The sequence below is a fragment of the Pristiophorus japonicus genome, chromosome 3 (assembly GCF_044704955.1).
Source record: "Pristiophorus japonicus isolate sPriJap1 chromosome 3, sPriJap1.hap1, whole genome shotgun sequence".
Classification (NCBI taxonomy): domain Eukaryota; kingdom Metazoa; phylum Chordata; class Chondrichthyes; family Pristiophoridae; genus Pristiophorus; species Pristiophorus japonicus.
In genome coordinates this window covers 264,365,858-264,654,215 of record NC_091979.1, presented here as the reverse complement: position 1 = coordinate 264,654,215, position 288,358 = coordinate 264,365,858, and the positions used below count along the sequence as shown (strand labels likewise).

Genomic DNA, 288,358 nt, shown 5'->3' with positions numbered 1-288,358 from the left:
CCAAAATGGAGATCTATTGCTGGAGGCGGAAGGCATGGCTCAGGTACTAAATGAACACTTTTCATTGGTGTTTACGAAGTGAAAAAATTTTGTCAAAGGTACGGTAAACGAGAAGGTTGTTCGGATACTGGATGAGATAAAAATAGAAAAAGAGCAAATACTAGAAAGGTTGGTCGTACTTCCCAGATAAAGGGGCCCGAAAGTCAGGAGGAGCCACAGGAGTGGGAGCGGGAGTTCCAGGCCCAGATAAAGGGGCCTGAGAGTCGGAGGAGCCACAGGAGTGGGAGTGGGAGTTCCAGGCCCAGATAAAGGGGCCCGAGAGTCAGGAGGAGCCACAGGAGCGGGAGTGGGAGTTCCAGGCCCAGATAAAGGGGCCCGAGAGTCGGAGGAGCCAGCTGGTGCAGGGACAAAATGTTTTTTTTTAAATCGAAATCGAAGTGTGATGTCACATCCAAGTCGGTAAGTGATTGGCTGATGGATTGGTGAGTATTTTTCTTTTTCTTTTTCTTTTTCTTTTCAGTAGGAAACCGTTGGCATTGCGGTAAGTAGAAACAAAGAAACATAGAAAATAGGTGCAGGAGTAGGCCATTCGGCCCTTCAAGCCTACACCACCATTCAATAAGATCATGGCTGATCATTCACCTCAGTACCCCTTTCCTGTTTTCTCTCCATATCCCTTGATCCCTTTAGCCGTAAGGGCCACACCTAACTCCCTCCTGAATATATCCAATGAACTGGCATCAACAACTCTCTGCGGTAGGGAATTCCACAGGTTACCAACTCAGTCCTAAATGGTTTACCCCTTATCCTTAGACTGTGTCCCCTGGCTCTGGACTTCCCCAACATCGGGAACATTCTTCCTGCATCTAACCTGTCCAATCCCGTCAGAATTTTATATGTTTCTATGAGATCCCCTCTCATCCTTCTAAACTCCAGTGAGTACAGACCCAGTTGATCCAGTCTCTCCTCATATGTCAGTCCTACCATCCCGGGAATCAGTCTGGTGAACCTTCGCTGCACTCCCTCAATAGCAAGAATGTCCTTCCTCAGATTAGGAGACCAAAACTGAACACAATATTCCAGGTAAGGCCTCACCAAGACCCTGTATAACTGCAGTAAGACCTCCCTGCTCCTATACTCAATTCCCCTAACTATGAAGGCCAACATACCATTTGCCTTCTTCACCACCTGCTGAACCTGCATGCCAACTTTCAATGATTGATGTACCATGACACCCAGGTATCGTTGCACCTCTTTTCCTAATCTGCCGCCATTCAGATAATATTCTGCCTTCGTGTTTTTGCCCCCAAAGTGGACAACCTCACATTTATCCACATTATACTTCATCCGCCATGCATTTGCCCACTCACCTAACCTGTCCAAGTCACCCTGCAGCCTCTTAGCATTCTCCTCACAGCTCACAATGCCAGCCAGCTTAGTGTCATCTGCAAACTTGGAGATATTACACTCAATTCCTTTATCGAAATCATTAATGTATATTGTAAAAGTAGGAATTGCAAGTAAATATATGTGATCTTTATTATCTAAGGAGAGCTAGATAATTAAATTGGCTGTTTGCTGAGTAGCGGCTGGGTGTGTTGTGCTAAGGTTTAGAGTTTAGTTCTACTCGATAATTGCGAGTGTAACTAGAGGGATGGCAGAGCAGCTCAGTCCCGTGGATTGCACATCCTGTGGCATGTGGGAAGTCCCGGACGCTTCGTGCAGCCAGGGCGACCATGTGTGCAGGAGGTGTCTCCAGCTGCACCAACTCGAGCTCCGTGTTTGCAGCTTGAGTGACAGCTGGGGTCACGTGAGACTGAGAGCAACATGGATAGCACGTTTCTAGAGGCGCTCACCCCGCAGCTTAAGAGTGTGCAGGCAGAGAGGGAGTGGGTGGCCGTCAGACAGAAGAGGAGGTCTAGGCAGGTAGTGCAGCAGTCCCCCGAGTCCACCTCACTCTCCAACTGGTACTCTGTTCTGGTCGCTCTGGGGAGTGCAGCCAGAGCCAAGTCCTTGGCAGCATGGGTGGCCCTGCTGCACAGGGGGGGAGGAAGAAGAATGGAAGAGCTATAGTGGTAGGGGATTCACTAGTCAGGGGAGCAGACAGGCGTTTGTGCGGCTGCAGACATGACTCCAGGATGGTATGTTGCCTCCCTGGTGCCAGGGTCAAGGATGTTACTGAGTGGCTGCAAGGCATTCTGGGGGGAGAGGATGAACAGCCAGAGGTTGTGGTCCACATTGGTACCAATGACATAGGTAGGAAGAGGGATGAGGTCATGCAGGCAGAGTTTAGGGAGCTATGAGAGAGATTAAAAAGCAGGACCTCAAAGGTAGTAATCTCCGGATTACTCCCAGTGCCACGAGCTAGTGAGTACAGAAATAGGAGGTTAGAGCAGATGACTACGTGGCTGGAGAGATGATGCAGGCGGGAGGGCTTTAGTTTCCTGAGGCATTGGGACCACATCTGGGGGAGGTGGGACCTGTACAAGCCGGACGGGTTGCACCTCAATAGAGCCGGGACCAATATGCTTGCGAGGATGTTTGCTAGTGCTGTTGGGGAGGGTTTATCTAGCTTGGCAGGGGGATGGGAACCTGAAAATAGATTCAGTAGGGAGGGGAGGAATTAGAAAGCAAAAATGAAGAAAATGAGTTTGAAGGAGAGAGCAAACAAGCAGGAAAAAAGGGTAAAAAAACAAACTGAAAGGCACTTTGTCTAAATGCACGTAGCATTTGTAACAAAACAGATGAGTCGATTGCACAAATTAAGACAAACGGGTATGATCTGATAGCCATTGCAGAGACGTGGTTGCAAGATGACCAGGACTGGGAATTAAATATTCAGGGGTACTTGACAATCTGGAAGGACAGACAGAAAGGAAAAGGAGGTGGGGTAGCTCTATTGATAAAGGATGGAATCACTGAATTAGTAAGAAACGATATTGGCTCAAATGATAAGGGTGTTGAAACAGTTTGGGTGGAGATCAGGAACAATAAAGGGAAAAAGTCACTGGTGGGCATGGTCTATAGGCCCCCTAACAGTAGCAACTCTGTTGGTTGGAGCATAAACCAGGAAATAGTGGGGGCTTGTAACAAGGGAACAGCAATAATCATGGGTGATTTTAATCTCCATATTGATTGGACAAATCAAATTAGTCAGGATAGCCTTGAGGAGGAGTTCATAGAGTGCATAAGGGACGGGTTCCTTGAGCAGTATGTAACAGAACCAATCTGGTCCTGTGTAATGAGACAGGATTAATAAACAATCTCCGAGTAAAGGGTACTCTCAGAATGAGTGATCATAGCATGATTGAATTTCAGATTCAGATGGAGGGTGAGAAAGTTGGATCTCTAACCAGCGTACTAAGCTTAAATAAAGGAGACTATGAAGGTATGAGGGCAGAGTTGGGTAAAGTGGACTGGGAAAATAGATTAAAGTGTAGGACGGTTGATAAACAGTGGTGTACATTGAAGGAGATATTTCACAACTCTCAAGAAAAATATATTCCAGTGAGGAGGAAAGGGAGTAAGAGAAAAGATAGCCATCCATGGCTAACTAAAGAAATAAAGAACGGTATCCAACTAAAAACAAGGGCATACAAAGTGGCCAAAACTAGTGGGAGGACAGAAGACTGAGAAGCTTTTAAAAGCCAGCAAAGAACGACCAAAAAAATGATTAAGAAAGGGAAGATAGACTAACACAAAATATAAAAACAGATAGCAAGAGTTTCTACAGCTATATAAAAAGGAAAAGAGTGGCTAAAGTAAATGTTGGTCCCTGAGAGGACGAGACTGAGGAATTAGTAATGGGGAACATGGAGATGGCAAAAACTCTGAACAAATATTTTGCATCAGTCTTTACGGTAGAGGACACTAACAATATTCCGACCGTGGATAGTCATGGAGCTAAAGGGAGGGAGGAACTTAACACAATCACAATCACTAAGGAGGTGGTACTCAGTAAGATAATGGGACTAAAGGCAGATAAATCCCCTGGACCTGATAGCTTGCATCCTCGGGTCTTAAGAGAAGTAATGGCAGGGATTGTGGATGCATTGGTTGTAATTTACCAAAATGTCCTGGATTCTGGGGAGGTCCCAGCAGATTGGGAAACTGCAAATGTAACGCCCCTATTTAAAAAAGGAGGCAGACAAAAAGCAGGAAACTATAGACCAGTTAGCCTAACATCTGTGGTTGGGAAAATATTGGAGTCCATTATTAAAGAAGCAGTAGCAGGACATTTGGAAAAGCAAAATTCGGTCAGGCAGTGTCGGCATGGATTTATGAAGGGGAAGTCATGTTTGACAAATTTGCTGAAGTTCTTTGAGGATGTAACGAACAGGGTGGATCAAGGGGAACCAATAGATGTGGTGTATTTGGACTTCCAGAAGGCATTTGACTCGGTGCCACATAAAAGGTTATTGAACAAGATAAAAGTTCACGGGGTTGGGGGTAATATATTAGCATGGACAGAGGATTGACTAACTAACAGAAAACAAAGAGTCGGGATAAATGGTTCATTCTCTGGTTGGCAACCAGTAACTAGTGGGGTGCCGCAGGGATCATTGCTGGGACACCAACTATTTACAATCTATATTAACAACTTGGAAGAAGGGACTGTGTAATGTAGCCAAATTTGCTGACAATACAAAGATGGGAGGAAAAGTAATGTGTGAGGAGGACACAACAAATCTGCAAAAGGATATAGACAGGCTAAGTGAGTGGGCAAAAATTTGGCAGATGGAGTATAATGTCAGAAAATGTGAGGTCATGCACTTTGGCAGAAAAAAATCAAAGAGCAAGTTATTATTTAAATGGAGAAAGATTGCAAAGTGCCGGAGTACAGTGGGACCTGGGGTAGTGGAGCATGAAACACAAAAGGTTAGTTTGCGGGTACAGCAAGTGATCAGGATGGCCAATGGTATCTTGGCCTTTAATGCAAAGGGGATGGAGTATAAAAGCAGGGAAGTCTTGCTACAGCTATATAAAGTATTGGTGAGGCCACACCTAGAATAATGTGCAATTTTGGTTTCCATATTTAAGAAAGGATGTACTTGCTTTGGTGACAGTTCAGAGAAGGTTCACAAGGTTGATTCCGGGGATGAAGGGGTTGACTTATGATGAAAGGTTGAGTAGATTGGGCCTCTACTCATTGGAATTCAGAAGAATGAGAGGTGATCTTATCGAAACGTATAAGGCTATGAGGGGGCTTGACAGGGTGGATGCAGAGAGGATGTTTCCACTGATGAGGGAGACTAGAATGAGAGGACATGATCTTAGAATAAGGGGCCACCCATTTAAAACAGAGATGAGGAGAAATTTCTTCTCTCCAGAGGGTTGTAAATCTGTGGAATTTGCTGACTCAGAGAGCTGTGGAAGCCGGGACATTGAATACATTTAAGACAGGAATAAACAGTATCTTAAACGATAAGGAGATAAGGGGTTATGGGGAATGGACGGGGAAGTGGAGCTGAGTCCATGATCAGATCAGCCATGATCTTATTGAATGGAGGAGCAGACTCGAGGGGCTGTATGGCCTACTCCTGTTCCTAGTTCTTATGTTCTTATGTTCTTGTATGTTCTTAAAAGGGGCAAAATTGGCATGCTGTGAGCCTCCCATTAGTGTCTCTGGGGGGCGCTAATGGGGTGAAAAAGTGTTTTCACCTGGGGGGGTGGCATGGGGGGAGGAGTTGGCGGGTGGCACTACCAGCTCCCGCAAAATTGTACGGGAACTTGCTGGTCGCACCCCGCCGCCCGGGCCATTACGCCTCCGGCAATTATGTCATTGCCGGGAGTGGCACCCCCTTTTCAGCATACAGCAGAAATTGGCCGGCGCCCCGTGATGCTGCCGCAACCGAAGTCAGCGCCAGCTTCATGGGTTGCGAACCGGGCCGCACTCCACTCAGGGGACAAAAGTTAAAAGGGCGGTAGCACGACACCATTTAAAATTTTCGGCTGATTTACCAGCCCGGCCTCGATGCATTTTTCCGCTGGGTCCGTGCCACGATGGTGCAAGCCAGCACTTTGGTTCGGTGCCGGACTGTGGCCATGGCACCCCGTGGCCTAGTAGAGCCCCCTCAAAACCCCAGCAGAGCTCGCAGTGTGCCCTGCCCTTTAATGGAACCCTGTGCTCGCACCAGCGCTACGCGGAGAGGCGGCGTAGCGCTTTGAACTGCATGCGCTTAGCATTCTCGAGCTACCCCTGAGAGGAAGTGGAGCAGCCGACATTGCGCTCCACTTCCTCTCAGGGGCGATAACCCCAATTTAGCAGCTGGGGCGGGACTTCCACGCCGGGCACAGGAACCCCCACCTCGCCTCGGTTACCGCCCCCAAATGGGACGCTACTGAATTTTGGCCCCAAAGTGTATAATCACCTGGTCCGGATGGGATGCATCTTTGATTGCTGAGGGTAGAAATTGCAGAGTTGCTGGCCACTATCTTCCAATCCTCCTTAGCTACAGGGGTGGTACCAGAGGACTGGAGGATTGCAAATGTTACAACATTGTTCGAAAAAGTGAAGGATAAACCTGGCAATTGTAGGCTAGTCAGATTAACGTCGGTGGTGGGGAAGCTTTTAGAAACAATAATCTGGGAGAAAATTGACAGCGACTCGGTCAAATATGGACTAATAAAAGAGAGCCAGTTGGATTTGTTAACGGCAAATCATATTTGACTAACTTGATTGAGTTGTTGATGAGGTAACAGAGAAGGTGTGGATGGGGGCAGTGCAGTTGATGTTGTGTATATGGACTTTCAAAAGGCGTTCAATAAAGTATCACAAAATAGGCATGTTAGCAAAACTGAAGCCCATAGGATAAGAGGGGCAGCATGGATACAAAATTGGCTGAAGGATAGAAAACAGAGAGTTGTGGTGAATAGCTGTTTTTCGGACAGGAGGGAGGTACACAATGGTGTTCCCCAGGATTCAGTACTAGGCCCACTGATGTTTTTGATATACATGGATGATTTGGACTTGAAGAGGACAAAAACAGGCAGGGGGAATGGCCAGACACACGGCAGATGGAATTCAATGCAGAAAAGTGTGAGGTGATACATTTTAGTTGGAAGAATCAGGAGAGGCAATACAAGCTATATGCTACAATTTTAAAGGGGGTGCAAGAACAGAGAGACTTGGGGGAGCTTTGCACAAATCTTTGAAGGTTGCAGGGCAGGTTAACAAAGCAGTTAATAAAGCATATGGGATCCTGAGCTTTATAAATAGAGACATAGTACAAAATCCAGGAAGTTATGCTAAACCTATATATAACACCAGTTCGGCCTCAGCTGGAGTATTGCGTTCAATTCAGGGCACCACACTTAAAGAAGGACATGAAGGCTTTGGAGAGGGATACTTGTTCACCCAGCGAATTGTGAACCTATGGAATTCTCTACCACAGAAAGTTGTTGAGTCCAGTTCGTTGGATATATTCAAAAAGGAGTTAGATGTGGCCCTTGCAGCTAAAGGGATTAGTGGGTATGATGAGAAGGCAGGAGTGAGGTACTGAAGTTGCATGATCAGCCATGATCATATTGAATGGTGGTGCAGGTTCGAAGGCCGAAAGGCCTGCTCCTGCACCTATTTTTTATGTTTCTATGAGAGATTTACTAGAATGGCTCCAGGAATTAGGGATTACAGTTATGTGGATAGACTGGAGAAGCTGGGGTTTAACCAGCAAAATTTTAGATAATATCTGTAAGGAAATGAAAGTTCAACTGAAATCGTCACATGGAGAGCCAAAGTAAATGTGGTCCTTAGATATTCTTGCATTAGCATTCTGTAACATATTTGCTTCATGATTCTTTGCTTAAGAATTCATGGCAACACATTGCTATTAAGAATTAGTTGGTTTATTACTGAAGCTTTAATAATCACACTTCACATTATCAGTACATCCACTAGGCTTACAACTGCATACCTCACCGTAGATGACCGAGACTCAATTGACTGGGGACTTTATTGAATCTTGTGAACATCATGTGACTGGCTAAGCCACTCACAGTGCAACAGTTCTACAACTATTTTATAAAACCATAAATCAAATGCCCTCTTATGAATGGGGGACTCTAAAACCGACAAATAAACTGTTGTGTATGGAGAAAGAGTCAGACTGAATACTGTGAGCTCAAAGTAAAGTATGACCTTAGTCTTTTATTGCAGGTCTCCAGAGTGCCTCTCCAACCTGTGAAGCCTCCTTAAATACCTGTGCTCCCAAGGGATTATGGGATCTCTTGGAACTCCAGGGCAAGAGCTCTCTCATGGTTGTACAGAGTAAGTAGAAGTCCACATATATAACAACACTCCCCCCCCCTCCCCCACCCCAAAGTCAATAGTGTAACTATTTACAATGTGAGCCGATCTGGGGCTCTTCTTGCCCTGGTTGATCGTCTCGGTGTGAAAGCTGGTGTTGTTGAATCATTTGTTGGGCCCTCGCTGGGCTGCTGTGTAGCTGGCCTTGCTGGGCTGCCTGGTGTGTTGGGCCCTGCAGGGCTGCTGTGGATAACGGGTTCTGCTTCATGGTCAACCGTGGTGCCGGTTGCCACTAGTGTGTATGTTGGGGGATCAAAAAAGGTAGGGTCCAAGGTGGGTTGCTCAGGATAGTCCGTGAATCTGAGTTTGATTTGGTCCAAGTGTTTCCGGTGAATGAGTCCATTTGAAAGTTTGACCCGAAACACCCTGCTCCCCTCTTTGGCCACAACAGTGCCGGGAAGCCACTTGGGACCTTGTCCATAATTTAATACAAATACAGGATCATTGATTTCAATCTCGCGTGACACATTTGCGCTATCATGGTGTGCACTTTATTGAAGCCGCCTGCTCTCTACCTGTTCATGTAGATCAGGGTGAACTAACGAGAGCCTTGTTTTAAGTGCTCTTTTCATGAGCAGTTCAGCAGGTGGGATCCCAGTGAGTGAATGGGGTCTCATGCGGTAGCTAAGCAGGACTCGGGATAGGCGAGTCTGCAGTGAGCCTTCAGTTACCCGCTTGAAGCTTTGCTTGATGGTTTGCACTACTCTCTCTACCTGACCATTGGACGCTGGTTTAAATGGGGCAGAGGTGACATGTTTGATCCCGTTACGGGTCATGAGTTCTTTGAACTCAGCACTGGTAAAACATGGCCGTTGTCGCTCACCAGGACATCGGGTAAGCCGTCAGTGGCAAACATGGCCCGCAGGCTTTCAGTAGTGGCAGCGGACATGCTAGCCAACATTATCTCACATTCAATCCACTTGGAGTACGCGTCTATAACTACAAGGAACATTTTACCCAAGAACGGGCCTGCATAGTCGACGTGTAACCTAGACCACGGTTTGGAGGGCCAAGACCCTAAACTTAGCGGCGCCTCCCTGGGTATATTGCTTAACTGCATGTATTACATCTGTGAACACAGGACTCTAAGTCCGCATCGATACTGGGCCACCACACGTGGGATCTGGCTATCGCTTTCATCATTACGATGCCTGGGTGGGTACTGTGAAGGTCATTGATGAAGGTGTCTCTGCCCTTCTTGGGGACCACTACTCAATTGCCCCACAGAAGGCAGTCTGCCTGTATAGAAATGTCATCTTTGCGGCGCTGGAACGGCTTTATTTCTTCCTACATTTCCACTGGGACACTGGACCAGCTCCCGTGAAGGAGAAGCTTTTGACTAGAGATAATAAAGCGTCCTGGCTTGTCCAGGTTTTGATCTGCCGGGCAGTGATGGGTGATTGTTCACTCTCAAATGCTTCCATAACCATGGCTAGATCTGCGGGTTGCACCATTTCCACCCCCCGTGGTGGGCAATGGCAGCCTACTCAAAGCATCAGCGCAGTTTTCTGTGCCTGGCCTGTGGCAGATGGCGTAGTTGTATGCGGACTATGTGAGCACCCATCTCTGGATGCGGGCCGATGCGTTGGTATTTATTCCTTTACTCTAAGAAAACAGGGGTATAAGTGGCTTATAGTCAGTTTCCAATTCGAATTTTAGCCCAAACAGATATTGATGCATTTTCTTTACCCCATAGACACACGCTAACGCTTCTTTCTCAATCATGCTGTAGGCTCTCTCAGCCTTAGACAGACTCCTGGATGCATAAGCAACCGGTTGCAGTTTCCCGAAATCATTAGCTTGTTGCAATACACACCCGACGCCATATGACGACGCATCACATGCTAGTACCAAACGCTTACATGAATCATACAACACAAGCAATTTGTTTGAGCAGAACAATTTTCTCATTTTTACAAAGGCATTTTCTTGGCTTTTGCCCCAAACCCATTCGCCCCCTTTTTGTAGTAAGTCATGTAGTGGTTCTAGCGGGGTGCTGAGACCCGGTAAGAAGTTATCAAAGTAGTTCAAGAGTCCCAGAAATGACCGCAGCTCCGTCACGTTCTGTGGCCTCGGTGCGTTCTCGATTGCCTCCGTCTTCGCGTTGGTGGGCCTGATGCCATCTGCCGCAATTCTCCTTCCCAAGAACTCCACTTCAAGTGGCAGGAAAACGCACTTCGAGCATTTTAACCTGATATCCACGTGGTTGAGTCGACTAAGAACCTCCTCCAGGTTCTGCAGAGGCTCGACTGTGTTCTGACCTGTGACCAAGATGTCGTCCTGGAGGACAATGGTGTGCGGGACCGACTTCAGTAAGCTTTCCATGTTTCTCTGGAATATCGCCGCCGCTGATCGGATTCCAAACGGGCATCTGTTATAAACAAAAAGACCTTTGTGCGTGTTGATGCAGGTGAGAGCCTTCGATGATTCCTCCAGTTCCTGCGTCATGTAGGCTGAAGTCAGATCCAGCTTCGTGAATGTCTTTCCTCCCGCCAGCGTTGCAAAAAAGTCGTCAGCCTTTGGTAGTGGGTATTGGTCCTGCAGGGAGAAACGATTGATAGTTACTTTGTAATCGCCACAGATTTTGACGGTGCCGTCTCCTTTGAGGACTGGGACAATAGGACTGGCCGACTTGCTGAACTCGATCGGTGAAATGATGCCCTCTCTTTGCAGCCGGTCTGGCTCGACCTCTACCCTTTCTCTCATCATGTACGGTACTGCTCGCGGCTTGTGATGGATGGGTCGTGCCCCCGGAATTAGGTGGATCTGCATTTTTGCTCCTTGGAATTTCCCGATGCCTGGTTCGAACAGCGAAGGAAATTTGTTTAAGACTTGGGCACACGAAGTGTAGTCAGTGGGCGATAGCGCTCGGACATCGTCCCAGTTCCAGCGCATCTTTCCCAGCCAGCTCCTGCCGAGCAGAATGGGATTATCGCCCGGTACCACCCAGAGTGGTAGCTTGTGCACCTCTCCACCTTTACCGTAGCATTGCCGATTACAGGAATCAGTTCTTTTGTGTAAGTTCTTAGTTTCGTGCGAACTGGAGTTAAGACTGGCCTTGAGGCCTTGTTGCACCACAACCATTCGAAAGTCTTTTTGCCCATGGTGGACTGGCTGGCGCCCGTGTCCAGCTCCATTGACACCGGGAGTCCATTTAATTTAACATTCAGCATTATCGGGGGATAATTCGTGATGAATGTGAGCACCCCATGTACCTCTGCCTCCTCGATCTGAGGCTCTGGTGCATCGTGATCCTCCGTGGATCTGTCCTCCTCTGCAAAATGGTGGTTTGCAGGTTTAACAGGCTTTTCAGCTCGCCTGCACACTCGTTGGAGGTGTCCCATTGTTCCACAGCCCTTGCAAACATACTCTTTGAATCGGCATGAATGGAAATGATGATCACCCCCGCAGCGCCAACAAGGTGTTAATGGCCTTGCATTCATCACCCTTGATGGTGGACTCTGAGACATCTGCGGACGTGTAGCTGCAGGTATGTGTGACATGCCCTGTACATTACGATTCGAAAACAGCATCACTTTGTTCACAGTATTGTAGCAGCACTTGTGTGCTGAGAGATTTGCTTCATATTGTCACTGGTGGCTATGAACGCCTGGGCTATCGCTGTGGCCTTACTCAAGGTTGGGGTCTCTGCAGTCAAAAGTTTGTGAAGTATGGTTTCGTGGCCAATGCCAAGTATGAAAAAGTCTCTGAGCATGTGCTCCAAATGTCCTTCAAATTCGCAATATCCTGTAAGATGTCTTAGCTCAGCGACATAACTCGCCACTCCCTAGCCTTCAGACCTTTTGTAGGTGTAGAACCAGTACCTCACCATCAGAATGCTTTCCTTCGGGTTCAAATGCTCTTGGACCAATGTGCACAAATCGTCATACGATTTCTCCGTGGTTTTCGCTGGAGTGAGCAGGTTCTTCATGAGGCCATACGTTGGTGCCCCACAGACGGTGAGGAGGATCGCCCTTCGTTTGGCAGCGTTCTCTTCCCCATCTAGCTCGTTGGCCACGAAGTATTGGTCGAGTTGCTCCACACAAGTTTCCCAATCATCTCCCTCCGAACATTTCTCCAGGATGCCCACTGTTCTCTGGATCTTTGGGTTCGCTATCTGTATCTCGTCGCCAGTTGTTGTGTATGGAGAAAGAGTTAGACTGAACACTGTGAGCTCAAAGTGAAGTGTGACGTTAGTCTTTTATTGCAGGCCTCCAGAGTGCCTCTCCAACCTGTGAAGGCTCCTTAAATACTTGTGCTCCCAGGAGATGATGTGATCCCTTGGGACTCCAGGGGAAGAGGCCTCTGGTGGCTGTACAAAGTAAATACAAGTCCACATATGTAACATAAACCAATTAACTTTTTGCCATAACTTAAATCAAATTAAAATTTGGTTGCTGGGGATGATGATGCACTCCAGTCCCTCCCACCTTTCGCGGGAGGCCACGAGCGTACCGGTGGACACCGCGTGCTCCATCTCCAGGGACACCCTGGCTCGGATGTAACCGCGGAAGATAGGCAGGCAGTCGGGCTGAACGACCCCCTCAACCGCCTGCTGCCTGGACCGGTTGATGGCCATCTTGACCATACCCAGGAGCAGTCCTACGAGGAGGCCTTCCGACCTGACCGCTCCCCTCTGCACAGGGTGCCCAAAGATCAGGTGCGTGGGACTGAAGTGCAACCAAAATTTGAGGAGCAGCCCCTTTCAATACTGGAAGAGGGGCTGCAACCTCACACATTTAACATAGACGTGGAACACGGACTCCTCCAGACCGCAGAAATTGCAGGCGGCCTGGGAGTCCGTGAAACGACTTAAAAACCTATTGCACGGGACTGCTCCATGCAATACCCTTCAGGCCAAGCCCCCAATAAATAAAGGGAGGACTCCCACGTAGAGAGCACTCCACTGGGGACCCCCGGCTCCTCTGGACGGCTAGATGGTGCGCCATGGCGTGTCCAGACGGCAGACGAGGATGGCGATGTGGAGAGTGTGCAAGAGCAGCCCGTACAAGAACCCACTCCGTGCAGAACTGAAAGGCACAGAGGGGATTTCCCGGAGGAGGCTCAAGTTGTGAGGCGCCGGCTCCTGAGGTACGTTTCAGGGCTTGGCGCCGATGAGGAATTCCGTCCGGACCGGGGGCAGTTTGGATGTATTCGCCCCACGTGCTTGAGCATCCTCGACACTCCTAACGGAGTCAGGGCCCAGTGCTGTTTTTAGCGACTCGATGGCATTGGCCGCGTGCCGGACGTCAGCCCAGGATCGGCGCCGTGCCAGCTCCTCTGGCGCCATCCGGCCCGCTCCTCCGCCATCGAGCAGGTCCCTGACCCTAGTCACCTTGCCAAACACAGCCCTCTCGTCCGCCTGCCACCTAAAACCTCGCTCGTGGAGGTACGGATTCTTGAGCAGCGGCTCCCGAAGGACAGCCGCCACTCCAGATGGTGGAGATCGGCACGTCGTGGCAACTTTGTTCCAGACCCTGATGAGTTCCTGGTAAAAGACAGGCAGCCCTCGCATGGTGGTCCAGACGCCTCCTAGGTTCACAAACAGGAGCTGTGTGTTATAATTGAGGCAGTACTGCTGGCGGAAGAAATATGTCGCCAGCGCACACCATCTAGGAGGATGCTCGATGTACAGGTATCTCTGCAGGGTCTGAAGTCAGAAAGTCGCAGCCTGGGTGCTCACGTACACCAGCGCCTGACCACCCTCCCTAAGCGGGAAAATCAGAACTGCAGCAGAGACGCAATGCTTCCTGTTGTTCCAGAAGAAGTCGACCAGCATCTTCTGTATCTTGGTGACAAACGTAGGGTGAGGGGGAAACAATTCTACAAATCTGTGAGCATAACACAGGTGCATACATTGCACATTCCTATGGGCAATTTTTAGATTATGATAACCAGCGTGATGATCTTTCTGTTAAGCTCATCACAAAGAATGAAACTGAGTGCTGTGAGCAATGAGTAAGTGTGACCTTAGCTCCTTTAATTAGACTCCAGAGTGCCGGTACAGTGTGGGAGGTCTGCTTATATACAGTGCTCCCAAGGGATGCTGGGATCACTTGGGACTCCACCAGGTAGGCCCTCTGATGGTGGTGTGATACAGGTTGCCAAGGGTTAAATACATAACATCACTCCCTCGTAAAGTGAATAGTACACTGATTTACAATGTGAGACGATCTGGGGGCTTTTCGCTCCCTTGTCGATCATCTCGGTACACATGCAGGTCTGGGAGAGTTGGTCAGTTCTTCACTGGGCTGCTGGGCAGTCGGTCTTGCCGGGCTGCTGGGGATGGTGAGTTTGGCTTCGTGGTCAATCATGATGTCGGTTGCCACTTGTGTGTGTGTTGGAGGGTCGAAGTTGGTGGTGTCCTCTTCGTTTGCTCGTAGCTGTTAGTGAACCGCAATTTGATTTGGTCCAAATGCTTTCTGCACGTTAGTCCATTGGCCAATTTGACCTGAAACACCCTACTCCCTTCTTTGGCTATGACCGTGCCAGTGAGCCATTTGGGACCATGTCCATAATTGAGTACAAACACAGGATCATTGACTTCAATATTGCGTGACAAATTTACACAATCATGGTACAAACTTTGTTAATGCCGCCTGCCCTCAATGTGATCATGGAGATCAAGGTGGACAAGAGAGAGCCTTGTTTTGAGTGCCCTTTTCATGAGCAGCTCAGCTGGGGGAATCCCGGTGAGTGAGTGGGGTCTAGTGAGGTAGCTGAACAGAACTCGGGACAGTCGGGTCTGCAGGGAGCCTTCCGACACGCATTCCAAGCTTTGCTTGATGGTCTGAACTGCCCGTTCTGACTGGCCGTTGAACGGGGCAGATGTGACGCGCTTGATCCCATTGCAGGTCATAAATTCCTTGAGTTCAGCACTGGTGAAACACGGCCCATTGTCGCTGACGAGGACATCTGGCAGACCGTGTGTGGCAAACATGTCTCGTAGGCTTTCCGTGGACGTGCTTACAGACATTATTACACATTCAATCCATTTTGAATAAGCATCCACGATGACCAAGAACATTTTACCTACAAATGGGCCCGCATAATCAACGTGGATCCTCGAGCACAGTTTGGAGTGCCACGACCACAAACTTAGCGGTGCCTCTCTGGGTGCATTGCTCAGTTGAGAGCAAGTGTTGCACTGGTGCACGCATGACTCTAAATCTGAGTCGATGCCGGGCCACCACACATGGGATCTGGCTATGGCTTTCATCATTACAATGCCTGGGTGGGTACTGTATAGGTCACGTATGAATGTTTCCCTGCCTTTCTTGGGCAAGACCACGTGATTACCCCACAAAAGACAGTCCGCCTGCAAGGACATTTCGTCTTTGCACCTGTGGAATGACTTAATCACCTCCTGCATCTCCGCTGGGATGCTGGACCAGCTCCCATGGAGTACACAGTTTTTTACAGGGACAGTAAAGGATGTGGGCTGGTCCAGGTCCTGATCTGGCGGGCCGTAACGGGTAACTTTTTGTTTTCGAATGCATCCATCACCATGAGCAAGTCTGCAGGCTGTGCTATTTCCACCCCGGTGGTGGGCAATGGCAGCCGACTGAGAGTATCAGCACAGTTCTCTGTGACCGGTCTGTGGCGGATTACATAGTTGTGTGTCGACAGCATGAGCGCCCATCTTTGGATGTGGGCAGAGGCATTGGTGTTAATCCCTTTGCTCTCTGAGAATAGCCATATGAGCAGCTTATGGGCAGTTTCAAGCTGAAACTTGAGGCCAAACAAATACTGGTGCATTTTTTTCACCCCATTAACGCACGTCAGAGCTTTTTTTTCATCATGCTGTAGGCCCTTTCAGCCTTGGACAGACTGCTGGAAGCAAAGGCAACCGGTTGCAAAATCCCCGATTCGTTAGCCTGTTGTAACATACACCCGACCCCGTATGACGACGCATCGCAAGCTAGCACTAAACGTTTACATGGGTTATACAGAACAAGCAGTTTGTTGAAAGATAACAGATTTCTGGCTTTCTCAAAGGCAGCCTCTTATGAATTCTCCCATACCCAGTCGTCTCCCTTGCACAGTAGCACATGTAGGGGTTCTAGCAGGGTGCAAGGTAGGAAATGACCAAAATAGTTGAGGAGTCCCAGGAACGACCGCAGATCCGTTACGTTCTGTGGTCTCGGCGCGTTCTTGATGGCCTCCATCTTGGCGTCGGTGGGTGTGATGCCACCTGCTGCGATTCTTCTTCCCAAGAACTCGACTTCCAGCGCCAGGAAAACACACTTCGAGCATTTCAATCTGAGTCCCACGCGATCTAGCCGACTTAGAACCTCTTCCAGATTCTTCAAGTGTTCGATGGAGTCCCGACCTGCAATCAGTATGTCGTCCGAGAAAACCACAATGCGAGGAACTGACTTTAGTCGGCTCTCCATGTTCCGTTGAAAAATTGCCGCAGCTAACCGAATCCCGAACGGGCATCTGTTATAGATGAACAGATCTTTGTGCGTGTTGATGCAGGTGTGGCCTTTCAAAGATTCCTTCAGCTCCTGCATCATGTAGGTCGGGGTCAGGTCCAACTTGGTGAACATCTTCCCTCCAGCCAGGGTCGCAAATAGGTCGTCTGCCTTGGGTAGCGGGTACTGGTCCTGTAGCGAAAAACTTTATAGTCCCCACAAATTCTGACCGTGCCTTCACCTTTAAGTACCGGGACAATCGGACTGGCCCACTCGTTGAATTCCACCGGCGCGATGATGACTTCTCGCTGCAGCCTGTCCTGCTCAATTTCCACTTTCTCTCGCATCATATATGGTACCGCCCGTGCCTTGTGGTGAATGGGTCGTATACCGGCAACCAAATGGATCTGCGCATTCGCCCCTGAGAAACTTCCAATGCCTGGCTCAAACAACAATGGAAATCTGCTCAGAACACAGAAACATAGAAAATAGGTGCAGGAGCAGGCCATTCAGCCCTTCGAGCCTCCACCACTATTCAATATGATCATGGCTGATCATGCACCTCAGTACCCCATTCCTGCTTCCTCTCCATACCCCTTGATCCCATTAGCTGTAAGGGCCACATCTAACTCACTTTTGAATATATCCAACGAACTGGACTCAACAACTTTCTGTGGTAGAGAATTCCACAGGTTCACATTTCGCTGGGTGAACAAGTATCCCTCTCCAAAGCCTTCATGTCCTTCTTTAAGTGTGGTGCCCTGAATTGAACGCAATACTCCAGCTGGGGCCGAACTGGTGTTATATATAGGTTTAGCATAACTTCCTGGATTTTGTACTATGTCTCTATTTATAAAGCTCAGGATCCCATATGCTTTATTAACCGCTTTGTTAACCTGCCCTGCAATCTTCAAAGATTTGTGCACAAGCTCCTCCAAGTCTCTCTGTTCTTGCACCCCCTTCAAAATTGTACCATCTCGCTTGTATTGCCTCTCCTGATTCTTCCAACCAAAATGTATCACCTCACACTTTTCTGCATTGAATTCTATCTGCCGTGTGTCTGGCCATTCCCCCTGCCTGTTTTTGTCCTCTTCAAGTCCAAATCATCCATGTATATCAAAAACATCAGTGGGCCTAGTACTGAATCCTGGGGAACACCACTGTGTACCTCTCTCCAGTCCGAAAAACAGCTATTCACCACAACTCTTTGTTTTCTATCCTTCAGCCAATTTTGTATCCATGCTGCCCCTTTTATCCTATGGGCTTCAGTTTTGCTAACATGCCTATTTTGTGATACTTTATTAAACGCCTTTTGAAAGTCCATATACACAACATCAACTGCACTGCCCTCATCCACCCCCTTTCTGTTACCTCATCAACAACTCAATCAAGTTAGTCAAATATGATTTGCCGTTAACAAATCCAACTGGCTCTCTTTTATTAGTCCATACTTGACCAAGTCGCTGTCAATTTTCTCCCAGATTATTGTTTCTAAAAGCTTCCCCACCACCGACGTTAATCTGACTAGCCTACAATTGCCAGGTTTATCCTTCACTTTTTTGAACAAGGTTGTAACATTTGCAATCCTCCAGTCCTCTGGTACCACCCCTGTAGCTAAGGAGGATTGGAAGATAGTGGCCAGCAACTCTGCAATTTCTACCCTCAGCAACCAAAGATGCATCCCATCCGGACCAGGTGATTATACACTTTGGGGCCAAAATTCAGTAGCGTCCCATTTGGGGGCGGTAACCGAGGCGAGGTGGGGGTTCCTGTGCCCGGCGTGGAAGTTCCACCCCAGCTGCTAAATTGGCTGCTCCACTTCCTCTCAGGGGTAGCTCGAGAATGCTAAGCGCATGCAGCTCAAAGCGCTACGCCGCCTCTCCGCGTACGAGCACAGGGTTCCATTAAAGGGCAGGGCACACTGCGAGCTCTGCTGGGGTTTTGAGGGGGCTCTACTAGGCCACGGGGAATGCGGGGTGCCATGGCCACTGGTCGGCAACGAACCAAAGTGCCGGGTTGCACCATCATGGCACGGACCCAGCGGAAAAATGCATCGAGGCCGGGCTGGTAAATCAGCCGAAAATTTTAAATGGTGTCGTGCTACCGCCCTTTTAACTTTTGTCCCCTGAGCGGAGTGCGGCCCGGTTCGCAACCCATGAAGCTGGCGCTGACTTCGGTTGCGGCAGCATCACGGGGCGCCGGCCAATTTCTGCTGTATGCCGAAAAGGGGGTGCCACTCCCGGCAATGTCATAATTGCCGGAGGCGTAATGGCCCGGGCGGGTTGCGACCAGCAAGCTCCCGTACAATTTCGCGGGAGCTGGTAGCGCCACCCGTCAACTCCTCCCCCCACCCCACCCCCCCAGGTGAAAACACTTTTTTACCCCATTAGCGCCCCCCAGAGACACTAATGGGAGGTGCACAGCATTCCAATTTTGCCCCTTTTAAGAACATACAAGAACATAAGAACTCGGAACAGGAGTAGACCATACGGCCCCTCGAGCCTGCTCCTCCATTCAATAAGGTCATGGCTGATCTGATCATGGACTCGGCTCCACTTCCCCGAACTAGTCTCAACAACTTTCTGTGGTAGAGAATTCCACATGCTCACAAATCTCTGAGTGAAGAAGTTTCTCCTCATCTCGGTCCTAAATGGTTTACCCCTTATCGTTAGACTGTGACCCTTGGCTCTGGACTTCCCCAACATTGGGAACATTCTTCCTGAATTTAATCTGTCCAATCCCGTCAGAATTTTATATGTTTCTATGAGATCCCCTCTCATTTTTCTAAATTCCATTGAATATAAGCCTAGTCGATCCAGTCTTTCTTCATATGTCAGTCCTGTCAACCCGGGCATCAGTTTGGTGAACCTTCGCTGCACTCCCTCAATAGCAAGAATGTACTTCCTCAGATTGGGAGACCAAAACTGTACGTAATATTCAAGGTGTGGCCTCACCAAGGCCCTGTACAACATAGTAAGACCTTCCTACTCCTATACTCAAATCCTCTCGTTATGAAGGCCGACACGCCATTTGCCTTCTTCACCGCCTGCTGTACCTGCATGGCAACTTTCAATGACTGATGTACCGTGACACTCAGGTCTCGTTGCACCTCCCCTTTTACTAATCTGTCACCATTCAGATAATAAGCTGCCTTCTTGTTTTTCCCACCAAAGTGGATAACCTCACATTTATCTACATTATACTGCACCTGCCATGTATTTGCCCACGCACCTAACCTGTCCAAGTCACCTCTTAGCATCCTCCTCACAGCTCACACTGCCACCCAGCTTGGTGTCATCTGCAAACTTGGAGATATTACATTCAATTCCTTCGTCTAAATCATTCATGTATATTGTAAATAGCTGGGGTCCCAGCACTGAACCTTGCGGTACCCCACTAGTCACTTCCTGCCATTCTGAAAAGGACCCGTTTAGTCCTATTCTTTGCTTCCTGTCTGCCAACGAGTTCTCTATCCACGTCAATACATTATCCCCAATGCCATGTTCTTTAATTTTGCACACCAATCTCTTGTGTGGCACCTTGTCAAACGCCTTTTGAAAGTTTAAATACACCACATCCACTGGCTCCCCCTTGTCCACTCTACTAGTTACATCCTGAAAAAATTCTCGAAGATTTGTCAAGCATGATTTCCCTTTCATAAATCCATGCTGACTTGGACTGATCCTGTCACTGCTTTCCAAATGCGCTGCTATTACATTTTTAATAATTGATTCCAACATTTTCCCCACCACCAATGTCAGGCTGACCGGTCTATAATTCCCTGTTTTCTCTCTTCCTCCTTTTTTAAAAAGTGGGGTTACATTAGCTACCCTCCAGTCCATAGGAACTGATCCAGAGTCTATAGAATGTTGGAAAATGACCAGCAATGCATCCACTATTTCTCGGGCCACTTCCTTAAGAACTCTGGGATGTAGACTATCAGGCCCCAGGGATTTATCGGCCTTCAATCCCATCAATTTCCCCAACACAATTTCCCACCTAATAAGGATTTCCTTCAGTTCCTCCTTCTCACTAGACTCTCGGTCCCCTAGTATTTCCTAGTATCTGAGCAGTTCATTCATCCATCTTATTACGAATGCTCCTCGCATTGAGACACAGAGCCTTCAGACATGTTTTTTGAACACTCTTTGTCCTTTTAGAATTATTTTGTAATGTGGCCCTTTTTGATTTTTGCCTTTGATTTTTCTGCCCTCCACTTTTACTTTTCTCCTTGATACCTTTTGCTTCTGACCCCATTTTACTCCCTCTGTCTCCCTGTATAGGTTCCCATCCCCCTGCCCTAATAATTTAAATCCTCCCCAACAGCACTAGCAAACACTCCCCCTAGGATATTGGTTCCAGTCCTGCCCAGATGCAGACCATTCGGTTTGTACTGGTCCCACCTCCTCCAGACCCGGTTCCAGTGTCCCAGGAATTTGAATCCCTCCCTCTTGCACCATTCCTCAAGCCACGTATTCATCTTAACTATCCTGCTATTTCTACTCTGACTAGCATGTGGCACTGGTAGCAATCCTGGGCACATGAGGCGTCGTCGACGGATGAAAGCGCTCGGATGTCGTCCCAGTTCCAGCGGATTTTTCCCAGCCAGTTTCTGCCGAACAGTGTGGGGCCATCCCCTGGCACGATCCATAGTGGGAGTTCGTGCACTACTCCATCATAGGAGACTTTGACTTCTGCACTGCCAATTACAGGGATCAGTTCTTTGATGTAAATTCTTAGCTTGGTGTGAATGGGGCTGAGCTTGGGCCTGTGTGCCTTGTTGCACCACAGCCTGTCGAAGGCCTTTTTGCTCATTATGGACTGACTCGCACCCGTTTCCAGTTTCATGAATACTGGAATTCCATTCAGTTCAACTTTTAACATGATCGGTGGATATTTCGTGATGAGGATGTATACCCTGTACACTTCTGTCTCCTCGGTTCGAGTCTCTAGTTCAGTTTGATCCACCGTGGATCGATCTTCCTCTGCAACGTGATGGTTTGCAGCTTGCCTGCACATTCGCTGGAGGAGTCCCATTGGTCTGCAGCCATTGCACACATAGTGCTTGAAGCGGCATTGATGGGCCCGATGATCACCTCCACAACGCCAACAAGGTGTAACTTGCCTCGCATTAACGCTTGATGGCGGACTCTGGGTCATCTGAGGTCGTGCAGCAGCCGGCGTGTACGTTCTGCCATGTCTATTCCTGTCCGAAAACGATGTTACTTTGTTCACATTACTGGCCGAAACATCTTTATGCTGCAAAATTTGTTTGGTGTTATCGCTGGTGGACATAAATATCTGGGCTATCGTTATGGCTTTGCTGAGATTCGGTGTTTCAATAGTCAATAGTTTGCGAAGGATTACCTCATGGCCAATGCCAAGCACAAAAAAGTCTCTCAGCATTTGTTCTAGGAATCCATCAAATTCGCAATGTCCTGCGAGGCGCCTTAGTTCGGCGACGTAGCTCACCACTTCCTAGCCCTCCGGTCGTTGACACGTGTAGAACCGATACTTCGCCATCAAAATGCTTTCCTTAGAATTTAGGTGTTCCCGGACCAGTGTACACAATTCTTCATAGGATTTGGTTGTTGGTTTTACCAGAGCTAGAAGATTCTTCATGAGGCCATAGGTTGTTGCCCCACAGACGGTAAGGCAGATCGCCCTTCATTTGGTAGCATTCTTGTCCCCTTCCAGCTCGTTGGCCATGATGTATTGGTCGAGTCTCTCCTGAAGGCCTCCCAATTGTCCCCTTCTGAGAACGTCTCCAGGATACCAACTGTTCTTTGCATTTTCGTGCGGTTGTTCGTTATCTCGTCGCCAATTGTTAAGCCCATAATAAAGGATGAAACTGAGTACTGTGAGCAATGTCTAAGTATGACCTTAACTCCTTTAATTAGACTTTAGAATGCAGGTACCACATGGGTGACCTACTTATATACAGTGCTCCCAAGGGATGCTGGGATCCCTTAGGACTTCAACAGGTAGGCCCTCTAGTGGTGGTGTGCTATTGGTTGCCAAGGGTTAAATACATAACACTTTCATTGCAGGGGTGATACAAGCAGTTGATCCTTATTGATAACTCCTGAATCTGAAACATGACCTTCACTTAAGTTTGGAGATATTTGGAGAGCAATTGGAGACCATTATCTCAATTTTTCAGACATGAAATGGGGCAAAAAGGCCCAGTTTGGTTGGGCTAAGTCCCACACCCCAAGGGCACCTGAAATACGTCTGACTATATTTTGGCTCACGGGATATTCAGGCGTCCATGCCAGCCACCTTAAACAGGTGTTAGGATACTCATTTGCATATGCAAGAAGCCTAACGGCTGTTCGGACTTCTTTACTTAAGAGAAGGTTGAGAAGAGATTTGATAGAGATGCTTAAAATCATGAGGAGTCTTGACAGAGTAGATAGAGAAAAAATGTTCCCATTAGAGGAAGGGTCAAAGGTGATTGGCAGAAGAACCAAAGGTGACATGAGGAAAAAATTTTTTTACACAGCGAGTGGTTAGGATCTGGAACACACTGCCTGAAAGGGTGGTGAAGGCAGACTCAATCACGGCTTTCAAAGGGGAATTGGATAAGTACCTGAAGGAAACAAATTTGCAGAGTTACGAGAAAAGGGCGGGGGAGAGGGACTAGTTGAAGTGCGCTTGCAGAGAGCCAGCACGGGCTCCTTCTGTGCTATAACCATTCTATGATTCTATGATTTCTTAGCGCAGAGAAGGTTAAGAGGAGATTAGATAGAGGTGTTCAAAATCATGAAGGGTAAATAAAGAAAAACTGTTTCCAATGGTGAAGGGTTCATAACAAGTGGGCACAGATTTAAGGTGATTGGCTAAAAAACCAGAGGCGACATGAGGAAAAACTTTTTGAAGCAATGAGTGGTTAGGATTTGGAATGCACTGCCTGATAGGGTGTGGAGGCAGATTCAAAAGTAGCTTTCAAAAGGGAATTGGATAAATACTTGAAGGAGATACAATTGCAGGGATATGGGGAAAGAACCGGGGAGTGGGACTAAGTAGATTGCTTTTTGAAAGAGCTGGCGCAGACTCGATGGGCCGAATGGCCTCTTTCTGTGCTGTACTATTCTATGATTCCATGATTTAGTGAATTCAACAGTGCTCGGGCACTCATCAGTACATTCGCATGACTAACTCAAAGCCAAGGCCTACTGTGACAACAGACGAATAATAGAGAATTTCACAGCTAGTTGACCTTTGGTGATGTCCCAGTGTTCTTCACACCAACTAGGCCAAGGACTAGACTATTGTTTTAACATTGATTCTCACGGATGACAAATTGTAGTATTTGTTCAAATTTAGTGTGTGTGTATAAATAACAGGTACTTGACTTTTTAAAACAGAAAAATAAATGACGGGATCCAGTTGGAAGCTGTAGTAATGATTATTATTATCCTGAATGGTAATATTTATAAGCTGTCAGGCTAATTTTAAGTGTGAGATTCCTGCATTGGTTGCATGACAATTAGCAATTTAGGATAGAATTCTAATACTGCTATTAGCACCAGTATTAACAATGGCACTCATGGTGATCTGTTGAATATTATGTGTCACGGTGTAACAGAGTATTATCCACTGCTAGATAAATATTCATTTATCATTTGTATAGGTTTCTGTTTACTTTACCATAATTGACACAATTTTAGTACAAATGCAAGAGGGACGATTGGACATGCACCTCCGTATGTTTAAATGGGACAATTGGGACTAGCACTAAATTGACTTTAAATTTACTGTTATTGGGTAAACTTATTTTTTTCTAGTATTGGTTTACACTTGAATGATTGTATTCTATTGCTTGTTATGATGGTGTCTTATGACATATATTTTTCTTAAATTCTCCCATCTTCAAGGTCCCGGCCAAATCCACGCACAATTCCTTGTCCAATATGCCAATGCTATCTGTACCCATTCAATAGGGAGAGCCTTGTGGACCCCAGTTTACTTGACCTTAGCTTCTCTCTTTCTCTTTGTCTCTGCACAGTACTTACCCGAAATATTCTGGGCAGCTCCATGAGAACCAACCATACAAAGAATCACAGAATGCCCTGCAGAAATTTAAAAGCTCAAGTTTCATATTTTTCTGTATTATAGATCTGTCAGGATTGATTGCCAACACATTCCTTTCATTTTGTTACAATAAATTACCAATTATATTTGATGTTGGGTTATTTACATAAAATGTTTATATTTTTTATTTATGCTTATTTTTGTTTCCCTCATCCCAAATCCTGGGGTCAGGAGCATTAGTATAATGTAGGTGGGCTCCCAGGCCATTTTTGGCGCAATTGTGTGCAGTATAGGGGCTCCTTGCCACAGCGTAAGTGGGCCAGTGGCAATTGATGGCTTTGAGACTGATTGTGTTAAGGAAACTGGGCTTGGTAAACTTCACTGGTCCTGCTTTAATCAGGATCAGATTCTGTAAAGCAGGTAACAGCCCTGAGATCCCCAAATGGAGAGTTTGGGCCAGATTTTCACCAGGTTTGCGACCGAGTTTTTGCCGCGATTTGACCCTACCTGCTTTACAAAATCTGATCCTGATTAAAGCAGGACCAGTGAAGTTTACCAAGCCCAGTTTCCTTAACACAATCAGTCTCAAAGCCATCAATTGCCACTGGCCCACTTACGGTGTGGCAAGGAGCCCCTATACTGCACACAATTGCGCCAAAAATGGCCTGGGAGCCCACCTACATTATACTAACACTCCTGACCCCAGGAGGGAAACAAAAATAAGCATAAATAAAAAATATAAACACTTTATGTAAATAACCCAACATCAAATATAATTGGTAATTTATTGTAACAAAATGAAAGGAACGTGCTGGCGATCAATCCTGACAGATCTATAATACAGAAAAATATGAAACTTGAGCTTTTAAATTTCTGCAGGGCCAAACTTGGTCGGCGGGATCCTCGGGTACCTCTTTGCAGCGGCGCTTCCAAGTACCGCCGGGGAAAGGTGTACCGACGTGCAACAAAGCAGATTGAGTTTGCATCATACTTTCGGCACTCTCCCGACCCGTACGCCACGCCCAGAATACTGGTGCAGCCCTGCCAGTAGCGGTAAGTATCAAAACCTGCAAAAAAGGTAAGTTAAAGTTTTTATTTTTAATTATTTTTCAGCGATTTACTAGCTAAAGGTTTTGTGAATGTTTTATGAATGTTTTTTGGAATTTTATTTTTTATTTTTTTCCCCCCTCCCAAGGCCCCTCTCACCACGCTTCCAGCCCAGAACTACAGTTGCTGAAACTCGCGGTTTGCACCACGAATCGTCATGCAACGCCTCCTTTACCGATGGATGTAAAGGCGGAAAGTTAGGCCTAGAAACGGTAGCGCAGTGAAAACGGTAATTTTGGCGTAAAACTACCGTTTTCGCAAAAAAACGAAAATCTAGCCCATAGGGTCTTGTAGCAGTCTTTTCTCCCTTCAAACTTGTCCTCACTTAACTTTTTTTGTCGGCTTCAATTTCTGCTGAAGCCTACAGCGGCAGCTGCTTTTCCAATTTTCAAGGCTCTTCTGTCCCTTTAAATTCCCAGCCACCTCTTCGGATGCTGCACAACAATCCCACTGTAGCACCGTTGGAACTTTAAAACCAGGAAAAGCAGGCTTCTACTTGCTGGCAGAAATCTCACTGGCAGCCCACCATGCAACAGTCTTGACCCCGACCCAGTGAAATGGGTTGGAGTTAGGGTCGTTTTGGCGGGTCAGGCTTAAGTCTCACCCTGTTGGAAGTCCATCCTGAAGAGGAGAACCCAGCCCAAAATGTCTACATATATTACATATTATATAGAGTCTACAGCACAGAAACAGGCCTTTTGGCCCAACTGGTCTATGCTGGCGTTTAGGCTTCACACGAGCCTCTTCCTATCCCTCTTCATCTAATACCATCAGCATAACCCGCTACTCCTTTCTCCCTCGTGTACTTAGAGCTAGCTTCCCCTTAAATGCATCTATACTATTCACCTCAATGGTCCAACAGGGATCACTGAATGGCAATCAGAAATAGGAATTCTGGCTGACTTTCCCACCCTAACCTGGCATGTTGAGGCCAGACTTTAACATTCTATTGCTGCCGTGGTTGAGATATAAACTAATAACATACCATGGATCAACCCCAGAATCTTTCTAGTCTGTACAGCTCACCTACTCAGTGAATAAACTTGCAGACCCAGTGCATGAGCTACAGTTTCTTTCATCTTACTTTTAGATTTAGCATACTACTGTGGGTACTACTTCCAAGGAGATGAGTATGTATTTAAGTCAATCCAACGATGCTGTCCCACGCCTACCATTGCTGAGAATCAAGTGGCCCCACGAGGCGTAGTATCTCACTTTCATGGTTTAAAAAAATACTAGCATGCCTCTTGTGATCTGAGAAGCACAAATGGTTTGTTCAACCTTAATCTGATTTGTCTATGTAATATTAGCAGTCAATAGTGCAAGTGCATTAGTGTCTAATTACCTTAACTGTGTCAAAAGACAACGGTTCATTGTCTTACTCCATTTATTTATTATTTATTTCGAAAAGCAAGCCTGAGTGCACTGTGACAGTGGATATTATATGTCCAGTACTATAGCTTGTACATTTGAGGTCCTAACTGTTTCAAATGTAATTTTTACATGCTCTTGCCATGCATCAGACATAGCAGTGCACTACACAAAGGATGAATAGATTAACTTATTGCACGGTTGCTAATGACTCAATTAGTCCCACATTTATGCTGATGTGTGTGTATATACTTGGCACTAAATTAATGGCACAACTCAACGGTGGCATAATTTTTTAATTCCGTGTCCCCACTGACACTTCCACTTCCACCCTGAAGATGGGGATTTGAGTGAACGATTGTGCTGGCCACTATACGATAACTGGACCAAATACAATACTCCAGCAAATTGGTCTATTTAGTTACTGATCCCAGGCTTCTGTTTGGGCATCCAAACCAGATAAAATGAGTGGCCCACAGTTTGAAACTTATAGCGCCACTTAGCACACCTGGACATGAAATGCATCTCAATATGCACAGTGGTGCTCCGAGTTTCATAGCAAACCGGAGTGCCTCTGTGCAGGCTGGGTATAAGTGAGGTGGCATTGTTTAATGTCTCTTCACCCATATGGTGCCAGTGCCCATTATGCTGCTTTTACAATTATATAATAGCATAATAACTTGGGCCTATGTGTTCATGTAAAAATCGATTACTCGTCTCTTAATTTTTATGGGTTATTGAATTGTTAATAAGGTGTGAAATTATCTATAATGCAGTCTTGAGATGAAATTATCAGTGTCAAATTTTACCAACAACATTATGTCGTATATATATAAAACATAGAAACATAGAAAATAGGTGCAGGAGTAGGCCATTCAGCCCTTCTAGCCTGCACCGCCATTCAATGAGTTCATGGCTGAACATGCAACTTCAGTACCCCATTCCTGCTTTCTCGCCATACCCCTTGATCCCCCTAGTAGCAATGACTACATCTAACTCCTTTTTGAATATATTTAGTGAATTGGCCTCAACAACTTTCTGTGGTAGAGAATTCCACAGGTTCACCACTCTCTGGGTGAAGAAGTTTCTCCTCATCTCGGTCCTAAATGACTTACCCCTTATCCTTAGACTGTGACCCCTGGTTCTGGACTTCCCCAACATTGGGAACATTCTTCCTGCATCTAACCTGTCTAAACCCATCAGAATTTTAAACGTTTCTATGAGGTCCCCTCTCATTCTTCTGAACTCCAGTGAATACAAGCCCAGTTGATCCAGTCTTTCTTGATAGGTCAGTCCCGCCATCCCGGGAATCAGTCTGCTGAACCTTCGTTGCACTCCCTCAATAGCAAGAATGTCCTTCCTCAGGTTAGGAGACCAAAACTGTACACAATACTCCAGGTGTGGCCTCACCAAGGCCCTGTACAACTGTAGCAACACCTCCCTGCCCCTTTTCTCAAATCCCCTCGCTATGAAGGCCAACATGCCATTTGCTTTCTTAACAGCCTGCTGCACCTGCATGCCAACCTTCAATGACTGATGTACCATGACACCCAGGTCTCGTTGCACCTCCCCTTTTCCTAATCTGTCACCATTCAGATAATAGTCTGTCTCTCTGTTTTTACCACCAAAGTGGATAACCTCACATTTATCCACATTATACTTCATCTGCCATGCATTTGCCCACTCACCTAACCTATCCAAGTCGCTCTGCAGCCTCATAGCATCCTCCTCGCAGCTCACACTGCCACCTAACTTAGTGTCATCCGCAAATTTGGAGATACTACATTTAATCCCCTCGTCTAAATCATTAATGTACAGTGTAAACAGCTGGGGCCCCAGCACAGAACCTTGCGGTACCCCACTAGTCACCGCCTGCCATTCTGAAAAGTACCCATTTACTCCTACTCTTTGCTTCCTGTCTGACAACCAGTTCTCAATCCATGTCAGCACACTACCCCCAATCCCATGTGCTTCAGTTACCCCACGCTCGAAGGAGTATTCAACATTTAATTAATGGGATCTAATATATTAAAATCATTTGGAATTGAATCAGAATTGTAATTCAGCATTGAACATCTTTTTGAGTACAGCAGTGTAATGGACTGGCTTAAATTGTAGTATATTAATCGGTTCAGTGAGGCACTGATAGGGAACTCACTGACAATCATGTTGCAGCCATTATGTCACTTCCAGTTTGCCACAGGGATGGCTAAAAACTTGGAAAATGGCAGGCTCATGAAATATTCATAAATTAGATGTATGCTGTACTAAATACCGATATATATTTTTATTAAAAGTGTAGAATATAAACTGCGGTTGTCTCAGTGTGTGGTCAGTGGCAAGTGTCACAAAGAATGTAATTTTTAACCATATCGGCCCCTGTAAACACAACGCAATGGGTCAGAAATAAAAGGACATTTTATTTGAACATTTGTTTGGGTGTTATGTATGAAACAGCTGTGTGGTTATATTTTATTTATGCTACACGTGTGGACTGAATATCAATGCATTATTTGTGGGGAAATGCCTGGTTTCCACTTGGCACTTCCCATTGTGACAAGGCTGAGATTGGGAATCAGTGGTGTGAAACAACATTTCTTGAACCCAACATATCTTCCCCTCCCAAAATTACAGAATGTAAATGCACATATCCAAAGGACGTCCATATTTTAAACGTCTTCCCTCGCATCAATATTTTATAATCACTAAAGCTGTTACTTTGCTCCTATGTCCATTTCTTGAAGTTAATCATTATAACTTTACAAATGATGAAACGGTGTCTGCAGATCCCCAGGGTTTCTTGGGAAAAGGCAACTTGTGATGTGGTACTGACTATATATTTAAGGAAAGTCCCCGGTGTTATGTCCAAATAAATGCTCAAATTGCTGTGGTAATGGCTAGCTGCTTTTATTTCCAGATCCTCGAGTACATTCCCATCAAAGAATAACAAAAGAACATAAGAGATGCGTAATCGCTACAATGTGCTTACTCCCATCAAGGGACCATCTAGTATTCACTTAACAACATGCAAGTACCACACTTTCCCCCTCAGAATTACATGGTGAAAATAATCAACTCCATCAAAAAAGCAAAATACTGCGGATGCTGGAAATCTTAAATAAAAACAGAAAATGCTGGAAATACTCAGCAGGTCAGGCAGCATCTGTGGAGAGAGAAACAGAGTTAATGTTTCAGGTCAATTACCTTTCGTCAAAAATAGTTAGAGATGTAACAGGTAGAATGGGCCTATACGCTCTGGAGTTTAGAAGAATGAGACTTGATCTCATTGAAACATACAAAATTCTGAAGAGGATTGACAGGGTAGATACTGATAGGTTATTTCAACTGGCTGGAGTGTCTAGAACCAGGGGGGCACAGTCTCAGGATAAGGGGTAGGCCATTTAAGACAGAGATGAGGAGGAATTTCTTCACCAAGAGGGCTGTGGATGCTGAATCTCTGAATATATTCAAGGCTGAGATAGATAGATTTTTGGAGTCTAGCGGAATCAAGAGATGTGGAGATTGGGCGGGAAAGTGGAGTTGAGGTCAATGATCAGCCAGGATCTTATTGAATGGCAGAGCAGGTTCGAGGCATCATATGTCCTACTCCTGCTCCTATTTCTTATGTTCTTATGTTTTAAGCAAGAACAGAGGCAGGGAAATGGGGGAGAGGACGAGTAAAGAAACAAAAGATGGGTCTAGACGAGGGGTAAATGGTAAAGCAGAATCATTACTGTTATGTATGCAACCCTATGTAACCAGCATTCTACCGCCACCAGAGGGCGTATCTGTTGGAGTCCCAAGGGATCCCAGCATCCCTTGGGAGCACTGTATATAAGCAGGCCTCCCATGCTGTACCAACACTCTGGAGTTAGAATAAAGAGACAAAGGTCACACTTACTCACATCTACAGTACTCATTCACATTGCTTTATTCTGGACATAACAACTGGCGACGAGATAACGAACCATCACAGGAAAGTGCAGAGAACTGTTGGTATCCTGGAGAAATTTTCAGAAGGGGACGAGTGGGAGGCCTTTGTGGAGCAACTCGACCAATATTTTGTGGCCAACAAGCTGAAAGGGAGTGTGAATGCTGCCAAACGAAGGGCGATCCTCCTCAACGTCTGCGGGGCAACAACCTACGGCCTCATGAAGAATCTTTTTTCTCCGGTGAAACCAACAACCAAATCGTATGAAGAACTGTGTACGCTGGTCCGGGAGCACCTAATTCCGAAGGAGAGCGTTCTGATGGCAAGGTATTGATTTTACACATGTCAATGGTCTGAAGGCCAGGAAGTGGCGAGCTACATCGCCGAACTAAGATGTCTTGCAGGACATTGCGAATTTGATGGATTCCTGCAGCAAATCTATGAGACTTTTTTGTGCTTGGCATTGACCATGAGGTTATCCTTCGCAAACTATTGACTGTTGAAACACCGAACCTGAGCAAAGCCATAACGATAGCTCGGGCGTTTATGTCCACCAGCGATAACACCAAACAACTTTTGCAGCATAAAGATGTTTCGGCAAGTACTGTACACAAAGTAACGTCGTTTTCAGGCAGGAATGCATATGGCAGAACGTACACACCTGCAGCTGCACGACCTCAGATGACCCAGAGTCCGCCATCAAACGTTAATGCGAGGCAATTGACACCTTGTTGGCGCTGCAGAGGTGATCATTGAGCCCATCAATGCCACTTCAAACACTATGTGTGCAAAGGCTGTGGAACGATGGGACACCTCCAGCGAATGTGCAGGCGAGCTGCAAACCCTGCAAACCACCATCTTGCAGAGGAAGACCGATCCATGGCGGATCAAACTGAACTAGAGACTCAAACCGAGGAGGTAGAAGTGTATGGGGTACACACCTTCACCACGAAATGTCCACCGATCATGTTAAAATTTGAACTGAACGGAATTCCCGTGTCCATGGAATTGGACACGGGTGCGAGTCAGTCCATCATGAGCAAAAAGACCTTCAACAGGCTGTGGTGCAACAAGGCACACAGGCCCAAGCTGAGCCCCATTCACACCAAGCTGAGAACTTACACTAAAGAGCTGATCCCTGTAATTGGCAGCGCAACAGTAAAAGTCTCCGATGATGGAGCAGTGCATGAACTACCACTATGGATAGTACCAGGAGATGGCCCCACACTGTTCGGCAGGAGCTGGCTGAGAAAAATCCGCTGGAACTGGGATGACATCCGAGCGGTTTCGTCTGTCGACGATGCCTCAAGTGCCCAGGTTCTGAGCAAGTTTCCGTCGTTGTTTGAGCCAGGCATCGGAAGCTTCTCGGGGGCGAAGGTGCAGATCCACTTGATTCCCGGTACATGACCCATCCACCACAAGGCACGGGCAGTGCCATATATGATATGAGAAAAAGTGGAGATTGAGCTAGACAGGCTGCAACAAGAGGGCATCATCGCGTTGGTGGAGTTCAACGAATGGGCCAATCCAATTGTTCCGGTTCTCAAGTGTGATGGCACGGTCAGAATTTGCGCGGACTATAAAATAACGATTAACCGTTTTTCGCTGCAGGACCAGTATCCGCTACCCAAGGCAGACAACCTATTTGCGACGCTCACCAAGTTGGACCTGACCTCGGCCTACATGACGCAGGAGCTGGTGGAATCTTCGAAAGGCCTCACCTGCATCAACACGCACAAGGGTCTGTTCATCTACAATAGATGCCCGTTTGGGATTCAATCGGCTGCGGCTATTTTTCAAAGGAACATGGAGCGTCTGCTAAAGTCGGTTCCGCCCACCGTGGTTTTCCAGGACGACATACTGGTCACAGGTCGGGACACCATCGAACACTTGCAGAACCTGGAAAAGGTTCTAAGTCAGCTAGATCATGTGGGACTCAGGTTGAAACGCTCTGTGTGTTTTCCTGTTGCCAGAGGTCGAGTTCTTAGGGAGAAGAATCGCGGCAGATGACATCAGACCTACCGATGCCAAGACAGAGACCATCATGAACGTGCCAAGACCAGAGAATGTGATGGAGCTGCGGTCATTTATGGGACTCCTCAATTATTTTGGTAAATTCCTACCTGTGTTAAGCACCTTGCTAGAACCCCTACACGTGTTGTTACGCAAGGGAGATGATTGGGTATGGGGGAAATCACAAGAGATAGCTTTTGAGAAAGCCCGAACTCTGTTATGTTCCAACAAACTGCTTGTCCTGTATGATCCTTGTAAACGTTTAGTGCTAGCTGGTGATACGTCTTTGTACGGGGTCGGCTGTGTGTGAGAACAAGTAAACGAATCTTGAACATTGCAACCGGTCGCTTATGCATCCAGGTGTTTGTCCAAGGCCGAAAGGGCCTACAGCATGATTGAAAAAGAAGCATGCGTTTACAGGGTAAAAAAAATGCATCAGTATCTGTTTGGGCTTAAGTTCGAGTTAGAAACTGACCATAGGCCGCCCATATCGCTATTCTCAGCGAGCAAAAGTATCATTACCAATGCCTCTGCTCGCATCCAAAGTTGGGTGCTCACGCTATCTGCATATAACTCTATAATTCGCCACAGGCCAGGCACAGAGAACTGCGCTGACGCCTTCAGTCAGCCACCATTGCTGGGGTGGAAATGGTACAGCCTGCAGAATTGCTCTTGGTGATGGATGCATTTGAAAACAAAAAGTCACCCATTAAGGCCCACCAGATCAGGACCTGGACCAGCCAGCATCCTTTACTGTCCCTTGTAAAAAACTGTGTCCTCCATGGGAGCTGGCCCAGCGTCCCATGCATGAAGAGATCAAGCCGTTCCAGCGGCGTAAAGATGAAATGTCCATACAGGCAGACTGTCTTTTGTGGGGTAATCGCATGATTTTGCCCAAGAAAGGCAGGGAAACGTTCATACGTGACCTACACAGTACCCACCCAGAAATAGTAATGATGAAAATTATAGCCAGATCCCATGTGTGGTGGCCCGGCATCAACTCAGATTTAGAGTCTTGCGTGCGCCAATGCAATACTTGCTCTCAACTGAACAATGCACCCAGAGAGGCACCGCTAAGTTTGTAGTCATGGCCCTCCAAACCGTGGTCTAGGATCCATGTTGACTTCGCTGACCCGTTTCTCGGCAAAATGTTCTTGGTTGTTGTGGATGCTTATTCAAAGTGGATTGAATGTGTAATAATGTCTGTCAGCGTATCCACTGCCACCATCGAAAACCTACAAGCCATGTTTGCCATGCACGGGCCTGCCTGATGTCCTTGTCAGTGGGCCATGCTTCACCAGCGCTGAATTCAAGGAATTCATGACCCGCAACGAGATCAAGCACATCACATCTGTCCCGTTCAAGCCCGCATCCAATGGCCAGGCAGAACGGGCAGTCCAAACCATCAAGCAAAGCTTGAAACGCGTGTCGGAAGGCTCCCTGCAGACCCGCCTGTCCCGAGTCCTGCTCAGCTACCACACTAGTCCCCACTCACTCACTGGGGTTCCCCCAGCCGAGCTGCTCATGAAAAGGGCACTCAAAACAAGGCTCTCTCTTGTCCACCCTGATCTCCATGATCACGTCAAGGGCAGGCGGCATCAACAAAGCATGTACCATGATCACGCAAATTTGCCACGCGATATTAAAGTCCATGACCCTGTATTTGTACTCAACTATGGACATGGTCCCAAAGGGCTTGCTGGCACTTTCATAGCCAAATAAGTGAGTAGGGTGTTTCAGGTCAAACTCGCAAATGGACTAACTTGCAGAAAGCATTTGGACCAAACCAAACTGTGATTCACAGACAGCCACGAGCAACCTGAAGAGGACGCCACCCACTTCGACCCTCCGACACACACACACGTGGCAACCGACATCACGGTTGACCACGAAGCTGAACTCATCATCCCCAGCAGCCCAGCAAGGCCAGCTGCCCAGCAGCCCAGCAAAGAACCAACCAACTCACCTGCACCTGCATTTGTACCGAGACGATCGACTTTGAGCGAAAAGCCCTAAATCGTCTCACTCTGTAAATAAGTATATTATTGACATTGGGAGGAAGTGATGTTATGTATGTAACCCTATGTAACCAGCATTCTACTGCCACGAGAGGGCATATCTGTTGGAGTCCAAGGGATCCCAGCATCCCTTGGGAGCACTGTATATAAGCAGGCCTCCCATGCTGTACCAACACTCTGGAATTAGAATAAAGAGACTAAGGTCACACTTACTCACGTCTACAGTACTCAGTCACATTACTTTATTCTGGACATAACAATTACCAACAACTGTTGTCCGAAAAAATGGGAGCAGTGGTTATGATCTGAAATTGTTAAACTCAATGTTGTGCCCGGAAGGCTGTTAAGTGCCTAATTGGAAATAGCTGAGAATGATCTGTTGAATGTGGAGACTGCTGGAGTAAAGTAACAGCTAAAGAACATTAAGTAAAGAAAATACAGCATCTACATCTTACATGATTTAAAAAAATAACCATAGCAGTCTCCCGGTGTTGCGCAGGTAAAATGGATTATACCAACACTGGAATTATAAAGAAAACCACCACACTCATAACTATCTACATGGCCAAGCGATTTGGAGATTTCCTTGACCTTTGAGGATTTCTTTGAGTGCGATTGACAATGGGTGAGCTGGCACTAATAACAGGAGCAGTAGACGATACCTTCTCAGGTTCAGGGTCAAGACTATCGGGATTCACAACTTTCTTCGGGGACTGTCCTGGGAGAGTGCATAGCATCATCAAGAGCACGAATAATGTCCTGGGAGGTGGTTGCTTCATTACGCGTGTGAATACTCAAACCATCTGAAGTTTTATGAGAAATTGTAACCAGGGTTGCCACCTCTGGTTTGACGTACCCCTGCAGATTTGATCATGTGACACATGGCATTTGATCACGTGATGCTTAATCGCATAGTATTTGCCCACTGTTTACAAATGTTACAACAGTGATGACACTCCAAAAGTACTTCATTGGCTGTAAAGAGCTTTGAGACGTCCGGTGGTCGTGAAAGGCGCTATATAAATGCAAGTACTAAATGCAAAACTAAAAATATCCCAATAATTGATAATCAAGGGGCTCTTGGAGGTGGGGGGAGCTTAAAACAATCACTATCACAAGAGAAAAAGTACTCGGCAAACTAATGGGACTAAAGGTGGACAAGTCCCCTGGACCTCATGGCTTGTATCCTCGGGTCTTAAAAGAAGTGGTTGCAGAGATAGTGGATGCATTGGTTGTAATCTACCAAAATTCCCTGGATTCTGGAGAGGTGCCAGCGAACTGTAAAACTACAAGTGTAATGCCCCTATTTAAGAAAGGAGGGAGACAGAAAGCAGAAAATTATAGACCAGTTCGCCCAACATCTGTCATTGGGAAAATGCTGGATGCAAACATTAAGGAAGTAGTAGCAGGACATTTAGAAAATCATAATGCAGTCAAACGGAGTAGCATGGTTTTATGAAAGGGAAATCATATTTGACAAATTTGTTGGAGTTCTTTGAGGGTGTAATGAGCAGGGTGGCTAAAGGGGAACTAGTAGATATCGTGTATTTGGATTTCCAGAAAGCATTTGATAAAGTGCCACATAAAAAGTTACTGCACAAGATAAGAGCACATGGGGTTGGGGGTAATATTTTAGCATGGATAGAGGATTGGTTAACTAACAAAGCAGAGAGTCGGGATAAATGGGTAATTTTCAGGTTTGTAAATTGTAACTAGTGGGGTGCCACAGGGATCAGTGCTGGGGCCTCAACTATTTACTATTTATATTAATGACTTGGATGAAGGGACCGAGTGTAATGTAGCCAAATTTGCTGATGATACAAAGACACAAAGATAGGTGGGAAAGCAAGATGTGAGGAGGACACAAAGAATCTACAAAGGGATATAGATAGGCTAAGTGAGTGGGCAAAAATTTGGGAAAATGTGAGGTTATCCACTTTGTTAGGAAAAATAAAAAAGCAAATTATTTTTTAAATGTGGAGAGATTACAAAATGCGGTGGTAGAGAGGGATCTGGGGGTCCTTGTACATGAAACACAAAAAGTTACCATGCAGGTATAGCAAGTAATCAGGAAGGCAAATGGAATGTTGGCCTTTATTGCAAGGGGGATAGAGTATAAAAGTAGGGAAGTCCTGCAACAACTGTACAGAGTATTGGTGAGACCACACCTGTAGTACATAAGAACCTAAGAAATAGGAGCAGGAGTAGGCCATACGGCCCCTCGGGCCCGCTCCGTCATTTAATACGATCATGGCTGATCTGTTCCACTTCCCTGCCTGCTCCCCATAACCCTTTACTCCCTTATCGGTTAAGATCTGCGTACAGGTTTGGTCTCCTTATTTCCTTACTTAAGAAAGGATATACTTGCACAGAAGGCAGTACAGAGAAGGTTCACGGGCTTGATTCCTGAGATGAAGGGGTTGTCATATGAAGAAAGGTTGAGCAGGTTGGGTCTATGCTCATTAGAGTTTAGAAGACTTAGAGGTGATCTTATTGAAACGTATGAAATTCTGAGGGGGATTGACAGGGTAGATGCAGAGAAGATGTTTCCTCTCGTGGGGGAATCTAGAACTAGGGAGCATAGTTTCAGAATAAGGGGTTGCCAATTTAAAACAGAAATGTGGAGGAATTTCTTCTCTCAGAGGGTTGTGAGTCTTTGGAATTCTCTACTCCAGAGAGCTGTGGAGGCTGGGTCTTTGAACGTATTTAAGGTGGAGAGGTGGAGATAGACAGATTTTTGAAAGATAAGGGAGTCAAGCATTGTGGGGAGCGGGCGGGGAAGTGTCGTTGAGGCCAGGATCAGATCAGCCTTGATCTTATTAAATGGCGGAGCAGGCTCGAAGGGCCAACTGGCCTACTCCTGCTCCCATTTCTTATGGGCTCAATTTTCACCACCATTCTGTGCCGTTTTTTTGGCATCTGCTGTTTTTTTTGGAGCAAACTAAAATCTCCAAGTTTCACCAAACATTCTGCACCATCGTCAACTAGTTACGGCCGATTTTGGCGTGGCTGGCACTCGGCTCCCCCAGTGACGTAAAAAAATCGGGAACTAAAAAAATCGGCCATTCGGCTACAATTGCTTATGTCTTGTGTATATTTAACTTTCCAGCCTCAGCTCTTCATGTGTCCCTCGTTACCCTGGCAACCTCAGTTTTTTGCCGCAGACCTTAAGCTCCACCCACAGAGCTTAAGGACAATCTGTGCCGCGCCAAATTCAAAATTTATTACGACGAAACTTGCAACTTTTTTTTTGCCGCAGTTAGCCACTAAAAAATCGGACATACCTCTAAAACTGCGCCAAAAATTGGCAGTGTGGAAAATTGGCCCCTTTGTTCTTATGTTCTAATTCTTTCTTTCTTTAACGTTATTGCACCAAAGCTGAGTGTTTTAGTATCACTAAGCCGAGAATAAAATATTTAACTTTTTGTTTTATAATGAGAATAAAATGATTTATAAATCAAAGAAAAAACACAAAAGAATTGAAAGATTAAGTAGAAGTAATGTTTAAATAAAAACTGCTCCTGTGATGTTTCTCATCATCGTTATCATAGGCAGTCCCTCTGAATCGAGGAAGACTTGCTTCCACTCCAAAAATGAGTTTTCAGGTGACAGAACAGTTTAATACGGGAATTACAGTCTCTGTCACAGGTCAGGCAGAGAGTCGTTGAAGGAAAGGGTGGGTGGGGAGTCTGGTTTGCCGCACACTCCTTTCACTGCCTGCGCTTGCTTTCTGCATGCTGTCGGCGACGAGACTCGAAGTGCTCAGCACCCTCCCGGATGCTCTTCCTCCACTTAAGATGGACTTTGGCCAGGGATTCCCAGGTGTTAGTGGGGATGTTATACTTTATCAAGGAGGCTTTGAGGGTGTCCTTGAAATGTTTCCACTGCCCAACTGGGGATCGCTTGCCGTGTAGGAGTTCCGAGTAGAGCGCTTATTATGTTTCTACAGTATTGACGGCAATGAAAAACACCAATACCACTGACTCAACAAATACATAATCGCTAAGCAACTTCTTTTATAACTTTTTACAATACAGAGAATGTTACAAAAATAATAAACAAAGCCAAAACGAAACTAAATTCAATTCGCTGATACCCACGCTCCACTGCAGAAAGCCAGCTTTGGAGAGGTGAGGCTCAGAGAGACACACCGAAGATGCCTGACTCCAGTAATAAAGCACATTCTACAATAGCGCACATCGCAAGTCGATATGAACTCTCCCTCCCTCCCTCCAGTTTGTGTTTCTCTCTCGCTCACCCCTCAGTTTGTGTTGCTCTCTCTCTCACCCTCTCCAGTTTGTGTTTCTAACTCCCTCCCTCTCTCAGTTTGTGTCAGTCTCTCCCTCCCTCCCCAGATGCTCAATTAAGAGTTTCCAGGCAATTTTCGTTAGTCCCAATGCCATCATCCTGATTACCAGCAATGAAGCAGGGGTGGGTGGGGGTGGGGATCAGCAGCGCTCAGACAACGCAGTTTGGTTGCAAGCCACGACAACCGGGATACTGCGAATTCACGAATCACGTATGCAAGGACTGTTTCTCCCGAGTCGCCAGCAGCAGTACAAGGGAGACCAATCGTCCATTATTGTAGACTCCCACCCAAAGCAGGAGGGTTGGGAACCTTAATTATAACAACTACTTCCTTAGTATCATAACAACATAAGAATTAGAAGCAGGAGTAGGCTATACGGCTCTTCGCGCCTGCTCCTCCATTCAATAAGATCATGGCTGATCTTCAACCTCAACTTCACTTTCCCACTCGATCCCCATGGGGCTACAACCTCCACTTTTTTTGCATGCTTAATGCCCACTTAACGCCCATTTTACCGCTGAAATAACGTATAACGCCCATATATCACCCATTTTGGCACTAAATGGAAACTGGCAGGCATTTTTAGAAAACTTATCGCCAAGCATTACTTTCCCCATGTACTTAACGCTGGGAAAAAATACTACCGCCCGCCCACTTTTTTTTGGCGGAATCATCAGAATGGGCGAAATCAACGCCCATAAAAATATCGCCCAGCGTTACTTTCCGCATGGAATTAACGCCGAAATTCAATAATACCACCCGCCCACTTTTTTTTTGTCGTAAAGAGAACATTTGGCGAAACTAACGCCCAGGAGATCGCCCACTGTCACTTTCCCCACCTCGCACATATATCGTCCACAATATCGCTCGCCCCAAAAAAACGGCCACAAAAAGTGGAACTGTTCTGAATGAACGACAGCGGTGTGGTTGGCATTTTTAAAATCGCAGGTCGCTTCATTTAAAAGGCTGCCTCAACTTCGGGGGAGTTTGCATTGACTCTAGAGTTCTTCTCAGGTGAAGTGAACATCTCAACAGACATATTTTCAGACTCTGGACTATTGGGGCTTTACTCCAGGTGTATTTTAGTGAGGAAATCATTGCTTCTGATCAATCGCTATTATACTTTCAATGCAATGGGGCCACCAAACAATCACTGTGCTTGAGCAGCGCTTCAGATGTCTTGACCACTCAGCAGGGGAGCTACAATACAACCCTGAGCAAGTAGGTAAATTCATGGTCGTGTGCTCGATGCTGCACAACCTGGCTATCAGGAGGGGCCAAGAATTGCCAGAAGGTACTGTTGCTCCACCTCAGGAGAGAGAGGAAGAGGACGACGAGGGGCTGGACGCTGACCTAGGGCCAGAAAATCAAGTTGGCTATGCAACCATGCCCACGACCCCTCCAGACCACAGGAAAGGGCCCGTGGTGGCTACATAGCTGCAAGACTCTTACATGAGGAGCTGATATCTGAACCTTTTGCCTGAGAGAGCGTCGATGTGAGTGACAATGCTGACACGCTGCTGTGTGCGTGGAGCTCAGACATCAATGGTTCCCATCACCTTTATGCCAGTTAAAGTTTATGTTGATTGAAGTTAAGTTGTATTTAACCCTTTCATGTTAAGGAATGTACAGTGTGTAACGGTGCAGCTATGCGCAACAAGGTTATGTTCAATAAAAAAAATTTTACACCAACATTGGTCTGAAATCATAAGTATCACAGGCAATAACACCCAACCCCGGCCCACACCCCACTTTTTCCACCATTGACATCAATGAAATGTTCAACATGTCCAGCAACACAGAATACAAATGTAAAGCAGGAGGGTGGTTCCCTCCCCCCATACATTACAAATTGCATACACCCAGATGGAGATATAACACAGCCATCATCTGAACCTCACTTTCCTTCCCCCCTCCCCTTCTTCTCCCCATCTCTACCCCTTCCCCTCCTCGCTCCACGGCGCCTGGCCGAGGAGCTCCTCAGGCAGTGCCTCATTGGGAGGGGATGAAGGCAGATGCGGTGGTTGCATGGGAACGGAAGCAGGGGGTGCTTAGGGGGTAACATTCTCTGATGCAGAAGCAGGATCTTGGTCCTTGCTCTCATCTGTCGTTCGCAGTGGTGGTGTGGAACCTAGGGGTGAAGTGCCATGCTTGGGGACCACTGGGAGGCCTGTGCCAGCAGTGTTCCTGGCTATCGCATCCAGGGCCTCTGCTATCTACAGAATGTACTCGGTCATGGTGGCCAGCTGTCAGGATATGCCCCCCCAATGCTTCGGTGAGCTGGTCACCAATGTCTATAGTCCTCCTGGACAACTGTATCATCTCTCCGCTGTCATGTGACGCTCGTGGAACACACCTGCCGCATCCACGAGGCCTCCGCGGGGTCGGCGCCGTCCTGGGGGCAAATGGGATGCCCTGTGGCGAGGTGCTTGGTGCCGGTACCTCAAGAGTGGAGGCGGGAATGACCAGAGGACCACTAGATGGCCTTGGAATGGCTTCTGGAGCGTGGCGATGCAGGTTCCTCGAAGTCCGCGTTCTCATCCGTGGAGAACAGACGGAGCGGATTGACGGGCGAGAAGCGGAGCTTCTCAGAACCAGATGTTGGATCATCCGGAGAGTCGGGCCCCGCACCCCCACCTTCTGGCCTCTGTAGCCTTGCCTTGGGACGCGCTGCTGCAAAGCACAAATGAGGTTATTAGAGAAGGGGGTGCTAGGGTCACAAGGTGAGTCCAGCACTACACACAGCATATGCACGACAAAAACACCACCGCTCTTAAAATGATCGCAGACATCACATTTCATGGCCATTAACATATTTGCATTGCAATGATTTTCATTAGGCCATCATTATTTCTATGTCAATTTTCGAAATCATCTATTGATTGATCGGATAAGAGTGGGTGTGGCATCTATTGACTTCACATCACGCAATGGTGTAAGCTTTACTCACGTGACATCACTTCAGAGTCAGCGGATGCGTCCGTGGCTGTCCGGGGGGTGCTTCCCCACGAGTGCAAGCCCTCGCTCCTCCATGTCAGTGATGTCGCTGGGGACTGGTGGCCCCCCACCCGTTCACCTCGACACAGACCTCATCGTCAATAGCTTTTTCTGTCAAAGGTGACAGGACGACATGGCATGAGATCATTGCGTGATATCATTGCTAGGAACTGTCACAGGGACTGATACAACACATAACCGACAGATGTAATCATGATTATAATGAAAATTATCACTCTTTATCTAAAGACATAAACTGTGACCGGAGGCTTTGAGTAAAACATTCCCAGTAAAAGTGAAATACCTCACATCTGATGATAGTCACTCATGACTGTTACAAATCAAATTATATAAATACATAAGTACATGTAAATCAATGTAATACTTACTCTTGTGGATCCCACAAGGTCGTTCCATTGTTTGCGGCATTCACCCTCACGCACCTCGTTGGTCACCGACGAAACCACCTCTGCTATCTCGGTCCATATCCTCCAGTAGGCCTTTGGGGTGGGATTCCCACACCCTCCCTGTGTCAGATTACCCCAGCGTAACTTGACATCCTGCAGGAGGGAGGCATTTGCCTCATCTGAGAACCTCCTGGCTCTTTTGAGCCCTCCAATGTGCTCCTCTCCACCTCACTGCTCTCTCCAGCGTCAGTCTCCACAGCGTGCTGTGATGCCTCCTCCTCTCTCTCCATTACAGGCCAAATTCGGACAAATATGTGGCTGGTAACAGCTAATTTTTGTTTGCTTACTTGCTGTGAAGCTCTAAAGTCTCCCTCCTTCCAAAGCAGCCACACCACACCCAGACACTCTGAGCTCCCTCTCTCTCTGTCTCCTCTTCTGCGCATGTTATGATGAACCTTGACCTCCTGAATCGCGGGAATGGAGCATTGCCATGCCGTTGCTAAGGAAGGCCACACTTTACGGAATAAGGTCAAAAAGATTTAACGCTACCACCCATTTCATATCGCTCGCGGTAACACCCATTTTCAAAAATGGAGACTAGGTGCTTTGAGAATGGGTGAGAAGCCGGCAATCTGCAAACCCTTTTTTACCGCCCACGCTGGAAATAACGCCCATTTTGGGGCGATAAGCACAAAAATGGAGGTTCTAGCTCCATATTCCTGAATTCTAAAAATCTATCTATCTCAGCTTTGAATATACTCAATGGCTCAGCATTCACAGCCCTTTCGGGTAGAGAAAAGCCCTCTGTTTGAAGAAATTCCTCCTCACCTCAGCCTTAAATGGCCGACCCATGCTGAGACTATGCCCTCTAGTTCTACATAAGAACATAAGAACATAAGAAATAGGAGCAGGAGTAGGCCATTTGGCCCCTCGAGCCTGCTCCGCCATTCAATAAGATCATTCATGGACTCAGCTCCACTTCCTTGCCCGCTCCCCATAACCCTTTACTCCCTTATCGCTCAAAAATCTGTCCATCTCCACTTTAAATATATTCAATGACCCAGCCTCCACAGCTCTCTGGGGCAGAGAATTCCATAGATTTACAACCCTCTGAGAGAAGAAATTCCTCCTCATCTCAGTTTTAAATGGGCGGCCCCTTATTCTAAGAATGTCCCCTCGTTTTAGTTTCCCCTATGAGTGGAAATATCCTCTCTGCATCCACCTTGTCGAGCCCCCTCATTATCTTATGTTTCAATAAGATCACCTCTCATTCTTCTGAACTCCAATGAATATAGGCTCAACCTATCTTCATAAGTCAACCTTCTCATCTCCGGAATCAACCTAGTGAACCTTCTTTGAACAGCCTCCAATGCAAGTATATCCTTCCTCAAATACGGAGACCAAAACTGTACACAGTACTCCAGGTGTGGCCTCACAAATACCCTGTACAGTTGTAGCAGGACGTATCTGCTTTTAGATTCTATCCCCCTTGCAATAAAGGCCAACATTCCATTTGCCTTCCAGATTACTTGCTGCACTTGCATACTAACATTTTGTGTTTCATGCACAAGGACCTCCAGGTCTCTCTGTACTGCAGCACTTTGCAATTATTCTCCATTTAAATTATAATTTGCTTTTCTATTATTTCTGCCAAAGTGGATAACCTCACATTTTCCCACATTATAATCCATCTGCCAAATGTTTGCCCACTCACTTAGCCTATCTATATCCCTTTGCAGATCACTTGTGTCCTCACAATTTGCTTTCCCACCCATCTTTGTATTATCAGCAAACTTGGCTACATTACACTCAGTCCCTTCATCCAAGTCATTAATATAGATTGTAAATAGTTGAGGACCCTGCGGCACCCCACTAGTCACTGTTTGCCAACCGGAAAGTGACCCATTTATCCTGACTCTCTGTTTTCTGTTAGCCAATCCTCAATTCATGCTAATATATTACCCCCAACCCCGTGAGCTTTTATCTTGTGCAGTAACCTCTTATGTGGTACCTTATCGAATGCCTTCTGGAAATCCAAATACACCAAATCCACTGGTTCCCCCTTATTCACCCTGCTCGTTACATTCTCAAAGAACACCAGCAAATTTGTCAAACATGATTTCCCTTTCATAAAACCATGCTGACTCTGCTTGATTGAATCATGCTTTTCCAAATGTCCCGCTACTGCTTCCTTAATAATGGAGTGTAGCATTTTCCCAACAACGGATGTTAGGCTATCTAGTCTATAGTTTCCTGCATTTTGTCTGCTTCCTTTTTTAAATAGAGCGTTATATTTGCGGTTTTCCTATCTGCTGGGACCGCCCCAGAATCCAGGGAATTTTGGTAGATTACAACCAATGCATCCACTATCTCTGCAGCTACTTCTCTTAAGACCCTAGGATTTAAGGCATCAGGTCCAGATGACTTGTCTGCCTTTAGTCCCATTATTTTACCTAGTACTGCAGGCAACTCTCGATTATATAAGAACATAACATAAGAATATAAGAATTAGGAACAGGAGTAAGCCATCTAGCCCCCCGAGCCTGCTCCGCCATTCAATAAGATCATGATCTGGCCGTGGACTCAGCTCTACTTACCCACCCTCTCCCCGTAACCCTTAATTCCCTTCTTGGTTAAAAATCTATCTATCTGTGACTTGAATACATTCAATGAGCTAGCCTCAACTGCTTCCTTGTTCCACAGATTCACAACCCTCTGGGAGGAGAAATTCCTTCTCAACTAGGTTTTAAATTGGCTCCCCCGTATTTTGAGGCTGTGCCCCCTAGTTCTAGTCTCCCCGACCAGTGGAAACAACCTCTCTGCCTCTATCTTGTCTATCACTTTCATGATTTTAAATGTTTTTATAAGATCACCCCTCATCCTTCTGAACTCCAACGAGTAAAGACCCAGTCTACTCAATCTATCATAATAAGGTAACCCCCTCATCTCCGGAATCAGCCTAGTGAATCGTCTCTGTACCCCCTCCAAAGCCAGTATATCCTTCCTTAAGTAAGGTGACCAAAACTGCACGCAGTACTCCAGGTGCGGCCTTACCAATACTCTATACAGTTACAGCAGGACCTCCCTGCTTTTGTACTCCATCCCTCTCGCAATGAAGGCCAACATTCCATTCGCCTTCCTGATTACTTGCTGCACCTGCAAACTAACTTTTTGGGATTCATGCACAAGGACCAATTGGGGAGCTGTGGAGGCGTGTCCTGCTCAGTGGGAGCTGTGAGCAGTGAGGAGAGCAGCCATCAACTTGAGCTCCTGCCTGGAGAGCCCTGAGACCAGCCCAGGAATAGAAGGAAGGAAGGGGCTTCACTTCAAACTTTTATCCAGAGGGAGAGGAAGAGAACAGAAAACTTTTACAACTTTATCATTCTGCAAAGAGTTGGAGAGAGGGGGAAAAACCACCAACAACATCCAGTGTGGAAGGAGGGAGACTCAACTACTCTACAGGTGGGTGTGGGTGCATTTCCCCAAAAACAGACTTTGTTGTATCGGTGGGGGGAGGAAAGAAGACCACTGAGGGCCGGAACATCGCGGGGGGTGTGTGTGTGTGTGTGTGGTAGTGTGCGTGGGGGCCGTGCTTACAACTAGGCCCCCCCCACAATTGAAACCCCCCCCACCCCCAATTGCCTAGCCTGGGATAGCTGGAGCTACCAGGCTGAAGATTTTCATTAATCACCCAATTAAAGATCGTTAGGAGTGCCTGGTGGCTCCAGTTACCCCAGGTGAAGACATCTTCTCCCCCCACCTGAAGACCACCTCAAAGACTTTTGTGTTTTGCCATCTGGGGAGTGCACCCACCCACAGCTGCGACGAGAGACCTGCCCTCGCAGCCCCCCCCCCTTCCCACCCCCCTCTCTCTTTTCTCTGTTACTCTGTTTCTCCCCTCTCTCTCTGAGAGCCCTTCCTTCCAAATTTAATTTAAAAAACAAACAATTTAAGACAACTGAGCAGAGGGAGCAAGGCCCCTCCCCAATTGCCAACTAGGGGAGAGGTGTGCCTCATTAAGGGCTCCTCTGCTCAGTCATTATACAAGAGGCCAATTAAGACCATTAAGGCCTGTGACTTTGGGGTGGGTGTAGCCCTTAAAGGGACCCCGTGATGGCGACCCCATCCACGCCGGTGGCAGGGCCAGCAAGGACGTATGCGCAGGTGGCAACCGCTTCCACGGCCCCTCCTGCGCCACCCGCTGCCCTGCCACCATTTAGGTTAATTACGAAAAAACACGGGGTCAAGAGCTACACTCACCCCACAATGACCATCGAGGAGTGCGTGCGGGCGATGGCTGGGGTAGTCGGCCCCTCGGCCATTGTCGCAGCCTCCAAGATGTCTGGGAAGGCCGTGTTCTTCCTGGGGTCGGAGCGGGCGGTGTCCCTGGCCCTTGAAAAGGGGCTCACGGTGGGCGGGACGTTCCTGCCGGTGGACCCTCTCGAGGCCACCGCGCAGAGGGTCATCATTTCAAACGTCCCGCCCTTTGTTCCCGCTGAGCTCCTCCTCCCTCACCTACACCAACTGGGGGAGGTAAGGTCGGGGATCAACCCCATACCGCTCGGCCTCAGGGAGAACAGCCTGCGCCACGTGTTCTCCTTCCGCCGCCAGCTCTTTGTCCGGCTGGCGCGGGAGGACATGACAGAAGGGCACTTTAATGTGGTGCACGAGGGGACTGCCTACCGCGTCTTCTGGACGTCGGACGGCGTGCGGTGCCATGCCTGCAGGGAGGTGGGGCATGTTCGTAAGAACTGCCCCGCCTCCAAGGCCGCCAAACCACCGAAGGCGGCCAAGGCTGGCGCTGCCGCCACCCCTCCCCCTAGTTGCGTCCGCGTGCCGGGAGCCATGGGTGCGCGGGCATCGTCGGAGGCCTTTGTTTTCAGGGCCTCCGGCGGGGGGGAGGGAGAGCGTCCGACCGGAAAGAAGGCGCGGAAGAAGACAAAACATCAAGAGGCGGGTCCCCTCGGTGCGCCGGATAATTTGACCACCGCGCTCAGCCCAACCCCGTCACCGGCGAGCGCGGGGTGCCCCGAGCCCGTGCCCGAGCCCTTGAACAACACCACAGAGGGGCCCGGGCGCGGGCAAGAAAAGGAAAAGGGGGGGGCGGAGCGGGAGGCCTCGGCAGACATGGAGGTCTCCCTGACTCCGCGCGCCCCCAGGAACAAAAAGAGGCACCGCCCCAATGACGCGGAGGGGGAACAACATCCCTCCGCGGAGGAGTCGGTGCCCGCCGCGTGTCCCGCGTCCCCCACCAGCGCCCCCAAATTGCGCTGCAGGCGCGAGGAGTCTTTCCCCGGGGAGGGTGAGACAGTTGAGGCTGCCCAGCCTCTGCCTCCCGGGGATGGAGTGGAAGATCTGCCTGTCGTGGGGGGCGTGGGGACCGCGGAGGAATGCGTAGCCGCCGGGCCGGGCATCCCGGGGACTGAGGCGGGCGAGGCCGAAAAGGCCGAACCTGAGCCCGCCCAGCTATTACCCAACTTCCCCCGGGATTTGCTCGACCCGGCAGAAAAACAATTTGTTGATTTTAATGAAACTGTAGATGCTGGGCCGGGGGGTGGCAGCGGGGAGGGGGAGGAACACCCACCCTCGCCCCTTACTTTGGAGCTGGAGCGCTTGGAGGGCCTGGGGATTTTCTATGGCCGGGTCTCTCCTTGTTCTCCGGTTCCTGGGGCGGAGGGGGAACCCCTTCCGCTGTCATTTCCCGACCCAGCACCATTTTTAAAAGAGCCCAGTGGGGACTCCTCTGCCGACGATCCTGGGGGTGGGATCGGGGCAGTGCCAGGGCCGGTTGGAGCGGCCGGTTCATTTGCCGTACCTTGTGCGGTCGATGGGCCGGCTGCTGGCGGCCACCTCCCGGAGGAGGACGGGGACTCGGTGGGGGACGCGGGTGAAGACCTAGAGACCACCGCCAGTGAGGCGGTGGATCTGCTCGCGGCCGCCGCTGAGGCCCTCCTCGTTCCTGCAAAGGAACTCCGGGACTTTTTGGCCCAGAGCCGGGGTCGCCGCGACCAAGCCCGACTGGCCCTGGATAAATGGTCCGAGCCGGAGCTGATCAAGGGGTCCGTCCGCGCCGCCGTTAAAACCTTGGCCGCGGGCGGGCCCTTGACAAAGGAGCAGCACCTTGAGCTGCGCGAGCTCGAGGGACTCCTCGCTGGGCTGCGGAGGGAGCGGAGTTCAACAAAAGACTCCGCTCCCTCCCCCACAATAGGTTAAGGTAGAGGTTGCACTATGCTTTTGCCATGAAGATAACCATAGCCAGCCTCAACATCAACGGCGGCAGAGGGGCACGCCGTAGATTTGACAATTTTTCGCTCCTGCGGGAGGGGAAATATGCGGTGTGCTTCCTGCAAGAAACCCACACCGTTCCGGGAGACGAAGCCACGTGGCTCCTGGAATGGCAAGGAGAGGTCCGCATGAGCCACCTCACCGCCATTTCTAGTGGGGTGGCCATCTTGCTGGGCCCGCATTTTCAGCCGGAGATCTTGGGGGTCGAGGAGCCCGTGCCAGGCCGCTTGCTGCACGTAACGGTTCGCCTGGGGGACGTGCCGCTCCATCTCGTGAACGTGTACGCCCCTCATCCCGGCCCGCAGCAGACGCGCTTCTTTGAAGAGGTGTCCGCTCTTCTTGGCTCCGTCGACGTCGGCGACTGCATTGTCCTCGGGGGGGATTTTAACTGCACCCTCGAGGCGAGGGACCGCTCCGGTGCCCCGCAGTGCATGACGGCGATGGAGAAGTTGAGGGACCTGGTCGGGTCCTTCGACTTGGTGGACGTCTGGCGAAATCTCCACCCCGACTCCAGCGCCTTTACTTGGGTGAGGCCTGGAGTTGGATGGTCTAGAGTCGACCGCCTTTACGTGTCTCGGGCGTACGTTTCCTGCGTCCCGGCGGCCTCCATGCGGCCGGTGCCGTGTTCGGACCACCACCTGGTGTGGGCGGAGCTCGCTTCGCTCCGCGCGAGGACGGGGTCCGCGTACTGGCACTTTAACAACCGGCTGCTGGAGGACGTGCGGTTCCAGGACTCGTTCCGTCGATTCTGGTCCGACTGGAGAAGGAAGCAGGGGGGCTTCCCCTCCTTGAGGCTATGGTGGGACGTGGGCAAGGCTCACGTCCGCGTCTTCTGTCAAGAGTACGCGAGGGGGTCGACCAAGAGGCGGGCGGCCAGAGTCGGGCGCCTAGAAAAAGAGGTGCTCGACCTGGAAGCCCGTCTCGGTCAAGTCGTCCAGGACCCGGCCCTGCGGACGGTGTACGAAGCGAAGAAGGCCGCGCTGAAGGACCTGCAGCTCGTCGGGTCCCGAGGCGCGTTCGTGAGGTCGCGGATCCGGTTCCTGCGGGATCTGGACCGCGGCTCCCCCTTCTTCTACTCGCTGGAAAAAAGGCAGAGTGTCCGTAAGCAGCTCTTGACGCTGCTGGCCGACGACGGCTCTCTCGTCTCGGATCCGGAGGGCGTCAACAACAGGGTCCGTGAATATTACGGGGCTCTGTTCTCTCCGGATCCGTCCAGCGAGGAAGCGCGTAGAGTTTTGTGGGAGGACCTGCCGAAGGTCGGCCCGGAGGGCGCCGAAAATCTGGAAGCTCCGCTAAGCCTGGCGGAGCTGACCGGTGCCCTCGCCCGGCTCTCGAGGGGAAAATCCCCGGGGCTGGACGGGCTGACCGTGGAGTTCCACAGGGCGTTCTGGGACGTCCTGGGGAGCGACTACGCGCGGGTCCTGGGGGAAAGTCTGGCGACCGGGGAGATGCCCCTCTCTTGGCGCAGGGCAGTCATCGTCCTGCTGCCTAAGAAGGGCGATCTCCGCCTCCTTAAGAACTGGCGCCCGGTCTCCCTCCTCAGCACGGACTACAAAATCTTCGCCAGGGCGATGTCTGCTCGCCTTGGTGCCGTGCTGGACCACATGATCCACCCCGACCAGTCATACACGGTCCCGGGCCGGACAATCCACGATAACATCCATCTGGTCCGGGACCTCATCCATTGTTCCCAGGAGGCTGGTCTGTCGGTCGCCTTCCTATCCCTCGACCAAGAGAAGGCGTTCGACAGGGTGGATCACGACTATCTGCTCGGAACTCTGCGCGCTTTCGGGTTCGGGACGCATTTCGTCGCCCGGATCCGACTTTTGTACGCCGCCGCGGAGTGTCTGATTAAGGTTAACGGGTCCTTGACGGCGCCCCTTCGCTTTAGGAGAGGGGTGCGCCAGGGATGCCCCATGTCCGGCCAGTTATACGCCGTTTGCGTGGAGCCTTTCCTGCGCCTCTTGCGGACGAGGTTGACGGGACTGGCTCTGCAAGGGCCGGGCGTGGAGGTCGTCCTCTCGGCTTACGCCGATGACGTGCTCCTCGCGGTAGAGGATCCCGCTGACCTGCGGAGGATGCGTGAGTGCCAGGAGATTTACTCGGCCGCGTCCTCCGCCAGGATCAACTGGGAGAAATGTTCCGGACTCCTGGTGGGTCAGTGGCGGGTGGACTCCCTGCCGGAGGAGCTCAGGCCTTTTGCCTGGAGCACGACCCATCTCCTCTATCTGGGAGTCTACCTTAGCCCCGACGAGGGAACCTGGCCGGCGAACTGGCAGGAGCTGGAGGCCAAGGTCGCCGCTCGCCTAGGGCGCTGGACAGGACTGCTCCGAGTGCTGTCCTACAGGGGTCGAGCGCTAGTCATAAACCAGCTGGTGGCCGCAATGCTGTGGTACCGGCTGGTCACTTTGACCCCTCCCCCTGCGTTTGTCGCCAAGATACAGAAGAAGCTGGTGGACTTCTTCTGGAACAACAGGAAGCACTGGGTCTCTGCCGCGGTTTTGAGTCTCCCGCTTGAGGAGGGCGGTCAGTCGTTGGTGTGCGTCAGCGCCCAGCTCGCGACTTTCCGTCTTCAGACCCTGCAGAGATACCTTTACGTCGAGCCCCCTCCTAGGTGGTGCGCTCTGGCGAGGTATTTCTTCCGCCAGCAGCTCGACCTCAATTATGACACGCAGCTCCTGTTTGTGAACTTGGGGGGTGCCAGGACCGCCCTCCGGGAGCTGCCTGTCTTTTACAGGGAACTCATCAGGGTCTGGAACAAAGTCTCCACCAAGCGCAGCTCTCCACCGGCTGGAGTGGCGGCCGTCCTGCAGGAGCCGCTGCTCGGGAATCCGTACCTCCACGGCCGAGGCTTCATGTGGCGGTCGGAAGAGAGGGCTGTGGCTGGTGAGGTGACCAGGGTCAGGGACCTGCTCGATGGCGGAGGAGCGGGCTGGATGGCGCCAGTCACGCTGGCGCGGCGCCTAAATTCTGCCAACGTCCGCCACGCGGCCGATGCCATCGAGTCGCTAAAAACAGCTCTGGGCCCTGACTCGGTTAGGTGTATCGAGGAGGCTCAAGCACGTGGGGAGATCCCGTCCGAACTGACCCCCGTCCGGACGGAATTCCTCATCGGCGCCAAACCCCGGAACCTCCCTCGGGGGCCGGCGCCTCACAACTTGAGCCGCCTCGGGGAAATCCCCTCCGTGCCTTTCAGTTCCGCGCGGAGGGGTTTCCTGTACGGGCTGCTCCTGCACACCCTCAACTTTGCCATCCTCGCCGGCCGTCCGGACACGCCATGGCGTACCATCTTGCCGTCCGGAGGAGGCGGGGGTCCCCGATGGAGGGCACTCTACGCAGGGGTCCTCCCACTGTTCATCGGGGACTTGGCCTGGAGGGTGGTGCACGGAGCAGTGCCGTGCAATAAATTTTTAAGCCGGTTCACGGACTCCCAGGCCGCCTGCAATTTCTGCGGTCTGGAGGAGTCCGTGTTCCATGTTTTTATTGAGTGTACGAGGTTGCAGCCCCTGTTCCATTATTTGAAGGGGCTGCTCCTGAAATTCTGGCTGCACTTCAGTCCCACACTCCTGATCTTTGGGCACCCTGAGCGGAGGGGAGCGGGTAGGTCCGAGGGCCTCCTCGTAGGACTGCTCCTGGGCACGGCCAAGGGTGCCATCAGCCGGTCCAGGCAGCGGGCGGTCGAGGGGGTCGTTCAACCTGACTGCCTGCCTCTCTTCCGCTCTTACATCCGATCCAGGGTGTCCTTGGAGATGGAGCACGCGGTGTCCACCGGTACGCTCGCGGCCTTCCGCGAGAGGTGGGCACCGGAGGGACTGGAGTGCATCATCACGCCCGGCAACCAAATTTTAATTTGATTTTACGTTTTAAAGTTAATTTGTTTTAATTGCCGGTGCTTTTAGTGTCCCCTTCCCTTTTATAGGGGGCACTGGGGAAAAATTGTGATTTTAGTGCCCAAAAAAAAAACCAAAAAAAAGAAAAACACAAAAAAAAGAACAAAAAAAAAGGGGGGAAAAAAAGGGCCTTGGAAATGTCTGGAGTGTCACCCAGGTCGGGTGGCACTCTTTAATGTTTTATGTTTCCGCAGGTAGACTCTAAAAGAGTTTCATGCACAAGGACCAATTGTGAAGCAGTAGAGGCGTGTCCTGCTCAGTTGGAGCTGTGAGCAGTGAGTGGAGCTGCAAGCAACTTGAGCTCCTGCCTGTAGAGCCCTGAGACCAGCCAGGAAGAGAAGGAAGGAAGGGGCTTCACCTACAACTTTATCCAGAGGGAGAGGAGGAAAAAGCAGAAAACTCTTTTAACATCTTTTACCATTTCTGCAAAGAGTTGGAGAGAGGGGGAAAAACCACAACAACATCCAGTGTGGAAGGAGGGAGACTCAACTACTCTACAGGTGGGTGTGGGTGTGGGTGCATTTCCCAAAAAAGACTTTGTTATATCGGTGGGGGGAGGAAAGAAGACCACTGAGGGCCGGAACATCGCGGGGGGTGTGTGTGTGTGTGGTAGTGTGTGTGGGGGCCTTGCTTACAACTAGGCCCCCCCCCCACAATTGGAACCCCCCCCACCCCCCACATTTGCCTAGCCTGGGATAGCTGGAGCTACCAGGCTGAAGATTGTTGTTTTTCTTAAACACCCAATTAAAGATCGTTAGGAGTGCCTGGTGGCTCCAGCTACCCCAGGTGAAGACATCTTCTCCCCCCACCTGAAGACCACCCCAAAGACTTTTGTGTTTTGCCATCTGGGGAGTGCACCCACCCACAGCTGCGAGGGGAGACCTGCCCTCGCAGTCCCCCCCCCCTTCCCACCCCCCTCTCTCTTTCTCTGCTACTCTGTTTCTCCCCTCTCTCTCTGAGGCCTCTTCCTTCCAAATTTACAAAAAAAAAAACAAAAAAAACAAAACCAATTAAGACAACTGAGCAGAGGGAGCAAGGCCTCTCCCCAATTGTCAACGAGGGGAGAGGTGCCTCGTTAAGAGCTCCTCTGCTTCAGTCTTTTAGATAAGAGGCCTAATTAAGACCATTAAGGCCTGTGACTTTGGGGTGGGTGTAGCCCTTAAAGGGACCCCGTGATGGCGACCCCATCCACGCCGGTGGCAGGGCCAGCAAGGACGTATGCGCAGGCGGTGTCCACATCCACGGCACCTCCTGCGCCACCCGCTGCCCTGCCACCATTCAGACTTATAACCAGGAAACACGGGGTCAAGAGCTACACTCACCCCACAATGAGCATTGAGGAGTGCGTGCGGGCGATGGCTGGGGTAGTCGGCCCCTCGGCCATTGTCGCAGCCTCCAAGATGTCTGGGAAGGCTGTTTTCTTCCTGGGGTCGGAGCGGGCGGTGTCCCTGGCCCTCGAAAAGGGGCTCACGGTGGGCGGGACGTTCCTGCCGGTGGATCCTCTCGAGGCCACCGCGCAGAGGGTCATCGTGTCGAACGTCCCGCCCTTTGTTCCCGCTGAGCTCCTCCTCCCTCACCTACAACAACTGGGGGAGGTAAGGTCAGGGATCAACCCCATACCGCTCGGCCTCAGGGAGAACAGCCTGCGCCACGTGTTCTCCTTCCGCCGCCAGCTCTTTGTCCGGCTGGCGCGGGAGGACGTGACAGAAGGGCACTTTAATGTGGTGCACGAGGGGACTGCCTACCGCGTCTTCTGGACGTCGGACGGCGTGCGGTGCCATGCCTGCAGGGAGGTGGGGCACGTTCGTAAGAACTGCCCCGCCTCCAAGGCCGCCAAACCACCGAAGGCGGCCAAGGCTGGCGCTGCCGCCACCCCTCCCCCTAGTTGCGTCCGCGTGCCGGGAGCCATGGGTGCGCGGGCATCGTCGGAGGCCTTTGTTTTCAGGGCCTCCGGCGGGGGGGAGGGAGAGCGTCCGAGCGGAAAGAAGGCGCGGAAGAAGGAGAAACATCTAGAGGCGGGTCCCCTCGGTGCGCCGGAAAGTCTGACCACCGCGCTCAGCCCAACCCAGTCACCGGCGAGCGCGGGGTGCCCCGAGCCCGTGCCCGGGCCCTTGAATACCACCACAGAGGGGCCCAGGCGCGGGCAAGAAAAGGAAAAGGGGGGGGCGGAGCGGGAGGCCTCGGCAGACATGGAGGTCTCCCTGACTCCGCGCGCCCCCAGGAACAAAAAGAGGCACCGCCCCAATGAGGCGGAGGGGGAACAACATCCCTCCGCGGAGGAGGCGGTGCCCGCCGCGTGTCCCGCGTCCCCCACCAGCGCCCCCAAATTGCGCTGCAGGCGCGAGGAGTCTTTCCCCGGGGAGGGTGAGACAGTCGAGGCTGCCCAGCCTCTGCCTCCCGGGGATGGAGTGGAAGATCTGCCTGTCGTGGGGGGCGTGGGGACCGCGGAGGAATGCGTAGCCGCCGGGCCGGGCGTCCCGGGGACTGAGGCGGGCGAGGCCGAAAAGGCCGAACCTGAGCCCGCCCAGCTATTACCCAACTTCCCCCGGGATTTGCTCGACCCGGCAGAGAATGAAACAATTGATTTTAATGATACTGTAGATGCTGGGCCGGGGGGTGGCAGCGGGGAGGGGGAGGAACACCCACCCTCGCCCCTTACTTTGGAGCTGGAGCACTTGGAGGGCCTGGGGATTTCCTATGGCCGGGTCTCTCCTTGTTCTCCGGTTCCTGGGGCGGAGGGGGAACCCCTTCCGCTGTCATTTCCCGACCCGGCACCATTTTTAAAAGAGCCCAGTGGGGACTCCTCTGCCGACGATCCTGGGGGTGGGATCGGGGCAGTGCCAGGGCCGGTTGGAGCGGCCGGTTCATTTGCCGTACCTTGTGCGGTCGATGGGCCGGCTGCTGGCGGCCACCTCCCGGAGGAGGACGGGGACTCGGTGGGGGACGCGGGTGAAGACCTAGAGACCACCGCCAGGGAGGCGGTGGATCTGCTCGCGGCCGCCGCTGAGGCCCTCCTCGTTCCTGCAAAGGAACTCCGGGACTTTTTGGCCCAGAGCCGGGGTCGCCGCGACCAAGCCCGACTGGCCCTGGAAAAATGGTCCGAGCCGGAGCTGATCAAGGGGTCCGTCCGCGCCGCCGTTAAAACCTTGGCCGCGGGCGGGCCCTTGACAAAGGAGCAGCACCTTGAGCTGCGCGAGCTCGAGGGACTCCTCGCTGGGCTGCGGAGGGAGCGGAGTTCAACAAAAGACTCCGCTCCCTCCCCCACAATAGGTTAAGGTAGAGGTTGCACTATGCTTTTGCCATGAAGATAACCATAGCCAGCCTCAACATCAACGGCGGCAGAGGGGCACGCCGTAGATTTGACAATTTTTCGCTCCTGCGGGAGGGGAAATATGCGGTGTGCTTCCTGCAAGAAACCCACACCGTTCCGGGAGACGAAGCCACGTGGCTCCTGGAATGGCAAGGAGAGGTCCGCATGAGCCACCTCACCGCCATTTCTAGTGGGGTGGCCATCTTGCTGGGCCCGCATTTTCAGCCGGAGATCTTGGGGGTCGAGGAGCCCGTGCCAGGCCGCTTGCTGCACGTAACGGTTCGCCTGGGGGACGTGCCGCTCCATCTCGTGAACGTGTACGCCCCTCATCCCGGCCCGCAGCAAACGCGCTTCTTTGAAGAGGTGTCCGCTCTTCTTGGCTCCGTCGACGTCGGCGACTGCATTGTCCTCGGGGGGGATTTTAACTGCACCCTCGAGGCGAGGGACCGCTCCGGTGCCCCGCAGTGCATGACGGCGATGGAGAAGTTGAGGGACCTGGTCGGGTCCTTCGACTTGGTGGACGTCTGGCGAAATCTCCACCCCGACTCCAGCGCCTTTACTTGGGTGAGGCCTGGAGTTGGATGGTCTAGAGTCGACCGCCTTTACGTGTCTCGGGCGTACGTTTCCTGCGTCCCGGCGGCCTCCATGCGGCCGGTGCCGTGTTCGGACCACCACCTGGTGTGGGCGGAGCTCGCTTCGCTCCGCGCGAGGACGGGGTCCGCGTACTGGCACTTTAACAACCGGCTGCTGGAGGACGTGCGGTTCCAGGACTCGTTCCGTCGATTCTGGTCCGACTGGAGAAGGAAGCAGGGGGGCTTCCCCTCCTTGAGGCTATGGTGGGACGTGGGCAAGGCTCACGTCCGCGTCTTCTGTCAAGAGTACGCGAGGGGGTCGACCAAGAGGCGGGCGGCCAGAGTCGGGCGCCTAGAAAAAGAGGTGCTCGACCTGGAAGCCCGTCTCGGTCAAGTCGTCCAGGACCCGGCCCTGCGGACGGTGTACGAAGCGAAGAAGGCCGCGCTGAAGGACCTGCAGCTCGTCGGGTCCCGAGGCGCGTTCGTGAGGTCGCGGATCCGGTTCCTGCGGGATCTGGACCGCGGCTCCCCCTTCTTCTACTCGCTGGAAAAAAGGCAGAGTGTCCGTAAGCAGCTCTTGACGCTGCTGGCCGACGACGGCTCTCTCGTCTCGGATCCGGAGGGCGTCAACAACAGGGTCCGTGAATATTACGGGGCTCTGTTCTCTCCGGATCCGTCCAGCGAGGAAGCGCGTAGAGTTTTGTGGGAGGACCTGCCGAAGGTCAGCCCGGAGGGCGCCGAAAATCTGGAAGCTCCGCTAAGCCTGGCGGAGCTGACCGGTGCCCTCGCCCGGCTCTCGAGGGGAAAATCCCCGGGGCTGGACGGGCTGACCGTGGAGTTCCACAGGGCGTTCTGGGACGTCCTGGGGAGCGACTACGCGCGGGTCCTGGGGGAAAGTCTGGCGACCGGGGAGATGCCCCTCTCTTGGCGCAGGGCAGTCATCGTCCTGCTGCCTAAGAGGGGCGATCTCCGCCTCCTTAAGAACTGGCGCCCGGTCTCCCTCCTCAGCACGGACTACAAAATCTTCGCCAGGGCGATGTCTGCTCGCCTTGGTGCCGTGCTGGACCACATGATTCACCCCGACCAGTCATACACGGTCCCGGGCCGGACGATCCACGACAACATCCATCTGGTCCGGGACCTCATCCATTGCTCCCAGGAGGCTGGTCTGTCGGTCGCCTTCCTATCCCTCGACCAAGAGAAGGCGTTCGACAGGGTGGATCACGACTATCTGCTCGGAACTCTGCGCGCTTTCGGGTTCGGGACGCATTTCGTCGCCCGGATCCGACTTTTGTACGCCGCCGCGGAGTGTCTGATTAAGGTTAACGGGTCCTTGACGGCGCCCCTTCGCTTTAGGAGAGGGGTGCGCCAGGGATGCCCCATGTCCGGCCAGTTATACGCCGTTTGCGTGGAGCCTTTCCTGCGCCTCTTGCGGACGAGGTTGACGGGACTGGCTCTGCAAGGGCCGGGCGTGGAGGTCGTCCTCTCGGCTTACGCCGATGACGTGCTCCTCGCGGTAGAGGATCCCGCTGACCTGCGGAGGATGCGTGAGTGCCAGGAGATTTACTCGGCCGCGTCCTCCGCCAGGATCAACTGGGAGAAATGTTCCGGACTCCTGGTGGGTCAGTGGCGGGTGGACTCCCTGCCGGAGGAGCTCAGGCCTTTTGCCTGGAGCACGACCCATCTCCTCTATCTGGGAGTCTACCTTAGCCCCGACGAGGAAGCCTGGCCGGCGAACTGGCAGGAGCTGGAGGCCAAGGTCGCCGCTCGCCTAGGGCGCTGGACAGGACTGCTCCGAGTGCTGTCCTACAGGGGTCGAGCGCTAGTCATAAACCAGCTGGTGGCCGCAATGCTGTGGTACCGGCTGGTCACTTTGACCCCTCCCCCTGCGTTTGTCGCCAAGATACAGAAGAAGCTGGTGGACTTCTTCTGGAACAACAGGAAGCACTGGGTCTCTGTCGCGGTCTTGAGTCTCCCGCTTGAGGAGGGCGGTCAGTCGTTGGTGTGCGTCAGCGCCCAGCTCGCGACTTTCCGTCTTCAGACCCTGCAGAGATACCTTTACGTCGAGCCCCCTCCTAGGTGGTGTGCTCTGGCGAGGTATTTCTTCCGCCAGCAGCTCGACCTCAATTATGACACGCAGCTCCTGTTTGTGAACTTGGGGGGTGCCAGGACCGCCCTCCGGGAGCTGCCTGTCTTTTACAGGGAACTCATCAGGGTCTGGAACAAAGTCTCCACCAAGCGCAGCTCTCCGCCGGCTGGAGTGGCGGCCGTCCTGCAGGAACCGCTGCTCGGGAATCCGTACCTCCACGGCCGAGGCTTCATGTGGCGGTCGGAAGAGAGGGCTGTGGCTGGTGAGGTGACCAGGGTCAGGGACCTGCTCGATGGCGGAGGAGCGGGCTGGATGGCGCCAGTCACGCTGGCGCGGCGCCTAAATTCTGCCAACGTCCGCCGCGCGGCCGATGCCATCGAGTCGCTAAAAACAGCTCTGGGCCCTGACTCCGTTAGGTGTATCGAGGAGGCTCAAGCACGTGGGGAGATCCCGTCCGAACTGACCCCCGTCCGGACGGAATTCCTCATCGGCGCCAAACCCCGGAACCTCCCTCGGGGGCCGGCGCCTCACAACTTGAGCCGCCTCGGGGAAATCCCCTCCGTGCCTTTCAGTTCCGCGCGGAGGGGTTTCCTGTACGGGCTGCTCCTGCACACCCTCAACTTTGCCATCCTCGCCGGCCGTCCGGACTCGCCATGGCGTACCATCTTGCCGTCCGGAGGAGGCGGGGGTCCCCGATGGAGGGCACTCTACGCAGGGGTCCTCCCACTATTCATCGGGGACTTGGCCTGGAGGGTGGTGCACGGAGCAGTGCCGTGCAACAAATTTTTAAGCCGGTTCACGGACTCCCAGGCCGCCTGCAATTTCTGCGGTCTGGAGGAGTCCGTGTTCCATGTTTTTATGGAATGCACGAGGTTGCAGCCCCTGTTTTATTATTTGAAGGGGCTGCTCCTGAAATTCTGGCTGCACTTCAGTCCCACTCTCCTGATCTTTGGGCACCCTGTGCGGAGGGGAGCGGGTAGGTCCGAAGGCCTCCTCGTAGGACTGCTCCTGGGCACGGCCAAGGGTGCCATCAGCCGGTCCAGGCAGCGGGCGGTCGAGGGGGTCGTTCAACCTGACTGCCTGCCTCTCTTCCGCTCTTACATCCGGTCCAGGGTGTCCTTGGAGATGGAGCACGCGGTGTCCACCGGTACGCTCGCGGCCTTCCGCGAGAGGTGGGCACCGGAGGGACTGGAGTGCATCATCACGCCCGGCAACCAAATTTTAATTTGATTTTACGTTTTAAAGTTAATTTGTTTTAATTGCCGGTGCTTTTAGTGTCCCCTTCCCTTTTATAGGGGGCACTGGGGAAAAATTGTGATTTTAGTGCCCAAAAAAAAACCAAAAAAAGAAAAACACAAAAAAAAAAACAAAAAAAGGGGGGGAAAAAAAGGGCCTTGTAAATGTCTGGAGTGTCACCCAGGTTGGGTGGCACCGTTATTGTTTTATGTTTTCACAGGTAGACTCTAAAAGAGTTTCATGCACAAGGACCCCCAGGTCCCTCTGCATCTCAGCATGTTGTAATTTCTCCCCATTCAAATAATATTCCCTTTTAATGTTTTTTTTCCCAAGGTGGATGACCTCACACTTTCCGACATTGTATTCCATCTGCCAAACCTTCGCCCATTCGCTTAACCTATCCAAATCTCTTTGCAGCCTCTCTGTGTCCTCTACACAACCCACTTTCCCACTAATCTTTGTGTCATCTGCAAATTTTGTTACACTACACTCTGTCCCCTCTTCCAGATCATCTATGTATATTGTAAACAGTTGTGGCCCAGCACTGATCCCTGTGGCACACCACTAACCACCGATTTCCAACCCGAAAAGGACCCATTTATCCCGACTCTCTACTTTCTGTTAGCCAGCCAATTCTCTATCCATGCTAATACATTTCCTCTGACTCCGTGTACCTCTATCTTCTGCAGTAACCTTTTGTGTGGCACCTTATCGAATGCCTTTTGGAAATCTAAATACACCACATCCATCGGTACACCTCTATCCACCATGCTCGTTATATCCTCAAAGAATTCTAGTAAATTAGTTAAACATGATTTCCCCTTCATGAATCCATGCTGCGTCTGCTTGATTGCACTATTCCTATCTAGATGTCCCGTTATTTCTTCCTTAATAGTTTCACTACAGATGTTAAACTAACCGGCCTATAGTTACCTGCCTTTTGTCTGCCCCCTTTTTTAAACAGAGGTGTTACATTAGCTGCTTTCCAATCCGCTGGTACCTCCCCAGAATCCAGAGAATTTTGGTAGATTATAACGAATGCATCTGCTATAACTTCCGCCATCTCTTTTAATACCCTGGGATGCATTTCATCAAGACCAGGGGACTTGTCTACCTTGAGTCCCATTAGCCTGTCCAGCACTACCCCCCTAGTGATAGTGATTGTCTCAAGGTCCTCCCCTCCCACATTCCCATGACCAGCAATTTTTGGCATGGTTTTTGTGACTTCCACTGTAAAGACCGAAGCAAAATAATTGTTTAAGGTCTCAGCCATTTCCACATTTCCCATTATTAAATCCCCCTTCTCATCTTCTGAGGGACCAACATTTACTTTAGTCACTCTTTTCCGTTTTATATATCTGTAAAAGCTTTTACTATGTGTTTTTATGTTTTGCGCAAGTTTACCTTCGAAATCTATCTTTCCTTTATTGCTTTTTTAGTCATTCTTTGCTGTTGTTTAAAATTTTCCCAATTCTCTAGTTTCCCACTAACCTTGGCCACCTTTTACGCATTGGTCTTTGATTTGATACTCTCCTTTATTTCCTTGGTTATCCTACGGCTGGTTATCCCTTCTCTTACCACCTCTCCGGCTCCCTCGGGGATTGCGCTATGCCGGGTAAACGATTTCTCCATTAGAGCGAGTTGACATTACAGTTAATGCTTACAGTACTGCAGGTGTGCTCTAACCAATAGCTGTAGCATATCTTCTAATTCTTGAATTCTAGTCCTCTAGATCTAAAGACCATGAGGCTTGTTGATTATTTCCTGTAACCGTTCATGGCATTTAAATGAATTATGAGAGGCAGTGGACCTGTGTGCCAGCAGCAGCGGGAGCTGAGGCAAGGCAGAGCGCTTAAAAGCAGCGCGGCAAATGCAGGCTCGACAGAGGCAGTGAAATTGCGTGGGAGCAGCAGTGGGAGCTGAGGCAAGGCAGAGCGCTTAAAAGCAAGGCTCAACAGGCAACATTTGAAAGGGACATCAGAGTTTCAAAGTGACGTCACACACACAGAATTTTAAATGCCATTACAACGGTTTCTCATTGCATCTGCGTGCAGATAATCAAGAGTTGCCTGTACTTCATTAGTGATAGTGATTTTATTAAGTTCCTCTCTACCGATAGCCCCTTGATTATCCACTATTGGGATGTTTTTAGTATCTTCTACCATGAAGACCAATACAAAGTATTTGTTTAACGTCTCTCCATTATTAATTCCCCAGGCTCATCCTCCAGGGGACCAACATACATTTACTTTAGCCACTCTTTTCCTTTTTATATACCTGCAGAAACTCTTACTGTTTTTATATTTCGTGTAGTTTACTCTCATATTCTACTTTTTCTCTTTTTATCAACTTTTTGGTTATCCTTTGCTGGTATCAATTGCCAGCTGCTGATCCTGTTTTATTAACACATCTGTGGTATGAGCTTAGTTAGTATGCTTCTCACTCTTCGCAATGGTTTGTGAGGTGTCCAAAGTTCTTGTCATTAGTTTGGTCTGGTTAATCTTGTCCAGAACAACATTGCTGATTGCTGACAAACCATTTGGTTTCTGGATACTGGCTGGTAGGAACTGGAAACCAAGGAGAAATATTGTTGCTTGCCCTCTGGATTAAGCAGCTTCCACTGATCTTCTTTTAAGACATGCATCAGACTATCATTTGGGCTTAATAAAAACAGAAAATGCTGGAAACACTCAGCAGGTCAGGCAGCATCTGTGGAGCGAGAAACAGAGTTAACGTTTCAGCTCGATGACATATCATTGCAAGGTCATCGACCTGAAATGTTAACTGTTTCTCTCTCCACAGTACTGATGGAATGTCATTGATCTGAAACATAGGAGGGAAAATTGCGGTCAGAGGTCGTATGAATGACTCCGACCCGAAAAAAATCTACAAAAGTACCTGGTGGTCCCGGAGAAACGTAGGATTCTGGTTGGAGGCCTAGATTTGCTGTGCAGCGCATGGGAAGATGTCTTTCAGGTACGTACGTATATGCTGCAGTCACATGGGCCTGGACCACCAAACACTATGCAGTATTCTCATTGATAAAAATGGGAACTCTGTTTGTATGAGTTCCCATTACTATCAATGAGAAAAACAACAAAAACACCAAAACACAGCATAATAAATAAATAAAACACCTCACATATTTTAAATTATTTGAAATTAAATGTAATTAAATGTTTTAGAAAAAATATATTTTGGGGGGAATTTTTTTTAATGTGTTATAATAGGATTAAAAATAAACTTACCTTAATGGACAGTGTTTTTAATATAACAATGAGTGTTTAAATTAAATTTTTTATATATTTAATAGTGCTACACTGGTAAAAGTAACCTATGCACCTGCTTTTACCAGGTATAAAAGTTTGAAGGACATTCACTGGGCATGAGTTGGCCAAATAGCCCAATCTCACCTGCGCGGATGTCCTTCTTCCAGGGATGTGGAGGATTTGTATGGAGAAATCTTGACAGATTGGAAAAGCTGGTTTTCGTCCCATGTGCATCGTGCCCCGAAAACCGGCTTTTGCGAGGCCTTGCCGGGTTCGTGCGCACTTCATATGGACCCGGCTGCAATTTTCAGCCCATAAACTCTGTTTCTCTCTCCAGAGACGCTGCCTGACCTGCTGACTGTTCCCAGCATTTTCTGTTTTTATATCAGATTTCCAGCAGTATTTGGATTTTTGAATATTGAAGGAATCAAGGGATATGGGGATAGTGCAGGAAAATGGAGTTGGGGTAGAAGATCAGCTGTGATCTTATTGAGTGGCAGAGCAAATTTGAGGGGCCTGCTCCTAATTCTTATGTTATTATGTTTTTGTATCTTTAAGGCTACCTTTGGTGCTGGTCAGAATGCTTTCATTTTCAGAAACAGTCTCCAAACCATTCTGTTCAGGATTTACCACAAGCGCGATTAGGCTTACCCAGTCGCTGCAGTCGATTTTCTCGATTATGCCCTCACACTGCATGTGATCTAATTCCACGATATTCTTGCCTGACATCCTGTTTGTTTTGTTTATTACCACTTCACATGTTTTAGACATAGCAAGTGAAGAGTCAGCTGATATCTTCAGTACTCTATTAACTTGCTCCTTTGCAAGTTTCATCCTCTTTGGCAAGTTCCTCCTAACAACAGGAACAGCTTTTAAAAAATGTATTCATGGGATATGGACGTCGCTGGCATTTATTGCCCATCCCTAATTACACTTGAGAAGGTGGTGGGGAGCCACCTTCTTGAACCATTGCTGTCCGTGTGGAATATAGTTTTTCGTAGCAATTTTGATACAACTGAGTGGCTTGTTAGACATTTCAGAGGGCAGGTGTGGTCTCACCAATGCCCTGTACAGTTGTAGCAAGACTTCCCAACTTTTATACTTCATCCTCCTTGCAATAAAGGCCAATTACTGACTAATTACTTTCTGTATCTGCATGCTAACTTTTTGTGTTTCATGTACAAGGACCCCCAGATCCCTCTGTACCACCGCATTTTGTAATCTCTCCACATTTAAATAACAATTAGCTTTTTACTTTTTCCTACCAAAGTGGATAACCCCACATTTTCCCACATTATACTCAATCTGCCAAATTCTTGCCCACTCACTTCACCTATCTATATCCCTTTGCAGATTATTTGCATCCTCCATACAACTTGCTTTCCTACCTATCTTTATATCAGCAGCAAATTTGGCTACATTCCACTTGGTCCTATCATCCAAGTCATTGATATCAATTGTAAATAGTTGAGGCCCCAGCACTGATCCCTGTGGCACCCCACTAATTACAGTTTGCCAACCTGAAAATGACCCATTTATCCCAACTCTCTGTTTCCTGTTATACGGCCAATCCTCTATCCATGCTAATATATTAGCGCCAACCCTGTGAGCTCTTATCTTGTGCAGTAACCTTTTATGTGGCACCTTATTGTATGTCATCTGGAAGTCCAAATACATGACATCTACTGGTTCCTCTTTATCCACCCTGCTCGTTACATCTTCAAAGACCTTCAACAAATTTGTCAAACATGATTTCCCTTTCATAAAACCATGCTACTCTGCTTGACTGCATTATGATTTTCTAAATGACCTGCTACTACTTCCTTAATAATGTACTCCAGCATTTTCCCAATGATAGATGCTAGGCTAACTGGTCTATAGTTTCCTGCTTTCTGTCTCCCTCCTTTCCTAAATAGGGACGTTACATTTGCAGTTTTCCAATCTGCTGGCACTTTTCCAGAATCCAGGGAATTTTGGTAGATTACAACCAATGCATCCACTATCTCTGCAGCCACTTCTTTTAAGGCACTAGGATGTAAGCCATCAGGTCCAAGGGACTTGCAGACCTTTAGACCCATTAGTTTGCCTAATACTTTTTCTCCAGTGACAGTGATTGTTTTAAGTTCCTCCCTCCCAATAGCCCCTTGGTTATCAATTATTGGGATGCTTTTAGTGTCTTCTACCATGAAGACCGGTACATAGAAACATAGAAAATAGGTGCAGGAGCAGGCCATTCAGCCCTTCTAGCCTGCACCGCCATTCAATGAGTTCATGGCTGAACATTCAACTTCAGTATCCCATTCCTGCTTTCTCGCCATAACCCTTGATCCCCGAGTAGTAAGGACTTCATCTAACTCCCTTTTGAATATATTTCGTGAATTGGCCTCAACTACTTTCTGTGGTAGAGAATTCCACAGGTTCACCACTCTCTGGGTGAAGAAGTTTCTCCTCATCTCGGTCTTAAATGGCTTACCCCTTATCCTCAGACTGTGACCCCTGGTTCTGGACTTCCCCAACATTGGGAACATTCTTCCTGCATCTAACCTGTCTAAACCCGTCAGAATTTTAAACATTTCTATGAGGTCCCCTCTCATTCTTCTGAACTCCAGTGAATACAAGCCCAGTTGATCCAATCTTTCTTGATAGGTCAGTCCCGCCATCCCGGGAATCAGTCTGGTGAATCTTCGCTGCACTCCCTCAATAGCAAGAATGTCCTTCCTCAAGTTAGGAGACCAAAACTGTACACAATACTCCAGGTGTGGCCTCACCAAGGCCCTGTACAACTGTAGCAACACCTCCCTGCCCCTGTATTCAAATCCCCTCGCTATGAAGGCCAACATGCCATTTGCTTTCTTAACCGCCTGTTGTACCTGCATGCTAACTTTCAATGACTGATGTACCATGACACCCAGGTCTCGTTGCACCTTCCCTTTTCCTAATCTGTCACCATTCAGATAATAGTCTGTCTCTCTGTTTTTACCACCAAAGTGGATAACCTCACATTTATCCACATTATACTTCATCTGCCATGCATTTGCCCACTCACCTAACCTATCCAAGTCACTCTGCAGCCTAATAGCATCCTCCTCGCAGCTCACACTGCCACCCAACTTAGTGTCATCCGCAAATTTGGAGATACTGCATTTAATCCCCTCGTCTAAATCATTAATGTACAATGTAAACAGCTGGGGCCCCAGCACAGAACCTTGCGGCACCCCACTAGTCACTGCCTGCCATTCTGAAAAGTACCCGTTTACTCCTACTCTTTGCTTCCTGTCTGACAACCAGTTCTCAATCCACGTCAGCACACTACCCCCAATCCCATGTGCTTTAACTTTGCACATTAATCTCTTGTGTGGGACCTTGTCGAAAGCCTTCTGAAAGTCCAAATATACCACATCAACTGGTTCTCCTTTGTCCACTTTACTGGAAACATCCTCAAAAAATTCCAGAAGATTTGTCAAGCATGATTTCCCTTTCACAAATCCATGCTGACTTGGACCTATCATGTCACCATTTTCCAGATGCACTGCTATGACATCCTTAATAATTGATTCCATCATTTTACCCACTACTGAGGTCAGACTGACCGGTCTATAATTCCCTGTTTTCTCTCTCCCTCCTTTTTTAAAAAGTGGGGTTACATTGGCTACCCTCCACTCCATAGGAACTGATCCAGAGTCAATGGAATGTTGGAAAATGACTGTCAATGCATCCGCTATTTCCAAGGCCACCTCCTTAAGTACTCTGGGATGCAGTCCATCAGGCCCTGGGGATTTATCGGCCTTCAATCCCATCAATTTCCCCAACACAATTTCCCGACTAATAAAGATTTCCCTCAGTTCCCCCTCCTTACTAGACCCTCTGACCCCTTTTATATCCGGAAGGTTGTTTGTATCCTCCTTAGTGAATACCGAACCAAAGTACTTGTTCAATTGGTCTGCCATTTCTTTGTTCCCCGTTATGACTTCCCCTGATTCTGACTGCAGGGGACCTACGTTTGTCTTTACTAACCTTTTTCTCTTTACATACCTATAGAAACTTTTGCAATCCACCTTAATGTTCCCTGCAAGCTTCTTCTCGTACTCCATTTTCCCTGCCCTAATCAAACCCTTTGTCCTCCTCTGCTGAGTTCTAAATTTCTCCCAGTCCCCAGGTTCGCTGCTATTTCTGGCCAATTTGTATGCCACTTCCTTGGCTTTAATACTATCCCTGATTTCCCTAGATAGCCACGGTTGAGCCACCTTCCCTTTTTTATTTTTACGCCAGACAGGAATGTACAATTGTTGTAATTCATCCATGCGGTCTCTAAATGTCTGCCATTGCCCATCCACAGTCAACCCCCTAAGTATCATTCGCCAATCTATCCTAGCCAATTCACGCCTCATACCTTCAAAGTTACCCTTCTTTAAGTTCTGGACCATGGTCTCTGAATTTATTGTTTCATTCTCCATCCTAATGCAGAAATCCACCATATTATGGTCACTCTTCCCCAAGGGGCCTCGCACAATGAGATTGCTAATTAATCCTCTCTCATTACACAACACCCAGTCTAAGATGGCCTCCCCCCTAGTTGGTTCCTCAACATATTGGTCTAGAAAACCATCCCTTATGCACTCCAGGAAATCCTCCTCCACCGTATTGCTTCCAGTTTGGCTAGCCCAATCTATGTGCATATTAAAGTCACCCATTATAACTGCTACACCTTTATTGCATGCACCCCTAATTTCCTGTTTGATGCCCTCCCCTACATCACTACTACTGTTTGGAGGTCTGTACACAACTCCTACTAACGTTTTTTGCCCTTTGGTGTTCTGCAGCTCTACCCATATAGATTCCACATCATCCAAGCTAATGTCTTTCCTAACTATTGCATTAATCTCCTCTTTAACCAACAATGCTACCCCACCTCCTTTTCCTTTTATTCTATCCTTCCTGAATGTTGAATACCCCTGAATGTTGAGTTCCCAGCCCTGATCATCCTGGAGCCACGTCTCCGTAATTCCAATCACATCATATTTATTAACATCTATTTGCACAATTAATTCATCCACCTTATTGCGGATACTCCTTGCATTAAGACACAAAGCCTTCAGGCTTGTTTTTTTAACACCCTTTGTCCTTTTAGAATTTTGCTGTACAGTGGCCCTTTTTGTTCTTTGCCTTGGGTTTCTCCGCCCTCCACTTTTCCTCATCTCCTTTCTGTCTTTTGCTTTTGCCTCCTTTTTGTTTCCCTCTGTCTCCCTGCATTGGTTCCCATCCCCCTGCCATATTAGTTTAAATCCTCCCCAACAGCACTAGCAAACACTCCCCCTAGGACATTGGTTCCGGTCCTGCCCAGGTGCAGACCGTCCGGTTTGTACTGATCCCACCTCCCCCAAAACCGGTCCCAATGCCCCAGGAATTTGAATCCCTCCCTGCTGCACCACTGCTCAAGCCACGTATTCATCTGCGCTATCCTGCGATTCCTACTCTGACTATCACGTGACACTGGTAGCAATCCCGAGATTACTACTTTTGAGGTCCTACTTTTTAATTTAGCTCCTAGCTCCTTAAATTCGTTTCGTAGGACCTCATCCCTTTTTTTACCTATGTCGTTGGTACCAATGTGCACCACGACAACTGGCTGTTCTCCCTCCCATTTCAGAATGTCCTGCACCCGCTCCGAGACATCCTTGACCCTTGCACCAGGGAGGCAACATACCATCCTGGAGTCTCGGTCGCGGCCGCAGAAACGCCTATCTATTCCCCTCACCATTGAATCCCCTATCACTATTGCTGTCCCACTCTTTTTCTTGCCTTCCTGTGCAGCAGAGCCAGCCACGGTGCCATGAACTTGGCTGCTGCTGCCCTTCCCTGATGAGTCATCCCCCTCTACAGTACTCAAAACAGTGTATCTGTTTTGCAGGGGGATGACCACAGGGGACCCCTGCACTACCTTCCTTGCACTACTCTTCCTGCTGGTCTTCCATTCCCTAGCTGGCTGTGGACCCTTTCCCTACGGTAAGACCAACTCACTTCACGTGATACTCACGTCATTCTCAGCATCGTGGATGCTCCGGAGCGAATCCACCCTCAGCTCCAACTCCCAACTACTTGTTGGGACAAGTAGGAGTAGAATCAGGCTTGGGCAATGCCACGGAGATGGGCCATAGAGAAGAGTGGTCAGGGAGGGAGTGATCAGAGTGATGAGAATGAAACTGCATGATGACACATGGTCAAGGCTTTACGCAAGGAAAGGGAAGTTTGAGATTTGAAGTAATTTAACGGAGAGATCAAGAGTAGATTTTTCAAGCAGGAGGTGGTGTTGGCAGTCTTGACAGGTAAGATCAGAACCAGTGGATGAGGAGTCATGTCATTGAGCTAAGGATGGATAATTGTTTGTCACGGAGTTGATTTGGTAGGGGTTAACTGCTCAGATGTGTGTCTCGTATGGTGACGAATGTGGTGAGAGACAAGGAGATGGAGGATAGACTGAAAATGGAATTATATAAGGGAATGGGGGGAATCTAGGATGGGGGGGAGGAGGGGGAAGAGACACTGAGGCAGCCAAGCAGACAGACTTGAATCCATAACCTCCTCATATTTGGTGTTAGAGATAAAGATGGTCTGAGCAGAAAAGGGAGTGAGAAGAGGTGATTTGACATTTTAAAGATCAGCCTGGGGTTGTCCTTACTTTGCTGAATAATTCTGGAGTAGTGTGAGGATGTAGGGGAAGGCATAGTACTGTTTCACGGTACTGATTGAACCAGATATCGCAGTGGACAAACGGGACATTTGTGTGTTTGGTGCGTATTATTCCTGCGGCCTTCAGATTTAAGGGCACTCTGGTGGGAATTGTACCGCAGAATGGTGGTAATGGAAGACAGTGCGGGATTTGGAGGGGATTAGGGCATCTAAGACAAAAGCAGGTTGAGTGCAGCAGCTGTGCCAATGCCTTCTATTTTTATTTCCAATATACAGTGCCTTACATTTATCCATATTAAACTACATTGACCATTGATCAGCCCATGTGCAAAGCCTGCCATGATCTCTTTGTAAGGGTCCTGCTCCCCTTATCTCATCATCATTATCATCATAGGCAGTCCCTCGGAATCAAGGAAGACTTGCTTCCACTCTGAAGTGAGTTCTTTGGTGGCTGAACAGACCAATATGAGAGCCATAGACTCTGTCACAGGTGGGACAGATAGTCGTTGAGGGAAAGGGTGGGTGGGACTGGTTTGCCGCACGCTCTTTCCACTGTCTGCGCTTGATTTCTGCATGCTCTCGGCGTTGAGACTCGAGGTGCTCAGCGCCCTCTCGGATGCACTTCCTCCACTTAGGGCAGTCTTGGGCCAGGGACTCCCAGGTGTCAATGGGGATGTTGCACTTTATCAGGGAGGCTTTGAGGGTGTCCTTGTAGCGTTTCCGCTGCCCACCTTTGGCTCGTTTGCCGTGAGGGAGCTCCGAGTAGAGCTTTGGGAGTCTTGTGTTTGGCATGCGGACTGTGGCCTACCCAGCTGAGCTGATCGAGTGTGGTCAGTGCTTCAATACTGGGGATGTTAGCCTGAATGAGGACGCTGATGTTGGTGCGCCTGTCCTCCCATGGGATTTGTAGGATCTTGCGGAGACATCGTTGGTGATATTTCTCCAGCAACTTGAGGTGTCTACTGTACATGGTCCATGTCTCTGAACCATACAGGAGGGCAGGTATTACTACAGCCCTGTAGACCATGAGCGTGGTGGCAGTTTTGAGGGCCTGGTCTTCAAACACTCTTTTCCTCAGGCTGCCGAAGGCTGCATTGGCGCACTGGAGGCGGTGTTGGATCTCGTCGTTGATGCCTGCTCTTGTTGATAGTAGGCTCCCGAGATATGGGAAGTGGTCCACGGTGGGAAGTGTCCAGGGCCGTGGATCTTGATGACTGGAGGACAGTGCTGTGCTGTGAGGACAGGCTGGTGGAGGACCTTTGTCTTACGGATGTTTAGCGTAAGGCCCATGCTTTCGTACGCCTCAGTAAATACGTCGACTATGTCCTGGAGCGCAACCTCTGTATGTGCGCAGACGCAGGTGTCGTCCGTGTACCGTAGCTCGACGACAGCGGTTGGGGTGGTCTTTGGATCTATCAGAGAACCAAGCTGACACAAGGTTATGAAGAACTGCCTCCGGTGTGAATAAATGTCTTCAGAAGACTAACCCATCGTGGAGAAGGGCAGCTGAACAATAAAAAAAGAAAACTTTTTCTGCTATAATGCATCATGTTAGGAGGTGTACATCAACCAGTGTGCCTGCACATTGAACTCAGCACCTGCCAGCATAGTAAAATCTGTAGGAGAGATTCGGCAGTAGCATTCTGTGATGGCAAACTCCTGCAGAATAAAGCTGCTATGCTCTTTCAGTCTTTATAAAACAATGTTAATAAACTTGTTAAAATCAGTTATGTGTGGCATAAACAAGAGCTCGGTGACTTACTGAAAAGTAGACAACCATATATGTTGGGCCTGTATCACTTACTCTTTGGGCTTATGAGTTGCACAACTGATGTCATGGGGTTTATTTTGCATTAAAGCACGAGGCCTCATCAAGTAATCTGAAAATTACTATTAAGATGTTATCTTATGTACACTTAATGGATTCATATAAAATTCCTTCATCTGCTGTTTTAATAGAAATATTAACCTATTTAAAATGAACAGGTTAACGTCTGTTAAAATAGTGAAGAAAGGAATTTGATACCAGGAAAGGAATTAAGTGTTCATTCTGAAAGATCGCACACAGTGATTTCCGGGCTCATATTTTGAACAACACCTGGAGGGAACGATCCTTTAACAACAAAACATTAACTCCTGATGTACATTGTTCTTAGTCACATGAGTCAATCTGCAGATTTTTACTAAAGATAGAAAGAACTTACATTTATATAGTGTATTTCCTGACCTTAGGACATCCCAAAGCACTTTACAGCCAATTAAGTACTTTTGATGGATATCACTATTGTAATGTAGGGAAATGCAGCACCAATTTGCACACAGCAAGGTCCCACAAATAGCAATGAGATAATGATCAGTTAATCTGTTTTAATGATGTTGGCTGACGGATAAATATTGGCCAGGACACTGGAGTGAACTCTTCTGCTCTTCTTTGAATAGTGCCATGGGATCTTTTAATTCAACCTGGGAGGGCCAATGGCCTCCAAAGGATGGCATCTCTGACAGTTCAGCACTCCCTCAATACTGCACTTTTATTTCATTTGCAATTTCTAATTTTAATAAAATACTTCAACAAAAAGGGTATTGTTAATGTCCCACTCTGAGTTGTCAGAAAAGTCACCACAGGGCTGATTTTAACCCAGACTGATTGTGTGTGTTCATTCAAGACTCTCTATGAAAAATAGGCTGTGTTTGCATTTAAGCAACCATGATGAACAAAAAGGACAAGAGACAGTATTAATCTAAAAGAAAAGGCTTACACAAATGCAAAAAAAAAGTGGAAATTACATCACAATCTACCCCAGAGATTTGCATATCCAAGTTTGCTGTAAGTTGTGTATATGGGAGCAGAAAGTTACAAAGGGACATAGATAGATTAAGTGAGTAGAAAAAACTCTGGCATATGGAATTCAGTGTGGAGAAGTACGAGGTAATCCACTTTGGATCCAAGGAAGACAAATTATAATATTTTCTAAATGGCGAGAGATTAGAAACTGTGGACGAGCAAAGCAATTTGGGTATCTGGCTACACAAATCACTAAACAGGTACAAAAAGTAATCAAAAAGGCTAATAAAATGTTGGACTTTATCTCAAGAGGATTTGAATACAAAGGGGAAGAAGTTATGCTTTAGTTGTAGAGCCTTGGTCAGAGTATCTGGAGTACTGTGTGCAGTTCTGGGCACCACACCTCAGGAAGGATATATTGGCCTTCGAGGGGGTACAGTGCAGATTTACCAAAATGATACCGGGGCTTAAAGGGTTAAATTATGAGGACAGGTTGTAAAAACTTGGGTTGTATTCCCTTGAGTTTAGAAGGTTGAGGGGTGATCTCATTGAGGTGTGTAAAATTATAAAAGGATTTGATAGGGTAGATACAGAGAAGCTATTTCCTCTGGTGGAGGAATCCAGAACAAGGCGACACTATCTTCATTAGAGCTAGACTATTTAGGAGTGAAATCAGGAAGCACTTTTCCACCTGAAGGGTAGTGGAAACATACTATTCTCTCTCCCCAAAAGGCAGTGGATGCTGGGTCAATTGAAATGTTCAAGACTGAGATCAATATATTTTTATTAGGTAAGGGTATCAAAGGATATGGATCAAAGGTTGGTAAATGGAGTTGAAGTACAGACCAGCCATGATCTAATTAAAAGGCAGAACAAGTGCAAGGTGCTGAATGGCCTTCTCCTGCTCTTATGTTCCTATGGCATGTCTGTGTGAGAAGTTGTGCCAGAAAGCAATACTGTATATTTGTGATAGAGAATCAGTGTAATAGTTTGTTCGCCAGAGACTGCTCCTGTGTAATGGTGCTCTTACACTATTGGTATAGATAAAATATATCAATGTGTTATTTTTGGAGTAGCAGGATTTTTTTAATGTGATTGATCGGTGAGTGTTATTTTATGGTTATATTGGTGCGTGTTATTTTTCAGGGTATCAGTGTACGTTATATTGTGGGTATATCAGTGAGTACTATTTTTGGGGTATCAGCGCATGTTATTTTATGGGTTATCGGTGTATGTTATTTTTTGAGACATTAGTGTATTTTTAATGGGTCTATCAGTGCATGCTTTTACGGATTATCAGTGTATATTAATTTATGGGTATATTGATGTATGTTAATGAATTGGTATATCAGTGAGTGTTCTTTTATTGGATATCAGTGCAAGTCATTTTATGAGTATACCAATGCATATAATTTTTAGGATATCAGTGTATTTTATTTTTTGGGTATGTTGTGAGTGTTATTTTATGTGATATCATTACGTGTTATAGGTATATCTGTGAGTAATGTTTTAGGATATTAATGCATGTTATTTTATAGGTATATCAGTGGGTGTTATTTTATGGAGTATAAGGGATGTTTTTTGGGGTATCATGTTAAAATTTTAATCTAAATCAGGTTTTTAAATTGGCAATCATTACTACCTTTAATGATCTTTAAGCATACTACAATGAGAAATATTTTTATCTTGACCATGTTCTCCATATGTAATGTCACCTGTTCACTGTGGCCAAGTAAGACAAAATCCATTTTTATTGCTTTTCATTTATTTTAACCAGGACCAGCATTCCACAACTCTGTTCATTTATAATTACTACCATTGGTTTAAGGTGACTGAATAAGTAAAAATCCATGTTATTACATAATATCCTGGGATTTTATTGGTGATTTTCAAATCGTGTTCTGTGATTCCACCATTTTTCCATGAAGACTGAAGTTGGCCTGGCATGTTCAGGACTTTTAAAGATATATAGAATTATGATAAAAAGGTTTCATTCAGACAAAGTAAATACTATTTCTGAAAGCACCTAGTGTAAACCTATCTCACCCAACTACAGGTGTTACAAATTTAAGTTTTTACTTCTCTTACTGACTCTTGCTTATTTCCTTCTTGACTCCTCTCTTTATTCTTTCAGTTTCTCTCTTTATTTCCTTTAATCCACACCAGTGGATTCGAACTATACCCTGTTAACAGCATTCTTAGAATCAACGACTGGCTCATTTCTCCCACGTATATTGCGACCGTGGAACCTTTAAACCATTACAAGGAAAGTGACTGCTTTAGGTTTATTCACACTGCCTGCTGCAATACGTGATTTAGAGACTGAGTGACTGTTTCAAATGCTTATAAGTGAAATCATTCCAGGACTCTGAGTACATCTTGGATCAATTAATATTGTTCATTTCCAGTCACGCCTCAGCAAATATTGAAGAACTCATTTGAAAAGGATAAACTTTATTTAACGAAATTCTCTTGACATTAATACAAGTTCTCATTAAATACCTATTATATCATTTAATAGCAAATCAATGTTGCTACAGGTCTCGCAGGTAACGTCCTATTATGTCACCAACGATTTCGTCGAAAACAGAACAATTTGAAACTTAAGGGCTCCGCGTTCACTTTGCCTTTATTGAATACAATTAATAATGAAATATGTTGTGTATAATTATGCATGCTTATTCTACGTAGGGCTATCGAAGCAACCTTTTCTGCAAACATGTCACAATTATTTACGATGAAATGCACGATTTGTTTTACTAATTGAACATCTTGGGACTGAGGGTTCTTTATATTTAGCATCTGCCGAAACTTCAGACTTCTTTTAATCCTCCCACACCTTGCTCAGACAAAGCAATAGCGGGAACTTTAGCGTCGTCTTGGGCAACAACAACAATAAAAATCAATATAAACAGATCAATGTAAAGTAAGAGTATAAACAATCTATGCATCAAAGCTCATTTGTGCAGCATATCCATATGATGAATATACTTGATCGCCAATGCACTTTTAGTCTGTTCTGATGTTGAACACGCGGTTAGGTTTAATCACGCTGCCGCCAGAAACGGGTCAGGATTTTGCAGATAATAAAAAAAATAAGATACTACTGGCGAAGATTAATGTTCTCGTCTTCAATAAAACTTTCCTTTCTGCATTGGTAAGTAAACAGAATGGCGCAGACTCTGAGATGTAGCAGAGATCGCCAGAGAGCAGGAGCCACCTTACTGAATCTGCTTTCTGCTGCTGGATAAGGTGTATATTTGCTGAAGGCTGTTGTGTCTTTGAGAGATCCACCCTCTGTGTGTGTGTGTGTATATATATATATATATAATTTTTGCAAGTGTTTTTGGAAAGTTGTAGTCCTGATGTTCCTGATAAAATCCCCTAATGCATGCCTATGCCTCCAGCAAGCCCACAGCTTCCTTAGTATTGAAGATGAGCAGAATCTTCAGCCTGGTATCTGCGTGTATTGCGCTTAATCTGCTCCATGTCCTTTTCTATTTTTTCCAATCTTTCCAATGTTCGGGTCATGACCCTTGCTGGTTGGTTGCCGCCAGGGACACAATAAACTGTGAAAACATTATGCTTAAATAAAAAATAACGGGCCAATTAAATCTAACAATCTTCTTATTATGGCAATGTTAACCATAAGGTTTTCTCTGTGGTATATTCAAATCAGACATGGTTTTGACCTATCAACATTAATAATGCACATTAGTACAGTATTAATTAATTAAGGTGCGTGTTGACATTGATGTTATTTTTTCATCTTCAATTGAATCGTTTTGATGGGTATTAGTAGCAGAAATACTTCAATCAATATTTTTACAATGGCAATATATATAAATTGTAGAAATCATCTGAAATGTAAAACTAGTTATTTGTCCGCACACTTTAACATTTATTCACATCTTGGAACATAACTAGGCTCGGTGTCAGAGGTTTGAGATCACCAATAAAAAGAGAAAATACCATTAAAATTGATAAGCTTTGAGAAATAATCAAACGTCGTTACCAGTTTGAGCTCCCCCCACCACCCCCCAAACCCGGAAGTAAGCAGTAGCCTTTTTACTCCCCACAACACGTGGAGTGCAAGTCTGATTGACCAAATATAGTCGCACAAAGAAAAATGGGAATTTGCCGATCAAAGATCAAAGTGCCAGCAACTCCACCTCAAATCCCTCCTCCACTATTAGTCCTCTTACAGAACATCAATTTTTCACACATCAATGATGGCTTAATAATAGTTGAAAGACAGTTGCATAAGGATGCAAATCTTGCCTTTGTCTTTGCAATGCTTTATAACGTGCATGTGCTGATTTAATATAGCTAAGTAAAAAGCGATCCCTTTTGTATCGGGGCTGCAGAGGCGTTAGTAATCGCCCGAATCAAAGGAGATGTAGAGATGTTAATTCCCCGTACAGTTTATACACAGCACGCTCATTTGATGCACCAACACACTTCATTCATAAGCTGGTTTAATAAAAGGGCAGAAAATAAATAATTGACCATCACATAAATATTTAACCACAAATTTGTAAAAATAGTGGTTGTGCTATGTATTGAATATTATTAAATGTATTGTGTTTTTCTATTATTGATTTCTTTGGAAAGTAATACATTTTCAAATAAATTAGCTAACTAAGTGCAAACTACCTTATAATATTGTCTTTTTTGTCAAATATAGCTTACTTTACGTGAAGTGCACAGTCGAAGTATACAAGCTGCAAAAACGATGTACATCAATATATTTGTATTTGAAAAATCTTGCACTTTAAGCTACTGAGCTAGTGATCTTGTGATGCCCTGGTGCAAATGCATTTCAATTCACAGGAGCTACCATATTTCAATTAATATTTAAGGTTATGTCTCATAAACACACGCGTCTATTAAACTCGAAGTAATGGTACGGCAAGCTTTAAACTTTCCGTTTCAGATTACCTATCACTTCGTATGGTTCAGTTCATTATTAAAATTACTATTATTACAGTGCTCTGTATTCGTGAACATGTTAAAGTCACTAGTCATATGGTGCCGGCAATTATGCGAAGAAATAATAGTAATAGTTTGCCAGGAGAAGGAAATATATTGTTGCATACTTAATAACCGCACGGCATTAACAAAAGCAATGCACAAGAATTACAAATGAGTATTACTGTTTATTTGGAATGGTTCAGTGCGGATCAGCATCGTGCAGTTAGAAATCTGGTCAGGCCAAGCAATTAACACACATGTAAAAAAAGATGAGTCAATTTTAAAACAGTTGCTTGATTCACTATCTGGGAGAGAGAGAGAAAAAAAGATCGATTGTAAGTAAGGCAGCACAGGTTGCAATATAGAAAAAAAAACTAGAATGGAGTGGGAAAACCCTTGATGGGTTGGTGTGTAAAAAAAAAACTGGAGCAAAAGTTAGCGGATCAAGACAAAGCAAGAGAAAATAAAAAAAGATTGAGGAAACCAAGTTCAAGGGCTTTAGATTAGCACTAAAAGCCTCAGCCAGCCCCTCTCCCTCTCTCTTTAGACTCTCTTCCCCCTCTCTCTCTCTGTGTTCTCTTTTAATTTATTTATGCAGACGTCATGTAAGTCCCTCCTCATTACTCGGTACGTATTCCCCTCTTGTGCATCTCATTAGTTTGCGAGCGGGACAGTCTGTGGAGCTTTTCCTGTCAATCAAAGTGTCAATCAAACAGCGGCGAGCCTTTGAAGTGGAGCAGCCGCCGCCGAGTCTCCAACAACTTCACTCCGAGCAGGAGAGCCAGCTCTTCGGCGTGCTTTCACTAACAATTACCGCTCCTGCAATTTATTTACTTACTCGCAAGACAGCGAGGGGGGCAAGAAGAAAGAAAGAACGAAGAAGAAAAAAAAACCATACTTGCGACGGATTAACAACAACCAACCAACCCCCCCCTTCTCCCCCACTCCCTTTTTCCCCCCTTTCCTCCTGAACGAGTTGCATCAAGTCGATCACTTTATAGATATAGAGATATATATAAAAAAGGGGCAAAAGAGAGAAAAACAAATTAAAGATGCCGCAGCTAAACAGCGGTGGCGGCGACGATCTCGGGGCCAATGATGAAATGATCTCTTTTAAAGATGAAGGGGAGCAGGAAGAAAAGATCTCGGAAAACGCTTCTGCAGAAAGGGATTTAGCAGACGTCAAGTCTTCATTAGTAAACGAGTCAGAGACCAACCAAAACAGTTCCTCAGACTCCGAGGTAAGCAGCAACAACAAAAAAAAATTCTCTTGTTTTGTTTGTTTTTTGAAGGGGAAGGAAAGATTGCAAAAAAAAAATTCATCACCTCAGATACTTTTTTTGGGGGAAAAAAATAATAATATTGCAACCTGATGATCGCTGCTAAATAATCCAAACTCTTGTGTGACTTTTTGTGTTGTCTCTCTCTCTCTCTCTCTCCCCCACACTTTTGCCATCCACCATGTTCCTCTCAGGCGGAAAGGCGGCCGCCGCCTCGGCATTCAGAAAGTTTTCGGGACAAATCCAGGGAGAGTTTAGAAGAAGGTGAGTTGGCCGGAAAAGAGAAAAAAAAAGTTGTTGTGTGTGTGTTTCTCTCTCTCTCTCTCTCTCACTCTCAAATGGATCGGGAGCGGCTGTTTAAAAAAAAAAGGGGGGATTGTTGTTTGTTTTGATTTTTATTTTTCGGTTGCCATTTCAACACACAAAAAAATGTTGAGAAAAGTTTGATCCCTAACTTTTTTTTCCCTTCTCTTTTTCTCTCTCTCTCTTATTCCCCGCCATGTTTCTTGACCTAGCGGCAAAGAGGCAAGATGGAGGGTTGTTCAAGGGCCCACCATACCCCGGCTATCCATTTATTATGATTCCTGACCTGGCAAGTCCTTACCTTCCCAATGGATCTTTATCACCCAGTGCGAGGACGGTAGGTTTTTTTTTCCATTTTAAAAGTCTTATTTTTAGGGGACGTAGAAAAGTTTTCCAGCGCATTTTATATTTATATATATTTTTTAAAAGCACCTAAAAACAACTTTTCCTTACACGAGCACAGTGTTATTTTCTTTTCCTTCGCCACGTTTCTCTTAGAAAAAAAAAGGCGGGCAGATTTTATTTTAAAAAAGAAATAAGGTGTTGACATCTTTTTCCTAAAGGCTGGCAACTTTTTGCCCTGTGCCATGGTGTGTGTGTATGTTGGCAGAGTTTGTTGGGACTAGATGGACTGCAGAAACTTTTCTAATTTGGGTGTATTTAAAGCAAAAACCTTAGTTCAACAAGTGGACATGATTCGACTTTCTATTGTCAAGGAGCTGTTTGTTTCACGTTCTTATTTTTTTTTAAGTAGCCGTGTAAAGTCAGATTATTTATTTTGCTGCCTTTTTTTTAAAAAACATGTCTCCCCGGCTGAAAAATCCTGTGTGTATTTTTTTTGCAAGCTGATTGAGCAAGAAAAAAGAGGCGTGCTTTTAAAAAAAGGGGCAGCTTTTATTGACACCCTTTACAGTAAGTTGTGGAAGGCGACTTCATTGAAATCTGGATGTGTTTTTGAATATGATTCGGTCCAGTTTTGTTCTTTTGTTTTCATGGCATTCCGATTAAGGCAGCCAGACCTTTTTGTAAAACCTTAACGGCGTTGGAAATGTAGAAATTTACAGGTCATCATGCAATACAATTGGGGTCTCAGCGGGACATTACCATTGCGATTGGGACTAATTTGCTAGACTCGATAGGCTTTATGTTGCTTCCTAGTTTACCTCCACGATTCCTCGAACTGTCAGCTGCCGTCAGCGTTGAAATAGCAGCAGAGTCACGTGAAATAAACTAAGCAAAACTTTGATACTTTTTGACAAGAGGCAGAAGCACTGAAACTGTCCTACACCAGGATTGAAAATCCTCATCACGTCGATTACAATGCATTATTATTAACATTTTGGTTTCCCCCCCCCCCCAAAAAATCTGGTGTTTTAAATTGAATCCACGTGCTGGATTCATGAAAGGGGGTCCTGTATGAAATGTTATACAGGACTTTGACAGTGTCATTCTGTCAATGTCCGGTTATATTGCTTGCAGTGGCGAAATCCGTAGTCATTCTGCTTGCTTACATTATATAGACCGACCGAAGTGGATGCTTTCAAAGTGATTTGAGTTTCCGTTCATAAGACATGATTTAAACCACCCTGTTAATAAAATCTTTGGCTTTTGTGTAAAATTTGTCGAATTTACTGCAGCTAGAGAGCAATTGATTTTTTTCAGTGTAATTTTATATGGCTAAATAGTAATTTAAGATACATTAGATTAGATTTCTTCTACAACTATTTAGATAGATTTTTTGGGAAGATGTCAACAGGACTGAAGATGGTGATGATGGTCATTCTAGTTCATTTAAATTATGTAGGCTAGAATTTTATTAAAATAAAATTGTGATTCACTTAATTTATCCCAGCTTTGATTTAACATCCAGCTCCTAAAGTTTAGCTCTCTTTTAGTTGAACAGATCTGCTTAAGATTTAAAGGAATTACAGCATCAGTACAGAAAACCCTGGAAATATTAAAATAAAAAATGTATGGTGTTTGGTCTATTTTAGAAAGGCATTGGTGTTCACAAATAGTTTTTGTTGAAAGTATTTATTTAGAAAAATATACATTTAGATGCACAAATAATTGATAGTCAACTGGTCCAGTATTGCACACAGCCCACATGCTGAAGCACATTGAGACTTTTGAAATTGGAACATAGACTTGATGCCATTTGTTAGACCAACATATACCATAGCGCATTAGGTACAGAAAACCTTTTGTCTAAAATTTCCACATGTACTTAAATTGCAGGCCTTTATGTATGCTGTATCTTGTGAATAATGTATTAGATTGTACTGCTCTACTACAGCCCAGCAAGTAGTAACATAATTAAATGTCTAGTTTGGGTACTGTCAGTACATTATGTTGGGGATCTAGATAAATTTATGATTGTGTTAATTACTACAGTAATTTTGGTGTCATCGGAACATTTTTAATGCTAGTTTTCAGCTGAGATTACGTATATTGCCAGCATGGGGCAGTGGCCCAAAAGCAAATAGAACCTGAATGAAACTATACAGGCTCCTCCATAGAGGGATAGATGATAATATCCATTCCTGAAAATTGTATGGCAGTGCTTTCATGTGGTACATATCTTTTTATTAGTACAATGCAAAAGTATTTATCATTACACAGTTCATTATGTTTTAAATAGGAGCATAAAATGCATATCACGTTGAACGGAGCAGGTGTTCAAGGCCTTTTGTGTTCGGAGATTTGTGCATCATGTTAATGTTTATGACAAGCAGTTAAAGTACAGTTCAAATACTCTTTAGAACTCTCCGTTTACAGGGGTCCCAGTCAGCAATTCCTTCTGAGACCCTTTTCATTACTAAATATGTGATCTATCCCTTCAGTCAAACACCTGTATATCAATTACAGGTATTGCTGTGACACATTTGTTGGTGACCTTTTTAAAAAAAAAATACAATTGCCATAGTGGGATCCCTGACTTTACAGATGATTTTAATGGTGCTATCACTTTTATTTATCTTTTTTAATTTTCTTCTGAAGGAAGAGATGATTGTTTAAAGTACTTTTTTTAACATGTTTACTTAGGATATTTCAGCGTAAGCTTTTTATTATGGTAATTGGAAACAACTGGTCTGAGTTTGTTCCGTACCTTTGGAACTATACTATAGGCAAGTTGAGCTGAAAATGAAACCACATTGATCAAATGCAGAATTATTTTCCTCCTGTGCTTTTGAAATTGAATTCTACAAGTGACACTTCCATTTAAAAAAAAATGGGAACTGCACCTTGACAGGAAAACATAGTTTAAGGGTTTGCATGTGTATGTTGCTCTTTGCCAGTCATGATTCACGAGTCAAGAAATTCTGCACTTTTATTGTTTTCAGAATAGAACCTATAATTCTTAACTCTTTTTTAAAAAAAAAGTTATGGGTGATTCCTGTTTGCAAGTTTGTATGTGTAGTACTCCTTGTGAGCATTATGATGCAGGACATTGTACTCTTCAATTTCTTAGCCCCGTGTTTCACTATTTTAAATGCATATATCTAGATTTAGTTGATGGAAATCAAAAGAAAAGGATTGATGTGGTTTAAAAAATGAATTGAAACGCAACAAAACTGGTTGAGAAATCATGTTTAGAATGATGTGCTTGGGAGTGACAGCTGCAGAGATTTGTGAGAACATAAGTTTCTGTACCATGACTAAAGTTGGAGGAGATTTTCCAGCTGTCCTGTAAACATTTTCTGCGGTGGCTAGTTCAGTTTTTGAGACCTACATTTAACTCTCGTGTACAGCAATTGTATGGCAGTGGTGCTTCAAGCACCTGAGATTGAGGAGAAATACTGTTTGCTTTCTGGTTAAACCTGAATTAGTCTGCTAGAAGTTCCCTCTGCCTCATTCCACAGCTACTGTGCAGCCAAATTTACACCTTGACAAGCCATCAGAAAGAAATATGCCCCCAAACCCTTGGCTAGTAATTGCGACAGAGCCATAAATCTGCAGTGATTATTTATGAATTTTGAAATACTTGATGCCGCACTGGCCTTGTACCCCATGATCCACAAAGATGTTGGGAGTGGGGTTTGGTGCTGAAGAAAACTGGGGGATTAGAAATGTATTGACTGGCCAGGTTTCATTATTTCCTTGCAGTGTTTATTTGTAGTTGGCTGTTTTCAATGTGCGGGGTTAACCCTCTGAACACATCAAGAATTGTAATCTGGATTAAGTGTGTTTACATAGGGTTTTAATTGTATGTGGCAAAGAGTTGGTTAATGCCTTGCTCCCAGGTGTGTGAGAGATTTTGTAAATGTCTTCTATCTAGCACTGTGGCTGCACATGTTAATTGTCCCTAATTGCCATCTCCAGGGGGTTTATGGTGCTGAATGGGTTCTTTAACACCACATCAGACCCTTTCTATATGTCTGATGTGTCAGTATATGAGCAGTTTTAGCAAATGTCTTGTTATTTTGCTTTTGGATTGTGAAGGCATTAGTAGGGCAGGGTACATTTACAAAGTCTAATTAGTCTGTACTGATTGTTCATGGCCTGCCAGACCAGAAGGAGTAATTTGCACCAAAAGTGGAGTCGAACAAAACCAGCGCGATTTAAAAAAAACAATAAATCACTTGCATATTTGTGCAGTGATTCAAATGGAATTGAGACCGCTCCCATCTCAACATGTGGTAAATTTAAGTCAATGAAATGCAGATGTAGATTATGGTGAGGTTTCTCAGCAGTGATCAACAAATGGAAAACTATGCTGTAAATATTTACAAACTAAATTTGAGCACCAGGAGTTTTTGCTGTACCTAATGATTAAGTGCAAATGGTGGTGGGGGTGGTCTGTACTGTTTGTCGCTGTTTTTTTTAAAAGGAGGAACCATGCAATAAAAAAATGCCCCCTTTTGCAAAGAGTTCAATTGCTAACACAATTCTCCTTCAGCGTTTTTATCCACAAGACTGGGTTCAACATCAAACTTTAAAAAAAAACTTTCTGGAGATGAGGGGAGAAGTCAAAACCCAAATCATATTGGGTCAGCCAAGTAGAAATGGTTAGAACACTATTAAAATTCAATATATTTTTCCCTTGTCATTAGTTCTCTGCTAAGCACTTATTGTAGCCGAATACTCCATTTTGGGAGGCAGGGAGAATGTTGGGATCAGCTGCTCTTGTCTTTTTTTTTTCCGTTCCCCCACAATGCTATTTAACTAATTTGGTAAAACTGTTGGTGGTGCAGATGCCACAATTCAGTCAGTCTGACTGAATGAAGCGACTGGAAGAGGTAGTATGATAGTGGGTGGCTCCAAGGTTTGTGGGTTTTTTTGCGTGGGGAGTGGTTTGGAAGGAACCCCTTTAAATTTTTGTGTGGGGAAAAGTCAATTCCTTTTGACTGCTGAATCTTGAACTTGGCCAGGGGGACCAACTTGAGTACTGTGTAGAAATAATGCGCACATAGATGACTTGGTGCACCTATACGCTGCGGTTTGACATGTGAGCTCCTGAATTCTGGTGGGTAACGGGAGATGCAGAGCAAAGTTAAGTGTTCTTTGTCCTCTGCTCCATCCCTCCCAACAGGACAGTGGGAACAGAGAGCCAGTTGCCCCCAAAACTATTGGTTGATTACAGGGGGCTCAATTTCCCCCAATTATTTGCATCGTTTTTTTTGGCCTGCACCGTTTTTATTTGGAGTAAATTAAAATCTCCCAAGTTTCCCCAAAGTTTCAGTGCTAGCGTAATTTACTTAGGTACGATTTTTTTTTAGGCTACGATTTTTTTTACCTCATTGGGGCATAACCTGCCACCCACGCCAGTTCTGGCCATTTAAGCAAGTTTGGCAAGCTCCGATTTACTCTAAATTTTTCTTAGGATGGCATATGTGACCACTCCGGAGAAACCTTCTGGGCAGTTAACAAAATCGGCGCGTGTAAGAGAATCAGTGCAGCAGATGCAGCAGAGAGGGTGGGAGGGGAAAGAGGGGAGAGGCGGGGAGGCCTTTCAGCCAGAGTTAGGAGCAGCACCTGGAGGAGGGAGGCCCTTCGGCCAGGGCTAGCAGTGGCACCCGGCATCTGCACAGGGAGGCCTTTCGGCCAGGTTTAGGAGCGGCACATAGAAACATAGAAACATAGAAAATAGGTGCAGGAGTAGGCCATTCGGCCCTTCTAGCCTGCACCGCCATTCAATGAGTTCATGGCTGAACATGCAACTTCAGTACCCCATTCCTGCTTTCTCACCATACCCCTTGATTCACCGGAAGTGGGGAAAGACTTTTGGCATAAACACTTCAATAATTTAATAATTGATAAGCTGCTGCAATGTGCAAGGTTCTTGTGCAGGTTGCTGTGAGCTGGCCAGAATGTGTTATATGTTTCACTTTCCAACCTCAGCCCACAGTGCGTTCCTCGTTACCCTGGCAGCCCCATCTTTTTGGCGCAGATCTTAGGCTCCACCCCCAAAGCTAAAGGACAAGCGAGGCGGCGCCAAAATCAACACTTCAAAAGGGGAAAGTTGGATGATTTTTTTTGGGCCCCCAAAAAACGGGCGTAACTTCAAAAAATGGCTTTGGGGAAAATTGAGCTCAGAGAGTGGGATAACCATACATGTGGAATAAGTCTATGGTGAAGATAAGTACAGGGAAAAACAGAACTAACTTTTCTAAAAACCGCACTTGTGCTACACTGAATAAAAGTTGTAAGCGAGTTGATGTCCAATTTGAATAAGGTAAACGGAAATTGACACGTATAATCTTTTTACATAACCGGAGGCTTGAGCTTCACAAAAGCTACTATGGGGTGATCTCATTCCCCTAATGTGTGCAGGTCCCTACATGGCTAGGGGGCCTCAGACATCTGTCTCTGTGGGCCACATAGGTACATGCCATGGAGCCTGTTGTAATTTATGTTCCCAAGTGTGCTGGTACTACAGATCTCGTTCTGATTTACGGTTTATCCACTAATGACAACAGCACTAAAAACAGGCCTCTCTCGGCCACAACATTCAAACTGGACTGTCTATAACAGACAAGAAATCTGAGCACAAATATGCCCGAGTTGCCTGGGCTTCGGGGGTTTGGATTGGTAGGGCTTGGGAAGGGTTCACGCGGTTTTAGATTGGACACCACTACCCTATGGTATGTAACCTTTCTGGAACAGTAAATGGGAAAAATGCTAATTTGTCTAGTTCTAGCATTACTGTGCTTTTCCTGCATTTGCCCTGCAAGTGATGGCCTCTAATTTTTCTCCCTTCTGCCCTCAAGGCAAAAATCTCTTCATTGGGGTAAGATTCCATGCCATCCTGTCTATTACTCTCTAGGGTGGTTATAAACGAGTCTTGAAGGTGAATACAAGTGAGCTGTTCAACTCTAGAGGAAATCACTGCAGGGTCAGATCCTGCCCTCACCTGGAGACCTTGTTCACTTCTTGTGGAGGGGGGCATCCTGGCCAATATTTCCTTTCCCTAAACCGCAGGCTCTGCAGCTAATTATAGTGCCCTATTGGTCCCTTGGCTGAGATCAACTAACTCAGCACAGAACATGGATCAAAACTAGGATCGTTTTCTGGCTCAACAGCTGATTTATTTTGGTTTCAGTAGGGTGCCATTTTTGATTCGACTACATTTTTTGCAGTTATTAAGTTGACCCTGAACTCCCAATATTGAAAAATATTAAGGAATCCTGAATGAAATGAATTATATCATGGAGATATTCTGAGGTACCCTTGGCAAGTATGCAGAATTTATCTTAAGATTTAGGTGCGTGACTCAGTCACTATTGTGCACGTTTTTACATATATCTTAGTCGCTCTCCTGTGGCATTTCGCAGGGTAAGTCGGAGAGAATGCTCACTCTCTTATCTGTCCCTGATGTGTTGTGTTAATTTTCTCTGTCTCTCCTCATCTAATTCTACCTCCCTGCTTTTTCTTTGTTGCTTCTCTCTCCAAAACTCCTTTTGCTTGGTGGAGATAATCAGTTGGCTTTCACAATTCTATTTCTGAAAAATGTACATTCTCGTCCTCCCTCTCTTTCCCTCAGCTTAATATACTTTATAAAGTTTATGGAGCACAAAGCAAAAGCTGTATCTAGTGTATAATCAATTAATTTTTTTCTTTCTTTCTCTCACACAGCCTCTTTTTAAAAAAAAACTTGCGTAAAGCTTTTGAACTTTGATCTCTTGCTTTTCAAAATTATGTGAGGAAAAGCTACTGTGTGCTAGGGAGTAAAGGAAAACATCCTTTCATAAAATCTGACTGCACAGTGCTGTTGCATCCTGGGAAATTATGTACACTGAACGTGCTCAGACTACACAATCCAAACTCAGTTCAGTTACAGCTCTGGGCAAAAATATCAAGTTCAAACCCAGGCTTTTGGGAGAGACTCAGATATTCAAGTAAAACCTGTAATGAAGGCATTAAGAGAAAATTCATTGGATAGATTTAATCAAATGAGTTTGTATATTTTGAATTTATTTATTTTGGTTAAATCCCACTTTGGACACCTAGAAGTATCTGTTACTGAGGAAAGGAAATGGCAATGAAAATTTTTCAGAAAGTATTTGGAGTAATTTGTGGGAAGCTGGTGTACAAAAATGAGCAAGTATTGTGCCATACTGTTACCATGAAAAATACCTGCAGGTATCCTTAATGAATTTTCAATGAAACAAGTGCCCCATGTACCAAATGTAATATATAATGGTTAGATTTTTAACAATTTTTTTTTCCTGAGGTGCTGACTCTGGAACTGTGATCCAGTTCCAGATGCTGGCAGTCTTATTGTTCTTCACCCAAATAGCTGTTCGGAAGCTATGTTTCTATGGAGGACATCCCGTCCACACATGACATGCATACTTTCTAGTAATAGGATAGTAATTTGAAGCAGGAATCTTGTCTTGACTTTTCTTCTTTTCCCAACTCGGTGGCATTGAGATCGTTGCATCCCAACTGTTGCTCCATTTGAGATCAGCAAATTCAGCACCAGCTGGGAATCCAATCCTGGGCTCCTGGTGTATATGTTTTACTCCACAATTCATTTCTGATCATCACCGACAAGTTATAGTTCTGTACCACTCCTCTGATTGTTTTGTAGGGCAGAGGAAAGAGGAAGGAAGAAATCAGAAACATAAAGTTGCGAGGTGAAAACCTGGTCGGAGAGAAGGGATTGTTAAATGGCTTTTGAAAGCAGAGACGGACATGGTACAGTTATAAGTGATTTATGGAGAGTGTTTCCGATGGATGGGGAACAATGGCTGAAACAGTGGCTACCTGTGGGAGAGTGAGAGGTACAGGGAACGAGGAGTAAAATGGCATCACAGTCGTGGAGGATGTCTTCGGGGACATGCAGCAGACAGATTGCTAAAGTAAGAAGTGGCAAGACCACAGAGGGACTTGAAAGCAATGGCGAGGATCTTGAAATCAGTGGTCGTTGAAAGACATTGACTTGGATGCACAAAGACCACTAGTTTCAGATTTGGGGCGATTGAAAAGAGTCATTATTTAAAAAAAAAACTACAAAATGAAATCTGCTTGAATTCTGGCAATTAATGTTTTAGATAAATTTGACAGTGATCTGGGCTTAATACAAGAGTGGCCTGCTGAGCGTAAAATGCCAGAAAGCAGCAATAAAATAACCACAAAAAAACAAATTACTACAGCTGTAAAAATACAATGTTTTTACTTTACTGACTGCAGTGGAGAATCCTGTAAGTTTACAAAAAAAAATGGAGAGTAATGAAATGCTCAGACAAAGAGCAAATGCATGGAATTTTCAAATTAAACCCCAGTGCAAACTGTTGAATAGACACCTGGATTGCTGCTGAGGCTAAAGAGGCCTGTCGGAGGAAAGGGGCTGGTTCTGTGACAGTATCAGATTCCTTGGGGGAGCCAGCCTCCACAGGGATTGCCCAGGGCTGCACTGGTTTTCTGGGAAGAAACGCCTGGACAAGTTTCCATTAAAATTTCAATTGGGCCACTGGGAAATGAATAAAATAGGCAGAAAGGGAAAAACTTGTTAATGTTGCATTCTGAGTGGGTGGGTGGGGGGAGAAACAGCTTCCAGTGTGAGCATTCTCAGGGCAGGAATTTCAGGCTGGCAAAAGCTGTACAGGAAACAAAAGGTGTTTGAGTAGTACTTGTAATTGCTGTTAATGTTAGAATAATTAGAACAGTCCTCCCAGTGGCTGTCTATCAGAAGAAAAGGGATGAGGGATTCAAATTCATGTTTGTCAAAGGGGGGGTTGGGGGGCTTTATTATAATCTTGAGCCGTCCATGTGTGTGGTTCTTGTCTGTCTTTTTCTAATTTCAGCCCTATCTTGTTCTGTGCACTTATTCAGTACAAATGGATTTCAGAAAGGCTGGATGTTTTTGTAACTCCAATCCTTAAGAAAACAGTTAAGGATTCAATTACTACACAGGAATTTGAAGGGGAAAATAGGTTCATTTAGAGGCCTTGTTCGAACTGTGGCAGTCACAGCTAACGTTAATTGTAGTGACTTCCTTCCATTGTAATAATAAATCTCTGGAATTTTTCTTACAATACGTTGTTACCTGCAGGATGTAAACCCGAGTGAATGTCAAGGTGTGTGGCCTGTTGAGTTTTAGAATTGCTGTAGCACAAAAGAGAATTATAGCATTAACACAAAATGTAATTATTTTATAAAGCTAATATCCAATTTGCGGAATTTTACAGGAAATCAGTACATAATAATTAGGTATTTCTTGCTCCATTTCTAGCTTCCTGTCCTGAAGTACTAGATTTCTCACCTACACGATTTCTCTCTTGCTTTTGTGAAGCCCAAACAAAATGTGTTTTTTTTAAAAACTTGACCTCATTGCTTGTTTCCCCTGTTTTAATTTAATAATACAACCTTTTTATCCTGTAGTTAGAACATTGTGAAGAACATGCATTGTCTGTTTTTCTTCCCCAAACTTAATCTGCATTCTGTAACACATCCTATTTATTAAAAAAATTACTACGATCATCTGTGACTAGTTGAGATCGCTCCTTGAGTTGAGGAATTTCATGCTTCTTAACATGTGGAACAATTGCACTTTTTGTTTCTCCTAAATGGCAGTTCTTGCTACAACCCACAGAAAGATCTCAGAAGAAATCTTGCATATGTGGCCTGTAGTCTTTTATGACGTCTGTGGTACTGCCGTGAAAATGACGTTCTGATTAGCAGACTGGAATGGGAGCAGTGCTGAATGTTTGTTTATTTTATAAATCACTTTAAATTTGGTTCAGCATTATTTTTGCCCTCTCATTTTTAAGCAATGATGTCTTTTTGGGAGTTTTTCTAAATTGGCTAGTTGTAGAGCCTACTGAGTGTCAACAGTGATGTGACTACTATAATTTTTTGGAGTATACTGTAAATTTTTGGAGTATCATAACTTGCAAATTTAAGAGGTGATTCTTTTTTTGGAACTGTTAAACATTAAATTACAGTAAATGTTTTAAAATTCTTTTGATGTACAATCCCACTATTCTTAACATTGTTTGCTATGTAGTCCTCTTGACTACTGTATAACTCCTTTCTTAATCCACCATCCCTTTCTAATGCCATTTTGTTAATTGCTGGATGAGTCAATGTCCATTTCACTACTCATGCAATTGACGCATGTTGTGTGCAGGAATTTTTAGCTTGTAATTCAGAAATTCCAAAAGATGATGCTCTTTTAATATATTATTTACTGGACTGACTTTAAATTTGTATTGTTAGGGGGAAAAAAACCTTTAAATGTTTTACTGCTGTACTTTTATTTGCTAAATAAATTCTGGTATTGCAACTTTAATCTATTGTTTTGGATACTGATTCAACTCTGGTGTCAACCCACTAGATGAGTCTGTTTTTATTTAAAACAGCATGAACAATACTTGTGTGTTCACATCAGTATGTTTTTGTCGTGTCTCCTAAACCAACCACGGTATTAAAATTAGGAAATTGGGATAAATGTCCCAGCAGTTGCATTTAATTTCTGATGCCTTTCAGTGTAGTTGGTGTGCAATGGAAACAGCGTATTAAAAAGATTGGATTCTCTTGTTATTGTTTTGTGACTTAATTACTTCTGTCTAGTGGGACAAGGTTTTTCCCACCATTAAAGGCTTATTTGTTTTGCTGGGCAACAGGGAGATGGGACAGTGCTTGTTTGCACGGGGTGCGTGTGGCATTTTTCAATCATTTTATATAGGAAACGTGCAGGAGTAGTCCCAAAGATTTAATCTATTTAATTTAGTAATCTTGGGATTATGATAGGATTTTGTGCAAAATTATGCATAAGCTTAAACTGGATTTAAACCATTCAGTTTTACTGTTGGTTTTATTTGGCAGTCTTATTGACTGGAAAAATAGTTAATGCAAACCCATCTTCGAAGGTTTTTAAAGTAAACTCAAATGTAAATTGGCGTAGAAGGAATTGAGCTGCATGTTTGTATTGTAAATTGTCCATTTAAAAAAAAAAATATGTATGCTTTTTGATATAGCAGTATATATGAGTGAGTAATGATTTTGGAAGGTTGGGAGAGGAGATACCAATCAATTTCTCTCTCAGAATGCAAGTTATATAATACGTTGAGAACTGTGGCTTAATCTTGTGCTAAGATTTTTTTTTAAGTAGTATTATTAGCTACAAGTAAGGTTTGTAAAGGCTTTTCACAGATTCATTTGTTTTTCTGAACCTGTTTTACTGAATTTTTGCGTCAAAAATACATTTTATACTCCAGACTCTGGGTTAGAGCAGTCTCTCTGATATTACCCGTAGAGTTTAACTCCACCGTGAGTGCTGACAAATATCGATGATGCTTCCTGACTATTCGTTGTGGTATTCTATACTTACCCAATGTATCAGTTCATTATCAAATGTATTTACATCATTTCAAAAGAAAAGCTGCCTCAATGTTTTGTGCGCTCCTTGATTATTCTCAGGTAGAATTTTATTTTTTCATCAATTAATTTCATGCCTTTATATAACATAATCTGTCAGACTGTGGTGTAGTGGGGTGGGACAGTACACCCTTTACCTCTTTAAAACAAACTTCAAATATCTGAACTCTTGCTTGAAAATTATTGCCCAATTTGAAACTCCCACTGTACAACAACAACTTGTATTTACATAACACTTTTTTAATGTAGGAAAACATCCCAAGGTGCTTCACAGGTGCGTAATCAGGTCTCTTGAAAGTCAGAGTTGCCAAGCAAGACTCGACTTCATTGCTTTTCTACTAGTGTAAAGAATAGTGACAAAAGTGAAATCATCGACGGTCCAAAAACATGGCTGCTTTAAGATTGACAGCTTGAAACCCTTGCACCTTATCTCTTTCCAGACAATATGCTGGCTTTAATAGCTCTTTTTCCTCCTTCCCCCATCAAAGCCAAAAGTTTGGGGCAAAACTTGGACACAAAACATGCTGGATCAATGTGCATTCTTCATAGGTTGAAATCCCAAAAATACAGAGCTGCATTTGGAAGCTCCACTGAAGTTACTTGGTATAACAGTGGTGTTACTCAGGCAGCCTTAACAGATGTTGAAATTTGTTACAATAATAGTAGTGTTATGTTTGTTTTAAACATTGATATTTTTGCAGTACAGCATTAATTTCCGCTGGTTTAATATTTGTTTCTAACTTGTACTGACTAAAATTTGAATAGCCAATTGTAGATTAATTGAAAGACTTGCTTTTATTTAATGCCTTATCACATCTGTCAGAAATGCTTTCACGTACAATGAATTACCGTTGAAGTGCAATGACTGTTGTTACATAGACCAACTTAGCATCCATTTTTCACACAGCAAAATCCCAAAGTTGAATGTCAGTGAATGACGGCTGGGGGAGGGAGGGGGGTGGTGGGGTGCTGGTTGGCAGAGGAATGCTGAGCAAGAAATGGAGAGAATTCCTAGCTGTTTTATTCAATGGTGGCATCTGATTCTTAACATTCACTGGAGGAAGTAGACAGGGCTCTGGCTTAATGTCTCATCCAAGGGACTGAATCCATGACAGCGCAGCACTCCCACAGTATGTCACTGGATTTCTGAAGCTCTGGATTGGAGCTTGAACCTACAGTCTTGTGAATCAGAGGTGAGAGTGCCAGCAACTGAGCCAAACCGATACCTTGACATTGTCAATACATCCACAGAAATAACTTCACAGTCAATCATTCGATATGAAGGTCAGTGCACATCAAAGATGTGAGACGTTCCCCTACACCCTGTTAAAACTGCCAACACTAAGCATAACCCAGAACTGAGTAGCTGCTCATAAACATTCCCAATATGCATTGTAAATAATAGTTTGCTGGAATGGATCTAATCTGGGTTCAGGTAGCGTCAGATATGTGAAGAGAAAAAGATGAGTGAAGACAAACGTACGTCCCGTGGAGTCGGACTCAGATGAATTTATAATGGGTAACAAAGAAATGGCAGACCAATTGAACAAATACTTTGGTTCTGTCTTCACGAAGGAAGACACAAATAACCTTCCGGATGTACTAGGGGACCGAGGGTCTGGTGAGAAGGAGAAACTGAAGGATATCCTTATTAGGCGTGAAATTGTGTTGGGGAAATTGATGGGATTGAAGGCCGATAAATCCCCGGAGCCTGATTGTCTGCATCCCAGAGTACTTAAGGAAGTGGCCCTAGAAATAGTGGATGCATTGGTAATTTTCCAACGGTCTATCGACTCTGAATCAGTTCCTATGGACTGGAGCGTAGCTAATGTAACACCACTTTTTAAAAAAGGAGGGAGAGAGAAAACGGGGAATTATAGACCGGTTAGCCTGACATCAGTAGTGGGAAAAATGTTGGAATCAATTATTAAGGATGAGATAGCAGCGCATTTGGAAAGCAGTGACGGGATTGGTCCAAGTCAGCATGGATTTATGAAAGGGAAATCATGCTTGACAAATCTTCTGGAATATTTTGAGAATGTAACTAGTAGAGTGGACAAGGGAGAACCAGTGGATGTGGTGTATTTGGACTTTCAAAAGGCCTTCGACAAGGTCCCACATAAGAGATTGGTGTGCAAAATTAAAGCACATGGTATTGGGGGTAATGTACTGGTGTGGATAGAGAATTGGTTGGCAGACAGGAAGCAGAGAGTCTGGATAAACGTGTCCTTTTCGGAATGGGAGGCAGTGACTCGTGGAGTGCCGCAGGGCTCAGTGCTGGGACCCCAGCTCTTACAATATACATTAATGATTTGGATGAAGGAATTTGGATGAAGGAGTGTAATATCTTGAAGTTTGCAGATGACAGTAAACTGGGTGGCGGTGTGAGCTGTGAGGAGGACGCTAAGAGGCTGCAGGATGATTTGGACAGGTTAGGTGAGTGGGCAAATGCATGGCAGATGCAGTATAATGTGGATAAATGTGAGGTTATCCACTTTGGGGGCAAAAACACGAAGGCAGAATATTATCTGAATGGTGGCAGATTAGGAAAAGGGAAAGTGCAACGAGACCTGGGTGTCATGGTTCATCAATCATTGAAAGTTGGCATGCAGGTACAGCAGGCGGTGAAGAAGGCAAATGGCATGTTGGCCTTCATAGCTAAGGGATTTGAGTATAGGAGCAGGGAGGTCTTACTGCAGTTGTACAGGGCCTTGGTGAGGCCTCGCCTGGAATATTGTGTTCAGTTTTGGTCTTCTAATCTGAGGAAGGATGTTCTTGCTATTGAGGAAATGCAGCCAAGGTTCACCAGACTGATTCCAGGGATGGCTGGACTGACCTATGAGGAGAGACTGGATCAACTGGGCCTTTATACACCGGAGTTTAGAAGGATGAGCGGGGATCTCATAGAAACGTATAAGATTCTGACGGGACTCGACAGGCTAGATGCGGGAAGAACGTTCCCGATGTTGGGGAAGTCCAGAACCAGGGGACACAGTCTTAGGATAAGGGGTAGGCCATTTAGGACTGAGATGAGGAGAAACGTCTTCACTCTGAGAGTTGTTAACCTGTGGAATTCCCTACCGCAGAGAGTTGTTGATGCCAGTTCATTGGATATATTCAAGAGGGAGTTAGATATGGCCCTTACGGCTAAAGGGATCAAGGGGTATGGAGAGAAAGCAGGAAAGGGGTACCGAGGGAATGATCAGCCATGATCTTATTGAATGGTGGTGCAGGCTCAAAGGGCCGAATGGTCTACTCCTATTTCTTATGTTAACTGATTTTTAATTCTTAAAATTGTACAATTTTCAGAAAAGGGCCATTGTAGCATGTGCTCGTGCTAACTCCTCCATCAGAACTATCTACTCTAATTACATCTCCTGGAACTCCGAGACTACACTAAACTTTAGAATGGTTATTCTGTATTTATTCTGCAAATAGAGGGCTTACAGATCTCTCCTGATGGGTTATATGTGGAATCTAGTTTTAAGTGCCTGAATGCACTCTGTAGTTTTTATTCTTATGTAATAAGGTTTTGCTAAATCGAATTGTGGAAACTAATTAGGTGTGGGAATAAAGAAAGATGTTTTATTTTTCCCTAATCTTAAAAAAAAAAACAGGTTATTATTTGAAGGGATAATTATCTGGATTCCTGGACTGTTGCTGTTTAAATTACTGCTGTCATTTTCATCATCCAATGTATATACTGTTTCGGGTTTAACTGATTGAATCTGAGAGTTGGTTATATTCTGAGGCTATTCCTGTCCGTGGGTCCGAGGCACATAACAGGCTAACATTCCAGTGCAGTACTGAAGGGATTTGCATTGTTGAAGGTGCTGTCCTTCAGATGAGTGTTAAACCGAGATCATACCTGCCTGTTCAGGTGGATGCTGATGAACCCATGACACTATTTGAACAAGAGCAGGAAGTTCTTCAGTGTCATGCACTGTTCTTTCTGCACCCAATACCATAACAAGCAGATTAACTGGGCATTCATCTCATTGCTGTTTGTGGTCCGTGGGTGGTGCAGAAAGAATGGCACATTTTCCTACATAACAAGTCACTACACTTCAAAAAGTGTGATTAATTGCGTGAAGCACTTTAAAATGTTTTAATATGAGGTGCAAGTATTTCTTATTGCAACAATTGATATAAACCAGTAGATAATAGTGCAGCATGCTGTAGGATTGATGAGGTGGTGCATTCAGTATTGTAATCCGCGTTGTGCTAAATGGATTTTTAGCTTGATTGAGCACTGTATGACATGGAGTTCTACCACCTCTATGGCATCCGGTCCAGTGCAGGTTTTAATTTGGAAATGTGTTACTCCTTTGTCCACTGCCATATTATAGAATGGTTGCAGCACAGAAGGAGGCCATTCGGCCCATCGAGCCCGTGCTGGCTCTTTGCAAGAGCACTTCAGCTAGTCACACTCCCCCCGCTGTTTCCCCGATAAACATTTTATGATATATGCAATAATAAAAGTTGCAGATTCTGTCCAGTCTTGCTCTCACCTGATGTCCATGCATGCACATTTTTTAGCTGGGGTACTTGGGATAGTGACATAAGAGTGTGAGCTCCGATTGACATCTCCCCATGGATTGTAGCTTCCAAATTGCTGGAAGCTTGGCTAAGATCGGCTAACTAAGCACAGAGCAGCAATTGAACCTGTGACCTTCTGGTGTGCTTGACCTTGTGATGACTCCAGGTGGTGGTATTGACTGTTGTGCAGGAAGTACAAAACTGCTAACCTATCATACACCCAGAAGTTACGCTCCTTGCATATTATAACATTGCAGGGAATTTTAAAAAAAGTTCCATGTTGTACTTTATTTCCATCGGTGCTTGTTTAGTTTGGATTGCGGGAGGATGCCATCCAGGTGCCACTTTCCTGCAGTTACACTGCTAAATCTGGCTCTCTTATCTAAGTGGCAGAATCATGGACCTGCATTTCTGTCCAGGGTTAGCAATATAAACATGCAAAGCTGATGCACAGCTGCTAATCTCCAAACTAAACATACGTCGATGTAAACATGTCTTCAGCTCCTACTGGTTGCAAGAGAGTGGCCCAACATAACTTGCTTGACGATTAGTCGGAATCCTGAGCGTGGACGCCCATGTTCTACAGCCGTATTGGGTGGTGAGTTGGAGAACTTGTTCTTGATACACCAGTGGCAAACACTATCTGCAGATTGTTCCTCTGTCCAGTACATGTCGAATGTTAGCACTGTTCGTCTGTTTGTCAACTGATTGTGTGATGTTTTAATTAGCTCCCCACTGAACCTCGGTAAATATTTCAGATGTTAAAGGCAGAAAACCTGAAAACAAAGTGATTGAAATCGTATCCTGTACCCAGCTGACATTGTATCCTATAGTTCGGAAATGTGTGTAATGGGGTTGAGGAGTTTCTGGAGCTCTACAGATAATGAGGATTTTTTGAGGGGGGAGGCCGGGGTTGGGGGGGAGGGAAGAAGAGAAGAGAGAGGGAGCTTGTGTTTACACAGCTGAATTGGTGCTGTTGCCTAGGAGTTAGTTACATTGTTCCATTCTATTTTTTTTTGAATGCAGAAGTACTCATCTAGCAATTCTGCACGAGACTTCAGCTGTCTAGCAGTGCTCATTACCAGCTCTGTTCTGTACAACTGTTGCCTAGCCCAGCCTTGGGTTTCATCAATTGTATTCTTGTTTACATTGGAACTTAATGCATGAAACACTGGGTAGATGCTTTAAAAAATGAGAGTTGGTGCTGTTTACTTGCTTAAATAGCATCAAAAACAATTTTATAATTGACTAATTGAAACCGGTTTTGTAGCGATAGACTGGGAAGCTTTATAATGTATTGGCACTGACAGTCACTATATTTTACCCTCTATTTCTGCAGGTACTTTTACATAGTAAAGGAAATCTGGCCCAAAGTAGTAAAGAAAAATTATTTTTGCAGGGCAAAGTATTTAGCAAGTTCCAGTCATTGACGTTCCAGTTTGGTTCAGAATAAATAAGAATCTCAAATAGTTTGATTTTTATGAACAAAATTTTTATTTTTAAATTATTTTTAAAAGAGGCTTTGTGTATTGTAACATTTAATTAAATTAAGACTACTGCACCGCCTCCCTTTTTAAAAAAAAAAGTAACAATCTTCCCTTTTACACAATTTAAAAAAATGTGTAATGAGCCTACTGCTTTTGAAGCATTGACTTGTTAAGCTTGTATCCAAATTGAAGACTAGTAAGCACAATTCATCTTAGCGAGCTGTGTGGGGGACTGAAGCTGCGCTTACTGAAGCAGATGTTGACATACGGGCAGTCATAGAACTAATTGTTGTTTGAATTACCCGTTATGATATGATGACAAATCTCCAGTGTTCTTGCCACTGGAGCAGAAAATGTAGCTTGAATTGGAATGATGTTAGCAAGTGTAAACTGTATTTCAACAAGATGGATAAATGCAATTATTGAGGAGACCTGTAGAGAGAAAATCCATTTAAATCTCGTAATGTTAAGCAGAGCACTGGTTAATTCATTTGGGCCAATTTGCAGGTGATATACGAGTGTCGGTGCACATTAGTCAAAGGGGGATGGATGTGCTAAGAGTGATTGGATGCGCTGAAGCAGATGTTGACTGTTTCTTGCTGGGACAGCAGCAGAGAGGTGCCCAGTTCCAGCTGCTAGTACAAATGGGTTTGGCGAGCTCAAATGGCAAAAAGATGTACTAACTGATATTGCAGGAGCAGCACAGTGTAAACACAGCAACAAGAGGTACTTCAGGCAGAAAGACAAGTCTTGTCTCTAACTAGCATTGGGAGCTTGAATAATTGTTCCCCCACTCCAAAACAAAAATGCCTATAGACCAGTGCGATCATTTCTTTTGCAGTTATTGAAGTCAGAGTTTGTGGATTTTGCGAGTCTAAACTGAACACAAGAGTTGGTTGTGCTTCATGTGATAAATGCAAGTGTAGTTGTTAATGTTATATTTCTATAAATACAGAAATATCACAAGAAATAACAAAGTTGGCTGGTTCTTTTTAAGTAGTATAATCTGATTGTAAAATAAAAGTTGGAAGCTGTCGGAAAGAAATCTACTTGTTAAGTACAAATACATTACAATGCGCATTTAAGATTAATCTTTTGGTACCATTTTGAATTTTTTGTGTGTTGTATGTTTTTTTTCCTTTGTCAATAGTACAACTTGCTATTCGATATATAATGCTCTTTCTATCTGAATTTTTTAATGTATGCATTTTGTTAAATTTAAAATGGAAAGCTTATAGTAATTCCTCTCTTTTTTCTCTACGAACAACCAGAGCTGTCCTTTACACTCTACAACACACTTGCCTGCTTTTATGCCCTCTGCAAAGAAATAAAAGGGGAAGTACTTTGAACTCCTCAAAAATCCTAATCCTTCCTGAAACAGAGTGGCAAAATACTCCTGCGATCCTTTAAAAGAGTTAAATAACAAAATTATTGGTTGAAAAAAATCTACACTCTTTAGGAATATGTCATGGGGGAGATTAACCCAGTATGCAAATTTGAAAAATAAGTGGTTTGAGTAAAAGGAGAATTGGTTCACAGTTTGAAACCACAAATGGTAAAGTGTGCAGGTTTCTGATTTCAAATTACTCAGTTCATAATCAGCCTCAGCCTCAGCATACGTGGCTTTTTATCTGCGTGTTGGAATTCATATGAACCGGCTATGGTTAGAGGCTTGGTTTGTGGTTTTGAGTGTAAAGTGTAGTCTGTTGATCTTGATTATACACTCAGGACCTAATTAATGTTGTTCCTTTTTTTTATATAAATTATGTCCATGCAAAAAGTTCCCAGTCTCTGCAGCTTGCTTCCATTCCTAAACACCCCGTTATTATAGTTTAATTTGATCTCCCTGTTTTCAGTCGGCGCTTTCTTAAAGAAGGTGTGATGTGATGAGTTCAAACTAAAACTGTCACCACATGATAATGGGGTCAGCGCATCAATAACATGGGGCCACGTCAATTCATGATATTTCTACTGAGCTGTCCTGATAACAGTACTGTAATGTACCACTTTATTATCTAGAATATAAAATGTGCCTCAAGATTTTCATATTTTGCACCACTAATACTGCTTTTTTTTATGGCATGAAGTTGAGCCCTCTTGAGTTTTTTTTCAATTTATATTGCCTGTGTTCCACAAGTACTTTAATGTAATAAACTATTTAGAATAAAGTGCAGTGCAAAAAGAAATACCTCTCATGGTTTTTTTCCTTTAAATTGCATTTAAACTCTTAACTACATTTTAAGACTATTTGAATTTACGTTTGTTGATCCGGTGACATTTTATTCAGTACATTATTTTCTGGTGAGAGTGTTGAACTAAACTATCTGTAACTTTACATGAGGCTTGTTTTGTGTCTTATTTATGCTACATTTAATTTCTTTTATTGGTTAAATCTAAAATGTAGCGAGTTAGCTACCACTAAAATTCATTTGTTTGGTTTGTCAAACAGCAAGGAAAACCTGTGTAAAGTGCAGGAAGAGTTGTGGGCGTAATGTCCAGTTGGTGCTCTGATTGTTTGGGATAAGGTTCCCCATGTCTTCAGTAGTTATGTCCTGTCAGGACATTTCACGCCTATAGATTATTTTTTCTCTTTCAATTGGATTTAAACTCTTACTACATTATAAGACTATTTGGTTTCCAAGTTTAACTTTTTCTTTGAATGGGTTTGTACACGTGTTGGTAAGTGTTTGTGTCTTGTCGTCAAGAATGCAAGAGTTTTCAGAACAGCACAAGCTCTTTTTTTGAAAAAGATGTGCAATCCAGCAGTAAAGTATTTGTGTTGTCTTCTTGGCAGCAGTGGTATTGTTAGGTTTACAAGAAGCAGTAATGCATATGTGCCCACCTCCGGAGCTCCTACCTTGTACACTAGTTCGTCTCTTATTGTTTCTTCATTAATCTCTGGTTTGCATAGGATCCGGGAATCTTTGTGTGACAGTGTTTGCGTTGGCAGCACTGATGGGCAACATTCCCGACATGTCATTTTTCGCAGTGTGATGCGAGCTGGCCTGGTTTATGAACTGTAGATTTTTCTGTGGCTTTAGTCAGTCTCTTGATTTTGATTTTTAATGAATACAAAATAACTTGTTCTAGTCTTTTTTGGATTAAAAAAAAAAGAACTTGTTTGGGTGCTTTGATTCTTTCAAAAATGTAAATTAAAATTAGTGAGAGAGAAATCATAAAATTTGGGATCCAAAAACGTTGTGAAAGGTAACTTCTACCCCATGATTTGTGTTCGATTACTTTCTCCAGTTTATCATGAAGCCCTTGGCTTTTGTAGATACTTTTATTGAACAAAATGGTTTTCCAAGTATCGACTTTGACAAATGCGGATTTGACTCTGTCAAGGCAGGATTTATAAAGAATCATAACAATAACAAACATTCTTTCGTACATAGTAATTTTTCACTTTGGTGTTCAAAACACTGCATGATGTTGCAAGTTTATTTAAAAGTTTGTATGTGTATGTGCACGTGTGTTTTTTAAAAAGAGGAATAAGTAGATCCTGGCGTTGTAGTTCATGACTGCAATTCAATCCTTGCTTAGTGTCTGTGGCGAGTGGGAAGTTTTAGTTCGGAAAAAAAGTAACGGCTGATTTCATTTGTATTTGCTTATTTGGTTTTCCAGTCCTATGCTCAAGTTAATGTTGTGTCCCAGTTCATTGTCGAGCTCCTTGCTCTGTTTCAGGCTGGGGCAGGAAGATGTTATTTACTTCATAGCTGTTGGCAGGACGGCAGGGGCAATCTGGACCAGATTATGATTTATTGTGATTTATGAATTGTTGCTGGGGACCTGAGGCCTCGTAAATTGTGAACCTTTTCCCTAATTGTTTACAGAGGCTGTTGGCAACCAGCGCTTCGTAGCTTAGTGGTTGCATGTGCATTCCCTTTGGTATTTGTGAGGCTAGATTGAGCTCCGGGAGTGTGTCCGATAGACAGTGTGGCATTGTTAGTACTCCTATGCAAAATTTAATGCACATTCCTCCTCATTGTTGAACATAATTTGGACTTTTGTCCAAGCTGTGTTGCTGCAGGGCGCAGCAGTTTATAGAAGGGAGCTAATGGAAGCGGTTTGCTGAGGGAAGCTTTGGGCAAGACTCCTCCGATTGCTCCAAAAAGGCTATACTTTATTTTTTAAAAGTAAAAACAAACTACGCAGTTACATTTGGTTCCATAAGCTTGGCCAAGTCCAGTTACAGAATATCTTTTTAGTATTTATAAAGCCACCGTTATAAATCCTCGAAAGATAATCCAGCTTTATTTTACACGTTCATACAGCAATTTTTAGCTAGAATGGCAATGAAAGAGTTAATAGTCTTTTACCCTTTGTGCTGCTGTGCTAGTTGCCTGTTTTTATCATAGCATCACAGAGAGGGATTGAATCTTAGTAATTGGTGATCTAACTGGCACACATTCAAACCAAGAGGTATTTGCCATCTAGTCATTAGAAGCACATACTGAGCAACGTGAGTTTGAAAACAGTGAGTGCTCAGTGCTGGAGATACTGCCTGTTCTGTTGGAAGACGATTCTATGAATTCGACTGAGAGCGGCTTCTATGAGGAATGCCACTACTTTCTGTAGTCTAGATTTATATTCTAACTATAATTTGTGTCTCTAACTCGGTGTTTCCAAGAATGTATCATCTGAAACTAGTTTGTGTGAGAATTTTGCAACTTTGAAATTCCTGGAATCCCGTTCTTCGAAAATCTATTATAAGGTCCCATTGGTCCAAAATAAAACTGTGGATGTAATGTGGATGATTTTTAACCAACGTAAGTTGTGGCTCATTTAAAACCTTGATTTTCTGGTTATTAAATCATGAATGATGATAACCATTCTAATTGGTGTGAAATGTATTAGCGCCGCCTAAAGTTAAATGTGCAAAATCATAGAATCATAGAAATTTACAGCACGGAAGGAGGCCATTTCAGCCCATTGTGTCCGCGCCAGCCAACCAAGAGCTAGCTATCCAGCCTAATCCCACTTTCCAACTCTTGGTCCGTAGTAATTCAGTGGAGGTATCCTAGAAATAAAGGAAGTGTGCACGTGGACCTTTATGTGAACCTTTAGCGCAGCACTTTGGCATTTCAAGATTTAGCTTTCAAATATTGAGAGTTGCGAAACCATTCCTTCCAGCGTAGCTTGGAATAGATGTTTTTCCTCATAGCCACCTAGTGGTAGACTTGCTGGCTGAATTGAGATGGCCAAATCTTTATTGATTCCCAAGACTTAACCTCTTAATGGCTGGGTCCTAGTCAGTTGCTTATTTTTACGTTTACAATTAAAACGAGGCAGAAGCAAACTGCTATTGGGTGTTAGACTGTGATTGAGTTTTGACCTTGCTTGCCAAAAATGTGAGGTCTACCTTTAATTTTGCTCTTTCATTTTTAATTAAATTTGTTGACTTGTGAGTTTACAATGAATTCTTGCAAGTGGATTCATTATTGCAGATATTACCTAAAGCCCTGTTCTCCCGTACATCAGTTGGGATTTCTCATGCTTTATGTTATAAAGCCCAAATTAACAGCTGTTTTGGTTTGTGTTCACATGGATCTGACTGTGGGATTAGGCTCTGTTCTCATGTGTATCAATCTGGTTTGATTTATTTCTAGTCTATCAAAAAGATCAATTAAGCTCTTTCAAAGTAAAGCTCCAATGAGCCCCCTCTGAACATGTCAGTAGCGTGAGGTTGCTACCAAACTGCACTGAAGAGGTCCGTCCAACTTGTCGATTTGAAGAAACAAAACAGATTCTAGTCTCTTGAACAGGAGATTCAGTTGTGATTGTCAAATTCTGCAAAACGTTGTTCAGCCAAGTAGTACAGGAAGGTATATTAGTGTTGATGCATTACTGAAGGATATGTCTGGCATGTGTGCATTTTTAATTTAATTCTAAATGCAGTTTTTGTAAATATATAATTTTATTCCAAAGAAAGAGTAAGAGGTTGTTTAAGTTAAGGTACCTAGCCTGTTGTTTGTTTAATCAATCAAAATTTTGAATAAAGGTTATTTTGATAAATTAATATGTCATCTTTAACAGCCAGAACCTTTTAGTTAGGCGACCAGAAATCCTAAATCTCCTGTACTAAATACTGGCTTTGTGCTAATGAAAATGGCTGTCAGACAGGCAGACTAACAGGAAATTAGGTTAGTACTTTGGTTCCAGAACTAATGTTTTTCTTAGTCCATTTCTTCACACTTTTAGAAGCCAATCAACATTTGCTGTTGACTTTCTGATTTATTTTTCAGTTGATCAAGAATTATAACAAATTCAAGTATTAAGTATTTTGAATGTGAATTCCTGTTCCTTTTATGCCTGTTAATTAGTATCCAGCTCAGACATTTTCAAATAGAAGGCTCAATTTGAAATGGGAGTTCTGTCTTGCATGTATCTCCAATTCAGTGAAAGTGTAGTAAACATGACTTGTAGAAAACAAATGAAATGTTTATAATTTTGTTTTGTTAGTGATCTGCTTATGAAGTTTACAACTTCAGCCTCATGCCTTTTTAATACGCTCCCAGAGCAGCATTGTTTTCTCTTTTTTTAATCTTTTAATGCAGGCAAGCTATAAGGAGCTATAGTTTGAGTGGACTTGTGCCATGGAAAAGATGGAAGGCCTTCCTTTGTAGTGGACCATTCACCTAATAATGGCCAGGACCTGCAGTGTGGGGAGGTGGGTAGAGTCTTCTATTTGGGAGGAGAAATCTTTTTGTAGAGAATCAGCATATAGACCTTCAGGAGAACATAAAGCCATTTGCCTTCAAATTAATCAGCTGCACTAATTGGGTTATTGGTACAAGACAAATTACAGGCTACAAATCCTCTGGGATAACTTCTGACAGTGATAGCAGTGATATGGGATGTAACTTTTAAATGCATTCTAGGAAGACCAGACCATATGCCTCAGCAAAAAGTCGTCCGTACGCAATTCTGTAGGAAGTGGAAAGGGTAGAGTATTGGTCAGATGAAGAGGGAAATCAGTAGGGGAAAATGAGGGCTTGAGGCTCCTCGAAATTGTACTGTGTATTTTCTTAAAAGCTCAGTGAGTTTTTTTATAATTCTCTCTTTACATTTCCTTCCACTTTGGTAATTGAATATACGAGTGATATGGTAGCTTGATTTGTAGAGATTTTCATAACTTGAAGATACAGATATCTGGAGTAATGGTTAGTTAGGTAGTACAAAATCCGACAGCCACTCATGAATATTCAAATTTGAAACCCACTGAATTGGCCACTTGTGATCCAATCTTTGATCAGCATCTGCTGTTTTTAAAATATCTTTCTTGGTTCTGATTGGCATTTTTCTTAAAAGATAACTAGTTCTGCACATCAGTGAGAAACTGGTCATTAAAAACCTCCTGGGGTTGGAAGTGTGGAACTGTGCAATCAAACTCCACACCCTTCCAGGGATGGGGCTGTGCTGAGAAAAACTAGGCCCGTCCAGGAATAGAATTGTACTGGGGAAAGAACTAGGATTATCCAGAAGTAGAGCTACCGGCATGGAGAAACCACTATGCCTGTCCAGGATGTAGCAGTGATGGGGACACTGAGGGTAAGCCCTGATCACCTTTTGCTTCGTTTTTTTTCCACTGGTTTATTTGGCATGAGTGCAGCTCTTTAGTCAGCATTCATTGGATCTGCACTATTTAGTGGAAATGCTTATGTTAAAACAGCTGAATGTTTAAAAAAATAAATTAAATGTTCTTCAAAAAAATTTACACCTTTATTACATTCTGATATTAAAACGCACTTAGATTTGAAAATTATCACTTTTTATTCTTTTGATTCAGCTTTTCAAAGTTTAAAAAAAAATTACTTCCTGTTTTTTTGCCACATATATGCATCACTTTTATTTTCTGAAGTTCTTAAATTTTCTGGTTAGTATCTAGGTTTTGAAGTTGCTGGGAGATTTTATTGTCATCTTCTCCCCCTTTTTGTGGCCAACACAATGCATCTGACCTTTGGTGATTGGAGCCGTTCCGTCAGCAGACAGTATTTCATTGTTCATTGAGCCAATCCATCAGCCAGACAGCTTAAACTCCACAACTAGGTAATAGTGCACTTATGGGGGAATAAAATTAAAGTTTTAGCTTTTACAGACTGTAGAATATTATCTCAGATCAGCGTTACTAATGTTTCATTGATCCCAAACAATGCCTTTCTTGAAGGCCACTCCTTGGGAATGCGGTAACACACCAAGGAATAATGGGATGTAGGTCAGTGTCTGTGATTTCCGCACACATTGAGCTCCTAATTTCAGTCATGCCACTGTGAGGGGGGGGTGGGGGGGAGAGAAAAGTGGGACCAATGGTTCAATTTTAATTTGGCCTTTTCCTTGTTGTATGGATGCTGTGATACCTTGCCTATGAATAGAATTTCCTTGCCTTATTTTGTGGAGAGTAAGAAAAAGGAGAAGAAACAACACTGAATCCCAGCCTGGTCAGGATTTCCAAGGTTAGAGGCCAAGCTGCACCTGCAGTAGAAAGTCTACCAAGGGCTGCTGCAAAGAAGAGTAGCCTGCTATTGTCCCCTGGGCCTGATCAGTACTCCCCTAAGTTATGTAAAACAAGAGGAGATAGTCCTGAGATTGTAATAATGGTGCTTGAAGAAAAATATATTGATGAGTGAGGCCGCTAGGAATAGAAACCAGGACACGTGGTCTGGTATGCCATATTTCGAAGAATGCTATTTACATAGCGTGTGCTGATTGTTTTGTACTAATGTCCTGAGCAATCATTTTCAATTCTAATCCCTTGGGCTCCCTACACTAATGCTTCCATTTTTTTAAAGGTCCGTTTGAAGCCCAGCTTTGGGCATGTTATTGTTACATGCTGGCTTGGATCAGTCTTGCAACTTCTTGAAACACACTGGTCCTCAGCGATCCAAACTTGCTGATTGACTCTGTACAAGCAGAGCAGATTGAGAGGTACTGACCCATTCTTCGTAGATGGCTGAGCCTATTCCACTGATGTGGATTGTATAGAACCAGTTTTATATTTCTCCTCCCTGAAAGTGCTGTTTCATGCCCTTGTACAACTCCTGGGTATCCATCCTCTACCTTGCCCAGGTGGTTCTTCACTGTGAGAGCCTGGACAGTGGACATTGGTAGGCTACGCAACTGCAAGGGAGGGGGTCACTGTTTTACCCTGTCCTTCTCTGGTGGCTATACATGTGCACTTCCATCAGAGATTGGGAGTTAAACTGTTGGGTGATGGTTTGTTTTTCGAATCCTCCCACTGTAATTCAGCCATTCTGATTCAGTACTTATCTTTTCCAGGAGAGGGGTAAATGTGAAATCGGTTGAAATTCCTTGAAGGCACACTTACTAACTTTGAGATGTGTTGCCACAATCTTGGCCAGAAGCAATATGTTGCCCCGGCCCTTGTGGAAGTTTACACAAAACATTTGGAGAAGGTGTGCTGAGAGTTTACTGCAGCCGCACGTTGGATTTGGTCACATGGGAGTAGATGCAGTGTCTGTATATTCTTGTGGTATTCATAGTGGATAGTTTAGTGTAACATGTAGGAATTTGGTTTACCATTTTCTTCCTTCCATTAATTTTTTTACAAGGGAGATCTTTTTTCCTGACTGACTTCTACAGCTCTCGCTGTCTCTGGTAATGTCTGATCTACCACTTTGATCTTCATTTTCTTCATCTAAGTTGACACTTTCTGCAGTAAGAAGCATTATGTTGAGATCTGCAGGGGAGAAAGTCTTTCTATTGAATATATATAACTTAAAAATATGTAAGTGCAGGGAGTTTAAGAAGTTGCTTTTCACCCCCTTCCTCCACCAAATGATATTAGGCCAACTTAAATGCAGATAATTTTTTACTTTTAAACTAGATTGTAGGCACGGTGAGGCAAATAATAACACCATTTATATTTCACTGTAGAAGTAATAGATTTATTAACCTAATATAAAATACCATAGAATGGTTTTATAATTAATCTTGACTATGTAATATAGAATATTGGACAACGAGGGGGAAAATTGACAGTTTAAAAAATCCTGGTGGTGCAGGGAAACTAAACCGCACTGTGGTTGCCAATGCTGTTATTTTTCCCCTAATCACTTGGCACATCGTGAAGCTGGATTTTAACAAACACACATATATATATTGTGTATATATATATATATATATACATATACTGACTATAGAAAGAAGACTTTGCACATTTTCACTTGTTGAGCTGTACAGTAGCAGCATCCCCATGTACAGATGCATTGGGGGTGGGGTGGCGAATCCCACTCAGAACATATTTATATTTATCAGAGCCAAGCATGTCTGGAAGCTAAAATCAGTGAGGTGAAATTATTACTGCTTTTACTTCTAAACTGATTTAGCACGAAAATGTTAGGATCTGTTTAATTTGTCCCTCCACTTTGATTTAGTCTCTGACTAAACTGGACTGTTTCAACGCTTCCCCCTTCAAGCCTTCCCTTTTTGGCTTGGTTTTTACATATATCACATCACAGGCTGGCAGCCTAAGAGCCTGGGACTTCCCCACACCACACTCCGCTGCTTTGATCTCAAGCTTTGGAGGTAACATCAAAAGGATTGTTGAGAAAGCCAGCCACTACTGTGAAGTTCAACGTTCAAGTTGACGGCTTGGTTGGGGGCGGCTGCTGAAGCTGACGTACAGATAGACTATTGAGCCTCCCCCCGCTCTCCCCACCCCTCCCCTGTTCTTCACTAAAGAGTCACCTTCCTGTTTTGAGGCCGTTAATTTTTAAACATTCCCAATTCTTTTAACTAAAGCAAAGATTGTCCTTCAACAATAGAAAAAAAAAGAGCGTGGACTAATACTACTTTTAAATTGCTTATGCAAGTAATCGTGCCCATGCATTCAAGACTGCAGCTATGATCTTCAGTGCATCTTTACAGAATTGTGTTTTCTTTAGGGCAAATCTCACCTGTATGTTATCAGATTTGTTGAACAATTTCATAACACAGGTGTCATAATTTCTTGAAAAAATCTTTTGCCTGACTTGTTAAGATGATTTCTGGTTTTGGGTTAGAACTCATTTCGATGAGATTTAAAAGCAGTGCCAGGCAAATGTGAATGTTTTACAGGAACATTTATATTTAAAAAAAAAACACACATTCTTGCCAAATAAGCATTTATTTTTGGGCTGCACTCACACTATAAAGTAGCGCAGTACGAAGTGTAAGTGCAGCCTGAATCTGGAGTCGGGGCTCAAATTGACACTGAAGCGAAGAGGAGTGAGTGTCTCCCGAGGAGGTGGCCTCTCTTTTGCTTTGGAGTCATTTTGGGTCTTGACACCTGTATCACTTCCACAAGTTCAGCTGGTGCTAACCCTGTTAAAAGTTGGATTGAAAGAAAATGAGTGTCTTGTGATGGCAGATACTTTTTGAAACCCCACTGATGTGCAAGAGCTATTCTTGTGGAACAAAATCACATCAGTCTAGTAGACAATTGCAGGTGTCTCTTGCTAAGATTTCTTTCAATGTTGTGTTAGCTTGTTCTGCCCTGTATTGTAGCTATCCAGGAAATTATGGTGTTATGTTCCAAAATGCACCGGAGGATTGGTATTGAATTGGTTAACCTGTTTTGTAAGCGACTGTACCCTCTGCGCACGAAAACTGGAATGTGGCGACGAATGGCATATCATTATGTTGATGTCAGAGGGAAGGGGAAGATGGGGTTAATGAAATTCAGGCCTGATCTTGAGACCTTACTCTGTTTTGGAGAGGTACTGCCATGTAGACACAATTTCAGCCCCTGCATTCAGCAGATTGCAGCTTTTTCTTTCCTAGCGGTTGAGCAAATACAGGCATGTTGGAGCCTCTTGGACCTGCCCTGAGGCAATGAAACCGGAGGCCCTCCACCCCACCCCCACCCCCAGTCTCTCGCGGTATTTTCCTCTTAGCAGTCACCTACACTCCCTCTGGCTATGCGAGCTGTTGATTTTTATTTGCTTACAGTAACAACTGATTTATTTTGCATCAATTCATTTAAACCATAAGTACTTAGGAAATGAACTATTTTGACAGCATACTATAGGACCTTGTGTTTTTGTCTGTATGCTGATCTCAAACGATTAAACTTCACTCAGATTTTTTTTTTAAAAAGGAGCATTTTTTTGTTGACTAGTACTTTCTTGAGAGGTGTAGTTGTAAATTGTAGATTTCTTCCTGAGGACCCCATTACACTTGTTAAGTCGTTGATTGTCGGGAAAGTTGCCTCTGCTGAGCTGATTATTGGGTTAATTACTCAGTTTTTGTTAACTGCAGACCTATGCTGCACCCTGCGTCTACAATAAATGCCCAAAATATTTGAGTTAGATAAATCTCATCAACATGGATACACTGCAAGGATTTAGTGTGCCAGATGTTGCTGAAGTATTGGAGTATATTTTTTGTTTTAAAAATAACTACAGTATTTTTGCTACAAATCAAGCTTGCTGTAACATTGCTATACTCTTCTAAAGCTGATCTATTAAACCTGGACAGATAGAATGTTATTTGCTAGTCAGACAGCCCTGTGTTTCGACTTCTTTTTTGGGTCTCTCATGAGACCTTTTGAGGTGCTTTTACATAATAATGTATTTCCCAAATGTTAAAAGTGCAATGGTCAAACATGAAGAAATCTGAGCATAAAAAGTATATCTCATAAGACTCCTTGGTCCTGTCAATGGATGAAAGATTATAATTAAAGAAAAAGCTTGCTGTGCTTTATGAAATTGTGCTTTAATCCCATAATAGTACAAGATTTGTCTGAGTGACATCTTTTGAAAACTATGCACATAAATAAATAAGATCAATTTGCTTAAGATACACCCAACATCTGAATTTTGAACTCTGTCTACACTGTTAACCCATTACCATTTGACAGTGATAGAAATTGTTATTTCTGTGTGAGTTCACTGCTGGTTTTGGTTGTTGTTCTGCAAGAATAAAATCTGAAGTGAAAATAACACTTTTGGAATTTTGGTTCATCATTTTGTCTTTTTGGAACCAGTAATAAAAGAAAGACTTGCATTTATGTAGTGCCTTTCACGGCCACTGGATGTCTCAAAGTGCTTACAGCCAATGAAGTACTTTTAGAGTGTAGTCGCTGTTGTAATGTGGGAAACGCGGCAGCCAATTTGCACACAGCAAGCTCCCACAAACAGCAATGTGATAATGATCAGATAATCTGTTTTTGTGATGTTGATTGAGGGATAAATATTGGGCAGGACACCAGGGATAATTCCCCTGCTCTTCGAAATAGTGCCATGGGATCTTTTACGTCGACCTGAGAGAGCAGACGTCTTGGTTTAACGTCTCATCCGAAAGACGGCACCTCCGACAGTGCAGCGCTCCGCTCCCTCAGCACTGCACTGGAGTGTCAGCCTAGATTTATGTGCTCAAGTTCCTGGAGTGGGACTTGAACCCACAGCCTTCTGACTCAGGTGAGGGTGCTGCCCACTGAGCCACAGCTGACACTAATACTCATCATCTATTTGTTAACCAATGTTGGTTAACATTGGATAGATACAAGCTTTAGTTTGGTTTTACGCTGGATGTGTGCTAGATGTGAAATGTGGTAGTAGCTGAAGAACGAATTACATGGCACAGTGTGAATGGCGTGGTGAGAATGAGATCATAAGCTGAGGTGGAGTACTCAAAAGTTAGAATCTAGATTGAATCTGAATTGGTCCAGTTCAATTTGGCAAATGGAACATGTTGTGAGGACGTTTTGCTGAATATGTGCTTGTAGTATTTAATTCCTGGATTGGACAGATATTTAGTTGGAGACCAAAGCCTTCATTTTGTGTAAATGCATCTGACCATTCCCGTGTAAATAGTAAAATCCCAATCCAGTCTGTATTGAAAATGTGAAGGTGTGAATAACGTTTTTGAACCCTTTGAAAATGTATGCATATTTGGAAATAACTTGACTTAACTTTTTTAATTGTATTAATAACTGTTGCGTGTAAATTGTGTCTCTGGGCATTAGAATGGTGTTTCTAGTTAGACTCTTTCCTCCCACCGCTCCTTATTGCAGTCCTCATTGCTTCCAGCATTTTCTGAGAAAGAACAATCAGCAGGTCAGGAGAGAAACCGAGTTAACGTTTCAGGTCGATCACCTTTCATCAGAGCTGGAAGATGTTATTATGAAAATATTTACAATGCTGGTTTTCAGAGCTCCCAAGAAGTGCATTATCTATATCTCAAATGTATAACTGAATTATTTTCCAATGGAAATATGTGGCTTTGCAATATTGATTGTTGTGCAAAGAGTATATTGTTGTTGCTAAGAAGGGGAAGGGTTAATGTTTGGTTAAATCCTCCTTGCCAGTGGAAGACCTTAGCAACACACACAATTTGCTTTACTTGGCCTCTGTTTTTTGTAAGCAATTGCACCAATGGCTGCGTGGTTCAAAGTCTTTAGCAGGCCACATCATTTGGCAGTGAAGAGGTGATACCCAGCCATATATCCCTGGGAGATTTGACAAATCAGCTGAATGAGTGGCTTTAGGGGACATTCTTCCTTCCCGAATTTGCAGGATTAGGCTCTCATAGCCTGCTGTCAGATAGACAAGTGTGTGGAGATAGTCCAGCATTGTGTGAGGATTCGAGAGGAAAGCCCTTGTCTTTCACTTCATAATAGACAATTAAGACATTCAGCTTACTTTTGATTGGGGGAAGGGTGAGAGTACTGATGCAAGCCTCGTAGCCTATTCTGTGGAAATGGCAACCAGAGGATTACTGATTAAGAAACAACTGGTGATAAATCCTGGGAGGGAATGTTTATTTCCCTGCTCTCTAGGAGGGAATGGAAGGTTCTGTAATCCTGCCCCTGGTGTAATTTGTTACAGCAAGATGATACTTGAATGGCAGGGGGTTCTTGGCAAGGTAGCTGAGTAGGTTTAGGGGGAGGAGTTAAAGGTATTGAAGGTCAGGCTGACTTGAAACCTCAGAAGCTTGACCACTGGCAGCTGAGTGCATTCAGTAAGATTAATGTACAACTGTCACAACTGTAGGGCTGTATGGGTATGATACTGGTCATAAGCATTACAAGATTGTTGGTTTGGAGCTTGGAAAAAACATGACTAGTTTTTGTATGGAAGTAAGAGGCTACCATCTGAAGTACTTTACCAGGATATATCCTGGAAATGTGCAGTTCTTATTACCTAGCTGGAACATGGCTGTTATACATATGGTAATATAACTAGCATACTTATATTTACAAGAGTCCCTTTCTGTTTCAGAGTAATGGGAAGCAGAATTATGAACCCATTTCTGAACAGTAGCTCTCTTTAGAGACTCTAATTATTTTGCCTGCCTTTTACTTTAAAGACTGGAAGTTGTAACAGTTATGTTTTAAATTAATGGCCCCTATTGTCTTTAGAATGAGTAGAAAACCAATTGGTTTAAGCCATTTTGCTGTGATCATTTCATGGGCTTGGAGTTGATGCAGGAATTGCTGTAACGAACTGTTTTCTTTGTTCCTAATACTGTATTTATATAGGCTAACTCATTTAGCCAACCATGAGGCAAGTCAAACATAAGTCCCTGTTGGCATGATCACAAAAAGACACAGTATTAATAGTAAAAGCAAACACAGGACAATTTAATATACACACAGCAAACAACTTGCATAAAAATACCAGCTGCGCATAAAATGATGTGCACCCTTAATTACTCTTGTAAATGTTTTACAGCAAAAAGTAATAAATACCTTTTGCAAACTTGATCATTTTATGCACATTGGAATTTGGTTTTATAGCTGAAGAATATATCAAGGAAAACTAATTTTAAAGGGGGCAATATACAGACTGAGTTAGAAATGTAGGCTTCTATCATATAGAACGTAATGAGTGACTCAGCATGTGGTTCTCACATCTCATTCAGTTGTTCAGATGATGTCTTAAACCATGAGCAAAACTCGTATGAATAATGCTATCTTGGATTCACTCGTAGTTCTGGTCTATATTCTGTTCAGTTTTACTTTTTGGAGGTTTTATCCTGGCGATAGTTGTTAGTGCTGATGTCAAGCAACCGTGCGCTCCTTAACACTTTACCGATGTTCAAACAAGAGGATTAATGATGGTCCTGTGACTGCTGATATTAAGAAATAACCTAAGCACCAGACTGTGTTATAAGGTGACAGTGCCCGTAACTATGATGACCCTGTAACCCCTTCGGAAGGCTCAGTATTGTTGAAATAGACAATAGGTTCATGATACAGCTGATCCTTTTTAATTTTCTCTGATGTCTTGGACATTGCTGAGAGCTCGAGTGGCTCTGACCCATGCTCTGTACTCTCTACACTGACGCAATACATCTTTAAATCCCGCTAAGAGAAATGTAGTTGCTCCAGTATTTATACTGTTTAGTGTACTGTAGGTGGCATGCACACAGTGCTCCCGCATGCTGCTCCAGACATGGCGGCAGAATCTGCACCTTTTCCTGTTCGCCCTCCAACAGGGTCCAGTAAACATAGATATGGCTTTAAACAAAAAGGTTGCTCAGATGGCGTGCGTCCCCACTTGCACAGTGTTCTCACAGAGCTCTAGCACTACTATCAAACGTGCCTCTCGTCATCATGCTTATGATTCCTATAGATTGAGGATATGTAGCCTATGGGTTAATCTGCTCATTTCTTTATACCAATAAGAATCCCACATACAGCTGATAGGTTATCACTTTAAATCACTGGGCCATTCATGTCACACCATTTTTGGCACGTGCTTTTAATAGTGAAATTCTAATACTCAAAATGAAATACAGCTTTGTTATATTAAAGGTGAACTACAGGATAAGTTTGAACAAATATGGCCATCGTCACATTTGATTTCATCCTTCCAGAATGCCAACCCTATCACTATCCTGACTCTGTATCTAATTATTTATGAAATGAGTGCCGAATCTTAGCCTCCATCACCTTTCCTGGTAACCCATCCCAGCTGTTGATTGCCATGTGTGTAAAGAAATACTTCCTGATGTCTGTCCTTCCTGATTTGCCCTTCTCGGCAAAACACTTGTACTCGCTGTTCCTGCCACTTTGGTGCACTTGAAATTGTTGTTCCAGGCTCACTTTCGCTATTCTATTAAGAATCCTCTATAGCTCTCTCGGATTCCTTGTGATTTGCTTGCTTTACAAAGTTGAACAGCTCTAAATTATGAAGTTGTTCCTCATAGCTCTTCCCTTTGATTCCTGGGATCAACCTCATTTGCTTGCACCGTTGCTGCCTATGGGACATAGTGCACTCCCTCACCCCACCCCTCCCGCCCCTTATTTCATTCTTAACAGAAATGCATGTAGAGCTTTCAAATGTGGTCTTAACAGGGTTCATACAATTTGCTTGCACCAGCAGCGTTATACTGCCTGTTATGTTTCGAAAGAGATCTGGACACCCAGTATGCAGACCCTATTTTCATCTGGCCACACCTGCATTTCATTCTACTTATTTATGTATTGACCTACATGAGTTATTCATCTGGGATGGGAGAAGGGGTGCTGGGGTGGGGGTGGTGGGGGCGGGGGGGGGGTGGAAATGTAGGAATCGTGCAAGGAAGTAGATTGATTTCAGTGCACATTGCCGTGTTTTCATGGACATTGGTATATGGGGCACCGTGCGCCTTTCAGCTGTTTTCATGAAGGTACCATAGCACTACTTGAACCACCTTTGTCAGCTGATTGCTCTGCTGGAGGTGGAACAGCAGAGCCCAAGCGTGCACTACACCCGGATTTTATCTCAAATTCATACTCCTAGTGTAAATTATAATGTAGCATGGACGTGTGCATGAAGGCTGCACAGCCATGCAGGAGCACAGCACCATATACACACACTGGGAATTTGCTCAGGACTTCTCCCATTCCGTCGATGTAACTTTAGCAGAAACCTAGTTCACGCAGGTGAACAGAGTTTCCACCAAACTTCCATCAAAGTTGCAGCAAAGCGGGAGAAACTCCTAGGAAAGTCCCAGCGATAGATTTTGAAATTATCTGACTAGAGATGTAGTTTAAAGCATTTGCAACTATGTCAAATAAAATCTAATTACTTTGAATACTGTGGCACTGGTTCACAGTTGACAGTATAGGTAGCATTAGTTCATGCTCTTATCACGTGGCTGGCAAACACGCTTTACAAATTTCTTATGCAGTTTGGTTTCCAACTGACAGTGTGTGCAGCATCCAAGTCTATTACAGAGAGAGCGCTGGAAGGCTGACTTGCTGTTGGTTAGTGAAACGAGCTGGTTTCAACACACTTTCCCCTCCCCACCCCCCACATTCTTTGACAAGCACGTCCAACATTATGAAATCAACATGACAACATGCCAATTTTCAGAGAGTTGCAGAGTAATGATGTTGCTGCAGCGTTTCGCTGACCTGAGTTGTGCTGCAAGAAGCTTCTCATTTTGCAGTCAGTAAAATGGCAAGAATTGTACAAGCTGTCTCTGGATGACCTGGGATGCAATTGAATTCTTTCCAGATCCCAAAGGGCACAGTAAAGTTTAATGAGGTGCCCTAGTGTACCCCCAAATATTTTGCTTATAACAAAGTTAGTTATAAATGTGCTTTACATTTTGTTTTAAATGCTCCCAAGGTAACTCAAAGTATCAAAGAAATTTTGAAATTCCACTTTTGTAGTTGGATAGTTGGTAACGTTCGCTTAATAAAAATGTGCTTCAAAATTTGTTATATTTTGCTTGAGAGAAAGGTCTTTCATTTGAATGCAGGTTGAGTCAAATTCAGATGACCCAGTCCCGATGTTAACTGTAAGCTGCACTCCTTGTTGCAACAAACTTTACATATCTCAAACCAAATAGGATTTTTAAAAATTGGGATTCTTTTCAAATGCAATGTGAAAGATGCTCTGTGATGTATTTCAGCACCACCAGTTTTAGTTTTAGTTTCCATATTGATGCCAGATGTCAACAATTATCTCTCCTCTGGTCATGAAAATATTCTGATTGAATTTATGCTTATGAGGTAAGCCGTGCTGTCTGGAGGCAACTACCTGTATCTGCATTCACATGATCTTAAAGAGGAAATGGCGAAATAGAGTGAAGGGAAATCAAAGTGGACAAACTAAAGGAAGAAACTGAAATTGGAAATGGAGGAAAATTATTTTGAGATTAAAATTGGAACCTATGAACTGCAGTAAATCTCATCATGACAGCAAACTCCAGTAGCTTATAACCATCCATCTGTACTCCAAGCTCTGGTTACAACCTTGAAATAGATCCCTGGTATCTGTTACTGTTTCAGTTTTATGTGGGGGTATTCTGTATTTAAGTCCTAAGTACTGTGCTCATGGCAGGTTGGGGTTGTTGAGAGGGGAGGGAAAGCTTTACACCGTTGGAACCCACGGTTGGCTTCACTCTGCTCCAACAAAGTGCCTTAGACCAACCCTGAAGCCCTGCTGGACCTGCTATTTGCATCAGCCAGCGTTTTATTCTTTTCTACACGAGAGTGGAATTATGGTCAGTTTTGCATTGTGGGCTCAATCCCCAAAGATGAAGCTACCCCAAATCATTTGCTGATTCCCCTTTTGACTGAATTTATACCCAGATCCGAGCACCGCAAGAGCGGTTAGTGTTGCAATCCTTGGCACTGACATCCATCACTGTGATGAGCCCAGAACCAAAAATCACCGAAGGAAATGATTCCTGAAACTGAAAGCTAGTTGCACAACCTGAGCCAAAGTTCAGATGCCGCCACCCATAATTTGGAGGTGTGCAAACCCCTGACTCAACATTTACAGAACATTTGTTGCTATTTTTTGGGAGGAGCACATAACATAGTTTGCTTATCAGTGTTCAGCATTGAATTGTGATTGTAAAAAAAAAAGTTAAGTGACTACCATAAAGCTAAATAACCACTGATTTTGGATCTTTGGTCAGCAATGCCAATGCAATAGAACTGATGATTCATGTATGCAATACTAACACACCTGAGGTTCGTTCTTGCATACCTGTATGCATCAGACAGTTTTTCATTTTGCAATGGAGACAGGAGGAACAAAGTCCAATAATTGAACCTTGTTGGAGACTAAACTCAGCTTGTCTTAAGTTCAGATTTCTTTCCAGGAAGAATTAACTTTCTCCATGCCAAACCCCCCCCCCCCCCCACCTAATCAGAATGATGCAAGTAAAACCACATGGTTGCAGTTTTTAAAATTATAGCCAATTTAATTGCAGTTTTGACATACTGTTGTGATTTACTCTATCAGAGCCTCTTAAATCGAAGACAAAAAGTAGCCTGTGTAAGAAAGTATTTCCTAAATATGAGCTGAATACAGCAAGTTATTTAAGAGGTGTTTGATTAGGATTGAATGAAAGGAACAGGATTCCGATTGTTATTCAGTATAGATTTCAGGGAAAGAGTTTCTTTCTGCATTACACGTAACAAATTATAGATGCATTATATGTAACAAATTATAAACATATTTATAAACAAGTTTATTTCATTGCATAGAGCACACAGACGATCTTTTTCTTTTTTTAGGTTAGCTGTATATTTCAGTTATTTCAGTGCAATCTTGCCTGCACTATGTTGCAGCAGTATATGGGATAGTCCTCAGATCCAACAATCCTCACTTCATTTGTGATGTGTTGTGTGTGGTTCTTTATGTGATTCTCATTGGCATCAAGCCTGAGGATGTTTTCTTTTTTAGTTCGTAGTTGCGAATATGATAAACTAATCTTATCGCCTTCTTCTGCCATCCACTGTTTTTAACTTGATTTCCCCTTTCATTGTATCTATTTGGTTTTGTCATTGGTTTATTTTAGTTCCACACTGGTGGTTTCAGCTAGTCCCTGTGGTTTGTTCTAGCTTCTTCATCGGCTGGGGGCGGGGGGGAGAGGCCGTATAGATTAGAAGTTGTACTGTGTCCACCACGCAGGCGCTGATCCAACACTAGCTTGGTAAAGTCATTCTCGGGGTCTGTGCACCATCAGTGGAGGTGCATTGCGTCGGCACCACTCTGAACAGCAACTCAAATAGGATTATACCGTATGGACTTTACCTGGTGACTTAAGCAATTATAAGCAGTGTTACAGTATGCGACTCGCACATCACAATGCTGCTTGTGTTCTCTGCTTGAATCGGTTGCTGGTTCTTGAGGGAGAAGTAAACGGACTGCAGTGTGAAGAATTGAGCCTCGACTGGGGAACTGATATCCTCTCTGAGGTGCTGTAATATAAATGCATCAGTCGTGTAGGTCAAATATAGGAAACAATTTAACAAAAAACAATCTTGGGCAATTATCCAATGGAGTTTTGACCACTTTTTGCACAGTAAAGGTTGTGTGCAGAAGGGATACAGCTGAGGACGGGGTCACCAAAAGAAGGAAACTGCCTGCTGCTTACTTGGGGAATCTAGTGGTCGGTTGAGGAATAGGCAGAGGAGGCAGTATTTGGGATGCAGTTCCACTTTGGGAAGGGATTTATTTTTAAATCATACTTTTCTCCAAATGGCTGTGTGGTTGGCCAGGTCCAATATTTGTAAAACACATTGCCCATTTTCCTATGTTTCCATCGGCGTTCTGCAGCACTGGTTCACTCCAGTTGTGGTATAGCAATTTTATTTGCTAATCCCTGAAGCGCACTGTGCAGGTGGAAGCAGTTTACTGTATCCGTATTACTGTATCTTGTAAGTCCTCGTTGCATTGTGCCTTGTGTTGTGAAGTCATTGTTCACCAGCATAAAGTCCATCACGTCATTTAAACTAGTGGTATGTGACTTTTTGAGCTGATGGACAAGGTGAGCAGGTTCTCGCACTCAATTAGGGGTTTGGACAGTCCCAGGATTTAAGTTATCTGTAAATCTCACTTAGATTATCTGTAAATCGTTCCCTCATTCCTATGATACTTGAACTGCATTTGTTGGATGGGGACATGTTAGGTTTCTACCATTAGTTGAGGGGTTTGTCATAATGTTTAGTCTTGACCCGCTGGCCAGGGCATCAGTATTGCCATGGAGATTCGATTAGAATATGGAAAACCGAACTCTACTACAGGTATTTAAAAAAAAACTCTGGAGACATACCTGGAATCTATAGACCAGTCAAGTTTAATACAAGCAGGAAAAGCTTAAAAAGTATTTTGAGAGATCTAGAGGGGCATGGTTTAAGAGGTCACACATGGAAATGTACAAGTGAACGTGGATTTAAAAACAAAACATTTTAGGAACAGGAAAAGGAGCCCGTGTGGTGGCTGGTGTGCAACGGTCACCACACGTTTAAAAAAATCCACGCACAGGCATCTTCCACTCCTTCAATTGGAGTTCAGGACTGGAACATTGCGTCCTTCATTGAAACATCTGTGAACCCATGTGGAAGCAAGTCATCCTCGTTTGAGGGACCACCTATGATGATGATGATGATGATTGCCACAGAGGGAAGACCATGTTAGAGTTTTTTTTAAGTGAAAACATGTGTATTGGTCTTGACACATTTTGACTATTGTGGGGGCATGTTTGGTCCATTCACATCCAAAGCAAATGGCAGATGGAGATGAGGAGTCAAATATGATACTTTTTAATCATTCATGACTGCTTTGTCCTGGATGATGTCATGCTTCTTGAGTGTTGTTGCAGCTACACCCATCTCGGCAAGTGGAGAGAGTTCCATCACTCTCCTGATGTACTTTGTCGGTGACAAGGAGATTTTGGAGAGTCAGGAGGTGAGCCACTCACTACAGAATACCCAGTCTCTCGCCTGCTCCAGTAGCCACAACATTTATGTTGCTGGTCCAGTTGAGTTTCTGGTTAATGGTGACCCCTCCACCAGGATGTTGATGTTTGGCAGTGATAATGCCAGTGAATGTCAAAAGAAGGTGGTTAGTCTCTCGTTGGAGCCCAAGCCTGAATTTGTCGAGGTCTTGCTGCATGCAGGCATAGACTACTTCAATATCTGATGAATTGCATTTTGAGCTGCACGGTGCAATTATCAGCGTGCAGCCCTGCATCTGGCCTTAAGATGGATGGAATGTCTTTGATGAAGTAGCTGAAACTGGTTGGACCTAGGACGTGGTGCTGAGGAACTCATGCAGTGATGTCTTGGGGCTGAGATGGTTGGCCTCCAACAACCACAATCATCTTCCTTGTGCCAGGGATTACTCCAGTCACTGGAGAGATTACCCCTGATCCTTGGTACCACACTAATCAAATGCTGCCGTTGCTGTGTTCAGTGCATTCAGCCATTTCTCGATGTCACATGAAGTGAATTGAATTGGCTAAAGATTGGCATATGGGATGGTGGAGACTCGGGAGGAGGCTGAGAAGGATCATCAACTTGGCACTTATGGTTGCAAATGCTTAAGCCTTGACTTTTGTGCTCACATGCCTCTGTCATCAATGGGGTGTCCATGAAGCCTGTGAGTAAGAGGAGTTGCTCCCCATCTCCCCAATTAGCTCAGCCAGTTTCTACAGTGTGTTACGGAGCCATACAGGTTGGGCATATCCGAGGTTTGAACTTTAATCTATGTGGAGTTAATTAATATCAATTAGGGCAATAGTTTGCATCAGGCCTGGTAGAAGCTGCTTGGATGAGCAATTGTCGTATCCCGGCTCATGCCCCATCAAGGAATGAATACCTTCAGGAGAGGAGTAGATGCAAAGGACAACAAAGGATGGCATTTTAGCTGCCGAGTAATACTATCGCTAGTTGAGTACCAGTAGTTATACCCTCCCCAATCCACTGGCATACTACCACCAAGGAGTCTTAAATGTTAAAGAAATTTGCATTCAATTATTTTGAAACAACTTCCATTAGTATTAAAATTGATGAATAATATTGATCTAATCAGCAGTGTAACCTGACCTGATGAGAGGATGATCTTGGAGATCTTTCACTCTCGACTGTTGAATTTATATCACCTTTATACTGCTACTTGTTTAATTTGGATTCGGGGACACCAGTGTGTAACTCCCTATCACAAGCGACAGAATCTTAGATTCCATTTTTTGTGGGTTTTCAATTCGAGAACATCTCCGCAGGTTGGGGCTATAAAAAGAGCTGGAGCACCAGGCCCTGGGACCATCGTGGGCCATCCCGACCTGCGAGAGAACATCTCCGCAGGTCGGGGCTATAAAAAGAGCTGGAGCATGCCATTGCAGCTTCCAGCGCGAGCTGACACAAATGTGTGATGGCTTCGAGCTGGGTGACGTCATCAGGATCCAGATCGCCATTTGGAGCGTGGGTAGGAGCATTGGCGGGGCCCTGGTACAGCAGAGGAGTGTTATGGTCGTGGCGGACTTGTGACGAGTGATCGGGGCGGAGGTGTGATGAGGGATCGTGGCTGAGATTTGGTGGGTGATCGTGACGGAGGTTCGGTGAATGTTTGGTGCGGAGGTGCGCGGGAGATTGTGGCGGAGGTGTGGCGAGTGTTTTTGTGGTGGAGTAGTGGTTGAGGGATTGTGGCGGAGGTGCGGTGAATGAGAGTAAGGGGCCGAGAAGAGCTGAGGGCCCAGGGGCAGCACAGGCCTGCCCACATTGTGCTATGTGTGTGCACGAGGTCCGTGCAGCAGAGCAGGTCTCCAGTCGTCATGGTTTAACCCTTGCCACTGGATAAAGGCCTAGCTTTGTCAAGCCTGTATGGTAGCTGGTGTGCAATGGTCACCGCATGGTAAAAAAATTCACACACAGACATCTTCCATCCCCTCGACTGGAATTCAGGACTGAAACATCGGGTCCTTCATTGAAACATCTGTGAACTTATGTGGAAGCAAGTCATCCTCGTTCGAGGGACTGCCTATGATGATGATGATGAAATCTTCTAAACACCCGGGGCCTCAATTTTTGCATCTTGCCTGAAACTCATCACCTCTGACAATGCCTCACTCTCTCAGTATTGAAGTGAAGTGTTAATCTAGCTTATGTACTCAATGCTACAATGGGATTTAAACCCCCAACATTCTGACTCCAGAGGTGAGCGTTCTACCAACTTAGCCATTGGACAGTAAATCATTACAGTTCATCTACAGCCAGATTTGTTTAAAATGAAATTTATTTATCTGGAATTCATAATATTTGGAAACCATTTGTGGCCACACATATTGCACCTGTTAATCTAAGAAATTTTCACACTGCCTTTGTTCCAATTTGGGCCCAAATGATTTTTGATGAGTGCTGATTTCTTTGACATATCAGCGCTTGATTTGCCAAAACAAATCACAACTCTTGTTTCGCCACCTCATTCATTCCCTTGTTGAATGACCCTGTTTCTGCTGCTAATGTAGAGTGGTCCCAATTTCTTTCACTTGCTGCTTTGCTTCCAATAGCTGCCCTGTATCTGTTTGCTTAGGTTCGTTCCTCTGCTTGCTGTCTCAGTTTCTCTCTTTCTGGCCAATTTCCCAGTTAATCTGACATTTTGTGGCAATGGCTTGGTTTGGATTAGCGACAATAGACGTTAGGGCCAGGACTTTCCACTTGTCTGCTGGTTTTTCTGAGATAGTCTCTTCCACCCCCTCCATATTCATTTTAATGGACAGGAAAATTGTGGAACATGGAATACCCCAACCGATATTTTTAAGGTATGTATTGATTGCTTTTCCTCATCTCATGCCATGATCCATTTCTAAGCAGAGAAGGTAAGCTCAGTAATCCAGTAACAAACTATTACACTGTGATGCTCGGAAAGTATCCACTCCAGTGTGTTGAAAGCAACTGAGTAACATCCCTTGGTCCATTTGGATTTGAAGCATTGTAGATTCCGGTGGGTTAAAGCAGCATTAGGGGTGTGCAAATAGTTTTGGCAGGAGAAGGATGTGAGGAAAGAGGGAGAGATTGATCAGCATTTTAATCAATGCAGTACTGAGGGAGTGCTGCACTGTTGATGGTGCCATCTTTCGGATGTGACGTTAAACCAAGGTCTGCCTTGAGCGGATGTAAAAGATCCCATGGCACTATTTCGAGCAGGGGAGTTCTCCCCTGTGTCCTGGTTGATATTTATCCCTTAACCAACATTAATAAAAAGAACATATCTGGTTATTATCTCATTGCTGTTTGTGGGACCTTGCTGAGCACAAATGGCTACCGCGTTTCCCTCCATCATAACGGTGACTACATTTCAAAAGTATTTACTTGGCTGTAAAGTGCTTTGGGACATTCTGAGGTTGTGAAAGGCGCTATATAAATGCAAGTCTTTCTTTTACTTTCTATAAGTCCATTGTATGGGACATCCAAGGAATGTTTATGGTTTTTAAAGAAATAATTTGCTTGAATCTTGTACTAGATTTTTTTTCTTCATTTTAACTTTAAATCTGTTGAACAGTTAAGCAGAGCAAAAACCTGTAGGAGCTGAAGTGTTAGCCACTGGAATAACTTTTTTTGAGATGATTGCCATTCAGCCAAGTGCTGGATTGAGTGTACACAAGGAATGACATAATATACCTTGGTTGCTTTGCACAAATAGATGAATATTTTTAAAAAGATGCACAACCCACCCACATGTATGATTCTGATTCTCGGGGCCCAAGTTTCCACATGATTCGCGCCTGATTTTTAGGAGCAACTGGTGGAGAACGGACTATTTTAGAAATCGCAATTCTCCACATTTTTTTTTCTGCAGTTCTAGTCAGGTAGAACAGTTCTAGTTTAGAACAGAATTTTTTCTTCAAAAGGGGGCGTGTCCGGCCACTGACGCCTGATTTGAAAGTTTCCACAGTGAAAATGTACTCCAAACTAAAGTAGAATGGCGCCAGTGAAGATTTTTGTAGAACTGAAAAAACCTGTTCTACACATTAAAAAATCAGGCGCAGGTTACAAATTAGGCGTCCAGAATGAGGTGGGGGGGGAAGGGAACTCATTAAATTTGACAATAAATCCTTATTTATACTTCTACAAATATTATACAAATAAATCCAACCTGAATAAACATTTATAAGCCAAGAAAAGATTAAATAAACCATCTTCCTACCTGTGTGAAAGTGCTTCAGCCAGGGAGAATTCTGCAGCTGTTCGTGCCGCTGAGGAGAGAGGGAGAGAGGGGAGGGAGGGAGAGCGAGAGGGAGAGAGGGGAGGGAGGGAGAGAGGGAGAGAGAGAGAGAGAGAGGGAGGGAGGGAGGGAAGAGAGGGGGGGGTCGGGGGAGCGGGACTCGGGTCGGGGCAGGGGGGAGAGCGGGTCTCTGTCGGGGCGGGGGGAGGAGCGGGTCGCGGGGGGGAAGAGCGGGTGTCGGGTCGGGGCGGGCGGTGGGGGGGGAGCGGGTCTCGGGTCGGGGCGGGGGGGAGCGGGTCTCGGGTCGGGTCTGGTCGGCGGGGAGCAGGAGCTGGCCGTGGGAGGAGCCTCATTCACGCAGCCCCAGTGAGGCCATTGGGCCAGGGCTAGGGGCTGCGTGCTTCGGGCCCCTCCCACACAGTTCGGCGCCTGGAGCTACTGCACTTGCGTGCCGACTGTAGCGCGCATGTGCAGAGGTCCCGGCACTGTTTTCAGCGCAGGGACCTCCCGGCTGCGCCGAGTGCCACAGGACCTGTAAGTCGGTGGAGACTACCGAGGATTTTTTTAGGCGCGAAAAACGGGCGCCCAGCTCGGAGGGGCGCCCGTTTTTTTTCTTGTGGAAACTTGGGCCCTGTGTATTTTAGTTTTGATTGGCTTATGGTTGCTTTGTGCAGTGATCATGGTTAGGTACCGCAGTTTAGGATCTTTTTCTTCTTTGTTTACTATATGCTGTAGTTTTTGAACAATTACTGTGGAGATTTTTTTAAAAACCGTGCTACTCTTCAAAGGAGCGTAACAGCAGATCATGAGTGTCAAACCATTGCAGAGAGCGAGATAAGAATCTGCGTCCTGTCAGGCAGAAGTAACAAGGGAGGGTATGCCACACAGCACTGAAGTTACCCGCAAACATTTCAAAATCTTTTAAAAGTAAAAGGTTGCAAGAGTCCAATGTGGACTACATTTGGACAACCTTGGTTCAGTATTCATCAAAGTACTAGTCATAGGAAATCATTACAAAGAACTTTCAACATTAAAAAAAAGTCCAACACTCAATTTATAAACGGGTCAATATCCAACCAAAATGAAGGAAGAAGTCTTGTCAATTTTGATTACATTAGAACCACGAGTTGCAGTCCCCAAGCTCATTAACCAGTTGATTGGTTAATGTGCTCTGAAGGCCTTAATTCACGAGTCTAATGAAATAGCAGCAACTTTACGGCACAAGATCACCTTGTACAGGTGGCTGTTCCGGAGAATTCAAAAATAAATTCTTCCTTTTCTTCGACGATCGGAATAATTTTGGTTCAGTTGGTAGGGCTCTTCGTGGAGTGAGGCTTTGGTTTGCAGCCAATTCTGGGATTTTAGTGTGTTCTTTAGACTTCACTCCAGTGCGGCGCTATGGGAGTCCTGCACTGCTGGAGATTCTGCTCTTCGGATGAGGTGTTAAAACCAACGTCAGTCAGTCTGCCTATTGTAGTGGTTTGGATGGATTTTTAAGATTTGCGGGATGCTATTCGAACAAGAGCAGAGAATCCATGAGTATCATAGAATGATGCAGCACAGGAGGAGGTCATTTGGCCCATCGTGCCTGTGCCGCCTCAATTAATCCCACTCCCTTGCTCTTTCCCTATAGCTCTGCAGATATTTCCCCTTCAGGTATGCATCCAATTCCCTGGCCTGGTGAAAATTCCTCTCTCAAACAACACACAAAAACACAGTTAACTGGTCACTTGTTTTATTTGTTGGATCCTCCTGTGTACAAAAGGACTGAACATCTGCCCACAAGTCACTGTACTCAATGTGCATGAAGTGCTTTGATACATGTGTGATAAAGCATTATATAAATTCGAGGCCGTTTCAGTTTTTAATTGAAACACTACAAAGTTGTGGGAACTGGTACAGAGAATTAACACATTGTCATTTTGCCGTGGGGTTCTGCCTCTAGTTGGAGGTGCCCACAATGGGGGGACCTCCTTAAAATCTTGGCACATCTGTGCTCTAGATTCCAAAAAACAGGGCAGAAAATACTTTTTATTACTACAGGTGCATTCCGAATCCGGGCTGCCGAAAACCCGAATTGTCCGAAAACCAGACATTTTGCACATAGCTGATGGAGTCGTCTGGAATTATTGTCCAAAAACCGGACATTTTTGAGGCAAAATCCAAGATCTGGCATGGATTCGGTTGAGGATTCCGGATTTCAGACTATTGATTTTCTTGTCTGAAATCTGGAAAAACCCAAAAACCGGCACGGATTTGGTCCTGAGGATTCCAGATTTTGGACGTTGTACCTGTATATAGCAACAGCAATAACTTTTTAGTTACTGCATTCTGGCTCCAGCCAAATAGAAATTTGTTGACCTGTGGGCCCCTGGGATCCCTAAATGGAAACTACAAACCCCAGTTTGAAAACCAATGGGCTTCCTCGCTGCTAGCTGTAATGATCCAGTGTAAATTGAATTTGGGCAGTCAGTTGCTAGTAGGTATGGATCTGCAGGTGTAATGTTCTATTTCAGCACCAATTGGAATCTCTCTCTGTGGCTACATGACTTGTGTGGGAAACGGAAACAAATTACACTGGTACATTATAGATCATTTTTTCTGAAGTTGAGACCAAGCCTGATTGTTGCGACAAAGTTGAGAGGGTTTAATGTGCCTGACAACCTATCCCTTCACCTCTTTAACAACCAACCAACCACACAGCCACCGACCAGTGCAAACTGCTCTGCTCAGTTCAGCAGCATCTTTAACCTTGATTGTCTTAACATTGAGAATATGACATCTTTAAACAGATATTAAATCTAACATCCCAATTCTCATGAGTCAGAAAAGTGAGCCGTATTTGGGAGGATGAAGAAAAGAAATTTGAATTCTCTTTTGGTATTTTGACATTGATGTGAGAACCGCTGTTAAGCCAGGATGAGTCTAATTCATTTGGAGCTTTATACCATATTATAGTGGACTATATTTTCTGACACTTTTCAGGAGAATGTGAGGCAAGGTTAGAGAATTAAGAGCTGCAGATAACTTAAAACATTGATTGTCTATTTTGCTGGAAACATTTGATTAAAGCTAAATTAAGTAAAAATTATCTACAAACGCCATGTGAAATTTGTGCTGTAACTTTATAAATATAATTGTGTTACTGTATTGCAACTGCAGGATTGAAAAGGGGTGCTGTTCCCCCTACCTCCAAGTGGAGTATTTAGAATTGTGACTGCTACTTTAATTTAGCACTGCAGTGTAACATTGTTTTAAAACTGAATACTTTGTGAACTGAGGTTTTGGATTTCATTCTGTCCATATTAATGAGTTTCACAATCGCTTGCATGAATACTTCGCTTGAGCAGAAATAATTCTCAGAACTTTAGCTTGTAACCCACTCAAATTTCCATTTAAAATAAAATAATTTTAAAATCTATATTTGTTTATAGACCTATAAAAGGCACTGATGTCTGTAAAATGTTACTCTAGTTTTGATGTTTTGCAGGGTTTATTTCCCTCCGGGCCTGTGCCTTTAAGAATGATTACTGAATTTAATTCAGTATTGCACCACTATTGATGATAATACAGGTACAACGTTTGAAATCCGGCAACCTCGGGACCCAGACCGTGCCGGTTTTTGGATTTTGCAGGCTTTCAGACGTATTGATTTTCATGTTCAAAATCCAGCGACCGTAGGACTGAGACCATGCCGGTTTTCGGATATTGCCAGATTTTGGACCTTGCTATTGGTGCTCCTCGCCGCCTGCCTATCCAGTGATCCTCGCCGCCCGCCGATTCTCCCCCCCACCCCCCCCCCCACCCCGTGCTGCGATTTTTACTGGTTTCCTCGTCCGTCGTTGCCCGATGTTGCCATCTTGGCCGCTGCAAAAGTGTCTGGTTTTCGGGCAGCCGGTTTCGAGATGTCGATATTGTTGAATGGATGTGATGCATTGTAGTACATATTCTTCACTAAAATGCACCTGCACAGTGCCATGGTTAGGGGGGGCATCGTAATTGTCACTACTTTAAAAAGTGACACAGAACTGATTTAGGGATAAGTATATGTTCATTTTACCTGGAAAGTTTTCTTTTTAGTTTCATTCTTTCCAGTCATTTCACAGTTTTTAAAAAGTCCGTTTAAAAAAAAAGACATGAACAGGCCTTGCAGGATTTAGCTAGCATCATAGTGTTACAGAGCTGTATTTCTACATTATATTAAGAAACGGCAATTTGGATGTTTGTGTAGGGAGGCTGGTAGAGTTCACTGCTGTAGGTATTTTGCAATGTTGCCGGTATAATTCCCATTTTAACTTCCATCCTTCCCACTGCCACCAGCCAAGTTGCAAACAAAAGGGGGATGGAGGGTGCAACAAATTCAGCTGACCAACTCCATGTATAAAGAGTTGGGGGACAAACATTAGGGGCAATTCTGGGGTTTGGAACAGAGGCATGTCCCTATTCCTAGTTGTTGCATCTGTGTCCCACCTTGGTTTATTTATTATGACCAGCTTTGTCGCCATTGGGGAAATGGTAAATGTTACCACGGGGAAATCCAGGCTGTAATCATTAATCCAATGTCATTCAGTAATGATTCAACTGTGCGTTAATTCAGGTAGGTATAGGACTCTAATTCCGCTCAGCTAGTTCCTCTCATCATGTTGCCAGCACACATCAATTAAATAATTATTTTTTAAAAATCCACTCAAAACTCATCTATTAAAGATGCCAAAATGAATAATTTTAATTTGTTGACGAAAGGTGGGGCTGGTGGGGGGGGGACAATAAAACCTCGCATTCTGTATATAATCACATGCTGGAACATTGTCCATGTTTAACTTAAGATTTTATGTTCAGTATATTGTTTAAAGCAGCATCTTTCTCAGTTTTTCATTTTGTTTGTATAGTACCCATTCATACTCATGTATTGCAATTTGTAAGAACTTGGTTTTACCTGTGTATGGAATTTGTTAGATTAAACTTTCCCAATGTGATTAGGAAGTTGGCTTTTTTAATTGAATGCCCTTTTCCCTCTGGGGCCCAAGCTCAAATAGAATGAAAGTCTTTTCTCTCTGATTGCTGTTAAGGGTCTTGGGTCAAATGAGTTTTGGGCAATCTCAGCCCATTCCCAGTGGATCTCTGTCCACAGCACCAACTGCCAATAATTTGGCACTAATTGGGCAAGCTTACTTAAAGAAGCTATAAGAATTTCTTGTGTGGGAAATACTGAAGCAGAAGAGTCTGCTTTTCTGAGGTTGTAGTTGAAGCATATTGTTGGGCAGTGTAGAGAGAAAGAACATTGTAACTTACTGCTCATAGAACTCCAGTGCCAAAATATTCCTTTAAGAACAGACCAGTGTAACTATTATTGAATTTATAGTTAAGAACAGAACCCAGAAGGTAGTGGTACAGGGATTGTCATTGGTCTGGGATAATGTGACCATTGAGGTCTTTTTAAAAAAAAAAAATATCTCATTTAATTTCTTCCTAAATGATCTGGTGCTTGGAATTTGCAAGCACAATGGGTAAATTTGCAGATGATACAAAGCTAATGAAGGTGGTAGGCTCCAAAGCTGAACGGGATAAGCTACAGGAGGACTTGATCATACTTGGAATTGGGCAGACAAATGGCAGATGAAATTCAATGCAGCGAAGTGCTTCACATGGGGACAAAATATCTATGAAGGGACTATTACTTAAATGGAAAGAAAATAACACATATGGAAAATGGAAGAGATCCAGGGGTCCTGATTGACAGTACATTGAAGCTATCACAGCAGTGTCTTTGCCAGCAAGCAATCAGATGTTGGGATGCTGAGATTAATATTGAGTTGAATGAGTGAGGTAATCCTGCCACTTTATAAATCATGGGTGTGATTGCACTTAGAAAACTGCACAGCTCTGGTCACTGCAGTTCAAAAAGGGTATTGTAGCTATTCTAAGGATACAGAAGCGGGCAACCAGACTGGTGGCAGGGTTTGGGTTATGAGGAGTGATTAGATAAATTGAGCATGATTTTACTGAAGAAGAGAAGGTTGAGAGGGGATATGATTGCTGTTTTTGGATTCTGAAGGAACTGGATAACGTAGATCGTGACCAGCTATTTCACCTTGTCCAGAATGGAAGAACCAGAGGCCACGGCTTGCGCTTAAAAGGGGGATGGTGAGAGCCTTCAGCCACCTGAGGAAAAGAGTGTACGAAGACCAGGCCCTCAAATCTACCACCAAGCTCATGGTCTATAGGGCTGTAGTAATACCCACCCTCCTGTATGGATCAGAGGCATGGACGATGTACAGAAGACACTTCAAGTCGCTGGAGATATATCACCAACGATGTCTCCGCAAATCTCCTGGGAGGACAGGCGCACCAACATCAGAGTCATCGTCCAGGCCAACATCCCCAGCATTGAAGCACTGACCACACTCAGTCAGCTTCGCTGGGCAGACCACATAGTTCGCATGCCAGACACGAGTCTCCCTAACCAAATGCTATATGCGGAGCTCCTTCACGGCAAACGAGCCAAAGGTGGGCAGTGGAAACGTTACAAGGACACACCTTCAAAAGCCTCTCTGATAAAGTGTGACATCACCACTGACACCTGGGAGTCCCTGACCGAAGGCCGCCCTAGGTGGAGAAAGTGCATCCGGGAGGGCGTTGAGTTCTTCGAATCTCAACACCGAGAGTGTGAAGAGGTTAAGCGCAGGCAGCGGAAGGAGCCTGCGGCAAACCAGTTCCACCCACCCCTTCCCTCGGCGACTATCTGTCCCACCTGTGACAGGGTCTGTGGCTCTCGTATTGGACTGTTCAGCCACCAAAGAACTCACTACAGGAGTGGAAGCAAATCTTCCTCGATTCCGAGGGACTGCCTATGAGGATGATGAGGGGTAAATTCTAAACAAATCTGTGGAAACATTATTTCAATGAGCAAATGTGAATCTATGGAACAGGCTCCCGAGGGAGATGGTGGAAACACATGCTATTGATCATTCGAATGCAAACGGGATAGATGTCTTTCAGAAAATAATATTTTGAGATACATTACATGAGTAATTTGAGACATGACATAGCAAGTGTAGCATGCTTGGTGGGAAGAGGTAACTTTGGACCTCTGGTTCCCAACGCTTTCCATCACTGGAGGTTTCCTTGCCTCATGTTGTAGACTAATTGATAAGAGATTGATTGCCATGATTAATCAACAACTCTAGTGTTGTTGTATCATGGTAGACGGCGAACTAGATGGACCTCGATCTTATTTCGATAGCAGTTCCTATGTTCCGAAAAAAAGTGCAATAAAAATCATCATAGGCAGTCCCTCGGAATCGAGGAAGATTTGCTTCCACTCTCAAAATGAGTTCTTAGGTGACTGAACAGTCCAATACGAGAACCACAGTCCCTGTCACAGGTGGGACAGTCAGTCGTTGAGGGAAGGGGTGGGTGGGACAGGTTTGCCGCATGCTCTTTCCTGCCTGTGCTTGATTTCTGCATGCTCTCGGCGATGAGACCCAAGGTGCGCAGCGCCTTCCCGGATGCACTTTCTCCACTTGGGGCGGCCTTTGGCAAGGGACTCCCAGGTGTTGGTGGGGATGTTGCACTTTATCAAGGCCTCTTTGAGGGTGTCCTTAAAACGTTTCCTCTGCCCACCTTTGGCTCATTTGCTGTGAAAGAGTTCCGAGTAGAGCGCTTGCTTTTGAAGTCTTGTGTCAGGCATGCGAACATCAATTCTCAGTAATTATTTTAGTAGTGCTAATCTAACTGCTTATATTCATCAGGTTTTCTCACTTCCTCAATAGTGCAGTTATAAACTAATCAACAAGCTTCCTTATTGATACCCTATTAACTTTACAGGGTTTCCTCTAACCAACCTGATGCCAGTGCCATTGGAGGCATCAGTGCTGGGTGCTGTCAGATAGTGCATATGTCACAGGCAGCAATTAGGTTGGGCTGTGCTCTGGAAGGTGCATATAATTGCTTCGGATTATTCTTGAAATCTGTCTTGAGAAAGGATTTTCACTTCAACCTGTTCATAGACACCAACTTTGCAGTTCATTTAATTGTCTTTATGTTGCATTTAACTACAGTAACACATCTCGCAAGTAGCCAAACCTCCATAAAAGAGGTTCTTGTGGGTCGACCTTTTAAGACCGAGATGAGGAAGAATTTCTTCACTCCGAGGGATATGAACCTTTGGAATTCTCTGGCCCAAAGAGCTGTGGCTGCTGAACCGTTGAGTATATTCAAGGCTGAGATAGATACATTTTTGGACTCTTGGGGAATCGAGGGATATGGGGATCGGGCAGGAAAGTGGGGTTGAGGTCGAAGATCAGCCATGATCTTATTGAATGGCGGAGCGGGCTGAAAGGGCCATATGGCCTATTACTCCTCTTCGTTCTTCTTATGTTGTTAAAGGCAGGCCTGACGTGCCTGTGATAGCGGGGAAAAGTGGCACTTTCAGGATGGAGGCAGGGAGTGAAATCCCTGTTCGAAGAGAGTTGCAGTGCCTTCTACACCAAAATCATTGGATTGTTCATGCAGCAGGGTTGCTGCTGTTGGCTATCTTGACTTCAGAGACGGCCTGCAGTATAAAGGGGAACACGTTGTGCCATACTGTATTTCGTTACTTGAAGTCTGACTTTTAAATCTTGGGTTTGCTTTCCCCTCACATCACTTAAATGTGTTCATCCTTGCCCAAGCTGTGTGGATCAGAGTACTTCTCTGTTAGTCTGATACTAGGTTTAGCTGACACTACACATCCTGGACTTGTGGATGGAAGTGGTGTCATTGGATAGGGTGTCTTGCTGCTTTCCTATATTTTGATCTTTTGCTGTATGTCTGGATGACCTAATGACCTCTCTAAACTCCAGTATTGTCGCTGACAGCAGCACTCCGAAGAAGCACTGGTTTTCCTCAGTTCCTCCTGAGGCAGTAGAACTGACTGTGGCAAATATAAATACTGCTGATGGCAACCGTTTCTCCATTGTGGGTCTGCATTGATGTTCTGCAGCCATCGGGGATTGCCTGGCGGCTACAATTGGAAGTTATGGTTTTAGACAACCGTGCATGTATAAAATTGTGTATTTGCCTATTGCTGCCGATAGTGTGCAGTATAAATGATACAGATTCTGGAGCACATGATTAGAGAACTGCTTCTACTTGAACATGTGCCACAAAGGGGGCATTAAACTCTGGTCTGGAGGGAATATAAAGGAGGCATTAAGTACCAGTAGGGATGTAATATAAAGGGGGCATTACGTGATAATGTGGATGTAATAGTAATATAAAGGGAATATTAAAGTAGCAATGTGCATCTAATATAAAGGAAGCATTAATTGCCAGTGTGAATTTAATTGTAATATATAAAAGGGAGCATTAAAACACCAGTAGACAGTTTCTACCAATCCATCAGAAACCTCCATGATCAGTGGGCACTGTATAAAACAGACTGTGTTATCACATCTTGCATTACTATTCCTGTATTTCAGTTTATACACATGCAGGTGCACGTGCGATTAACAGAGAAACACACACTCACACACACAGCATTAAACATTTGTCCATACCAAAATAGACTGCTTATTACCGTCTAGAGATGTAAGAGATGGTTTAAAACAGCAGTGTTTGGTGTTTGCAGTACATGTTACTAATCGATGTGCTTAATGATGTGTGCTTAGTGTGAACAATTGGGGATCGGAAAGACAGGTTCACTTTTGGATGTAACCTTTCGCCACAACTGAAAACTGATGATGAATTACATCTGAAATGCGAACCTTATTTATTTATCATGGTTCTGTGTATTTAGTAATTAAGGATATGTTTAAAAATAGTTGATTTTTAAAACTACAAACCGCGAATCCTAATTGGACTAGATTAAAGAGTCTTCTGACTTCTCTTTTATTTGGTTAAGATCACTTGTCATACTTTCCCTATGTTCTTTAGATCTCCATTGGTACTCACTTGGGTGTTGTTGCCACCCTTAACCCTTAATAAGATAGCTGAGGCTTCTCAACAGTGTGGCCAAATTTCCCATCAAATGCTTTCTTATTCGATTGCATGAAATCTGAAAGTGCTGTAGAAAAGTTAACTCTACTATTGAAACTAATACACTGTGCATGTGTGTGTCTTTATATAGACACGTGCCACATAGTGCTGAGATGTTGGAAGATAGCACTTCGAACCGCCTGAGATAATCTTGTTAAGTTATATTAGAATTCATTTTTTTCCTCTACTTGTACTGTTAGTGTCTCCTTTATCAGACAATTATTGGGAGAGAGAGGGGTTTTAGTTTTAGGAAGGTGAACATTGGGGTCTCTATGCGCAGCTTGGCTAAGAGACAATGAAAGAGCCCTTGATGAGCGGAGGGGAGGCTGGAACCTTGATCTCGGACACTGAATCGGGATCCCAGGCTGTAATAGATTGGCTAGTGGATTCTTTTGGGGTTTAAAGTAAAAATAAAATAAATAATTCTGCCAAACCAGCAGGATTAAAAAAATATATTCAATAAAGTTCTTTTTTTTTTAAAAAAAGCCTGTAGGCATTTTACACCTTTGTATAATTTTAGTCTTGAATTTGTACTTTTGAAAGTTATTTTTGAGTTTATTTGGGGTGAAGCAATAATTAAGGAATAAAGGAGCAAATATTTTTTTTTCCTACCTGCGCTCGTAGGAAATGCAGTTTTAAGTCTTGCCGAAATATTTCTGCTTATGGCAATTTGTCATTAAACCTCTTGACCTGTGCTTCCTTCATACTTTCCTAGTCTAGAATTTAACGCTGTGTGCTATGTGCAGAAAGCATGGGGCCTCAGCAATTATCTGGCGTCTGTTTCCATTGTGTGAGTGAATTGTTTGTGGGGTGGTTACTACTACGTAACTCTGTAGGACTGCTTGAGCCCATCTGGTTCTGGTTATCTCTCTCTGCAGTAGGGCTGAGTCTCATTTCCTCACACTCACAAGGCACTACAAGCAGTGATCTTGTTATGCCTTAACATAATTGAAAATTACATGTTGTGCAGACTCGCAGCACTAAAATGCAGACACATAAAACATTATGTGGTTCAGGTAAAGACACGGGGAAAAATAAGTTGTGTTGGTAATAAAGTTAAACCCTAAAAAGCAGATCAGCAGGTTTTGGAACTTTCTAGATTAAAAAAAAATTCCGCTGTAAGTCTTTTTCGACAGTGCTTTTGGCTCTGGGCTTTGTTTTATTTTGCAGCCAATTTGACTAAAATGTGAAATCGTAAATCAAATCTGTAACAAGTTGAGGACCAATCTTTCCCCTGGCTTCCTCTGCACAAATCCATTTGATAAGTAACTTGGCTAGAAAATCCTGCACTCAGTGGTTGTTATACTGACCTAGCTGCATAGTTAAGAAAGCTGCAACAAAGAAAGCTTTTATACATTAACTCTTTGACCACTACAGTATAACTTGTATGCATGTTCCACAAATTAAATAAAGACCATTGTCCAAATGACATTTACGCAGTAGTCCACCAAGATTTGGCTTTCTGTTGTTTTAATGCAGCATAATAACCCCCCACCCCATCGAAAAAATTGATTTGCTTGTTAATCGTGACAAACATGCCTCATTCTTCAACTTTGGTTATACAGGTATTGTCAGGATTTAAAAAAAAACTTTTAATGCCTGTCTGATTATGCTTCTGAACATTCTCCAAACTAGTAAGGAAAATGACTGCGGCAGGATTAATGGCTGCCAATTCATGGTTGGACTTTTGGATGCATTGTTGTGATGACTTGGGCCATTTCATTGGGCGGGGTGGGGGGAAGGTGGGGGAAGAGAAAGTGGCCAAAAAGGAAAAAATTATCGTGTTCGCAAATCTCAAATTAGCATCCAATCAACTAATCATGGAGCAGTATTGGCAGCCACAGATACAAGATACATAGACGAGATGGTCACCAAAATGAACACCGAAAATGGGAAAGCAGCTGTCGATGTTGAGTTACTTCCTATTGGCGAAGCTGCCCCATTTATCACAATAGTGGTAAAAAAAAATAATGCCACTTGCTAGCCTGTCTGGCTGCGGCCCTTTTAGCTGCTCACAAGCTGGATTTCATGGGACCTCTCTGGAAATTGGGACCTTGGGACTGTGGGTATAAAAATGAGCAAAGAAAGGAAATTGGTTACCGTTTAGCGCCATGGAGGGGGCAGAAATCTGAGGTAGGTCCAGTGAAAACTGCTCCAAGGGAAGGCAGGTTGGCAGCAGCTGTGTTCACTCGCCATCACATTCCTTTGTGGTTGAACATAAGAACTAGGAACAGGAGTAGGCCATCTAGCCCCTCGAGCCTGCTCCGCCATTCAACAAGATCATGGCTGATCTGGCCGTGGACTCAGCTCGGCTGAGGGCAACTGAGGCCATCGCCCGTCCCTTCGGAACGGGCCATTCATGTTTTTAATGACAGGTACTCTGACTTTAGAAAAATTCAGCATCAACTCCCAAACTGAAGTAGAACCACCCTGACTTTTATTTATTTTCTCACTCACATTGGCTGTTTTTTTGACACAAGTTATTGCACTTGTGTAAATGACCATTTCTTTCAACTAGTGGGGTCAGTTTTACTGAAGTCCGCAAAATGATGTTGACTGCCCACAATAGAAGATGTCCCAATGTATCTACTAAATTTCTTCAACATTTAGTAATTACCACTGTGGGTTAATATTGATTTTTGAAACTCTGTTTTTCCTCTGGGAATAATCTTTTATTGTAGTGTGGTAAAAGCTGTTGATGGATTGCAGTCCTTTCTCATTCTGCCTACAGTGCTGTCTGAACACACAACTTTTCTCGCATTCAGTTATAACGAGAACCGTTGATATATTCCGTTCTGCATCCATGAAGGTCTTTTGCTGATGGTAAGTCCTCACATGTAGAAGTGATGGACTGAAGCAGTATTTGCAGAAAGGAAATGTAGTGGCAGAACTAGGGAGGCCTAGTTGAGATGGGAGTTATATATGGAACCCGTTGCTGATTTACACTAGTATGCATCCAAATTTATTCAGACATGAAACCAAGCACATAAGTGGGTCTGGTTTATATTGGTCCTATGAGTAGAGTAAGTTAGAGGTCAGGGAGTGCCTGGTTTTAGGCCTCTACTCATTGGAATTATGAAGAATGAGAGGTGATTTTGTCTAAACGTATAAGATTATGAGGGGGCTAGTCAAGGTGGATGCAGAGAGGATGCTTCCACTGATGGGGGCGACTCGAACTAGGGGCATAATCTTAGAATAAGGGGCCTCCCATTTAAAACTGCGATGAGGAGGAATTTCTTCTCTGAGGGTTGTAAATCTGTGGAATTCATTGCCTCAGAGAGCTGTGGAAGCCGGGACATTGAATAACTTTAAGACACAGATAGCTTCTTAACCGATAAGGGGTTATGGGGAGCGGGCGGGGAAGTGGACCTGAGTCCATAATCGGATCGTCCATGATCGGATCAGCCATGATCGTATTAAATGGCGGAGCAGGCTCGAGGGGCCTTATGGCCTACTCCTGCTCCTATTTCTTATGTTCTTATTATAGTACTGATATAGGACTGAGTATTGCAGTGCAAATGCATTATGGCATTTCACTTGTTGGGACTTGGGTTTAGATCCATCCCAGATTGATGAGTTGAAAATGAGAGGGTCCTTGTGTGAAATATGTCTGACTTTGTGACCAACTGAGCCAACTTGTTACCTACAATCTTCACTTACTGGGCTCAGATTTCCCCAAGAGTTGTCCCGTTTTCTTTTGGAGTAAGTAGCTTTTCTTGGAGTAACTTAAAAATCGCCAATTTCCCCATTTAACTTGCTCCAGTGTAAGTCAGTTAGTTAGGTTTTTTTCTAGTTTAGTTTGTTCTCTCCAAAAGGGGGTGTGACAAGCCACTTACGCCTCTTCTGGCCATAGAAGCAAATTTGGCAAGCTGAAAGTTACTCCAAACTAACTTAGGCCAGTTTATGTGGCCACTTTTTGTAGGCACAGAAAAACCTTACCTACATTTAAGAAATCAGCGCAGGTAGCCAGAGATGGGGGCGGCGGAGGCGGGAGGGGGGCGGTGAGTTAGAGGATTCTAAAGCACTAAACCGTCACAACATTACAACATCTTCAGCAGAACAGCTGCACAACATCATCAAAAATAAATGAAAGATAAATCAGCAACTGAAAATAGAGCAGTCCTACCTTGCTGACTGCAGAATGCACCGGCTAGCCCTCCCACCAGGGCTAGGGGCGGCAGGCACGCATGACTGTACTTTTTACAGTTGGCCCTAAATGTTGCGTGGTCCTAATGGAGCATGATTCAGTTTTAATGCAAAATATAATTTATTGGATATTTTACAGTGCACTTCAACGACAACGACAACAACAACAGCAAAGAAACACTGCACCCATCCCTCACCCACATCTCGGGGAAAGTGCACTTCCTCATAGGGTCGGTGATGGTGGTGAGGGGGTGGTTGGGGAACCCAGCTTGGGTCTCACCGGTGGCTGGTGCGTGGATTGAAGTGGGAGTGGCATTTGAGTATCCGGCCTTTATGCCCTTATTGCAGAAGCTAGCTCCCTCATGGCATCTGCCATCGTTTGTGTCATGTATCCTACATGTTTACTGTTGGTACCATAACACATGATGTACCACCAGAGGGCACTGCAGTGGGAGACTTGTAAGTTACCTGTATAGGTGTGCCTGGCCTAGTATAAAAGGCAGGCCACCATGTGTGATCCTCACTCGAGTTATCAATAAAGGACTACAGTCACTGCAGTTCAAGTACAACACATTGCCTTGTGGAGTCATTATCAGAGCATCTAAAGACATAACAGTTAGCACACCCTCTGAAATGACCGCTCTCACTTTTTGTCTCAGTGCAGAGATTTCACCCGACAGTGTCGCTGCCTCATCACACACCCCACTGAAGGCCACCACGAGTGATCTTGTGAGGGCATTGGTCTCACTCAATGACATAACCTGATTAACCTCTGCTGAGGGCTGCATCTCAGGAGAGACTGGTCGGTTTCTCCTTCCCCTCACTGTGGGTCTGCCTAGTGGCACCCTTCCAGTGTGAGGCACAGGCTGGGACGGTGGGAGACTGGGTGTCCCAAGATGCATTTCCCACCTGCCACTGGGACCCGTGACCTCGGAAGGTGTGAACCCATGGAATGTTGCCGAGGAGCTCATGGAGGTTTCTGGCAGTGTGATGCCCTGTACTATGGCCTGATCCATATTGCGGTCAGCATTCCCCCGTGAACACATTTCCATGGACCCCTCCTCCCTCCACCCGCCTTGGTCTGGAGCGCACACATCTGGATCCTCTGGTGGATCTTCAGGATCTTGAGTGTCGTCGTCGTCTGCAAAATACAACAGAACAGTCAAAATGGTTAGCAGCACAGGAGGGGGCAGGATGGGTGGCATGAGTAGTCTGATGCGTAGCAGGCCAGTCAGCAGGTTGATTTGAAAAGTGACTATGCATTTTAATGACTCACACTCACCCTCGCGTGTGGGTCCAGCTTGTGCAGAGCTGATTCTTTTTCTGTCGATGCGACTCAGCAAGGCAGCAACCCTCTGTTCCAGGGGTGACAGTTGGTGCAGATTTGACGGCTCTCGTCCTGTTCTAGTTCTCTCCCTTTTGTTGCAGGCCAATTTCTTCTGCAAAGGTGAAAACATTAATTTTCAGACATGGTGCGCTTCTGATGGATGGGACACATACAGATGGTCAAATTTTCAATTGCAATTCAATTTAAAGATATTACTTACACTCACTACTTGACCAACGTCCTGCCATTTCTTCTTGCACTGGCTTACAGATCTTGCGGTAATGAACCCTGCGGAGTATTCTTCTACAACTAGGTTCCATCTTCTTCTCATTTCCTTGGATAAAACTTTTGACGGACCACTCTTGCTCATATCCAGCTCCAGCCATTTCTCCTCAATGACCGTCACTAGTTTCTCCACTTCCTCATGGAGGAAATTCTTTGTTCGCCTTACACGCTCTTGCCCCATTCGTCTTTTGGTCTCACATTCAGGTTCAAAAATCACACTTCTCACCTTTCGTGCTTGACAAATCTTCTGGAATTTTTTGAGGTTGTTTCCAGTAGAGTGGACAAGGGAGAACCAGTTGATGTGATGTATTTGGACTTTCAGAAGGCTTTCGACAAGGTCCCACACAAGAGATTAATGTGCAAAGTTAAAGCACATGGGATTGGGGGTAGTGTGCTGACATGGATTGAGAACTGGTTGGCAGACACGAAGCAAAGAGTAGGAGTAAATGGGTACTTTTCAGAATGCAGGCAGTGACTAGTGGGGTACCACAAGGTTCTGTGCTGGGGCCCCAGATGTTACATTGTACATTAATGATTTAGACGAGGGGATTAAATGTACTATCTCCAAATTTGTGGATGACACTAAGTTGGGTGGCAGTGTGAGCTGCGAGGAGGATGCTATGAGGCTGCAGAGTGACTTGGATAGGTTAGGTGTGTGGGCAAATGCATGGCAGATGAAGTATAATGTGGATAAATGTGAGGTTATCCACTTTGGTGGTAAAAACAGAGAGACAGACTATTATTTGAATGGTGACAGATTAGGAAAAGGGGAGCTGCAACGAGACCTGGGTGTCATGGTACATCAGTCATTGAAGGTTGGCATGCAGGTACAGCAGGCGGTTAAGAAAGCAAATGGCATGTTGGCCTTCATAGCGAGGGGATTTGAGTACAGGGACAGGGAGGTGTTACTACAGTTGTACAGGGCCTTGGTGAGGCCACACCTGGAATATTGTTTATAGTTTTGGACTCCTAACTTGAGGAAGGACATTCTTGCTATTGAGGGAGTGCAGCGAAGGTTCACCAGACTGATTCCTGGGATGGCGGGACTGACCTATCAAGAAAGACTGGATCAACTGGGCTTGTATTCACTGGAGTTCAGAAGAATGAGAGGGGATCTCTTAGAAACGTTTAAAATTCTGATGGGTTTAGACAGGTTATATGCAGGAAGAATGTTCCCAATGTTGGGGAAGTCCAGAACCAGGGGTCACAGTCTAAGGATAAGGGGTAAGCCATTTAGGACCGAGATGAGGAGAAACTTCTTCACCCAGAGCGTGGTGAACCTGTGGAATTCTCTACCACAGAAAGTTGTTGAGGCCAATTCACTAAATATATTCAAAAAGGAGTTAGATGTAGTCCTTAATACGAGGGGGATCAAGGGGTATGGTGAGAAAGCAGGAATGGGGTACTGAAGTTGCATGTTCAGCGATGAACTCATTGAATGGCGGTGCAGGCTTGAGGGGCCGAATGGCCTACTCCTGCACCTATTTTCTATGTTTCTATGTTTCTTCCACCTATCCAGCACTCCTTTCCACTGCCTCAGCCACACAAAAATCAATATTTAAACCTTACCTTTATACATGCTCCATTACCAATGATACTGAGGACGCTGTCCCTTTAATTGGCCAATTGCCAAGCTTCCTGTTGCACTGTGCATGCGCGCACGCTGAATTGCGCATGTGTGTATGCTGAAACGGACATGCCCCCCCCTCCCCCAGCCGGCACTTCACAAGATGCGGAGCTCAAGCACCCCCCCCCCCCCCCCCCCCCCCGGCTCTGCAGCGCCACACAGATGGATCCTGATGACAAGGGAGTGGCCAAATTAACAGGTACATTTTTGCCGCTTTTTTTGCCCCAAAGAGTCAGCGTCCCACCCCTAACTATGCCGCTCTTGGCGGCTGGGGAAATTTGGGCCCATTGACTCTGAAGAACTGCCTCTTGAATGCATCCAAAGCACAAAACCATCTATTAATCGGCCATTACACAGCTATGAAACATTTTTCCTCGAGAGGTGCAACACTTATAAATACATGGATGAAGAAAGTGCGAACACTTCTTGTGTATCCCAGTGGATAATAGGAAATTGAATGCTGTACTTTGAGGAACGTTAATGCATTCAGATTTTAATTCTGGAAAATATTAAAATTTTTGATGTGAAGGTTAGTTAAATAATGGGATTATTCTACTGGGTCAGGATTGTTTTATTGGCTTAAGAACAAAAAGAGTTAACATTGAAGTGTTTCAAGGGAAAACTGTGGACGTAAAATAGCAAATCCAGATAATGTTCAGAGTACTGAAAGCACAACTGTACAGAGAACCAATAGGACAAAATGCAATTTAGTGGTATTAAACCTAAATACCTAGGTGCATCTAGATTAGTGAAGTACCACACAAGTAATACTAGAGTAGTTTCTTTGTATTCAAGCGGCTGTTCTTCTGAGTCTGTAAGTGTCGATTGTAGGTAACAACTTGCCTAAGTTAGTCACAAACTCACAAGTTGTGAGTTCAAGTCTCACTTGAGGTCATAATCTAGCCTGGCAGTTAAGTGTCGCACTGAGCTGTTGGGGAGGTGGGGAGGGGCATTATACTGTCTGTCTGCTCAGGGGGAAGTAAATGATCCCATTGCAATATTCTGACCAACACCAAAAACAGATTATGTGGCCATTCATTTGCAGTTTGTTGGATCTAGAAATTGGATACCACACTTGCAGACATAACGAGCTGAATTTCATTTCGAAAAGTGATTCACTAGGATTCATGCTCATGGTTTCTCTTGAGACTCCCCCTACCCCCTCTCCCTCGGGTCTCTGTTGTTAATGGGATAAACTAGTTTTGTTTTGGGTTGTCTTGATATTGATCATCTGGTTCTGGAGGAGATGCGACGGCAATAATCTCACTAGTGATGCACGTTTTTCAAAAATAAAATTAATAATTATTAAGAACCAGTTATCCAAATGACGATGTCAGCACGAGTTCTTTTACATAACAATTACAGCACAGAAACAGGCTATTCGGCACAGCAGGTCCTTGCTGGTGTTTATGCTCCACACGAGCCTCCTCCCACCCTACTTCATCTAACCTCATCAACATAACCGTCTATTCATTTCTCCCTCATGTGTTTATCCAGCTTCCCCTTAAATGCATCTATGCTATTCGCTTCAATTACTGCCTGTGGTAGCGAGTTTAGAAACTGGCAAAACCAACAAAAAAAAATGTTCGGGACAGGACAAAAGAACTTAAGTTACCAGTTGTAGAGACAAAAGTCCAAATATCGAAGTCCTTAAGTATTGATGCATGTGCTCACGCATATGCACTGTCAGACTTAGTACTCCTCATGATCTCATAAGCACTCTATTTAAAATATTCACAAAACTTGAATGTAGTCAATGTTAAAAAAAATGAAAAGATGTTAACATTTCAATCAAAAATCCTTGCTGCATTTTTTTTTAGAAAACTAGTTCATAAGATTTCCTCTCTAAGCATATCCGTAGAGATTGTGCAAAGCCACACAAACTGTTGGCAGAACTGTATGTGTGTGTGTGTGTGTGGATGCGCATGTGCGTGTGCATGTATATATAGTGAGCTTTCAAGGACTGAAATGTGATTGCAACTATCCAAATTTGAAACAGTTTTACAATAATGATTTGAGGCTATTTTTGATAGTACTCCATTATTCATTGTCCTCAAACCACTCGACTACAAGATGAAGTTTGTCCGATTAACATAAAAAAGTTCAAGTGCAGCCTTACGAATAAGATGGTGGAGTAATTTATAATGAAAGAATGGCTCAAAATGTCTGTTTTAGAATATATTGTCAAATGAAATGTAGGCCATAACCGGAAAGAAGTTTACTATCAAGCACAAGAAAATGGGCCAAAAATTGCGGTCGGAAGCTTCTTGCAGGCGGATACCTCCGACCAAATTTTTTTTTACGGAAGTACCTGGTGGTCCCGGAGGAACGAACACTTCCGGTCCGCAATACCCCCCTAAACACAGAAACGCAACACAATAAATAAAAAAAAAGCACCTCATATTTAAAATGAATTTAAATTGAATTAAATTAAATGTTTTAGGAAAATATTTATTTTTTTGAAAATGTGTTAAAAATGTTTTCATTGGGTTAGAAATAAACTTATCTTAAGGGATATAAAAATTAGTGATAACATTTAATTTTTCTATCTTTTAAATTTCTAATGCTGGTGAAAGCCTGCTGTTACCAGGTGTAATAAGAGTTTTAAGGACATTTGCTGGACAAGATTTGGCAAATAGCCTAAATCTCTGCCCACGGAGACCCTTTACTTTTGTGTGCGTTGGAACTGTCAAAATGAATTTTGACTGTTTGCAAGTGCTGGATTTCGGCCCATGCGCTTTGTGCGCCTAAACCTGGAACTTGTGAGGCCCCTTCAGGCGCGGCGCACATCGTATGCACCTGGAGAGGCCGCAATTTAGATATTTTAATAATATATTTTACTTTGTATTTCTTCAACAAATACCCCTGTATGCTTTTAAAAAAATAATAACATTACTTGAACACCTGCATCTAACCAGTTGGGTTTGGAGATAACTATTAAGTCATAGTTCCATGACAGGTCAGCTTGATTGAAGATCTTTTCTGAGAAGATATGTGTGATGTATTCCATGTGCACATTCTTTAGAATCCCTAGAGGCAATGCTAAAAATCCAATGCCTTGAGAAAATCTGATTTTTTATGATTTAGAAGTGTTATTAAATAGTTGCAATGGTCAATATTTGGACCTCTGTTTGACAAGCAAGAATTGGCTAGAATTAATCTTTTACAAGTTTCTAAGCGGGGAAAAAAACATGTGCTATTTTAATCATTAGTGTTATTTTCCAGCAAAGTAATTCACGCAGTATCTTTACAAACAATGCCTTTTTACAGTAATGCGTAGCGAAATTGGGTTATGTTTAGTTTGAGTATTCCACTTTAATCAGCCTTGCTAACCTGGAATGTAATAGTTCGGTTTCCAGAGCTAGAATGCTGGCATATTCCACTACTTTGATATTAATGCTTCTTCTTTGGTATTCTGTTAGTGTGGGGATACTGCCTCTTTAGAGTATTGATAACAAAAATTGTGGTAGAGTATAATTCTGAATTTTTAACAAACAGCTTGCCACCTTGCTAGTTTAAATTCTAGTGCTAGTTTCCCCTTAGAACTCATCACCTCAACTCCATTGAAGTTCTACTCAACTGCATCGATTCCTTCCATCAAATTAAGAGTTTATCCAGCTCAGTATTATTCCCCCAACCCAGCCCAGTCAATTCTGTAAAGTTTATTTTTGCCTATTTATGTGCACCCTGTTCCTAACCTGTGTGTTCCTTTTTCAATTTTGACCCAGTCATCTCACTGCTTGAGTGCTTAAACACATGTTGGTGTGGTAGATCCGATAAGAGTTGGGAACCAGGGAATTGGATTCAGCATGATTACAGGTATAGAAAGAAAACAGGAGGATTCAATAAAAAGGGGTGTTAGTGCTATTTTGCAAATGGAAGTAAATTCACAAACTAGCCCAGTTTTATTGTTGTATTGAATAGTTGGTACAAATGTGCATGTTGTGGAAGGTAAAACAATTATACAAATCTCTGTCAGGGACATTATTCTTCATCACAGCAGATGTTTTGCTTACGGCAATTCATCTTTATATTTTCTCATTTTGTGTTTATGTTCATTTGTATTTATGGATTTTTGTTTTCTTTTATTTTAATCATCTTCCTTTATTCTGTTTCCCATATCCAGTACCTGCAGATGAAATGGCCATTGATTGATGTACAGGCAGGGAGCCTACAGGGTAGGCAAGGACTCAAGGATGCTAGGTCTCCATCTCCAGCACATATTGTTGTAAGTAGTGGCTAGATGCATTTTCTTTGCTTTAGTGGGATCAATTGGAGCCTGATGTTTTTTTTTTAAAGTAGTATCTGACAAAAATAAAACTGATGTTAAATGAGCTATGTTTAACATACTGCTCTTATTGCTGCTAATGTGTACCAAAGACTTCGGCACACAGTGATATGTGATAAACTATCGTGTATGATGTACTTTTTGCTAAGGAAGGAACTGTATCAATTTTTACCAAATGAACAAACAGATATTTGCCAGATTTATGCCAAGCAAGTATGGTTGCTGTTTCTGGCCCTTGGCAAGAGGGAAAAAAAACACTACTTTTTAAAAATGTGCTCTGCTCGTTACTTTCAGAAGCCTCTGAAATAGGGCTCAACATCAGTAGAAAATAGATTACCAGTTGATCCTGTAAAGTGGAAGCCTCCAAAGCACCAAAACATATTTCAACTGGTGGTATTGTATGTAGAGGTGTTGCAAGGTAACTTTCCCCAGTGATTACAACCACAGTGAAGTAAAAAGGAGTCCCACTGACCGTGCCAGACCTGGAAGTGTGGCCACAAGTGTTTTAATGTTGTCTTCCCTGATCCAGTTTACAAAAGCTGCACAGCAGAGCTCTGGAGCGGAAGTGAGTGTTGCGGTTGTGGCACTTGATACTTTATATTGGCCATTTCTAATGTGACTTCTGGGAGACCATGGCTCATGCACCATCTCCTGGCATTTATCCTGCTAAATGTGGCTCTCTTATCCCAACAGCAGACTTGTAGACCCTGATCTTTGTGGGCCTGTGAGTCTGTTGCTCAGTTAAGGGAGCCAGATTTATCAGAATGAGTGCCAAGAGCTCGCTCAGGGACCTCGGTCTCTTGGGACTTATATTAAAATGGTACCAGTATAAAAGTAGTTATAGAGTTGTACAAGATCATGATGTCCTTTTCCCTTTCCCGCAGCATTCCTGTTCTGTATTCACAAGCACAAGTGAACCCTAAGCAGTGCTCTTTGCTCTGCTTCAATGACGGTCTGAACACTGCACAATAGGTCATTCCTTGACCCCAATTATCATTCTGTGATCCACTACAGCTGCTAACAAAACACCTGTATGCTGTCCTTTGTTATATTATCAAGCCCCGATTAATAATCCAATTGTTAAATTTATAAGATATTATTCTGGTGCTATTTATCTAAAAAGACTGGAGCCAGGCTTTATGGTAGTTTTCTGGCAACATCTATTATGCATGAATTTTGGTGGTTTCTTTACTGCTGTTGATGGTATTTAGTGTGTTGCTGATGTGCAAATGAACCAACAATGAAAGAAAAATATTTTTGTGTGTCTCGGACTATGTATTGTTTCTTTTATTTGGCAAGAATTCTTTCCCTTTCTCGCGAACAAGAGCAAAATAAATTGGTGGCCTGGTGACTTTTGGTGGAGTGTTTTAGATAACTGCTCTGCCCATTATAGTTGGATGTGAACTCTTCTATGTGACGGACCAAACCTCAGGAAATTCCAAGATACGGTTCCCTTTATCAACTTTGGTGCCTGTTAAAATTTTTGCTTATTGCCCAAGACGATCAAAGTAACTGTACTTGGGTGAGTTTTCTCTTTTCAAAATTGAGCAAAATAAGTGTGCAGAAAAGTGTGTAGTTTGTATTCCTGTTTTCGTACAAACACTTCAATAACTGGTTCTCGACTTGTGAGACGATAGTGTTTAGAAACACCGTTTAATTTATATCAACAGTGAAAAGCTTACATTGTGTGCAGTGCAGGTTTTGGTCGCGATAGACGATATTCGGAACTTTGTATGGAATTGAACTCGATAAATAGTTGCTTAACATCTGTTGCTCTGTGTATTGACGTAACATTTTGGAACTGAAATGCCCAATTTAAATTGTGTGATGTGTTCCTGTGCAACCTGTTAGAAAAGTTCATCAGCCATGTGCTGTTGTGCATCTCTGATGTCCGTTCTCGTCCTGTTGAATGCAAACATTGTAAATCCCCTAATAATTGAACATATGGCTGCTGACCAATATTCTGCAGGTTGCACATGCTTCTGTTCAAAGCAAAATCACAAAGAATGTGTTTATGATTTCGCTACAGATAGCGAGCAGAGGAAATCTTCCTACTGCGCGATACCGATGATTATGTGACTGCTTTACATCCAACATTACAATTCAGTAACATGACAGGTTGATTTTCACCAAATTCTAAGCATACCTTCCTCGAACACTAATCTGCCTTGTACGTATGCCAGATGCTGTTGCACTGCATGACTGAAGGTGGAAAAGTTATTTGAGCACACCATATAGTGTGGGGCTTGTTGTAAATCACAAAGTTCCATTTAGTAAGAATCGGATATTAAACCTGACTCCTACTCCCCCATGCAAAAAGGTATCAAAAGTAGTGAGATTTCTGCTCGTTGTTTTGTTCAAGATGTTGGTTAAAGATATGAACAGCTGTGCGTAGATACAGTGTTTTATATGTCAAGTGGAGATAAGTACAGATGCAATTTACTTGGAAATCAAAACTGAAATTATGTTAAAAGATCCACGTGCATAACTTGCAAATATTCCGACACCCAGTTGTAAATGTTGCCACAATGACCTGCTGAGTCAAGGATAGGAAGTTAAACAAGTCTGATAAGGTGCTGCTGAAATGTACAAAGATAAAGAAACCATCCCCAAGTCCAGTGTCTTCCGAGGTTGACCAGGGTTAGTGAGAATGTATTGCTGATCATTGCAGACAGTAACCCAGTCACATCAAATGGCCTTGCACTTTAGCTTAATCTACCTCCTAGCCAGCCCCCATAATCCTAAAGGCACCCGAAAAAGAAACATTCGGAAAGGTTTGAAGTTTGAAGCATCAAAATAAAAGTGTGACAATGCAAAAATGTAATTGAGGAATTGATGGATTTAGAGTGTCGGGCGATGTACCCCAACTCCCGCTAGTCTGATGGTACTTTGGAGTTAAATGGTCTGTCCCTCAAAATTTGTAATGCGTGCTTCTCGTTTTCATTAATTGCATGTTCAGTATCTATATTATAGTTTTATTGTTTTGATGAGTTTAGATCATGGATATACTTCCTGGCAGTATTGCATGTGGTTTTTTTAACGCTGCCTGCTCTGCTCAGCAGCTGTTGTGGCCCAGAAGCAGCAACTTTCAGCCAAGCAGTAAAAGTAATACATGATGCTGGTGCCAGAGGTCATTCTGTTGTGGCTCACAAAACTGTCATAAAGAACAGTATGGAGTACTTTTAATAATTATCCACGTACTTAAAATGTAATTAAAAGAAATGCATGCTTTGTGACTTTTATTGTTCACAGAAGTCGGATATTCTTCCTTTTCTATATATAATAAAAAGAAGTTGCTAAAATGAAGCTTTGCATTTTAGTAGATGCACATGGCTGGCTATCAAACTTAGCACAATCAAAACAGCTGGACAAAGTGGGTAATCAAGCTAGTGAGGCAGTTAATGGCACTATTTCAAGAATGTAATTGGAAAGAAATTGCTCAAGGCACAGAACAACTAATGTCGCTTACAGTTGTAATTTATCAGAAGTGCAGAAAGACGGAGCTTTAATGGGAGACTTACAAGATTTTAGAACTTTTCTTTTAAAAGAAAAAGCAAATTCACATTTCCAGGTGAGATCTCCATTTGGGCGCCAGAGGAAACTGGCATCAAGTGCCCTCCACAGATCTGATTTAGCCAAGGAGCTTTGCAAGGCAGTTTTCCTTGATACCATGCCATTGATGGCACTGCTAATATAAATAATCTGACTTTGAGACCCAGTGACATCAGAGGCACTTTTACATCAGAAATGCTTGTTTAGTTCAGATCACAGAGGTGCAGTGTCTGTGTGCCACATCTACTTAGTTGAAACTGCTCCCTTTATCCCAGCGTGGGATGGCAAGCAGGAGTGGGTGGTGGGGATAAGGAGACAGGAAGGTAGTTTAGTCAGCAAAGACAATTTTTGAAAGATGGGTTATATTCCTGGCCTATATTTTTGTGGTTCAATGAATTCTAACACAATGTCGGTGTGAGCTGAACTGAAGTAGAAAGCACAATAAGGCCAATTTTCAGGTATGAAAGATTTAGTATTTTCAACATTTATAGCCCCCCCCCCTTTTTTTCTCTTACCATTTGAGGGGACTGAAGGTCTTGATGCACTTAATGGGCCCAAGTTTCGGGCCGCGCCAAACCTGGACGCCCGTTTTTCGCGCCACAAAGTGCGCCTTAAAAAAACTTCCAGATTCTCCGGTTCCCTGGAGGCCCTCTTGAGGCGGGCGCGGCGCAGCACGAGCTGTAGGGGGCGGAGCTACGTCCCTGCGCTGAAAACCGTGCCGGGACCTCTGCCCAAAACTGTGTGGGAGAGGCCCGAAGCATGCAGCCCCTAGCCCTGGCTGAATGGCCTCACTCGGGCTGCGTGCATAAGGCTGCCTCCCATGCCCAGCTCCTGCTTCCTCCCGACCCGACCCGACTCCCCCCCCCCCCCCCCCCCGCCCCTGGACCGGACCGGACCCCGACCCGACCCCCCCGCCCCCGGACCGGACCCCCCCCCCCCCCCACACCACACCACACCCAACCGACCTGACCTCCCGACCCCCCCACCCCCCCCGACCCGAACCGACCTCGACCTCCCCCCGACCCACACTCCCGACCCATGCTCCCTACCGACCGACGGCCCCCCCCCCCCCCCCCCCCCCCCCAACCCGACCCGCGCTCCTGACCCCGACCCGCGCTCCCCCCGACCCGACCCAACGCTACCTACCTGTAAATCTGGTGCTGGGGACGGGCCCTGCCCGAAATCTTGGGCCCGGCCCGTTCAGCCTCCCTCCCCCTTCTCCTTTCCTTTCCCCCCTTTCCCCTTCTCCCCCCCTCGCTTTCCCTTTCTCTTCTTCCCCCCCCCCCAATTCCCCTTCTCTTCCCCCCCTTTCCCCTTCTCCTCCTCCCCCCTTCCCCTTCTCCTCTTCCCCCCCCTTCCCCTTCTCCTCTTCCCCCCCCTTCCCCTTCTCCTCCCCCCATTCCCCTTCTCCTCCTCCCCCCATTCCCCTTCTCCTCCTCCCCCCATTCCCCTTCTCCTCCTCCCCCCCTTCCCCTTCTCCTCCTCCCCCCTTCCTCTTCTCCTGCCCCCGCCTTCCCCTTCTCCCCCTTCCCTCCCCCTTCTCCCCCTTCCCTCCCCCTTCTCCCCCTCCCCCTCTGCCCCCCCCCTCTTCCTCTATCCCCCTCCTCCCCCTCCCCTCGCTGTCAGAAACACAGACACTGACAGAGAGTGAGAGACACACACAGACAGACAGACAGAGACACACACAGAGACACACTGAGGGGCATCCCAGCACGCTGTTGGAGGGCTCCCGGTGCTGCAGTCGGTAAGTAGAAAATGTTTTGTTTTATTGATTTTTTAAAGAAATAATTATTTCTTATCAATTTATTTTGATTGATTTATTGGTTGATTTATTGATGTTTTTATCGTTTATTATTGATGATGGCTCTTTATTTGTAAAACTGAAGTGTTTCATGTTTGTAAACTTCCCTTTAAACCCCCCCCCCCCCCCCCCCCCATTCCCTATGCCTGATTTGTAACCTACGCCTGATTTTCTAAAGTGTAGACAAGGTTTTTTTGAGTGTACAAAAATTCTAAGTTAGTTTGGAGTAAGTTTTCATTGCTGAAACTTTGAAAACAGGCGTAAGTGGCTGGACTCGCCCCCTTTTGAAAAAGAAATTCTGTTCCAAAGTGAAACTGCTCTAACTGACTAGAACTGGAGCAAACTACATGCCGAGAATTTGAATTTCTAAGATACTCCGTTCTACACCAGTTGCTCCAAAAAATCAGGAGCAATTGAGGCCGAAACTTGGGCCCATAATTTGTAAGTCGGGTTTATTTGAACAGCAATCTGTACTTAGAGTTGAGAATAGCATTTGGGGCAGTATTTTGCACAGCAAAGAATCTCTTGAAATTGCTGCCATGAAACAGGCTGGCTTTGCGTTTAATTTTGCCATGAGTAATGTTGCGCCGAATGGAGGAAACATTTTCCTTATTCTTCAAACGGTTCACACCGTTAACTACATAGTTGTTGCAATTAATTTTTTCCAGGAGGTTGGGGATCTTAATTTTTTTGAGGCTGAATTTTAAAAACAAAATTGACAATGAGCACAAGATTTATATAGCTCTGCTGGCCGGAGGCTCTGATGGACATTAAAAATAAAAACAAAATGCGCAAGCACCCTCATTCACCTGGTACCTGAACCATCCAGACTCGGAAGGTTACATCCCTGGTCTGTGCTGAGCTAGCTGATCTTAGCCAGTGTCGTGATGAAAGGTCACTCCTGAATCTTAATGAAGAATCATAACTAAAACTTTGAACTTTTTCTTTCAGATGCTGATAACTCATTTCAAGCACTCGTCAGTTTTATTTGCCCATTTTGATAATGTTGTATTTTAATAATGTACCAGTGTTTTATCTGAGGAGAATGTTTACTGAAGTTGGGTTTGCTATGTATTTTCAGCATTTGTAGTTTTTCTATTCCCCTGAACATTTTTCTCTGAACATTTAATAACCTCCTTTTGAGGAGAGTGACGGTCTTAATGCACTTAACCCTCCGTCATATTTAAAATTATAAAATGTTTTAGTTGCATGCTGTCAAATTTGCCGAATCCACTACCCTTCTCCAGTCATTGAGGATCAGGTGCAGCGCCATTCTTGGTTGAATTCACACTGGCCTTGTCTGTCACTGTACCATGCACTGCCAGAGAAGCTCGGTCAAGTTGCAGACGGCTGGAAATGCACAGCTGCAGCCTTCCGAAGAGATGAGGCCTGGCGGGCGGGTGGGGGGGTGGAGTGGAATTTCTTCTGATGTATGTTTTTTTTTTAAAGTAACAGTTTCATGTATTGCTCATCAAAAAATTGAAGCCCACTCAACATTTGAACCCTCCTTTATTTGTATTTTAAAGTGACTAAGTAACATTCTCCACTACGGGTGATTTTATTATTTTCCCAGCCTTCCAACACCCTGATGATGCTAGCTTGTGCTTCGGCCATGGTTCCATTGGCATGGCAACTCTGTAATATCATCCCTGATTGATCCTTATTCAGAGGTGAACCCGGGCAGTGAGTTTTCAAGGCAATTTGACAGTGGGCTTGGGATGATATCCTTGGCCCATTCATTGTTTATATGCGTAATTTGCAGCGGGGTCACTTGATAGTGATTGTGAATGGGAACCCAGGCTGATGATTTTTTATTCTCGTCCTTCTCCCCACGCACCATAGTGCAGGAGTACTGAGGCCAATAGCAGTGCTGCTATTGCCACCTCTTCTGACCCTCCACAGACTAGTGATTAAAGTGAGGACCTTCTGGATTTGTTTGGCTTAGAACCTCAACTGTCGTGTGTTTACTCACTGATCCACTGGTGGAAGCTCCTATATTTTGAAAATTTCACCACTTTTGTTTTTAGAATTATTTATAATAAAAGTGGTTGGGAAAAAAATGAACAAATGCTGAAGTGGGACAACATGACAGAAATTAGAATTATTATTGACGCCCTCATTCCACTTCAGTATTTCCCAGTAGATATTACGCACCAGCAGAAAGGTATCTATAGTTATGGGCACATTATAAACTAGTTCCTTCTCTTTAAGGTATTTTCTCACTCTTTGGGTTTCCTGCGTGACTAATCATTTGTGGTCAGAAGAGTAACTCACCTGCTGGACTACTGTCAGTATTGTTCCGAGTTTTGCTATTAAAGGCCTGAGGTGATTTTCATTTCTTCCGTGTAGTGAAGCTCTTCATCTCTCTCCATGATGGCATGGCAGAGGTTGGCAACTCAGTGGATGACTGTACACCTTTGTCCTAATACATGGTAGACTGGCACTACACCATTCTGTGCCACTGCCCTCAAGCCAGCACAGGTTAAAAATAAAAGTGTTTTATGTGATGTATGCTCTTGGTCAAAACATTGAATAAGTAAAAATTGACTCCAGTCCTGAAAGTCTGCTGCCAGTCACTACTTCACAAAGCCAAATTCTTAGCCTGGCAGTAGAGCAAGATAGCCATGGCAATGGAATCGCAGAATCATAGGGGCTAAGTTTCCACAGGAGTTGCTCCTATTTTTTTGGAGCAACTAGTTTTTTTGGGAATATCTTAAAAATCGTAATTCTTCACATTTAGTTTGCTCCAGTTTCAGTGAGTTAGTTCAGTTTCTTTTTAGTTTTTTTTTCAAAAGGGGGCATTACCAGCCACTTACGCCTGTTTTGGCTATTTAAACTACTTTAGACAGCCAATAGTTACTCCAAACTAACTTCGGCCAGCGTATGTGTCCACTTTTGTACGCTCGGAAAAACCTTGCGGAGACTTTAGAAATCAGGCGCAGGTAGCCAGGGATATGGGGGGGAAGGGAAGTGAGAGGATTTTCCAAAGCACTAATTAAACACCTTCACAACAACATTAACGACGCATAAGTACATTTAAAGCACTCAACAAAGCAATACATTTAAAGCACCAAGCACTAAACAAAGCACAAAAATAAGCATTCAATAACAAATAAAAAATACAAGGAAAGCACCAAAACTTACAAAGCACTAAACAAAGCACAAAGAGTAATAAGCAATTAATTAACAAATAAAAAATAGAAGGAACCCTGCACCTAAAGCACCAAGACCAAAGTAATAAGCAATCAATCAATCAATAACAAATAAAAAATAGAAGTCCTACCTTTATGTGAAGGAAAGGCAGCGGGCCACCGAGGGGGGTGGTGGGGGGGGAGAAGGAGAGGAGGAGGGGAGAGAAAGAGAGGAGGAGGAAGAGGGAGGGGGGTGCCCAATGTTAAACAGACGAGCCTGCCCAGGTCCCATCCTATTCACATCTTGACCCAATCTCTTTGCTTTCCTGCTACTCCAGCCCCTCCGAACATCTCCGAGACAGTCCCAAGGAACACTCGATGGCCTCAGTCACCTTCCTTCTTGATGGCCACTTTTGCCAGCTCCTTCTCCTTTTCTTGTTTGGCTTTCTGTTCCCGGGATCTCCTGTCTCCGATGACTGACATTGCCGCCTGTTCCCTCGCAGGTCGCGGCGGGGAGCCCATTCGGCCAGGGCTAGGGGCAGCTTGCTTTGGGCCCCTCCCACACAGCTGCACAGAATCTGGGGGCGAGGAGCTACTGCACATGCGCGCACACTCTAGCGCGCATGTGCAGAGGTCCCGGCACTGTTTTCAGCACCGGGACCTGGCTCCGCCCCCCCCCCCCACCGGGCTGGTTCTGCTGCGCTCTGTCGAGTCCGAAGGAGGCCTGATGAGCGTGGAGAATACCATGGTAAGGATTAGGCACGCTTTTTGTTCCTGGAAGACGGTGGACCTCACGGAGGTGCGCCGTCCTAAAGGTCGGTGGAAACTTGGCCCCAAGTGAATCTTGCAGCACAGAAGGCGGCAATTCAGCCCATCGTACTTGTGTTGGTTCTTAGAAAGAGCTATCCAATTAGGGCCACTCTCCTACTATTTCTCCATAGCCATGCAAATGTGTCTGTTTCAACTATATAGCCACTTTCCTTTTGGAAGTTACTATTAAATCTGCTTCCACCACCCTTTCCAAGTCATCATACCTCACATTCCAGATCATAACAATTCACTGTACGAAAAGATTTCTCCGCTTCTTCCCTCTCTCTTTCCCAGTTATCTTAAATCTGTGTCCTCTGGTTACCGACCCACCCTCCAGTGGAAACTGTTTCTCCTTCTTCACTCGTGTCACAAAACCCCATAATTTTGAGCATCTCCTGTTAAATCTCCCCATAACCATTACTGCTCCAAGAAGAACAACCCCAGCTCCTCTAGCCTGTCCACATAACTGAAGTCTGCCCATTTCACCAGTCTGTCTTATGTCAGATAAAAATGAAGTGTGGTTTTTGACCACGTGTTTTCGGAAAAGTTTTAAAAAAACAAACAAAAATGAACGGTTCTGACTTGTTGATTGCATTGTAATTAGTGCTGAGTATTATGTTGAGGGCAATGCCCCCGCCCCCGAAGCTGCGAGGGTGCACACCAAATCGGGAGGTCCCACACATACCGCTCACCAGCTGCTGCCGCTGGAAGATATCGCGCATGCGCAGCTATGAGCAAATTTAAAGAACCACACACTTAGACTGTAAGTTAGAGGGCACGTTGGTTGAGGGATAGTTACTCTGCTTGAAATAATATGGAGATATTTTGAAAAAGGATGATATGGGTGGTTCGTGGATTTGGGTTGTTATGCTGTGAAGACAGACTGAGGGAACACCAACTTTTTCCTCAAAAACTGTGGCCGTGCATGACCCACTTGCTGTAAATATGGAGGGAATGACCCAGAGAGACGATTGGTTGTTCTCCGTTTCAAAATGAGATAACCCACTAACAAAGTGAACTCTCAAGTTTTTTTCCCCCACTGCTCCTCTCATGGTTCCAACGTACTCCTGGCCAGCCTCCCACATTCGACCCGACATATAAACTAGAGGTGATCCAAAACTCGGCTGCCCGTGTCCTAACTCGCACCCAGTCCCGTTCACCCATCACCCCAGTGCCCGCTAACCTACATTGGCTTTTGGTTAAGCAATGCTTCGATTTCAAAATTCTCATCCTTATTTTCAAATCCCTCCATGGCCTCGCCCCTCCCTATCACTATAACCTTCTCCAGCCCCACAACTCCCCGCGATGTCTGCGCTCCTTTAATTCTGCCCTCTTCAGCACCCCTGATTATAATCACTCAACCATTGGCGGCCGTGCCTTCTGTTGCGTCGGCCCCAAGCTCTGGAACTCCCTGCCTAAATCTCTCCGCTTCTCTACTTTTCTTTCCTCCTTCAAGGCGCTCCTTAAAATATACCTCTTTGACCAAGCTTGTGGTCACCTGCGCTAATTTCTACTTATGCAGCTCGGTGTCAAATTTTTAGCGGATAATACTCGTATGAGGCGTCTTGGGACATTTCACTACATTAAAGGCGCTATATAAATGTTGTTGGTTATTAACTTCTTGTGTAGTAATGTTGGGATCAGGGAATTACTCGGTGAAGAACTGGATGAGTTTCTGAATCAGGAAAAAATGAACACACAGACTTGGCTCTGTCTAGAGTGTGATTGATGGGAGTCAGGTTACCCGAGGAGCAGAAATAGCGAGTCCAAAACAACTTCCCAATGATTGGCAGCAGCATTTTATCTGATGATCTGAATTAAAAAGAAGAATGTTCTGAATAGCATTCTCCATTTCTTGGGATATTAAGATAGTTGTGAAGAGCAGTGAATTATTTTGCAGTGTATGTTGCAAAAACCAGTTGCAAAAACCAGGCAGGTTTAATGTAAGAAAGCATTGAAATCCCAATTTGTGACTTCATTAATTACCGGTACAAAAGAGCCATTTTGGTTACATGCAGAGCTAGTTTTAAATGACTTTAACCTGCTAAGTAAGTTAACAGTGGGTAAGAGATATTTCTCCTTCTGTAGCAGCGAAAAGGAAGCGAAGTATCATCATGAGCAGTCCCTCGAATCGTATAACAAACCGACTACAGCAATAGAGCCTTTAATAGTTCTACATATTACAGAGGTGACCTGAAGCACCTTAATATCTCAACATGTATAGCTATTAGAGGTCTGGCAGTGTAACACATGTTTGAGAAGGCGATATTTCCAACAGATTTACCATCGTTGCCCAAGTACACAAATGGGAAATTCTTTCAGTCTAAAAATTAAAGCACATCCTTCCTGAATCGGGTTGAATTGCATTTAAGCAGATCGGGTTTTAACAACTGGATGTTGAAACTGACAGCCTAAGAACTAGACCATAAACAAAAAATGTCATTACTCTAGGAAACTGGCTCACTGGACAATTCTCCCATTGTATTGGTGGATTTTATAGGCAACAGGCAGATTTGTGGTTGAGGTTGAATGTTTTCCGGGGGGGTAGGCTCGGCTCATGTGGGTGTGGCTGTCAGCTTTTACAGGCTGACTGCAGATCGTTCACGCTGTTAATGTGACTGCATTGTTCCTCATATCCTCTGTTAAAATGGGTGGGAAAAGAACACCTGCACATCTCCCGTCCCCCCCCCCCCCCCCCCAAACAAAAGCTGCAGTGAACAACTGTTCAACTTGAACTAAATGAGCAGTTGAACCAAGATTTAAAACTATGGAGTCATAGACTTGAGAGGTCATGTAGGACATGAAGTTAAGAACAGCCCACTCTTGAGCTGCACTGCAAAGGGAATAATGTCGTCTTTTTTCCTTCCCTCAGTGTTCCCTCTGAATGATAACAAGTAGCCTTTTTCATTCATAGAATGTTCATTTGTAACTGAGCCTGAAGAATAAAAATTATAAATGATTATTCAACAGGACAGTACCTCTTTGTTAACCCTTCTAGGCTCTATTTCAAATCTATTTAAAAGTGAATATGCACAATGCAATGCCCTCATTCTTGTTGGAAATGGGTATATTCATCCTTTTTTTTTAAATCCATACTTTTTTTTGGAAATAAAAGCAGAGTTGAATCAAGGTTTAGACAGTCAAGCACTTCCTTATCAATCACTTAGGCTCTTGGGTGGAAATTACTGGAAGTGCAAAGTTCATTTTTTTGGGAGATGGAAGACGACGATGACTAAAGTAGTCGTCTTCTCCATAAGTGCTGCCTCCTATCGACCAATTGCAGAACAACATTGATCTTTAAGAGAGTTGTTTGTGTCTCGCCCTCTCCGCTGAAAGTGAACGTGTGGTAAATCGCACATGGGAGGAATCGTCCTATATCCTAAGAGAGTTTAGTCTTGCCGTTCCTGTAGTTTGGGTAGTGGGCTCGACATCTGTGCCTGGCTCACATCAGGTTTACATTGCTGAAATTGGTTTATTTATCCCGACAACAGAATCGTAGACCCATGGAAATTTAGTTCTACAATTCTATTTGAACAAGGGGGCGAATTTTACTAGACTTGGGGAGGTGCACCGGTCTTCTACCTTCCAAACTCTGAAAGTAAGCACCGAAATGAAAAGTACCTTAAATGAGTACGTGTCTTGAGTTCCTTGACCTTTTTTTTAAAGAAAATTAGTCATGTTCGAGTTCTGATTAAAATATTAGAGTTAAAAACTTTTTCCATGTGATTACTGACAAAATATTAGCCGTTTGAAAATGCCACCATTTTAGCTGCAAAAAAAAAAAATCCTTTTATTCAGAGTACTGAATAATGTGTGGTTTGATTCTTTCAGCTCATTCTAATTTTACTGGCAATGCTGATGGAAATTTGAATGCTGAAATTATCATAGGAAATACATGTGTTGTATGCACAGAAGCAGAGTTTAAAATGCAAGAGTAACATATAAGCGTTGAAGGTAATCGAGAATATGTTATTGGAAGGTTCGTTACTTTTTGCCTGTCGTACTGTCACTTTTATGTTGATACGAGCAATTGTAAATGTGAACCTTGTTTGCTCGCATTCTGTAATTCCAAAGCCTTTTTTTAAAGGTAGGTGAAATTAGAATAGGGTGGCACTGAGAATCAATGGGAAATGGAGGAGTGGGTCAGGGATCAGTCTGTTCGATGGCCTTGCAATCCATTTGGCTATGGGGGCTTAGGTGAAGCTTGTGCAGATTTTGACTAGTGACCGCTTTACTGAAGCGGGTGGCTCACCATTGGAAAAGTAGGTTCATTATTTATTATTTATTATGTGATAGTTAGCTGCTGCTTTTATTTGTTCTGCAGGACAAGATGTAATCAAACATTAAACTTTAGTTCATCAATTTGCCACTCGATTATTTCACATTCTGGTACCGATATGCTCCAGCAAAATTCACATTTCAAACGCTTGTGTGGTGCCGTTCCTAACTTTAGATTGCCCGGCTTATTGCCACTACCACACAGATTTGTAATCTCCTATACTTTACTCTAGTGTCACAGTCTAGTCTTGATGATTAAAGGCCATTTTTGCACTGCAATATTTTTGAATGTTAGATTATTCAAATTAAGCACCTCTGAATTGAGGTGTAGATTGTGTGCAGCTTAAATTGCTAACTCGAGCCAATACACATTTGGGAGGGCAAATCTGTAATTTCACTGCTGGGTGTTTTTCACAATTCACGTAAACATAGCGTGAAAATTCCACATGCCCGTCTTGACTTTTTTTTTCTTCGTTTTTTCGATTTAAAAACAAATGGTTTACTGAATGATCCTGTTCGGACACTGCATCGACCATGGATGAACACGTCACAGCGAGGGTTAGTGGATAGTGATCAGGAGTGAGGAGTCTGGGTTTTGTGGGGTGGGGGGGTGCGGGGAGAAGAACCCTCTTCCCAGCCTATGGAGACTGAGTTCCTTTCTGAGTTCAGCTTACTCAGCACAAACAAGGAATTGAACCTGGGTAGTTCCTCGACTGTAGCTCAGGACCAACAACAATGATTTATATTTCTGGCACCCCTCGTTTCAGAGGACTTTACAAGGGAACATGAGAGAGGGCAGGATTGGTGTCGGAGGGTGTGTGGGGGCGCAGTAATTAAAGCCATGGCATAATACCAGATGGTACATTTCATCATCATAGGCAGTCCCTCGAAATTGAAGAAGACTTGCTTCCACTTTAAAAGTGAGTTCTCAGGTGACTGTACAGTCCAATACGGGAATTACAGTCTCTGACACAGGTGGGACAGACAGTGGTTGAAGGAAAGGGTGTGTGGGACTGGTTTGCCGCACGCTCCTTCCGCTGCCTGCATGCTCTGGTTTTTGCATGCTCTCGCCGCTCAGCACCCTCCCAGATGCACTTCCTCCACTTAGGGCAGTCTTTGGCTAGGGTGTCGGTGGGAATGTTGCATTTTATCAGGGAGGCTTTGAGGATGTCCTTGAAAAGTTTCCTCTGCCCACCTTGGGCTCACTTGCCGTGTAGGAGTTCCGAGTAGAGCGCTTGCTTTGGGAGTCTTGTGTCAGGCATGCAAACATTGTGGCCCGCCCAGCGGAGCTGGTCGAGTGTGGTCAGTGCTTCGAATCTGGGGATGTTGGCCTGATTGAGGACGCTAACATTGGTGCGTCTGTCCTCCCAGGGGATTTGCAGGATCTTGCGGAAACATGTCTGCCCTTGCTGATAATAGGCTCCCGAGGTAAAGAAAGTATCCATGTTGTCCAGGGCCGTGCCCTGTACATTTACTTACTGGGAGAAGCCCACATTAAACTCTTCGGTGAGGAGTATACTGCTAATAAAGATGCTTACTTTGAATCAATTGAAGTTTTACCATGAAAATGGGTTTAATATTGAGAATCAGTGGCTATATGGAATTGGTTTATAGCAAGGTGAAGCAATCCTTTGTCAATTATTAACATTTTGTGTGATTCAGTGCTTCAGGCAGTTAATGAAGGCAATACACCTTCTGGACCTTGGACTAACTATGCTGGTAAAAGACATTGGCTTGTATGGGAAGTGAATTGATTTATTTTATAGACTTCCCTCTTGCAGTGACTTAGCTCTTGTGAGGGCTCCTTATGCACTTTGTTGAAATCTTACTGGTTAGATTTTAGATTGTATTCCAATATACCATTATTTTAATGCAAAAGTAATAATTGCAAAGTTTTAGATTGTCATTCAAACTATAATAAATAAACATACATAAAACATCACATGATTTAAAAAAAAAGCAGCACATTCGGAGTTGAATCTTGAAATACTGACAATAGCAGTAGCCTTGTATCCCATGTTTCAGTTACTTGCCTGCAGTCCCACGTTAAAGTGAAATTGGATCTGTTATTTCGAAAGGCTATTCAGAGCTACTTTATTATAGTCAACTTTCCATTTTATCATATGCTGTTGGTCGCAGAGATGTTTGAATAGTGAAGGAAGCTGCCAGTGAAAAAATACAAATGCACATTCTTTCCAATTGTTGGATCTAACCTAATTTCAAATCATATTATCTGAATACAAGTGCAGAATTCTAGAATTTCCTGTTTCTGAACCTTTGTTTTTTCTCTGGGTTATACTGACCCCATTCTTTTGCAAATTTTACCCCAGGTTGTTTCAGGGCAGGTCTGAGCCCATTTATAATGTTCAGTTTTCATCCACGACATGTTTTGACAGAACTCCAGGTGTCTTTTTGTTTGCCTCGATATGGTTCAGCAGGTTTACCAATTAGTGTCAAGCCAAAGCCAGTGGGTAATTTGGAAGGTCATGTGGTGAAGGGGCACTTGGTAAGCCGATCCGCAGCAGCCTGTGCCTTCATCCTGTACGAGAGTGGCCTGGGAAAGTTCGATGGTGAGTGATGAAATAGGTTTGGCGTGGAGACTGAGGCAAGACATTGAATGTTCTTCTACACAGCTGATTATCATATCTCAAATTTGACACATTTCCCTGCCCTCTCCTCTTTCTCCCCCACCACACTCCCTCTGGTTCTCTTCACCGGCAATGGTTGTGTCCCATTATTCATGGGGGCTGTGGGGTGGGGAACACATAATTAAATGTTTCTCTGTCATCCATCAAAGAGATTGTGCAAATTGCATGTAAAGATTAAAAGTATGACATTATAAAACTTCCATAACAGTTTGGGATTAATATCAGAATGTGCTGATGTAATGCTGGGTTTATCTCTGCTGCTTAGCATATACACACACTAGGCTGACCTAAAGCTGCTTTGGAAATCTTCTGTTCAAGGTAGTCTCGCATGTATAAAAAAAAACTGTTTTTTTGCTAATTTAAGTTTTTATTGAACCAGTGCAGAAGTGGTGTTCCAGTAAGCTCCATTTATAACAAGCTCTCATTTCTAATGGAATTCTCTTTGAATAAAAAGCTTAAAATGTCTCAACACCCTTCCACTGTAACTGTTGGCTTTTGATATAATGAAGCTCTCGTGTCTACAAGTTAATTGTAAGAGACTTTTATCTATTTTGTTATATCTTTTTAACACAAGTATAGTAAACTTCTTCTTGGGCGGTCCCTCGTATCGAGGATGACTTGCTTCCACACCAAAAAGGGATGACTTCAAACTAGTTTAGAGGCCCAGTGTCATCAGGCATTTAAATCCCTGTGGCCTTCTGGGCTGCAGAAGCATGGTGGGAAGTGACTGGACATTTAGAATGCCATCTGCAGGCAACAGCTCTGTTCATGTTGGAAACTAGTTTCAGTATCGGGGAGAAAATATTCAAACAAAATGCATGACTGATGATTGCTCACATTCTATCTGTACTGTTGCTGTCTCCAGTGCAACTGTAGTAATTTTTATGGGACCTGTCTGGGTGCGACTCTTCTTGTGAATGAAAGATGGTTGGTCCTTTGGAAAAAAAATGTATTGGGTGTTTTTAAAAAAAAAAGTATATTAGTAAACTTGGAAGTTTTGAAATTTTTTGTTTTAGAGCCTTATCTTTTCATTTAGGTAAACGGGAGTCACTATTTAGGACAGTTAAAACTGTTTCATTTGCAGAACGGACAGAAAAAGAAGGAAATAAAATAGCTGGTGTGGCTGGCCATATTTCTTGGCTGTTTCAAATTTTCTTCTCTCTATCATAGTTTATAGTGTAAAATGAATTTAGATTTTTATTGAAGCAATGTGGAAGTGAAGAACTCGTCTACCTTGCTAAAGCTGTCTCTTTAACATCTGTGAATCTTTCGTTCCACTCCATTTCTATGCAAATGTCACAGTTGCTAAAGATAAAACTGACCGTTTTGGCTTGCATTTCTCCAGCTCTATTCTTGACTATCTTCGTGATGAGCCTTTCTACCATTGATCCATTCGGCCGTTCGTTATGTATGACATCATCGCTAACTCCTCCTAGTTTCATTTGCTTCTCCATTGTCCAGCGTCCAATAAGACTACTGGTCTTAATAGTATCCCTTCCAGCATTCTCAAGGTGCCTGTTTCTGAACTTGCCCCGTACCCTGCGCTGTTTCTTCAATCCCTCTTATTCAATGTCCTTCTATCTATATTCATCCTGTGCCTAAGAAAGATGATCTGCATTAGCTTTCTAACTACAGCCCATTTGCCCATACTTATTAAAACCAGAGAAGCTGCTGTTTGCTCTCAAATTATTGTTTCTTTTGCATGTCTCTAACAAGTCTAATCAACAGCTGCCACCTGATGACTTTGACTTCATCACTAGTTCTTCATCTATCAACAGATTTGGTCTCGGGTAACTCTGTTGGCGTCAATTAGACCTTCCAACTCGACTCCATTGCCACAGTTGCCTTCAAGAAACTGTGTCCTCTTTTGTGCCCCAGCTCTTTTCGTCTCACGAGTTAACTGTCTACAGCCTGAGCCTATCCAAGACTTGAATGCTGTCTCTCTCTCTCTCTCTCAGGCTTTTCTAGCACCTCTTGCTTTATCCTGTCCAGGAATGCAAGAAAAAAAGTGTTATCCGATCAGTGATTTCTCTCATTGCAAACTTTCTTTCTCTGTTTTATTGATCCTTCTATGGCCTGATCCTCTAAGCTGCGAGCACACCATCTCGGTGTTTCTCCCCCCTCGCATCCCTACTTTGTTAAGATTTATTGCTTAATCTCCTCTTAACTCACTTTCTCTCTTTCCCCCCCCCACCCCCAGGACCTCAAAACTATGGAACTCCTAGCCCCCCTTAGTCGTCCCCCACCCCCCCAAACACGCAATGTTCAGGCTTTTGAAACCCAAGCATTTCGTCACTTAGTCACTGTTTCTTGATTTACTTTGTCCTTTATTTTACTTTTTCAAGCCTGATGGTATCCTTTTTATGCATGCTGGCCCTTCGTTTTAGTTCCTTAACATGCTGTATCCTCCAAATTTTGAAAACGACTAAAAAAAAAGTGAGTTTTGTTTAGTTTAGTTTGATTGCATTATCTTCATTAGGTTTAGGTGGCAAACTAGAGTGGAATTGTCAAAAAAAATCTTTTCAGCGATTTGCTTCTCATTTACTACTGTAAACAAGGCTTTGGCTTTGGGCCACTGATTTAAAGTTTGTAAAGGGAGTGAATAAAGAGCAAAACACGCAACTATGTCTAGACTTCCATCGTCACCATGAAACATTGTGTGCGGACCTGCCTTGTGGTGCTGCACCTGGTGTCACAAAGCATATTTCATTTGGAAATGACATGAGATTGAACAACAGTTCTAACAATAGTCGTGTAACTCACTCTTCCTGCTCCCCTAGACAAAAAAATCATGCCTGTGATGATGGGGCCTGCAGCAAATATTCAGGAATAAAGACCTGGTGTGTGTGTGTATGTTTGATAAAAATGTGAAATATTATTTGATTGACTAAGAGGATTGAGGGTTTATATGTCACAAGTTGAATTGTTTAAATTAGGCCAATTGGAAGTTTTGCGCATTTGTATGTTCAGAAATAATTCTTTTAACGATGCAATTATTGTTCTCTGTCTGTTAGAAAGTCTAGAACTATATGCTTTTTGTTGTACTAGCGAACTTCAGATAAAAGAAAGTTGTTTCTTGTAGTGGTACATAAATAAGAGCAACTGGATAATACATTTATTTGTCTGTAGAACAAATAAGACTTTTACTGAGCATTCTGAGTCTCTTCTCCACCATACTCTTGTCATATAGGGGCAAATAGAATGGAGTGACTTTGTTGGCATTATGGCCAGCAGACTTCATGTTGCTGATGTGCCAGGTTGTAGTTTCTTCGATGGAAAGCTGGAAGTTATGTTTAATATTTACTGCCTGTTGGTAAAGTCAGTCCAGTTCATTCTCTTACCAATTCTAAATTGTTGTCTTAGCCTGATCCCACTCTCTATCTTTCTCGTTCTCTGAGTTGACAGTAAGATAATGTCAAGCTTAATGTGATCTACAGGACAGAGGTCAAGGGTGAACATAGAGGTCCTCAGCAAACATTCATTTATATGTCATCAGCACCAGTACTTGTCAGATCAGGCTCCATTTAAAAGAGCTTAAATTGACAGTTGACTAGAGACCCTTCTGTGGGAGTTTTAAGAAAGTATTTGTTGGAACTGAAAAACCGTATAAACAAAACAAGCTTGTAGGTAGCACCACAAAGTTACTTGAAATATCTCTCCTAATTACTACCATTTCAGTGGCATTTTGATGAGACCTTTAAGCCAGTATTCTCTTTTTAAAAAATTGTATCTATTGTGGTTCTTCAAGTATTCAGTACCTCTCATTTGGTGAAAAATTCTACAACCAAGGCAGGGGTTTGGGGCACTGAAATGGAGCCAGGACCGGACAGTTGAATGATTCTTGCAGCCTTTGCATTTTTTTCCTGCTGCATCTGAATAAGTATATTCAGCAGAGTTGTGGTGGTGCAGGAGGTGGTGTAATGTAACGCCTGCCTGTGTTGTAGTTTGGAAGCGCTCCAGTATTGGCCCTGGGGAAGCTGAGCAGCGAATTGAAGAAAATCCTCTCCAGGGCAAATTTCAGTAAAAATGTAACTTCAATATTATGCAGCTGTTTTGAATAGAAAAGGCCTTTGCAGATGTGAATTCTTGCACCCTCCCGACCGCTCCTCGCTCCACCTCTCTCTCTTTCCCCCCCCCCCCCCCCCCCCGCCTCCCTCACCCTCACCCTCTGCAGAGAAAAGCGAATGCACTTCACAACCGATGATTGTAAAGAGAGATGGAGTGAAAGGTGCAGGCAGAAGCATCTCTATTGCAATCGGGGATTGTCGAAGAAGCAGAATTGAAAAGGATTGAATCCATGTAAAATGGGCGCTTTGTGACATAGAACTTTTTTTTAAATGGAGGGTTAACCCTGGAGTTGGATTACCATATAGAATCATAGAATGGTTACAGCATGGAAGGCGGCCACGGCAACTCTCAGCTAGTCCCAATCCCCTACCCTTTCCCTGTAGCCTTGCAAATTTTTTCCCTTCAGATACTTATCCAACTCCTTTTTGAAAGATAAAATTGAGTCTGCCTCCACCACCTTTTCAGGCAGTGCGTTCCAGATCTGAACCACTCGCTGCGTAAAAGAGTTTTTTCTTGCGTCGCCTTTAGTTCTTTTGCCAACCACCATAAATCTGGTGCTCGGCCCTTCTGCCAATGGGAACAGTTTCTATCTATCTACCTTGTCAGACCCCTCATGATTTTGAACACCTCTATCAAATGTCCTCTCAATCTTCTCTGCTCCAAGGAGAGCAACCCCAGCTTCTCCAGTCTATCAACGTAACTGGTCCCTCATTTCTGGAATCAGCCTCGGAAATCTTTTCTGCACCTTCTCGAAGGCCTTCACATCCTTCCTAAAGTGTGGTGGCCAGAATTAGACACACTACTCCAGCTGGGACCGAACCAGTGTTTTATACAGGTTCAGCATTATTTCCACACTTTTGTACTCTCTACCCCTATTTATGAACCCAGGATCCCATAAGCCTTTTTAACTGCTTTCTCAACCTGCCTTGCCATCTTCAATGATTTATGCACACATACCCCCAGGTCTCTCTGTTTGTGCACCCCCTTTAGGATTGTGCCATTTAGTTTATGTGTCCTCTCATTCTTACTCCTAAAATGCACCACTTCACACTTTTCTGCATTAAACTTCATCTGCCACGTGTTCACCCATTTCACCAGCCTGTCGATGTCTTCCTGAAGTCTGTCACTCTCCTCCTCATTGTTCACTATACTTCCAAGTTTTGTGTCATCTGCAAATTTTGAAATTCTGCCCTGTACATCCACATCCAAGTCATTAATCATGAAAAGCAGTGGTCCTGAAACCGACCCCTGGGGAAGACCACTGTATACTTTCCTCCGGTCTTAAAAACAACGTTCACCACTACTCTCTGTTTCCTGTCACTTAGCCAATTTTGTATCTAGGCTGCCACTGTCACTTTTATTCCATGTGATTCAACTTTGCTGGCAAGCCTATTATGTGGCACTTTGTCGAACGACTTTTGGAAATCCATGTACACCGCATTACCCTCATCAACCCTCACTGTTACCTCATCAAAAACCTCGATCAGATTGGTTGAACACGATTTGGCTTTAACGAATCCGTGCTAGTTTTCCTTAATTAATCCAGCCCTATCCACGTAACTGCTAATTCTGTCTCTGATTACGGTTTCTAAAAGTTTCCCCGCGACTGAGGTTAAACTGACTGGCCTGTAGTTGCTGGGTTTATCTTTACTCCCTTTTTTGAACAAGGGTGTAAAATTTGCAATTCTCCAGTTCCTGGCACCACCCCTGTATCTATGGAGGATTGGAATATTAAAGCCATATCCCTCGCGATTTTCACCATCAATTCCCTCAGCATCCGAGGATGCATCCCATCCACTCCTGGTGATTTATCTGCTTTAAGTACAGCCAGTCTTTCTCATACCTCTATCACTTTTTGTCCTATCAAGTGTCTCCACTACTTCCTCCTTCACTATGTCTATGGCAGCATCCTCTTCCTTGGTGAAGACAGATGCAACGTACTCATTTAGTACCTCAGCCATAACCTCTCCCTCCATGCATAGGTCTCCTTTTTGGTCCCTAATCGGTCCCGTCCCTCTTGCTACCCGTTCACTATTTATATGCCTATAGAAGAATTTTGGATTACCTTTTATGTTGGCTGCTGTTCTGGGTGGCAGTGCGAGCTGCGAGGAGAATGCTAAGAGGCTGCATGGTGACTTGGACAGTTTAGGTGAGTGGGCAAATGCATGGCAGATGCAGTATAATGTAGATAAATATGAGGTTATCCACTTTGGTGGCAAAAACAGGAAGGCATGTTATTACCTGAATGGTGACAGATTAGTAAAAGGGGAGGTGCAACGAGACCTTGGTGTCATGGTACATCAGTCATTGAAGGTAGGCATGCAGGTACAGCAGGCAGTAAAGAAAGCAAATGGCATGCTGGCCTTCATAGTGAGATTTGAGTATAGGAGCAGGGAGGTCTTACTGCAGTTGGACAGGGCCTTAGTGAGACCACACCTTGAGTATTGTGTGCAGTTTTGGTCTCCTAATCTGAGGAAGGACATGCTTGCTATTGAGGGAGTGCAGCGAAGGTTCACCAGACTGGTTCCTGGGATAGCAGGACTGACGTACGAGGAAAGACTGGATTGGCTAGGCTTATACTTACTGGAATTTAGAAAAATGAGAGGGGTTCTCATAGAAACTTATAAAATTCTGACAGGACTGGACAGGTTAGATGCAGGAAGAATGTTCCCGATGTTGGGGAAGTCCAGAACCAGGGGTCACAGTCTAAAGATAAGGGGTAAGCCATTTAGGACCAAGATGAGGAGAAACTTTTTCACCCAGAGAGTTGTGAACCTATGGAATTCTCTGCCACAGAAAGTTGTTGAGTCCAGTTCGTTGGACATATTCAAAAGGGAGTTAGATGTGGTCCCTTCGGCTAAAGGGACCAGGGGGCATGGAGAGAAGGCAGGGGTGGGGTACTGAGGTTGCATGGTCAGCCATGATCATATTGAATGGCAGTGCAGGCTCGAAGGGCCAAATGGCCTGCTTCTGCACCTATTTTCTATGTTTCTATTCTGATACCCTCTCTTTGTCCCTCTTATTTTCTTTTTCACTTCTCCTCTGACCTTTCTATATATAGCCTGGTTCTCCGATGTATTTGCATATATCATAGATTTAAAGATTCTTTTAAAGATTTGTTAAAAGCTTTAATGAATTGGGTCAGCCATTATCTTCATTAAAAGAATAGTAAATAGTAAAATAGAGTATTCGGTTCCTACTGTAAATATTCTGCAATTGAGTATACCTTTTTCAAATAGTTTTGGAAAGATAATGCTGTCTTTTCGTTTCTCTTCCTCCTCATTCTCCTTGTGAGTGCCGTGAGTCACACACACAACCTGAGGCCAGGAGGGTAGAATGAGTGAGCAGGGTTCTGCCCTTGAGCTAGTTGCTGGAAAGTATGAGAGACATGTGACTGCTGTCCAGTCAGTTTTTCCATTCCCCTTTGTAGGGAAACACCTGACATTTGCTTTATGCTTGTCTATACTGGCACTGCTGGGATGAATCACTGAGTACAGTGCAAATCTGGAACTACATGATACCAAGTTCAGGGTGAGGTGTTGTGTATGCTGCCTTTGTTTATTTGTGGGGGGGTGCTCTTTGAGGATTGCTTTGTCATCATGTAGTCCCTTAAACGAGACTTTTTGTAGATGAGCTCTTTTTCTTTTAAACCATTGGAAATATTTGATAGCCCAATAATAATAGTCTTGAAGGTTGACTGGCTGAGGTTTTGAATCCAGAGTTACTGAACTCTCTGTTTTAACTGCTATGAACAAATAAAAGGAAGTAAAGTATCTCTAGATATGCCTGAAGAGGTGGGAATTTTACTGTCTCCTCACCTTTCCCCAAAATGGATAGTCCTGGTGGTGTAGCATTAACAGATCTTCTAAGAGGCAAACTGTGGTTCCTCCTTGCATTAGTGGTAATTTAAAACCAGAGAAAGACTTGCAACTATACACATCTTCAGGAAACCTCAAAACTCTTCTCAACCCATGCATTACTTTGAAATGTAGTAACAGTTGCCGAGGCCGATGTGGAAGCCATTTTATGCATAGCAAGATCCCAGAAACAGCAACCAGATGAATGCCGATCTGCATTTGGTGGTATTGATTGAGGGAGAAATCAGTGCCAAAACATCAGAAGAGCTCCCTGCTGCTTCATATAGTTGCATGGGATCTTAACCACTTACTTGAACACAAGAACAGGCAGATCTCTGTTCAATATCCCACCTGGAGGACAGCACCTCCCATATTACTGTGCTGGATTGTTAGCTACATTATGTGTTGAAGTCTTGTAGTTGGGCTTCAATGCAGCTACCACTGAACCAAGCTTATAAAGAAAGACTTGCATTTATATAGCACCTTTTGCGACTTTAGGAGGTCACAAAGCACATTACAGCCAATGAACTGTAGTCACTGTTGTAATGTAAGAAATGCGACAACCTATTTGCGCACAGAAAGGTCGCACAAACAGCAATGTGATTATCTTTTTTAGTGGCGTTGGTTGAAGGATAAATGTCAGCCAGGACACTGGGGAGAATGCCCGTGCTCTTTGAAATAGTGGCACTGGATGTTTTACGTCCACCTGAGAGGGAAGACTGGGCTTTGATTTAACATCTCATCCGAATGACGGCATCACCGTCAGTGCAGTACTCCCTCATCATCATAATCATCATCATAGGCAGTCCCTCGTAATCGAGGAACACTTGCTTCCACTCTGAGGTGGCTGAACAGTCCAATACGAGAACCACAGTCTCCGTCACAGGTGGGACAGATAGTCGTTGAGGGAAAGGATGGGTGGGACAGTATTGCATTGGAGTATCAGCCTAGATTTTGTGCTCAAGTCTCTCAAAGCCACAACCATCTGATTCGTAGGCGAGATTGCTCCCCACTGAGTCGCAGCTAACATGGGTGCACTTTCTTTACATTTATCATCTGGCCCATAAGAGATGGGACTTTAATATTTTGCTGACAGATGGTTTGTGGCACAGCTAATCCAACAGCAGCTCCCAAGGCGCACAGGAAAGTGGGTCTCCGATGCCACTGGAATTCTGGAGGCCGCACCATTTACATTTCAGAAAGGCGATGTTGGTGATTGACGGCAGCCTCCTAAAGTTAAACTGCTTTTAGTTAATTCATAATTGTTAGTTAAAGGGACAGGCTAGAATTACTGCGGGCCCACACCAACGGTTGTAGCCCATAATTGGCATGAGTTAACTAATACTTAAGAAAGCTGCTTAGAGATGTCTGTGCACTGTGAAAGCCTCTTCCTCTCTGGAAGTAATTACAATTTTTTTTAGTGCAAACCTAGGATTCTGGCTTAAGTGCTTGTTAATTGACACTGAGGCCTAAAGAGTATGGATTACAGAAGCAATGCATGCTTAGTTTGTGGTGCTCTTGCTTTCATACAACATACACGGTAGATTCTCATGCAAATTGTGGTTATAGAAAGGTTTTAATGGATTTTTCAACTGCTTTCTGGAAATATTTAGCAGGGTAAACATGAGACCATTCCAGAACTGAGAGAAATTCTTGCTGTTAATGGAAACCTCATCCTGGAACTTGGGAGTAATATTCGGCAATAAAGAAAATTCAGGTTTAAAGTTAAAATAACCAAAGCCTGCTGTTTGACAAAGTGGATGCAGAGCTTCTGGGAATATTTAGCTGTGGGATGCAAAAACAGATGCAATATTTTGTACATTTATTTTTAAATAAAAGGTAGGCTTGAAAGATTTCCTGCCAGCGGTATCTGTATCATTGCTGTAGTGTTAAATACATGCTGTACAGATTGGTTTTAAAACTTGTACTGAGGCAGAGAGAGCCATAAAGTTAATATTTTTCTTCAATCTTCCCTTTCTCCTCTCCTCTCTCTCAAGGTAGCTACTAGTGCTCGGCTATGATTCCATTGACATACTCATGGGTAACTGGTAGATCATCCAAATGGCTGTTCTTGGCATGCTGATAGCGAGCTTCAGCAGGCTATTCAACACAGGGGGGGTAACTCAGCTGAATTTGAGCCTGACTTCACACATAATTTGCAGCAATGGTCATTGGCAGCAGATGGGAACCTAAGCTGATCTTTCCTTCCTTCCTAGGCTAGGGGACAAGCTGCCGAGGCTGACAGCCGCTAACTTAGCACAGACTAGGGGTCAAACCAAGTGCATTCTGGGTCCTGTGTGGCTCAGTACCCCGATAATATTTACTCATAAGAGCTAATGTTTGATCTTGATTATAATTTACTGATCGGTCTATAGCACGGGAAGTCGAGACTAAGTGCAGTATTCGGGTAAAGCAGGGTAAGAAGGCGGGGTACCCAGACTCTGGAAGCATATGGGGGGGGGGGGGAAAGAGAGGGTTGGGGAAGAATGATGGTTAATTTTCTGTTTCTGTTTTGCTCACGGGGGTGGGGGCTGCATTGAACCAGAGACCAGGAAAGGGGAGTTGCACTAAACCCATTTCCATCTCATTTGCAGTGGCGGGGAGGTGCACAGAATCGCGGTTTTCTTCTCATAAAGATTGGATTTCAGTTGGGGTATCGGGATATTTTTTAGGGCAGGCACGAGGTGAGATTTTACCCTGCGATTCAAGATCGTAACAATCTTTTTTAAAGTTCACTGCACTTTGTGTTGGGGTCGTTTAAATGAGGGCCTGATTCTGAAGGCACTTTCTGCTGCTGCTTGCTGCTTCAACTGAAAACATGTCTTTGGAATTATAACTGGGCTAAATTTTTTGGTGGTGAGATGAAGTTTAACGTGACGGGAGCGTTTTCAAACTCATTTGGGGAAGGGATTGTGAAAATAATATTTAAAACAAAATTGCGGCTTCTCAATGTCTGGAGGGTGGAAGGAGCGTTAAGCACCCTGTCATGTAAGGTTAAGGGATGTCTATCTTAATGAGTCATGTAGTGTAATGCTCAAGGAGATGTACTTCCATCGCAGTGTTGCAGCCAGTCTCTATTTTAATATATAACAGATAAGTGAGCTATTGTAGCTGTTTCTTATATTTAGGATATATCGATATTTTGTATAAAACATTTTTTGGATGGGCTAGTTCTTCATTTTAGTTATAATTATTTAAGCAGCATTGCCAACGTTTGCAGCTCTCAACGGGAGCCCCAACACAATTCCAGGACGCCTTCATTTCCGCTTCAATGATGCCATGAGTCTATTATAGATTGCACCTCCCTTATCCAGAACTCCCTGATCTGGAACCATTCCTGGCCACCGGGTGGCGCATGCGCAGAACTCCAACTTGACCAAATTGAAGTCCTTGCTCGCTGCCGACTACCGCAATCGCTAACCTAACCCTGCGATTCCCCTTCGCCCCCCCCCCCCCCCCAATTATCTCTCTGCCGCACTCCCAGCCCCAAGCCAGCCAGCCTTGATATCCCCTTGCTCAGTATCTGTATCATCCAATTTAACATGACCACCCCTCGTCCAGAAAAATCCCTTATCCAGAACAGGCCAGGTCCCGAGGGTTCTGGATAAGGGAGGTTCAACCTGTACTTGGAGAAACATTCTGTTGAAAATGATACCATAGTATTGCACTGGAAAATTCTGAGGGCTGGAATTTGATCAAAAACCACCGCCACCGAATTACCGGCCAAAAACGGCTAAGATTGTTCAATTAAGAACGGCGGAAAATTGATCAAAGAGATTGAAAAAATTCCGCCCGGCAGGAAAAATTGGCGTTCTACATGGATTCTCGGTGGAAAACACGGTCCTGGTCAAATTGAGTGGTATTTGGTCAAAAAGGCTGCGAGTTGGGCCTAGGGAGTGAGGAAAACACAGAACATATTTTCCAAAAAATCGGAAAACATTCACAGGACCCTTTTCCAGTGAACTGCTGCAAACAAATGTTTTTAAAAAAAAAAACCTTCACCTACCTTTTTTTGCAGGGTTCCATACCTACCGCCGATCGAAGGACTGCTCCAGCTGGCTTCTCCTGGGCGGTGTTTTTTTCAGCAACTACGGAACACTGCTACCACTAAACTCGGGCGGAGGCGGTTTTTTCAGTGTTGCACGCCGGTGGTCCCCAGCCGGCGGAACACTTTGATCAACCATAAAATAGGAATACTGCCGAAAAACACGGCGGAAATGTTGACCAAATTCCAGCCCTGAGGAAGAGGATGGAGCTATCTGCTCTTTTTCTGTGTGATGAAGTCACCAAGTTGCGTGTTATTTGGTAGAATCATAAAGCAGAGCAAACCTCTTTATTTAAAGTCAGCTTTATTCAGCAGCTATCTATTGTCTCTGGATTTTTCACTGCTCTTGACCCAGTTCTATCTTTCTCTAGTTATCCAGTTTCCCTTTCCTCACCTCACTTTGGTCTCGAAAGAAATTCCGATTTTTCAAGCAAACCTTTTTTTTTAAAGCCAGATATCCATATTGTTTTAGCTTTATCTCCTTTCAGCCTTGATCCCAATCATATCATCCCTTTAGGTTACAGAAGTGATGCACATTTCATCTGATTTGCACTTGCAGTTTTCTCCATTCATGCAGTGTAAGCACATGCAGTGTAACACTAGGATTCTACTGACTTAGTCAGTAAATATTCATGTGTACGGGCTGGTGACTAGGAGTCCCAGGATGAAAAGGCCGAGGTTAGCTGGAATGGACAACACCTGGTTATGCTTTGGTGTGTGCTCCAAGTTGAGTATGAATGAACCTTCATATTCTGCCCTTTCTGTTAATTTATCATGAAGCAGCCTGTTTCGTATTGAAATTTTAAAATTAATGTTTTGAACATCATTGCCTTAGAAACATAGAAAATAGGTGCAGGAGTAGGCCATTCGGCCTCTCGAGCCTGCACCACCATTCAATAAGATCATGGCTGATCATTCACCTCAGTCCCCCTTTCCTGCTTTCTCTCCATATCCCTTGATCCCTTTAGCCGTAAGGGCCATATCTAACTCCCTCTTGAATATATCCAATGAACTGGCATCAACAACTCTCTGCGGTAGGGAATTCCACAGGTTAACAACTCTGAGTGAAGAAGTTTCTCCTCATCTTAGTCTTAAATGGCTTACCCCTTATCCTTAGACTGTGTCCTCTGGTTCTGGACTTCCCCACCATCGGGAACATTCTTCCTGCATCTAACCTGTCCAGTCCCGTCAGAATTTTATATGTTTCTGTGAGATCCCCTCTCATCCTTCTAAACTCCAGTGAATAAAGGCCAGTCGATCCAGTCTCTCCTCATATGTCAGTCCAGCCATGCTGGGAATCAGTCTGGTGAACCTTCGCTGCACTCCCTCAATAACAAGAACGTCCTTCCTTAGATTAGAAGACCAAAACTGAATACAATATTCCAGGTGCGGCCTCACCAAGGCCCTGTACAACTGCAGTAAGACCTCCCTGCTCCTATACTCAAAACCCCTAGCTATGAAGGCCAACATACCATTTGCCGCCTTCACCGCCTACTGTACCTGCATGCCAACTTTCAATGACTGATGTACCATGACACCCAGATCTTGTTGCACCTCCCCTTTTCCTAATCTGCCACCATTCAGATAATATTCTGTCTTCGTGTTTTTGCCCCCAAAGTGGATAACCTCACATTTATCCACATTATACTGCATCTGCCATGCATTTGCCCACTCATCTAACCTGTCCAAGTCACCCTGCAGCCTCTTAGCGTCCTCTTCAGAGCTCACATCGTTTAGTGTCATCTGCAAACTTGGAGCTATTACACTCAATTCCTTCATTCAACTCATTAATGTATATTGTAAATAGCTGGGGTCCCAGCACCGAGCCCTGCGGCACCCCACTAGTCACTGTCTGCCATTCTGAAAAGGACCCTTTTATCCCGACTCTCTGCTTCCTGACTAGCAATCAGTTCTCTATCCATGTCAGTACATTACCCCCAATACCATGTGCTTTAATTTTGCACACCAATCTCTTTTGTGTGACCTTGTCAAAAGCCTTTTGAAAGTCCAAGTACACCACATCCACTGATTCTCCCTTATCCACTCTACTAGTTACATCCTCAAAAAATTCCAGAAGATTTGTCAAGCATGATTTCCCTTTCATAAATCCATGCTGACTTGGACCGATCCTGTCACTGCTTTCCAAATGCGCTGCTATTTCATCTTTAATAATTGATTCCAACATTTTCCCCACTACTGATGTCAGGCTAACCGGTCTATAATTACCTGTTTTCTCTCTCCCTCCTTTTTTAAAAAATGGTGTTACATTAGCTACCCTCCAGTCCATAGGAACTGATCCAGAGTCGATAGACTGTTGGATGCATTGGTGATCATTTTCCACTATTTCTCGGGCCATTTCCTTAAGTACTCTGGGATGCAGATTATCAGGCCCCGGGGATTTATCGGCCTTCAATCCCATCAATTTCCCTAACACAATTTCCCGCCTAATAAGGATATCCTTCAGTTCCTCCTTCTCACTAGACCCTCGGTCCCCTAGTACTTCCGGAAGGTTGTTTGTGTCTTCCTTCGTGAAGACAGAACCGAAGTATTTGTTCAATTGGTCTGCCATTTCTTTGTTCCCATTATAAATTCACCTGAATCTGACTGCAAGGAACCTACGTTTGTCTTCACTAATCTTTTTCGCTTCACATATCTAATAGAAGCTTTTGCAGTCAGTTTTTATGTTCCCAGCAAGCTTCCTCTCATACTCTATTTCCCCCCTCCTAATTAAACTCTTTGTCCTCCTCTGCTGAATTCTAAATTTCTCCCAGTCCTCAGGTTTGCTGCTTTTTCTGGCCAATTTATATGCCTCTTCCTTGGATTTAACACTATCCTTAATTTCCCTTGTTAGCCACGGTTGAGCCACCTTCCCCGTTTTTATTTTTACTCCAGACAGGGATGTACAATTGTTGAAGTTCATCCATGTGATCTTTAAATGTTTGCCATTGCCTATCCACCGTCAAACCTTTAAGTATCATTCGCCAGTCTATACTAGCCAATTCACGTCTCATACCATCAAAGTTACCGTTCCTTAAGTGCAGAACCCTAGTCTCTGAATTAACTGTGTCACTCACCATCTTAATAAAGAATTCTCCCATATTATGATCACTCTTCCCCGAAGGGCCTCGTACAACAAGATTGCTAATTAGTCCTTTCTCATTACATATCACCCAGTCTAGGATGGCCAGCCCTCTTGTTGGTTCCTCGACATAATGGTACAGAAAACCATCCCTGATACACTCCAGGAAATCCTCCTCCACTGTATTGCTACCAGTTTGGTTAGCCCAATCGAAATGTAGATTAAAGTCGCCCATGATAACTGCTGTACTTTTATTGCATGCATCCCTAATTTCTTGTTTGATGCTGTCCCCATCCTCACTACTACTGTTTGGTGGTCTGTACACAACTCCCATTAGCGTTTTCTGCCCTTTGGTATTTTGCAGCTCCACCCATGCAGATTCCACATCATCCAAGCTTAATGTCCTTCCTTACTATTGCGTTAATTTCCCCTTTAACCAGCAATGCTACCCCACCTCCATTTCCTTTCTGTCTATCCCTCCTGGATGTTGAATGCCCAGCCTTGGTCACACTGGAGCCATGTCTCCGTGATGCCCCTTATATCATATTCATTAATAGCTGCCTGTGCAGTTAATTTTAAAATTAATGTCTTGAACATTATTGCCTTCTAAATATGCTTTAAAAAAAATAATTATTGGCCCTCCAAGATATATTGGATTATTAGATATAACTTGAAATGTGTGACACAGTATAGGATAATTGATAATAGGTGAAAAATCCTGTGGGACCTTTGAGCCTCCACTGCACATGTGCTCCCGGCACAAACCTCTGTGCTCGGAGCACAAATTCATCAAACATACCAGAATATTTTAAGTTACAACTTGTTTGTGGATTTCTTTTTCAAAATCATTATAGATGCAGAACACACGCATGTGCGTCAAGAGGTGTTGGGTGATGCACTGTATCTACCTTACAGCCTAAAGGGATAAATTGTTCCTAATAGGTTAGTAGCAGAAGACTATTTGTGTTTTTATTGACCTGTTTCAGACGGTTCACACAGTACACTCTAATGAATCTGAGCAACGTTCCCGCAAAGCTGCGCGGTCGCACAGCGGTCAGGAGGCCCCACGCCGGCCGCTCACTGGTTTTTACATAGAAGAAACGGCGCAAGTGCGGAAATTTGATTGGGCCGCGCAGCCAGTTAAAGGGGCGGGGCCTAAAATAAGAATTAGAGCAAACACTGAATCCAAGGTACTTTAAGCATTATGTTTTCTGTGGAAAAAGTCATGTCAATTTTTGTCTCTTTTCTTCCACCAACCACACACACACACTCTTTCTCCCCCCCACCCCCACTGTTCTCCATTTGTTCCCATGCTGGGGTAAGATTGCTTGGGCCAGAAACCCCTTCGCACTCAGTGGCAGGAGATGGGGTTGCAAGAACTGCAAGTGTAGTTGAATCATGTATTTGTGTCCTGTCCTGTTATGTCCTTCTCTGTTGACAAGGCAATGGTTAAAATCCAGCGCTACTGCAGCAGCTGAAAGGATCATGGCAGTCATTTTGTATCTAGCCATAAGCACGGTCCGATGCTGGTGCTTCTTCAGGTGACTGAGCCCACAATTTTAAAGACTCTCTTTAGTTGAGGTGGGGCTATCTGCAATCCAGCAAAGGAGAGCCAGTTTTTGGGCTCCGAAGGGAAAGAGTCCCATAAAAGGCATAATCTGGGTTGATGTAAAGAGGTTGCCTTGACAGTGAGTACCACCTCATCCTATTAACTTGGGTTGCATTCCATACTCCATCTGCTTTCTGCTTGAGGAGGAAGTGTCCCATGAATGAAAATGAGGAAGCAGCACTTTAACCCAAACACCCCTCCCAAATAAACAGGCAAACTCTTCAGGACCTCTTGCCTCTTAGGGGAAGCAGCTAGCTAAGATCGTAAGGGCACCCAAAAGTAGGCACCAAGAGGTGCAATGGTGGCCTTAAGCAGAAGGAAAGTTACCAGTGGGATCTTATTGTCACTGATGGGATGTGTGGCGAAATAATTTGAGCACGGTTGGGAGTGCCTGTGCAAAGGAGCAACCTGTGGATCTCCAAATAGGAGACATGGTCATTGTGAAGAACTCCATGTCAACCAGTGACTAAGTTGAACTCATTACCAAAAAGGAATCATGGTGGTAGGATTCGTTTCGTAATCGCATCAGATCTTGGTCAGCTGAAGCTCTCCATTATGCGTCCTGCAGCTAATTGGCAGCTGGAATAACTCATTTACTGATTTGGGAGATATAACCTTCTGTCGCCCACCTGCGCCTATAGATAGGCATCAGCAGGAAAGTGTCAGCAGCAATCGGATCTGCCTGGCACCCCTGCAGTGAGCCTCCCGATCCTCCCCTTTCTCTTCTTCGATGCAGGGGAATGGGGGCGGGGGGGAAGCCCAAGGTAAAGCCCATTGGTTCTGCGGCACAGTCATGATAAAAACTTTGAAATGTGGTGAAAATATTAGAGAGGGAAGTCTGCTGGTAGGTTTCTGCAGTGGTGCGTCAACACTGGGCCTCAAATGTCTGATTTTGGGTCATTGGCGGACCAAACGTGCTGCCAAATGCAGGGAAATCCATTCCACAGTCTCCTAGCTCAGGGTTTAGTACTTTCAAATAAGAGGTTATTGATAATGGTGTATTTTATTTAATTCTGTTTAAAGACAAAATGTAACTTAAGCCGGTGTGCAATTTTGTTTTTGGTTGACTCTTTTTAAAAATAAAATGAATTACTTGGTATCCTCTCTCCCATGCTGTAATTGTTTGAAAACTCCCAAGATGCACAAACACAATTCAGAATCTAATCTTTCTCTCTTGAAAAGACTTCTAATTTTGTAAATAAGCTTCACCATGTTGCGTTTGGTGGTTTATGTGGTTTAAAAAAAATACAGCGAGGATGATTTTTACGTGTGGCAACGTCACGGTGCGCAAATATTTCTGCTAGTCAGCATTTCTAGCGAAATCGAAAATGCCGTCCATTTGGAATGCGCTTATGATACTGCTACAGATAGCAATGACAAGAAATCATCCCACAGATCTACTTAACAAAAAAAAAATGCAGCTTTAGAATTCTGTTTACCCAGCATAAATTACTTTAGGAGTAGGATTAAAGATGTGATTGGTAACACTCGAGTCCTGAAGGAGCATTGTTATATCTCGCTTCTTAAGCATTTCTGGTATAGTGACAGAAAATTATTAATAATGCATTGTACAGTGAGTTGCTTTGTACTGATCCTTTCACATGATATTCAAGCTGATTTCTTACATTATCTTATCTCTTCTGCCACTAATGTGGGGGAGGATATCCACGGATCTCTGTAATTTCTCTTAAGCAATGTTTTAGCTGTAAATTTTAGTGTATGTGTGGGATATATTATACGTGTGTGGTTGTATAAAATGTATGTGAATTAATGGAAGGAAAGGCTTGCATTTATATAGCGCCTTTCTCAATATCAGGAAACACAATTAATGCTTTAGAAATGGAAACTTGCAGTCAAACTTTGTTCTTACAAACTGATGGGGTTTAACAGGGACTGAAAATTTTTTGTTACGCAGGGAAATTTATAATGTTAGTTTGTTATAACAAGGTTTAGGTGTACAAAATCTGATGCTCAAAATGTTTTGAAATCTAGGTTTAAGCCCCATTTTTACTGTTGGCCTTTTAGGATTCAGCATTGGCCTTGCAGGGTATCCTGGTATTCCAGTAACTGGTGCAGTTCTGTTTGTGTAGTCCTTCTGTTTTTAAATCTCTTCTGACTTTCATGTTCAGGCATTTTTATCTTTTACATTTTTATCTTTTACAGTGGGGAAACCCCAAATCATGATCTGCCGCTTTAATACAAATGCTATCTTCCGGCTTTTTTCTTTCTTTATGGCGTTGATTTATAAACAGTTTACACAAAACTTAATTCAGGCAAGATCCTGTAGAAAACGTCTGGTGCTCCCGCCTTCTCTAATGTAGTCAGATAAATGTGAAGTATTATATTTTGGTAGGAAATATAGGGAGGTCACTTATTACTTGGAGGGTGTGAACCTAGGTGGGGTAGAGGAACAAACAAATCTGAGCACAAATACACAAATCACTCAAAGTTGCAACACGGGTTAGCAAGGCCATAAAAAACGCAAGCCAAGCACTAGGGTTTATTTCCAGAGGTATAGAATTGAAAAGTAGGGAAGTTCCACTAAACCTGTATCGAACCTTGGTTAGGCCACACTTGGAGTACTGCACGCAGTTCGGGTTGCCATATTATAAAAAGGATATAGAGGCACTGGAGAGGGTGCACAGAAGATTTACCAGGGTGATATAAGAAATGGGAGAGTATACATATCAGAAATGGATGAACAGGCTGAGGGGTGACCTAATAGAGGTCTTTAAAATTATGAAAGGTTTTGATAAGAGTGGATACAGAGAGAATATTTCCACTTGTGGGGAAGAGCATAACAAGAGGCTATCAATATAAGATAGTCACCAAGAAATCCAATTGGGAATTCAGAAGAAACTTCTTTACCCAAAGAGTGGTGAGAATGTGGAACTCGCTACTACAGGGAGTGGTTGAAGCGAATAATATAGATGCATTTAAGGGGAGGCTAGATAAACATATGAGGGAGAAGGGAATAGAGGCTTATGCTGATAGATTGAGATGAGGAAAGAGAGGAGGAGGCTCGATTGGAGCATAAACGCCGGCGTGGACTGGTTCGGCCGAATGGCATATTTCTGTGCTGAATATTCTATGTAGTAATGCTCTAGGCTACAGAATACAGGTTGGACCTCTCTGGTCCGGCACCCTCGGGAGCTGACCGGTGCCGGAACAGAGAATTTTTTGAACCACGGGAGGTCACGCCGAGCCTAGGCTTACCGGTACCTGAAGACAGCGCCCGGGCTCCTGAACGCCTCCGCCACGCTCCGGTCAGGCTGCGAACCTCGGGTCTCGCTCTCTCTCCCCGTGTAGAAATCTCCCAGCCGCATTTGTTACTTAACATGCTAGTTTGGTGCTTTTAAAAAAAATAAACCATCCTGTCTCTCAGGCCCAGCTTCGGCACCTCAGTCAGCCGTCTGCCCTTCCCTTCCCTTCCCTTCCCTTCCCTTTCCCTGCCCGGCCACCTCACCGAAACGCGGGAAGCCAGGACGCCACGCATGCACGCAAAGCAGCAGTTGCCCTCTGATCACAGAGAACCAGGAAACGCGGGAAACCGATGACGAAGCCTAACCATGGATGTTTCCGGACCAGAGAGGTCCAACCTGTACTGTAAAAACAAAGTTAGTTCAGTTAGTGAAGTGACTTTTCATTATGAAGTACGAGCATCTTTGGATGGAATAAGTCTCTTTCATGTTGGGTTGTACTTATGCACGAGTACTTTAGTAAATACCAATACAACGACTTTGAGTGGGGTAAATATTACCTTAAATTGAATATTTTTCTGTCACCTTCATCAAGTAGGACAAGAGAATAGTTGTTATAATACCTGTTACATACTTTAATTCTAGCATCAGAGTTTTAAAATTCTGTGCTTTCCCTGTGAGATAGATTGTGCCCCACAACTGACTATATAACATTATTTCCTGAAATAGTTTCATATTTCATGAATGTTATAATTGAGAAAAAATAGTGTAATGGGTAAACGTGGAGTGAATTTGACAGTGAAACCAGCTCTACCTTGCATTCCTCCCATCAATAATTATTCCAATTTAAAATTTACATCTCACGTTAACATTTCCAGTTACTTAGAGTGGCTTTAAAAACATATGGCCAGGAGCCATGACATATAGAATATATTTCCAACCTATGGCACTGACCATAACTCCTTTGTGACATGTTTGCCTGTTCATGGGCTATTAATTGTATCCTGCAACTCCTCCATCATTCACATATATACTTATTTTAAATTAGATTGCCCAGTCTCATCCTCACTCCTAGTCTGCTTCTTCCACAGTAATAGAAAAACCCACAAATTGACAACCTCACTCACAAGGATCAGAAATGAAGATATTACTCTGGTAAAGTCAGAAGGACTCCTCGGAGGTTGAGACCAGGCTCAAGATTGGGCTGCCACATAAGGGGCTTTGAGTGTCGTGACGTTTCATTATGAAATGAGACGTGTGTCAAATATGAGTATAATGTGGAGAACAGAAGGATTTCCCCCTAATTTTCCACTCAGTATTTTACATAAATCATATCCACATCAACTACTGCATAGATTACACACAACGCAATGCTTCTTTGGTACTGGCCCAATCACGAGCCTGGTCTCGACATCTGAAGAGTGCTTCTGACTTTTACTGGAGTAATATCTTCATTTTCCCAACCTTGTGACCTCTTCAAGTGAAGTCTTCAATTCGTGTTGAATTATAAGTAGTGCTTTTTTTTTAAAAACCATGGACGTGGCATACTTGGAGCCAGGCTGAGACTGGACAAACTATTTTACTTGGAATGCTTACAGCTTGCCGAGAGAGGAGACATTCACCCCATCAGTCTGGATCAGTTTCACACCCAAGGCCCAGAGGTGACACAGTGTAAGATCGAACCACCAGCTCAACTCCAACTTTGTTCTATATCCATTGATGCCCTTACCTAATAAAAAATCTCTCGATCTCAGTCTTGAAAATTTCATTTGACCCAGTATCCACATCCTTTTGGGAGAGTGAGTTTCATATTTCCACTACCATTTGTGTGAAAAGGTGCCTCCTGGTTACAATCCAAACTACAGAGGTCTAATTTCAAGATTATGCTGCCTTTTTCTGGATTTCCCACCAGAGGAAACAGTTTCTCTGTATTGAATCCCTTTTTATCATTTTGAAGACCTCGATTAGATCACCCCTCAACCTTCTGAAATCGAGAGAATAGTAGCCAAGTTTATAGAAACTTAGAAAATAGGCGCAGGAGTAGGCCATTCGGCCCTTCGAGCCTGTACCACCATTCAATAAGATCATGGCTGATCAACCACCTCAGTACCTCTTTCCTGCTTTCTCGCCATACCCCTTGATCCCTTTAGCTGTAAGGACCATATCTAATGCCCTCTTGAATATATCCAATGAACTGGTATCATAAATGACCCCTTTAAGCCATGGTATAATTCTGGTGAATCTTTGCTGTATGTCTACCAAGACCAATGTATCATTCCTGAGGTTCGGTGGCCAAAACTAAACGCAGTACTCCAGATGGGTCTGACCAAGGCTCTGTCCAACGGAAGCATCACTTCCTCACTTTTGAATTCCAATCCCCTTGAGGTAAGGCTAACATTTCAATAGCCTTTTGATAAACCTTTGCAGAGTAAGCTGGGAACAATTTCTGATGAGGTCCATTATTTCTGCTGAGGACTTCCTACTTTCAGACAGAGGTTGTCTGGCCTTAGAAACAACACCTGATAACTGGTCCAAAGGAGGCTGAATGATTGTTTTGGGATGGATATGCTTGGGGGAAGGATTCTCTGCATGTGAAGGTAGCTGAACACTGGTGTGCTATGTCAGTTATGCATGTACTGATGGGTGCAACCAGACACACAATTCTTCTAGCATTAAAGACCATGCTGAATGCTCGATTGCAGCAGAGGCTAGAATTATAGTTTCAAATTCAATCTGACTGAAATAATTAAGGTTTTTCCTATTCTATAAATCTAGATTATCCATTCATCACAAATTGGCAGTTAACTCTGTGCAAACCAATTGATTCCGGATCAATTGGCATATAGAAAAACTAAATATGATGTGCAATTCGTGAAACTGCGGCTGAATAATCTCCCAAAATGTTTGAACTCATAGAGAAGATCTAGCAGTGATTATTAAGTCCCGGTAGCATTCTAACACTGAGCTGGGAAAATTGACCTTGCCATCAAGAAAAAAGCAATTTAGATTGTCATGAAAAAGTTCCAGATTTGATTTTTTTTCTCCTTCCCATGTTCACTGTCTTGCACGTATTACATAATCTGTTCCTTCTGAAACAGTAATTGGTGCAGTGCATTAAAAATAGCAATTAAAGGATGCCCTGGCAATGGCTTTTGTACTATTTTCTGGCAAGTACTGCACAATTATTCACTACTTTTAATTGGTTACAAGTAATTTGAATTTTATGTTAAAATAAATCTGACAAATTTTGAAAAAGATTAAGTTATAAATCTCTTACTTTTTGGGCTGAAGTTTTATACACATTATTACTTCATTTGTAGACTTTTTGCTTACATTCGTAAAGAATCAAACATTGTTCTGTGATTAAATCCTATGTTTTAAGTTTCAAAAGCACAGAATTACATGTACACTATTTGTGAAATGAGTGGAAATGGATGAATATTCCCACTTATGTGGTGTGGTCAACTAGAATTCCATAATAAAAATTACTTGGTGTAATTGAAGGTAATTGCACCTTTGGGCATCATCAAGCTGAGAATTGCCACATTACTGCAGCAAGGTATTAAGTGCACAGTGTTGCATTCCATGTAATATTACAGAATGAACAGACTAGGCTGAATGGTTGATTAACTCCAAGCGGATAGTGATCCCGACAGTTTGTCTGCTATGATTGCATTAAGGAGCAAATGGTAAAGACTGTTATGAAGTGTGAAGGTTTTATGGTTTTTGAACGGACCCTTTCCTGGAATTAAGGACTTTACTCTTCATAAATCATGAAAATACTTCCACTATGCAAAGCAAGTGGAGGTGTGCAGGTGAGGTATACATATTATTTATCACCGGATTAAACCACCAATTAAAGCCATGAAGGGATAAATCAGAATATTTGAAAGTGGGGAAAGAAACATTTGTAGTGACTGAACATTCTTTGGCTGGGATAGAAACCAATGTGAATTTCTTCGGAAAGCCATACCTTTAGCCACCGCATTCGTTATTGTCTACAATCAGGTTGTCTATCCAGCATATTAAAAAGGGCTAGAAATACACAATAGGTCAGTCAGCACCTGAAAGAGAAAGATAGGTTAACATTTTGGATATAACCCTTTATTAGCAATATTAACCTAGCTTTTGTTATCGGCTGCTGATTTGACCAGGTGTGTATTTCCAGTGTTTTCTGTTTTATTTCAGAGTTCCAGCATTTATGTTTTGTCTTTTGATTTCTGCTACATAAATTGAAGCAATTATTTACATATTATAATTTCCTCACCGCTCTTAAATGCGTCTTTCTTTCGACATACTTTGATTTCACCTTGTGATTTAAAGTCTATGTAAAAAGGATTTAAACCTGATTTATATAAATTGCAATATTGGACTACATTCCTGGATTTATGTGTGATTACCATATTGCACTATCTTGCTGTGTAATTGTGCAGTCTGTAAGCTGGTATGTTGTGGTTTCTGTTCTATCAAATGCTAATGTTTTTATTTCTTTAATGCAAAATATTTGGTTTGGGGCAAAACTTGTTTAACAGAAGTATTTGTTGTATTAAATAAAGTCTGATTCACTTCTCTTTAAAAAGTCCTGTGAAGATGACATTTCCTCATTACTTTGCTCACTAGGATATGATCTTAATCCATCACGCAATCTCCTTTACATGAAAGCCATATGTCACAGAGTACCATATAGTGCTTGCTAACACTGAAATAAGATGGGCTGCATTTTTATCACACTGAATAAATACTATAATTTGACAATTTTTATATTTTAAGGCAAAGCTTAATATTGCCTCTGCATTGAACACTAGCTCTCATAAATTTTGTTTAAAAACAATTTTTTTAAAATCCACCATTAACCAAAATATCTCGAGTGTTCCTGAACAGGTCAATACCATGTGACTGAGCAATATTGAATTGGGAGTTTCCAAGCATGGTCCTTGGCTTCTGCTAAGTTAGCCACGGCTGACGCGGGAAGTTCATGTTAAGGAGTGTCTGGTGAGGCTCACTGTAATGTCCCGAATGGTCAAATTGCTTGCCAGTATTCACGGTCTTAGTTCATGCATCAAGAATGGACACTGCAGAAAGGTACTGGGATGCTATGATGCCTTTGGATTAGGGCCTTCAGATTATTAGTGCAGTATTCTTAGAATTCAGTCGCACTGATGGGTGGAAATTGTCTGAGGGATTGTGGGGTAGAAAAGAAGCAATCTTACGTCTGATTTCGGAGTGTTTAATCTTAATAGTAGATGCTTAAAATGAAAAACAAAAAGTATCCCATTTGTAGTTTTGTGCACACTACTTTAGGAGGGATGTCAGGGTCATGGAGAGGGTGCGGAAGACATTCCGAAGATGATGATGGGGCGGGGGGGGGAGATCTTTAGCTATAAGGAGAGAATAGAAAAACTGGGGCTCTACTGGGGCTCTTCTCGCCTAGAGCAGAGAAAGTTAAGAGGAGATCTGAGAGATGTTTAAAATTACATGGGGTTTTGATAAGTAAATGGGGAAAAACTATTTCTACTGGTGATTGAGCCCTGACTGGAAGCATTTAAGATCATCAAAAAGAAAGAGGAGAATTTAGAAGATTTTTAAAAATCCACAGCGGGCTATTAGGACATGGAATGCCCGATCTGTAACAGTGGTGGAAGCAGAATCCATTAAAGCTTTTAAAAGGGAAGCGGGTAGATATTTGGGGGTAAGATAAATGGGTCGAGGCAGTACAGCCATGATGGGCAAAAAAAATGTCCTGTTCTATAAAACTCTTGATTGTATGGTACCTTTTGAATGTACTAAACATGGATGGAAATTCACAGTAGCCCCAGGCTATCAAAATATGAGTTCTGCTGCTACATTACAAGTTTTGCTTTCAACTTTTCTTCACTGTGAGCAGATTCTGTTTGTGACGATGAATGTCTCTCCACATAGTCAGAATGTCAGATGTTTTAACACTGTCCATTTAAACGAATCATATGGAGTTGCTACTGCCTTTCAAAGTAAAGTAGTGAGGAGCAGAATGCCCGCACTATTCATGCATATTCAAAAAGATGTGGGTTGGCAATGTTTTTAGTGGCCTACCAAATTTGATGTTCCTTTAGCTAATAGAAAAGTAGGATTTCTTTTCATGTTCCATTAGAAGCACATTTTGAACATTGAAGAGTTTGTTTTGGGAGGTAGCTGGTAACTCTTCCGTAAGTATGTTTTGTCCGGCGTATAAATCTTTTTTTGCATTCTACAACGAGACATTGACCTGAATAGTTTAACATTGTAGTATTTTTGCTGTTGCTTCGACCAACCGTGGCCGAGCTAATGGTGTGCACCTGAAAGGGAGTCTCAGCTGTACAATATTAGCAGCTGCTTAACAGCTCTATCTATAATATTGCATTGTTCTGCAATTTTCTGTCATGCAGTGCTGTAACGCATCTAGTGATGGTTATCCATCAGTCTCTGGTGGCTGTAATAAAGACAAATTGAATTAATAATTGCTAGTTAAATGTCAAAATGATTAAGGCAAGCAGCCTGAATTCCTCAAGTGTAATTCAGTGCTTTCAGAAGTGTGCAACCTAGAACATTATTGTGGTATAAATGAATCAGCATTAACGTAGTTTTTTTTTCTTGCTATTTTCCCTGCACAACAAATAATAGGACAGCACAATATATGCAACTCAATAAAAATTGTATCGATTTTATTAAATAAAATATTGGAATATGCGTGCATGATTTACTGAGAAGGAGAATGTGATTAAGAACGACTAGTAGTGATTGTGCATTTAACTTGCCCTGCAGGTTTGAAAGGTAAATACTTTAGTGAAGCATAAAATATCGCAGAAATAAGTTCTACAGTGGTATAAAAGATATTCCACGAGATGGTTCTTATAAGTGGTACCCAAAACTTACAAAACGCTCATTGAATCCTCTCGGTAGTTTTCTCAATACGTATCTTCACACAGAATACAAATGTTAATGAAAATTGTACTTGGAACGGTTTTTAATTATACATTGTTGCATAATCTGAGAGGCAGCTGTATAAACCACAGTAACAAAAGAAAAATCCAGATTCATGCAGTAAACTGTTAAATTTTGTATCAAAAAGGCCAAGTGGCGAAAGGTCTCAGCTGATCAATTATACTTAATTTTGGATGTCAAAAATACAACGGCGCTCCAAATGACAGTATTATGATAGGAATGTTAGTTTTTTTTTTAAATCCCAAGCAGCGAGACTGGACAGGGTGTAGGTGCTATCAGCCTGATTAAACTGAGTATGGGATTTTTACAAGAATAAAAATGATCTTATAATGAAGGTTGAAGTATAGGGGCCACTTAAGCAAGGGGAGGGTTTTCTTTGTAAATAATAGATCAAGAGCACCAACGCTCTCGCCTAATGGATTCGTGTGCGGCATCAGTTTCAAGGACAGAGCATGGTGCAGAACCACAACCGCAAATGCCGGTAATCAGCAGCTTGTGGTTACTGTTTGCTGCTTTTGGTCAATGAACATTTTGCTATTTACACAACAATACAAATTTTTGGGTTCGTTATTCCAAATAAGGATGTAAATTGTCAAGGAAAAATAGCAGTAACTCTATACACCACATTGGATTTTGACTTCTGCAGCACCAAAGAATTGCCCTGACTAGGTTTAGAAATTTAAAACGTTAGACATAACAAAAAAAGCATGTCAAAATGTAAACTTAAATTTTGGTGTTCAGCATTGCGTAGTGACTCTGATAATTAGTAATATTTTAGAATTCTATGTAGTAGTGGGTGAGCTGTAAGATACTGCAGATAGGGAATTTTTAGTAAAGATAGCTAGATATTAAAGTACTGGAAAATCTTTGAAGATTCTTTCTCTTTTCCCCCCCTCCCTCCCTCGCCTCCATATATATTCAGACTGATTATTGTCCAGGATGTTCTAAGGCAATGCTTGAAAGTACTTGTAGCTCCTTTAGCCACTATTTCTGGAACATGCTAATTTTTTAGGTGCCACAGAACATTCAGGCAGTTATAAAACATTGACTAAATTACCCAGCAGTGCTATTGGTTTTAAATATGTTAGAACCTCCAAACATCGCCCACTTAAGCCACTTGAGCAGTGAATTTTTCTGCACCTTGCAGTATCCAGATGTGTATCAAAGACTGCAAGAATTGTGAAATTCTAATGCTTACAAACTGAAAGTAAAACACAGACAATTGCTAAATAAATTGAAATGATTTTAAGAGTGTTGTATTTAATGTGAACATGTACTTTTATAGATGTCAGTTAAGATGTTATTAGATTATTCTTTTTATGACCTGCTAACTATGTCATGATTTATGTATCATCAGTATTCTTGCCTTGTAATTATAGATGCATTTTCAACTAAAATTTTATTTGTAACCGATAGGTAACCTTACACAACCTGTTAACACAGACTATAGGAGTATTTTCCTTTACTGGTCTCAGTTTATAAATCATTCTAAAATAACAGTGAAATTGTACAGGAAGGATCCTAGATATAGTGAAATACTGAATAAATTGTGCTTCCCTGATTCTTAATTACACAGTTTGTAGAAGTCGTTAAAAATAAAAAACTACATTTTATTTGTGGCAATCTTTACCACAATTGGTGGCATGAATGTAACCATCCTCATTATTATTGCCAACTTAATCATTAAGTTAAGACACTTCTTCGTTCTCTTTCTCTTCTTCCCTCCCTTTTATAAACAGAATAACTAGACCAAGGTTAGGTCCTAGCATGCACCAAAAGCAATGATTGCAATGTCAATGGAATGTGTTTACAAGAGCTTTTGCGGTAGGAATCGAGCACCCTATCTGCCACCACCCTATATTTTCAGAAGAAAAATGTACATTTGCAAGTCAATGTTATCTGATATTAAATATAAATTCTTAATTATAATTTAAAATATGTATTCAGTTACAACTAGATAAATCAATATATTTGTAGAAATGATCGAGACACAAATTTCGTCAAGACTTGCCACTATACTATCCAAGTCCATATGCAGAGAGCACTGTATTCGATGTGTCTCGCTGTATTACCGATCCTCAGCATTGTGGCAGGTATTGTTCAGTGCTGGAAAGCAGAATCTTGACAGCTAATTGATAATCCTGCCATCAGCTGTTTAGACATTTTTCCTTTGTGACATTGGAAAAAAGACAGGAAAGAGAATAGGAAGCTCGTAAATAATGTCAAAAGATCAAGAAATCAATGGCCAGCGGAAAGTGATCTGTTTATTTGGTGTAGCTGCTCCTTTCTGTTCACATTAATTCCGAGCAGTCGTCTTCAGCAGTCACTAAATTTGCTTTTATTCACTCCCTAGGAGATGTAATACAAGCATGAAAGCCTTCTCATAAAGCAGCCACATCAGCAGAAATAGCTTTTACTTAAGTATTGTAAAACAAGGTTTGCCACAATACACTTTTAGCTACATGTCAGTTATCCAGTGAAACGAAGTCTGCTGAACAAAGCAATTAAGTTGATAATTTGCGTCTCATTTCGATGGACGGAGGGATCTTTCTTGCAACTTAAATTTAGGAAAGTAGGGTCAATAAAGTGTAGAAATATTGGAGTAAGTCAGGGATGGTCACATTTATTCCAGGTTCCTACTTGTAACTCGATGCGTTCTGAATACTGCTTGAACCCTTCTAATTCCAACTTCTCTCCAAGTTGCACTGTGTAATCCTAAAACTGGGTAGCATTTCTTCGTGTTGCATTTGGAAATGGCGCTGTAGATATAGGATTAAAAAATAAACAATTTCTAGATGATAAATTTAATTTTCTTTGCTATTTGGAAGCCTCCTTTGAAAATGAATTGGTAATGAATGTATTCAGTACTGCAGAATAGATTTACCCTCTGTTTCAAATAGTTGACGTTATCGGGCTCTGTCATTTGTTCCTTCCTATTTTCTAGCTGCTAATTGATGTTTTTGATGTTGGCAAGAAAATTGAAGAAAATGTCATGTGTGAACCAGAGCGGAAGTTAATAAGATTGACTTCGTTGACGGAATATACAATGAGCGACGAGACCGCATAATGGGACCGCTGCGAATTTGTGTCCTCTCTTTAGAGCTGAAAATTGACACCTCACGCTAGGCTGCAGTCGATAACGAAAGATGGAACATTAGCGAAGATTCTTAATCTCGCCTTTTCATTTTTTCCCCCCTTTGCTTTGCTTTGCTTTCCGTACAGAGCTGCTTTGCTCGCATAAGCAGCTGTCTATCCAGAGGGCCACTGCCCTGGCCAGCGAAAGCCAGGAGCTCAGTCTCCCAGGGCTGACCAACAATGCCTATTTTTAATGCTGTTTTGAGTTTGAAAGCCAAGAGTCTTAAAAAGGTTAGATTAAGATGTGCCTTAAAGAGAGGTATGCTCATATCAAGCAGGGTCATTGGATATCCATTGATGAGTGAAAAAAGGCTCAAACTTTAATCCCACTGAATGAAACAAGTAGCAACATGGCGTCTACTTGAGTTCTTTGTTTTAAAACTGGCAAAAAGCCGAGAATATTTTAAATTTTCCTCACTTAAAACAGAAGTCTTCCAGCTGCGCTCATTGCATTGATATATATATATAGTATCCTGCATATAGATTTAGAACGATCGAAATCTATTGTTCACACAATTTAGAAACGATGCAAGAATGCTTAATGGAATTGTGCGTTTAATTACCAAATGGATTAGTTGGGCGAGGCTCGCTGGTTCTGTTTTCTCGGTCTTTGGGGAAATGCGCTGAAGTCTTATGACAGCCAATACCCCCTAAGCGCTTTTTTTTTGAAGTCGCTGCACAAAACGCGGCCTCGGCTAGTGCTCGTCTCCCAAGGATATTCGGTGAGCGACATTATTCAGAGGATAGCCAATTAATTCCGCAGGCTATGATCAGTTAGGGCTTCCTTTCACTTTCTGCCATTTGAAATGCTAACACGATGAAAATTTTTCTATTGGTATATGTCCCTGGGCAAAGCCACCGCCGCAGGCTGCAAAAAGAACCTGAGCATTTCATTGACTGATGAGAGCAAGAAAGGTTGCAATACGTGATTTGCAATCCAAGTGTTTTTTGACTCGCTTGACAAACGAAACCTCCTTTAAAAAAAATATATATATATAAATATATGCGTTTAGTGACTTTTACATTCAAATTCCTCATTTTTGGAACTCAATAATGTATTTTGGTGTAGATCGTCCGCATTCTATAATACGGTACTGTACTGTAAAATAGTTCATGAACACTACATTGCCTGAAGAACTGACCTCTCAGGTTTCAGAGGCTGTATTATTGAACCTGGAAAAACAGTCCTTGGCCAAAAAGGACTTGACATCATCTGTGCTCTTGTTGTATTGTAAAATCTAGGTTCTGTTTGGGGTTAAAGAGAAGCGAATCCACGGGCATAATGACATGCACAATTAATTGGTTTGATTAGAAATGGATAATTTTGACCGTTTTGTAATGTTGCGAGTTTCTTGTAAATTGGCTGTCGACACGGAGCTGTATTCAGCATCTAACCATTTCTGGGGGAAAAAGGGAGCCAGGTGATGATTGCAGAATGACAAGTTGTACTGCAGTAGAAATCAGACTGCTCTCCCAAATTGTTAGTAAAAGATGCTGTCTGAGATTGGTATCTAGCTCTTTAGCTGTCTGCAAAGAGTAACACAGGTGGCTCCCTATGGCTGACTTTTCCTGACAAGATGCCATTAGAAATACCAGTCCCGTTGATCAATTCAGTCGACATGACAGATTTGCCGTAAGGCCTAGCTCTTTGAGTACGGGCACTCTGTTTTTTCCCCTTCTTTTTCTTTGCACTAATTGGTGAAAAGGATCTCTGTGCTGGTGGCCCAGGAAACTTTCTGAACACATCTTATTGGAGTGTTGACTTCATTAAAATTGTAAGTGGGACCCCAGTAGCAAGTACAAAAACTTAATTTATTCCTGAATTGTATTGTAGATGATTTCATTAGTGAACAGTGTTTTGGTGAGAACTGTCTAAAAGGGAGTACCTCTTTTTGTAGCCAATTTCCATGGACCTTTTCTAGGTTTTGATGGTAAAATCATGGTAGGGGCCCTTGCAATTGATGATTTTTTGTTTACATGCTATTTCTCATAATTAAGAAAATGTGTTCTGTGCCTACATAAATTATGTCACTTTTGCTGAATACATTTAACAATGAATGCAACCCTTCAAAAATTCAAATATTAGCATCCACTCCGAGTATTAAACAATTCTCTTTAATAGTTAAAATTTAAAAAAATGTTATAGTGTAGCAGACCTTTGTAAAAAAAAAAATTAGTTTTTTTTGCAAATGTGTACAACATTTTAAATTATAATTTAAATATTTTATTTGCCAATATCTTAATTTTTCAAGTTGACATGTTGTGTTCTATGTAGAAGAAATAATTGTGGTTCCTAATGAATGATCTAGGGACTCATTTATGGACCATTTAATCATACTGAGTTTTGTATTTCAATTTTTTTGTTATTGTAAAATCATTCCCTGATCTAATGAAGCAGTTTCCTACTTGAATCTTTTTTTTCCTACTTGAACTTTTCAATGCCTATGTTGCTTTTTTAACACCAATACTGCTGGTTATTATAGCATTGTGTTCCTTTAGCCTTTTGGCTATTTTATAAAAGCAACTGTTTTTAAAAAAAAAAAAAATGAGTAGCTTTGAATAATAGTTATAGATTCTGTGCTTGTATTTCTGTTCAATAAATCCATAAAATAAGTTACGAATTTACTTATTTGTGGTGTTTTGCTGTAAATATTAATGGTCAATCCTTCAAGTAAGGATTTCGGTGTGTCTGCGCAAATTAGTCGTCTCCTTAATGATAAAATACTGTAGTGAACGTAGAAATGGCAAGGACTGTTTCCACTGCTTGCTTTGAAAATTCCTGATTCCTGCAGTGCAGACAGCAATAAAGGTGAAATTGGTTTTTGTTTGACATGTTTAAATAAATGATGCTGTTTGTCTGAATAGATTAAGATATTGGTTTAGAATTAGTTGTTTGCTAAAATATGCACTATTAACATTATCAAGCTGTCTATTGGTAAAAAAAATCAGACCTGACGAGTGTGAAGAGCAGCACATCGAGAATTGGGCTTTAAACCCTCTGCGGATCGTAAAAAGGATCAAAGAAACTTGTTTTATGTGTCTGTGTGAGACTTTGAAGTCTTCACTGCACCTACAGCACTGATTTCATCAAGTTCACTAGTGTCTTAATAGCAGATCAATAACTTTCAAAGTCAGTGAGTTAATTTGATACTAGGGCTGATGTGATCGTGCTGTGTAAGTCGAGGTAGCGGGAGCTGTCTGCCGTAAATGTTCTGTCAGGCAAATGCTTTCTGCACCCACCGCTTCAGAGTCCGCAGCTTCCAACTTCACTTGGTTAGAAAGCGTCAAATCTGACAGTTTTCACAAGCATCCTCCATTTTCTCTCTTCCTCTCTCCCCTCTTAAGAGCGCGCAGCGTAAAAGTAATTTACACAAAAAGACAAGTAAAGCAAAAACCACCAACAGATTGTTCGAAATGTATCGGGGCGGACTTCTGAAATTGAATGGTACAAGTAACAGGCTAAAAAAAAAAACGGGCACATACTTGTGCTTACAGTGTTTATTTCAAATCGGAGAGGGCAAAGAGAATCGAACGAAACAAAAAGGACGCGCGCAAGGGGGAAAAAATCTTAGCATTGAAAGAAGCATTTTCAGGAGATTTACCATCTGCATATGGAGCTCCAGGGTTGTTGCAACGGGGTCAGCCTGGCTCATCAGAGGACAAAACTCCAATTTAGAATGTTCATCTAAGGATTGCTAATGGTATTAGGGGCAGCCAGTGGGGTGGTCAGTGAGAGCAGTAGATTAGCTCGGCAACCATAGTCGCTTGACCCAGACCCCCTCGTTTCACTGGTCAGATGGCATTAACTGTCGCATCTGTCAGTTTTCTCCTTTTTATTTTCCTCCTCCTCCTCCACCCCAACTTTAAATCACAGTTTAAATAAAATAAAAGGTTTAACATTACAGAGAAAGGAAAATGAGCCTTGTGAGCGGGGATACGACCAGTTCTATGCTTACCCGCTTTTGGTGCATCGAGATTATTCTTGAAGGGTGGCTGAGAAATTAAACATTTTAGGTTTACAATTCAAATGACTATAGTCCAAATTCCCTTTGTTCTTTAAAACTGCATCTGAACTTTTCTGTTGTCTCCCATTATGAAACCTGTATGAGCGACAAGCCGATCAAAAAATTCTTGTGCAAGTTAACCAAAATCCAGGGAGCAAAAGCTTGCGGGAGGTGAAGACAAAGTAAATACGGGTAACGGCAAAAGATGTGTTTATAGTTCTGTTACTTGAGATCAAGACAAGTAGCATGACTTTACACGCAGGGAATTTTAGCGATATTTAGCTGCAAATAACAGGCAACTAAAGAAACGTAGTTGAACTAAGTTGCCTTTTGTTGTCGATGTTCACGACTTTTCCAAATTCCCACGGAAACTGTCAGCGTTAAGGTAGCTCTAAGGTTAGGGCACCGTTTCTAAATGTGCTTTAAATTGGCCTTTTGTACCTTCAAAATCATTTTTCGCAACCTATATTATGGTTATAGTAAAGTCTGTGCAGAAAGTCTATTCGGTGTTTTATATTTTTTTGAAAGTTTTTAGCAACATGGTTTATGCAGATGCAATTGAGAGAATAATCATGATTGTCGCTGGCTTTTAAGGAAGTGTTGATTATAATATTTGTGTAGGAATTATTTAGGATCCTGTCTTTGAGTTGATGTTGTTAAGACGCAAGATAGAGACAATTATCCCATGTGGGTTATAACAGTGCATTCCTTATTCAAATGATGCAGATTTGGGAAGAAAGATTCTTTCTTCACTTTGGAAAGCTCTGAAGAAAAATTTCAGACAGCTGTCGAAAAAGATATGCCACTCTTTTAATTTTTATCAGCCACCTTGCCGCATTTGTAAGTTCGACTTGTACATCTTGTTTGCTTTTTCTTCATACTTAATAGCCTTCACTTCATTAAAAGTGTATTAATCTGACGGTTAGTCCCCAGGGGGAACCCATAAGATGTTATTTTTTTTTGTCTCTTATTTTTTTTAGATTGCAAAAAAAAATCTAGCAGATTTGGACCCTGTCAGTCAGAAATAATTGTGTTCTTAATCTTGTCCCTGATGGATGGCTCGGAGTTCAGCATCAGGCCAGCTCCAATGACAAATACAGTATTAATATTCATTAACTGCTTTGACAATGCTAATTTTGATGCAGTAGTAAAGGGCCTTCCAAAGTTAACGGCCAAAGCATCAGAGCTGTAGAAGGTGGCAAGATAATTTGTGCTGGTTTGCTGAGCTGCAGCTTTCAAAGTAAACCAAAGCTAGGTAAAAAGTTCTGAAGTATTGTGAGGCAAGGCTGCGGAAGTAATACGATCACAGTCCGCCAAAAAAATTGACACCTCCGATGAAGCTTGTTTGACTGAAATTTCAACCAAGTTGTAACAAAAAAAAAGCATAACATGGTAAGTCAGCGCATTTTTTGATTTTGTTTAATCTTTTGATCTTTTCAATTATCACCATTTGAAGATCAATAGTCATTTTTTTTCCTAGTATCCTTTAAAGGCGCTCAGCGGTGTCATTCTGCGTGTGTTAGTAACGCAGGCTTCAAAAGTGGGCAGTGAAGCTTTATGGAGCCGCTTGCCACACATTCGACTGTGGCAAATATTAGAGTACAGATACACAACTTGCTAAGTTGCCTTTTATTTATAATTTTTTATCTGGAATCGATGTATCAAAATTATTGCATAGTTTGGCATTTCCCCGACGAGTGTGTTTAACTGAGCTGGTTATGTGGGCAAAATAAACGGTAGGTTAGCCTTTATACCTCGGGGGTGGGGGGGGGGGGGGATTTCTTTTTTTTTGTCTGTGGGTTCAAAATACCAGCCAATTTAATAATATGGGAGCGCTGCAACTGGTTTTAATGTTGTCAAGTAAGCAAGCGACTGTTGTTTCTTTTGTTCCTTTCTGAACTGTTAGAGTGGTTTGGGGCTGGTTCTGATCAAATGAGCGCTGCCATCTCATTATCTCTTTCCCATGAAGCAAGGTAATTCACTGAATAGACCTGAACTTGAGCATCTTTTCCTGGAGAGCTGGAGTTGGATGCAATCGCTTCGTGTCCCTATCTCAGCAGCATCTCGGCTGTAAGTGGCTCAGGTAGGGTGCTGCCCTCCAGTGGATCTGCCCACATCATGAAGAGCTGGCTGATTTGTGCTGTAGCACGGGAACGGCAGCATGCTTGAATTCAGGCAGTGTGAAGCATCGTAATTTGAGCAGGTGTAAATGGTAAGTTAGAACATTTTAAGAAGGGCTGAATGTTATCATGAATGCTTTGAAAAGCGTTATTTCAGATAGACAAATATGATGACTTTTAGCATTGTGCTTTAAAATGCGTTTCATTTTAATTGCAATTTAAAAAAAAAAAACTTTTTAAACTATTGAGTTAAATGAAGTATTACAAAATTTTTTTACTTGATGGAGTGGCTGAAGTTGATGTGACTTGGCAAGTTTGATTTGCATTCTCTCTTTCCCACAGTTTTCTTTTGCCTTTCTCTCCCCCCATCCTCCCCCTCCCCTCAGTAGATGCAAGGTAAATATGTCAGCTGAAAGGGTCTGGTATTTTAAGTGTTCACCTTTCGTCGTCTGTGGCGAGCTTTCCTCCCGCTCCTTTTTCTTCTCACATCCTCCAATCCCAAAGAAATCTGTGTTGAAGTTGCCCATCCTTTCTGCCGCACTTAGCGCTCATTGTGCTAAATGATTAGTAACTGTCCATCATCAGCAACCAAACTCCCAGTTTACTTAAGAAATTGCACGTGTGACAAAGGAAGCTGCTGGAGTGTGGTGGCCACCGTGAATAGAGGGAGGGAATGTAATTAGCTGCCTCGTTGTTGGGCTTTTTACATGTCAAACTGTAGCCTCATTGCCTTTGTTAGCGCCTGTATTGCACCATATAAAGGGAATTCAAAGGTTTTGTTTTGGTATTAAGGCCTTAAAGATTTCTGGCCGACACTTTGCACGCGAAGGCCAGATTAGTGCAGGGCACTAAATAAAGAGGGGAAAACTGCACACTGTTTTGTTTCCCCTGTTCTCGTGTCTTGTCACTTTTCTTGCGCAGTATGGATAGACGAGAGAAAAAAGTGTGTTAAGCGGTGTGAGTTTAAAACGGTATGCGTGTAAAGTTTGTTTTTAAAAAGTTGACGTTTTTTTTTTGCGGGGGCGGGGTTGGGTGGTGGAAGGGGGGGTGGGTGTTTGTGAGTTGTATGCCACCTATACTCGGGAGGGGTGGGGGCGCGCGGATGCGTGAGGGTTAATGGGAACATTTCATTACTTCTGCTTCTATTGTGAAAAGCATTTACTGGAACATATGAGCTGCCCCCAATTTGGAGATGGAGAGGGTTTTGTTTGGGGATGCAATTAGCGACGCAAAGCAGTATGCAAAGAGCAACTCAGAAAGAGAATCCTTGCAATACAAAAGCTGCTCCTGTATATTGTGTGTAGCCGAGGTCAGCCAGTAGAAGCTGCAGAGAGGTCTAGTGCTTTGCGCCCCCCCCCATTTACTATTATAACATTAAAAAAAACCTGCTGAGGACTGATGGCAAGACCTCACAGGTGTCTTTTTATATATTTATATGTATGTGAGTGTGTGTATGTAAGATATATATAATAATGTCACTGTGTCAAAAAAAAGTAAGAGCTTTCTCGCAGCTCTACCCCCAGAAGTTCAGCGTGAGGGATTTGACATTCCCACAGATGTGACTGCATGCTACAGTTTGTTGATCATGCTCCCTTAACCAGTGCTTGTCTCTTCTCTCCTGCACTTATTGATACCTTTCCATATAGAGTTGCAGCATTGTCATTTTGGTAATCCTAGGAGAGTTGTAGGCTTTGAAAAGAAAATAAATAGTACGCATGGGTTTATACCCAGTGTGTGCAGTCTTACTCATTGCTAAGTGAGCATTTTGGTGCAGTGATCTATGTTATCGTTTTGAGTGTGCCCTAATTTTTGGTGCCTGCTGTACGGCAGATATAGGACTGCACCGGGACTAAGATGCTACTAGCGGCAAACTTGAATGAGGATGTTGGTTCTAAAAACACCAGGCCACAGAACTGGAAAGCTCTTGATCTTTTGAGACATCTTTTTTTAGTACTTTAAAAAAAGACGCTAGAAAAACCAGGAAGAAACAAAGCGCAGTCGGCACCGAGGCAAGAGAGAAAGGGGGGGAAAGTTGTAGAGGTTAAGAGACAACAGAAGACAAAGCGGCATGTACCCGAGGGATGCAATTTTGCTGGGAATGGAAGAAGGGAACAATAAAGGAGGAACGCTAGCCTCTGGGCTCTCCTTTCTCCATCAGTTTGGTTGCTGGCACCTCAATCTAAACAGCTGGGTAAGTTACTGTATGCTACAGTGCACGTTTGTATTTTATTTCACACGATGGGCTTCAGATAAGGCCAGTTACTGTGGTTAAGAGGTGGTCAGCTCAGGCAGCGACCTTCTATCCAGCACTTGAAACTGTGACCTTTGTGTCGCTGCTTTCATAAGAATCTGTTCTGTGAAGAAGAAACAAAAAAAGGAAAATCCAATTGCAGGCAGTACGACATTGGGTTTTCTTTAGAAAAGTTGCTTTAACCAGCTCGATACTGATTTTTTTTTTCTGTATAGCTGCCTAGTACGGGATATTCTCTGCTTGTAAATTGCAGTGCAGAATTTATATTTTAGAACTGTGTAGCAAGACTAATTCCGACATTCAACTGTCATGCTTCCATTTAGTTAAATTGTACTTTTAAAATTTAAGTGGAATATACTCTGATACCTTGAAGAAGAGCATTATCCAACTACTACAAAACAAATATGGAGCTCAAATATCGAAGCTGTTTTGAATGCAACAGTGTGCAAATCATGTACAAAACCAAATGTAAAACCGGCCTTTTTTTCTTTTAATATCTATGCGTGTCATTTTGAGAGATGGGGGTGGATTTAGGGGGGGGGAGGGGGGAAGAGAGAAAAAAAGTTGCATTTTTTTCTTAATTAACCATTATCATCAGTTAGATCATGAAAAACAAAATTTTTAATTTATCTTTATAAATAAAAGTGCTTTACGTTTTAAATGTGAAAGAAATATTGCTAACATACTGTAGTATAATTGCTCTCTGCCCTGCATTCTTTCCCGTTTAAACTTGAACAGTGTCTGTTAATGCTTCCAGGATTGCACATCATAATTTGATGTACCAAAGGTTTACTCATTTGAAGTGGATAAAAAAATAGTTTAAATAAATTATTAGAAGCATGGCGCTCCTCAGATATAATAGGTGTTTGTAGAATCCTAGACAGCAAGTTAGATTTTTGTGAGGGAGCGGAAGATTTTATTTAATTTTAAAAAGGAATATACAGAGCCTTTCTGAACAGTCTTTTTGAGTTTACAGGAAAACCACACTTTTGAGGTTTTGGCACGTCTTCATGCTCCGTGGGGCAGTGTAACAAAAGCCTTCCATTCAATGATATTTTAGAACGTACCCAAATGGCGATTTGGGTCTGATATTACACATTCTCGTTGGATTTAAAAACAAAACTGATGTTTTTTCTTACAAATATGTATATAAGTTGAGGTTTTTATTTGTATATATATTCCACTGCTGTGGGGCTGTCTTTTTCCTGCTATGAACAAAATTAGTGCCAGATGTTCTGAACATGCCACCAGAACAAATAAAATGAGCATTTTAAGGCTGAAATTTTTTTTTTTTTTTTTGATAAATGCTCCCTGTGATTTCCCCCATATAATTAACCTACAGAACGTTTTTTATGCTACGGTTGTATTTCACTTAAATACATATTTGGTATTGCCCGGCATTTGAATAACAACTACGCAAACAGATTAAGTGTGTGGCGGGGCATTGTATAGAAAATCTTGAGCATTCCTGTGTGAATTGGTTAAAGCATTAATTATAATGTGCATTAACTTCTCATGGAACTTGTTGGTGTTGAAGTAATAATGTCCAAGTTGCATATTTCAGTTGTGGAGAAAAGTCGCTGTTTTTGAGGTTGTATGAACTTGCATTATTGTGGACATGAACTACATTTTTGAAACGTGTTAAATATAGTGCATATCATTCCAAAACTTTAATCTGCCTTGTAGAATATCTTTTTTCCTGTAACATTTTGAAGTCCCCCCCACCCTTGTTTTTAAACACTCCTATATGTTGTTGTTGTTGCTTGAGTATAATTTTTACTTAATTTTTTAACTGGTACAGTACACCCCAGACAGTGAAACAATTTGTTAATTGAGAGGGAACATGTCCTTGGCGGCTGGTTTTAATCCTAATCTACTCTAATGACAGGACTGATGGTTTGTACGAACGTTTTGGCCTGGTGTTGCAAAACTACAACCTGTTCCCTGATTGAACCAAGAGCGATAAACAGAAGTAGTCGGTAAATGTGTTTAACCAATCGCTTAGGACCCTTTGCGATGGGAGTTGATCAGGCTTCACTTTGATTGTGTTGAGTAAATGCACTTCTAACGAACGCAGTGAAATAGTTCTACATTCTCTTCACATCCTGTAAACTTGCTGTTAAAGATCAATTAATGACTTTAGTTTTCGACACTACCAATACACACTTGATTGCCACTCAAGATTTTTTTATATTTGTTTTGTAGTAGTTGGATAATGAAACATTTTGCTCTCCGTGCGGGTGTTCCCATTAAGAGGCCTCTCTTATATTTGTTGCTTAATCACTCAGTATGGTAATTTTACTGATTGGAGCTACATTAATGTTCCTGAGCGCTCTAGGCACAATGATAGCCACAAAGGTACTGTAGTCATTTTCCATGTTTTCAAAGCCATGAAAATAGTCATTTCGAAAAAAATAAACCTTTATTAAGTATGTATAAAATTGTCCCACTGTCCCTTTTTTTTCCCTGTTCCTCACTTTTTTACTCGCACACGAATGCTTTCCGGTTTATACTGAAATGAATGCTTGGATTTGAGCCTTAGTGCTGCTATTTATCAGGTCACATGCTTGGCAGATGTCTTGTACTGTTGGAATTTGTCAACCTGAAACACCAATCGATCATTGCCTGTCAGTAAACTTTCCTTGTACTACTTGTCCAGTTTGGCACACACGTCCTGCACAGAGTTCAGTCATTGTACTGTGGACGCTGTGAAACTCTTTTATATGTTAGACTGAACTGCTGTAAGTGCAAATTGATTTTTTTTTGCTGAAAAGAATGGTGCTCAAGGCTTCTCTCAATAAGCATACATGCATTGTAAGAAATGGGAACTGCTTTGTAAAGCGTGACCTTTCTGCCCTCAGGCTCAATGTTATCAAACGGAAACAAGTAACAGCCATCTAAATAACTGCACTGTTGATAAAATTGCATGAGTTTAAGACCACAACCCATATTAACTCAAAAAATGTGTGAATTAAAGTGCAAGATGTATCCAAAACTTAATAGCTTACTAAATAACATTGTAAATATTAAAATGCAGCAGGCTGGCTAATTTAGGAGTTAACGTAGACAGGTAACTGTAGAAGTTTAGTTACAGGCAAATATTTTGTGGGTAAATAAGAGCAGTCAAAAACAAATCAAATATATTCTGTAAAGCAGTCACATGCGGCTCATTTTAATGTCCTGCAATAGCCACAAACCTCTAAGTTATGTTTATGGGTCACTCTCCAATAGAGGAATCTCCCAAACGTCAATCTCTGAAACGATTTATTTTTTGTGTGACTTCATGACTTCTTATAGAGGGCCCTAGTATGTGTAAAATGGGTGGAATTACTAAAGCAATTGGGATAAAGGGCTCCTTTCAGTAAGCCACTGCCGTTGCAATGGAATGCACGCTGCAATTGGAGTAACTCAAATATTCTGGAGCAGTATTTAATGTATTATAACATGTAGTGATAACATGTTAACCCACCTTTTTGTAAGTCTGCTTCGTCATTGTTTTCCCTACTTCTTGTGGCCTTTTGTTCTCTGCATGTTTATCTAGCAGTCTTAATTATTCCGTTTTACAATACAAGTGAGTCCCCACCACATATTAAAGTATGGCCTCATCATGCTTTCCCCCCCCCCCCCCCCCCAAAGAGACCGATCTTTTTTTTTCTGTCGTTCTATGGGGTTCAGAAGATGGTTATTGAGAAAATCTTCCAAACTCTGATGTTTCTGGGTTTTTTTTAATTGCACAACTATTTTAAATTATGGCAATAAGTGCCTACCTTCAGCTATTTCCGCACTGGGATTAGTACGGGGAAGAAGTGAATTTGTCTTTTGAAACTTTTACCTCACTAGATAGTCATTGGGTGGGAAAGTTCTTAAGAATGCTGGTGTTAGCTGAGAGTGCCACCACAAGAATGGCTGTTTCACTGAAACACACTTAAAATCTTCCTGCTCCCAAAATTAGGCGAGGGACTGATATGCCTGTGCAATTAATAGTTTAATGTATGAAATGCATTTAATAGCAGTAGTTCGCGACCAAATGACTCAAGAGGATAGATAGTAGGCCTCAAAAGCATGATTTTAGTTTGGGTTGCTTATACAACTGTAACAATTGGGTGGCCAGAAAGTGGTCTTTCTTTCTTGACAGCTGGAACAGCGTGGAAATATGTGAGAGCATTCTGGAGAGGTTTTGTGTTGCCTGGTCGTGCGGTATTGTCTTGGTATGCTGTCGTGTCAGTGGTCCTGTCATCGTTTGTTGGAGGAGAAGAGAGGCCTCTTTCTGAACAGGAGAATTTTACTAGTCAATGAAGGCTTTGTCCTTGGGAACAATGGTCAGTTAACAAAGGGCAAGACCTTGGCCAGAAATGAGCTATATAATACTGTGAAAGGGCGCAGACCACTGTATAAATAAGAATAAGAAAAGTAGATTTGGAAGAAAATGCTTACTCAGGTGTGAAGGTTTTTTTTGGTGGGCGAGAATGTGAAGAAAATGTTGAACTGAAAGCACAGATTTAAATATTGTCCTTTAGCAAATCCTTCAACTTCTTTTAGTGGAGAATTAGTGTTATTGAGAGAGTTTCTGAAGAAAATTTAACTCTTGATAGCTTTTTTAAAAAAATCTATTTTTTTTCTTTTAAAATTGCAGTTGGTACGTAGTTGCCCAGCAATTAAGGAGTTAATAGAGAGCAGACTTTTGGAATAAGAGAATGTAGTGTTACAGACCATTAAGATTAGTAGCTTTGGAACAGTAAGCCATGTCTGGGTACAGCCAAGCTCAGGGCTAGTAATTTAAGCAAAGCATTGGACTTGCCAGAATTAGCCTGGGGAAGGCAGCCTGACAAGCCCCCTTGTGTAGCTGCTTTTGTTTTATTATACTTTGAGCACAAATGCACTTTTCAGACCCAATCTTTCTTCAGCTGCACACAACTGCGATGAGCGCAATAGGGGTGCATTCAGTCGAAGGGGCTGGGTGGAAAGATGGTCGTAGCAGCTCCAGTTTGTTTTGCTTACCTCGGTTGATTAATGACATCAGAGGTAAATGGCAAGCTTTCATTTCTCTTGGGTTACCAATCTTTTTTTAAAAGAGCGGGGAAAGGAGTATGAGTGTTCAATCAATCTTAGACTGCCTCATTCCTGATTGTGAACACTGTGCAGGGTCCACCCTAGTGAAACATTTCCCACTGCAGCTTATTTGGAATGTGACGCTTAAGTACACTTGAAAGGTCAGAGGTTGACTTGAGAGTTTCCTGGGTAAAGTGTTGTGCAATGGTCCAAGAGGAGGGGTTTCCCTTCACAGCCTGCCTACTGCCACTGTTTGATGGGCAGCCCCACTTCCTACAGGCATTTCCTCCGTATCCTCCCATGGCAGCAGCTTAATATTCTAACATCCTCTTTCCTTCATGTAAATCCCAAATAACACAGTTTTATATGGAGAAAAATGACAAGATTATTTTCTATAGTTTCCAACTGAATGTAATTTGTTGGCTTACCGTAGTTAAAGGAAAACAATTCTACCAAAGGGATAAAAATAGATATGATCTCCACTGGCGTGGGGTAGGAGAGATGACCTCAACAAGAGAAGAAGAATGGGGTGGGAGAGAAAAGCCAATAATGTTTGCGCTTGTGTATTGGATAGCAGGATTATACAATCTGGTACAAAGAGGCACGCATTTTATAATTGCGCTTGTGTCCGTTCAGGCCACTGGTTTGTGGTTTTCATGGGAAAAATGAACAACATCACAGAATGTGATCCCCAATCACCAGTAAAAGTCTCATGCAATAAAAACCGAATTTGACACATTCAGTCACAGTAAAGCAGTGATTCTGTAGGCAATTGTAAATGTTATATTTCCCATTTTTGTCACATTTTTCTTTTGCTAGACACATTTTGGGAAGGGGGAAGTGCCTGGATAATGAAATGTTACTGGCACTGCCCTGATATATCTAATATAAAAAGACCTTTTCTTGAATAATATATTCCCTCCATCATAAGGTTAGAAGTGGGGATGTTTGCTGATAATTGCACAGTGTTCAGTTCCATTTGCAACTCCTCAGAAGATAACGCAGTCCATGCCCGCATGCAGCAAGATCTGGACGACATTCAGGCTTGGGCTGATAAGTGACAAGTAACATTCATGCCACACAAATGCCAGGCAATGACCACCTCCAACAAGCGAAAGTCTAACCACCGCCCCATAACATTCAATGGCATTACCATCACCGAATCACCAACCATCAACTTTGACCAGAAACTTAACTGGACCAGCCACATAAATACTGTGGCAACAAGAGCAGGTCAGAGACTGGGTATTCTGTGGCGAGTGTCTCACCTTCTGATTCCCCAAAGCCTTTCCACCATCTACAAGGCACAAGTCAGGAGTGTGATGGAATACTCTCCACTTGCCTGGATGAGTGCAGCTCCAACAACACTCAAGCTCGGCACCATCAAGCCCGCTTGATTGGCACCCCATCCACCACCTTCAACATTCACTCCCTCCACCACTGACGCACCGTGGCTGCAATGTGTACCACCTACAAAATGCACTGCAGCAACTTGCCAAAACACCTCCCAAGCCTGTGACCTCTACCACCTAGAAGGACAAGGGCAGCAGGCGCTTGGGAGCACCATCACCTGCAAGTTCCCCTCCAATTTACACAACCATCCTGACTTGGACTGTTCCTTCATTGTCGCTGGGTCTTTCCCTAACAGCACTGTGGGCGTACCTTCACCGCAAGAACTGCAGTGGTTCAAGAAGGCGGCTCACCACCGTCTTCTCGAGGGCAATGGGTAATAAATGCTGGACTTGCTAGCGACGTCCACATCCCGGAACAAATAAAAAAAATATATTGTTTTCTCTCTCCTCGCCCATTCCAAAAATAAATACTCAGAATTACTTAATAAAATAAACAGAATACTGTTGCCTCCCTCTATTCCCCACCCTACGAGTAGGCAAAACCGGAGATAACAAAGCCGAACAAATGGGTCACATATCAAGCTGATGCACTGATTATCTTGATTCTGTTTTTTTAATCCTTAAGTGTATAAGGCAACGGTGCTTCCTATTTTACAATCAAATGTGTTCAGTATTTTCAGTAGAAAAATTATCTGGCATGGTGACACTGTTCCTGAAGGAACAAAATTAAAAGCTTTAAGAAAGGGAGTAAAGGGTTATGGGGAGCGGGCAGAGAAGTGGAGCTGAGTCCATGATCAAATCAGCCATGATCTTATTAAATGGCGGAGCAGGCTCGAGGGGCCAAATGGCCTACTCCTGCTCCTATTTCTTATGTTCTTATTAATTGGGGAGGGGGGTATGCTCGCCATAATAAAAAATACACATTTTGTATCAATTTTTCTGTGCAGTTCTGCGTTATTACCTATTTACACAAGTTACTTTTAGCTCAGAGCAGAAGTGGATTTAGTAGTTTTTACTGAATTCAGCTGGTGATATGTGATGAGGGCTGTGAGTGTTAGAGACTCGTCGGTGCTTCTATTTAAAAAATCAAACTGTTACTTACTGTAGGCACTGATGACCAGATTGGGAAATCTGTATCGGGGAACTGAATTCACATCAATACAGTTGCTACCTTGGGGTGGTTCATTGAATCTTGTCGTTTGAACGCAACATATTTTTAGCCTCTTCAGGCTCTACCATTTGAGCATTTTTCTCCTTTGCATGTAACTAGAAGTCATAGTTTTAAATATATATATATTAGTCCAAACTAATAATTTATAATAAAGGGGTGCTCATACACTTCCTCTTCAAAATTTTCACTGACTTGAACGTATAGTAAATGCATGCATTTCTGTTGGGTATAAAAGTACAAAAAAAGCATTCATACCTACCATTTTTGAAATTCTGCATATATTTCTACTATTTACACATATACATACATTAAACTAAAATAAATAAACCCCAAATTAGAAAAATGAGAATTTAATGGGTTGAATAGGTCTCCCTCCATTACTATTGTGACTTAACAGATGACATTTATCTGATAAATGTACTTTTCTTGATATACAATATCACTGTCCTAGAGATTTGTGTATGAATATATAAAATGTGCTCCAGGCATAATTCATTCCCACATTTTGTGGTTTTTGCTATCAAGCAACTTTCTCGGCCATATTACTACCCTTTAGTCCATCTTTCACGCATAGCTTTGTTTGCACGATTGTTAATGTAATCTGAAGAACCAAATTCCAAATCAACTTGGGAGCACAAGTCAATTGGGCTGCAATGTCAGATGATGCAAATGTACACTTGGGCGGAACATAAACTAGTGGTTTGCTATGTTCTCGTGTGTTAGGCTGTCTCTCAGTAAACAATATTAATTTTAGTTTTTTTTTAAATGAATGTGAATCCATGCAGATATTGTACTTTTCTTCTTGGAGAGAAAGAAATGTTTCTTTTGTTTCTTTTCTCTCCCTCTTGTTTTCTCTGCTGTTTCTCTCTTTGTTCTCTTGCTCTGCTTTCGCTCTCTATTAAATCACTTGAAAAGGACGATTCAGGTGGTGACTTTGCTATCTTCTATTTTATTATCATAGTTCTTCCAAGAAGTAATTTTGTTTTGTATTTTTGGTGCATTTTGTGCTCCTTATTGGACGTGGGATGTTATCCTGGAAGTGGAATATTTTCCTGTTATTTGAATCCATTATGTCAAGTACTCTCAGCCAGGTAAAGCACTGGCTATATCCTGGAAAGCTTCAACAAATGCACTTTAATCCAAACAATAGCAAAGTACCCATTTCTACATAGATATGACTTTCCATATCAACTATTCTTATGGCTTCTCTGAGTGAGACTGATTCATTGTTTAATGCCACATAATGGGTAGATTTGTGCCAAATGAAATTTCGCATTTAAAAAGTACTTGGATATGCACTTGAAGTGCCGTAACCTACAAGGCTACGGACCAGGACCTGGAAAGTGGGATTAGACTGGATAGCTCTTTTTCGGCTGGCACAGACATGATGGGCCGAATGGCCTCCTTCTGTGCTGTAAATTTCTATGAAATCTGGGTTGAGACTTGGCAGAAACTCATTTGGGAGCCTTGCAGCCAATGGAGGGAGAATAAATGCCATGTACAGGCATGGTCACTGTGAGTTAACAAAAAATGTAGGTGTAGTGGAAAATATTGTATGATTCCAGGTTTAAGATCACAGTACCATGAATAGAGGCGAAATCTTATTTCTGTCAGAATAGAAGGCTGGAATAATATCCAAGCCTTTAAAATAATACAGGGAATTGATGAAATGAATGTAGGGAGCTATTTTGTGCAAAAATTATTTATAAGCTAGGAATGCGGGCATGAGTTGAACTTGGCTTAAGGCGTACTTCTCAGTTGAATTAATTGACTTTTGAACCCCGGCAAGGCATTTATTCAAAAGGAAGTTGGATCAATTCCCGATTCATCAGCGAGGGGGTGGTTTAAAGGCTACACCAGATCAGATCCTGGTACAGCTGAGGAAGCTGGACGACAGAGATTCTTTTCCAGTTCGCTCTTCCTTCGGAAATATTCTATCCCCTTTACCTTAGGCTGCATTCGACCTGTGATCTTTGCAAACTACTGTTTCCCTATGTGTTAATGCATGTTAAGTTAAAGTTCTTCTTGGCTAACCTGGTTGAAATATTAACCGTGCTTAATAAAAATGTAAATTTTGCTGGAAAAGTGGTGCCGGATCAAAGGAATCTCTAAAATGAGATGGACTGAAGTCAGATTGTATTGGGTCCTAATTGATTTTTTTTTTTGTTCGCATATGTTTCATTACAATTAAAATTAGTTTGTTGATGATGAGATGGGACTTTCAAAACATTTATGAAGGGGAAGAAACTGAATCATGATCTACTCTGTATTGTCCATGCCTCATGTAAACTCATTACTACAGTAGCAGGCGCCAATTAGAAGCAGGACAGACTGTAGACAGTAAATATCTAGCTGTAGCCTCCTGCTGTTTGTTTGCAGGAATCTACAGCAAATTCTTTCCGAAGCATAAACTTATGATGCCAGTGGTCAGAGCCTTCTCCCAAAGAGCAAGCAGCTTCAATTCGACTGCCTAAAATGCCCTGTAGCATCACGATGAAATCTTCATGCCAAAGTTCAAGGTTTTACTTCTCATTTGTTTCAATGGGAAGCAGATCTGTTTTGTTTTTTAAAAGGGGGCTGGTGATTGTTAGTGTTATATCAAAAGTCCAAATAGTAACAATATTAATCCTGTGGAACCTACACGTCAATTGTGATTTCCAAAATAAGCACATCTTTGCAAGTAGTTGCAAAAATGAGTTTTTGCATACTCTGTATTGTGTAACTGAAATAAAATTAGATAATTTAATTCCATTATAGTTTCATAAGTTCAAAAATATTCTCTTAAAACTATACCTTTTTAAAACTATACATTTATAATCAGTTTTTAAAAATAATAATGTAGTGCTGGGGTAGTGCTGCTAGATGTCATTAGTGGGCCCATACACAGAGTAATAGGGGACACTAAGTAGTAGTCCACAGACAATACTCTCCTGGAATGTGGCATTTTCAGATTTTTATTTTATTGTGAAGCTTTAATCTGTTTACTCTCAGATTTTCAGTCCTCGAATAGTTAACCAGGGCCGAATTTAAAACATGTACAGGTTGAACCTCCCTTATCCAGAACTCCCTTATCCAGAACCACCCCTCATCCAAAACCATTCCTGGCCACCAGGTGGCGCTTGCGCAGAGCTCCGACATGAACAAATTGAAGTCCTTCCTCGCTGCCGACTCCCGCAGTCGTTGGCATGGCCCCGCGATCCACCTCCCCCGCCCCCCTCATGATCTCTCTGCCGTTCTGAGAGTTACGGATCAGGGAGGTTCAACCTGTACTCACTTTCCCATATGATTGCATGTATAATATATATAACTCTAAATGGCACTAATTCAGTAAAGCAAACCTGATGATGACGTAAACTTGTCTCTTTTCTGAATATTGAGAAACCTTGGTGTAGAAATATTTCCTTGAACTCGCAGTTATATCTCCATTCTTTTTATATATCGCGTTGTCCTTTAACTTCATAGTACAATAACTGTGTTAGATCTAATTTCTTGTAAAGGCTCATTATTGTACGAAGAATGATTACTGTGCTTATTTTTATATTGGCCTTAATCGAAATTGGCTTTTTATTTAAAAAAATGATTGCACTTGTAATTGGTCTGTTGGACAGTCAAGGTACAATGATTATGGAAGTATCATGGGCAAGTTGAATTGGAGTCAGTAAAATGGACAACAAGACCAGGTGATGTTTTTGTTTCCTGACAATTCATAAACCAAGCTAAATATATCAGGTAAAAGCAAAGCATCTCTTTCATTGTGATCATAGTTGTCTTATTATTGCAACCCAAAGAGGTTTGTTTGTATTTTACATCATTTCTCTCTCTTTGGATGACCTTTTTGGACACTGATTCCCCAGTTTGAGATGGTTCATATTTAATGGATTTTTCTTTTGGGTGTTGACTTGATGTTTGCTCAGTAACTAAAACCTGATTAATAAATAGTTACAGATATGGTTGCTTTATAACAGAGTGATTCAAATTACTCTCTTTTGTTACAATTTTTTTGAAATTGAAAGCAGAAGAGAGATGACATATATCAAAATAAAATCTGACTCTAAACCATTCATCATCCAATGCAGGCCTCTTGAGTGTTGGCAGCACTTAATCTGTTCAAATGTCCCTTGTTGGAGGATTTAGCAAAAGGCTGTTAAATATTCCCCCCCAACTCCCCCGCCCTTCAACTCGATGCCATTAGTCTAAGTCATGGTTCATTGGTTGGTTGCTGTTGTCTAACCCATTTTTTCTTCCTGTCTTTCTTTTGGCAGTCTAACAAAGTACCCGTTGTGCAACATCCCCATCATGTCCATCCGCTAACGCCACTGATAACATACAGCAATGAACACTTCACACCAGGTAACCCTCCACCACACTTACCAGCAGATGTGGACCCCAAAACAGGTAGGTAAAGGGAAAAACTCTTCACTGATAATGCTGTTTGTTTCTGGGATCAGAGTGCAATTCAGATGAAATTCTTCTGAATTTTTCTTTACTCAGAAGGCATTAGGGGAGATCCATGTCTGCATCAGAACCAAGTGATGTTGAATGTTGTTTGTGTATTTATACATTTTCAATAATGTGCATCCGCAATGTATTGAATTTAAATGTCATTGTTGTCCATTCAGTGCCCGAATGTTCCATTTGTAATTTTGCCAGAGATAAATTATTTTCCAGTAGAAAAATAAACCTTTTCAAACATAATTTCACGCCAGGCATTGTTTCTTCTACCTCCACAGTCAGGTGGTTTGTAAATGGAAGGGTGCTATTGGGTCAGCCTGCACATTTGCACAACTTCCATTTGGGCACTTTCTGACAGTTTGTGTGTTTTAAAATTATACATGAAAGTAAATACAAAGCTATTTGTGAAAATTGAAAGTTCAAGGAGGTCTGTGAAATGTCTGCACAACTGGCAAAAAGTATAAGAAATTAAATGCCATGCTTTTGGAATCTGAACTGTTTGCCCAGCTCAAAAAAATAAATTAAATAAAAGCTTTCCCACCGTTCGAACTGCTTTCCAGAAATCACCATTCAATTTGCATAGTCTTGCCTGTGTTGGGCCTTGACCGCTGCACCAAAATAAAAAATATGATTTCAATTTTTCAGTTTATGGTAAAATTAATGTTCTGTGGTTCCATAGAGCTCTTTTACATAGCATTCATATGAGAGGTTTTCTGAAACACTGTGATTGCCCAGTGGCTCATGGATTCCTGCTTGTGATCCCTCACTCCATGAAGATGGGGGATGGACAAACTGATGCACGCCACTTTCTACAGGGATTTGAAATCGGAGGATTGGTCAAGGTTCTTTTGCTGATTATAGAGGGCCATCGGAAAGGAGCCTTAGAGCAGGTTCTGTGGCTCTGCTTGGGAATGGTGGAGGGGAAGAGGAAGAGACAGAATAAAGGTTTTGGAATACCAGGGATGGAATTACAAACTACTTTTGCATTTGTAAGCTTGAATATCTATAACATTTGCAAGCTCACAGCACCAGTTGAATTTGAATGAATTTCTGTTAGGGTCGAACAGGCAGTCGACTCCACTGATCCACCACATAATGATGCCTAAATGGCAGACATAACAATATAGGTTTCCTGACTGCAGCAAATTATAGGTTTCCTTCAATTCGCACAAGTTAGTATTTATCTTTTTAAGCATGAAGTCTCTTTCTGTGCACATATTGCAAAAGTAGGGGCTGATAGAATGCAGGGGAATCCAAAGTTTGATCACTCGGGCAAGGTTCTGTTTATTTCTGCCCGGTCTCCACCTCAGCTATTCACATTTTAAGGTTTTTCTCTTTCCTTGGTTAGGTAAGCTCTTGCCTGCTCCAGGCTCCCCGAGAGAGAATTTGGAATGCTAATTTGAAGGCTTAGCTCAAATTTATTTTGAGCTGTTACATGTTAAAACTCCTGTTTACATTTTTTGGTGGTAATTTTCATGTCAAAATTCATGAACTTTGCGCTCTGCATTTTCTATTGCAAGTTTTGTTTTCAGAAATTTAAAGTTTTAACACAAAGTTGCTTAAGCGTATCGATTCACCATCATTTATGAATAGAAACATTTTAGCTTTTTGAACATTTTCATAATCTGTGTTCAGACTTGCTTTTTACATACTGGAGGAGAGAAGGATCATAGGAAGAGAGATCATTGTGCGATGGCTACTAAAAGAACAGATTTTACTGCTGGCTTATAGGTACAGAGCTTAGCTGGCCGATAAGATCTTGCCATTAATTTGTGTGCAGGTTGAGATGCGTAGATTCAATACTGTCTGCTCAGCATTAAATAGTTGATGTCCCAATTTTGATTTCTGATTTGTGTTGAGTTAACTGATCTCAGCCAGGTAACAGTACTACTAAAATACACAGATCACTTTGGGACCTGCAGTATCTGCATCATTCATGGTTTGTTGGAGGTTGACCCAAGGCATGTTCTATATTTGGGCAAGTTCTATCTGGTGCTGCAGTTGGCTACTGGCCAAGTTATGCGATGCCCCTCCAACCCAAATCCTGTACAGTCCGAGGTTCTAGCTGATGCTATTGACATAGCCAAGTTCCTTTGCCGTTTGATAACATTTCTCCAGGGCATCCACAGTTCTGTCCAGGAATGGGTTATCCACAAGGGGGCATTGGCACCATATTGGGGTACCAGCTAATGAATTGATTGCAATGTCAGGTTACTTAACTACGGTATAGCTTTCTGTTGAGTAAATTAACTATTATGGAGAGGGTACTTCCACTCTTGTTAAATGACAGTGGCGAATTGGAAGTGGTGATGGCAGACCAGGAAATAAGCTGAAACTGCCAGTTCTTTTTTTTGTTGTTTTCCAACTCTCTCTCAAAATAATAAATTTGCTAAATCTCTTTTGCTTATTAAGGCTCGTTAATGAGCTTTCAGAGAAAAATGTGGCAGTTTTCTGCTGGGCAAATTAAAACAATCGGGTAGAAATTGGCTCACTCGATCACCTGGAGTTAATTCAATGCTGGGACTGCGACTCTCTTTAGCAAAGTAATTTTTCAACATGGGTTTTGCTGCATTTATGACATTCACTGATCCAGTGTTGCCATTGGTAGGAGAAAGCTGCCAGGTGCACAGACTATAAGTCTAAGCATCTACTCCACCAACTACCATGCAACTTTTGAACTGCACTTGATAATCAGCTGAACAGCACAGGCTCATAAGAACATAAGAACCGAATAGGAGCAGTAGTAGGCCATTTGGCCCCTCGAGCCTGCTGCGCCATTTAATAAGATCGTGGCTGATCTGGTCATGGACTCAGCTCCACTTCCCTGCTCGTTCCCCATAATCCTTTATTCCCTTATCGCTCAAAAATCTGTCTATCTCCGCCTTAAATATATTCAATGACCTAGCCTCCACAGCTCTCTGGGGCAGAAAATTCCATTGATTTACAACTCCCTGAGAGACTAGAAATTTCTCCTCATCTATTTAAATAGGCAGCTGTTTATTCTGAGACTATGCCCCCTAGTTTTAGTTTCCCCTATGAGTGGAAATATCCTCTCTGCATCCACCATGTCGAGCCCCCTCATTATCTTATACGTTTCGATAAGATCACCTTTCATTCATCTGAACTCCAATGGGTATAGGCCCAACCGACTCAACCTATCCTCATAAGTCAACCCCCTCGCGGGTACTTTATACAGATGAGCAGGACAAGGATGCATTGTCCAGCAATATAGTTGATTCTCCTGGGGAGTTGAAAATATCGCGGTTGGGGTTTTACATTTGATCATTACAAGCACAGAGAAAACTAGAAATAGCTAATAAATTAATTGAAATATTTCCTGTACAATCAATACAAATTAACAATGGGCACAATTTTTAAAACTTGAATTGTAGCTCACTTTTTGTTTCTAATTTCAAATCCTAGCTTGATTATACAAGTATATATTTAGTTTCTGATGCTCTAGGTCTATAAATCAAAGTTGCAAATGACTATATCATGGAAATTGGGTGTACCCTGTACCGAATTGCTGCTCTCATTAATGTGCAGTTTCCTACTCACTCCAGGGCTGAGTGGTATTTTACTAGTTAAGAGGCCTGTAAGCCACTTAGGCACTATTGCAGGTGAATCCTGATTGGACCGGTTTCTGCGGGTAAGAGTGATGCAATCCTCTAGAACAAACTGAAACTGCAGGAAGCAGAAGGAATTGGCCACTCTTAAATAAAATGGGAAGATTAACATTCTAATTTATAAAAGCAAATATTGTCCCCTTAGGCTTACTGTTTCCTAACCGTCAGCATGAGGCACCTACAAAGACAGCAGGGATGCTACAGTTGGCCTCAATGCCCCTGGCTTGGAGAGAAAAATTGGTATATATGACTGCTCTTCATTGCTAATCAGTTACTCCTGGAAGAAAGTGTATGTGTGTGTGTATGCATCGAGACAGTGGGTAAGTACAGGATCAGGCTGGACTCCAGCTCCTTCCCTACGGTCAACATGAGGGAAGTAAATTGGGAAAGGAAAAAGGAGAGAGGAAGAAATAACTCTGAAATGTACAAAATACTTTCAATATACTTTCTGTCCTGACAAAGGGTCCAAGTCTGAAGCAGTTCATTGGATATATTCAAGGGGGAGTTAGATATGACCCTCACGGCTAACGTGATCAAGGGGTATGGAGAGAAAGCAGGAAAGGGGTACTGAGGTGAATGATCAGCCATGATCTTATTGAATGGTGGTGCAGGCTCGAAGAGCCGAATGGCCTACTCCTGCACCTATTTTCTATGGCCCCAAGTTTCCACACGATAAAAAACGGGCGCCTGTTTTTCGCGCCGAAAACGGCGGCGGAAAAAAAACGCGCGATTCTGGAGCGCCCTGCACCTCCATGTCTGCTTGGCGTGGCGCCCAGGGGGGGCGGAGCCTACCACTCGCGCCGATTTTGTACGTGGGAGGGGGCGGGTACCATTTAAATTAGGTTTTTTCCTGCCGGCAACCCTGCGCGTGCGCGTTGGAGCGTTCGCGCACGCGCAGTGTGAAGGAAACATTGGCACTCGGCCATTTTTGTAGTTCTTTGTAGCTGTTTAATTTTTGAACATTTTTTAATAAAAGCACATTGCCATCAGCACATCAGCACTGAGGCTTCTTGCAGCAGCGAGAAGGTGCAGGAAGCCTCAGAAAGTTGAGGTAGTCGTTTCCCGACGGCCTCCCCCTCCGCCCACCGTCTGGAACGGCTCCCTCCTCCTCCCCCCGCCCCCCCCCCCGCGGGAACGGCTGCCTCAAATTGTGAGGCTTCCTGCAGCATTCTCCCTGGCTGAAGCACTTTCACACAGGTAAGAAAATGGTTTATTTAATCTTTTCTTTGCTTATAAATGTTTATTCAGGTTGGATTTATTTGTATAAGTATGAATAAGGATTTATTATAGAATTTAATGACTTCCCTTCCCCCACCTCGTTCTGGATGCCTAATTTGTAACCTGCGCCTGATTTTTTAATGTGTAGACAAGGTTTTTTCAGTTCTACAAAAATCTTCACTTGCTCCATTCTAAGTTAGTTTGGAGTACGTTTTCACTGTGGAAACTTTGAAATCAGGCGTCAGTGGCCGGACACGCCCCCTTTTGAAGAAAAAATTCTGTTCCAAAGTGAAACTGTTCTAACTGACTAGAACTGCAGAAAAAAAAATGTGGAGAATTGCGATTTCTAAGATAGTCCATTCTCCACCAGTTGCTCCTAAAAATCAGGCGCAAATCATGTGGAAACTTGGGCCCCATGTTTCTATGTTTCTCATGATTAAAAACATCAGAAATCCTGAGCTAGTTTCTTTTGTTTAGGTTTCTTTATCGTGTTAAATGTCCATATTGCCAGTACCAATGTTGTAGGGTTTCCTGTTCAGTATTGCATTTCCCTCGACAAGCATCATTGTTCAGTACTCCAGCGGGTATTGGCTCCTCTGGTGAAGTGATGTAGCATTGCACCCATGCTAGTAATTCCTTATTGCCAGTTCAACATCTGTTTCATGCTCCAATTCAACATATGCAGACCTATGTAAGTGTAGCAAGTTATACTGCCTTTCTGCATTGCCTCAAAGTGTGTGGGTCATTGGAGCTTGCTACATATGTTTTATCTATGTGTATATCACACATTGTCAAATGTGACTTTATGTGATGTGATGCCTCATGAGCATACCAAACTGAATCAGTTCTTCTTTCTCAATGGAAGAACTCAATCTGGTGAGTTTATTACCAATTAACCTGAAGCCTTTCCGTCTGAACTACGTACACATGGTAATACAAGTACAGCGTCGAGAATCTGGAAACATCGGGACTGAGGCTGCTCCGGATTCTGTGTATTTCTGGACTTCGGAAAGTCTTTATGACGTCCCGAATCCGGAAACGCCTGAGCCCAGGTCTGTGTATTTCTGGACTTCGGAACGTCTTTCCAACGTCCAGAGTCGGAAAAGCCTGGGCCTAGCAGCGGATCAGCCCAGATGCCTCCAGTGTCAATGGTGAAAGTAGCACAAGCAGAACGCTCCAATACTTTAAACGGCACACGGAAACACTAAGTAAAGCAGACGGAGAACGGGAGCATACTCACAATACCTAGGTAGAGGAGGGGTCAGCCCGAGGCGGGGGAAAGAGGTCGGCCGTGGCCCGAGGTAGGGGCCCGGCTTCCGGATCACCCCGCCATGGATCGTCCCGGTGGCCGGATTCCAGAACAGCACGGATTCCGGAACTCCGGATTCCCGACGCACACAGAAGCAACTTGAAGATGCCAGATGGCAATTACCCTACAGCTGGTAAATTTCTTGTATTACTGCAAGACTAGTTCTTCATTTGGACCTTATTTGGGATGGGATGGTGTTGGGAATGTATCTGTGGGAATATTGAAGCAAATAATAATGGTGAAATAGTGCTACAATATTACTATTTGTACAATTCTACAAAAAGAATTTGGGTTAATTGCACAGGCTAAGTCATCACACGTCATGCATTTGTATGACACCAAAGGTTCATCGTTCCATGATGCATTGTGAAGTTCACAGTGCTAAAAGCAAACCTTGCACTTCTTGTGCTCTTGGATGCCCTTAAACTGAAAGGACACCACATTGTTTTGTCCTAGTCTCGGGCAGTTTAGGAGAGTATACCTTTGGATGTAAATTTTGATTAGTGCATACAATTCATAATGCATCATTATTGTAGACCTCTGATCCAGTCAGTGAGCTGTGTACTGCTTGGTTCTGTTTCACTGCTGAGGGTAGATAGGCCAGTGCCAGTTTTGTTCTAACCAGCTGCTAGAAGGTGCCATGGAGCAACTCACCTGTGGTCTGGCAACGTTTTGTAACCTTTACTCAACACTACCCCGGATGTGCAATGATAACTTTTACTGGGGTTTGGGGGGTCATTATTGTGGATCTAAACCCTTAATTTTACTGGGTGTCCTGGAACACATTGAATACCATGCCATAGCACTTTACAGCCAGTGAAGTACTTTTTGTAGTTTAGTCACTCTTGTAATGTAGGAAACACGGCAGCCAATTTTCGATAGTGGATCATCTTTTTTTGAATTGGTTGAAGGATAGATATTGGCCAGGACATCAAGGGGTACACTGCTGCTATTAAGAACATAAGAAATAGGAGCAGGAGTAGACCACCTGGCCCTTCGAGCCTGCTGCACCATTTAATGGCTGATCTGATCACAGACTCGGCTCCATTTCTCTGCCCGCTCCCCATAACCCTTTATTCCCTTATCGCTCAAAAATCTTTGAATAGTATCACCTGAGGGGGCAGATTGGTTTTAGGTCTCATCCGGACGTTGCCGCCTCCGACAGCGCAGCACTTCCTCAGTTCTGCACTGCAGCGTTCGCCTCGATTATGTGCTCAAGTCTCTGGAGTGGGAGTTGAACCCACAACCTTCTGACTCAGCAGAGAATGCTGCCAATCAGCCACGGCTAGCACTTGGCATCACTAAGAACTGCTGGTTCAGCTCAAGAGAAGTGGCTTTTGACCACACAATGCTCTGCATTTTTCTTTACTCCCTTAAAAAGTGAATTTTGGTTTGTTGAAACCTATATTTTCTCTCTCCCTGCCCCCTTTCCCTTTAGTTCCACGGGTGTCAGTGGCCTGACAATGCCTTGCTCAAATGAGCATTCTTCATATATGAGCCTGGACAGCATCTGTTTGACTTTGGGGTGCCACAGCCGAGACTGGTGCTGTCCTTGCCTATTATCCATGTTTACTTTCCAGCAGGGTTCACTGGATGGTGATCAGGAGTAACAAAGCTGGCTGATTAGCCCCACCCCACAGCTTGGGCGACTGATGCCAATCTGCAGTATCTCCATCACTATCCCGGCAAAGACCAGGCTGCGAATTGTAACCCAATAGTCCGTGGCTCAGTACCACAGCGTGCAGTGATTTTACCCCCTGGGCCTTTCAGGAAGTTGCTTTAATCTAGTTAAAACTTTCCCGTTTGAGTTTCTGGTACAATTTACCCCATATGTTTGTTCTCTTCTTGCTTGCAAGCTCTTTTTTTTATCCTGACCTCACCGTCACATTTTCCTCTTGCACACACACATGCTGCTCTTCTTTCTTTCTTTCCACCTTTTTTTTTTAATCAACACCCGTCTGGGTATCTTAAAGAGAAATTATAATCTTGAATTTAAAGTCGTGCAAGACAATTACCATGGGTGAATGATAAAATATATATTGTAGCTTCAAATGAAAATGGGAAGGAGAAAGCCTCATTTGTTGTTCGCAGTTAATTAAGTAATTTTCTGTCTGTATGATAAATAAGTGCCCTAGCTGTTTTTATATCAATAATTAACACTGCACAGGGACTGTAAATTGAATTCAAAACATTTATTCTGGCTTCATGTGGCCTTAACTGCCCTGGCTGCACCCAGGTAAACATTACCGTCCTGCAAATTGTGCAGTTAAATAATGCCTTACAAGAGAAGGCTGTTAAATTGTTTGTGGAAAAAATGTGATTAATGTCACCTGTTGACCCTTCTTTATGCATTGGGATTTGTTGGGGGCATAAATAGCTTTGTAGTGTACCATGCACAATAAGTGAAACCAGTAGCTTCAGAGTTCGACCTCCCAAATCCGGAGTTCCAAACTCCGGAATGTTCCGAAATCCGGACATTACGCTGATCCATGGAGGGGTCGGTCATCCGAAATCCGGGAAACGTTCTGAAATCCTGACATTTTTTTTAAACGGCGATAGCGGTATTTTTTAAGCATGTTTTGCAAAATAATACCACTAATCGCTCCGCTATTTTATAAAGGCCCAGCGGTAAAAATCAGCGGAAACCACAGCCCTCACCAACTTTAGTCCAAGGCTGATTATCGCTGCGAGAGAGGCCTTGGGAAGGGAGAGAAAACACACAAAAAAAATTGCAAAACCCCCAAAAAATCGCAAACCGTTGACAAGACACAACTATTGAATCGCTGAAAAATAATTTAAAAATAAAAACTTTTAACTTGCCTTTTGTGCAGGTGTTCATACCTGTCCCAATGGCTGCAGTGCAGGTTTTTCCCAGGCGTTTATTTTCTAACTAACTACGGGTCACCGATGAGGCAAATAGGTTTTTTTTCATCAGTAAATAATCTCCCCGCCCCTCACGCGCTCAGACACACACACACCAAAATTCTTTTTGCAAAAATTCTCAAAACGTTCACAAGACATTTAACTATTAAATTGTTGAAAAAGAATTAAGAAATAAAAACTTTAACTTGCCTTTTTTGCAGGTCTTCATACCTATTGCTGTCCTTGGGGCTGCAACGCAGGTTTTTCTCGGGCAGTTTTTTTCGCCCAGAATACGGCTGGCCGAAGGATTCCGAAATCCGGAAATACCCGAACCTCGGCTCGGGCGTTTCCGGATTTGGGACGTCGGAAATACCTGAATCTCGGTCCCGAGGTTTCCGGATTTCGGAGGTTGAACCTGTATACAATACACGATAAGTGAAACAAATAGCAGACCTGGAGTAAAACTGCAGGGAAACATCTGAGGCCCTTAAAAACACAACGAGATTCAAGGGATTTGAGAGAAATGTTTAGAAACTTGATTAAAGTGACTCGATGTAAAAATTTGATCGAGGATACACTTTACAGTACACCATTTGACTGTACTGCAATCTGCTCAGTAAATCTGTTGTTGTAATCTCCATGCCTAAACTTCTAGGTAACAGATTCTTCGCTTTTGTGGATGACCATCTTGCTTTCTGTTTTCCAGTGTGAGGTGTGTAGAATAGTTTTCAACAGTGCTTTGCAAACGTTAGAAGTAAAGCATAATTTAGATATTAGCCGATCTCCCGTGGTAATGCTTACAAGGTCAGGGACTCGGTTGTGACATCTAGCTGTTATGATGGAGCTGTGTTTAATCTGCGACTCTTTGCAACTGCCCAGATACTTTCCATGAGTAAATTATCTAAAGGGCAAATCCTGGCTAATGTAATGGCTGATAAAGTTGTGAGGTCAGTCAGCAGACAATGGTAGCTGCTTGTAAATTTCTGATTCCAAGTCAGATGACACCAACAATTTTATGGTTCTTTTGCATGCTACAGTGGTGTGCACTGGGAAAAAATGTATTATTTTTATACATTTGTCACACACTAGTGGGTTTCCCATGGCATTGCTTATGATAGGCAGTGCTTACAATAGTCAGAGGGCATATTTTTTAGTTTATGGGTGTTTTCTGGTCGAATGAAAAATACTTTCATAGAAAGGGACCAGGATCACTCGGGAAGGGGAAGGGGGTGTGCCAGCATTAGGGAGGGGCTGTAGTTTGTCATGAGTGGAGGGGAGCATAGGGCCTCGTACTAGCAAGGAGAGAGGTTATGAGGGTTGTGGGATTAGTGAGGAATGGGGTAGTAAGGGTATGAAAGAAAAGATTCACGTGGTTGTACAGGGTAGAAAAAGCAGGCGTAGGCCAGGCTTAGTGATTTGAAAGTGGTTGTGGTCACAATGTTTTGAAAGTGTGGTTTGCTTTAAATAAATGAAGTTTATTGATCAAATTAATGAAGATAGGCTGTTTTCAGCTTACCAGCTCTTCTGTGGTATGGTGTGCTGGAGCTAATGGAAAGTTGAGATCGGAAGGACCAGGGCTGGTTGTGCATCAGGTATACTCTCATTAGGCTGTAATAAATTTGACTATAAGCATAACTGAGACTTGTTACAGAAAGTATGCGAAGTCACATGCAAGACAATTTAGTCTATTTAAGACATAAAAATGATTCACGGAAGCGCTAAAAGAATTGCTGTATATTGATTTCAAAAGCTGAATGCTATGGAAAGGATCAAATAAAACCACAACATAGTGTTTCATGAAAATTCTTGGATCTCACTGGTGCAAAAATGCTCCCATAATACTCAAACGGCTTACTGATTCCCTAAAACTAAACTTAATATCAAGCCTGATTGTACAGAATGATGCTGTAACTAATTCCAGTTGTAGTGATATAACTGAATGTTCAAGTCACCCTGTGCGCAGATACTGGTGGCTTCTGAGCTGAAGATAACTTTATAAACAACAGTTGCAACGATTATTAAAAATATGCTGAGCTGTAACAAATAATGGAGATAAATGCTGAATAGGACATGTACCGTTGACAGCTTGGCGTGCAGTTTCAGTTCAAGTGTTGGCAAAATTGGAAACAGGAAGGTAAATGGAACAATTGCACATTCAAATTTAACCATGTTACGAACATACTTGTATCACGTGTGCTTTTGAAAGTTAATATTGGGTCTCTTTTTGTTTTCTCTAGGAATTCCTAGGCCTCCACATCCTTCAGATATTTCTCCCTATTACCCACTCTCACCAGGTACCGTCGGCCAAATCCCCCATCCACTAGGATGGTTAGTACCACAGTAAGCAGTTCCATTTCTTTTTTCTTTTTATTCTTTTAATTCTTGTAGAATTTTGCATGTTACTGTATTGTCCAATTATTGTAATGAGCTGTGATTGGTTACTGGGTACCCACATATTCATATGGGGCTTCTCCCTTGGCAACGCCTGTCAACTCTGGTTACTATGACAAAAGGCTACAAATTAAGGACTGTTAATTTAATGTTTTCTTACTGAGTTCTAAATACCAAAAGAGGCCCAAAGCAGAACGGCGGTTCTTTGATTTGATGTATTTTATTTTGGTATAAATTTAAATTCATTATTGTTTTCCTTTGGATCTGTAGCCCTCAATTATTGTGATGGCTCCATTAAAGCAAATGCCGCTTCGCCTTTAATTATCACAACAAAACACCTAGTTTTAGCTTGGGGAGAAGGTCTCTGTTGACATTAGCAGAGGTTATAAAATTTAATTAGCTGGTTCTATCAGATTTAGCACATTAAAATTGTTCTTTCTGTACATCCTTTGATCCTGGCTGTGCAATCAACAACATTTTTTGTTCTGGTCAAATGAGAGTGAGCTCACAACAGCAGGAGCAGTTTCCAGTTATTTTTCTTCTTTCTTTTCTTCTTTTCAGGCAAGGTCAACCTGTTTACCCAATCACAACAGGGGGATTTCGACATCCTTACCCCACTGCACTCACCGTCAATGCTTCCATGTCAAGGTGGGTACACTTGCCTTGTTGGCAATCAACTTTTTATTTTAAGCAGATAATCATCAAGCATTTTCTCAACAGCTCTCTCATTTTAACCATTTTGCCATTGTCTTTGTTCCGTGAGGACACATTGCCGGTTCTGAATGTTACGCCCTTCGCAGTGGAAGAATTGTCATGTGCCACTTGTATTGTCTTCATAATAAACAAGCAAATAAACTAAATGCCATTCCATAACTAAATACTGCACTTTGTGAATGAACCTGCAAATAATGCACCATAAATTTGGAATGGAGTTTTAGCTGCAGTGTTATTGTGTAAAGAATCATTTATATCGTACACAAATGTTGACTGCTTTTCAAGGCTGTAGTGGTAAAATATTGCTCCCAAGGGAATATGGAAGTGTCAAGAGCATGCTGCAATTATTGTACACTTTATATCAATGTTGGAGCCCGAGGGACAACATTTTAGCACTTGCAGACAGAAAAGTGCAGTTAATATTTATTATACCCTGTGGCTAGAGTCACTTATCGCTACTTGAGCCATACTAAGTCAGTTCAGAGAGCAATAATCTTCGTTGTTGCATCACAGGTTAGAGCCACTTTGGAATTGCTCAAAAAGTAGTAATGGGTTGTCTGCTCTTCCAATTGGAGGCTTTCAGCTCTATCTACTGAGTCAGTAGGCAGCAACATAAAGCACTTAAAATATGCATCCATGTAATAGGTTCCCAGATTGAAAAGTAGGGGACATCGCAGTGGTAATGGTAAGTTACAGCAGTTATCAGAGTGCCATCGACCAATACATCATTGGGCCTACTGGTCAAAAAAGGTCCTACATGACCTTTGAACATTTGAAGGAAAACTAGAATTCACTCTGATTAGTTTTACTCAATGGACACTTGGATCTCCTCGTGGAAACTTATTTCTTTTGTATCCAGGTAGCTCTTTGGCTGACACATTGCTAGATTCAATTTAAGTAGCACAGGAGTTAATCATTCCCCCCGCTCCCCCACAACATCTTGTTTCTTCCCACTCCTACATGCGATCTGGGTAGTGTGGCCACAAGTTGTCCTTTAGGGGATCCAGGAGTCTGAAATGCAGCCATGGATAAGGTTTAAACTTTAGTCTCATAGCTTGAGAGTTGATTCCTGCTGGAATTAAATCTGTATTTTCCTTTTGATCAGCAGGAGCCGCACTGACTGCATTTTGCCCATATATATTATTTTCAGCTTTTACACTTGAGGCACTGACTCTAGGAAAGATAAATTATTGATTCTCGAACACAATAAAAGTAGAAAATAAATACTGTAAGAATTAAAACTTCTTGAAGTACAACTTTCTTTGATTTTTTTTTTGTGCCTCCAAACAATTACTCACATAGCGGTGTAGTGGAGAAAGAGACTCCAGATTATTCCATAGCTTTCTGTACTAACATCCACTTTCAGAAATGTATCATTTTCTGTTCCTTTAGCGGAAGTTGTTTCTTGCACTGACAACTGATTACATTAATTGGTTTTATTGACTGATGTGTTCAATGTTGTCCACTAATTTAAAAACAAGCTGATTCTCTCTAACCCCCCCCCACCCCACCCCTTATCAGCTGATCCTGCTGGTCTAGTATTATGGAATTGTAAGTATTCCTCATCCAGCCACGCAGTGCAGAGCAACATGGAAAAATTCAGGAACCATAATATTGGGAGACTGGCAACTCTCTAAAATGGGATTTTTGAAAGAGGGGAAAAAGACTGCATTCTATACATGCTTAAAACTACATGCGTAGGAATATGTTAATCACAAAATTTTCCAAATCATTAATGAGTGCGTTACTGCCTTGTAACACTCGCAGCTATTTTAATTCTCTCTCAAAAATGAAATGATTATATTGAATTCGCATATTTGAACTACCACTTAATTTCAGAGAATGGTGCAGTTAACTATATGATGCTGTGCACCCTTCGCTGTAGTTTCTGGGATATTCAGGTTTTGAGTAAGTTTATAGTGCATGGGGACAGGAGCTAACCTGAAAAGAGAGAAAATGGGAATCTTTGGTGATTGCAATGTTTTGAGCGGTACAAAAATTCACGCCAGAGTCGAATCAGACTATTCTGTAGTGACAGTACAAAGAAAACTCCAAATAAATGTGGGAATAAAAATGGAATGTGCTATATATGAGTCTACTTCATTTCCTGTACTTCTGTTTCGTGGCGACACAGTTTTAGAACACAGAGGTGATTGCTTCTGTTCCTGGTAAGGTGCACTCTTGTTTTATCCCTAGAGTTTGTGAATTCCGTGCAGAGTAGCTGTAAATTTACTACTAGCTATGGAGTGTCAGTTTTCACAATGACCTGATCACATCATACCAGTGCGAATCTGTTCTTAATAACAACATTACTTGGGGTGCTTGCTTAGTACAACTAGCTAATACCCTTTTAATGCTGTGGAAGTGCCTTCAGTGGCAAGGATTTCCAGGCACTTCAGGGATGTATATAATGGATACAGGTGCATCCTGAGATACAGATTCCAACTTAAAGGTGTTATCACTTCAAGCATCCTGAGGTAACATCATTTTCACATTGATGGCATGTTCAACCATCCCTCAATATTATGGAGGATGTGCGGCCAGAAGCATAATTCTGTAATTGCAACTTTTGAACTGCACGAATGCAGTTTTGAATGTGCAGTTGATTTACTCTTGCTCTGAAATTAAGCTGTCTGCAATTTAATCACAGTGTGAAACCACTTCCATTGGAAACAGTTCCATAATGTAAATGAACTGTTAAAAACTCGTACATGGCCTTGGCTAAGGCTGTACCAACACATTCTTTCAAGAATTGAATTGGCAATTAACTTGTAGTGTAAATTAGATTAGGGTCGAAATTAAATTCGGGTCAGGACTATCCGTTTGGCCATCCTTTACGCGTTGTGTGTTACTGCACGCTGTGCCACAGATTGGTAGCTTTCCGGCTCTGATCCTATGCAGTGTGCTCCCATACACCTGGAGCCATCTGAGAAGGCAGCAAGTGGAGGTGGCCAGAAAGAAACAAAAGTGGAATTAAATAAACAGCACATTCCTAAATGTGCATTGCCAGCACAATACACAAACATCAGCTTATTCCAGTCACATTATTCATCCAATCTGTGTGCCAGTTGGCCTGCTCATCAACTAAAGGTCAAAGCACACATCTGTATTTTGTTGTAACAAAGCCAGCAGTCTTCTGTAAAATGTTTATGGAATACAACACCAACTAGCTCACTGACAAGTACTCTATTATTTAAATTTATTTTGGGGCAAAGACTAAATTATATATTATTTCTCCATCCCTTTCACAAATTAGATGCTCCCTATCTTGTGAACATCTTTGTTTAATAGAGAGGGCCAGTAGGAGAAGAGGTCCAAGGCCTATGTCGGCACCACTCACGACTCAGCTGTTAAATGTGCGTGTGACCCTTATCTGCATTTTGACCGTATGAAGAAGTGCTAAGCCTCCATTTGTTGTCTTCCCCTTAATACCAAACACAAACCAGTGTTGAATGTGATTTACAAAAGGTAGTAAATTCAGGGTACTTTTTCTGCCTTTCAAATTGGTGACTACGTACACAGGATCTCTCCAGAAATTATTTTCGGACTGATGCCAATGTTGTCATGGACTGCTATAACCTACGTTTGGACTTGCACTGAATCCATCCCTGTTGTAATCATTTCATCCAGCCCTTTTTCGCCCATCATTTACTCTTTCTGCTCTTTAGATCTTAAACAGAAACAAAACAAAAAATCTAGGTTTACATTGTTAAGCAGTGCAACGGAGAACATCCAGCCCTATGTGGAAGCCCCGATTAGTTCTGCAGTATGGAGCCCAAATGCCAACAACAAATTATGCCTACGGGCTTCAGTATATTGGTAAACTGCATTGCAGCAGTAATGAGGCCCTCTTAATGGAAAAATGCAATAATTTTCACAAGATTTAATTGTAGCCGTGTAAAATTTAAATGGGTATTTAGCAATACTGAAGGTGAAATAAAAAAGTAACGAGGTATTTTAAACCTGTGCCTAATTTTAACTAGTAGAAGTAGCTGCCATGCAGAATAAAATATCTATGCCTTAAAGTTTACAACACATCACGTTACCACGCTAGATTCCACCCCTGTGTACAATATTAATGTCCATATGCATACACAACAAATACAAACATACAAAACCAATAAGAGAGACTGGTAAATGATGACACATCAAAGCTCTTGGAGGCTGATGTTCAGAACTCCGAAAGCTACTGTTTTGATAGGGGCTCTCCGACTGTTCGTCACAGCCCCAATTAATACAGTACTAGCTAATTTCCCAGTGGCTACAAGTATATTTACAAACTACTCCATAGCACTGTATTTAAGCAATCACTAATTGCTCCTAATGATGGGTTTATTTTCTGTTCATCTGATTTAGAGTTCAGCTAATTTAATTGGTGGAGGGTTAGACTTTCCTGATGGGCTGAAACAGCTAATGCATTTTGATGATAGCTGTTAATTAAATTAGCATAGATTATTAGGCAAGGCTCCCCATCTCTAGGGACTAAGTGGATGCATTTGTAAAAGCACAGCTTTCGATAGGGGCAAGATAAATTAACCATTTAAAATAAAAACATTTCCAGAGGTTTAACCGAATAGCAAAAATAGTTTATCACAGAATAGCAAAATAAGACTTTAAGAATGTATAAGAAGTGTTCTGTGTTGCAATTGTACAGCTGTGGGTGGGGCACCAGTTATAAGAATGAAAGGTGCACATCACATAAGAGAAAGGTGTAGGGTTATTTTCTGGTCGCGCATGGGTTGCTTTTGATGGCGTCCCCCACCCCCACAAATAGATCATGGGGGGAGGTCAAGTTGTCGGGGAAAGAACACGATTTGTACACTTGTGAAGGCAATCATGAAAACAACTTAGCAGTTCTTCAACAGTTTTTCCTGTAGGGGCGTACATTAGTTATTCAGATGGAGAAAAATAGAACAAAAGGCATTTGTGTGGTAGTGGGGTGATGGAAATACACGTCTGTATTATTCGTATGACATCCATAGGAAATGTAGACTCCATGCCCTGCCAGAGTACACCTTTTGATATTTATTCCATCCAGCAGTAGGGCAGTGATTTCTTGGAATTAAGTGATGGGTCATTATACTTTAAACACAGCAGAGAGGCATCGACTGGCAATTAAACAGCAATAGCTGACACTCACTTGTGCCACCTTGTGACCCTGTTAGATTGAGATGTTAGAGCTTCAGGGCCCCTCAGCCTAGCAAATTGGCTGAAGGTGTTTCTCCTGACTAGGGCCCGCTCTGAAATCTGCCGCCTTCAAAGAGATCAGCATCATGTATAAACCATAATGTGGGTTTGTGGTGGTTCAGAAAGCTCAGGAAAATTGAGCTTGGAAAAGATGAGAGATAACAACTGCACAGGGAGAGGAGGGGGGAATAATGACAAACCAACTGCAACTCAAAGAGGCTGTTTTTTATTTGCAAGGGGGAAAAAAAGCATCCCACAGCTCACACATAAAACAAAGCCAGGCAGATGACATGCAGTTAACAGAAACATGTCAACAGTGAAATAAAGTGAGAGTGAACGTGATAGAAGCCCCAGAGACACTGTGGAACAAAAATGAGTTTGTTCGTAACATGGCCTGCAAGTTTATGCACATCATTATATTCTGGCTTGCAGCCATAAAAGCAGTCAGGATTTTTTCATAATTAGCTGTTTAGAATTTGCAGTTTTTACAATGGAATATATATATTATATATATAGATAAATATATATATATATAATAGTGTCCTTGTTCTGTTGCAAGAGCAAATCAAATTTCAAATATTTTGTAGATAGTGTGGAAGTAATCACCTTATGATAGATTGACATTTTATAGTATCCATTAACTTCTGAACCCTCGTAAGTCTCTTCAGGTAATGAAATGAATGTAACCACTTCATCACATGAAGAATAATACTCGAGGTTTTGAAAGCTCTAGTGTACTATAAAATACTTCACCTGTGTACTGTCTTATGTTTGTATGGTATGTGTAAATGTTATTTTTACTGCTCGCTCACTACTAATATTTCACTCTAGGAAAAAAAACTCTGCATCTGTCAGCTAACACAGTAGCAGCCTGTATAATTGGACAAAAATGTTCACTCCAAAATCATTTTTGCTGTATTTTAAAATGAAACTGTAAATATATCATCATTATATTGATAGAAAATTATTATGTTGGTTTGATTTAAGATGTTGGGGAAGATTTTGTTGTACCATAAATTCAGCCCCTTTCAATAATGCTAGAAATTAAGATTTGGTCAAATATAAATTTGGACAGGTGAAATGCATTTACTGGGTGTATGCAAAAATTGTCAAAGGGGCCAAACCAAAGCTGTTCTTTGAAAAGGCCTCTTGGACAGAGCTCTACGAGGGAAAATCTTAGAATTTATGTAGCATATATTGTATTTATACTGCATATATGTTGTAATTTTTTATTACTATATACTGTTGGCAGTCTCGTAAAGTTGGATTGACAGTTGTGTAATGATGAGTCATTTTATGCTATTAATTACAGTAGCCACATAGAGTGATTGTGACAGCTTGTACTTGTATGTATGCCCATCCCTCCCAATCATTCATTTCTGTTCTGTTGATTTACACAGTTTTCTCTCTGGTAGGTTCCCCCCACACATGGTTCCACCACACCACAGTTTACACACAACGGGAATTCCCCATCCGGCCATAGTCACACCAACTGTCAAACAAGAGTCTTCCCAGAGTGACATCGGATCCCTCAATAACTCGTAAGTCTTAATTTTTGTGCAAAAAGTACCTCAGTTTATTTTAATGTGCAACTAGTCCATAACTTTGAAGTTTGCCATGATAAAAATTCTTTCAACATTTCAAAAGAATGTGTTTAGATTTTTTAATGCTGACTGCTCCCAGTTTATATATAACTTAAGAGTTTTCATTTGGTTTTAATACTGAATCATTTAAAATGTAGCCCTTTTTAAGACAAGAAATTATCACTTCAGCTTCACTGTTGAAGTTAGTAACTGTTTTTGTTCTCTCAGAAAACATCATCAGGATGCCAAAAAAGAAGAGGAAAAGAAAAAGCCACACATAAAGAAGCCTCTGAACGCGTTCATGTTGTACATGAAGGAAATGAGAGCAAAGGTAGTAGCAGAGTGCACGCTGAAAGAAAGTGCGGCCATCAATCAGATCCTTGGCCGAAGGGTAAGCAGCCTAAACCATCGAAAATGACCATTTCCTAACAAGACCAGGGTGGAGATATAATCTTAGTGATCAGATCAATCAGTCAGTGTAGATTTTTATGCTGGCCATTCACTATTTTTAATACACTAAGTCAGGATCAACACTCTTTGAGATTGGAAGCAAGTGTTACCGATGATAACGAATTACATTAGGGGTGCCATTAATCTGCTATTTTAACAATGGTTCAACACCTCCATTAAAATACCATGGAGAGGGATGTCATACAGACACTGTAAACATCTGTCCACTTGTATTGCCCTCTGTACTAACCGTAACTCTTATCTCCACTGTGAAATGATTAAAAGTCATGCGCCATCATTCTGAAATGCTTTAGAATATGGGTATTTTTTTCTTGATTTTGAAGCTGTTCCCCTTGCCCTCCTCCAAACACTTAACAACAACAACAACAACAACTTGTATTTATATAGCGCCTTTAACATTGTGAAACATCCCAAGGCGCTTCACAGGAGTATTATGAGATAAAACAATTTGACACATAAGTAGAAATTAGCACAGGTGACCAAAAACTTGGTCAAAGGGGGTAGGTTTTAAGGAGCGTCTTGAAGGAGGTATGGCGGTGGGAGAGGTTTAGACAGGGAGTTCCAGAGCTTGGGGCCGAGACAGCAGAAGGCACGACTACCAATGGTTGCGTGATTATAATCAGGGATGCTCAAGAGTGCAGAATTAGAGGAGGGTAGACATCTCGGGTGGGGTTTGTGGGGCTAGAGCAGATTACAGAGATACATCTTAACAGCGTCAAGGTGATGATTCTCCTGTTTTACAATAAATTCTAGTCTGTGTTTTGAATCTACACAGATATAGCATAGTGTTAATGTTGATGCTTTTTCATTATTTTATTAATCTTTCCAGCCATTTTATACGCAAGTATGGATTTAATTAATGTTTTCTATTTCTCCCTTATCCTACCTACCCTGTTCTCAGTGGCATGCTTTGACTAGAGAAGAACAAGCAAAGTACTATGAGTTAGCCAGAAAGGAACGACAGCTTCACATGCAACTCTACCCAGGCTGGTCAGCACGAGATAACTATGTAAGTTCCATTCTCTTATCACTTTCTCCACTCCCTCCCTGACTCCCCTGTTTTTTTTTTCCTCCTTCTATAGGCCCAGTGGTGTACACTTCATACGTCAGTTTAATGTTACAAATAATGATTAGGGTGAAGCCGACAAGTGCCCTGCTGCCTTCAGAATCTTGTGCATGCCACAGAACTGTCCTTCATATTGCATTTGCTGATTAAACAGAGCATTTTTATTCTTTTGAGGTGTTTTTGATTCTGATTGGCATGGTTTTGTGAACCTAATGGACAAACTGAGCTTGTGCTTTTTTTCCCCCTGCTCCTCCCCATCTCTTTTTTTTTTCTCTCTCTCCCTAATAGGGCAAGCGGAAGAAGAGGAAAAGGGAAAAGCAGGCAGGGGAGACCAATGGTAAGTGGGCAGCAATTATCTTCCGTAAGTGGGCACCCTTCACATATCAGAATAACCACATTTAATCAGATGAAACCCTAGCTGCTGCTAACCATGTTTTATAACATTGTTAATTACGATACTATGTATGCAGTTTAATTTTATGGCTGGTTTGCCTTTCCAAGAGCGATAAAGTAATCCGTGCATGCATTATAGACATTTTTAATGCTCGTTTTTGTAGAATTCTTTTAAAACATAATTATTGCATTAGCTATTGTAACTTAAAATGTTTTAAAGCTTATTGTAGTGTATACTTATTGTCTTGTATTGACATATTAATTTGGGCTGTACCTGTTTTCTGATGCATCCTTTGTGTAATTAGCCTTACCTTACTAATCCCATTATCCTACTTTACATTTGCCTTCCGAAGGCATGCATGTCAAATTGACCCTGCTATTCAGCTTCTTTCGCAAAGCACTTTAACCTTTTAGCCTGATTCAAGCTTAACATCCTCTGCTGGCACTAACCTGCAGGTTCTTTATTCCGTCCACTTACTACTTTTTTTTGTGAATTCTAATTAAAAGCTACTATAAAATAATGCAAATTTGTATTGCCTCACAATATTGGTGCTTTTTTAAATGGGTGAAAAAAAATACGGCTGTGATTTTAATACGTTTTTTTTTATGAAATTAGAGGGCATTACTGATCACTGGTAACCGATAAATTGATTTATTCCTTTTTGTTTTCTTGTCTCTCCTTCTTCCATTTCTGTCTCCTCTGCTCGCTTTCTTCCAATTTGTTCAGATCTGAGCGCTCCTAAGAAATGCCGAGCGCGCTTTGGCCTTGATCAACAGAATAACTGGTGCGGCCCGTGCAGGTGTGTATCGTTTTCCCAGGTTTGCTATGGTTGGTTTCCAGCTGGGTTAAATTGGTACTTTCCCCTTCTTGCTATCACTGTTTCAGTGTTTTGATTGGACGCTGGCACCCACCCTTGCATCCATTATTGCTAGGCAGTGTGAATTTTATTTTTTCCAGTGATGAGGGGAGAATGCCAACTTGGCCAGCTAAACCACTAGCTCTGGCTGAGATGTCACGTCCAGTGAGCAGTATCCTCCATTTGTTGTTTTTGTTTACTTCATGCTAACAGATGCAAATACTCCAAAGAAGTGTCGGGCATTGTTCGGGCTAGACCAACAGAGTTTATGGTGCAAACCTTGCAGGTATACTCCCATTAGGCCTTCCGGAAATTCAATATGCCCTTTACTGGATTTGTAGTGCATTCATGTGACTTTCCTGTGCTCTAATGTGCTAATATTCTATAGCTTATTGCAGATTTTTTTTGTTTTATTTTCCTTCCTTTTTTTTTACCGTTGCCTTTTATTAGCAGCATTGGTCTGTCTCCTTGCAAGCACTGTCCACTTCCTTTTTCCCCCCTTTTCCGGCCCTCCCCAAACCGTGGTTGCGATGGGCCTGTGACCTTGTGTCGGAGATTGGTGCAGTGAAACCTAGGACAGAGGAGAGAGTTTTGTTCTTGAAAACTGGCTGTAACTACTAACCACCCATGGTCCATAAAGATCTATGTGTGTGTATATATATATATATATATATCTATGTGTGTGTGCACACAAATATATATATTATATATATATATTGTGTAGAAAACTCACTTGGTTTCTGGTGAATATGTAAATATTGCAGTTCTAAGTGCACCACATGTACTGATATTCTTCTGTGCATGAGTCCATTTTAGTCAGTAAATGTGAAATTTCAACATATTCGAGCTACTATTTCATTTATAGAGAATATTACCTTATTGATAAAATAGTCGCCTCTCCTGAGTAATTATCGCAGCATTGTACAACAGATAAGTTTCCAAGAAGCAGAAAGGTGTTTGTGCACTCCGGTAACGATGTCTTTTACATTTTTATGTATTAATCGCCAATTTATTTTTAGTAATTGGGCGTCATACCAGCTACAAGCTCGTTCAGAGGAAACTTTCATTTTCAGGCGAGTGCAAAATCTGTTGGAATATATATTTTTTAAGTAACACACAATTAAATTTCTCTTAGTTTTCTTACAATCCGGTTTAACTAAACAAACTCAGGCATCAAACGGTCAAAGGCTTATCCACCACAGCTAATCTGGGTACTCTAGAACTTTTCAAACTACTCGGTTGCCAATTCTCTAATTCTTGGGACTTGGCTGGGTAGAGGGAATAAATGTTTTGTCCTGTTTATGTACACCTTTCCCGTTGACCGCATTTGGTTAAATCTTATTTCTTTGTCCTGACACATGCAGTCTTTGAAGTGGGAATGTTGTCATGGTAGGTATTTGTTTCTTCAAAGTTGAAACTTTTGTTTTTCATGTACACGTGGTGCTCGATCTCTCTCTCTCTTTTCACACTTCATTTCCTCTACCTCAGAATGTGTTACAGTCTCTCTAACCCCATTTCGTTTTCAATAATTGAAAATACAAGATTAAAGTCTGCTATCGGAATGAGGCTTATAGAGACTGCACGTGTGTGTGTCCCTTTTTAGCACTGGCTTTATGTTGGCATGTATGTTAAGAGTAGCTACCATCATTCTATAATCATGATCTTAAAGCGTAATTAAGATTTTAAGTATAATTGTGCTTCTGACTGAATTCCATGATTATAGATACATTTTTTCATTTGCTTGTTTGACCATGTCATTTCTAATAAATAGTGCTCAAATTGAAAGTAAATATTATGTAAGATACAGCACGGACAATTGCCAAGTGATGGATGGACATCAGTGCATTACTGAACTGCTGCCAGAGGATTGTTGGTTGATACTGGGAGGATTTGTGTATTTGCAGCAGTAAATTTGAGGCTGCAGCATTTGTGGTTAATTCCTTATAGAATGTTTACAATTTCTCTGAGCATTTTGGCTATAATGCACTGCTTTTGGATTTATGAATTGGTTAATCCTTAATGAATTATGTGACATTTGAAATGGTTAATTTATGCATTCTTAATGGACTAATACTTAAAATTATAATGCAAAATATAGTGTAAAGAGGAATGAGTAAAGAAACCAAGTAAAGTTATGAATGGGATTCTTCAAACGATCTAATTGCATGTTTATCTATAATACTGCCATTAGATTTAGGGATGCCCCTTTCTTATTTCAAATGTCAAGTTTGTACTTGAGGGTTAGCGTGCTGGATGGGGAAAGTTTTCTAAGCATCAATTTAGAAATTGTTTTGATACAACATTTTTTAGGCCAGACTGTAAGAAATGTGATGGATAAACAGCTCTCCAATAATGATTTCAAATAAAGTCTGGGGTTTCTTGACACCATTTTACCTGATTATTTTCTTTACAATCCTACAATTGTAAAATAATAGGGATGAGTATCCCAACTTACCTGGATAATCTAAATTCATCATCTGAAAAAAAGAAATATTTCATTCCAATTTTCTTCTCTTTCATTAAAGCATTGATTCTCTTACTGGGTGAGGTTCCCAGAGTGGCAGTTGCACTTTGGTGCTGCACCCATGTGGTCATTCTTCAACCATGAATGACAGTGAGTGTTGGTGGGCTGTTAGGTTGTGGGGAGGCGAGGTGCAGGGGTGGGGGGGCGGCCATCATAACTGAGCCCAATCCTATCCTCCATTTTCCTCACCCACTCCTTCTCGACTCGATAGTGTTCAGGAGCAGGACTCCTGACTTTTTTTGGTCCTTCACCTAGGCATGTTGAGGCATATTGTAGTGCCCTGGCTGGTCTATGTGGCTCTCTTAATCATAGCTTCAATTTGAGACGTTCCTCAGTTTAATTTGGGAGGGGCAAGAAGTTTGTTTTAGCAAAATAGTTTACTGTTTTTATTTTTAATTTAGACCTTTCTTGGTGGAGATGGTGGAATGTTTCAGTTTGCTTTTCAAAATGTTGCAGCTAAGGTAGTTGTAAAGGTAGTTGAACGAAATGTAATAAGCAGCCTGTTTTACTTGAGGTAACCACATCTTGACAAAAAGTTAAAGTTGAAAGACCATATAGATAGAATAATGGTACCAACCTGCGGTGCCACAGAATCGTGGGAAACATCTTTGCACGAGTAATTCCTCATATGGAGAGCTCACAGTTGTGATGAATCAGTGGAAACTGCCATTGTGAGGGCTGCACATATTGACATCCAGAGACACAGGGCAAGGCACAAACCTTGTAACAGCTTGCCTGACCACCCTCTTGAAGACTGCTGCTGAGGGGAGGGCCGTTTTTAAAGGTGGGGGTTGGGATTAAAATAATTTTCATCTGCAATGTAGTAACTTTGTGGAAGCCAAGTCAAATTCCCAATATATTCGTGGCATGGTTTCAAAATTCCACCACACTCTTCTTGAGACTTATCAGCAGGGTAGAAGAGTAAATCCATCACCCAAATGTTTTGTATGTCCACACCCACCAGGTCAGGGAGATGATTTGGAGCAGGCCCGAAAGCCAGTCTGTTGTTCAATGTCATAAGGACATAGGATCCGTGACCCCAGGAGTCTCCAAATGGGAGAAAATTAAGAGAGATTATTTCCAGAACTTAAAAAACTCAAAATATTTCCACCACTTCCCTGAAAGGAGAGAGGGCTGTAAAATTGACACTTCCCAGCTGCCTATTTAATGTATTTGGCAGAGTACTGGGAACATGCTGCTGGAAGAAGGTTTGTGGCATAGCAGTGAGAAATCTATTTCCAAAATGATGGGAGGAGGAAAAAATCTAAAGTTGCAAGTATTGACATCTGAAGATGAAATTGCAAAGGATTCAGCACTTTGTTGCCTGTTATCATTCATTTTGTGTGACTAACAGTTGCTGAAGTTTTTAAACTTTCCCCCATGACTAGTTATTGAAGAATCATTTATTTTTAATTTGAACTTTACAATGGCATTAGTGTTCCCATGGTAACTTTTTTGAAGTTTCTAAATTTGAATATCCATCTGCAGTGCACTGATGCCGATGAGCCGAGGCACATGCATTTGTTTCTGCTCTGCATCGGATCTAATATCTTAGTGTGTATCTGTAGATTATTGTACGTTTTTTTCCCCCCCAAGTATAATGCTTTCTGGGAGCTGTATTTAAATAAACTGCTCTGTTGTCAGGAAATGAGCTGTGCATTGTTTAAATACAACTTCCAGAAAAATGATAACTCCTACCTAGGGGCCATTTACCCTCGGCAGTTCAGGGGTTGAGCTAAATAAAGATTATTTGTACTTTGCTAGCCATTGACTGGCAATTATGTTGATCTGGTCAGTCAACAAAGCCCCTATTCATTTGGCAATTACCTGGTTGTCGGTGTTACGTTTTTTTTCTGTTTTGAGCCCACCAAGTTGGTCCTTTCACGTCCAGCTTTGTTCTAATATGGCATGATGTGCTGTTTCGCTTGCATGTTTCTGTCCGTTACACTGCCCTTTTGTCTTGGCAAACCTCGAGTTTAAGTGCATGCATATGCTCCAGTGTAGCATGTATTTGACCTAGCAGGCTTCTGTGGCTTGAACTCTGAAACTGTCTCAAAGCGTTTTACCAATGCGGGCCCTGAATATATTTGACAGACTTTTATGGGCGTGAAGTTCTAACTTGGGCTATAGGCATTGCGGTGTCATTTGTAATGATAGAAAATTTAAAAGTTGAATTATATATCCCCTTTCTTCGGCAAATGCAGGACAAAATCAGATTATTCATACTGTGAATACTAATACATTTTCTTCTATATTTATAGTGAGAATTGAAAGAGGCCTACTAATAAATACTACATGGTGTTTGCAAATTTTATTTGGTGATTGAACTATTGCTTGTTTGTAAAGTAAACCGAATGTACTCTAACAATAATGAATCCTTGGCCAAACTGGTACAGGAATCGTGAAGTACAATAAAAGCCTTCTTTCCTCTCGCAGATAGCTGGCGTGAAAATGACGCATACAAGGAAACCTATTAATGAAATGTGAACCTTTTTTTAATCAACCAAACCTTAATTGACTTTCATTTTCCATTGCAGACCATTTAGAGAATCAGCCACAGCCTGCAGGCCATAGAACCAGTTATTCTTGTTTTTTTATTGTGTTTTTTCCTTTGCATTTTCCATGATTTCTTGCTCCTTTTCTTTCTTTCATTCTTTTCTTTAGTATTTTTCTCCTATCATTCCTCAATTTGGTGTGGTTCTTAACAGATAAACACAAAATTCTGTAATTTTGGTTAGTATTTCACACATCAGGAGGCTATCCCTGATTACATTTAAACAAAGTTGTAAATCCCTAAAGATATGCTGGCCTAATTGGGCCTTGCATTAGTTATTAATATTTCAAGTGTCGTGGATGTACTCTTGTTGCCTGAATAAGATTACTTTCTTTGTTCAAATAACCAACTCCATTAGTCTTTTTGCCCTTTATTTACAGATAAATCTTTCCCTGTTTCTAGGAGAAAAAAAAAGTGCATTCGCTACATACAAGGTGAAGGCAGCTGCGCCAGCCCACCCTCTTCAGATGGAAGCATATTAGATTCTCTTCCCCCTTCTCCTTCCATGTTAAGCCCTTCTACAGCAGACTCTGATCCACAGACTGAACAAATGCAACCTCTGTCACTCACAATGAAAGCTGATCCTTTGGCCCATCTTTCCTCACCATCCTCTTCCTCAGCCTTGTCGACAAACTCAGCACTCAAGCCCAGCACAGTTTCAGCTGTTAGTTGCCAGAACGGGGCATTAGAGCACCGATCCATCACCTTACACCAGTCCATATCCTCGTCTTCATCGCAGACTCGACCTTCGACATCATCCATGTCAATTGTCCATTCCCACGGTGCTTTGCAAGAGACACAGTCCCAGCCACTTTCACTTGTAACCAAGTCTTTAGAATAGCTTTTAGCATAGTTGCTGGTGTTCTTTTTATTTCATTTGTGCCATATAGCTACATGTTAGTAGATGTTATGGAGTGCATTGGTCAATATTTGACCCATTGTTATTTCAAGGTCCTCTTTGAATATGTAGGATAAGCCTTGAGAGATCCTGCCAACCTCTTGTCAACCATTGCAAAACCTTGTAGTGTTCATCACTGTTATGTGGTTCTTACTGGGTGGATTCTTTACTAGTAAGAGACTGATATCAAATTCAAAGAAGCCCTTGTGGAAGGAGTTGGCTACGCTGTATTATTTGTATTAAATAAGAGCTTGCGAACCAATCATTTTACGTCCATTTTATCCTTAAGGGCACAATGAATGCAGTGCCACCTGTTAATTGTGTGGAACAACTTTTGTGATGTTGCGTGTTATTGTTTAAATGTACAGAAATAATGGGGAAAACTGTGTTAATATGCATTGTTCCATGGCGTTGTTTTTTGGGGGGGGTTGCAAGAAAAAAATTACAACGCTATAGGACCAGTAGTATTTATTGCTTTAGAGATGCTTGTTGTATCATGTATGTTGTCTCTTTTAAATATTTTTCATTTCTTCAAACAATGTATAAAGTTTTTTTTTGCTTAGTGTAAGCATCTTATATATGAAAAGATTCATTTGTTACCAAGGATTTAACTTTTTTTTTCCTCTGTTGTGATACATGACTGTCACCAAATGGATAATATAGTGGCGTTGTAAAGAACAAAAGTGCACAAAATTGCTGAGAAAAAAAAGCCATTGTACAAAAGAAACTTGAAAGCAATTGGGGGAGGGGGGAAATGTTTTTTGGAATAGCACAAAAAAAACACCTGATCACCCATCTAAAGCCCTATAGTGGACTGTAGCCTCATCCCTGGAATCGCTTAACCTATATCCTATGTATGTATTCTGTGCCAAACTTTTAAAGGTTGATACATCTTCCCTCCCCCATTTTTGCTGTATTTTGGTCCTTTTTAGCTGTGAGGTAACATAGGTATGTATGTAGTTTTAATGTTGCTGACTAGTTTAAGCTATAACGCAATGTGTTTGGTAGCTATTGGCAAATCATCCAAAAAATCTTATAAAGCAAAGCATTGAAGGGTGAGAATTAATAAAACCCATAAGGGCCAAATTTTCTGTATGTTGGGGAAATTACTCAAAACTGAAACTGCCACTTTTTATGTACACTACTATCAGTAGGTATTTAGTAAATTTTAAAATAGGCATGTTGATGTTGCAAAGGCTGTATACAACTGATGAAAAAGTTCATTCATTTGGTGCCATTGTAGTAGAAATGAAGCAGTTGTATAGCTGTCTTTTTTTCCATTTTACTAAGAAGCTGATGACCTTTTGTGAATACTCTCAATGTTTCCTAACAGCTGTGATGTTCCTGTTCTGTTTTTTGCTCCTTTTTTTTTCTTTTCATTTTTATTGTTCTGAAACCATTTTTGTAATGAATCAATGTTCATGCTGTACAGTATCTGTAGCATGCAGTTCTGGATTAATAAAAGCAACTTAGTATGTGCAGAGAATTCGTGTGGTGTTCGTGTGCTCTCCGTCACAGCTACATGAAGAAAATGGATCGTCCAACTTGTGACCTGAACCGTAACAACTTTTTAAATAAAAGTCAAATTTTGCCTCTGCCAAGATCAGATACTACGTGGTGTGATGCACTCCCAGATGTTGGTGTTGAAATGTTGTAGATATGGAATTATTGCAGGGAACATGTTCCTGACGGAGAAAATGAGTTGACCTCTTCAGATATACACAATGAATTTGTTAGGCTGCACTTAATTCATTTAAAATTATCTAAATTTACTTTGCTTTCAAAATTTTAGTCACTTATTATGTGTGTGTATTGTACCTATTACCTCTGTAGCTATTTGCTTTTCTTCACGCTTCAGGTTTGAGTGCTCCTTGAAATGCAGTTTTTTGCTATAGTGAGAAACTATAAAAGATATGTTTAATGGGCAGTATTACATGATTGTCAAAGAATTCTCAATGCTGAATTCCCTGGGGATAATATTGTGTGTAACTGCTGTTTTTTGTGTGCATTACATTTTTATTAAGTTTGGGACTTTAATTTAAAAAAAAAGAGGGAATCTCAAATCTACCCAAGTTTAGATTTTATTATACAGACTCGAAAGAGAGAGAAGGAATCTGTGTTCGGCAGATTCAAATCCAATGCTTCTGTAGTCCGAGGTGGAAAATTAGAAGTCGTATTTCTCTACTGGTGATTGTGCCATAATAAATGATACTTCAAAATCATACATTTTATTTTAAATAAAAGACTCAACAGAAATATTGTTAACAACATACTAAATGGGGTATCATGTCATATTTCTTGCTAGACTCACTCAGAAGTAAACTGATCAAATGAATCATTCCATTTGCATACCACAAATGAGCTTTCTTTAAATTAAGTTACCAGGTAAATATTGGGAAATGCTTGCTTCGCTTGTGGAAATGCTACTTGCATTTGTTGAATCTGTCTCCTCTTTGCAGTTTTGTAACCCCTTTCTATTGATCAGCTACAGTTTTGAATGAGCTCTCTAGAGTAGTGTGTTGAAGCTGTAGAGTTGTCTGTATCCCAACTGTCCCATGACTTTATTCTGTTTATTACACTGATGGTATATTTTCAGCTGAAAAGGAGTACTTATTTTTTTGTTCATATTCTAAAGCAATTTAATTAGCTTAACTGTTTATCTGTATTAAATACTTGCAGTCGCTTAACATTATACCGCCATCCCTATTTCCTGCAGAATTAATGGTTTGTTGCTTGCCTGCATACAGTGACTTCCTTGATAATTCAAAATATGTACATTGCTCATTACAATCTGGAAAAACTATCTGTTTCTGGTTGTACTTTTGTAAACACTAACTTACCAAGAAAAAAAACCTGCCTGATTGGATTTTTAGTAAACTTGACGAGTGACTTCTTGTCAGCAGACTCTAGTTGCCTGTCGAGAAAAAGATGTGCTAAAACTTGTGAATTCTTCCAACACTGAATTGTCACCTCAAAAATGTTTGATCAGATTTTGCCAAACTTCCATTTGTGACCTGCCTGCTTCAAGAATCCAGATCGCTTTTGAAAATAAGTATGTTCAGAACATCGATAGGTTGGTAAATACTCTCGTCTCAGAATGTGAAAAACACTTTGGTAGTTTTGAACTAAATATGATGGGTGAATTATTCTCTTCGGATTCTGAATTCCTGTTGAAAATGACTGCTGCAAAGGGAGGGACTGGGGGCGTAAAAACATTTTAAATAGATTGATGCCAACAAAAAAAAACGTGGGCGTGTTACTTTCTAGGATTTCATAAATCTGTCTTCAATTTAGAGAAAATTTGTTTGATTTATAACTTGAGTAGTTTGTGGAAGTACTGAACTGTTCAGGAGAGGCACGATGTGCTGCTGGGGTATTATAGCCTTTTTAAGAAAAAAATGCTCATTGCCTGTTGGGTGCAACAGTATAAAGCAGTGGTATTTGGCTAAAGCTTGAACGGTGTTAGAGCGATGGTTGAAGATCTAGTGCTGAGGTCAAAACTAATTATTGTATGCTTGTTAACGTATGTTATTTCATTTTTCGAAAGTCTATCTCTTTCCCCCCCCCCCCCCCAGTCATTTTACCCCTCTTCCCCCCCCCACAGCCCCTGAACTGTTGGCCATCACTGGGTTATAATTCACCATATGCGCAAGCACCCTGCAGTAGCTCACCCAACTATTCATTATTCATGTCTTAAGCCTTGGGCGCTGTTGGAGGTCACTGATGCTGCCTTCAGTCAACGATCTCCCGTCATTTTTATGGACATCTGCTAAAGCACAGACCTGCAGTCTGCAATATTTTTCCATTGCAAACTTCTAATCTAACTGAGTGGTATGTTTTGGGAGGAAGTATACACTAAATTGTAAAACTTTAAAAGGAGCACAAGAGCAGAGAGACATACCGGGCTTCCGATAAATTGTTAGAAGTTGATTAAGAAGTTTTTTTTTTTTAATTTAAATAAAAACATGGGATCCTAGCCTTTATAAATAGGAGAATGAGCACAAAGGCAAAGAGGCAATGCTAATTCTATACAAACCATTGGCTAATCTCAATTAGAATATTGTCTGGTTTTATGCGGCCTACTTCAGGAAGGATGTTAACGCAGTGGAAAGAGTGCCGAAGAGATTCAGTGAGGTGTTACCAGGGATGAGAGGCCTTAGTTGTTTTTGTATCTTCCCTTGGAGAATAGTGGGAGGATTCTCTGGCTGATTTAACAGTGTGGCAGGCTGCGACATGGATGCTCCTTCCATGATCGTAACCATCTTGTACCCGGTGATAAGGTGGTTTGTTCCTTATGACGGGAGGTTTGTTTGGGCTCCCATACCCTGGAAGGGTGGGGGAGGGGGTGGGGCATGGGGTGACCAATGCACTATGTGACCAAGAAATTCTTTTGCTTTTTACAAAGCTGAGCTTAAAATGAGCAATCTTCCTCTGGCTGAAAGTTTCTTTACTGAAGAAAAGTTACCTTTGACACTACAGGGGACCAAAAGACAGGCTCACAACAACCTTTCGGTACCTAGCCTTAAACTGCACTTTGTGAACCTGAAGCGCTCTAAAATCCTGTCCCTAATCTTTTTCTAATTGGATCAAGGTGCTGAAAACTATCTAGTTTGTCTAGTGAGAGACTGTAATTTAGGTCCAGTTTGGGTTGTGTGTTTCAGAATACATCACACTGTGAATGCATTTATCAATGCATGGCAGTAGTGATCACACACGTACTGTAGTACTTTTCACAGGAGAAAAAAAAATTAGCCAGGGTTCCTGCTCCTGGCTGCTACCCAGGAAAGTGCATATGTAATCATTGGACGAGATCAGGCTGCAACACCCTCTGCGGTTAATGAGTCTGATGACCAATACCCTGATGAGGCTCACACGTGGAGAGTGGACTCTTGGGCCAAATATCGTGTGTGTGGTTGGGAAGCATCTGTGAAATGTTACTCCACCATGAACCATTAGCTTGTCGATAGGAGGGAAATGTCATTCTAAAATCACTCCTATTGTAACAAGTAATTTATTGTAGGTTGCTTGCTCTGTAACTGCCTTTCCTGTTTTCTCCAATTGTTTTATCGGGAACTTCAGATTGTAACTTTGCAATGTTTCTCCACTGACTGTACCCTTTTTCTTGCAGGGAACATCTGACTCGAAAGTAGACAAGCTTCCAAGTAACAAACAAAATGCTTATTCTTCCAAGTAGTTTCTTGTAAAACCCTGTTCTGTGATCTGTTTGTATTTTACAATCCAAAGGCTCGAGTCTAATCCTAATTAAAGTTCTTTTAAAAGCTTGCATCTTATTAAATTTGGCATAGCTCCACCCCTAGTAAAATGCTCGATTTAGTGCACAGATCAATGTCCAAATACAAGAACCACACAAAAAAGATTGTGGCTGGATAGATGTAGCATCTTTTAACTGATTTAAAATCTGGCCCCAATTCAGAAGATGAATATGCTTTAGTTTATTACAATATATTTTCACCAAAATATACTTGGTGGTTGTGGATACAAAATGAGATCATCGGGTTGCAATTCATCTCTAGAAGTTGCAGGTCTTGCAAAGAACTGTACAGTGTACTGACACTTTGATCTATTTAACTGTATACAAAAGACTCACTGCATTGTTGATATTTGTTCACAAGACAGTGACATCTTTTGTCATTGACATTACAAGTTTTGGTCAATATTGTATGCTGGAGTTCATTATTTTCCAATTCTGCTTGTGGTTCTTTGTTTGATGGGACACGTGTATATTCTTCTTGAGGCAATGGATTATGAGCATACTTTCAAATCCCAGTTGAGATATTGTTGGTGTAGATAAGTGTTATAAGTTGCTTCTGAATGGTGAGTGGTTTTGAAAGGTCCTAACCTTAAAATCAACTTCTCAAGTAACAGTTTTTAAACTGTACGTTATCAGGAAGAAGTTAATTCTATAAACTGTGTCTCTTGGCTCAGACGAGGAGCTAGTCGGTGTGGTAGGAGCGTCCTGTGAGGGGCCGCTAAAGTCTGATTTACAAAGAAACAATAAAGGAACAGAGATAAGAAAATAACTCCATTGACATTAGTTACATGCTGTTGAACTGCTTTGGTTGGAGGCTTGACGGATCTGGATAACTGGTTCATGGCTGGTTGATGAGTGGAATTTGGTTGACATCAGTTGTAAATTTGTAAATGTTAATGTGGATGTAATTCCTGCTGGTGCTTATTGCAGCCTTTTCAACCTAATGGTCAGGGATTCAAATAAGTGGCCCTCCAGACCCATGTGGGGCTACGTTTACAAAGTTAAGGAATGATTGGAAGACTAATGTAAACATTTTGTTTGCATCCTTGCTGTGGCCAATCTTTTTCCTTTTGCAGTTTGTAATTTTGCATTATGTTCTTTATCCTGTCCTGCTGAGGCTGATTAGGGTATCACCATAATGTTGAATTAATTGAGAACATCCTTCAAGATTTTGCATTTGAACTACTGCTAAGGAGGGTTCTTTACATTACAACAGTGACTACACTTCAAGAGTACGTCATTAGCTGCAAGGCATTTTTGGGGCATCCTGAGTACATGAAAGGCACTATATGAATGCAAGTCCTTTTCCTTGTTACTATATGAACAATAAACTAAAAAGGCATTTATATAGTGCCTTTTCACATCTCCAATATCTCAAAAGTATTTCACATGCAAAAAATTACTTTGAAATACAATCACTGTTTTGTAGGCAAATGTAGCAGCCATGTTATGTACAGTAAGCTTACAAACAGCAATGAAATGAATGTCCAGGTAATCTGTTTTTAGTGGTGGTGTTGGTTTAGAGAGGAATGTTGCCCTAGAGCGTCAGATGACTTCTTCATGTTTGTTCATTTAGTACTATGGGATCTTTAACATCTACTTGAACCACCAGAGTAGGCAGATGGGCTTTGATTTATTGCTTTATCTGACGAATGGCATCTCTGAATGCAATACTCCCTTCAGTACTGCACTAGAATGATGACTGACATTGTATTCAAGTCCTGGATAGTCAAAGAAGATCTGTCTGATGAAGCATTCTAAGTATTATCATAAGAATAAGAGAACCAGTAGGTGCTTTTGCTGTGTTTATAGATATGTGACATACTGGGTTTACCACTCTAGTAGTAAACTCACAATTCAATTGTTTAAGTCTCACTGTGCATGCATCACCTTTTATCATTAGTATTTTAATTGAAGATTACAAAACACATAGAATAAGTGTAGTATATATTAGGATTATCTGGAATGAAAGCATATAGATTAAAAGAATTGCGGAGTCTCCACTCAAACTTTGTCATAAACAGATCAGGGAGCACCAGAAATCCAAGGTCCTCTTTCACTTCCTATCAACTGTTAACTGGAGGGAGGTCCAAGCAAATATTTCTCGAAGCAGATTTTCCTCAGGAATCTTAAATTGAGTCAAAGGGTTCTTGTATTCTCTGGAACTGTTCCTTGAAAAATTGAACTCTTTGAGAGTAGCCAATGTAGCACTATTAGGGTGAGGACTCTGAAATGTTTCATGGGGATATAGTCTGAAGATAAGGGGTCAACCATTTAAGACAGATGAGGAGAAATTTCTTCACTCAGAGGGGTGTGAATCTTTGTAATTCTCTACCCCAAAGGGCTGTGGATGCTGAGTTGTTAAATATATTCAACACTGAGATACATAGATTTTTGGATTCTAGGGAAATCCACAGATATGGGGATCGACTGGGAAAGTGGAATTGAAGCCGAAGATCAACCATGATCTTATTGAATGGTGGAGCAGGCTCGAAGGATCAAATGGCCTACTCCTGCTCCTAATTCTTATGTCCTTACGTTATCAGCATGTGTCATCTTTTTAGCATTTGTGCTCCCACAGATTTTCAGAATAATTAATAGATTTGAGCTCATCAAAGTGGGAAATGTCAATGGTGGGTATTCCACTTTGGCCATGCAATGTTAACATCAAGCGTTGCAGGAATAACTACAGCATGGATCAGATGGAGAACAATGCTCTCCTTAAACACGCATCTTAATCCCCACCTCCCAAATCATCTCCTATTGCACCTATGTGAATTGTTCTTGCTCACATCAGCCATCCTGTGATCGTTGAGTGAAATTTGCCATGTTTTACAGAATTGCGAACAGATCTGTATGATTGTCCATGCCTACTAGGAACTGGATTGAGAGCAGCCAAGTTCATTTCACATAGGATCTTTACAGTCAGCAAGACTGATTCGATTTAAAGCCAGGGCTCAAGGACCATCTGTTCATCTACAGCATCAATTCCCTGGATGATCTATTTAAGTGTGCATTTACACTACAATTGTAGTGTCAGCAAAGACTGGGTTTTGCTTCACACCAATTGTATGGTTGTGATATAAATGCAGGCTGAATTTGGAATCTATGCCTGACCTCACATGAGTGAAGTGGAATAAGACTCTCAGGAAGAAGTGACATTCTGTTTCTTTTTGGAGTCAGGTTAGGCCTTAGATTTACAGTAAGCAAGTTTATGATTGATGAGTGGAAACCTTGTAGTGCAAATGCACCCCAGGACTGCCATCTCAAATTGTATACCTATAAATAGCCTCTGTAATTTCAGATCAATTTGTGCTTGTATTTGGCGTATCGATTTTGAGTTTTGATGTCCACGACAGTAAAAGCATGTTGTTCCTTTAAAAACCTACATCAGTGTCCGGTACTTAAGCAGTCGTGAAGATGGCAATAGGAGTTGTTCCTGCCTATTCTCAAAAATGATTTATAACCACTCCTAAATTGGTTTCCAAGATAATATGCTGTGGAACCAAACTATATTGCCCCTTATTCTTGGATCTTAGTTACCCTTAGTGCAGACTCCATATACCACTGGTTCTTGTCTCCCAAAGTCAATTTGGATGTTGGAAATATTAGCTGCAAGCCACAGAACTAAAGTTACAAATGTGGTTTCCATAGCTTCAAAGATAGTGATAGAACCTATGAGTGGGGATTCCCTTCAGTTTTATGCCAACTCTTTTCCCCCTTTTTCCCCATCCAGTATAGTCTGGGAAATAATCCCATCTGTGACCTTTTTTATAAAAAAATTTAAAACTTGAGGGGACCTGAATAGAATGATGGAAACCAAGTAGTTTATTGTTATCCAAATTATTTTCTATAATGAGATTATTCCACACCACCGTGACAAAAAAAATCTTCACATCCAACAAAAACCATTGTGAAAATACTGACAGTGTTACAATATTTTTAAAAATGTTAAGCACTTCTCATATATTGTCTAACACGAACCGTTGTCCTCATTAAGCCTGACTGACCTAAACAAATCAGAGAACCCATTACATAATTTGGTTGCTTTGCCAACATTTAGCTAAATTCCTGCTAATTGTGGTTAGGATCTGGAATGCACTGCCTGAGAGGGTGGTGGCGGCAGATTCAATCATGGCTTTCAAAAGGGAATTGGATAAGTACCTGAAGGAAATGTTTGTTTCCAGGGCTGTAGGGAAATGGCGGGGGAGTGGGACTAGCTGAAGTGCTCTTGCAGAGAGCCGGCATGGGCTCGACGAGCCGAATGGCCTGTCCTGTAACCATTCTGATTCTATGATTCTAAAGGTCCATTCAAATAGGCGTATAGCTCCCGCAGAATATTGAAACTTTTTTTTAAGTAGGATTGCAAATTCTGCAACTTGCTGTTTCCAGCCAAGTGCAGTATTCCAGGTATGCTGAATGTCTCAAGGAGAGGGACTTGGTGAAATATTATACGTTACCGATCTGGAAAAGATGCTGATGCAGAACCTGTGTTTTTTCTTTAGCCATAGTTTTACTTATTTAAAGTAGCAATATCAGCAGGATCAAAAAGTATGCATTTCCTCTTGGAGCAATAGGGAGGGGGGAAACAGAGAGAGAGCACTCTGATGTATAAAAGCGTTGCTAAAAATGCCTTTAAACTTCGAAAGTTCTTTGCACCTTGCTGTTCTGAAGCTCACTTGGCCTTTAGTGAGGTACCTTGGTTTTTATTTGAGCATAGTCATTGATTCAACTTTCTACAAACGTGGTCCACTCTGTTGACAGGTGTGTGCTTCAGGGCATGGAATACAAGACATAAGAATTTTGCCCTCGAGCCTGCTCTGCCATTCAATAAGATCATGGCTGATCTTCGACCTCAACTCCACTTTCCCGCCAGATCCCCCTATCCTTTGATTACCCAAGTGTCCAAAAATCTATCTCAGCCTTGAATATACTGGAAACTGGTTGCAGAGATGTTCAGCTCCAATAGATGGGCTGCCATCTTAAGGTGAAATAATTATACCTGTTGCCTTAAACTAATTGCCAGATCAGATGTGGAAGAAGATGGGATATTTTCCAGGATCATCCCCAATTGGGCCTCTTAGGATTGTGCCAAGGCTTATAAACAAGTAGAATATAGATCAGGAAAAAAACTGACACAGAGAACTTGGCAGTTGTGATGCTTGTTTTATGACTTGACCATTTGATTGGTTTTGCACTACAGTGAATTGCACAGAAATTGTGAGAGTAATGAAGTCATTGAAATCAGTGACTGACACTGCAACTGAATGATTACTGGATCCCACCAGAAATTTATTTTAGTGCAAAACTAACCTCATGTCTAAGCAAATAATTCAGGAAGTTCCCTGCCTAAACCTCTCCGCCCCTCTACCCCTCTTTCCTCCTTCAAGATGCTCCTTAAGACATACCTCTTTGATCATGCTTTTGGTCACCTGCGCTAATTTCTACTTATGCGGCTCGACGTCAAATATATATTCTTTAAATCTCATAATACTGTGAAGCGTCTTGGGACATTTCACTACATTAAAGGTGCTATATAAATACAAGTTGTGGTAAAGGTGCCAGCTTGAGTGTGCGATATTACAGTGCTCCCAGCTAATTTCAAATTCCAACCGAATTAATGTATGCTATGTGGTAATGGGATATGGATCAGAGAGCAGAGAGAACAGTGAAATTTACTAGAATGGTACTAGGGATGAGTGACTACAATTATGTGGATAGACTGGAGAAGCTAGGGTTGTTCTCCTTCGAGCAGAGGAGGTTAAGAGGAGATTTGATAGAGGTGTTCAAAATCATGAACGGTTTTGATAGAGCAAATAAGGAGAAATTGTTTCCAGTGGCAGAAGGGTTGGTAACCAGAGGACACAGAATTAAGATAATTAGCAGAAGAACCAGAGATGACATGAGGAAACATTTTTTTATATAGTGATTTGTTGTGATCTGGAATGGTGGTGGAAGCAGATTCAATAGTAAATCTCAAAAGGGAATTGGATAAATGCTAGAAGGGAAAACATTTACAGGGCTATGGGGGAAGAGCAGGGGGCTGTACTTAATTGGATAGCTCTACCAAAGAGCCAGCACAGGCATGATGAGCCGAATGACCTGTGCTGTATTATTCTATGATTCTGTGTGCCATTTTAAAACAGACACAGGGTGTTCTTAAATATTCTTAGCAATGATATTGCTTTAATTTCTCGCATCATTAAACTCATAGAAAAAAGGTGTATGAACCTTTATACTCATAAATAGTTCCTTCTGCGATTTATTTTTTAACTAGATACTTCCTGTTTGCAGTACCTATAAGACACCAAGCCTAACAATGAGATATCAAAAGTGCATCACTTTTTAAGAATCTTTTTTTTCAGTTGTACTAGCAGATATCCCGTGACATTGGTCATGGGTACTCTCTCTACTTAATGTCAGTAGCATTACTGGCTACTTTAAACCTAGCAAGGTAGATGATCTTTTCCTACTGTCAGGTATTGCACCTCCAGACATACGAAGGGTAGGCATAGCCAGAGCCAAGATAAAACAGACCTCGCCATCCATTGTTCCAGCACCAATCTGCTTAAGTTGCGATGCAGTTTCCCTGCAATGTGAACCCGTGAAAAATTAGCGCCTGGAGAACACATCAATAGGATAAGCCATGTCGTCTGGATTTCCGACCTGATCAGCATCTCCCAGCTGGAGCTCATAAACCATGGCCAATCTGGTAATGCCTCAATCACTTATGCACTGGTACTTGTCATTCAAAAGTAATGGTGTGGGAATGGGGTTACACTGACAGTAACTGGGTGATGTCTGACTGGTGGTGACCATCTGCTCTGCTGCCAACCCCTGCTGTTACTGACTTTGCTAAATACAATGATAAGGCCAAGGATGTGTAGCCTTGTGGCAAGGCAGAGTGTGACATATAATGCAACACCGACGACAGGACTCCGATAGTGTTCATGGTAAGTCAGATGATGGCGTTTTATTAGGATTGTTCTACTGTATATTGTATTATTCTGCTAAGTTGGATCTGTGTCCTTTTAAAGCCACAAAGTGTAATTGTTAAGTAAATGGATGCTCAGGTTAATCAAAGTGTAACTTGCTTGGCGAGAGAACTGTACAGATTGGAAAATGCTCGTAGGTTTTAAGATCCCAGTTTAGAAGCATCCAGTATTAAGTGGCATGCTTTCTCTTTCTGCAACAGTGATATGTGTGTGTGCCAGTGTAGGCTTTGGGGGACCGATTTTGATTTGATTTTGTTTTCATCAAGTGAGAAGTGCAAGCCTATAAAGCACCAACCTCTCCCTCCCTCCCCACCCTCTGAAAATGGCCAGAGATCTGAACCATTTTGATGGTCAAGACTGCATTATTATATTCGCAGCCAGTTGGAGGTTTGCAACACAGAAGGGGGCCATTTGGGGCATCGTCTCTGCCAGCAATTTGCTGCAGCATTCCAAAACAAATCACACTGCCCCACTCTTTCCCGATAGCCCTGAACAATCTCCTTAGCCCTGTGGAATCAGATGTATGTGAAAAGTGAATTTAAAATGTAAAAAGTAAAAACTGATTGAGGGCTGGGGTGGAGAATCAGCCAGCTCTGCCACGGAGCCGAGCGGTTGGTTGAAGTTAAGGGAGAGAAGGCAATCCCGGCAGAGGCCCACAGACGCTTGAGCATTGGGCCAGAAGGAGCAAAAGAATTGCTCAAGAAGACCCTACCTATCCTGCTTAGACCTGCTTCCAGTAGTCCCTTTAAGGTTAGGCCACACTGTGTCCAGCACCACTATGATGTTGTAGGATTTTGAGTTGCATTGTACAAGGAGGGTCCCCTCTGTTTCCTGAGGCAGCCTCGGCTACCTACCTCAAGGCAGCAATCAAAATGGCGGCAGGCAGAATGATGGTGGGAACAAGGCATTAAGTTCTGCACTACTGTCCCATTCCTGCCTGAAAACATATTTTGTGTGCGAAGTGTGTGCTAACAGTGCTTTCTCTAAATAAAATGTTATTAGTGCAGAATTTCCTGACATAAACCATAACTTGCACTGTTTTGCTAGCCAATCTTTCTGCTGTGAGCTTACTCCAAAATTTCCTGAAATAATTTCAATATGTTGCAGTGAGCATAGTGTTGAATCAGAACCTCAGAAGTGGTGCAGCCAATGGCAGGCCCTGAAAAGTTTCAAAGGACTGTTGAATAAAAGACTTCTGGCTGTTGTTTGTTGGATAAAAGTTTAATAAAGCTGTTTTTCATTAATATTGTTTGCTGACTAAATTTAATCGCAATTTTATACTAAATAAAAGTTCTACTTGTATGTTGACCCTTGGGTTCGCAACACCATAAGGCACAGTCCACGACATGGTCGTTTGAGACTTTATGCCGCTTGATTTCAGGTTTGTTTTCTAAAAAGCCCTTTGATTTCAAATCCTCATCCTCATCTTCAAACCCACCCCACCCCACCCTTTCCTGCCTTTACAAACCTCGTGAGTCTCATGTTCCTACCTACAGACTCTGCTCTTCCAATGCTGGTCTACTGCAGGTTCTGCCATAATTTAAAGATGTTTCAGCTATCTGGCCCCAACACCGTGCAACTCCGTCCCTAAATCTCTTCAACTTGCTGTGTTCCTCCCAACTTTTAAATCCTCCTTAAAACCTACCTTTTTGAGAGTGCCTTCAGCCATCTCTCCTAGTACTCCTACTCTGCTTTGATCCGCAAACATCTTGAGATAGTTTACTCTCTCAACAGCATTATATAAATGTAAGTTATTGGTTGCTAGTGCCATGGAATTTACATTGATTTGATGACACTTGTGGCGTCTGTATGTGCACAGCTTGATTTCACTTCTGGCCACATGACCTTCCCGAATTACCAGGGAAACGGCACAGGCTAAAGGTAGGCGTTGTGTCCATCAACTGTTAGAAGGAATGCCAACCGGAGCAGTGTTTGCTGCTCTACTGCGGTTGCCTTGGGAGACTGGAGGCATCTGCAGTGGTCATACCTTGCAAAGTTGCTGCCAAAGTTAACAAAACAAGAGGACCACTTCCAGAACACAGAATAGCAGGGAAAATTCTCCTGCGTCCTGGCCAACATTAATCCCTCAAGCAAGAACAACAAAACAGATTATCTGGTCATTTACTTCATTGCTATCTGTTGGACTTTGCTGTGTGCAAATTAGCTGCTAAGTTCACCTGCAACACAATAGTGACTGTACTTCCAAAAAATAATGACTTAATTGGCCGAGAAACCCTTTGGGTGTCCCGAGGTTATGAAAGGTGTTTTATAAATGCAAGTTCGTTCTTTTCACTGGTCACAGATGACTGTGCACAAATAGATCTCGTAGAAATTTGGAAGATTTGGTTGCAACAAGCGGAAACTATGAAGAGGTTACAAATGATTTTCTAATCTGAAAGGACAAACTGTGATAAATGAATGCAAGCTAGTAATCCTTACAGTTAAAGCCATTGCAGGGAGTTTGATTATGTGGCACATACGGCCACCAGAAGCAGACCAACAATGAGCATTCATCAGAGTGCCAGAGTAAAATAATCTGCTCCGGATAAATCAAAACCATATTGTCTTTGCTATGTGAATGTTAATTATAAACAGAATTTATGGCAGTATATTAGATATAAATATGTTTCCCTTTATTGAAAACCACGGATTAGAGTAATATAATGCCACAACTTATTTCCTAAAACAAAAAAAATCTTGCTTTAATAGGCAACGTGGTGCCACTGTGGCGAAGTATTTGTCTCACACCTCATTGGTTGCGGGTTCAAGTATCATCAGCAGCCATCATTCCATACGTGACAGGCTGCATTAGTTCCCATGTAGAATCACATACTAAATCCGCACTGAACTTCCATCCAATGCTTCACAGAACGTTCCTACTCAGGATAAAAAAACCTCCCCAACATCACATTGTAAATTCTCAATTTACCAAAATGTTTCAAAACACTTTTTATAGATTGTACCATTCTATAAAATTCCCACCGTACTTGGGAATGTTGGTGTTCAGAGGGACCTGGGTGTCCTTGTACATGAATCACTGAAAGTTAACATGACATGCAGGTACAGCAAGCAATTAAGAAAGCAAATGGGGTGTAGGCCTTTATTGCAATGAGTGTAACGTAGCCAAGTTTGCTGACGATACAAAGATGGAAGGAAACGCAATGTGTGAGGAGGACACACAAAAATCTGCAAAAGGACATACATAGGCTAAGTGAGTGGGCAAAAATTTGGCAGATGGAGTATAATGTTGGAAAGTGGTAGAAAAAAATCAAAGCAAATTATTATTTAAATAGAGAAAATTTGCAAAGTGCTGCAGTACAGCGGGACCTGGGGCTACTTGTGCATGAAACACAAAAGGTTAGTATGCAGGTACAGCAAGTGATCAGGAAGGCCAATGGAATCTTGGCATTTATTGCAAAGGGGATGGAGTATAAAAGCAGATAAGTCTTGCTACGGTTGTACAGGGTATTGGTGAGGCCACCTGGGGTACTGCGTACAGTTTTGGTTTCTATATTTACGAAAGGATATACTTGCTTTGGAGGCAGTTCAGAGAAGGTTCACTAGGTTGATTCCGGAGATGAGGGGGTTGACTTATGAGGAAAGGTTGAATAGGTTGGGCCTCTACTCATTGGAATTCAGAAGAATGAGAGGTGATCTTATCGAAACGTGTAAGATTGAGTGGGCTTCACAAGGTGGATGCAGAGAGGATGTTTCCACTGATAGGGGAGACTGTCAGTGGAAACTAGGGGGGTATAATCTTAGAATAAGGGACTGCCCATTTAAAACTGAGAAGAGGAGGAATTTCTTCAATGAGGGTTGTAAATCTGTGGAATTTGTTGCATCAGAGAGCTGTGGAAGCCAGGATATTGAATAAATTTAAGATAGAGATAGCTTATTAACTGATAAGGGATTAAGGGGTTATGGGGAGCAGGCAGGGAAGTGGACCTGTCCATGATCGTATTAAATGGCGGAGCAGGCTCGAGGGGCGATGTGGCCTACTGCTCCTATTTCTTATGTTCTTATGTAGGATTGGAGTGTAAGCAAAGGCGTCTTATTGCAATTATATAGGATCCTGCTGAGACTGCACCTGGAGTATTGTGTACAGTTTTGGTCTCCTTACGTAAGGAAGGATATACTTGCCATTGAGGGAGTGCAATGAAGGTTCACCAGACTGATTTGAGTAGACTAGGCCTATACTCTCGAGAGTTTGGAAGAATGAGAGGTGATCTCACCGAAACATATAAAATTCTTACAGGGCTTGACAGGGTAGATACTGGGAAGATGTTTCCCCTGGCTGGGGAGTCTAGAACCAGGGGTCACAGTCTCAGCATAAGGGGGTCAGCCATTTAGGACTGAGATAAGGAGAAACCTCTTCACTCAGAGGGTGGTGAACCTTTGGAATTCTCTACCCCAGAGGGCTGTGGATGTTCAGTCGTTGACTATATTTAAGACAGAAATTTTTAGATTTTTGGATACTAATGGAATCAAGGGATCTGGGGACAGTGCAGGAAAGTGGAGTTGAGGTGGAAGATCAGCCATGATCTTATTGAATGGCGGAGCAGACTCGAGGGGCCGAATGGCCTACTCCTAATTTTTATGTTCTTATGTACTCTTAAAAGCCCATGAGGTACAGAAATATAAACTCTTAATGTTGAAATCTGAAATAAAGAGAGAAAATCCTGGCAATAATAGCATCTGAAAGAAATCCCACTTTCGGTGAAGGATTACATCCAAAACTTTCTTTTGATTTTTGATACTGCAATTGCAGCATTTTCTATTTTTATTGTAGACAGAAAGATTTTGTCCCAGTGAAGCAACATGGATTTTTTTGTACCTTTTTCCTTAACAAACCAAGTTATACCTCCCAGCTGCATAGCAAACATCCATTGAATCTAAAATGGCTGTTATGAGCTCTTTTCTCAGGTAAATTATTTTAATTTAAAAAGGACTATTAGGGTTTTACAACTAATGGCATTTCTGAGTTAATTTATTGTAATATTATTCAACCTTATCCAGTGCATTGTTATTTTTTTTCTAATATGAGGCCACACGGAGAAGGTTTCAGCTAATGGAGACTGACAGATTGATGCAGCCTTTGCTGCACACGGTGTTATTGAGAAGTGGACAGCTGGATGTTTGAGGTACTATTTGAGCTACAATAAAGCTTTCTGGATTTAAGTAAATGACTGGGAGACTGTAATTGGAGACAGCGAGGATAAGCCATTCATATTTGTTTGTTTTAGATAAGGCTGACTAATGGACTGCTTTGCCCAACTAGTTTTGCACAATATCTGATTTGTTCTTCAGTAAGTTACTATATGCTTTGCTGCACTAGGTGAAATACCCTCAGTCTAGCTGCACAAGATCTGTGCCTCTTGCCAGTTCTTGCATAGTATAGGATTGATAGAAGGAACTGAAGAGGGGTTTGCAGGCCTTTCACAGTCTCTTGATCGAACCTTTGGGCCCTGAGGATTTTATGTAAAAATTTGGAAAAAACAGTACAATGGAAATCAAGATGAAATCTGCAATTAATCAAGTCAAAAGCCAAGATCTCCTAAATTGGTGAAAGCAAAGAAAGGTTTGGGGGAACATATTCTGCACTGAAGTACGTTCTCTGATCTTTCCAAAACAAAATCTATCAGCAATATAATCCCTGGACTAAGAATCCTTGATTTTACTCTCTTTTAGATACAAAAAGACCCAGGGCTAGAAATTCCACAATGAGCGCTATGACTGGATTTTGGGCGATAATCGCGGCTCTTTATTTTTTTTTTAGCGCCGCAATACCGCTATGGCCGGACGCCGCGAAATTCGGCAAACGGTGACCAGCGGTAGCAGTAGCAGTAAAATCCAGCCTTGCACGACTGCATTTGTGCGCCAGAGCTGAATTCAGCGATCTGAAAAACAAAACTGACCTTCTGCTCATATGCAATTTTTTTTTCGCCATATTTTTTCCCCTCTCCCCGTGATTCTGGTCAGGGTGTGCCCACGTATGTGCATCCAGGTCTCAAACTGTCATTTTTCACAGACCGGAAGATGCAGCAGGGTGATTATAGTAGGCAGAGGGCCAGGAAATTTAGTTCCGATGTCAATGAAGCATTGATCACAGCAATTGAAAGTAGATGGGGGGAGTTTAATAGGAGGAGTTGAAGTAAACCCCTCCCCCAGCCGTTAGAAGGAGGTTTTGGACCTGTGTTGCTGAGGAGGTCTCCTCAGTTGATGACATTCCCAGGGACCACCAGCAGTACAGGAAAAGGCGGAATGACCATTGCAGGGTTGTGAGAGTCAGTAATATTTTTATTGATGCACCCCTTGATTACTTAAATTGTAAATCTGACGCATGTTGCTGTGGGTAGGCTTAGTGTTGCACCTTATTTGCCATGAATGATCGTTAGACATTATTAAGACTGCTTTTTGACATCTTAAAAGATGTTTCTGCACATCGATGTCTTCCTCATGGACCACGTGCAACTACCAGGGTCATTAAACAGAGGACTGTATTAAATGCACACAGTATGGCATAAGTGCTTTGATGGCTTTCTGTGTGTGCCACAAGAGCAGAAGGGCACTCTAGTAACCATTAGTATTGTCATTTTTACAGGAAAAGTTGTCCCACAATCGCTGCGAGCAGTGACGCACAGGCAGCGGTCTGCCCCAAACACATCCCTTAACAGATCTGGAGGAGCGGGTGGCTGGTTTAATGGGTACCTGCGGAAGGTCAATTACCCATACAGGTGCTGAGCCCATCTTCCAAACTGAGGGCAAGTCCTGCAAAATCCCCGGGCTGGGTTGGGGAAGCAGTGTTTGTGGACTAGGGTTCAGGAAATGTGATGCATGTGTCTCTCGATACAATGCAGTAGTGGTGATCCTTCAAATAAGCCTGTGCTATGTGACCTTACTCATGTCACCCTGCCCCCTCCCCTGCTGCTAATCACTCGTCTTGTTTTGTATTTTGCAGATGAGGATTCTGAGGCGCCACATCCTCCTATGGAAGCCTCCACCTCAGCCCATCGTGTGTGAGGAGGCAGAAGAGGGCCGCGCTGATGACCCTCCATGGGAGGAACAAGAGCATGAAGCTGTTGCGGGGCGGGTGGAGGGAACGATGCAGTCAGCACCACTTTTAGCTGCGGCCACAAGTTCCTCGGAGGAAGCAACATTTACAGTCTTCGTCCATTCTGAGGCAGCGGGTCCAGGTCGTGGGCAGCAACACATCCCCAGGATTGAACCCCGTATATGCCATCTCTTCGGAGGTTGAGCTGAAAGACAGGCAGATGCACACCTGGATATGATGGGACTGTCAAGGGTGAGCGGCAAACTCGGTCGAGAGCTCCTCCAGATCATGGGTGGCATTTCCAGTAACATCGCGACACAATCTGCGACACAATCTGTGGACATGGGGGAAGGACATGTCGCAGAGCGCAGCTGCGATCCGGGAGAACACCGAGGCTGTCAATGTCCAGTGGCAATTGATGGTCTCGACTTTTGGCACTGCAGTCCCCAGTGTCATACCACCCAGACCGACAGCACCTGTGAGTGGGGAGGCCGAGCAAAGAGCCTTCCATACCCTGAGCTTCTTCAGAGGGTCCAATGGCGTTTCCATTTTCTCTCCCCCCAACAACAGCAACGCCCTGCGTGCCTTGCTGCACACCATCTTGGTCCCAACGCGGATAGGGGTAGGGGCAAGAAGCGGGGGGGGGGGGGGGGGGGTGGCGCGGGGAAAGATGGCCCCAGTTAAAAGATGGTCGGTGCAGAGGTGGTTGTTTTGTTTCTGTTTTATAAAAGTTTTTAAAGTTTTACAAATTGTGTTCCAGTTCAAAATTTATTTAAGTTTCAAAATTAAAATTTACAAAGTTTCAAGAATGTACAAATGTTTTATAAATTTACAAATGTTTTATAAATTCTTTTGTTCACCTTAGCCATTCCTGTGTAGTGTCTCATTTGTAGAATAAGAGGGGAACAGTCAACATGGCGGGATAGAGTGGGCAGGCAACGGTCAAATGTGCCATTCACTGTTCTAGCAAAGCGTTGATTTATGAGCTGCTGACAAAAGACTTTTGCAGTGGCGAAAGCTCCACGAGGCCTCCCCTGTGGTGGTGGTGGGTTTATCGCCAGGCTCCTTGTCCTCCCCTTCCTCCCCCTCCTCCTCCTCCTCCTCTTCCTCATTCTCGTCTTCGTCCTCCTCCTCCCCCTCTCTCCTGAGGTGGTCCTGCAGTCCCCAGTGGTAAATCCTGTCCCCTCATGACGACTAAATTGTGTAGCATGCAGCAAAAACAATGAACTCAGTGACCTGCTGAGGGGAGTATTGCAGGCTGCCTCCAGAGTGGTCCAGGCATCAGAAGCGCTGCTTGAGCACTCCAATTGTCTTTTCACCGATGTTGCATGTAGCTATATGGCTGCTATTATAGCGATGCTCGGCTTGTGTCTGAGGATTCCGGAGGGGGGGGGTCATGAACCAGGTGGCGAGGCCGTAACCTTTGTCCCCCAGCATCCAGCTCTGGCCTTGTGGCTGAAGCTCGAACAGGTACGAGACAGTGCTCTCACTCAAGATGAAAGCATCATGGATGCTCCCTGGAAATTGTGCATTTACTGCCATGATGCGCTGAGTATGGTCGCAGATGACCTGTACGTTCAGGGAGTGGAATCTCTTTCAGCTTCGGTAAAATTCTGGATTGAGTAGAGGTGCTCGCAGGGTGATGTGTGTACAGTCAATGGCAGCCTGAACCTTGGTCATTGGGAACTTTACAAAGTCCATCCTGCGTGCGTACAGTGCAGTAGTCACCTGGCGAATGCAGCTATGTGTAGTAGATGTCCCCCGCTCATGCCTGAAAGGAGCCAGGGGCATAGAAGGCAAGTGCCGCAGTCACCTTCACCTCAACAGGCAGTACAGTCCTGATGCTGCTAGTAGGCTGTAGGTCTACCTTTATCAGCTGGCATATCTCTGTGACCACCTCTCTTTGGAAGCGCAGCTTTTGAACACACTGTCCCTCAGAGAGCTGCAAGTATGAGCACTGTTCCCTGTAAACTCGTGGGGAGTAAGGCCTCCTTCCCATACATCTGCGAGCTCTTCAATTATGCTCAAAATGCTCTTGAATAAGCCGCCTTCCAGCTCTGTGCTGCATAGAAAAAGCAGCCAGCGGTAATGGCAGAGATATCATAGCCTCATTCTTTTAAATGTTCTCAAATAGCCTTAAAAATGAACTATAAACTCACAAACAACTCATTGTGTAAAACGTAGCCTTCCCTCCAAATTCTTTTATGCACTGAACATCTGCTCTGTTGTTCGAAGATGGTGTTGTTGGCGCCGGGTGTATCGTGGGTCTGAGCAGGTAAGACGATTTTTTCAGGCATGTTTTTTGGTGGGCGGTAAAAATGGCGTAATCGGCAAATTTTCCGGCCACTGCGATAGCGGAGCATTGCAGGCCAATTGACGTCATAAAAACGGGGAATAAAACTGGAAGGCGATATTTTTTACTGCCGCCGCTACATCGCTGCTGAATTTTCCTCCCAGGGGCTAAATTTCGTGCGCCACATTTACCCCCCCAAAAAATCACTTTTTTCTAACCTGCCACAGCAGTAAAATGGACACAGACATGCCGAATTTCTAGCCCCAACAGTTTGCATTTTTGCTCTTTCCCCCCCCCCCCAGCCCAACAGAGCCATTTCGGTAACACAGGGCCATGATTGGAGGCGAATTTGGTTCACATTCTTCCTATTGGTTGCAGGAATATCACATGCTTACCAATGGGAAGGTAAATAGGAAGGTCACTTTTCTATCTGAAATTCTCACTGGCAAAAAACATCTGAAAGATTTAAAGAAGAAAGTGATAATGGTGGCTGAGAAACCCACTGCGGGGACAAACGTTTCGAGTTATGCACATTGCATATTGAGCGAGGGAGCTTGTCTTTATTTATGAAAGGCAGTAGTAGGTCACATGGAATGCTAAGTGGGCTGGATCCAGGTTGTGGCTTGGACATCTCCAATGCAGTGCATGTAGAATAAAACAACAACAACTTGCATTTATATAGCAACTTTAATGTGGTGCGAACTCCTGAGGCACTTCACAGGAGCGTTAAACAAAATTTGACCCCGAGTCACATGAGGTATTCGGGCAAATGCTTGGTCAAAGAGGTAAGTTTTAAGGAGCATCTTAAAGGAGGAAAGAGAGGCAGAGAGGTTTAGGGAAGGAATTCCAGTGCTTAGGGCCTATGAAGCTGAAAGTATGGCCACCAATGGTGGAATGATTAAAATCGGGGATGCTCAAGAGGCCAGAATTAGAGGAGCGCAGATATCTGAGGGTAGCGGGGCTGGAGGAGATTGCAGAGATAGAGGGGTGAGGCCATGGAGGTATTTGAAAACGGGGATGAGAATTTTAAAACTAAGGAAGCATAGTATCAGCAGTGTGGAGTGTGTGTGCCTGTGCCTACTCATCAGTCAGTCCAGCCTGCAAAATAATGATCTAGATATCTGATTAGTTAACAGGTTACTTAGTGAAATTCTGAATCGACAATGCTCCCTTGTTTTTTTTTAATGGTGTTACAGATATTACAGTGAGCCTCATAACTGTGAGAAACATCATTGAGATGAACATTGGAACAGTCCGGTGAGTATAACCTAAATTCATCAATAATATATTCAGAATTTCAAACCTCTGGATCCTTCATTTTTAATAATGGATCTGGTACTTGTCTGAATTTTCAAAGCTTGTCCGTCCTTTCAGTTAAATCTTTAATTTAATTTACTTGTGAATTTACCTCACTTTGTAATACATGTCAGGATTAGTTCAATATTTTAATTAAAAGGGAAAAGTAATTGTTGGGAAGTACTTTCAACGTTAACTGTATTTCCAACAGTTTTGTTCTTTTTCCGTTAACTCCTATCTGCAATTATGAAACTTTTCTTTTTTTCCCTCCAAATTTCTTATCATCCCCTCCGACCCAGGCTGGGATGTGGTTCCACAAGCTCATCCAAGTGGCCATTCGTCATGTGAGAGACTAGATAGTGGTAGGCCATTTGGCTGTGGCAGGCATCACACCTATGCCTAATCCTGCCATCACTCAATAGCCACATGAGTGGGAGTTACTGGACAGGAATTGCGAGCAGAAACACTGACTTTTTTCCCCTTCTGCCTACTCCAGAGGGGATGAGGCCAATTCTAATACCCTGAACATGAATCTTTTAGCTAAAAGCTTCTTTGCAGCTTATCACGGACAGAATTTTGCGAGAGATCCACTCAGGTTATAAAGAGATGAGCTGTAAGGAACAAGCTGATAAAACAGAGCAATTCAACCTCAAAAAAAGCAAAATCTCAGAGATTACTTTTTGGAGATATTTAACAGGATGGTGAATCTGAAACAATACTTTCAGATATGCCGAGACAGCAAGGCCAGAGGGAACAGATGGTCAATATTGTGAAATGCAAGTTGAGGGGAAATGCCAGACAGTGTTGCTTTACATAGAGAATAATCAGTAATGAAAATGGATGGTCACGGAAGGTGGCTGAGGCCAGTGGATGACATCATCATAGGCAGTCCCTCGGAATCGAGGAAGACTTGCTTCCACTCCTGAAGTGAGTTCTTTGGTGGCTGAACAGTCCAATACGAGAGCCACAGACTCTGTCACAGCTGGAACAGATAGTCGTTGAAGGAAGGGGTGGGTGGGACTGGTTTGCCGCACGCTCTTTCTGCTGCCTGCGCTTGATTTCTGCATGCTCTCAGCCATGAGACTCAAGGTGCTCAGCGCCCTCCCGGATGCACTTTCTCCACTTGGGGCGGTCTTTGGCCAGGGACTCCCAGGTGTTAATGGTGGTGATGCACTTTATCAAGGAGGCTTTGAGGGTGTCCTTGTAACATTTCCACTGCCCACCTTTGGCTCGTTTGCCGTGAAAGAGTTCTGCATAGAGCACTTGCTTTGGGAGTCTCATGTCTGGCATACAAACTATGTGGCCTGCCCAGCGAAGCTGATCGAGTGTGGTCAGTGCTTCAATGCTGGGGATGTTGGCCTGCACAAGGACACTGTTGGTGCGCCTGTCCTCCCAGGGGATTTGTAGGATCTTGCGGAGACATCGTTGGTGATATATCTTCAGCAACTTGAGATATCTTCTATACATTGTCCATGCCTCTGAGCCATACAGGAGGGCAAGTATTACTACAGCCCTGTAGACCATGAGCTTGAAACATAGAAACATAGAAAATAGGTGCAGGAGTAGGCCCTTCGAGGCTGTACCACCATTCAATATGATCATGGCTGATCATTCACCTCAGTACCCCTTTCCCGCTTTCTCTCCATACCCCTTGATCCCTTTAGCCATAAGGGCCATATCTAATTCCCTCTTGAATATATCCAATGAACTGGCATCAACGCCTCGCTGCGACAGGGAATTCCACAGGTTAACAACACTCTGAGTGAAGAAGTTCCTCCTCACCTCAGTCCTAAATGGCCTACCCCTTATCCTAAGACTGTGTCCCCTGGTTCTGGACTTCCCCAACATCGGGAACATTCTTCCTGCATCTAACCTGTCCCATCCCGTCCCGTCAGAATCTTATACGTTTCTATGAGATCCCCTCTCATCCTTCTAAACTCCAGTTGATCCAGTCGCTCCTCGTATGTCAGTCCAGCCATCCCTGGAATCAGGCTGGTGAACCTTCGCTGCACTCCCTCAATAGCAAGAACGTCCTTCCTCAGATTAGGAGACCAAAATTGAATACAATATTCCAGGTGAGATCTCACCAAGGCCTTGTACAACTGCAGTAAGACCTCCTTGCTCCTATACTCAGATCCCCTAGCTATGAAGGCCAACATGCCATTTGCCTTCTTCGCCTGCTGTACCTGCATGCCAACTTTCAATGACTGATGAACCATGACACCCAGGTCTCGTTGCAGCTCCCCTTTTCCTAATCTGCCACCATTCAGATAATATTCTGCCTTTGAGTTTTTGCCACCAAAGTGGATAACCTCACATTTATCCACATTATACTGCATCTGCCATGCATTTGCCCACTCACCTAACCTGTCCAAATCACCCTGCAGCCTCTTAGCATCCTCGTCACAGCTCACACCACCACCCAGTTTAGTGTCATCTGCAAACTTGGAGATATTACACTCAATTCCTTCATCCAAATCATTAATGTATAATGTATTAATGTATAATGTAAAGAGCTGGGATCCCAGCACTGAGCCCTGCGGCACTCCACTAGTCACTGCCTCCCATTCCGAAAAGGACCCGTTTATCCCAAATCTTTGCTTCCTGTCTGCCATCCAATTCTCTATCCACGCCAGTACATTTACCCCCCCCCCCCCCTCCCATACCATGTGCTTTGATTTTGCACACCAATCTCTTATGTGGGACCTTGTCAAAGGCCTTTTGAAAGTCCAAATACACCACATCCACTGGTTCTCCCTTGTCCACGCTACTAGGTACATCCTCAAAAAATTCCAGAAGATTTGTCAAGCATGATTTCCCTTTCACAAATCCGTGCTGACTTGGACCGATCCTGTCACTGCTTTCCAAATGCGCTGCTATTTCATCCTTAATAATTGATTCCAACATTTTCCCCACTACTGATGTCAGACTAACCGGTCTATAATTACCCGTTTTCTCTCTCCCTCCTTTTTTAAAAAGTGGTGTTACATTTGCTACCCTCCAGTCCATAGGAACTGATCCAGAATCGATAGACTGTTGGAAAATGATCACCAATGCATCCACTATTCCTAGGGCCACCTCCTTAAGTACTCTGGGTGGTAGATGTGAGGGCTTGGTCTTCGAACACTCTTTTCCTCAGGTGGCCGAAGGCTGCACGGGCGTACTGGAGGGGGGTGTTGAATTTCCGCATCAGTGTCTGCTTTTGTTGATAAGAGGCTCCTGAGGTATGGGAAATGGTTCACGTTGTCGAGGGCCGTGCCGTGAATCTTGATGACTGGGGGGGCAGTGCTGTGCGGCAAGGACAGGCTGGTGAAGGACCTTTGTCTTATGGATGTTTAGCATAAGGTCCGTGCTTTCATACGCCTCAGTAAATACGTCGACTATATCCTGGAGTTCAGCCTCAGAATGTGCGCAGATGCAGACAGCACACATTGAAGAAGCAGCTAGATACTGTAATGGGAAAATGGCGGGCTGTATGGTTTGAGAAGACAAATTATGGTTCCTGATTAGCATCTCGGTTTCGTGTCAAGTTTAATTTTGCCCAGTGGTGAAGCTTATTGACGATGTCGATGACTAGTGTTAGCTGCCCACATCTGTTCTGCAAAATGTTTGTTTGCTCAGTGCTGTAGTGCAGTCTTTCACTCGAAGCTCACGTTTGTGAGTCGGAGTGACTGAACAAGCCTAGACTGTGTCAGGACACTGTAGACCAAAAGTACTCTGACTTGTAATTATCTTCATATTTAATGTTCTTGGAGTTTATTTCTGACAGATTTATAAATATTTTGGATTTCTACCAATTTATAATTTCGAGTGGGCTTCAAATATGTTCCAAGAGGCTAAACATCCAAAACGAATGTTCCAATGGATATATAAGGTTCATTGTGTTCAGAATGCTTTGCTTCTTGAGTGTAAGAAATAAATTAAAAGATACACGTGTTTTGAAAGATATGTATAAAATGAACCTATTGGAAGTCCAAGGTGACTCTAAGGGTGCAGGTATACTAACTACTGGTAGATGCAGATTGCAAAACTGTTGCTAAAAATAGTTACACACATTCTGTCTGCCAGCAAAGCTTTGTGCAAATGTGCTTACGCTCACAGGCCAAGCTTAGCACCTTAGAGACTATGTATTGACATTGAGAGTATGGATAGCAGCATCTGCTTTCTCATAACATGAACAACAATAACAATTTGCATTTATATAGCACTTTTAATACATTAAAATGTCTCAAGGCGCTTCACAGGACCATTATCAGAAAAATGTTGACACCGAGCCACATAAACATAAGGAGATATTGGGAGAGGTGACCAAAAACTTGGCCAAAGAGATAGGTTTTAAGGAGTGTCATAAAGGAGGGTAGAGAGGCCGAGAGGTTTAGGGAGGGAATTCTGAGTTTGGGGCCTAGGCAACAGGAGGCATGGTCACCAATGGTGGAGCGATTATAATCAGGGATGCGCAAAGGGCCAGAACTGGAGGAGTACAGTGGTCTTGGAAGGTTGTAAGGCTGGAGGAGGTTACAGAAATTGGAAGGGCGAGGTCATAGAGGGATTTGAAAACAAGGATGAGAATTTTTAAATCGAGATGTTGCTCCACTCGAGTCTTTCCTTATCTAAATCTATCAGCATAACCCTCTATTCCCTTCTCCCTCATATGCTTGTCTAGCCTCCCCTGAAATGCATCTATACTATTCACCTGAATTCTTCTGAATTCCCCATTGGATTTCTTGGTGACTATCTTATATTGATGGCCTCTAGTTATGCTCTTTCCCACAGGTGGACACACTCTCTCTGTGTCTACTCTAAAACCTTTCTAATTTTAAAGACCTCAATTAGGTCACCACTCAGCCGCCTTTTTTCAAGTAAAAGGAAACCCAGCCTGTTCATTTTTTTAAATTTCAAAATATATACTTTATTCATATAAAAATTTGCACGATACATTGGAAGGCAGTTCAGTACGTTTGGATGCAGTCAGCAATTCCATACAATACATTTGGATGCTGATGGCAGTTCCGTTCAATACATTTGCTTGCTTTACATTTCAGGGCACAATCCAGGATACATTGTAATACAGTCATCAAATTACGTTACGTGTGGCACTATACAGTACACAGAACGGGTGAGGGTACAGTTACATTTCTTTACAACATACATTACTAAACAGTTGCTGAACTTGCATTATACCAGCCTGTTCATCCTTTCCTGATTGGTATACCCTCGCATTTCTGGTATCGTCCTTGTAAATCTTCTCTGCACCCTCTCCAGTGCCTCTATATCTTTTTTTATATTACGGTGACCAGAATTGTACACAGTGCTTCGTGTGGTCTCACCAAGGTTCGATATAAGTTCAGCATAACTTCACTACTTTTCAATTCTATTACTCTCGAAATAAACCCGAGGACCTGGTTTGCTTTTTTATGGCCTTGTTAACCTATGGCGTTACATTTAGTGATTTGTGTATTTGTATTCTGAGATCCCTTTGCTCTTCTACCCCACCCAGACTCACACCCTCCAAGTAGTAAGTGACCTCCCTGTTCTTCCTACCAAAATGTAATACCTCACGTTTATATATGTTGAATTTCATTTGCCAATTATTTGCCCATTCTGCAAGTTTATTAGGTGCTGTCAGCGTACATATGGAACCTGACATGTTTTCGGAAGATGTCGCTGAGGGGCAGCATGCAGATGAGAAATTGGAGGGGGCCAAGGATAGATCCTTGGGAGATTCCAGAGGGAATGGTGCGAGAGCAGGAAGGGAAGCCATCGCAAATGATTCCATGGAGAGCCTGAGCATTATCTAAACCGATTTCGCACAGGACTGGAGTTATACTCTGCCAGGTGTGATGGCATCCTGCTGGGAGTTTCACATGCTTGGCCTCAGTGCTCAATTAATTAGAAATGGAAATTACAGAATTCAATAGGAAATGCTCTATGCAGTAATTACACAACATTTATCTGCTGTGGCCTATGATATGTATATCTGAATGATATCACATATAGCGCCAGAGAATTTGCAATGTCTTCAGGTTATCATGTGGTGGTAATTTTTTTCCCTCCGAAGCCACTGCAGATCTATCAGAGTTAGAAATTACAAATGCAGGTCAAAAGTCCAAGTAATTAAGAAGGCTCATTTGATTTGCTGTTGTATGTTGGTGGGCCCTGAGTAATTTCTTCATTTATAAATAATGAGTTATTAGGTGTGCTTTCTGTTCCTTATATCTAGAGTCGATCCTATTTTGATACTTGCTGAATCATGCGGTTCTGACAATCCTTTGTGAAGTTATTCTTTGAAGTTTAACCCTTAGATTACCAGAAGCTCCAGGGAATTCTCTGCTGCCTGGGACAGCCATTTTTTTTCATCTTTCAGCTCACAAATTGTCATATTTAAAAAGTGCCCTAATATTAGAGGGATAATGGCCCAGAATTTGCTGGAGTGGGGCAGCTCACGGCAAACGTCGTGAACTGGATTTTTTTTCCTCACTCTTCAGCTCCAATTATTTTTTGCGCTGTAAATTGCTGGAAGTGCGATTTAATAAGGGCGAGGTCAACGGGGCATCTGGGACCTCGGAACCAAGTGTCTATCTCCTTAACCAATTAAATTTAAGGATAGAGAAAAAAAACGGGGGGAAAGACAGAAGGAAATAGAGTGAATTAGAGTCAAATTAGATACAGGAAGAGAAATGATGAGAGGGGAAAAAAGATTGGATTAAGAGAGAGAGAGAAAAAATAAAGCAGTAGTAAGAAATAAAATTTAAAATGTTAATAAAAACCTCTAGGAACAATTTACTATCTACAGGAGTGTGACTCTATAATGTATTTGCTTCATGGGTTCTTTGCTTAAGAATTCATAGCAACACATTGCTATTAAGAACTAATTGGTTTATTAGCAAAAGGTTTAACAATCATACTACCCATTACCAGTTCATCCACCAGGCTCACAACCACATGCCTCATCGTGGATCCCCCGAACCTAACTGGCTGGGGTTTTCTTGAGTCTTGTGAACATCACGTGACTGGCTAAGCCACTCACAACTCAACAGCTCCACAAACCTGTGAGCATACTCACAGGTGCATATATTACAGCTTCCATTGTTTCAATTGGTCCCTTTCTGGGCCTTCAAGGCTGAGTGGCATTGCAGCAGCATAAATCTCATCATTAAAAGTGTCATTATGTCGTGAATTAGCTGCCCTGATTTTTTGCGGCGAGTTTAATTCGTGTTCACGGCGCAAATCCAGCAATTTCTTGAAGCGCACTGGAGGTCAATGACAAGTTCTGTTTTTGTGAGGCTTACTGCAATTTGTGGCAATTCACAACTCACTGCATAGCTCCTCCTAGCCACAAATTGTTGTGTTTTTTTTTTTAACTCTTTAATAACAGCATGCGCTGGGAACTCACCATTATTTACCAGTCAATTCTAGGCCAATGCCAGAAGAAACTTTATTACAGTTACGTCGACTTAAAGAGAAATCCTAAATTAGAAGTGAAATATTTTTTTAAATCTTCTTTATCTCCCCTACTTTTACATTCTTTTCTTTTTATGTGGCTACAGCTTCCCATCCTCCATTCTGAACCTGGGACCCATGTCTTCCAACCCAGTTGCTGGTTTATAACTGATTCCGCAGAGCTGTGTTTTTTCAGTCACTTGAGCATCGGAACTTAGGCCGAGTTACATCATTGAACAAACTAGTCCAAACTACTGGTATTTTCTTTTGGGTTGGTGTCAGGACTATGTTCAATATGATAGCTTGGCAGATGCTCCGGCTGCTGGGCATCACCAAAATAAATGATCTACTTGGCACTGCTCAAAGTGTTAAAATGTTGATCAATTCTGGCAGTGGATGGGGGCACATGGAGAAAAGAAGAATTATGCTGTTTATGACTATGCCCAATTTCAACTTACCATAAGGGAGACTTGAATTATGATTTAGGGAAGGCTTGGCTCAATTCAGAACTTTAAGATAATGGGAGCAATCTTTTGAGTAAATCAGCTGGACGTTGGGTGGGATGCCCGCTAAGTCCACCCGATGATGTCGGTGGGAGACCCGATCCACTTTCGAGGTCGGGTCTCATTTTAATATTCAGGACGAGCTGCCGGCCCCAGTTGTGCTCCATATAGGCAGCTCACCCATTGGGAGGGCAGGAAACCTGGCACCGCTGCTGTTATTTAAAAGCAACCTGCACCTCTTAAAGGGGAGGTGCACTTTTTGTACGCTAGTGCGTAAATCTGTTTTTCACACCCTGCTGGGAAGATGTTTGCACCCCCAGACCCCAATGTTTGGTTTTGTCGGGGTGCCCTGCGGACCTGGCAACAATGCAGGAAAAAAGTTAATGAACTCACAAGAGCTGCTAAGGTAAAACACCTTACCACATCTCTCTCATTCTCTGCACAGCCCTACTTTAGTCACAGCAGCCCAAGCATGACCAATCATTCCCTCCCTGTTTCCCATGCCTCTCCTCCAATTGCCACAGCACACTTCACTGCACCTCCTTCTGCTTCGCCCTGCATACTCAGGACTTGGCTACTGCCCCAAGACGTATTTCCATCTCTCTCCCACACCTGCTGCTTCTTCCTCTCAGTATGCACGCTATGCTAAGCTGCCTAACACAGCTTCACCAACCCATTCCCACTTTTCTTTTAGGACAAAGTGGCATACAACAAGTGGGAGATGAAAAGATCCAAGGAGGTCCAGCAATAATGCAAGTGCTCACACCAATTGAGGAGACTTCCATTGACATTATTTGTAGCAGGGAGCTTCCACGGAATGGTAAAGGCTAATTTGTTTCTTTTTACTCAGTAGAAGCGCACTCCAAAACTAATATTCTCAAAACCCAAGACAGGACTAAGAGTACGTTAGGGGTTTATTCTTAAGTGTACAGGGGGATACATACAAGTGTCCCAGAAGATGTTGTAATTGCAGTGCATTGGACAGACTACAGGCAGGTTGCCAATGTCAAGTGTTGATCAGAAGATTTCCTGAAATTAATTTTGGTACATTTGACTTATGGAAACCCATTAAAATTAAGGAAGTGGTGAATCAAGGGAGAAGCAGAGTCATATGATTGATTGATGTTGCATTTATGGCTGCAAGAAGGTCCGTAGCCTCTGCTTAATAAATATAAACCTGCTTGAGAGACAACTCAGATGAGAGGAGACGTACGCTCAGTACTGAATTGATCCACTGATTTCAAAACTGACAGTCCCAGCAGTGAGGAGATTTTCTTGACTAGGTGCACCGTAAAGGTAAAGTCTGCAGGAAAGGCAACAAGAGTTGGAACCAAGGCCTGGAGGGTCATCGAATAGCCTTAAGGTGGGGACTCTTATAAAACTTGACCAGAATTCTCAGCTGGAATAGTGGAAGTGATAAGGGACATCTTATCAATTATCAACGCATAAAATTCATAATTTAAAAGTGGTTTGATCTATTTTGTAAAATTCAAAATTCTATCCACCACAGGAATGTAAAAACTATGAAGTATTGGGCAGGGCGAGAGATTTACAAGATGAGTTCCACGCACAAGCCTTTCTTTTTTGTGACAAAGTTTTAGTTTCCTTGGATATTGTTATGTCTGTAATGTACTTATGAATGACTCCACGAGGCAATGTGTTGTACTCAGACTGTAGTGACCTTGGTCCTTTATTCATAACTCCAGAGTGAGGCACAAGCATGGTGAGCAGCCTTTTATACTGGGCCCTGCAAACCTATGTAGGTGACCCTCAGGTCTCCCACCACAGTGCCCTCTGGTGGACAGCGTCTGCTACAGGGGCAGGAAACCATGGGCTCCACCAGTTGCACCCTCTAGTGGTGCCAGCATAGTATCTACACAGTGTAAACCTTATTGATAGTACATCAGGTAACAAGACTCCATCTTATGCAACTATACAGTGACTACACAGAGTCTGCATGTATAATATCACTCTCCCCCAAGTTCTTAGTGCCGATTACCTTTCCACTATGTGCTCTGGCTTAGCTCTCCCCAGACAAGTGCCAATAGCCCTTGCACCTTGGCTGTGCTTTGGCTTGGCTCTCTCCCTGTTAACCCCCAAGTCCTTTTGCCATAACATTGGGTATTGGTTCCCAGCTTGGACGGTTCAATGATGCAGTGGAGGTTCCAGTGGGTTCTGGGTGTAATCCATGTGTGTGTCCATGGCTACATACATCCATTCCCCCCCCCCCTCCCCTGGCCACAGCGAGATCATGCAGCTGGCCCATTACATTGACATACAGGATCAGACACAGTGCAAGTACAAAGAAAGGAAGTTACAGTTTGTATCATGACATCTTGGTTCAGTGACTTACATTCGTTACGTTTTGCGGTCGTGCGCCAGGATTGGGCAAATTGCATTCATGGTTCAGTCAAGGTAGGTACTGAGGTAGCAGTACAGGCATGCGAGGACGTAGGTTCCAGAGCAAACGTCTGATAGCGGTGCTGCGCCGCCTGTTAGCGGGGTGGGCTTGGTTCGTTCACCATGCCAGGACTCGGGGCCATTGCCGTTGCCGAGTGGTGGGCAGAGCCACAGATGTGTGTGGCCTCCCTGTCTTCCTTTGGGGGCTGTAGAATCTTCTGCTGGCTCTCTAACAGTGTTAGGAACGTGGCTGCTCCAGGTTCCGTTTGGGGAATTCATTGGTTCTGACCTTTCGCTCCCGGACATGGCCGAGGTAGCGACTGGGTCTGGGGGCTGCGCCGTCTCCACCCGGGTGGTGGGTAACGGCGGCCGACTGTGTGTATTGGCGCCGTTTTCGTTTCCAGGTCCGTGGCTGATAGTGCCATCGGGTGCCTGCAGATTGGGATAGACTTGGGGCAGGGTATCAGGATCAGTGACTTCACACTCCTGAGGTCGCTGGCCTATAACTTATGGGGACACCTGGGGCAGGGCATCAGGATCAGCGCCTTTACCCTCCCGAATTCGCTCGCTTGCTACTTTTGGGGACACTATTCCCGATATCTCACAACAACATTTTGTTCTTTACATTAGCATTAGTACCGACATCTCGCAACATTTTGTTCACAATATTAATCGGTTCGCTACATTGATTGCCATGCATACAATGTCTCTTTAAGTTCAGTTGGGTGCGGGTCTTCTTTAAGAGAACCCTGCTGGCTTTACCCCAGTCAAATCCTTTGTTAGGCACCACTTGTTGGTCCCTCAGCGTTGCACCTCGTGATATGGCCGTGACCATCTTTTCTTTCAGCCACGCTGCCCCTCGCTGCAGCAGGGACGCCATCTTGCCTCTGTCCTCGAGGTCGACTGCCGTGATCCTTCTCTCCCGCGATTCTGCCACAAAAGCTGGAAGAGTGCTTGTGAATTCGATCTTCCTCCCCAAGAGTCCTGCCACTGGAGCCGGGAAGGTACTTTTAGGTCGTTCTGGTCGGATCATTGCCACACAGTTGTGATGGACGATCTGTGCCTCAGGTGCTGCACTGGTCTGTTCTCTGGTGCCTGGCCCAAGCGAAGGTGAGGTTTTGCTCTGCCTCTGAGCACGGGGGACATCGATTGCTGGAATGAAGAGATCTTCCCATTTCCACTGGATCTTCCCCATCCACCTTCTTCCGAGTAGCGTTGGACCATCACCTGCAACAATCCACAGAGGTAACTTGTGCACCAAGCCATTATGGATTACACTTACATCGGCACTACCAAGGACTGGGATCAGCTCCTTGGTGTAGGTGCGCAACTTTTCCTGTACTGGAACCAGCTCGGGTCGTTTTTCGTTCCATAGCCTCTCAAAGGCATCCTGGCTCATCACTGACTGGCTCGCTCCTGTGTCCACTTCCATGAAGACTGGAACGCCGCTTATCTCAACTTTCATCTTCACTGGAGGACAATCAGTGGTGCAGGTATACACTCCATACATTCTTCTTGGGGCTGAGCTGCCTCTCTGGCCAAATCATCATGCTCCCGCTGAATTCAAAGTCATCTACCGACTCCTCTGTTAGGCGGTGAGTCGTATTTCTTTTACACATATGCTGGAGGTGGCCCTTTGTGTTACAGGCTTTGCATACATACTCAGCAAACCGACACTGGTGAGCCCTGTGGTTTCCTCCGCAACGCCAGCATGGTGCTACTCGACAGCACCCCTCGGCGGACTCTGAGTTCTGGAACCCTGAGGTCTGTGCTCTCTGCCCTGGGCAGAGCCACGTTCTACAGTCTTGCCTGTGAAAGGCACCATTCTGTGTATAGTACTTGCCGGGTTTGAGTCCACAGGATGAATAATTTGCTTGGTGCTGCAGGTTGAGGTTATGAACGCCTGACTGATGCTGATGGCCTTCTGCAGGTTGACTGTGGTGTCAGCAGATAATAGCTTGTGAAGGAGGCCCTCGTGGCCAATTCCTATAATGAAGATGTCTCGCAATGCTTTGTTGAGGTGCGTGCCAAACTTACACGGTGCCGCAAATCTCCTGAGGTCGGCAGCATATTTTGCAATCTCCTGGCCCTCAGGTCTGTGGTGAGTGTAGAATCTGTGCCTGGCCGTGAGGATGCTCTCTTTTGGTTTCAGTTGATCGCGAATTAGTTCAGTCAGTTCATTGTATGTCTTATCCTTGGCCTTCATGGGTGCCAGCAAGACCTTGGGCCCACAACTGGTCAGCTGTATAGCCTTGCGCTTCCCTGCCAGGTCGTTTGCCATGAAATATTGCTCGAGTCTTTCCGTGAAGGCATCCCAGTCATCCTCTGCGAAGTCTTTTAGTGTGCCAATGGTAGCCATAATCGCGTGAAAGTCCGTATTCTCGTCGCCAGTTGTTATATCTGTAATGTACTTATGAATGACTTCACGAAGCAATGTGTTGCACTCAAGCTGTAGTGACCTTGGTCCTTTATTTGTAACTCCAGAATGAGGCACAAGCATGGTGGGCAGTCTTATATACTGGGCCCTGCACACCTATGCAGGTGACCCTTAGGTCTCCCACCGCAGTGTCCTCTGGTGGACAGCCTCTGCCACAGGGGCAGGAAACCTCGGTCTCCACCAGTTTCATTCTCCAGTGGTGCCAGCATAGTATATACACAGTGTAAACCTTATTGATAGTACATCAGGTAACAAGTCTCCATCTTATGCAACTATACAATTACTACACAGAGAGTATATCTATAGTCTGCATATATAACAGATATGAGTAGATGTGAAACTTGGATAATGTGAAACGGTGGGAGGAGAGAAGAATTGAAGAGTGTCAAGAACTGAAAAGATGTTGTTTCTACTGTGTGCCTTTGAAAATGTGGGGTCCTTCCCTGAAGTCTTTAGTTTCTGGAATTATGGTACAGAAGGAAGAGGAAGCAGAATTGAGTGAGATAAGATCCAGCTCATGATGTGCACTCGACAAATAAGGAGTTTCTTTATCTTCAGAGATAGGAGCCTGAGGGAGAACTGTTTGGAATTCTACTTTCTGTACAATAGCCAGAGGGAAAACAGACAGAAGGGCTATGAAGGTCCTCAAAATAATTGTTACTTTCTGTTGACAGCTGATGGTGGTTGAAGGCAATCTGACACTCGTCCAGAGTTTTTTGTGAAAAAGAATCTTCAGTGTTCTGTCTGTAGTGTTAATTGTATTCAGATGGTGCATATTAATTGGGGACGCTCTTGTGTTCATATATATGGGTGTGGGCTTGGGAAGGGGAATAGCTTATCTTGGGGTGCATGGTATGTAACATGTGTCTCTGGAAATAAAGGCTTGTAAGTGACTCAAGACTAGGCTCTAGTATTCTATCCGTCACCACTTGGCTATCCGACTTTTACATGTAGAGTGAAGATGAAACTTTATAATTCTATAGAAGATGTACAGTTGTTGTAAATTACAGTTGTCCCAGTAGCCGCAGAATTTTGAGAGAGCAAGTTCCAGATTCCCACTACCCTTTGTGTGAAGAAGTTCTTCCTGATTTCATTCTCAAATGATCCAGCTCTCATTTTAAGATTATGCCCTCTTGTTCTGGATTTCCCCACACCAGCGGAAATAGTTTCTATCTACACTATTGAAGCCCTCTATCATTTTAAGTACTCGATTAAATATGGGGCTGAGGCCTTCCAGAATATTTTGCTTTTTGACACTTAGTTTAGTAATTTTGGGACATTTTGGAGCCTACTGTAGTTCGTAGTGTGAATCTCTATTTTAATTAAGCACAACACATCATCAATCGAACACTCTCTATTTCATTTTCAAGCCTGGGCAATTGCACAAGTACAGTGACAGAAATTGCCAAGCAAAACTAATTAATGCATTCCACCCAAGAACATCCAGCTAGTCTTTTTAAAAAAAAAACAACTGCAACCAGTATTGAAGAAATTAAACCTTAACATAAAACAACAGCCAGGCATGACCTAGGAAGTTATTTTTGAGCAGAATTTTAAATAAAATCTAGAAGCTGTATTTTTGCTGCTTATTTGTCTCAGGGTTGTGCACAACAAGCAATGTGATTAAGTAAAGTCTGGTTGGAGTCTTGCTCACCAACTTATTTGGTTCTGACAGACTTCAGTTCCACCTTCCAAATGAACTGATTAATTGATACTGACAACCTCCAATGCCAGTGAATAAAGCTGATTTTTCTCGTAAAATGCAGACAAGCTGATACATGGCTTGAAAAGCCATAAGCTTAAAAATCTGATGGTTAGCACTTATGTTTGTGTTGTATATCTCCAGTGTGACAGATGGGCTGCGGAGGGAGAAAGGCCCCAACTTCCACTGTTTAAGATTGTGTACCACAGTTCAGATGCTATAAAGACTGATCATTTGAGAATGTACGCTCCAGTAAAGAAAGCAAGGACTTACATTTATATGGTGCCTTTCACCAGGAGGTCCCAAAGTGCTTTACAGCCAATGAAGTACTTTTGAAGTATAGTCACTGTTGCAATGTAGGAAGGTGATGGTTCCAAGTGAGGTGGCCGACAGGGATAGTTCAGGTAAGTTTGGATTGAGCCAACCAAATCAAATACTTAGAATATTGCCCACTTCGGAAAGGTCATTCAATTTTAGCAGCTGAAGCAAATGAATTAATTTTACAATATTAAAGATCAGATGGGGAACAATTAGGATGGTTGCCTGGAGGTGGAAGCCAGAGATCAGGTGGACAGCTACCTCTTGGCTCCTTACCCTTCTGTCCTATGCCTAAGAGGGAATCTCACCCAGTGATACTAGACCATCAGCTCACCATTTGGTACTTTTTAAATGAGAACATGAAATCCTTCTGCTTTACCTCTTTTTTTTCTTTGCCATTCATATCTCACTGGATCGCACCTCAAGCACTGTAAGCACCCTATTCCCAGGCCAATAATGCTCGACACCTATCAATAACTCTACATCCAATATCCCCTTGCCTTTTAGTGAGGTACTAGGCCTTTGACAGCATTTCCACTCAGTGGAGTACCTGATGCTGAGAACTTAGTGGATCAAACTAATGGTGGAGGAGGCAGGAGAGAGAGGTTTAAGGTAAGGAGAACATGAGTTGTGGGTTATCTTTGCTATCCTGGATATCATAGTTACAGATGATTATGACACTTTTACTTTTTATTAATACACAGTTTACCTGGTCTTGCATTGATTCTGGCTTCACTTCCCCACGTGGAGTTAGTCAGAAGCTGTCTAGTGCCACAGATGTGAGATAAAGTGGTTATAAATGACGTGTTGGGGATTGGAGATTTACAAAAAGCAAAACACTGAGTTGTGCTGGTAGCAGAACCTATGATTGCCACAACCCTGATTAAGGTATGCCAGGCATGACATACCACTGGTTTATTTTCTGACAGCTCCCATTACTCCCATTTACACATGATTAGTGAGGGGGCAGCCTTCAGTAGTGGAGAGAGCTTGTTGTGTTGGGGGGGCGGGGGGGAGTGGGAGGAGGAGATCATGGGGGGAATTTTAACCCCTGGGGTGGGTAGGAAAGTTTTTTTAAAAAGTTTAATCTTTAACCCGATTCTGGTTTAAATAGAGATGGGTCATGGGCGGGAAACCAATTTGCTCTCGGGAGGCGGGTCGGTCACTGAAATCTTTTGCGCAGGCTGCATGCTTCCATATTAACTGGAATTTTAGTTTTAGCTCGTATGGTCTGGGATTCCCGGGCCTCGGGAATACCGCAGATAAACGGAGGCAAGAAGGACCGGGTGCATGAGGGATGTGCCTTTATTGCATTGTTTGTGAGCCAGAAGGAGGAGGAGTCTTTCCCCAGGCCCAACAAGCTCGCGATCGGACCCCCACGACCCCCCTCACCCCTGTGGTGTCCGACTCACCCGACCCCCCCACCCAACCACCTGCAACACCTGATTTGCCTGGCACCCGCCCCAGTCGGACAGGAAACCGCTTGGAAAAAACTGTAAAAGTTGTCTTGCAGTTAATTTCTGCAGGATGTCCGGGACACCCGGATGTGCAGGTTCGGCTGCAGTACTAGAAGGAGCTTGTGGTATCAGGGTCGTGGGTGGGGGAGCATGTGGTACTGGGGGGAGATCCTGATACCTGGGAGGACCCACGGGGCTGGAGGGAGAGCCCACGGGGCTGGAGGGAGAGATCCTGGTACCTGGGAGAGCCCACGGGGCTGGAGGGAGAGATCCTGGTACCTGGGAGAGCCCACGAGGCTGGAGGGAGAGGTCCTGGTACCTGGGAGAGCCCACGGGGCTAGAGGAAGAGGTCCTGGTACCTGGGAGAGCCCACGGGGCTGGAGGGAGAGGTCCTGGTACCTGGGAGAGCCCACGGGGCTGGAGGGAAAGGTCCTGGTACCTGGGAGAGCCCACGGGGCTAGAGGGAGAGGTCCTGGTATCTGGGAGAGCCCACGGGGCTGGAGGGAGATCCCATGGGGCTGGAGGGAGAGGTCCTGGTACCTGGGAGAGCCCACGGGGCTGGAGGGAGAGGTCCTGGTACCTGGGAGAGCCCATGGGGCTGGAGGGAGAGGTCCTGGTATCTGGGAGAGCTCACGGGGCTGGAGGGAGAGCCCATGGGGCTGGAGGGAGAGGTCCTGGTACCTGGGAGAACCCACGTGGCTGGAGGGAGAGCCCATGGGGCTGGAGGGAGAGGTCCTGGTACCTGGGAGAGCCCACGTGGCTGGAGGGAGAGGTCCTGGTACCTGAGAGAGCCCACGGGGCTGGAGGGAGATCCCGGTACCTTAATCGTAGCAAGAAGCTGATTTCTCCAGGAAAGAAAAAGATTTTCAGAAATAAACCGGAAAATAAAAGAAAAATGAGATACAAGATAACTTTTTTCTATTGAAATTCTGCTGTAATTCTTTGTAGAAAAAGTAGTAGACATTTGCCAGTGTGACTGGTACATCACTTTGCAGGATTAGGACTTAAAGCCAGCTAATGGATATTTTGGAGTGTGCTTGTGCAACTGGGTGGCAGGAACAAATCTTGAAACTATTGCTTAATACATCACATTGTTTGAGTCATAAAAGAGTGCTTTGTTTTAGAAGGGTTGTTTTCACTGCAGGGGGCCCTCTGTAGGAAATGAGAAACTGATTTTACTGCATTCTTTGCTTTTGCTGCTCCTCTCTCTCTCGCTTACTCTCGCTCCTCCTCCTCCGTTTTGGCCGTTTTCTTTGACTTATCGAATATTTTCTTTTGTATGGTTTTGAAACCAGACCAAGTGAATTAACCACAGAAGGAGCAACGGCTGGGTCATTATATGACTGTGTCACAGTCCCTACTACTGTTTCCTCGCGCTTTCATTATACTGGGGTGGGAAAAGCTAGTTCAATGTATTGTAAGGTCAGCGGCAAAGTGCAGATTCAATTTCAGCTATTTCCACAAAACACGTTGTGGCTTGAGTGGAGGAGAGTTGTTTGAAAAGATTTATTATTATGCTGATTATTTACTTAAAGGTTCTGATTGGCTGATTGTCACCGGTTCTGTTCATGGGAACCTTACGACAAGACTGTGCAACCACCTCCGATCAATCCATGAATTGATGCTGTAACATTTGCTTTTCTAAATAAGCTCTTCAGTGAATGAAGTGTTCATAGTTTAGACAGAATGAAAATGAGATTAATATAAAATATTAATATGTTTTATTCCTAGTTTGAGTTAGTTTTAAACAAAAGTCCGATTGGTGTTGTCTAATTGAAATCAAATTTCAATAAATAAATCAATATTTTAATGTGTTCTGGAGCTTTCACAAAGCTGTACTTATGAACAGCACAAACTATGTGAAGGTTGCCCTTTGCCTTGCTCTGCACAGGCTCCAGCTCGTCACACCTACAGTGTTGCTCTTTCTCCTTTGCCTCCATGACATGGACCTACCCTTTGCAATCATTATTGTTGTTTTCTGCAAGCCACAGGGATGGCCTGTTATTCTGCATCCTGGAAATAAAACAGGCAGCATCCCACAATGACTTTGCTCGTTCTCACAAGTTTCAATCCAATGTCCTCTGGTAGAAATAGGTAAAGCCAGCAAACGCTGTGGGGGGGTGAAATTGGATCGATCCCTGTGCTGGGACAGGTAGGCCTGAGGCGTGATTGCATTTGTACCTGGGGGCCTCATGTACGGTAGACCAGCGAGCTGCAGACACCGACTGCAGACATCAATTTTGGACGCATACAGCGGCCCTCAGGTAGGTCCTGGGAGTGGGCTGGGGGGACCCTGAATAAAGGCTGGCAATGTTTTTCGGGATGGGAGCAGCACTCCTGCCCTCCACATAGTATAAAAGCCGACACACTCAGATCGGAGGGCAGCATAGACCCATGAAAAGGTGGGCCTACGGATATGCCGAAGGAAGTTAGCTTCCATCTGTCATGTATCTCACATTATTATATATAACTGTATCCTAACATGTTATACATGACTGACTGTAATAAGATATGACCTGTAACCACCAGCATACCTTACCACCAGGGGTGCACTTGCAAGAGACAGGTATATAAGGACAGGTCTCAGGCAAGTGCAGCATTCCAGAGCTGTGAAATAAAGGTGCAGATCCAGAGTGACCTTGACATGCCTCGTGTGAATCTGTACTGAGGGGACAGGACTTTACAGTGGCGACGAGTTACGGGATTACAGAATCCACAGAATGGCGAACAACGGATCAGATGAAAAGTACAATGCGGGAGACAATTGGGAGGACTTTATAGAAAGGCTCCAGCAAAGCTTTGTAACCAAAGACTGGTTAGGCGACAATAAGGCAGACAAGAGAAGAGCCCATCTCTTGACCAGCTGTGGCTCGAAAACATACGCTTTAATGAAGGATCTGTTGGCACCCGAGAAACCAGCAAGCAAGTCATTTGAAGAATTGAGCACACTGGTAAGAGACCACCTGAAGCCAGCGAGCAGCCTACACATGGCCAGACACAGGTTCTACAACTACAGACGCTGTGTGGGCCAGAGCATACCTGACTTCGTGGCAGAACTTCGGAGGTTGGCTAGTTTATGTGAGTTCTCCGATGAACTGAGGAGAGAAATGCTGAGAGACTTTTTCGTTGAAGGAATAGGCCACGCAGGCATATTCCAAAAGCTCATAGAGACCAAGAACCTGACCTTAGAGGCAGCAGCACTGGTTGCACAGACATTCTTGGTAGGGGAAGAAGAAACGAGGTTGATTTACAATGCAGGTACGACAACTAACGAAATATCGGAACAAGAAGTTCACAGCACTAAACAAGCTGCTACCCCCACACACAGACAAAACCGGGAGAACAGGCTCTCGACAGCAGGCAGAAGCCATCAAGGGCCACAAGAACGGCCGTTCACACCTCATCAACCCACAAATGCGTGCAATCAACTACAAACTGAGAATAGCTCAAGAGAGATCAGCCAGACGCAGCTCATTCTTTGGGAACACTTTGAACAATAGAACAGGTCTGTGCTGGAGGTGTGGGGGTGGGCACTCATCAAGGGGATATCGATTTCAGCAGGCTGTTTGCAGAAATTGTGAATATACAGGGCATTTGGCCCGTATGTGCAAAAAAACGGCAGCTCGGCTGGTATACGAATTGGATGGGTCGGAAAGCAGACCAGAAGATGGTGGGGACAGTACCCGGGACACCGATGTACAGCGGGTCAACACGATCAATGGCCGCTGCTCCTACAACAGGATGCCTCCTATAATGATGAGGGTCCTACTCAACGGGATATCTGTCAACATGGAGCTGGATACGGGAGCGAGTCAATCTCTCATGGGCGCTCAACAATTTGAACAACTGTGGCCGCATAAAAGAGACAGACCAAAACTCACAAGGTCGACACCAAACTAAGGACCTATACCAAAGAAATCGTACCAGTCCTCGGCAGCGCCATGTTCTCTGTCACACACAAAGAGACAGTGAACCGACTTCCCCTGTGGATTGTCCCCGGAGACCCCCGAGCACTGCTGGGGAGAAGCTGGCTGGCAAAACTAAACTGGAAATGGGATGATGTCCATGCCATGTCATTAGAGGAACGGACCTCCTGCTCAACAGTTATAAAGCGATTTGAACATCTCTTTCAGCCAGGTGTGGGCACTTTCAAAGGGGCCAAAGTCAAAATCTACATCACACAGGATGCTAGACCGGTCCATCACAAGGCCAGAGCTGTACCCTATATGATGAGGGAAAAGATTGAACACGAACTAGACAGGCTTCTGTGGAAAGGCATTATATCACCTGTGGAATTTAGCGACTGGGCAAGTCCCATTGTCCCAGTCATGAAGCCTGATGGATCCGTACGAATCTGTGGGGACTACAAATCTACCATAAACAGAGTCTCCCTACAGGACCAGTACCGCTGCCCAGAGCGGAGGACTTATTTGCCACATTGGCTGGAGGTAAACGTTTCTCAAAATTAGACCTCACATCTGCGTATATGACGCAAGAATTGACCGAGGAATCCAAGCTACTCACCACCATCAACACACATCGAGGCCTTTTCATGTACAATCGATGTCCATTCGGCATCAGGTCGGCAGCTGCCATATTCCAGCACAACATGGAGAGTCTGCTCAAGTCCATCCCGGGGACGGTTGTATTTCAAGACGACATACTTATCACGTGCAGGGACACTGACTCCCATCTCCGTAATTTGGAGGAAGTACTAAAGCGGTTGGATCGGGTAGCCCTACGAGTCAAGAAATCCAAGTGCCTGTTTCTCGCACCCGAGGTTGAATTTTTGGGCAGAAGGATTGTCGCTGATGGAATCCGCCCAACAGAGTCCAAAACAGAAGCAATTCGCCTGGCACCCAGGCCCCGGAATATCTCAGAATTGTGTGCCTTTCTCGGGCTACTCAATTACTTTGGGAACTTAATGCAGAATGTAAGCATGCTGCTGGAGCATCTCCATGTGCTACTCAAGAAGGGGTGCAATTGGTTTTGGGGGGACGGCCAGGAACGCGCCTTCAATAAGACACGCAACCTTCTGTGTTCCAACAGTATTTTGACTTTCTTTGACCCAGATAAAAAGCTAGTTCTCACATGTGATGCATCAGCGTATGGGGTCAGGTGCATTTTGCAACATGTCAATAGTGCGGGCAAATTACAACCCATAGCTTATGCCTCCAGGTCACTTTCGCGGGCGGAGCGCGGGTACGGAATGATAGAGAAGGAGGCGCTCGCGTGCATGTACGGTGTCAAAAAGATGCACCAATACCTTTTCGGGGCCAAGTTCGCGTTAGAAACCGACCACAAGCCCCTCACGTCCCTCCTATCCGAGAGCAAGGCAATAAACGCCAACGCCTCGGCACAAATTCAACGGTGGGCACTCATGCTGGCGTCCTACGACTACACAATAAGGCACAGACCAGGCACAGATAACTGTGCCGACGTGCTCAGCAGGCTACCCCTGGCGACCACGGAAGGGTCTGACGAACAGGACTGTGAGATAGTCATGGCAATCAATGACTTTGAGTCCACAGGTTCGCCCATGACGGCTCGCCAAATCAGAACCTGGACGGCCAGCGACCCCACGTTATCCTTAGTAAAAAGATGCGTCCTAACCAGTGACTGGGCAGAGGCTTGCGATGCCTGCCCCGAGGAATTAAAATCCTTTCACAGGCGCATGCATGAGCTATCACTACAAGCAGACTGCCTGATGTGGGGCAGCCGAGTAGTCATGCCTCTGCGAGGTAGAGAGGTATTTGTCTGGGAGCTCCACTGTGAGCACCCGGGGATCGTTCTCATGAAGGCCATAGCCAGATCCCACGTCTGGTGGCCTGGTATTGACGCGGACTTGGAGCTCTGCGTCCGAAGGTGCACCATTTGTGCCCAACTCAGCAATGCCCCCGGGGAGGCTCCACTGAGCCCCTGGCCTCCCAAACCGTGGTCGCGGGTGCATGTAGACTATGCGGGCCCATTCATGGGCAAAATGTTCCTCGTAGTTGTAGATGCATTTTCAAAGTGGATCGAATGCACCATTTTAAACTCGAGCACAACCTCCACCACTGTGGAGAGCCTCGCAACCATGTTTGCAACGCACGGAATCCCTGACATATTGGTCAGTGACAACGGTCCGTGCTTCACCAGCACAGAATTCCAAGACTTTATAATTGACCACGGCATAAATCACATCAAGACGGCACCGTTCAAGCCGGCCTCCAACGGCCAGACGGAGAGAGCAGTGCAAATCATTAAACAAGGCATGCTTAAAATCCAAGGTTACACGCTGCAGGGCCGCCTGTCGCGACTGCTGCTGGCATACAGATCTCGTCCGCACTCACGGACTGGGATTCCTCCCGCGCAACTGTTGATGAAAAGAACTTTAAAAACAAGGCTCTCATTAATCCTCCCAGACATGCATGAAATTGCTGAGGCAAAGCGCCGTAAGCTGACTGAGTACCATGACAGAAATTCGAGGGGGAGATGGAATGAGATAGGGGACAAAGTGTTTGTACTAAACTATGGCAGGGGTCCCAAATGGCTTGCAGGGACAGTAACGGGCAAGGAAGGAAACAGGCTACTGGTAGTACAAGTGGACAATGGCAAAACCTGCCAGAGGCATGTAGACCAAGTCAAAAGCAGATTTACCAACAACACTGCGGAACCAGAGGCAGACTACAATGTGGAACTCGCGCCACACCTGGTGGACAGACAGAGGGAACAACCTGAGGAAAGGGCAATCCCAACAGTCAGCCCAGGCGAGTCAACAACAGTCACACCAATCGAAACAGACAGCCAAGGTGAGATACCAGCAATCACACACAAAGAAAAACAGACACCAAGGCAAACAACTGAACCACCACTCAGATGCTCCACGCGAGAGTGTAGACCACCTGAGAGACTGAACCGATAAAGACAATAAGACCTTGGGGGAGGGTGATGTCATGTATCTTACATTATTATATATAACTGTATCCTAACATGCTATACATGACTGTAATAAGATATGACCTGTAACCACCAGCATACCTTACCTCAAGGGGTGCACTTGCAAGAGACAGGTATATAAGGACAAGTGCAGCTCCAGAGCTGTGAAATAAAGGTGCAGGTCCAGCGTGACCTTGACTTCACTACATGCCTCGTGTGAATCTGTACTGAGGGGACAGGACTTTACACCATCGATACAAAAACCGGCTCTCCAGATTGCAGCAGCAGAGCCCAGCACAACTAGCAGCTGATTACAAAGCTGAAAAGGCGAGAACAGTACATGGATGTCCCTTTCCGTAGACAGGAACAGTGAAGACACACATCTAAAAAGCACCTTAACCGGCTCAATTGGCGCCAGTTCACAGATTGGATTTGATGAGGGAAGACAACTGCAGTGATTCAGGAACGTTTTTTTTTCATGTTTGAATGATGGAATCTGCTGATAAGAGAGCTAGGAAAGGGTTTCCATAGTAGGTTAAGTAGACAATCTTGATCAATACACTGTAAAACTCAAATTAAGTAAAAGAATATCGATATTTTTTTTATTATGTTGTGATTTTAGTATTAACTACAACAGACTCTCGGCATTCAGTCTTGGGGGATTGATAGAGTTGTTTACACACTTCTCGCCTTATAATGAGATCTGTACAGGTCATGTCTATTATATTACATTCTGCTGCTCTTGTTTTCCCAAGGAACATATTCAGCACATGCCTGCCACATATCAGGATCCTGAACAGCAGAAACCAAGTTGCAGCCAGACCTTGTCATACCACAAGTTCTTAAAAGCAGTTAAAAGGTGACCAATCATTAACTCAATAGCAGTAAAATGTATCTGTAATCCATCAGGGAAACTCCATTTTATAACCAAATCACAAATACTGGAGCAGTTCATCTAAAACCAAGTCTTGCACAGTCAGCAGTCTCTCGCACCATTTTACCTATTAGGAAGAAATTTAAAATT

The 288,358-nt window shown here is 43.4% G+C and overlaps 1 protein-coding gene across 20 annotated transcripts; it reads left to right on the top strand.

The window, feature by feature from the left end:
• Nucleotides 1-78,734: 78,734 nt before the first annotated feature.
• On the top strand, nt 78,735-242,743 carry tcf7l2 (transcription factor 7 like 2). 20 transcript variants are annotated; one of them, XR_011592753.1, is made up of 15 exons: nt 78,735-79,250; nt 79,484-79,553; nt 79,805-79,929; nt 146,869-146,970; nt 213,410-213,542; nt 224,852-224,954; nt 225,567-225,653; nt 232,307-232,447; nt 232,718-232,880; nt 233,862-233,969; nt 234,315-234,363; nt 235,147-235,219; nt 235,490-235,562; nt 236,296-236,349; nt 240,757-240,782. XR_011592753.1 is itself a non-coding variant. In XM_070876649.1 (15 exons), the coding sequence occupies exons 1-15, from the start codon at nt 79,062-79,064 to the stop codon at nt 241,193-241,195; spliced, it is 1,902 nt and encodes a 633-aa protein (XP_070732750.1). In that variant the 5' UTR covers nt 78,735-79,061; the 3' UTR covers nt 241,196-242,743. The 20 variants fall into 20 exon arrangements, 19 of the variants coding, with proteins under 19 accessions (XP_070732750.1, XP_070732733.1, XP_070732732.1 ...); XM_070876649.1 differs by lacking the exon at nt 236,296-236,349 and adding an exon at nt 236,641-236,665 and having other exon boundaries at nt 240,735-242,743; XM_070876632.1 differs by lacking the exon at nt 235,490-235,562 and having other exon boundaries at nt 213,410-213,497; nt 240,757-242,743.
• Nucleotides 242,744-288,358: the final 45,615 nt, after the last annotated feature.

What these genes read in the sequence shown, in the direction of transcription:
- tcf7l2 (XM_070876649.1), top strand. Translation starts at nt 79,062, where the DNA reads ATGCCGCAGCTAAACAGCGGTGGCGGCGACGATCTCGGGGCCAATGAT. An exon ending in CATCTCCAGCACATATTGTT is followed by an intron (nt 146,971 to 213,409) that starts GTAAGTAGTGGC and finishes TTCTTTTGGCAG; the next exon opens with TCTAACAAAGTACCCGTTGT. An exon ending in ATCGGATCCCTCAATAACTC is followed by an intron (nt 232,448 to 232,717) that starts GTAAGTCTTAAT and finishes TTGTTCTCTCAG; the next exon opens with AAAACATCATCAGGATGCCA.